Source organism: Pelobates fuscus, chromosome 3 (assembly GCF_036172605.1).
Source record: "Pelobates fuscus isolate aPelFus1 chromosome 3, aPelFus1.pri, whole genome shotgun sequence".
NCBI lineage: Eukaryota > Metazoa > Chordata > Amphibia > Anura > Pelobatidae > Pelobates > Pelobates fuscus.
Genome location: NC_086319.1, coordinates 236,278,180 through 236,557,854, shown reverse-complemented (window position 1 = coordinate 236,557,854; position 279,675 = coordinate 236,278,180). Strand labels below are relative to the sequence as shown.

The window sequence follows — 279,675 nt, the reverse complement described above, 5'->3', positions numbered from 1 at the left end:
TGAAAGCTGTAGCAATAGCTGTTGTCTCAATATGATTTTTACTAAAGGACAGTGTAGGAGTAGGTGTGAGGCTTTTCTTGTATAATATAAAATCAATTTAAAGTTACCTGTATATATTCACAGTCCTATACGCTGCTTGTGCCTTTATAGTCAGATTTATATTAAATTATAACATGTACCATGTTAACTACGTGTAACTTTATATTTTATTAAAACACATCAAAGTATAATGTGATTTGTTTTTCTACTCTAAAGTATGTTGTGTATTTTTTTTCTTTTAAAAATATTTTTTCTCTGAACTTAATTTAAAAAATACTGAAAGTATATCCTAAAACTGTTTGGTTTGAGACAGCTGATTTAGAAAACTAACTATACTCATTCCCATCCAAACTAATCCAGTGCAAAGCCACTACAAGTATCACCTAAATATACAGGGTTATTCACAAAAGTGAGAATTCCGAATGAATTTCAAATTGAAGGCTGGAGTAGCTGAATGGGTAGTAAAGGTGACTTAGAGAATATTTCCATTTCTGCTAAATTCACCTTAAATTTGAAATTCACTTTGAATTCACACTTTAGTGAATACCCCATTTGAAGGAACCAAGCCAGCCACACATGTACTTTATGGCAAAGGAAAACCAGCAAAATGTGTAAACATACTGTAATTACACCTAAAAAAATGACATATGTTTTGTTTATATCTATTTTTGCTGCTGTTACAATATTATTATTTATATTTCTATAAATAAACCAATCTCTACTTGACTTATTGCGCTGGTGTTTTTATTATATATTTAGTTTCTAAATTCGAATAAATGGCCATTTCATCTGGGATTATTAATTTTGTTCCAGCTTTTATTATAGGTTAGAAAATAAATGTATCAGCAAATTATGTTAATATCTGAATCTATGTTCTAAAACCTCTCTGATGCTCTTGAGAAGAAAAGTGCTGTACAAAATTAAATTATACTAACGATGATGTTTATGTGGATGCTATACCATATTATATTAGAACTAACAATATACTTATTGTGGCGGCCTATCCATTAGTAGTTGGGATGTTGCCGCCAAGGACCCCTTATGTTTATAGCCCAAATGAATATAGCTCAGTGATTATAGTGATATTGCTGTTTCACCCAAACACTAGCCATGACTTAGTGAAGCGTGAAGAAGAACTGGTTTATTGGGACAAACAACACTATTTTATACTTAGTACCCCAACAAGGTGGACAACATCTGGCGCATAGGTGTCTGTGCCTGACCAGGTAATTTTATTAATGGCTGAGGTCATTAATAAACATTTTCATAAGATAAACAGGGCTCCCATGCCCACATCGCCAAACAAATGTCATCCCCGAGGATCTCTCTTTTGTGTGTCCACTATGTTCAAAAAGTGCTCAGAAGATTGGCGGTGTCTACTCCGAGTTAGTTGGAAGTAAAGTTTTGACAGGGCCAAAACCATTCTCCGATCCGGCGCAGAGTTCCACAGAGCTGGATAGATAATCCTGGTCACCTAAAATAATGGCACTTTCCGACGGTACATGGAGCTCCTTCGAGTCCTTGGTATCATTCGATGCCTCACTTACTCCTCTATAACCACTCTAAATAGCGCTATAATAGGTGACTCTGAAACCGAGAGCGCCCTCGACAAAATTTTACCGGACCGCATTAAGATCAGGAGTTCCAGAGGGTTTGTGTGTTGCTCCTGGTCAGGAGCGCCATGCCTCTATGAATTTTTCTTCTGGTTTATAATGACTCCAGGGTCTATGGAAAGGTGCAAAGGGTAAGGAGGCATGGGCTGGAGGCGTAAATGTTGTGATTATAGTTATTTTAGAGGGAGGTGATGATTGACAGATATGTGTCAGTCCTGGGTGACCAGTTGGTCTGTCACACTTATAATGAGTAGGAAGTTTAGTTTAAGAAACAGCAGTGTAGATTTTAATTAACAAATTAATACATTTTAAGGAATTAAGATGTGCTTGCCAATTTTTCATAATTTTTTAACAGTTATTCATTGAAATTGTGTGTGTGAGAGGAGTCCCCATTTTAACAGACTTTTGCCCCAGGGGGTTAACACCTATGTCCTTAATCCTTGGGTACTTCTTCCTGCTTTAAAAGAGGATTCTGATTCTCTGCTATATGGGAGTTGGGGGTACATACAATTGGCAGTGCCTCCACTGAACTAGGCATCCAGGCCGTGGACAGTTTTCCCTGGCAGGAACACAATAATTCCCCTAAGGCGGATGATATTCATCTCATCAATAAACCCAATCCCCCCCATGACCTCTTTGTTAAACTTGAAAGAACAGCCAACACGGAGGTTAAATGATGGTGGGAGGTTGTCGTTTTAGAACAATATTTAAAATTAGGCATTATTCCAAGAGGACTGAGAATCAACAAGACTCCAGCTTTTGGTTTAGATTGTGGAGACTTTATGTGTAAGTGGAAAAATTTCCTGGATAAGTGTTCTAAAGAACTTATGTCGTTATTAATCAACAAAACCAAATTAAAACTTGAGAGGATGAAAGTATAAAAATAGAGGAAGAAATTTCTACCCATTTTGAGCAAGAAATAGAGAATAAAAATGAGGAGATTAATCAAAAGGTTGGAATATTGGAAGACAGACTTATAAATACTAAGAATAAGAAATTAATTAGGGATAAAGAGGGTTATTAGCTCAGAGAGGAACAGGAGAGGCAAGGTAATTTTTTACACAAACCTGCCAATAACACCAGAATACTTTATAATTCCTTTTCTTTTATTGAGGCACGCGTGAGTAGGGGTACAGAATGAAGAAGAGGGGATGCACATTGTTTGTACAGAATGGGTGCATGATAACATAACGTAACGTCTCCTATGCATGACAGCCTCATTTTATGTTAATTGAACTTTCACAAGTATTAATAACAGGTTTAGCGTGATAGTTGTTAAAGTAAAACAGGATTACATATTAGGCGTGGTCTACATTAAGCAGGTAAACATAAGCCGGTTCAGCTGTCTCTAGCTAGTAGCAAAAACAAACGAGTTAAACTGATAGCAGGATATCTGTATATGCTCTGGGACTTATGTGTCCTCATGGAGTGCAGTCGCAAAAGGGTTAATGATGGTCAGCTGCGTAGCCTGTCCCTTAGTAGGGAGGCGTGTTAGGGATGCATGCTGTAAGAGTTCTAGAAACCATAGTGACATAGTGCCTAGTGGTCAGAACATGTAGCGTAATGTTGGCAGTGATTGGTATATGCACCATATGCGTATAGCAGGTTAGTGGAGGTATGCATGCGAAGTAGCTGGGCAGTAACAATATGGATTTTATAACAAGACACGGAGGCTCATATTGCATATCCCTTTCTTTACTGTCCACCAATAGCAGCAAAGAATACAAACAGAATGAAAAAAGAATGAACATGTGATAACATAGGCCCCTCCCCCCTCAGGTCCCAGTATAACAGGCAGCACTTCCCTTCCATTTCCCTCTTTCTTTGCTGCTCCGACACAAAGATAAGTACATGCCATTTTCTCTCTTCATATTCCCTTAGTATACTGATTTTGTTCATTGATATTTTCTGTCAGTTTGCTTACCACTTAACCTGGTAGCATCCTATTTATCTCTCATTTATTTGTATTTATTTATCCATTTATTTATTCATTCATTTTATTTATATTTCTTTTCATTTTTGTATTACAGTTTAATATTTGTCTCATTGTACCTCTATGTCTTATCTAGTTTTTCCATAAGTCTCAGGGCCCAGACCTCCCCTGTCTATGTAGTCTTGTCTCCTGCCTGTATTTTTACCCGGGCGCCATTTTGCGCATTTTGCATTCTCTCCCGGCCGTGTATGCGCGCGGATTGAGCCTATTCGGCGGATCCGCCACACACACACACATCTCATTCCCCATTTGGCAAACATAGTGTTCGCATGTTTGCCGCATCACATGTTCGGTAGTTTTACCGCGAATCTCGCGGGTGCCGCGAATCCCGCGAGATTCCCGGCGGCCATTTTCAGACATCCTGTTCCTACATCTTAGTGTGTCACTGGTCTGGGCCCTGGTGAGAGCGTTTTTCTTTGATCTGTCTAGCTGTTTGGGTGACTAACCCATACGTTTTTTCTCTTCCCCATTACTCCCTGCTAGTTTTTCTCAGCATGCCTAAACCCAGACTATCCGCTGGGTCCACTCCCTCTGGGGAGTCTGATACCCCACTCATTAGGAATGAGGTCCCTGTCACCTCAGACATCTCGCCTTCTATGGCTGATGGAAATACCCACCCTGGTGTGGCACAGTTTCTAGCGCTACAGCGCTCAGTAACAGACGCCATTATGGCAGCTATGGGGTCTATGTCCTCCACCCTCTCCCACACCATTTCACAGGCCCTCTTGCCACGTCCTTCAGACGAGCAACTTTCGGGCCTATTGACGCCCTTACCACGTCCCTCCACAAACCCCCAGGGAGAGGTGTCTAAAGAGGAGTTTAAAAAGGCTACCCGTAAGTCCAAGCATCCCTCTGCCTCCAGAAACACTATGACTGGCGTACCTTTGGTCGCCCCAGAAAGCGTGTCCCATCCACGCAAAAGAGCCTTTCCGCGCCAGGCAGAACGGGCGCGGCTATGGAAATGTGCCAGAGCACAATTAGAGAGCGACACCGACTCAGAAATCGGGTCAAATGAGGAGGCTATGAGCAAGTCGGATACCGACTCTGATGCGGATGCTGCCGATGACGGTCTTGACCTCCTTTCCTCTGCTCAGGCAGAGATGCCAGGAGGCGAGACAGGGATCAGGAACCCCGCGGCCGCGGGGTCAACCCTCGTGGATCCTTTGGGGGTCCCACTCTTCGACCCAGATGACCTACACCATCCGAGGTCGGCAGAGTGGCTCCCGGCTGACCACGTTGCCACGTACCTGGAAAATTGGGTCAGAAGACCCTTAAGTAAGTAAGAGTGTCCTAGGCCTGTGGTGCCCAACAAAGTTTGTGACACTCCGGAGGTAGACCCCAAGATGACCCAGTTCCTCGCTAAAATGGGCTGGAGTCGGCATTGAAATCCTGCCAGGACAAACACCTGGACATATTCGGCCCCTTGGCCAAACTATTTGACTTGGCGGAGGACGCCAGAGCGGAAAACCGCATGGTCGACCCTGAAGACCTTAGAGGTTGGGTCCAGAGAGCAATATGTATTGCTGGGAGTGTAAATACCTCCCTATCTATAGAAAGGCGTAAGGCCATATTATTAAAAATTGAGCCCAAACTGGCCAACCTCGCCCTTACGGAAGCGGGTAAAGACGCCCAAGGACTCCTCTTCGGAGATTCCTTCATAAAAGATTTAGGGCGCTTCGTTGGAGCATTCACGGCTCTGGACAAGGCCCAAGCCTCCATGAGACGAGTATTCCAGGGGCGGGTCTCTACCAGGGCCGGCAGACTCAGGAGCCGTCTGTCCGGCCGCAACTACCCCCAATCCCATGGCACGGGAAGAGGCTCCTTCCAACACCGTTACCAATACCAAGATTCCTCCCGCCCCACGTTTTTTCCATCCCGTGGACGTCCATGGCGATCCAGAGGCCTTCGGGGTAACCCAAGCTCAAGACGACCATACGGTGAGTTGCCTCATTCCACACATTTCTTCTCCGGGTTACGTAGGGGGCAGACTCCAACATTTTTTCCCAGCCTGGTCACAAATCACTTCAGACCCCTGGGTACTGAACACTATTCGGGGTTTCAATATAGAACTCACCAATCACCTCATACACATTCCCCCTCCTCGACCGATCCGCTTTTCCCTCCAGGATCGGGGACAGATCGACGAGGAACTCTCAACCCTCCTTCTCAAAGGGGCTATAGAACAAGCACCCCCCTGCCCCGCAGGTGTCCTAAGCAATATCTTCCTGGTGGAAAAGAAAGGCGGCCAATTGAGGCCCGTCATAAATTTGCGACCCCTCAATGCCATAGTCAGGGACCGCCATTTCAAGATGGAGGGTATTCACCTGCTAAGAGATCTCCTCCTCCACGGAGACTGGCTAGCGAAACTAGACCTAAAAGACGCGTACCTGACAGTGCCGATAGCAGCGGCATCTCGGGACCTCCTACGCTTTTACTGGTGGCACGAGACATGGCGGTTCACCTGCCTACCCTTTGGCCTATCCTCAGCCCCGTGGTGCTTCACGAAGTTTTTACGCCCTGTGATGGCCTGGCTACGCAGTCGAGGAGTTCGACTAATTGTCTACCTAGACGATATTCTCCTCATGGCTCAGGAGCGTTCCACCCTCCTCACACACCTACGGCTGGCCATAAACCTCCTTTCACACTTAGGCTTCATAATCAACTGGGAGAAGTCGTGCCTGACCCCCGCCACCCGCTTGGAATTCCTAGGATTCCAAGTGGATTCGGGGGCAGCAACGCTGAGCCTCCCGATATCCAAAATTCGATCCATCCGCAAAGAGTTACGCAGGGCCCTCATCCGGCCCCAGCTCACCTTACGCCAACTTGCACGCCTCATAGGCCTGCTGGCCTCCTCGATTCAGGCCGTGTTCCCAGGCCCTCTCCACTACAGAGCGCTACAGCGCCTAAAGATCACTCACCTAAGAGCCGGGGCATCCTACGCGGATCTGGTATCATTGGACAGCGAGACGAAAGACGAGTTGCGATGGTAGATTCTCAACCTGTCCGCATGGAATGGCAAAGCCATCTTCGGCTCAATGCCAGAATTAACGATCGACTCAGATGCGAGTCTCCACGGCTGGGGAGCCCACTGCGAGGGAGTCTCAACTGGGGGCCGTTGGTCGGAATCCGAATCCCGACTGCACATCAACGCCCTGGAACTTCTGGCATGCTCCTTCGCCATTCGCAGCTTCGCCAAGGACCATGCCCTATCATGTATTCGGCTCCGCATGGACAATGTTTCGGCGGTGCGATATGTCAACCACCTGGGTGGTACACAGTCGGCGGTTCTGGCCAGATTGGCGAAGGACTTTTGGGAATTTTGCCTGGAACGGAACCTGATGGTCTACGCGGAATACCTACCTGGTCTGCACAACGTCCAGGCAGACTGGGGTTCACGTTATCTCTCAAACACCAGCGACTGGAGATTGGCCAGGGAGGTGTTCTCCAATATATCATATCTCTGGGGAACGTTTACCATAGACCTTTTCGCCTCCCGGCTCAACGCCCAACTCCCTCGCTTCTTCAGCTGGAGGCCAGACCCGATGGCGGAGGCAGTGGATGCCTTCCTACAAGACTGGAAGGGAGGCCTCCTTTATGCCTTCCCCCCGTTTTTCATGATCCCACGCTCACTCCTACAGGCCCGCAAACACCGGGCGGAAATGGTCATGGTCACCCCATTCTGGGAAATGCAGTCGTGGTTTCCCCAAATGCTCGAGATGACGTTGGACTACCCCCGACTCCTGCCGGGACACCACAACCTGCTGCAAGACCCGGCGGGGCGATATCACCCCCTCCGGTTAGAAGGCTCTCTCCCACTCCTGGCATGGCGGATCTCCGGGGACCCTGGGAAATCCAAGGAGTTTCGGACACAACTAGACGCTTATTGGCAGCAGCATGGGCTCCCGGCACTAGACGGGCATATGGGTCAGCTTGGCGAGCTTGGGCTGGCTGGTGCATGGTTCGGAACGAGGATCCCGTTTTGGCCTCTGTAACAGTAGTCCTGCAGTTCCTGACGTCCCTCTTCGAAGCTGGTAAGGCTTACAGGACTATTAACCTTTACTGTTCTGCTATCTCAGCGATTCACCAAGGCTTCGAGGGCTGCCCCGCGGGACAACACCCCCTAGTGTGCCGACTCCTCAAGGGTTCTAGATTTTCACGACCACCCAGGCCCCGCTACTCCACGACCTGGGACGTCTCGGTTGTATTGGCTTTCCTCTCATCCTGGCCCGCTAACGCAGGGCTCTCCCTCAAACAGCTATCTGCCAAATTGGTTTGCCTGCTCTGCCTCATCTCATGCAAGAGAGTTTCGGATGTCAGAGCACTGGACTTCGATGCCAAGTCATATACCCCGGACGGGGTAACTTTCAACATCAGCAGGCGGACTAAGACTTCCATCAAAGCGGTATCATACCCTAGTTTCCCTACCTCTCCTTCACTATGCCCAGTGGCCTGCCTTCGCGAATACGAGACTCGCACCAACCCACACCGCTCTACCGTCTCTCCTCAGTTGTTTTTATCTTTCCGTCCTCCTTTTCACCCAGTTTCTAGCACTACCTTGTCACGATGGGTGAAATGGCTGCTGTCCCAAGCAGGCATTGATACCACGATATTTGGCGCCCATTCAGTCCGGGGGGCATCAGCCTCTTCTATGATGTCGGCAGGCGCACGCCTGGAAGACATTATGAGGACGGCTGACTGGTCTAGGGAGTCTACCTTCCGAGAATTCTACTTTCGGCCGGCCCCACATACATTCGCTGCGGTAATGGATCAGCTTTAAACTTGCAATATGAGCCTCCGTGTCTTGTTATAAAATTACATGATTTTGCTACTACATGACGAAAAGTCATGATTTTATTAAAGACACGGAGGCGAGTATTGTCCCACCCTTTTTCGTTCTTTCTCACTTGTAATAATGTATTTCCCCCCCAGAATTACTCATACCACGATACATCACATAGTATGGTTCAGTACGGTAAGTGGGGCCATCCTTAGACATTGTTGTTTCGGTAATGCTGGATATATCAATTGTTTTGTGGGACTGTGCATATGAGGGTCATTTCTCACCCGTGTAACCTTGAAACTAGTTGCAAGTATCGACTTTAACCTGTCGGCTCCTGTTCCTTTATGTCTTCACAGCTTAATCCGGCAAGACAGCAAGCAATGGTCCGGATTATAGGACTCCTCCCGCTGTTCCCCATCAGTCCTATGGATTCTATGGTCAAGCTTCCCAGTTATTGATGTTCTACCTTCTTCAGTTTTAAGTTTTGCCTTGGGACTTTGTTCTCACACTACTCTCGTTCTGGACATTTTACCTTGGTCGCATCTTCAGAAAGAGGGAAATGGAAGGGAAGTGCTGCCTGTTATACTGGGACCTGAGCGGGGAGGGGCCTATGTTATCACATGTTCATTCTTTTTTCATTCTGTTTGTATTCTTTGCTGCTATTGGTGGACAGTAAAGAAAGGGATATGCAATACTCGCCTCCGTGTCTTTAATAAAATCATGACTTTTCGTCATGTAATAGCAAAATCATGTAATTTATCTGCACTGCGTCCGTTAATGGTATGTTTTTGATTTCTTCAGTTTGTGGTACATAGCGTGGCATATAAAAGTACATAAACAGTTCTTAATAGTATACACATCAGAATATTGGCAGGGTCATATCTTGGTTACTGCGCTGATTTCTTTTTTATAATAGGTGGGCATAATATAGCTGTGGCAATGCCATAAAAAGCTAAATATGTAAGCACTTGGGTATGGCCCTATGTCCACAAGGGCACAGAGAGCTGACTTTAGCCATGAGTCCCGGTAAGGTTAGTCTAGTCTCGAGATCTGAAACTAGGCGAAAAACAAAGGAAACTGGGGAGATCGCCAAGAAGGACAAATCCGGATATAACAATGGGCATTGCTAACTGGTTGCTATAAGACAGCAGCGATGCATAGCTTGGCTGGACATTTAGGCCCAGGAGGCTGGTCAATAGAGGGGTTTAGCCTTGAAGCCAAGTTGCCTTGCGGGGTTAAGTAGCTAAGTAGGGTTACTACATTTATGTTTGACGCATCTTATATTCACAGGCATTCTCGCTACGCCCCTATAGTAGAAGCAAGTGAAGCATTAACATTACGCTTAACAGTGTAGTCATATAGGGAGAACCGTGCACACATTTGGCTTAGAAAGGTAGAGGGGTGCAAGTTTAAAACGTAGATACTGTATAATAGAAAAATTATATCAGGTTTGATCGACTAGATGGCATCAGATAGTTACCGCTGGATCAATATGTGATGTCCTAGCAAGTAGGCATAAAAGTGATAGCATAATATCTGAGCGACATGGCTAAATCTAGTGCATTACAAGCAGTGTGGGATTCTATATCTGCTGTCTCTTATAGAGACTGTGCTATAAAAGGGTTGCAATTGCTACAGTGAGCATGTATATTGACTAGAGGGTGTTGCTTAGGAAATTATATCTATTGAAATTTCGGACATCAGCTCGAAACATAACATAAAAGACTGGCATATTCACGTGTCATATGTACTCAGTTGGGTGGCAGCTGAACATTCGTTTTCAATACATGGTTATAAACCAACTCCTATGCGTGGCTGGCTTGACAGTTATCTATGGAGACAAGTAGAGAGCCTCTGCTGTGTTGGGCTGTGGGTATCTCCATGGTCGCGCTGAGTGGCTTGATGAAGACACATGAGACGTATAGTCCCTTAAGAGGTAGGTCCGAAAAAAGTAAAATATTATAAGTCCACAGGCTCCTGTAGGCCTGGAAGGGTCCCATCTGGGTGACAGTAGAACTACCCTCTCCAGACTTGTCAATCTCCCGCAAAACCGTGCGCCGAGTCCAGGGCCCGGACAGGTGAGTTTCTCTGCGTCTCTATGTCGTGACTGCTGAGTATGCGTCCGGCGTGGAGCTTTGGGGGATGAATGGTGCGACCCGGTCTGGGTCCCATGTATGGGTGCGGTTAGGGGAGCTGTTATTGTCCCTGGTGGCCGCAAATCGTGAGGTAGGTCCAGGAGCCGGAGGAAGGCCGGGGCATCACTGATGTCCTGAATGCTGTGCAGGTTCGACCCTCGTTGGACCGTCAATGTCCTGGGTGCCCGCCAGCGGTAATCAATATTGCGGGTACGTAGAATTGAGGTGAGTGGCCGTAGCGACCTACGCCAGGCCAGGGTGCCACTGGACAGGTCCGTGTAGAGTGTGAGGTCCATGTTTTTAAGGCGAAAGGGTGTCTTGCCTCGGAGGGCTGACAGGATCGCTACCTTATGGCTGCTGTTGCGGAGGATCAGAATGACATATCTCGATGCCGTAGTCGGAGCGTTTGTTGGTTTAGGGACTCTGAAGACCCTCTCTGGGGTGATTGTTGATTTCTGACTGCGAGGCAGTATTTCTTGTAACATGCGCTGCATTAGATAAGGCAGTTCGGCCTCTGCTATGTCCTCTCGGACTCCCCTCGATGTTCGTATTGCCGGTTTTGCTGTTCCAGTGCTTGTACTGTGTGTTGCATTGTGGCAACATCCTGGGCCTGGGATTGTGAGGAGCTCTCCAGTTTGGAGATGCGGCCTGTCAGGCCTTTCAGATCTGCACGGAGTGCTGTGATGTCCTCGTGGAAGCTGTGTTTCAGGTCCGCCAATAATGCCTTCAAGACCACTATGGACCTATCGTAAGTCCCGATGTGGGCTTGTGTGGTATCGTTTTTTCCCCCTTTCTCCCCATTAGTTCTTGGGGTGGTTGCTTGTCAATTGGGTTGTTAAGGGGGGGGGGGGGGTATTTCACGCGTTTTCCCCTGTTTAAGGCTCGGAGCCCTCTTAGTTTGCGTCTGTTCGCTTCAGTGTTCAAGCTCCGCCCCCTCAACACCAGAATACTTACACGTTTTTGTTAAAGGAACACTATAGTCACCTAAATTACTTTAAATAAAGCAGTTTTAGTGTATAGATCATTCCCCAGCAATTTCACTGCTCAATTTACTATCATTTAGAAGTTAAATCACTTTGTTTCTGTTTATGCAGCCCTAGCCACACCTCCCCTGGCTATGATTGACAGAGCCTGCATGAAAAAAACAGATGTAATTTACCTTAAATAATTGTATCTCAATCTCTAAATTGAACTTTAATCACATACAGGAGGCTCTTGCAGGGTCTAGCAAGCTATTAACATAGCAGGGGATAAGGAAATCTTAATTAAACAGAACTTGTAATAAAGAAAGCCTAAATAGGGCTCTCTTTACAGGAAGTGTTTATGGAAGGCTGTGCAAGTCACATGCAGGGAGGTGTGACTAGGGTTCATAAACAAAGGGATTTAACTCCTAAATGGCAGAGGATTGAGCAGTGAGGCTGCAGGGGCATGTTCTTTACACCAAAACTGCTTCATTAAGCTAAAGTTGTTCAGGTGACTATAGTGTCCCTTTAACATGTTTTTGAAGGAACTGGAGGCCATTGATCTGCTAAATGAGGGAAAGGATTTGGGGATCCTCGATGGAGCCAAATTCAATTTGTTTATATAACACCCTCCTAGACTGGCCATTTTTTTATTGGTTTGCCCAAGATCCATAAGTCCTTGGTTAAACCATCGGGTAGACCCATAGTGAGTGGAATTGATAGTCTCACTTCAAATCTATCACAGTATGTGGATTTCTACCTACAGAAATATGTCCCTTTGTCCAAATCCTTTATTAAGGATACTGGACATATATTACAAATAATGAAGGTCATTGAGTGGAAAGATACATATATGTGGGCTACTGTGGATGAATCAGCCCTATATAATGTGATAGACCGTAACAAATGCTTATATGCTATCAAAGAGATATTGGAAAAGGATGAGGACTTAGAAGATCAACAGGGCACATTCATTTTAGATTGGATTCTTTTCATTTTAACCCATAACTTTTTTCTTTTTGACAATAAATTTTACCTTCAGAATTGCGGTACGGCCATGGGCACCAGGTTTTTGCCCAGCTATGCCAATCTCTTTATGGCAGTGTGGGAAAATGCTCACATTTGGGATGAGCATGGCTGGGTATCAAACCTGGTGCTCTGGCATAGGTACATTGATGTTGCGATTATAATTTGGAATGGTACCCTCCCCAATCTTCAGGACTTTTAGCGTACATCAACACTAATGATTTAGGCCTTACATTTGCTCCAGAGATTCATAATAACATAATTTATCGTTTTGACACTTGTTTTTTCATTCAAGAAAATCACGTTTGCCATAGAACCTTTTTCCAACAAACAGATAAACAGATAGGAATAGTTACAAAGACTATATCAGCTGCCATAATCGTTTATGGCTGACTAACATTCCAAAAGGCCAATACATGCGCATATGCAGGAACTGCACTGATGACAAAGACTTTGACAACCAAATGGAGTTTCTGGAAAAAAAGGTTCATGAATAGGCATTATTCCAGAAGCCTTCTGAATTATACGAAATCTTGTGTACGTAACCAAAAAGATAATCATTTTACAGAAACAAATAGACCCATGCAGGGCCGGCGCTACCCTAAGGCGGCCCAGGTGGCCGCCTTAAGGCGCACCGGCCCTGGGGGCGCCAAATCAGGCTGACCGGAAGGAGGGAAGCGCACTGCGCTCCCCTCCAACCGACGACCTAATGTAGCGTGGCCGAGCGCCCGGTTCTGCGGGTGCGCGAGGGAGCACTCTCTCATGTGTGCTTCCTCTTCAGCCCCCTCGCGCGCCGCATACTGATGCCGGACCCGGAAGATGACGTCATCTTCCAGCGCCGGCATCCCTACGCGGTGCGTGAGGGAGCTGAAGAGGAAGCACACATGGGAGAGTGCTCCCTCCCTCGCGCGTGCGTGCCCGCCTGCCAGCCTGCCTACCCGCCCGCCCGCCCGCCAGTCTGCCTACCCGCCCGCCTACCCGCCCGCCCAGGAGCCCAGCAGCACCACTGGACCCCAGGGAATCCCTTCAGCACTCCAAAAGGTAAGGAGGCTGGGGGATTAAATAAAAAAAAAAAACATGTGTTAGTGTGAGTGTTAGTGTGTGTGTGTGTCTGCTAGTGAGTGTCAGTGTGTGTGTCTGCTAGTGTCAGTGTGTGTGTCTGCTAGTGAGTGTCAGTGTGTGTGTCTGCTAGTGTCAGTGTGTGTGTCTGCTAGTGAGTGTCAGTGTGTGTGTCTGCTAGTGTCAGTGAGTGTGTCTTCTAGTGTCAGTGTGTGTGTGTGTGTCTGCTAGTGAGTGTCAGTGTGTGTGTCTGCTAGTGTCAGTGAGTGTGTCTGCTAGTGTCAGTGTGTGTGTGTGTCTGCTAGTGAGTGTCAGTGTGTGTGTATGCTAGTGTCAGTGTGTGTGTCTGCTAGTGTCAGTGTGTGTGTCTGCTAGTGAGTGTCAGTGAGTGTGTCTGCTAGTGTCAGTGAGTGTGACTGCTAGTGTCAGTGAGTGTGTCTGCTAGTGTCAGTGTGTGTGTCTGCTAGTGAGTGTCAGTGAGTGTGTCTGCTAGTGTCAGTGAGTGTGTCTGCTAGTGTCAGTGAGTGTGTCTGCTAGTGTCAGTGTGTGTGTGTGCCTGCTAGTGAGTGTCAGTGTGTGTGTCTGCTAGTGTGTCAGTGTGTGTGTCTGCTAGTGTCAGTGAGTGTGTCTGCTAGTGTCAGTGTGTGTGTGTCTGCTAGTGAGTGTCAGTGAGTGTGTTACTGTGTGTCTCTTACGGAGTGTGTTTGTGTGTGTATTAGTGAGTCTATTTGATGTCTGTTAGTGAGTGTGTGTTTGTCAGTGAGTGTATGTTTTATAAGTGAGTGTGTATGTATGTCTGTCGCTGAGTGTGTCTGTCAGTAAATGTGTGTGTCTGTTAGCTGGTGTGTATGCATCTGTTCGTGAGAGTGTGTGTGTGTCTTCAGCACTTACCTTTCTCTAGCGCCGGACTCCCTTGGCGCTGGGGATCCCTCCGCCTCTCAGCTCCGAATGCTCTTGCCGCGCACGCATTCAAACCGCCCATAGGAAAGCATTACTCAATGCTTTCCTATGGATGTTCAGTGTTTTAGAATAGCGAAAGCTCCTCTAGCGGCTGTCAGTGAGACATCCACTAGAGGCTGGATTAACCCTCGGTGAAACATAGCAGTTTCTCTGAAACTGCTATGTTTTCAGCTGCAGGGTTAAAACTAGAGGGACCTGACACCCAGACCACTTCATTGAGCTGATGTGATCTGGGTGTCTGTAGTGGTCCTTTAAGTGTGTGTGCATCTGCATGCACTGGCGTACATACCGCGGTCGCAGGGGTCACAGCCCTGCAACCCCTGCGACCAGGTGCCCGCCGCCATGTGTTGCGGCCCCGGCACACGCAGAGTAAGCGCGAGGGGGGGGGGCACGGATCAATTTGCGCACTGGGGCCCCATGGGTCATGTGTACGCCACTGCACCTTCCCTGGTGTCTGCCGCAGGCTGTGTGGAGGGGGCGAGGATATGAATGACATCATATCCCTGCTCCCTGTGTACCACACAGCGCGGCTGGCGCCCCGTGATGGGGCTGGGCTGCAGGACAGGACTCCAAGGAGCCAGACAGCATGCATCCAGGGGACAAGATTGAACTGATGTAAGTATGTAATTGTGTATGTCTATGTATGTATGTATGTATGTAGGTCTCTGTATGCCTGTATGTCTTTGTATGTATGTTTCTGTATGCCTGTATGTCTCTGTATGCCTGTATGTCTCTGTACAAAATGTATGTGTCTGTATGTTTCTGTATGCCTGTATGTCTCTGTATGTACAAATGTATGTGTCCGTATGCCTGTATGTCTCTGTATGTACAAATGTATGTGTCTGTATGCCTGTATGTCTTTGTACGTATGTGTCTGTATGCCTGTATGTCTTTGTACGTATGTGTCTGTATGCCTGTATGTCTTTGTACGCATGTGTCTGTATGCCTTTATGTCTCTGTATACCTGTATATATGTATGTGTCTGTATGACGGTATGTCTCTGTATGCGTGTTTGTCTTTGTATGCCTGTATGTATGTATGTGTCTGTATGCCTGGATGTCTCTGTATGTTTCTTTATGTCTATGTATGTATGTATGTATGTGTCTGTATGACGGTATGCCTCTGTATGTATGTCTTTATATGCCTGCATGTCTCTGTATGCATGTATGTCTCTGTCTGTGTCTGTATGTCTCTGTATGATTATTTCTGTGTTTGTATGAACCTTATTTTAAACGAGGGTGGGGGGCACCAAAATGCATCTTTGCCTGTGTAACTAAAAATCCTAGCACCGGTCCTGGACCCATGGGGAATATACCATATGATTTCAGTCTAGCTTTCAAAATTCAGTTTAACCGCAAGTCGAGGAATATTGAGAAAGCACTTAATAAGCGTTGGCCAGTCTTACTACAAGATTTTGTATTACCGCAGAGACCAAAGGTACTTTTTAATAAAGCAAAAAATGTCAAATCCTATCTGGCACTTAGCCTTTTACCTCCACTTAAGACATCTGACCCAAGGGGGTTATCTAAACCTATTGGTTTCCACAGATGTGGACATTGTAAGATGTGTACACATCTTCCCAGGTCAATTAAGAATTTTAAAAGTACCAATACTGGCAAATCTTTTGAGATTAAATAATTTATCAATTGGTCGAGTAGAAACATAATCTATTTAATCCAGGGCACAATATGTGGGTTGCACACTTAGAAAATTGAGGGAATGGATTCTGTAGCACCTACGGGCTATAGTCATTAGGAACCACAGACAAAGTGTACCCAGATATTGCATTAATTGTAATCTTTATGACCCCCACATTTTCTTTGCATTGGGATAGATCTAGTGGAGGATGACATTAGGAGAGGCAATGTGATATAGAAGGTGTGCCAATGTGAGACCATGTAGATTTGTAAATTAAAAACACTTGAGAATGTGAGTTTAAATATTGATTTAGATGTTATGGCTTTTATGTGATGTATTAATTTCTTTCTTTCTCCCTTTTTTTTGGTCAATCTTTCTTTTATTGAGGCATAGAGTTGCATGGGAACAGAAGAAAGAAGGGGAGACAATTAATATACATTCCAAACGGGGGTATAACAGTACAGTTGCTATCATCTCCACAAAGCATCTGCCCCTTTTTTTTTTTGGAAGAATAAGTAGATTGTTACTAGTAGCAATCAGCCCACTCCACAGGGTGGGATGGGGGTGCAAGAAACAAGAGCCAGTCCATCAGGGAGTGGGGGAAGCCCCCTCTAACCTGCACTCGGCTAGGAGGCTGTCCTGCTTTTCTTGCCTGCCCATTCCGACCATCCAGTCGCTTGATCCTCCTTGTTGCGGTTCTTCTCCTATCACTCCCGAGTGTTGCCGCGTGTCTTCGGCCCGAGGCCTTAGCGGGGCCCCTACCACATGTCCATTGACCCCATCATCAGGGTCGTGGGCCCAGGGTTCCACCGGGTCCCGGCTATCTCCCTGGGTGTATGGGTGCTGGTGGAGAGCTACCTCCAGGTGAGCTCTCAGTTCGGAAGAAGAGTGCGGTCGGGTACCGGTTGTGTGGAGGGTTCGTAACACTCTGTGGTTGTGGTCTGGGGCTAGGTTACCTCTCTTGTGGGTGCTTTTCTCATTAGCTGCGTTGGATTCCTCACTTTTGAGCAAGCTTCAGCTCGGTCCCTCTGGCAGCTCATGTACATGGCGGCGACCATCTTGTGGACTGGTGCCTGGGTGATGTTCCCCGCTATGGCGGGTGATTGAGCCCAGGTTGGTGCACTGGTTAGTGCCTCTGCAGACCAGGATAACCCCCTCGGTCCAGGGGAGGGCCGCCTGCCGCCCGTCAGTTGACCCAGGAGAGCGGCCGTCCCATCCCAGCTCAAGCCCCAATGAGCTCCGAGCCCATCCGGGTTACTGTCAGTGCCGGACAGGTTCCCATGCAATATCCTCGCTCTCCCCAGTAACTGGGGGTCTGTGTGGACGTCGGTGGGGTTGCCGGTCGCGGTTATCCTTCAATTTGCTCCGTTTTTTGGGCCTTGGAGCGGGAGCTCAGACAGAACGTGTCTGATCCCGTCAGCGGTCAAGCCCCGCCCCCCAACGGACTTGGTTTTAATACTAAGTCTGTGTGCATGTGCAACGTTTTGGTCGCAATGGTGATCTTTGGCAGCCATTTTTTTGGGTGGTGTATATACAGGCACACATTACATACACTAAACATTTACATCTAGCTTAGTATTTCGTCCCTAATTGGGTACCGGATGTGTGGAGGGTTCGTAACACTCTGTGGTTGCGGTCTGGGGCTAGGTTACCTCTCTTGTGGTGGCTTTTGTGCGGAGGACATTTCCTTCTGCGGCGCCATCTTGAGGCCCTGTGTGGGTGAGGAGCAGTTCGCTTACGGCTGGGTTGCCTGAGTGTCTCGATGTTCAGGCTTTTTTGGCGTTTGATCTGTCGCGCCCGGATCTCCAGTTTCGCCCAAAAGGCTTCAAATATAGTGTAACGGATCACCTGGCACCCCGACTTGGTACCTCCGTTAATGGATGCTCCTAGTGCTTCCTGAGGACTCCAAGCACTCTGGCAGACACCACAATCACCGAATCCGAGAAACCTTTTAAATTCTCCCAAGCATATGAATGCTGTAGACCATTGAATAGGAACCATACGAATAGGCTTGTACTCCTAGCAGTCAACTGGAACAGCATGCAATAAATCCTTCCCCCCAATAATGAGACGACACATCACTTTGAGGGTAAAACAGGAACTCTCGACTGGCTCATCCAGCCTGGCTTTTATTTCCAACTCACACATACAGGCCACACCCAGGGGGAGGCATAAAAGAACCAATGACATAGATGTTACCTCCCACACATCCCCTCCCCTTAGTGTGACACATATTCCCATTATGCATACAGTGTAAAATATACTTTTACACAACTTTCATAACTTTAAAACCATACATCACATTCACATAAAAATACATATCCTATCACTGATCTCCTATCGCTCCCGAGTGTTGCCGCGTGTCTTCGGCCCGAGGCCTTAGCGGGGCCCCTACCACATGTCCATTGACCCCATCATCAGGGTCATGGGCCCAGGGTTCCACCGGGTCCCGGCTATCTCCCTGGGTGTATGGGTGCTGGTGGAGAGCTACCTCCAGGTGAGCTCTCAGTTCGGAAGAAGAGTGCGGTCGGGTACCGGTTGTGTGGAGGGTTCGTAACACTCTGTGGTTGTGGTCTGGGGCTAGGTTACCTCTCTTGTGGGTGCTTTTCTCATTAGCTGCGTTGGATTCCTCACTTTTGAGCAAGCTTCAGCTCGGTCCCTCTGGCAGCTCATGTACATGGCGGCGACCATCTTGTGGACTGGTGCCTGGGTGATGTTCCCCGCTATGGCGGGTGATTGAGCCCAGGTTGGTGCACTGGTTAGTGCCTCTGCAGACCAGGATAACCCCCTCGGTCCAGGGGAGGGCCGCCTGCCGCCCGTCAGTTGACCCAGGAGAGCGGCCGTCCCATCCCAGCTCAAGCCCCAATGAGCTCCGAGCCCATCCGGGTTACTGTCAGTGCCGGACAGGTTCCCATGCAATATCCTCGCTCTCCCCAGTAACTGGGGGTCTGTGTGGACGTCGGTGGGGTTGCCGGTCGCGGTTATCCTTCAATTTGCTCCGTTTTTTGGGCCTTGGAGCGGGAGCTCAGACAGAACGTGTCTGATCCCGTCAGCGGTCAAGCCCCGCCCCCCAACGGACTTGGTTTTAATACTAAGTCTGTGTGCATGTGCAACGTTTTGGTCGCAATGGTGATCCTTGGCAGCCATTTTTTTGGGTGGTGTATATACAGGCACACATTACATACACTAAACATTTACATCTAGCTTAGTATTTCGTCCCTAATTGGGTACCGGATGTGTGGAGGGTTCGTAACACTCTGTGGTTGCGGTCTGGGGCTAGGTTACCTCTCTTGTGGTGGCTTTTGTGCGGAGGACATTTCCTTCTGCGGCGCCATCTTGAGGCCCTGTGTGGGTGAGGAGCAGTTCGCTTACGGCTGGGTTGCCTGAGTGTCTCGATGTTCAGGCTTTTTTGGCGTTTGATCTGTCGCGCCCGGATCTCCAGTTTCGCCCAAAAGGCTTCAAATATAGTGTAACGGATCACCTGGCACCCCGACTTGGTACCTCCGTTAATGGATGCTCCTAGTGCTTCCTGAGGACTCCAAGCACTCTGGCAGACACCACAATCACCGAATCCGAGAAACCTTTTAAATTCTCCCAAGCATATGAATGCTGTAGACCATTGAATAGGAACCATACGAATAGGCTTGTACTCCTAGCAGTCAACTGGAACAGCATGCAATAAATCCTTCCCCCCAATAATGAGACGACACATCACTTTGAGGGTAAAACAGGAACTCTCGACTGGCTCATCCAGCCTGGCTTTTATTTCCAACTCACACATACAGGCCACACCCAGGGGGAGGCATAAAAGAACCAATGACATAGATGGTACCTCCCACACATCCCCTCCCCTTAGTGTGACACATATTCCCATTATGCATACAGTGTAAAATATACTTTTACACAACTTTCATAACTTTAAAACCATACATCACATTCACATAAAAATACATATCCACAATCAATCCATTCAGGGGAACAACATATTAAAAAATGGCATGAATCCGACCATGGGTTCAAAAGTTACTAAAAGTATCTTTTGTTCCTTTCTGGCTGGCAGAAAAACATCCCCACAATGCACCCTGGTTTCCTCCCTTCTGCCCTGGAGTTAATTGGAGAAGTAATCCAATTACCCAGGACTAAAGGCAGACTCCATTAACCACATGGTTGCAAAACGACATAAAACACTTTAAAATACATAAAGTCACATTTACACATAACACACAGACATTTCACCTATCCCCAGATAGCTGGGATCTGCACGCACAAAACTACCGAATAGCGCGCAGATCCTACTCCCACAGTACAATTGCCATGGAGCTAAAGTCTTTCCCATAGTCTTTCATTATATGAATAGGCTCCATGGTATGGCTATCTGGGGTATCACATTCCCATAAAGTCTGGTCCATAGTCCAAAGGCAAGAGGCGGGCAATCAGCCCCCTCCAAGGACACGTGGCGAGGTCGGTTTCGCCACATATAGCAGTAATCCAGCACCCCTGTATGGCACTCTGATGTCTTGCACAGCGCGCTCACCGCCCCCATTTTAGGTATGCCATGTGCTCGGTTGTCCTGGTGTTGCTGCTTTTTACTGCCTCTCCAGTTGCTTAATGGGAACCGAGATGACCCCCATCGGTCCATAGGGGGGAGGGGTAGGAGGTGAGTGCCCCGAGGTATCCACGTCCAGGTTAGTCAGTGCGGGGAGCGGCCGTCTCCCCGCTGCTCGATCTCCAGCAGGCCTTGGGTTATATTGTCGGGTCCCCGGGAGGTTGCATGCTTGATTTTGGTATTGGGTGATTCCCCCGGGTGTCCCCATAATGATAGATGCTCTCCAGTGGGGGATTACCCCCTAGAAGTGCAGGATTAGGCAGGAGCTGAGATTCAGCACAACCTGGGTGCTAGGCTCCGCCTCTTTCTCCCTTTTTTGTCTCCTTCTTGTTCACATGTAATTACTGAACGAGTATACATGATTTATGATTTATTGGGTAGGATATATTTTCCTATATGTATTATGTACTGTATTGGTATTTGTAGTCACACTTTGAATGGTCTATTGTACCCCTTTACTTATGGTGGTAAGGGGTTCCCAATACAATTTTCCATATAACCCAATACAGTTTTTTTTATATATATATTTTAAATAGTTGTATATACTATTCAATGTGTGACCTGTTGATATGGAGTACACATATTAAGTTATTATATGTTTGTTCTGTATGTTGGTCCAGATTTCTATGGTATCTGTCTGAGGGAGGATACACTACAACGGACTTGGTTTTATTTTATTTTTTTATATTCTTTATTTTGTTGTGCACAAAAATACCAATACGACTTGGTGTGCCACAACAGCGACTTCAAGGTACATCAATGAACATTTGCATTACATGTTGTGGCAGTCGAATTTCAGGCACATTTTTTGTTGTTGAAGATAACAAAATTGCAACGGTTTAGGTTCATGGGTAGCTTAAACATTTGAGAGTTCAGTGCAATTTTAAAGTATAAACACGTTTAGCTCAGTAGCCTAAAATTAGTATATACATTGGGTGTCATCGCTTCAGTTTCTCGACATTGGTAAAGATATGTTTAACTATGTTTAACTATGCTTAAGAGAGGGACATGCATATTGTACAGTGACTTCTGGTCTAAATAGCCATAACATACAGGAGGTGAAGCCACAGGTATACATTTCTTTTTTTTTTTAATTCTTTATTTTTCCGTGCATGAGTTTATCATAACAATCATACATGTCTTGCCCCAACAGCGGTGACATGTTGTAGAGGAAACAGAGCATAACAGTTGTGGCATTGAAAATGAGTGCACATTTTTTTTATACAGTAGAGACATCGGTAAAAGACAAGGTAATAGTCAGTGGTGCAGTAAATGATTAAATATAGGCTATGCTGGCTGACTATTTGAGAGTAAGTTTTAGGAATAGAACTAACTAGTGATTTGCACGTTTGACATAATATTTAGGAGATAGGCTTAATAGCAGACTGAGTGCTATATATGATTCACTAACAAGCAGAGAAAAAGAAAACAACAATATCAAGAGTAAACTTGAGAATATATCATTCATAAAGAAAATAGTGATACTGCATAAAAACAAATATTATAAACATGTATAGTGGAGTCTCTAGCTTAGTAGGGACTTTACTGATCAATGATCTGTGTCCAGTCAGCCAATTCCCAAGTCTGGGAAACAGAAACCTTGTAAGTGGGGTTTCAGTAAGGCGATCCTGACTTCCCTGGGTGTGAGTCCCTCTCCGGCTTGTTTGCTCTTCCTGTTCTTCTGTGCTGTGGCGTGATGTTTTGTTGTAGCCTTGGATTGCAACCAAGTGACTTGCTGGCCTGAGACAATATGTTCGGGTGCGTTGCTAAGATTATGGGGTTGCCCGGCGGTCTCATACCTGCGTGAGTGGGAGTGGGTGCATGCGCCCAGGTTGCTCGGGTTCTTTTTCAGCCGTCGCGGTTGTCGGCGCTTGTTTGGCAGGCCGGCCACCCTGAAGGCTTGTAGCGGGAGTCCGTAATGGCGGCGGCGTGTCGCAGGGCGGATCCACGAGGCAACCATCCGAGCCGCTTGAAGGTAGGATAAACCCCTGTCACAGAGAGTGTTGCAGAAGCTCAGGCAGAGTCGATTCAGGGTCTCCAGGGGGTGGCTTTCTGTGTGGGCAGCTTTCTGTGTTTCCTCTCGTTGACTTTTGATGGGCGGCCATTTTATATTTTATATTTGCTCCGACAACTCAGCTAGTTAGTGTGAGTTTACTTAGGTTTCTTGGTTCCAGGTACAGGCTAGGGTGGACCGGGATGACCCCCACCGGTCCGGGGGGGGGAACAGGGCTCTATTACAGGCTTAGGAGGGCACTAGGTCGCGCAGAGCGGGGGATCGGCCGCCTCACCCGTCTGGCGATACTACTAGGCCTCACTCCCGGCACCCTCGGTGGACGCTCCGTGCACCCGTGGGCGGCAGACCCGGGGCACCTCGGCTAGCTCCTGAGGTAAGTACGATTAGGTTAGGCGTTTTTGCAGGTCCTGGCTGGCTGGAGAGCAATTATTACGGTTCGGAAAGAAGATTGAGCTCGGAGCTCACACGAGGCACGTCCAGCCGCCATGAAGCTCAGGCCCCCCTCCCCCCCCCCCCCACAGGTATACATTTCAAGTTCTGTTATAATAATGCTCGAATAGAAAAATGCAGATCTACTTGTTTCTCCTGCGCTATGCTAGGTGTCAGCGTTGCCTGCATATGCTGGGCTATAGTACCCTTCTGTGTGGGTGTTGGGTCGCTATCTAGTTAGGCGGTTGCTCAGGTATATGTGGTTATATGAAACCATAAGTATAATGCATGCTTCTAAGACACTAGTACCAGAAAGGAAAAGTACCACAGGATTTGCCATGCAGTGAGGTTAGACAGCATAAAATAAGTAGGTAATAGGCTATCTGGGAGCATGACTGGCATGAATAGTAAGACAGTATACGATTTTACAAAAGTATTATGAGAATGCTAAGCTGTCAGACAGTTAAAGACCATTAAACAAATAAAGGCAGACAGGCATTAAACATTACTGTAAAGTTCAGTAAGATCAGGGAACACATTGGTCTGTCGCCATAGATAGAGTAGATAAAGTCCTCTGTTGTCTGTGCTTAGACATATCCGCAGTGTAGGTGAGGTCAATAAGTGTCCCAGAGGGACCCGGGGTAGGTGTTGCGCTCTTGTTGCCTGTTTAATGTAGTCAGCTAGCCGGTTCCAGATATTCAGCATCTGTAGTCCGGTCACAGGGATCCACTGTGCCCCCTGTGGTTGCTTGGTTCGACCTGGGTGGTTGCTGACTGTTTATCTGTGAGTTTATCTGTGAGCGCGAGATAGTTCCCTCTGCAGCGCCTTCTCAGTGCTCTCTGTGGTCGGGGTGCAGCGTGGCAACATTCAGGTATATTAAATGCCCCCATTTGCAGTGTCCATAAGCTTTACTGCTCTGTAGTAGGCTGGTGGAATAATAGTAGGTGCTTTTCTCATTAGTTGCGTTGGATTCCTCACTTTTGAGCAAGCTTCAGCTCGGTCCCTCTGGCAGCTCATGCACATGGCGGCGACCATCTTGTGGACTGGCGCCCGGGTGATGTTCCCCGCTATGGCGGCTGATTGAGCCCAGGTTGGTGCGCTGGTTAGTGCCTCTGCAGACCAGGATAACCCCCCTGGACCAGGGGAGGGCCGCCTGCCGCCCGTCAGGAGACCCGGGAGAGCGGCCGTCCCATCCCAGCTCAAGCCCCAATGAGCTCCGAGCCCAGCCGGGTTACTGTCAGTGCCGGACAGGTTCCCATGCAATATCCTCGCTCTCCTCAGTAACTGGGGGTCTGTGTGGACGTCGGTGGGGTTGCAGGTCGCGGTTATCCTTCAATTTGCTCCGGTTTTTGGGCCTTGGAGTGGGAGCTCAGACAGAACGTGTCTGATCCCGTCAACGGTCAAGCCCCGCCCCAACTGACTTGGTTTTAATACTAAGTCTGTGTGCATGTGCAACGTTTTGGTCGCAATGGTGATCCTTGGCAGCCATTTTTTTGGGTGGTGTATATACAGGCACACATTACATACACTAAACATTTACATCTAGCTTAGTATTTCGGTCCTAATTGGTGGCTTGTTGTTAGAGAAGCAGCCAGGAGTGTATTCTTAGTGCCTTTCCTAAACAGGGACTTTTATGTCGGCCGGCATTATCCCGGTCGGACATCTTTTTATAGTTTCGGTCACATGACAACAAGAAACATTTGAAATCTATTATGGACATTATTGGTGTAGTTTATAAGGCAGGGCTTTCAGAGAGTCTCAATCACCTTTACCTTGATAAAGTCCTAGAGACGAAGCCAGTCGGTATACAAGCCGTCTCGGTGGTATCCTGCAGCCTGAACCTCTGTCATTTCAACTGCAATTTATACACTGACTCAGAGGAATGTTTTAACGTATGTAATTTTCAATTTTGGTGATTCCACACATTATACATATTCCTGTTACAGTACACCACACTCCTTTTTGCTGTTTTGTTTATATATATATATATATATTGTGACAGAGTCTATGGGAGGGTAATAGAAGGAAGGTATCTAGGACCCAGAATCCTCCATAGTCTATACTCATTCACCTGCCCAATTAGCAACTGCTGAGGCTTTAATTAGCAGGTCTCAGAGCAGAAAGAGTCAGATACAATCTGACCTGCAGAGAGAGAGCAGGTCTGTGCAGAGCAGCATCTAAACAATGTGCTAAAGGTTGGTGAAACCAATGCTTATTTTTGATTTGTGTAGTTTATTACCCTGGTGAGTAAGGGACATTTCTTTATGTTTAGTTAGTGCTCAAATTTGAGCTAGGATTTATTTTGTAGATTTTCCTTTCTGTTGTGCTGCAGTTTTTGAACAAACTGATTGCTGTATGGATTTTGTGCACGCTATAAATAAACCACACCATTTTTGCACCAGAGACTGTTGTTCTATGCCTGTTACCCTAGAGGACTGTGTTGCTTTGCCCATAAAGATCACAAGATGGTGGAGGATGCGGGCATTTAAAGCACATTTATACGGTCTGTGGGTATAGAGGCCTAAGGTACTGCGACTCTGCAAACTGAGACTGGTTGTTTGAAACAGAGGCCTGCAGGTGTGGTGTGTGTGGTATTTACCAAGTGGCTGAAAAAAAAAAAAAAAAAACAACAAGCAACATGGAAGAGTTAGTAAAAGCCTTGGTACAGGCCACTACTACCCAGCAAGACACAAACCGTGTAACAGCGGCACAGATCAGTAGCCTCATGGAGACACAGCGACAGGCTGTTGCGGTCCAACAGGAGACAAACCGCTTATTGGCCACACAAATGTCTGCTTTAACAAGTACTGGTGGTATTAATCATGTCAAATCTGTAAATATGGAGGGGAGGAGTGTGCAAGCACTCTTAGATTCTGGGAGTGAGGTTTCATTGGTAAAGAGATCTTTACTTCAGAGTGAGCAAGTTGATAAAATTCACGTGTTGGATATAATATGCATACATGGTGACACCCACACGTATCCCACGGCCGAGGTGGAATTTGCTACCGCGGTAGGGGTTATAAAACATAGGGGTGGTACCATCATTGCCTTATGATGCTGTATTGGGGCGTGATTTTCCCCTCTTTCGGAAAATTTGGGAAGATACTGTAATAAAACAGGATAAACGTACAGAGGTAGAGGCAGAAACAGTGGGGTTAGAGAATGGTTTCCCTTTTTCTACGATTGATTTGGAGCAATATAGTGAAAATGAACCCACTGTCGTATGTTTGGGTGAGGAAGGGGAACACAATGAAAGTGATTCCTCCCAAGTAGACAATCTAAGGGAAGAGGTGGAGTTCCATCATCTAGGTATTAGCTCAGGAAATTTTAGGGCTGCCCAATGGGAGGATCAAACATTGGTAGCTGCCCGTAACAATGTTCAGGTAGTGGAAGGTACTCCTGTTAACCCGGAAACCCAATTGTCCCTTCCCTATTTTGCAGAAAAAAATAATTTACTTTACCGAGTAGAGAGGCGGGGGGTTGAAGAGGTTGAGCAATTACTGGTACCTCAATCCCACAGAAACCTAGTCTTAAAACTAGCTCACAGCCATGTATTGGGGGGGGCATCTTGGGATTGAAAAAACCAGGGAGAGAGTACTAAGAAGATTTTACTGGCCAGGAATTTACTCTGCTATAGAGCGATTTTGCAAGTCATGCCCAGAATGCCAAAGAAAGGCTCCATTCCAAACTTTCCGTAATCCCCTCATTCCTCTTCCCATTATAGAAGTCCCATTTGAAAGAATTGCTATGGACCTGGTTGGTCCTTTACTTAAATCCGCTAGGGGGCACCAATATATATTGGTAGTACTAGATTATGCTACCCGGTATCCCGAAGCTATACCTTTAAGAAATACCTCAGCTAAAACCATTTCCAGAGAGTTAATGTTCATGTTCAGCCGGGTTGGACTACCTAGAGAAGTACTTACAGACCAAGGTACTCCTTTCATGTCACGAGTGATGAAAGAGCTATGTAACTTATTGAAGATTAGTCAATTGAAAACTTCAGTGTATCACCCACAAACTGATGGGTTAGTGGAAAGATTTAATAAGACATTAAAAGCAATGCTCCGTAAGGTAATTGATAAAGATGGTAAGAATTGGGATCGTTTGCTCCCATATCTAATGTTTGCTATCAGAGAAGTCCCCCAAGCTTCCACAGGGTTCTCACCTTTTGAATTATTATATGGCAGACATCCTAGAGGTCTCCTTGATGTTGCGAAGGAAACATGGGAACAGGAACACATGCCTCATAGGAGTATTATTGAACATGTGGCACAAATGCAGGATCGCATTGAGGCCATAATGCCAATTGTCAGGGAAAATATGGAGAGAGCTCAGGAAGCCCAGAAAGCTAGTTATAACAGGAATGCTAGACTTAGGGTCTTTCAACCTGGAGACAGGGTTATGGTACTAATCCCAACAGTAGAAAGTAAATTCCTGGCAAACTGGCATGGCCCATACGAGATCATTGAACGAGTCAATGAGGTTAATTATAAGGTGAGACAACCTGGTAGAAGAAAGCCCGAACAAATATACCACATAAATTTACTTAAACCCTGGACAGACGGAGAGGCCTTGATGGCCATGACAGATAAAGTTCCTCTGACCAAAGTAGACAAAGTACCAGAGGTTAACATTGCTGACACTCTAGCACCTCATCAGAGAAATGAGGTCCGAGAATTTGTTCTTAGAAATCGGGATGTGTTTGCTCCAGTACCCGGAAAGACTCATGTTATTAAACATGACATAATTACGGAACCTGGAAAAAGGGTTAACTTAAAACCCTACCGAATCCCAGAGGCCAGAAAAGAAGCCATCAAAGCAGAGGTCCGAAACATGCTTGAGCTAGGGGTTATCGAGGAATCACAAAGTGAATGGAGTAATCCTATAGTGTTGGTACCCAAGCCAAATGGAGAAATCAGATTCTGTAATGATTTCAGAAAATTAAATGAGATATCTAAATTTGACGCTTATCCCATGCCTAGGGTTGATGACCTAATAGAGAGATTAGGACGGTCCAGATATCTGACTACATTAGATCTGACTAAAGGTTACTGGCAAGTTCCCTTAACGGAGCGGGCCAAAGAAAAAACAGCTTTTTCCACACCAGATGGTTTATTTCACTATAGAGTCTTACCTTTTGGGTTGCATGGTGCACCTGCCACCTTCCAAAGAATGATGGATAGAATCCTTAGGCCCCATAGTGAATACGCGGCTGCCTACCTTGACGATGTGGTTATACACAGTACAGATAGGGAAACACACCTTCCCCGAGTTCAGGCAGTAATAAAGTCTATACGAGATGCAGGTCTAACTGCCAATCCATCCAAATGTACGATAGGTTTGGAGGAGGCTAAGTATTTGGGCTACACTATTGGGAGGGGTCTCCTGAAACCACAGAAAAGTAAGGTAGATGCTATTGTGGATTGGCCACGTCCTGTGACAAAGAAACAAGTTCGGGCATTTCTGGGCTTAGTGGGCTACTACCGTAGATTCATACCTAACTTTGCTACGATCGCAAACCCGTTGACAGAACTAACTAAGGCAAAAGGCCCAGTTATGATTAAGTGGACTCCCGAGGTAGAGAAGGCATTTAGTACCCTGAAGGAAGTTTTGTGTGCTGACCCAATTTTGGTTGCCCCTGACTTTACAAAAGAATTTGTGGTACAGACAGATGCGTCTGATGTGCGCCTAGGAGCGGTTCTTTCTCAGGTACACAGGGGAGAAGAACATCCCATTATGTACCTGAGCAAGAAGCTGAATCCCCATGAACAGAGATACTCAGTGTTTGAGAAAGAATGCTTAGCCATAAAATGGGCACTGGAAACACTTAAGTTTTATCTGTTGGGGAGAAGGTTCAAACTTGTCACAGATCATGCGCCATTGACGTGGATGAGACATAACAAGGAAACAAATGCCAGAGTAACTAGGTGGTTCCTTAGTCTTCAGCCATATAACTTCTCTATGGAGCATAGAGCTGGTAAAGACCAGGGGAATGCATGGTTTATCCAGAGTCCATTGTTCGTTGTCAAAGGTCGCTACGACCGATGGGTCTAAGCTGGCGGGGGGGATATGTGACAGAGTCTATGGGAGGGTAATAGAAGGAAGGTATCTAGGACCCAGAATCCTCCATAGTCTATACTCATTCACCTGCCCAATTAGCAACTGCTGAAAGAGTCAGATACAATCTGACCTGCAGAGAGAGAGCAGGTCTGTGCAGAGCAGCATCTAAACAATGTGCTAAAGGTTGGTGAAACCAATGCTTATTTTTGATTTGTGTAGTTTATTACCCTGGTGAGTAAGGGACATTTCTTTTATGTTTAGTTAGTGCTCAAATTTGAGCTAGGATTTATTTTGTAGATTTTCCTTTCTGTTGTGCTGCAGTTTTTGAACAAACTGATTGCTGTATGGATTTTGTGCACGCTATAAATAAACCACACCATTTTTGCACCAGAGACTGTTGTTCTATGCCTGTTACCCTAGAGGACTCTGTTGCTTTGCCCATAAAGGTCACAATATATATATATATATATATATATATATAGCACGGTTTTTGGAGTTAACCATGTGTGAGTGCTGTTGGGTAATGCACTAATACCTGCTTTTTTTATATTTGGGAATGAGGACGATTCGGCCTGGTTGAGGGTATTTGGCGATAGTCCATCCAGGTATACTTCATTAAACAGGCATTTAAGGGTGGGTCTAATTTGACATTTCAGGGCCTTGTAAGCAGTTAAGCTGCCAGGGCCTGGTGTTTTCCCTGATTTAAGGGTCTTAATTGACCTGTGTATTTCCTCTTCCATGATACGTTCATTGAGAAACTCCCTAAACTCTTTGTCCAGCCGGGGGAGACTAAAGCTCTTAAGAAAGGCTATGCTACGGGCATGGTCATCTGTTTAAGCCCTGGGCAATTGCTTGTGTTATTAACCAGGCTAGCGGTATTCCCGAGCGTGACTCAGGGTTAATTTTTGCTGCCAGAAGCGGTAACCCCGAGTCACGCTCGGGGTAGATAACAGAGCTGCAGCGGAGTCTCCTTATCTTCTCCTTGCGATCCAGCGATGTCCCCGCGCTGTGATTGCCGGTGAGAGCCCCGGCGGATGCCTCCATCTGACTTCCTGGTTCCGTCTCTGTGAGCTCTGTGAGCGGAACTGGGCGGGTAATTCAAATGTTTCAAGCATAAAAGTGACACACACACATAAAGTTAGGTGATACAGTGAAATCCTGTCAGATTACATTGTATCTCCTCAGATTTGACACAGTATCACCTCATATTTGAAATTTGATCATCCTACACAGCCCTGCCTGCCCTTTTTGCTGTAATTTCTGCCCATAAAATAAATTTTTTACCATGGCATCAAAGCGTCACTTTAGCATCTCCAAAGCGGGTTTGGATCAGATGAGTGACAGCGGCAGCGACACAGAGCCCCTCGCACAATTGTGCAACTGCGATAGCGATTCGTGGCAAGATTCGCCATCCGACTCTGACAGTGACCAGAGAAGTGGCGACAGCGACGATTCTGCACCCGAGCTCAGTGATGTGCGCACTTGGTGCCTTATTGATTGCGGTATGGATGAGGTACCGCCGCCAAGATTTCCGTTTACTGGATCACCTGGGATGAAGGTAGACGTTGAGCACAATGATCCTTTGGCATACCTAAAATTATTTCTCACAGATGACGTCATTGAAAAGATTGTCACGGAGACAAATCGCTACAAGGAGCAGCAATCAGCTACTCTGCATAGCAAGTTTTCCAGGAACAGAAAATGGGAACCGGTATATTATTTATTAGATTATAATTCATGATTTTATGTTTCGAACTTTATCACATCTGAGAGTACTTTTGGTCAGGTTTAAGAAAGTAATTACTGGCCTACAATACATAACACCAAATTTCCATGCAAAAAAATAGTACCGCTTTTGGTACAAAATTCCTGACATAATCATACCGCCAGGGAGGTTAATGAAACATATTATTGGTCGCTTCATGTGAGGTATATCTATTGCCATCCGGAGAAGTAATTATAATGATAGGTTTAAATTTGGACTTGGGCTGGCTAGACAAGCCAAGAGTTTCCCAGATTTTCCACCCCACCGGAAGTAGTGTTGATGCTGGAAATCCAGCTTCAACTGCACATGGCTCGAGAGGAAAATGTTAAGGTAATTCTTGGCGTCTTGGTATCTCAGAGACAAGCGCGATTGCGCAATGTGGGATGGAGCCAAAAATAACAATTGGGGAGGAGGAGACGAATGAGGATGAACTTTTGCATGCACTTGAAAAAGGCTTTTTATGCCAAAATGTGTCTGCACTTTCTTTGTGGGGTGCTGGCCAATGGTATCAAACATAAAGTATACATTCATCTTATTTGGTTTAGCCTATCCTTTGATGTGCGTTTCACTATGATTGCTTTCTGTATTCTTTTTTCTTCATGTTGATATATATTTATCTTCATTCTGTGATATAGTACTACAAGGGGCTACATTATAAGTACTGAGAATTATTTATTGTATATATGGTTACTATACATTTTACTATTATTTTATGTACTTTGTGCACAACTTTTCTTTGGTTTTGAGCTTTTCAAACTATGATTATTTACACAATCATATACAGGTTAAAAATACAGAGTCCCAAAAATTTAAAAACTTCCTTAAAAGTTTTAATTAAAAAACATACAAAACAAAACCTCTCCAAGTTGGGCCAATCTTGCTTACCACCCCCATGTTGCTTTGGCCTCTAGTTGCATGAAAGCAGAATTTTCTGTTATGCCTATTTTGAGTGAGATGCGTGAGAGAGAGCTTGTTTTGTTTAAAATGTTTTTTGTTGTCCTGTACCTTTTTTTTTTTTGTATAAGAAAAAAACAAAACAAACAAAGAAAATGCCATCCAAGATATACAAGTCTCACTACTTTAATGCAAAGTCTGTCCACAACAAATAAGAGTTTAAAACTAAAAAGAACACAAACCTTTCTTTGTTTAACAAAACTTTATAACAAATACTTTCTTGGGAGACACAAAAGGTTATGTAGACTGTGAGACAAAAAGACAGTAACAGAGAATGTGATACAAAATTAAAATGTGTGTTTATATATATATATATATATATATAAATATGTGTGTTTGTGTGTGTGTGTGTGTATATAGTATATATATGTGTTTAGGGCATTTGTCTGTTTTTCCCAATGAGCATGTCAGGCATGCTTCTGATTAAATGCTTATTATTACAATTATTTTAGTACCAAAGGAAATAATAATATTCCCATATTATTGACAAAATGTACAATAATAGAACTGTAGAATTAATATATCATTTTTATCATTTTAGAACTGTAGAATTAATATATCATGCATAGTAAACCACGAGGGGCAACATTCGGGGGGGGGGGGGGTACAACCCATCCATAAGTGGTCCGGGCCACCCAGGCCCTGACCAACAAATTGTTACTTTCAGGGCCACCATCAGGGCAACAACCCTTGATCTGTTCAGGGGACCAGAGGCTGAGCAATGTTGTAGCCCTACTGGACAGGCCAAGAAGCCATGCAGAGCTTTGTTGTTTTACGTGGCTGGAGTGGGCCCTACCCTGGTGTCCACATTTAAGTCATTAATTACATTCCCTCCCACCTCTGTAAATAAGCTAATGCACTGTCTGTTGCATTAGCCTACCAATTCAGATAAGAAGATTTGGAGTCACGTGAATTCATAGTCTCACCCACAGAGTGTATTCTATGGAGTTGAAGATTACAGACGTACTGTGGAGAGAGAGAAGTTCAAAAAATCAAGTAAAAAATGAGAATTTAGCTACTCTAGAGAGAGAGAGAGAGAAGGGTGGCAGGATGAGTTTGGTCTGGGAGAAGTTGGCATGCTGGGCCCTGGCCAGTGGTTTATTAAGGGGTCTCAATATTTCTGATGACCCCTGTAGATCACACATATAAATATCTTTTGAAAACTGTGTATGTGTCAAAATGAAAAGCAGAACATTTTCATAATAACCAAGTCACACTACAATGAATAAGCTTGTAAGTCTATGTCTGTGCGTGAGTGCTTGAATAGTCTCTCTAGATGCCACTGAACATGAGTATGTCTGTCTAAACATTGTATATGTCAGTGTATGGATTTTTGTGTGTGTCTGTATGTATGCATTGCATGTGTTTGCTTTTTATTAGTGTAGTGTGCATCACTGTTTATAACTGCTAAGGTTGATGTTTGAGATGCATCACATTTTTGAAGCTAACAATGGGACTGGATAAACTTGACGGTAGGAACTCAAGAATCATTGCTATGTCAAATAAAAAAGTAAAAAAGTAAAATAAAATAAAAAGATGGGATAGTTGGAAAAAGAATTTGAAATATGCTGGCACTAGCTTGAGAAGTATAAAGGTAAAAATAAAATAAAAACAGCTAGTAGCTTCTTTGATAAGATAGGTAGTTTCCAAATGTTGACAGAAATCAAACTAAAGACACACAAAAACCATTTGATATACATCCTTAGCACTTTTCTTAATATTGTCACTCAAGAAAAATTGTTTTAAAATCCCCACACATATAACAAAAGGAAAATAGAAAGTGAATGAGAATAAGTATTAAAATAGGATATCTCATCCCTATGTGCTAGGCGAGTGGGCAGTTCCATGGCTGCCGCCATTTTATTTTCGCATGTGTCTTGAGCTGCATTTTGGCGGTACGTTGGGGCTTGAAGATCTCTGTTGCGATGGGGGACGGAGGGTGTAGGCCAGGATCACCCCCGCCGGCCCAGAGGGGGGGGCGACAGGGCCCGGTGTTCTCAGCTGAGGGAGTCTGGCTGGATGCCATCGGGCAGGATAGCGGGGCAGCGGCCGTCCGCCCCGCTCACTGCCTGAGTAGGCCTCATCCAGAGAGGATGATGTACATCTCTCCGAGGGACTAAAACTTTTATAGCAAGCCTCTCCCCGGGTCAAGTGCTTCCTCATGTGTCGGCTCGCCGCTTTAGGTCGTCTAGCGGGTTCAGATGTTTATTTTTCTAAGCTTAAAAGTCGGGTAGTTGTAGGAGCTGTTTCTCCCTGCGGCCAGCCAGCATGGCGTTCAGGCCCCGCCCCCTGTGACTATTCTTTGTTCATAATAAACATGTTCTGCCTTTGTCTGGTTAAGAATCACGTTACCTGAAGAGACTAGTTAGTATTTTTCTAATTCCTTAAATATTGTACTAAGTAATACTTGGTGGGTTTTATTGTTGATTTACCTGGGGGACCAAGGCACCCCATTTATAAATTGTCTTGGTGGTGGCAGCGTTAAAATAGTAATAGTTATATTATTATGTTTACGTGTGGGTGGTATTAAAAAGGGGAATTTTGTCATTATTTCCGGTCTAGTGAAGACAAATAGTGTACTTTAACCCTTTCACCACCACAACTACATCACGCACACTCTTGGAGTAGGGTGCGTTCGTGACACTCCCCTCAGCAAAAAGTACTGCAACAGCGTGACAAGATAGAGACGGCTACCCCTTCACAGCCCCCTCGGCATGGGGAGGGCCCTGAGTGTCTCGCGCCTTGTACCACAGAACGGGACGACTTTGATGCCAGGCTGAACGTAATATTCACATCCTTTTGGCACAAACTGGGCCAACGCATACAGCAACACATGCAGCAGGAAAGACAGGGCGCACTGAAAAGGAGCCAGCACAACATGCCCACAAAGCCTACTAAGCCAGGGACTCAGCTCTGCTCTAGCCGACCCCACAATGCATCCTTACCTGCTAACCCTGGGATCCACGCAGCTGATGGTATTGCAGTCTCTTCTTCCAGGCTGAGGGCTCTATTGGTACCGCCTCCCACACTGAGGGCCTACAGTTCTACTGCAAGTAGCAAGGGGATCCATGGATATAGGGCAGTGGCTCTCCTCACGGCCTGGGCCCGAAGAACTGCACGAACAGAGCAAGCCACCACACAACAGGCTACACGCCAGGACCGTCAGCGTCTCTCATTGGGTCGCGAGGTGAAGGGATCTGGCATTATTTTTAACACAGAGAAAGACTCTCTTACATGGCCTCTTATTTGAGTGGGTTAAATGTTCACAGAGAGGACATTCCACATACTTGCTACTCAGCACTAACCAGCTATATTGCTCCTTTGCCTATACTAATCATCCTATCTCAGTACCCAGCAGGGTACATGATCTGTTTAACATGTTACATAATCGTTTACTTTTATTTCCAAAAATATTCACATAGTCAGTCGATCTAGCCTGTCTCTTATTTTGACATTTTGTCATTTTGTCTCACCTCTGACTATCTGTCCTACTTATGTTATAAAAATGCGCAGTTTATCTGAAAGCCATGTCAAAGATTTAATTGTCAGTATTCACTATGCGTGTGATGGCTGTTGTGGCTTAGCAAGCTTATTGTTATTCTTTGCACAACATAAATAAAGATTGAAAACAAAAAAAAGACAAGGAGGAGACCTTTTGTCCTTTTTTACAATACAATGCTCTTTGTATAGTTAGTTTTTGTTTGTATTTTTTTTCTTTTACAGAGTAATTTGTAATAATAATAATATATAATAATAATAATGTTACTAACTGGATGTGGGGGCACTTTCTCCAATGAAGGTACCTTCTGAATAGATACAGAAACTCCAGATTGTCATGTGTATTTATTGGTTGTATATGTTTCCTTTTACATGCACAGATATATGTTATCAACTTACCTTCTTTGTACAAAATATCAAACCAGCACTAAAGTTGTATTCACTTATGGCTAAGTTTTAGATACTGCGAGCTAAGTGGAATTGGTGTGTGAGTTGGCAGTTCCAGCTCCCTTTGTGCCCTTTTATAATTTTTAAAAGGACCACTATAGTGCCAGGAAAACAAACTCGTTTTCCTGACACTATAGGCTAAATAGCTCCCCCACCCACCCTCAGGGCCCCCCTCCTGCTGGGCTGAAGGGGTTAAAACCCCTTCAGCCACTTACCTTAATCCAGCGCCGGGCTCCCTCTGCGCTGGTGACCTCTCCTCCCCCTGCCTACGTCAGATCCGAATGCGCATACGCGGTAAGAGCCGCGCGCCCAATAAAACCGCCCATAGGAAAGCATTACTCAATGCTTTCCTATGGACGTCAACATCTTCTCACTGTGATTTTCACAGTGAGAATCACGGAAGCGGCCTCTAGTGGCTGTCAGGGAGTTTCTCTGAAACTGCTATGTTTTCAGCTGCAGGGTTAAAACTAGAGGGACCTGGCACCCAGACCACTTCATTGAGCTGAAGTGGTCTAGGTGCCAATGGTGGTTCTTTAATCTAGCAGAAGTATTTCTAGGGGCTGTGCTACAGGTCGTCATACATAATGGTAGGAAAACTAAAGACTACTAGGTGGGGACATCATGAACACCTTGTACCCAAGGTTATTGTTGTTTAAACCATTTCAGTTCAACCTCCCCTTATAATGAAGTGTAGGAAGAGTAGCCAAAAAGACAAAAAGAGTGAACTTCTCTCTCCCCTGCTTCTCTGCCAGCATTTCAGGAGCATAATTAAAAGAAAATAGTTGTTACTGCTGGAACTATATCTCGTACCTATCTCAGGCAGAGCTACACATGTGTGTACTTTTGCAACCCTATGATAAAAGGAATACTATAGTGTAAGGAACTGACCTTATAGTGCTAAAATTACTAGTTAGGCTCCTGGCCCCCTCTCTATAGTTAAATTTTCCTCGTAGAGGATTCAATGAAGAAGTGCTGATTGGCCAAAAGGGCGCTTGGCCCCGCCCGATTGGATTGGCTAAAAATCGGCAATTCTGATGATGTCATCAAGGAGGCAGATCGGGGGCAGGGTGGAGGGCAGTGCTGGAAATAAGGTGAATTTGAATTCCTTTTAAGGGGGCAAGCAACCTAAATGTGTGGTTTTAACACTATAGGGTCAGATATACATGTTTGTGTTCCTGACCGTATAGTGTTCCTTTAAGATGTAGCTGTTCTGGTGACTATAGTGTCCCTTTAATGGAATCCAAATCCTAGCCACAGCTGTAGCAAATTATGTAATACGATCTTTTACATGGAGACTAAGAGGTATGTCTATGTTTTGTAATATTTATATATGAATATTAATATTAGCGACATGCGACTAAATAATGTAATAATAATGATAGTAGTTTAGTGATAAAATATTTGGCATACAGACATCGTGCTGTTGTACTGTAGGTTAATATTTTCTATTATGTAAGATTAAAAAAAAACATTATGCACAATTATATTTTGCAGAGTGTGTCTGTATTGATCAAAATGTAAGATCTGTGGCTTAAAACGCATGCTTGAGCGGGGGGGCGTGGATAGCTGAGCTACTGAGTGGTCGCATACTTGCAGAGCTCCCGCTCCAGAAACCCAAAATCTGACTTTATTTATCACACCAGAGCCCAAAAACCTACCTTCTAGACACCTAGAACACCCTTCCGAGTGAGATGGGCAAAAAACACAGAAAAACGGCCCCAGCGGAGGGTCAGAAACACGGAGACATCAGGCTGTCCTTCTGCAGGCCTGCCGCAGCAAGCCCGAACAAACATGGCGCCTGTGGAGCCACGCAGCTCAAGTGACTCGGAGCTTTCATGGGAGGATGAGACACATAAAACTCATCAGACCCACAGCGGAGTGCACCAGAGAGCGGAATCCGACTCCGATCAGTCCCCTTCCACTAAGGGGGACATAAAAAACCTCCTGCGGGACCTGAGAGAGGTGTGGAAAGCGGACCTCGCAGGAGTCCAGGAGGAAAGAGGAGGCCTGAACCACCGCATGGGAGCAATAGAATCCCGAGAGGAGGAGAGAGGGAAACAGATTACTAACACCGACTCCCGGGTCACTGCCCTCACACACCAAGTACAACTACTTACACGCACGGTGACCTCGCTGGAAACGCGCCACCGACGAAAAAATATCAAAATCCAGGGGGGCCCCAGAATCGATAGGCCAAGAAGCCTTACTCGAGTATGCCACTAAAGTCCTGCAGGCACTGGGAGTCCGGACAGAAGGTGAACGGCCACCACTAGTGTCGGCCTTTAGGATAAGGAAGGCCCCCACAGCACCTGCGGATGCACCCCGCGACATCATTGTAGTCTCAAGGGACATTGCAGTGAAAACCGCAATCATGGCACGATCTAGGCAAAACCCTAATCTGGTGATCGCACACAATAGGATCTTGATCTACGAAGACCTGCCTTTCACTGTCCTTCTCGAACGGCGTAAATTCGCACCCATCACCCGGTCACTCCGGGATCATGGCATAAAATACCGCTGGGGGCTGTCAGGAACCTTGGTGGTATCGCAGGGGGATGCAATACACACCCTGTCGGCCACTGAAGACCATACAGAGTTTTTAAAAGGACTCAATATACCAGCACCGACCCCCTCGGAGCAGCTCACGCTGGGGGACCGGAACACAGCGAACACCGCTGCACAGCAGAAACGAAGAAACAGGCCTACACACCAGAAGGGGCGGGAGGACCCCCCATAAAGAGACTCTCGTGCTCACACAGCCTACTTTATCATCGAGGCTCCAGAGTTCCACGAAACCACGGCGGATTAGTGAGGACTCATGGGGACGATACAAACTCTCCGGTTAACCCAACCCCCCTGTTCTTGTTTTTTTTTTTTTTTTTTCCTCTTTATGGTTCTGTTACGCTTCAACCCGTAAGAGACTCAAACGAGCCCTACCAATGGGCCGATAGTGACTACCTGTCTCGATGCCGCACGGCACCAAAATGTCTATATTAACCCCTCAGGGACAATCAACAGTTTTTGTCACTCAGTCTCATTTAACCCACGACCCTCGCCCACACACTTAGTCAATAGGCTTACACTCATCCCACTGGGGAGGCCAGCCAATGCTACCGGGGTGCCGGCCATACCCCACATGTATGCATCATGACTCCACTAGCAAGCCCCACCAGGGCAAGAACCTTAGCGGCACACAAACCGCTCTACAGTCCCATCAATAGGGACCGCCATAGGCCCCGCAAAAGGTGACTCACCCCGACGCTCACTAAAATTCCAGATTAACATCATATAACATCATTTATACACGTGCATTACCTCTTTGGATGAACTGGTGGCAAGGCAACGGGAGCTATTAATGAATATGAATGCCCACAACGTTTTAATTTTGCACTAATTCACTTTTTTTTTTTTTAGCTCCGTAAAGCTAGGCTTTTGTATAATATGTCCTTTCTTATGTAGAGTTGCCTAAAGTTCTCCTAGGCTCAGACGGTTCGACCTACAGATACCCTACCTTACTGACAGCCCAAAACGTTTAGATTTTAAATAACGCTAACTAAATTGCTTACCAAATACTTTTCTTACAGGCTCATCTTGTTATCTACCACCGCGGATATTTACCACAGAATTTTATAGCTTACTATAAGAAAGTGCATTGTGTTGACATGTCATGCCCTTGCAAACCGATGTCCCCTGTTAGAATGTGAATATCTGCCTATGGGGCACGACACACGCATCTGTAACCGCTCAGTATGTATGCACCCAAACGCACTAACAGTCTACCCCACTATTAATGTCCAACTTGTTTCATACCAAACACATTACAATCTATAAACAGAGCAACGCTTGCACATCCTCAAACACCACTACGGCACACACAGCACTTGTCCCAACATCACGACATCACTCTTTTCTTATAAAAAATATGTATGTTATTTATGTTTATCACAACAGCAAAATAGACAGTTACCAAATGACTTCCTTTTACCAATAGGCTTCTGCGTAAGCCATGAAGTGAACCAAAACTGCATTGTAACTGTCTATGCTAAAATAAAGAATAAAAAAAAACAAAAAAAAAAACGCATGCTTGAGCAAGTGTTTGGGCTAAAAACTGCATATAAAGCAACAGGTGTATGTGTGTATTATTATGTTTGTTTTTATATGTTTTATATTCAGAGTTTCACATTTAGTACTTTTTTATACATTCTTTCATTATTATTCAAACTGTTTAAGAAAGAGAACATTTACTTTCTGACATTCAAAATAAATCAATGTCTGAGACAAGTAAACTGACTTGACTTTCACTTTGTGACTCTTTTCGTTTATTTTAATCTCTTAATGCATGATAGTCCCTTTAGGTATGTTTTTCCTTTGGAGTTCAGCTCCAACATTATGACAAACTCAAAGAGTCAAATTTCGAATTTGTGCTTGTAACCTCTCACGTCTGCCACCTCTACCCTTTATTTTGTTCATTTTCAGGTTCAACTCTTAATTGTTTCTTAAGAGTTTAAATCAAGAAAAAAGAAAAAATGTGTCGAGCCTGTCAGTGCAACACCTAACAGTGAATTTTATAACATGACAGGAGGCTTCGTATTTGCTTAAATCTCTCTTTACTAGAACTCCACAGCAGCACAGAAAAACAACCAATCAGAAAAAAGTTAGGCACTATAAAACTCCCCTTCCCATGCATCACCCCCTCTTTCTTTGCTGCTCCGCATCAGTACAGGTCAGAGTACCACTGCCTCCTGCTTATAGTGGGTGGCTTTGGGATTTATTTATATTTCTGTGTTTTACATGTTTTATTATTTGGGGACATGTTTGGTATAACTAGCTTTCCCCACTGCCTTATGTGGCACTGGGCTTGGTGGGGAGTTTTGTTTTCCTTCTGTCTCCCTTTTCCCTTTGGGGCTCTTTCCTCTGTGTCTGTCCCCTTATTATTTATATTTCCATTATATCAGTATTACATGCTGTGCCATAACTCTGCAATGCTGAACAGCTTGAGACTGTCTCATATAGTGTGCTGCACTGTGCATTATATCAGTATTACATGCTGTGACATAACTCTGCAATGCTGGACAGTTTGAGACTGTCTCATATAGTGTGCTGCACTATGCATTATATCAGTATTACATGCAGTGACATTACTCTGCAATGCTGGTCAGTTTGAGACTGTCTCAAATAGTGTACTGCACTATGCATTATATCAGTATTACATGCTGTGACATTACTCTGCAATGCTGGACAGTTTGAGACTGTCTCATATATTGTGCTGCATTATATCAGTATTACATGCTGTGACATGACTCTGCATTGCTGGACAGTTTGAGACTGTCTCATATAGTGTGCTGCACTATACATTATATCAGTATTACATGCTGTGACATTACTCTGCATTGCTGGACAGTTTGTGACTGTCTTATATAGTTTGCTGCGCTATGCATTATATCAGTATTACATGCTGTGACATTACTCTGCAATGCTGGACAGTTTGAGACTGTCTCATATATTGTGCTGCATTATATCAGTATTACATGCTGTGACATGACTCTGCATTGCTGGACAGTTTGAGACTGTCTCATATAGTGTGCTGCACTATACATTATATCAGTATTACATGCTGTGACATTACTCTGCATTGCTGGACAGTTTGTGACTGTCTTATATAGTTTGCTGCACTATGCATTATATCAGTATTACATGCTATGACATAGCTCTGCATTGCTGGACAGTTTGAGGCTGTCTCATATAGTGTACTGCACTATGCATTATATCAGTATTACATGCTGTGACATTACTCTGCAATGCTGGACAGTTTTAGACTGTCTCATATAGTGTGCTGCACTATGCATTATATCAGTATCACATGCTGTGCCATAACTCTGCATTGCTGGACAGTTTTGAGTCTGTCTCATATATTGTGCGGCACTATGCATTATGTCAGTATTACATGCTGTGACATTGATCGGCATTGCTGAACAACTTGAGACTGTCTCATATAGTGTGCTGCACTTTACATTATATCGTTGCCTGGATGCTGTCCCTTTATCTCTACATTACTGGACAGATTGGGACCGTCCCACATAGTGTGCTGCACTATACATGATATACCTGATTCACAGGGATTCGGATCATTGGACATTATATATTACCAGGAGTTATATTTCACATATAGGGAAAGCTTCCCTAGCGCTGACCCTTAGGGCTATTCTTTTACTACATTTATATATGACCTAGCCTTCTAGGTCTGTACCCTCTGTCTGGCCTGCCTAACCAGTGCTCTGTTGAAAAGCCGACTCCTGGACGTACATAAATCCCCTTTGGCCGCGAGCCTAGAAAGTTTACGGGGATTTGGATACTGTGGGGGATTTTATGGTACCCCATGGATTGGCCTGCTATGTCTGTGCCCCATTGATTGGCCTGCTATGTCTGTGCCCCATTAATTGGCGTGCTATGTCTGTGCCCCATTGATTGGCCTGCTATGTCTGTGCCCCATTGATTGGCCTGCTATGTCTGTACCTATTAGAACGGCCTGCTATGTCTGTGCCCATTAGAATGGCCTGCTATGTCTGTGCCCATTAGAATGGCCTGCTATTTCTGTGCCCATCTAGACGGCCTGCTATTTCTGTGCCCATTAGAACGGCCTGCTGTGTCTGTGCCCATTAAAATGGCCTGCTATGTCTGTGCCCATCTAGACGGCCTGCTATGTCTGTGCCCATTAGAACGGCCTGCTGTGTCTGTGCCCATTAAAATGGCCTGCTATGTATGTGCCCATCTAGACGGCCTGCTATGTCTGTGCCCATTAGAACGGCCTGCTATGTCTGTGCCCATTAGAACGGCCTGCTATTTCTGTGCCCATCTAGACGGCCTGCTATTTCTGTGCCCATTAGAACGGCCTGCTGTGTCTGTGCCCATTAAAATGGCCTGCTATGTCTGTGCCCATCTAGACGGCCTGCTATGTCTGTGCCCATTAGAACGGCCTGCTGTGTCTGTGCCCATTAAAATGGCCTGCTATGTCTGTGCCCATCTAGACGGCCTGCTATGTATGTGCCCATTTTAACGGCCTGCTATGTCTGTGCCCATTTTAACGGCCTGCTATGTCTGTGCCCCATTGATTGGCCTGCTATGTCTGTGCCCCATTGATTGGCCTGCTATGTCTGTGCCCCATTGATCGGCCTGCTATGTCAGTGCCTATTTGCTTGGCCAACTATTCTGTGTCCATTCGTTTGGCCTGCTGGGCCTGTGCCCTACTGACGGGCCTGCACTATTGGTGCCGAACCCCTTTTTGGCCGCAGGCCTGGGGGAATATCACTGAGGAATACCCAGTGCCCACCAGTGACATGGAGATAGGCAGGTGTCCAGACAAGCACCATTGCCATACTATCCAAGAGGACACCAGTATCTGGCCATCTGAATATGGTGGGAAGGGTGAAGGCCCTAAACCTCATGCCTGAAGGGCAAGGTTTCTTATGAAGACCCCGGACACATCCACGGTTTACTCCAAACCGGCGACGGCACATCTCCAAGGAGAACTTCACACAGGCAAGGACCGGTACTCAGACACCTACAGGAGAAAGCGGTGTTTTTCCTTGTCTTTAACATCTACTCCGTATCTGCCTCCCGGAATCCTTATAGGTGTCGGTAGTTTTTTCCCGCGTTAGGTTAGCTCCTGGCCCTGTCCAGTGGGGCTTACTTTTATTACCTTCCGGCCTGCTATTTGCCTTCTATCTGAGATAGAATTGGTGTATTTACTCTTATCTAATTGTCTCTTAGTTAATTGTTGCTTTTTTGTTCTTCCATGACTTCCTTTTCCTTTTCTGCTCAGGTCATCGAGAGGCCTGACTTGACCTCCTCAGACCTCCCGGGCACTCGTGGATTGCGGAGAACGTCTCCAGTTTTACTCAGACTACCAACGGTCTTCCTGGACCCCGCGCGCGCGCACAGGATCCGGATAGTCGGTTGATAGTTTTCCATCGTTGTTTCCGAAGATTGCCCTCAGCCTTATGCTGACATTAATAAGTGGTGTGCCCTGCAGTTGGTCACCCTGAGTCTCTAGGGACTCTAGTTTGGATCACAGGAGGGTGCGGCCCTCCATCACCTCGATCCGAGTATATTTATTTTCAGAAACAGAGGGCGAACCCCTCTCATATACAGAACCGGATACTGATTTGTTATTAGAGGGCGCAGCACCTCCCTCGACCTCAACCAGATACTGGGCTGGATACAGAGGACAGGTTTGGAGGACACATTCTCATAGAGAGAACCCGTCACGGATGTAGACTCTGCTGTTGGTTATTAACGGGTGCGGCCCGCTCAGGCTAGCAGCCGGACGCTATCACGGTATGCGATCACATTAGTAGAGAGCGCGGCTCTCTCATACACTCGACGCTCTACAGTACCGGCCATTTGTTCATCACACAGGCTTGTACCTGTGCAAGACATTGATGACTACATAGAGGGGCATCCCTCCTGCATTCAATTAGAGCTGACATCCATGCTACTGATTTCGTTATAGAGGTCTGCCTGGTCATGCAAGATATACATATTTAGACTGGATCCCTCTATTCTATCTCCTGTAATGGATCTACTGGATCCGGACCGCTGTAACACACGCGAGAAATACTCACAGAGGTATAACGGGGGGAGACTCCCACTTATTTACACACACTCCTGGAGATGGTACGGCTAATGGATGGACCTCCGGTATTACGAGAATGCAGGTTTTGGTATATTCTGCACCATATAATACAAAGAATTGCTTTCTGTTTTGGATATCCAGACCATTACGAACAAACTGCGCAGACAGTTTCTCCCATGTCAAGATGTCAGGAGATACGGAGACCTTCATGGAGCAAACGGGCACTGCCTTGCTCAGATAACAAGATTAAGGAAGGCCTATTACCCGGTCTGAAGGTAAACCATACGTATGGATCACATGGTAAGACCGGAAACCCCGGTTGTCTTGACTTCCCCGGTCATTACGATCTTGGGATAAGATGGCAGGACTGCCCCATCTCCTCGGAGCGCATACCTGGTGAACAGGGTTCGGAGATGGTGGACCCTCGATCTATACTCTATTTATCCCTCATGGGAGCCGTTTTGTTGGATTCGCACTAACCTACTTTTCAACTACCGTCGAGGAGACCTACGAGACTTTATGGAGGTACCTGGTGTGCCCCGACTCCTACACAAACATCTTTCAGTCTTAGACTAGGACAAATCCGCATGGAAATCTGCACTCCAGTTTGCACTTCCCATCCCTTTGAATATTTCTGGGATTCACTATTCCCTGAATAGTCGACCACCGTTCCTCTACACAAGTTCAGTTCGGAACCCTGAATGGACGTCCTTTTGGAGTCTTTTCTCTACCACATCCGAGGATTACACAGTCCATTTGGAATATTGGAATCACTTAGGATACGGCTAGTCTGACCACACTCTTGCCTGCATTATGAATTTATTCTCGGATGAGACATCTCACCGGGTAGGCCAGGAGGGAACGAAAGATCCTACTCGGTTCTATTGCGACTTGGTGGTGGACTTGGGCGCATCCCTTGAGAGTGGAGGTCTACCTGCAAGAACACATCGCCGGATGACCCTGGCACGATCAGAGGTGCCTCCTTACAGATCAAGAGTTGAGACATGGTGGCAGTTTCTTCTCGCGGCCCTACGTCCGTAAACGGCCTTCGATATTTTACAACTACAGGAAGCTGGCTCATAGGTCAGCTTGCCAGCTCATGGAACGTCTGCTAGGAAACTGGTCGCAACACCACGTACAATGGATCTATCGGCAGATGGTGTTTTTTTCCGTGTTTGAGATGCTGCGTCGACTGGCATCTTCATTGATCCGCCTTCTGTCGTTTATCGCAGTTGGTAAGTCCTATGAGGATTGCTCTGATATCTCCTGGAATGGGTACCAGCGACACAAACAGCGTTGGATTGGTGAACTGAGCGTTGAAACAGCAAATACGAAGCCTCCTGTCATGTTGAGATAAAATTGTAGATTATGCTAGCTTTAGTGTACCTATAATCTTAATTTTATTAATGACAGGAGGCGAGTATTTCCCACCCATTCTTATCCCTCCCTTGTTTAATTTTATAGTTTGAGTTCATCAGGTACGTATGCAACTCTGCTTGTTGTCTCTGCTACCTGTCAATTGTTTCTTATATCTGTTTTTTTTCATAAGTAGGGCTGGGATATTCTGCATATTAGTGTAATTTTGGTTGCTACATTGGGTACCTACATGTTTGTTCAGAGTACATTTCATTGGATAATCAACCTGTTCGATTCTGTTTTTCTCTCGTTTCAGTTTACAGTCCATCAACACTATCTGGTGTGGCAGTTCTTCTCGGAAGGTGGACTTCATTGTATCTAGGACTTCGTTTCTCCCCATTGCATTTTCTGTATTTGTTTCTGTCTTGTCGCAGCTTGAAAGAGGAAATTATGCATTGGGAGGGGAGTTTTATAGTACCTAACTTTTTTCTGGTTGGTTGTTTTTCTGTGCTGCTGTCGAGTTCTAGTAAAAAGAGACTTAAGAGGCAGAGACAGCAGCTGCAGACTTGAATACAAGTAAGATTTTACTATATTTAGGAGGCAAGGGGGAGGTCAGGGGGGCTAGTTGGTGGTTTTAACATTATAGGGTCAGCAATACATGTTTGTGTTCCTGACCCTATAATGTTCCTTTAAAATAATTTGATACTTCTGCCTGCTACATTATTGCTTTTTATTTACATTCAATATATCTTTTTCATTTATTTGTTTGTGCCTTAACATATTTTTTTTAATGTAAAATTACCTTTATCAGATGAGTTTTGGGTTAAAAAACAACATAGCGGGGGCGGAGCCTAACCTATGAGCTGGCTGGACGTGCTCTGCTAGAGCTCTCGTCACACGAACCCTAAATCTGTGGATTAATTGAGCTACATAGACCCAATCCTCCTGGGACCTGGCCCACGGCATGGGGGAACCTGTCCGGAATCGAATGATGCCGAACTCAACACCCGGGACGACCGGGCACCGCCACGGCAAACTGAGGCCTACCAAGGGAGACGGAGGAGAAGAACAGCCGCTTAACCTCCGATCGCAGCCAGCAGCACGCGAGTACACCCTCCCCCCCCCCATGGACCGACGGGGGATATCCCGGTCCCCGCCAGATGGAGAACCTCGAGCCCTACACCTTCCGACCATGCCCGCGACTCTTTCAAGCAAGGCGGGCTTTAGGGCCTCCAAAATGGCGGACGAGAGTGACCTAGCAAAACGAAATGAGCAACCACTACCTAGTCTGGGCACAGACAGAGAGGAGAGAGACTCAATCGATATACTCTTTGAAGACTTTTGGGCTAAATTGATGGCACTCTTACAGCCAACTGAACTAAGCAAAACAGAGTGTGGCGAAACCAACCTCGCCACTGGGCCCTGGAGAAGCCTGTTTGCTAGCCTCCTACCTACTGACTATGGCCCCTGGGTTATTTGGGGCATATTGTACTTTATATGGCGGCTACTGGCCCTTTAAGCACAGTGAATGGTATTTTATTGTACTGCTGCTGGCCCTTTAAGAACTGTCTGGGGACATATTGAGACTTTGGGTAACAATACCCTTTAAGACTATGGCCCCTGAAAATGTATTAACTTTTATTGGTGTGTATGGCCCTTTAAGAACCGTCTGGGGACATCTTGTAACTTTGGTGAACAATGCCCCTTTAAGACTATGTCCCCAGACCTTTAAAATGACTTGTTCCTGGCTCTCCCCTTCTTGGTTCAGTAAATAGGGCTTACTGAACCAAGTACCACACAGGCGGACCACCCAGGAGTTAAAGTGTGCAGGCAATTTACCTCCCAGGCTGTGAGGTTACTGCAGGTTAATTGCACGTGGCGGCGGCCATCTTTGTTCAGTCGAACGCGGTCAGCGGTATATGCTAAAGATTCTGTGGAACTGAAATCGGCTACACATTCTGCCGAACACCGCTGACCCTTACCTTCTTCCATACTGAACTTGCAGCTCCAGAGACTAAGTCCCGTTCGAAATGGGACTTAGTCGTTTTTCGGCATGAAATTGACCGACCGCACAGCCCAAATCTATGGAACTGTTTTGGGCAGGAAAATGTGCTTGCGGTCGGTCATAAAGGGACCTCCAGCTAACTTTTGATCCACTGGATGGATTTGGCTGATTTTTGGAAGGGTTTATGTTCAAAGTGTGCTGATTCTAAATATGTAGGAAGATTGGATGTATGGATTTAAAGTTATAGCACATGTATAAAAACTGTAGTTTTCCTGGCTGTATAATTATGTTAACTGGTTATCTGAGGGGAGGGGATGTGTGGGTTGTACCATGTATGTGATTGGTTATTTTATGCCTCCCCCTGGGTGTGGCCTGTAAGTGTACAAGTGTAATAAAAGCCAGGCTGGATGAGCCAGTGCAGAGTTCCTGTTTTACCCTCAAAGTGATGTGTCGTCTCATTATTGGGGGAAGGATTTATTGTATGCTGTTCCAGTTGACTGCTAGGAGTACAAGCCTATTCGTATGGTTCCTATTCAATGGTCTACAGCATTCATACGCTTGGGAGAATTTAAAGGTTTCTCGGATTCGGTGATTGTGGTGTCTGCCAGAGTGCTTGGAGTCCTCAGGAAGCACTAGGAGCATCCATTAACGGAGGTACCAAGTCGGGGTGCCAGGCGATCCGTTACACAGAGCTTATGAGACGCACGGATCAAGCAGAGGGGAAACCTGGGAAACTCCAACGAGACGACTCGGCACCCCTAACTACAACGCCCCGAACTCGTTGCCCCACCGCACTGAGGGCATCAGGGGTAAAACCCCAGGGGGGCCAGCCACACCAGCGGAGGGTGGCAAAACGTAAGAGTCGGCGGCGGGAGAAAAACACCCACCGCACCTTCCCGACAGGCAAAACCCTGAGCAGTAGCGAAGGGCCACCAGCTCACGCACGGTACCAGAGCAGGAGGATACAAGCAACCCACCACAGACCCAGGCGGCCCTCAGGGGCACTGTGTCAGGGTACCTGTGGTCTCTACCTGCGAAAGAGGTAGAGACTTAGCTGTTCCTCCATCCAGACGGTCTGATGGCTCCCTTCCCCGCGGTCTATCCGGTCATGCTAGGCCGGCCGCGAGGGAGTGACTGCCTTTTACAGCATCTAGGCAGGAAGTAGTCATCAGGACACTCCCCCGGAACAACCTGTCAGTCAATGGCTGCAGGACCAATCAGGACGCCTTGGAGGCGTGGTTACTGCTCTGAACAGGGTATTTAACAGAGCTTCTTTCATTAGCTCATTGCCCTGTCGTGGTTCTAGCTTGTTCTAGTCACTCAGTGCTTGTGTATTCTATTATCCCTTTTGGTTTTGACCCGGCTTGTTTACCTTACTCTGCTTATCTCTGTTACCCTTGATTCGGCTTGTCTCTCGCTTACCTGTCTTCTGTTACCCTCGACCTCGGCTTGTCTTTGACCATTCTATACTGTACTTCTTACGTTAGTCCGGCCATTCTAAGGTCCGGTATACGTATCTGGCTACTGTTTGTACTCTGCGTGTTGGATCCCTGTCCCGATCCTGACATTACGACAGGGCCAATGGATCCTGCAAGTACAAACAGTCAGCTGGCTGCTCCTGATCCTAGGTTTGAAGCCATGGATCACAGAATGGATCAGATGGCGCTTGCGCTACAGGCTCTATTAGCTTGTGCCAATAACCCACCAGAGGAGATACGTAATACCCCTGTTTCTCCTGTCGGTTCAGGTCTAGAGGTAGCCACAGTGGGTGCTTCTTCTCACATTACCCTTCCAGTACGCTATGGTGGGGCTCCTGAGAAGTGTCGTGGTTTTTTAAACCAAATTAGTATCCACTTTGAATTGCAACCTCGCTCTTATCCTACAGATAGGGCAAAAGTAGGATTTATTATCACCCTACTCATTGAGAAAGCTCTGAGATGGGCCAACCCACTATGGGAGAACGATAATCCATTAGTTTATAACTATAACGCATTTGTAGCTGCTTTTAGAAGAACATTTGACCCTCCAGGTAGAAAGGTTAATGCAGCCAGATTACTGTTGCGCCTGAGACAGGAGAACCAAACACTGGTGGATTATGCACTAGAGTTCAGGTCTCTGGCGGCAGAAATCAAGTGGAATGAGCAGGCGTATATGGATGTATTTTTGAATGGCCTATCTGATGTAATCCTTGATGAGGTTGCTACCAGAGAACTCCCTGAGAATTTAGAGGATTTAATTTCGTTCATCTCTCGTATAGATGAACGTCTAAGAGAGAGACAGAACACTCGAGAGAGGAACCAGAGACCTTCTTTTAGGTTAGCTCCCGCTGTTCCAAGTCCTGACTCCACGATATCTTTGCTTACTGAACCTATGCAGAGAGGGTATACCCGCCTCTCTGAGGAGGAAAGACAGCACAGGAGAAGAGAGGGTTTGTGTATGTATTGTGGAGCCAAGGGTCATTTACTCTCGAACTGTTCTAGCCGCCCGGGAAACGCTCGCACCTAAGTCTCTCTAGAGGACAGGCCTTGGGTGTTTCTATTTTGTCCTCTACTCCTGATTATAAAGATCACAGGCTTCTGCTACCAGTTTCCCTAACTTGGGGGAAGGAAGTAGTAAGGGCTATGGCATTGATAGATTCCGGTGCTGCTGAGAATTTTATCGACCAAGCCTTTGCTAGTAAGAACAATTTCCCATCCCAGCTAAGGGAGACACCTTTGGCCGTTGAGGCCATAGATGGTAGACCACTACTAGACCCTGTTATCTTTCGTGAGACCATACCCATTAATTTAAATGTGGGTATCCTACACGTGGAGAATTTATCTCTTCTGCTCATTTCATCTCCTTCCGTTCCCATAGTTCTGGGGTACCCATGGTTGAAAAAACATAACCCTATTATCGATTGGGAGTTAGGAGAGATACTCTCGTGGGGCCAGGGCTGCCAGGATCGGTGTTTGTGCAAGGTTTCTCCATTAGCTAATATTAACATACCGGAGAATCCTACTCAGTCCACAGAAAGACAAATACCAGACCTTTACCTAGACTTAAGGGCAGTGTTTGACAAGAAGAATGCCGATTCTTTGCCTCCACACAGGTCATTTGACTGTAAGATTAAGCTTCTACCCGGCACTATGCCTCCGAGGGGCCATGTATATCCTTTGTCTGTTCAGGAAAACTCGGTTCTAGAGGAGTATATTCGGGAGAATTTAGAAAAGGGATTCATCAGGAGGTCTTCTTCTCCGGCCGGGGCTGGGTTCTTTTTCATTAAGAAGAAGGATGGCACGCTGAGACCTTGTATCGATTACCGAGGCTTGAATAAAATAACTGTCAGAAATGCCTATCCTATCCCACTGATTACCGAGTTATTTGATCGTCTTAAGGGCTCCAAAATCTTCACCAAGTTAGATCTCAGAGGGGCTTACAATTTGGTGAGAATCCAGCAAGGTCACGAGTGGATGACGGCATTCAATACCCGGTATGGCCATTACGAATACACTGTTATGCCATTTGGACTATGCAATGCTCCTGCAGTATTTCAAGATTTGATTAATGAGGTACTTAGGGAGTTTCAGCATGATTGTGTTATTGTTTACCTGGACGACATACTAATACACTCTAAGGAGATTGAGACTCACCATAGACAGGTCAGAAAGGTATTACACAAGCTGCTGCAACATGGTCTATATTGCAAATTGGAGAAGTGCAGTTTTGATCAGTCTCAGGTAGACTTTCTTGGATACGTGATTTCTGGGGAGGGTTTTAAAATGGATCCTGTAAAACTCCAATCTATTTTAGACTGGCCCTTGCCCAAAGGACTCAAGGCTATCCAAAGGTTTATTGGTTTTTCCAACTACTATAGGCGCTTCATTAAAGGATACTCCTCTATCATTGCGCCTATTACCAATATGACCAAACAAGGGGCTGATACTAAGTTCTGGTCTAAGGAAGCTCTGGGTGCTTTCAAGACTCTCAAGGAACTTTTTGCCTCGGCTCCCATTCTAGTCCATCCTGATACGACTCTGCCTTTCTTGCTCGAGGTCGATGCCTCTGAGACAGCAGTTGGGGCTGTTCTGTCTCAAAGGTTAGGGGTGGATAAACCGTTACACCCTTGTGGTTTCTTCTCTAAGAAATTTTCTGGGCCTGAGAGCAGATATGACATCGGGGAAAGGGAACTGTTAGCAGTCATTAAAGCCTTAAAGGAGTGGAGACATTTGTTGGAGGGGACCCTACACCCTATTACGATTTTGACGGACCACAAAAACTTGTCCTATATTGGGGAGGCTAAGCGCTTATCCTCTAGACAAGCTCGTTGGTCCTTATTCCTGACTCACTTCAATTATGTACTGACTTACAGACCTGGTTCTAAAAACTCTAAAGCCGATGCATTATCTCGCCAATATGAACCTTCTACTGTACCTGAACCAGTTCTTTCTTCTATAGTTCCGAAATGCAATATCATTGCTAATACGAATCTCAGGATTCATTCTCCATTACTGGCCGAGATCATTAAGTTGCAACATCTAGCACCTAAACAGACTCCTGCGGGCCGTCATTTCGTTCCTCCTGCTCTTCAACTGGAACTTTTACAGTGTTTACATAATAGCAAGATGGCGGGACATCCTGGTATTCGCAAAACTTACGCGTTGATCTCTAAGGACTTCTGGTGGCCTGCTTTACGGAGGGATATTGAGGAGTTCATCGCTGCATGTGAAGTTTGTACTAAAACCAAACAACCCCATACGCTTCCATGTGGATTCCTGCAACCCTTGGAGGTTCCAGAAAAACCATGGTCCTGTTTGGCCATGGACTTTATTGTCGATCTACCTATCTCTAAAAGACAGACTGTTATCCTCACCGTGGTTGACAGGTTTACTAAGATGGCACACTTCATTCCCCTGCCTAAACTCCCGTCTTCTCCCGAATTGGCAGAGATATTCGCTAAGGAGATTTTTCGCCTACATGGGATACCCTCTCAAATTGTATCGGACAGAGGCTCCCAATTTGTTTCCCGCTTTTGGAGGTCCTTCTGCTCTCAACTTGGTATTAAATTAAACTTTTCTTCGGCCTATCATCCTCAGTCTAACGGAGCTGCTGAACGTACCAACCAGAAAATTGAACAATATTTACGATGCTTTGTTTCTGAACACCAGGATGATTGGGTCGGTTTGATTCCTTGGGCGGAGTTTGCACACAACAATCTTGTTTGCGATTCTACTCATTCAAGCCCCTTCTTCATGAATTATGGTTTTCATCCGTCTATTCTTCCTTCGGATTCCCCTTCCCAGGGGGTGCCGTCGGTTGATGTTCATGTTGCCAATTTGAGGAAGTTGTGGGATCAAACTCGACAAATCCTTGTGCACAACTCTATGTTGGTCAAGAAACACGCTGATAAACGTAGAAGGGCGGCTCCGGTCTTTGTTCCAGGTGATAGGGTATGGCTGAGCACGAGGAACATCCGTTTAAAAGTGCCCTCCATGAAGTTCGCTCCTCGTTATATTGGACCCTACAGGGTGCTGACCCGTATCAATCCAGTTGCGTATCGTTTAGCTCTTCCTAATACCTTACGCATCCCGAACTCGTTTCACGTTTCATTGCTGAAACCACTCATATGTAACAGATTTTCCTCCACAATAGCCCCTCCTCGCCCCGTTCAGGTGGAGGGTCAGGAGGAGTATGAGGTTAACTCTATTATTGATTCTCGAATCTCCCGGGGGAGAGTACAATATCTGGTTGATTGGAAGGGATATGGTCCTGAGGAGAGGAGTTGGGTACCTCAGGAGGATGTTCATGCTCCCCGTCTCCGCAGGGCGTATCACTCTCGCTTCCCATCTCGTCCCGGTTCATTCCGCCCGGTGTGCGTATCTGAGAGGGGGGGTACTGTCAGGGTACCTGTGGTCTCTACCTGCGAAAGAGGTAGAGACTTAGCTGTTCCTCCATCCAGACGGTCTGATGGCTCCCTTCCCCGCGGTCTATCCGGTCATGCTAGGCCGGCCGCGAGGGAGTGACTGCCTTTTACAGCATCTAGGCAGGAAGTAGTCATCAGGACACTCCCCCGGAACAACCTGTCAGTCAATGGCTGCAGGACCAATCAGGACGCCTTGGAGGCGTGGTTACTGCTCTGAACAGGGTATTTAACAGAGCTTCTTTCATTAGCTCATTGCCCTGTCGTGGTTCTAGCTTGTTCTAGTCACTCAGTGCTTGTGTATTCTATTATCCCTTTTGGTTTTGACCCGGCTTGTTTACCTTACTCTGCTTATCTCTGTTACCCTTGATTCGGCTTGTCTCTCGCTTACCTGTCTTCTGTTACCCTCGACCTCGGCTTGTCTTTGACCATTCTATACTGTACTTCTTACGTTAGTCCGGCCATTCTAAGGTCCGGTATACGTATCTGGCTACTGTTTGTACTCTGCGTGTTGGATCCCTGTCCCGATCCTGACACACTGGTCTCACATTCCCTCTGTAGACACCGGGTCTTGGGCGCACTGACTCAGGCCCACAACGCAACCTGGAGCACATGGGATGGCAAGTCCGACCTACGCTTACAGTCTTTGCAGGAACACACCCGGACGCATCCGATGGCGCCCAGGAGCCACATGACCATACCAAGCCGAGGCATTGGCTGACAGTACATACACAAGGACTTGTGTCTCCTTATAGCGTGTCAGGTTCTAGTGAAATACTAACGTTAATTTTTGTGCTTCAATATTTTTCTGCTTAAATCTCTTCTATATGCCTAGCAGCCTGCTCAGAACTGGTTATTCTGGCGGGATCTAAACGATAGGAAAAAAACCAAAAAACCTCTTTAAGCCAATGTTACACTGCCTCACTCACCGCCTAAGATATACCACACTCTATCTCTATATGAATACTCAATGTTATATCTAATTACACTATTCTTAGAACGTATAAGCTATGTTAAGCAAGCTCAAAGAACAAAAAAAATTGCAATATTAATATGCCACTGTTTAACTTGATTACATGAGATCATATATTATTACACTGTTGTGGCGTCTGAAAAAGCTGTGTACTCTTCTGCACAACAAAAATAAAAAATTATAAAAAAAACACAACATAGCAACAAATAAAGCAATATAGGATTGTGTATTGTGTATTGATATGACTGATATGACTGATATGACTGATATGTATATCATAGTTATGCATCACACCTTTCTTTTATTACATAGAAACATAGAAACATAGAATGTGATGGCAGATAAGAACCATTCGGCCCATCTAGTCTGCCCAATTTTCTAAATACTTTCATTAGTCCCTGGCCTTATCTTATAGTTAGGATAGCCTTATGCAGCCACAGGGAACACCAGCAGATCATTGCTCCTGACGACGGCGTGCTGAAACGCGCGTCGAGCTAGTCTATTTTATTTATTTTTTTGCACTTTATTGGTAGCACTTATGGATTAATTTAATTGATTTAAGTTATTTAGACAGGCAGGGGCTTGGATTCTAGTAGGCACTAGTGGTTTATCCACTGTGCTGAGGTACTTAGGGACAGTTCACCCTCTACAGGGGCCTCTGTTTGGGCTTAGCATTTTGGGGTTTACTAGTGTCTCTTTTTAGAGACTGCTTTTTTCTCAAGTCTTGCTCTATCAAGTTCTCTCAAACTACTCTGAACCATTTACTGTGAGGCTTAGTATTTCTGGGGGGATTATTTTCTACCTTCAAATTAGGACACTAATCAGCTGGCTTCATTTTTAGTGAGCAGCTGCTTCTGTACATATTCCCCTCTGACTGGTCTATCACTACCCTCCTGTCTAGCTATTTTATTACTTATTGTTTTCCCTTAGGATTATTAAAAGGTAGGGACTTCCTTTCATAATATTACTCTCCACATGGGCTTCCTCTAGTCCTTCCTTTCTTTTTTCTTTTTACAATATTTGAGGGTTATTCCCTATTCTGGGAGAGTAATCTTTAGGGCTTTTGGCACTTATTCATTGGTCACTTTTTCCTGACCTCTGAATCAGAGCCATCACTATCTCAATTTGCTAGGATAGCCTTATGCCTATCCCACGCATGCTTAAACTCCTTTACTGTGTTAACCTCTACCACTTCAGCTGGAAGGCTATTCCATGCATCCACTACCCTCTCAGTAAAGTAATACTTCCTGATATTATTTTTAAACCTTTGTCCCTCTAATTTAAGACTATGTCCTCTTGTTGTGCTAGTTTTTCTTCTTTTAAATATAGTCTCCTCCTTTACTGTGTTGATTCCCTTTATGTATTTAAATGTTTCTATCATATCCCCCTGTCTCATCTTTCCTCCAAGCTATACATGTTAAGATCCTTTAACCTTTCCCGGTAAGTTTTATCCTGCAATCCATGAACCAGTTTAGTAGCCCTTCTCTGAACTCTCTAAGGTATCAATATCCTTCTGAGGATACGGTCTCCAGTACTGCGTACAATACTCCAAGTGAGGTCTCACCAGTGTTCTGTACAATGGCATGAGCACTTCCCTCTTTCTAATGCTAATACCTCTCCATATACAACCAAGCATTCTGCTAGCATTTCCTGCTGCTCTATTACATTGTCTACCTACCTAAGTCATCAGAAATAATCACCCCTAAATCCCTTTCTTCAGATGTTGAGGTTAGGACTCTATCAAATATTATGTACTCTGCCCTTCGGTTTTTACGTCCAAGATGCATTATCTTGCACTTATCCACATTAAATGTCAGTTGCCACAACTCTGACCATTTTTCTAGTTTACCTAAATCATTAGCCATTTGGCTTATCCCTCCTGGGACATCAACCCTGTTACATATCTTAGTATCATCAGCAAAAAGACATACATTACCATCAAGACCTTCTGCAATATCACTAATAAAAATATTAAAGAGAATGGGTCCAAGTACAGATCTATTTGGAACCCCACTGGTGACAAGACCATGCTTTGAATATACTCTATTGACTACAACCCTCTGTTGCCTGTCACTCAGTCACTGCCTTACCCATTCAACAATATTATAATCCAAACTTAAATATTACAGTTTATTGATAAGCCTTCTATGTGCAACAGTGTCAAAAGCCTTGTTGAAATCTAGGTAAGCAATGTCTACTGCACCACCCTGATCTATAATTGTAGTTACCCAATCAAAAAAATCAATAAGATTAGTTTGGCATGATCTCCCTGAAGTAAACCCATGTTGTCTCTGATCTTGAAATCCATGTGATTTTATATGTTCAACAATCCTATCTTTTAACGTGGTTTCCATCAATTTCCCCACTACTGAAGTAAGGCTTACTGGCCTATAGTTGCCCGACTCCTCCCTATTACCTTTCTTGTGTATGGGCACAACATTCGCCAACTTCCAATCTTCTGGGACTACTCCTGTTAACAATGATTGGTTAAATAAATCTGTTATTGGTTTTGATAGTACACCACTAAGCTCTTTTAATAACTTTGTGTGTATTTTATTGGGTCCCATTGACTTATTTGTCTTTAGTTTTGACAGTTGAAATAGAACCTCTTCCTCTGTAAACTCACGTGTAATAAATGACTAATTTGTCCTTTTTCTTAACTGAGGCCCCTTTCCTTCATTTTCTTCATTTATTCTTACTCAAACTACAACAGCACTCATCAATGAGAAATTAATATAGTTCCCCACAGTTAATGTTTGATGTGCTAATAAAGTTTGTTTCAAAAAGAATGCAACTGCTGATAAATATACATGCTTTTGGCTCGATTTCCACTTTCAGTTTCAATTAGATTCACTCCTTTTTAGTATTTCAATTACTTAATTCATTAAAGTCCCTTTAGGTAAATTCTTCCATTGGAGTTTAACACAATGATGGCTTCAAAGAGTCCAATTCGAGGCATGTGCTATTGAACTGTCTGCCATCTCTACGCTTTATTTGGTTTCCTTTTAGGATCAGCTCTTTGTTTTCTCTTCATAATTTTTGCCATATTTTACTCTGTAAGGATCAGGGTCTGTTACGCTTACTTAGAAAATGAGCTCCAGCTCTCCTCTGAGCATTGGATAAAATCGGCCTCAGTTGCAGGCCTTTATCTCTGCTTAACTGGGGTCTTTCACTTTTTGTATTAAGCTCTGAACTCTCATTGAAACGCAAATGGAGTCCTGAACATATCTAGCCATGTGCTCCGAACTTTCCATCTACTATATATGTATAAAGTCTTTTGTGTTAACACATGTTTTTAGTGTGAGTATCTCCACTAACCTTCCTCCTTTTCCCGTAGGATGCGTAGAGCTATTACAGCAGCTCACCCAAACATCATCTGAGACTTGATGAAGGGTGAATCAGAGTATACTTAATTGAACCGACTCATACATATTTGTATGAAACCAATGTGTCGTGAACTGGAAGGGGGTGATTTCTAAAGTAGTATAAAAAATAATGTAACATATCAGAGAGGATCACCTTATGTCCCTTTCTCTGAAAAAGAGAATAAGTAGGTGGTAAAGACAGGATTTACCCTGGGGGATCAATTAAGTCCTTTCTTGTTTCAACTCATCTTCAGTGGGTTAAAAAAAAAATACAAACAAGATTGTATCATAAATATATTATACAATATTTACATTATACAATATTTAGATCCCCTTATACAATATTTAGATCCCCAATACTTTTGGCCTAAGCAAAAATATTCCTACCTCCCCATTTGCAATACTGCAGGGTAACTAAAGATGGATGCCTAGACCGCTGTTCCAAAGTTAAACCAAAGCCACACCCACACCACCTCATGTGACAAAAAGTGCCAGGGGGCCACCTAGCCTATAATAAACTTTTCATTCCTGCCCGCCTACTGCCTCCCATTAAAGTCAAGTTGTACTTACCCTGGTAATTTGTGAAATGTCGGAAATATGTATCACAGATTAAAGAGTTACTCCAGCCACCATGACTATCAGTGATTTGAAGTGGTCATAGTGGTAGGAGTATATATGTGCAGTGTTTCAGCTTGATACATCGCATGCCGGGCACTTGATGCACCTCCGGCACAACCTGGGCTGCCAAATGTAAAAATACTTTCATTGTCAACATGTATAGAATGCTGGTAACAGAGTTATTAAAGGATCACTATAGGGTCAGGAACACAAACATGTATTTCTGACCCTACAGTGTTAAAACCACCATCTAGCCCTTGTGGGCCCCTCATACCTCCATAAATATAGCAAAATCTTACTGTATTCAAGCCTGAAGCTGTAGATCTGCATGCTGTTTGCCTCAGACAAACAAGCTGTCTGCTTACATCATCAGAAGTGGTAGCCTGATGCAATCACAATGTTTCCCTATAGGATTGGCTGAGACTGACAAAGAGGTAGATCAGGGGCAGAGCCAGCATGATTCAAACACAGCCCTGGCCAATCAGCATCTCCTCATAGAGATGAATTGAATCAATGTATCTCTATGAGGAAAGTTCAGTGTCTGCATGCAGAGGGAGGAGATACTGAATGTTTGGATGCATTTAAGGCAGCCATCAGGGGAGGGCTGGCAGCCTTAGGCCTGGGGGGCAAAACCAGTCAAGTGGCCCATTGCGCCACCAAATCAGTTCACCATCCATGCCCACCTTTTTCTGGTTTTATAACGGATATTGATGTTATGCTAATCAGGAGCTCTTTGCCATACCCGCTCCTTCACGGCTCTGACTTTCAATGTTGTCAGAGCACAGGCTGAGAATCTCTGAGCCTGTGCTCTGACTCACTAACTGAGCGCCGGAACCACGAGGGAGAGGATTTGATCTGACTGCACCTACTGCTGGTGCGCACCAGTGGACCACCAGCGAATCGTTGAAATTAAATATGCTGGTGTACCCAACTTGTGAGCTGTGTTGGCCGCCGGGCGCCTCTGTTGTCATGGCACCCTGCGTGACCGCACAGCTTACCCACCCTAACGGCTGGCCCTGCTGACACACACTGATGTTACTACTTAGACATCCCTTAATATTAATACAGAGATGAGAGTAAACACCAATAAACTGTGGAAACAGAGCTGATCCCCCCAAATTTATAAAGGTTTGCTTAGAGGATTTATTCAAGATTAAATCATGCCTCCTCCTCTCTCCCCCATGCGCTGCTCTGTAGCCTGTGAAGAGTAATCACAGTCTCCCAGCACAACGCCACCTGTGGCTGCATGGGGAACAGCTGTTTAATGTAATGCTTGCAGGACGGCCAGCTGCCGCAGAACCTCTTTGTTTCCGTCTCTGCAAAGGGCTCTAGGCACTGCTTGTTGTGAGTGTGAGCCACTGTAAATTAGGGGCAGAGGGCACTTGCACTGCGGTCAAGACGGGTCTGGGCAGGAGGAGAGTGCAGTGCAATTAGTGCACTCCCCTCCTGTGGGTCACCAGTAGACTGGTGCACCTGCCCAGGATCAGAGCCGGTGCAAGGATTTTTGCCGCCCTAGACAAAATAAAAATTTGCCGCCCCCCCCCCCATGTGACATCACAATGCCCCACCCATATGATCTGCCATATGAACTAACGCCAGTGCTGCACACAGTGTGTGTTTACATTAAAAAGCCTGCAGGGACCAGCTATAGACACCAGAACCACTTCATTAAGCTATAGTGTCCCTTTAATGTGAGGTAAATTATAGATTAGTGTCACTAATAATATACTAGATTGCCTACTTACAATTAGATGAGGATGATGATGGGCTGCGGTTTGGCTCCACTGGTCTGGTGTAGAACAGGACCTCTGGAGGCTGTTTGCAACTGTGGTCACAAAATTCAACGTTCTGGGAGAATTGGAAGCAGCTCCATTTTTTGGGGGCCTCTTACACAGCTCAAGGTCTGGGCCCCAGTGCCTGACGGTGAGTATGCCCATAAGGCCCACTCATAAGTCCACTTATATGTTCCACCCACCCATGAGCTCGCTCACAGGGAGTGGAGTGTGTAGGGGATGTGTTATGTGTTATCTCATATGTGTGCTTATGGTATGTAGTGTATAGGGATACCAGTTTGTGTAGGTGATGCAGTGTGTTTGTGTGTAGTGGAAGCAGTGTGTATTTGTGTATAAGGGATGTATTATGTGTTTCTGGTTGTGTGTGAGGGATGCATTGTGTGAATCTGTGTTTGTATGCATAAGGGATGCAAGGTGTGTGTCTGTATGTGTGTGCATTGAGTGTAAGAGATGGATTGTGTTTCTGTTTGTATGTAAGAAAAACAGTGTGTGTGTTTGCATGTGTGTGTAAGGGTTTGCATTGTATGTTTCTGTGTATGTGTGCAAATGATGCATTGTCTTTGTGTGTAAGGGTTGCATTGTGTGTGTGTGTAATGGATGCATTGTGTGTTTCTCTGTGTGTAAGTGAAGCATGTTCTGTTTCTGTGTATGTATAGGGATGCATTGTGTGTTTCTGTGTATGTATAGGGATGCATTGTGTGTGTGTGTGTGTGTGTGTGTGTGCGCGCGTAGTGTTAAAGAGCTCCCTGTCTTGCCCCCTGTCCTATAGAGCTGTCCCTTCTGTCCCTTAGAGCTCTCCCCTGCCCCTTAGTGGTCTCTCCTCTCCCCCACCCTGCCCTAGCGGTCTCTTCTCACACTCACCCACCCTCCCTGTGCTCTTCTCATCCCCCCTCCACCCTCCCTGTGTTCTTCTCACTCCTCCCTCTGTGTGTTCTCACCCCCCTGTGTTCTTCTTACTCCCCCCTCTTCTTCTTCTTACCCCCTCCTTCTTCTTCTTACCCCATTCTTCTTCTTCTTCTTACCCCATTCTTCTTCTTCTTACCCCCTTCTTCTTCTTACCCCCCTTCTTCTTCTTACCCCCTTCTTCTTCTTACCCCCCTTCTTCTTCTTACCCCCCTTCTTCTTCTTCTTACTCCCCCCTCTTCTTCTTACTCCCCCTTCTTCTTCTTACTCCCCCTTCTTCTTCTTACCCCCCCGAGCTGCACTCCGGTCCGCGGTCCCGGCCGGAGTGATAGGAAGGTGCTCAGTATGCACCTTCCTGTCAGTCCGGCCGGGTACAGGAAACAGAAACTCCTGTTCCGCGCGGAACAGGAGTTTCTGTTTCCTGTACCCGGCCGGACTGACAGGAAGTGCACACTCAATGTGCACCTTCTTATCACTCCGGCCGGGACCGCGGACCGGAGTGCAGCTCGGCCACCTACAGGGGAGGGAGGGAAAAGCAGCTGCAGCCGCCGAGCGCTCTTTACAGAGCGCTCGGCGGCTGCAGCATTTAAAGGGCCGGCCCGCCGCGGCTGGTCCTAAAATAATTTCGGGCGGCCTGGGGGGCAATTGCCTCCCTGCCCCCCGGCCCAGCCCGCCCCTGGCAGCCATGACACAGGAAGGATCTCTAACAGACATCTGAGGAGTGACCAGTGAAGTTATCACTAGGCTGTAATGTAAACACTACTTTACTCTGAAAAGACAGTGTTTACAGCAAAAAGCCTGAATGTAATTATTCTACTCACCAGAACAAATTCAATAAGCTGTAGTTGTTCTGGTGACTATAGTGTCCCTTTAGGTTAAGGTCCTGCATTTTGTCTACCCTCACTCCCTCTCTGCCTAGCTTTAAAATCACTAGTTTAAATAATAAAAAAAAAAGAACACCCATTTCCCTTCCTGTCACCCTCCTACCTCCCGCCCTGGTTCAGATTGCTTGCATACGCTCTTAGCCGGCAAAATGGTCAAAACACAGGCTTAACTGCGAGAAGCCTGTGATCGGACGGTGTGAGGCCATGGTTGACGTCAGGAGGTAGACAAGGGAGTAAACACCTGGCGCTGGATTCCAGGTAAGTAAACATCTTTTTTTTTTAGGTTTTTCTGCAAATCAAAGGGGATCCAGCCCAATAGGGCATAATACACAGAAAAGTTCCTCCCCTTTGAGTAACCCTTTAAACACATGTATATGTACTACAAGTATCTGTTATCATGATTTTTTTTTAAAGATGTATAGTGAGCAAGAAAAGAACAAGGAAAAAGGTGCTAGCAAAATAATGAAGAAAAGCATTCAGATAATCAAGTTCTAAAGCCTTTAAAGCCAGTATAACACCTACTGACTACTAGTTCTTCCTATGGAACCATAAAGCGCGTTCCCTGTTTTAAATCATCTTAGTCATCTGCAGCCTGCTTTGCTGTGCTCACACTAACCCTTTCAGTGTTCCAATGGAATGTGGCAAATCAATACATAAATAAATACGTTCTTCCCAGGTGCCTTTGTAAAATGAGGTGACGTATTTGCACACAAAAAGTAGATTGTTTTAAAATAAACACATCATTGTTTTGATTATTTAGATTATTAAATTGTACTTCTTATATATGTTGGTTTATGAAACTTTTCAAATTATATAAACCAATTAATTTAGATTGTCACAGTCCACATTAACATAATATTGAAAGTTTTTCTGCATTTTATTGTCTATGTATGTGTGTTGGGAGCATGAAAGAAGAAAGAAGATTTGTAGTTCTAGCATTAAACGTTACTTGCCACTGCAATCCATAGCATACCGTACAAGGGTGAATTTCTACTCACTAGGGCAAAATTTTCGCTCACCAATGGTGAGTGGTGACTGTAAATTCTGAGCACTGGCAGTACCATGTGCAACTTCTGAGTTTTGTTTGAATCAACTTGCCATATAGATCAGTTCTCTGACTGTCTCACCATAGCCTAGAAGCCAACTTTCTTGCATTTTGGGCATATGATCTAGCAAGCTACACCTAGAACCTAATTAATTGTGTTTGTTTAAGCATATACCTGATAATCACTGTATACCTTGTATACCTTGTACTTTATCTTCCCCACCAGAAACGATAGTGTATTGTGTTTATCAACCTACTCTATTACACTTGCGCAAATATATTATCTCGTTCAAGCAGATCCCACCTCAATCTGTTGTGCCAGTGTAATATCACCAACCTTTTTTAAGATGTATAAGGATGGATATATATATGTGTTTTGAGAGCTATTGCACTTTAAAAGGAGCTGCTTTTTAATATTTAACATATTATATATTTTTTAGATATTGGTCAAGCACCTTTTTACTTGTTCTGTTTTGGTGTACATGTGATATAATAACAGTCTGGAGTCTGGACTAAGATTCTTGTTTTAAAATTGAATATCCTAAATATTTTAAATACAACAGGGCTGAATAGCAGGACATTCCATTTCCATGTTGGCATTAGGTCTTAAAGGGTCACTCCAACCATTTTAACCACTACAGCCCGACAGGCTCCTGCTCCTCTCTTAAGGCACATTAACAAGATCCAGCTTCCTGCAGCTCATTGATTGGCTGAGAGTAACATTGAATGGATGTCTGTGCATCAAATATTGGAATATTTGACATTAGCCAGCCTGTAACTCTTGTTTTAAACTGCCTAATGATGCCCCAATGATGCCGCCATTAGTGGAGTTGGAGCTCGCAGCAAAACGCTGCGCATACAGACTCCAGTAATAGCAAGTTGTTATGGAGGCAAAAATAGTTGTGGTCCTTAACAGGGCATTCCAGGTTGGAATCCTTTTATGCTTTGTACAAATATTGCATGAAAATATGCAATACCAGTGATTCCAAAATAATAAAGGAATAATAAGAAAATATAATTACTTACAAATTCCTTAATTCTTTGTAAATCTACACATATTACTTTACTTTTGAGCTTTGCCTGCCCCAGGATATGACATCAAGAGCTTCATATCCTACTCTATGGAGACTGAATTATCAAGCATTTTTAACCCAGAAATGCAAGGGTTAAAGAGTCATGACATGTGCACAGTCGCCTTGTCGGCATAGGCACAAAACCCCCCACTAATACCCATTACAATAAAGGACACTGACACCAGGGTTTTGGCAAAATTATATCACAGCTTTTATTTATTATTAACATAAATTATAAAGGTCATTGTCAACATCAGGCCCACGTTGGCCTGCACAATTACCACAGTAGTTTACAATTTAACCCCTTGACAATAACCCACCCCCACAACATAATACCCCAACATTGTAACATTTTAACTTAACATTGAAACATGACCATTGCCACCAAAGGGCACCACAAGTGTAGGGGCATACCGAGACACCCCTACACACCCTGGTTCAGAGCTACCTACGAGCTCAATCCTACCAAACCAGTCCAAAGGCCTACCTATTAGCCCTGAACTCCAAACCTTTCCCCCATTTCACTCTTTTCTCACCCCAACTTTACTCTCCATCCCCCGCCGCCGTGACCAAACGGGAAACACCTGAAAGCAAAGGGAGGGTGGGTGGGACAACAACAGGTAAGTGTAACTTTAGATTAAAAGTGATCCTTAGATCTAAAATGGCCACTACTTATACTCCCCTTATAACTCCACCCCACTCCATATTCTTAGGCCCATCCCTAACCACTGACCTCTAGATGGCCTGTCTCCTGGCAATGTCAAGGCCCACTCCCCTTAGCTACGCTGCTCCATGGGCTACATGACATGTGCACAGTCGCCTTGTCGGCATATGCACAAAACCCCCCACCAATACCCATTACAATAAAGGACACTGACACCAGGGTTTTGGCAAAAGTATATCACAGCTTTATTTATTATGAACATAAATTATAAAGGTCATTGTCAACATCAGGCCCACGTTGGCCTGCACAATTACCACAGTAGTTTACAATTTAACCCCTTGACAATGACCCACCCCCACAACATAATACCCCAACATTGTAACATTTTAACTTAACATTGAAACATGACCATTGCCACCAAAGGGCACCATCCATTGCCACCAAAGGGCACCACAAGTGTAGGGGCATACCGAGGCACCTCTACACACCCTGGTTCGGAGCCAACTACGAGCTTGAACCTACCAAACCAGTCCAAAGGCCTACCTATTAGCCCTGAACTCCAAACTTTCCCCCATCTCACTATTTTCTCCCCCCAACTTTACTCTCCATCCCCCGCCACAGCTCAGAGCTCGACTCCTCGAGCTCCTGAGCGACACCCCCCCCCCCAGGGAAAAGATTGCCCTCTGGAGGCCCTCCTGGAAACCTAGCAACAAAAAATCTAAGCCCACTTCGGAGAGGTGGACCCCATCTCGCCTATAATAGCCCGGAAGCATGTCTTCCAACTCCCTGTGCCTAATTACAACCCCCCCCCAACTGCTTCACATATGCCGCCAAGACTTTGTTAACCTTACCCTTAATTTTCGCCACCGCGGAGGGGTTCCGCGCGTGCCGCCAGTAAAACCTCGGAACCATTTCCGACCAAACTACCATAACCCCTGGCACTAACTCCCTCAGCTTGTCCACATCCCTCTTCATACTCTCGATCAATACCTTCTGCGGCAATGACCCCACATCATTGCCTCCTGCATGAAGCAACACTATGTCCGGAACCTGACCCAACAGAATTTTACAAAACATTTCCGCACAGATTGCACTCCAACCCCAACCCCGGTATCCAAACCACCGGAGCTGCACCATGGTACTCGGAAAGCCCAGCTGTAGACCGCGATGTCGAACTGCAGCTCTCCGATGTGCCCAGTATATATATGAGTGGCCGATCACCCATGCCGTCCAACCTGCAAAACATAAAGCAACATAGCCAACCACAACACAACATTAAAGTAACAACTCCCCTTGAACCTCAGGGATTCCCACCTGCCGATCTTTTTTACCCGATCATCACCCAGACCCAGTCTCGCTGCTTCCGTAGCCGTGCCAATTGTCAGGGTATTTATATCGGCAGACATTTTGTGCTATGATAGAAATTAAAATGTATATTGCCTAAATCACTCTGAACAGAGCAGACTCCATTTTGTTATTTTCAAGCTAACATAAGACACAATATTTCTATCCCTTCTGTAAAACTAACCACTTTGCCAGAGCTAAAGAATGCTTAGTATATACAAACCTGTTGATAAGAAATGAGAACGGGGAATGGACAGACTGTCTAAATGAGAATGGAATATAATTAATTCTAAACCCAGACATTTGTGACAGAGAAGATTAAATAATTTAATTTTACTTTCGATATTGTATAATGTCCCATTGTAAGTTTAGGGGTCATACTTAGTTATAACTGTCATATTAGAAATTATAGCAGAATTTGCCAGACACATAGCCTGAAGAAAGCCCAAAGAAACTCTTTGAACTGACAGAAAACTTAAAGTATAAATAACCATAAAGATAAGATAAATAACGTCAGAATAGCCACCAGGAAAAGTTAACTCTTTCCTGGATAGGTATGTTTAGTGGGACGAGACTGCCCTCTATAGACCAAATACTTAAATTGCTATCTGGAAGATAACCACACCTCCAGTTTTCTATTGGTCTATCACCTAGTGAATTTTTCCCTTTAAAAGTTAAGACAAAGGGAAGAGAGTATGCAAAAGGAAGCAAAGAAGCAAGGAGGTGAGCAGTCGGGGGCAATGCAGAGAAATCCATGACAGATATCCACTCCAGCGCACTCAGAATTTCTTACACACCAATCACACATCCATTCAGTTCCTGAAACTACCTACTCATATGATGAGAAAATCTACCTAACTGGTAATTATACTGTTTTCATTTATTAATCTAATTTAATAAAAATTTTCTAATAGCATGATATATGACTGGATAAATCACGATCAGATTTCGATATTTAGAAATCTTAGTTAAGTAAGACGTATATAGTTATAACCATTCCATTCTGCAGATGGAATTACAATAATTATGTATTTATGTGATTTATCACATGTTAGCATATCGTGATATTTATCCAGGTGTATTGATTTGCTCTAAAATAGGATAAAATATCTGTTTAGGCAAGTTAAAATTCTGCTTATAGAACATGGTAGATTACTCTTATTGGATGCTTCCAGGAAATGACTAATGAGCTGGTTTAAATGTTATTTTATTTAAAATTACATGAGAATAGATCTTAATTACCTACAAGGTCTAGCCAGCATTGAAAGGGTTATTCTAACTGCTAGCTAAAGTTTTTTATGGCTATTCGCTGGAAGCTTTCTCTGTGTGAAACTTTCACTTTCTTTCTGTGAACTACCGTCATAAATCTTCTCTTGACAGCTAATGTTGTAGATTCTATACTGTCTTAGCCGTTGGAATGTATTGCCATTTGTATTGCATACTCATGTTATACTAAATATTCATTGATTATTATTACACATGTTACATATTATTATTATTTAATTTGTCACAATAAATTGTCCCGAAACGGTATCATAAACCCTTTGGAAAACCCTTCCTCAACCCAGCATCTTCTAGGTTAGCGTAGTGGTTTAGCCAAGGCAGCATCGCGCCGACCTTCACTGGCATTGCCCCCAGTGGCAGGGGACGTGGCCGAACCTCCGGGCCCCCCTGATGCAGAGGCTGACTTCCCCTTCTTAAAGCACCTTCCCCTTCTTAAAGCACCTTCCCCTTCTTAAAGCATCAGTTTTATCCAGAGCGGTAGGTCCATCTGGTCCCACCGCATCCCCGGATTAACGGGCAGTCGCTGACGAAATTGTTCGTTGTACCGCCACCACGCTAGACCCCATACGTCCGATGTGCTTCCCAAACCCCATCCAGGTAACAGAAGAGCTGTGAACAGCGCTCTGCCGCCTTCTCGCCCATCATGCTGGCCAAGATGCAGAACGTCCTTAGCCAGTTCCCAAACGTTTTGGGGATCTTCCTATACCGCCGTTTCTTTTCCTCCTCCTCCTCCTTTTTGGTGTCCTTTTTATCCTCCTCCTTGAGGTCAATGTATTCCTCAAGGGGGAGAAGCGAAAAGAGCTCCACAAACTCCCCTTTCCAGATCCTCTCCTTCACCTCAGGCTTGAGGTGACAGCCCAAAGGGCCTGCAAAAGAAACATGCACGTTCTGTCGCGCGGCCTCCGGGACCCCCCCCAAGTAAATTCTCCCTCTCGCTCGCCAGTCCGGGAGTCTCCACCACGGGAGTCGCGCCCCCGTCCCCAACTACGCTGCCCCCGGCCCCTGAAACCACCACTGGACTAGACCCGGAGACCTCCCCTTGCGGAGCCCAAACCTGGCTACAGTCCCCGTCCTTCCTTTTTCCCGCTCCCCAGGAATCAATTAACTGCCTGATGCCCTCTAACAGCTCCCCCGACTGTTGTAATGACAGTGTCTCACCTTCCGCACCCCTTGCCGCCGAAGGCCGTGGGGTTGCCGTCTGGCTGTGGATGTCCTGCCCCAAGCGTTCCGCTGCTCCGGGCCGTAATCCTGTGGTGCTGGGTCTCACCCGATCTGCGGGTGGCCTTGACGACTCCTGTCCTGCAGCCGGGTCCACCTTGCCTGCCTCCGGGGAACTCCCGCTCATGGAACTCTCGTCCCGCTGCCTCCATCCCCTTGTCCTGACAGGGGGCACCCTACGCCGCCCCTGGGTGTGGTCAACCCTGCAGGGGTCCCTGTCGTCTCCGTCCGCCCCCCTCCGGTGGCTGCTCCATGACCTGTGTCTCCCAGCACCCTTCGCTATAGCCTTGCGCGCTCTCCCTTTGGAGGGTGCCGACCTCCTGCGCTGTCCCTCGCTGGCACTCCCTTCGGATATGTCCCCGACTTCCTGACCAGCTTGTCGTCGTCCCTGGCCTAGTCGTATGGGAGACCCTGGCGAAGCGCTGCGCTCCCGCCCGCTGACTGGGGACACTCTATGGCGTCTCGTGGCGCTAAAGCCTTCTGGTCCCCTCCGTGCTCTAGCAGTCCCCTGCGTGCCACCTGCCTCCCTGTCATCACCAACCATGCCAGCACCGGGACCCACCCCCGGGGTAACCTGTGGGCTAGCAACTGAAGAGGCAGTAGTGTCAGAGGGCGACTCACCCGGGCGATGTGCAGCAGTTGTCCCTGTTCCGCCAACAGCACTTCCAGCGTTCCCTGGAACTGCTGCCAAGCCTGCCGTACCGCTCCTCCTTCTTCCGCTGGCCCGCGCTTGAAATGGCCCCTTTTACGAACACCTGTCACCAGCAGCCACTTCTCCTTCCCTTCCTGTAAAAGAGGACACAAAAACCGAACGTTAGACAGTTTTGCTGCCTCCATGTTCGGCAGCCGAACGTCCGGCAGTATGGCTACCTCCCTGTCCAACTCCCGAATGTTCGGCAGTATTTTTACCTCCCCGTCCGGGAAACGAACGATCGGCAGTAGTATTACCTCCACATTCGTCTCACGAACGTTCGGCAGTTTCCACCCATTCGCCAGATCTCCTACCTCCACGTTCATCTCCCGAACGTTCGGCAGTCTCCGATTCGGTTCCCGAACCCGCAGCCTGTATTTCCAGCCTCGCCTGATGGCGGGTTTGTGCGGCCACACTGCGACGGCGCCCGCAACCTCCTCCACTTGCGGCCTTCCCGCCAGCAGCCTCACTGCCGCCCAGACGACCTCCAGAGGGGCTCCTCGGACGCTGGGAGCCCGGAACCGCGCTGGGGCTCAATCTCTGCGGGGGCCTCGTCCTCCTTACCGGCCTCTGAACCTGGGAGCTTCCTGATCCGGATGGCAGAGAATCTCCAAGACGGTCCCTCAGCCACTCGATACCCCTCTCCTGCACAGCAGCCCGGACTCCTTCCAGCCAATCTTCCATCTTGCTGACAACCTGCAGAGGAGACAAAAGAAGAAACAAAGCCACACAAATCCTGCTACAACAACAGGTAAGTGTAACTTTAGATTAAAAGTCATCCTTAGATCTAAAATGGCCACTACTTATACTCCCCTTATAACTCATAGAATATGACATAGAAACATAGAATATGACGGCAGATAAGAACCATTTGGCCCATCTAGTCTGCCCAATCAGAACAATCTAGAACTCCACCCCACTCCATATCCTTAGGCCCATCCCTAACCACTGACCCCTAGATGGCCTGTCTCCTGGCAATGTCAAGGCCCACTCCCCTTAGCTACGCTGCTCCATGGGCTACAGACAGTGCACTGTGCATAGGGTCAGTTTTACTCAGAACAGGCATTGTGGACACATGTGGCTCAGTTATAAACGGTCTAATAAGGAAAACTCCCAGATAGCATCATTGTGCTTCTTGATAATACGCTTACTGTATTAATGGTCACTGCAGGTTAGGAAGGAGGGGCATAAAGTGAGCTGTACGCTATACAGCAATCAAAAATAATGAAGTATTTTTAGAATGGAGAGGTTGGAGTCCAGAGTCAGTTTTCAGATGTTGACTGCTTGTCTTTTTTTTTATAACCAATAAAGAAATTGGCATGCAAAAGCAATCTAATCATTAATGCCAAAAATGCAAAATGTATAAAAGTTGTGTTGGTGCATACTGTGTCTGTTTAAGAGGTTGTTAAAAGTGACCAAAGACTAAACAGTACTACTGTTTTAAAGGGACACTATAGTCACCAGAACAACTACAGCTTTGTAAGCTTGTTTGAGCAGGGTCCTCTTCAACCTGTTAGTTTTGCTGTAATTGTCCCATTTATAGTTAAACCCCCCTCTCATAATATTGTAAAGCGCTACGGCACTATATAAATGACAATATTAAAATAATATTAATAATATTAGTTCTGGTTTATGTAGTATGTCAATGAAGGGGTTTTAATGTAAACACTGCCTCTTCAGAGATAAGGCATTGTTTACATTGCTGCCTAGGAACACCTCTAGTGATAGTCACTCAGACAGCCACTAGAGATGCTTCCTGGGTCACGCTCTGCATGGAGGCGCTGAACATTCCTCATAGAGATGCATTGCCTCAATGAGGAGATGCTGATTGGTGCAGTGCAGCATTATGCAGTGCATGCACAATAGCTTCCCAATGCTTTTCAAGTTTGACGATCTCAGCCAAGGGGGCAGAACAGGTGCAGAGCCAGCCACCAGGAGACAAGAGCAGTGTGGGAAAATGTAGGGTAAAAATTACCTTGTACTTGACTGAAAGGGGTGCCAGAAGCTGTACAGCGCTAGTAGAAAATATCTGTTTGTATTCCTGAAACAATAGTGTTCCTTTAATTTCTTATTTCCAAATCGGTGCACAATTCTACTGTTTTAGGAAAAGCACTTGCCAGGATAGTTATGGCAAATGTGTTCATAAAGAGTGTATACACAGATAAAACTATCTGCTACACGCACCATTAAACTATGGCAGCTGATGCACACTGTGTGGAAGGATTTTTAATCCATTTGATCCTGCGCTTGAAGCTTATGAAATATTACTTGACTTGGAAAACCAGAACCTAATTATTGTAAATCATTAAAGTCTATTAAGAAAAAAAGATGCACACTAGAAGGGTTTGTGTTTGTGAAACTTGTCCAACACTGCTTGGCTTTGATTTCTGAAACTCTGAAGCTGGGCCCCTTGATCTCTGATACATAATTGCTCCCTAATAGGCTTAAGTATTACTATGCATTTACAGTATATTTCTTTGTACTTTACAACTCACCTTTTTAAGACACTGTTGTGTTTCCAAAACAAAAATATCTTAATCGTTTTCTATTTTCTGTTATGCAGATGAGTATTTTCACTTTATTTCAAATAAAATAAGAGTTTAACTACACTGAGCAAAACAAATCATATTTGTCCATAAAAAAAATTTTTCCACTTGTTCTTTTCTGGAATGCGAAAGGAATTTAAAGAACCCAGTTACTTTACCTAGGCTGAGAACTTTGGATCTATTTCAAATTTATGACTGATAAACACTGTAATTCTCCTGGGAGTTTGACCTGCAGGTAAAATAGTCACATATTAGTGGAGTTACCTTCCCATAAGATAATAATTATATGTTTTAAAAGCTTTTAGAATGCACTTTGCTTCAGTTTTAAAGTATAATATTTTTTTTTTTTTTTTTTTTTTTACTAGTAAAGAGGATCACGGATTTACCAATGGAAAACTGTGACTGTCGCTTCAATTTTCACTGACTGACTTAATAATTATGCAATCTTCAAAGGGCCTTCAATACTCAAATTTTCACACTTCAGTCTGCGGAGTTTCCCATGACGTCTCCAAGCCCTGACCCTCCTCCCTTCTGCCCTATCACTCCCTCAATAGGCATACTTAAGAATACGTCTCTCTCCTTCAACAGTAATATACCATGTATCTACATGACATTAATATTGTAACAGAAAGGCCTCCAGAGAGTGTCACTGCCATTACTATTGTTGTGAGAATGTTAGCTGGGTCATGAATTTATGTGCAAATGTGTTTTTAAAGGCTTACCATAAGCTGAATGGTGTGTTGTTGGAGGCTAGTACTTGCGGTGGGGGGCACAGTGACAGAGTGGACATGTGTACTGAAAGCTTAATCAAGTGAGTCAAATGTGTCTTTGAAAATAATAAAAAAATTTTCAACAAGAAGTAGGATATCTGTCTGCTGGTAGAGGACAAGACCTTACCCTGAAGAATCGTTGTGGTGCCAGTGGAGAAGGTCACCAGAGACCCCAGTCCAGCTTAGGTGACTGGTTCTGAAGTGCTCAGAGTCCCTTGGGAGTGGCGAGGAAGCTGACCTGAGAGTATGCTTCCTCTCTTCTGGAACCAAGCTCCTAGACTGCATTGGGATGGTGGATGAAATGCAACTATGAGAGCCAAAAACAGAGCACACAAGATTTTCTGGAAGCACGGAACAGAATGGCCAGCAATAAATTGAAAGTGGTCCTCATAGCAGGACTGATGGAGGAGGACCAGAGCCACGATGTTGGTGTGGTCGAGACCGAGGAGCAGGTGTTCAAAAAGAGAGTGCAGTATAGGCTAATTTCATAAGGGCAAAACACATTCAAGTTAAATAACTCGATCCAAGGTGAACACAGCAGACAACTGTGACTATCCTTTGAGGCATTTAAGGTGTTCAATGAGGCAGAAGATGGCATTGATGGGTAACTGTGGGATTTTGAGAGTCAGTGCTCTCTACATTACGTGAACCCAACTGACTGGGTTCCCATTTTAGCCAACAAACTGTCTGGACTGTTAGCAAAAGATCCTGATGATCTTTGTATGGATTACAATATTGTAAAACAGCATTTACTAGCACACTAAGCCATCACCTCATAGGCATAGTCAAAAGTTTTGAGACTTGCAGAAAAAAGAACGTAACATATGTCGTATAGGCATTTCAATTACATGTGGCTGCATCTAAATGGTGGCAAGGATGTCTAGTGTTCACGGTGGAATAGCGATTGCAATTACTTCTGCTAGAGCAGTTCTATCAGAATAACCCCCCAGAGGTCAGATACTGGGTTATAGACCATCATTCTCTTACGGTAGGAGATGACACCAGATTGGCAAATTAATACACTGATACCAGGAGAAGTTACCATCCTACTCCTCCACCTCAAACAATCCCTCACTCTTACAATACTGGCAGTCCAACATTATTCTGTGGCTTGATAAATACCGTCAACTGACCCTCCAAGTCTGCTACCATGTCTGTCAGGTAGGAGAGCAGGAGTACGCTGTTACTCCTGTCAGCAGTGGAGTTACATTGCGAGTAATTGTCCATCACACATAACACAGACCATGGAATACCAGAGCCAGAGTGGCCACCGCATGTAAGGATGTATACCACAGCTAACAACCAAATTTACCTATGAACTCAGTTACCACTTTAAATGCAGGAAACCCTTTGCAAGCAACCAAAGGGGATAAACGGGACTGTTATGAACAATTAATACAACCTATCTCAGCTGTTACAGGGCCTGAAAATTCCAACAATCGGGGTATGACAAGTACTATGACTCAGTCTCCCCAAAGGCAGAATTGGGTCTAGGGAGACAGTGGTGTTGGCCAAAACAACAGGGAACATACACTGTTGAGTAAAACCGTGTATGTAAACTGGACTAAAAAAAACTGTACTAAGGACATTATTTGCTGACTAACCCAGTTACAGATCTGCTATAGGTCTGGTATCTAGTTAATCTACAATTGGGGGCTGCTATGATCAATTTTATGTAAAACATTGGGGATGTGTGTTGTTGCCATGTAATAGAGTGACAACGTGAATCCACATCAAAGCTAGAAAAAAGGGAAATTGAGGGCACACCTGGAACATGCAATTTCTCAGCAGTGGTGCTGCTGTAAAGACTAAAATTTATACAAAATGCAGATTATGGAACAGCACACACACAAAAATACAGTTTTACACTTTACAAGGCTACTTAAAACTTAAAGGAACACTATAGGTTCAGGAACACAAACATGTATTCTTGACCCTATAGGGTTAAAACCACCATCTAGCCCCCTTGCACCATCTTGCCTCCCTAAATATAGTGAATCTTACGTGTATTTAAGTCTGGATCTGCTTACTTAGTCCCCGTTTCCTTTAGACCTGCCCACTGCCTGCTGACATCAGCAGAAGTGGTAGCCTGATGCAATCGCAGTGCTTTGCCATAGGATTGGCTGACACTGACAAGGAGGCAGATCGGGGCAGAGCCAGCACAATTCAAACACAGCCCTGGCCAATCAGCATCTCATCATAGATCAATGAATCTCTAGGAGGAAAGTTCAGTGTCTGCATGCAGAGGGAGGAGACACTGAATGTTTGGATGCATTTTAGGCAGCCATGACCCAGGAAGGATCTCTAACAGCCATCTGAGGAGTGGCCAGTGAAGTTATCACTAGGCTGTAATGTAAACACTTCATTTTCTCTGGAAATACAGTGTTTACAGCAAAAAGCCTGAAAGTAATGATTATACTCACCAGAACAAATTTATAAGCTGTAGTTGTTCTGGTGACTATAGTGTCCCTTTAAATCAGGGGTAGTCAACTTTTTTATACCTACCGCCCACTAATGCATCTTTCTTGATGATAAAATTTCCTTACCGCCCACCAGTGCTGCAGTAACTCAAACATTTTAGCGCAAGTGTCTTCAGATACTCTGGTAAATAGTCACGAGCATCTTTCTTTTGTTTTCAGACGTGGGTTCTAAATTTGTTGCATTATTTTAAGTAAACTACTTTTACTCTTAACACATTTTGATCTGCACTCCACACAGTGCTTTCCCCCCCTCTTTGACCTTTTATTACAAGCACCCAAAACAAAGCTGTATTAGCCGCCAATTTTTATTACGTGTTACCATAAAAAAAATTCCCCCTTTTTTTGCTACTTTTCCTGCCTTCTTCTTATTTACCTTCCTTTTATTATGTCAATATATCAGGGGTCTCTTTTTCCCTTTCTCTTTATTCTATCCTTCTCCTTCCTTTACTTATTTTCCATCTTCCTTTCTTTTATTTTATAAGTTAACAAAACTTAACTTGCCAAAACATGAGCCACTCCTTTATTTTATCCCCTTTTTTCAATTTTTCTTCCCTTTTTAAAACTTTTTTTGATCTTTTCCTTTTCATCTGTTTTTTTTTAATGCTTTTCTTTTACCTTCCTTATGGCAATGTCCAAAAGTAAGACTGAGCTAGTTAGCCCACTTATTATTATCAGCCAACAACAATTCTCTCCTTCTCCTGCCTATACATTTTCTTTCTCCTAATTTACAAGTGCTCTGCTCTGCTTCTGCCTGTCCCTGCTATTGTACATCAGCTCCCACTCCTCCCCTTCCTCTTCCCACGGGTTACACTCGCTTGTGTTGGCAGGCCCGCGCATGCACGCGCTCTCTTGTTCACGTGCACACATTCTCTTGTTCACACGAGTTTGTGCGCGTATGTACGCGTTCATGCGAGTTTGTGCACTCGCGCCCGGTCTCCCACTCTGTGCGATGGAAGGAGGATTCAGCTTGTTGTGCTTCCGAACCCCCTACCGCTCACCTGGAATCCTAAAACGCCCACTAGTGGGCGGCAGGGACCAGGTTGACGACCCATGCTTTAAATTGTGACTGTGGTGCTAATGAACTAAAGTGTATTTAAGCTGTTGTAAAAATATTGTGAATATATATCATGCTAAATCATTGTGATAAAAAACACAATTAAAAAAATAGGTGTCATAACTAACTATTTATCCGTAGTGGTGCTTCGGTTAAGACCAAAATGTATACAAAATACTGATTAACCCCTTAAGGACCAAACTTCTGGAATAAAAGGGAATCATGACGTGTCAGACACGTCATGTGTCCTTAAGGGGTTAAGGATCTTTTACAAGTTTCAATAAGTGTTTTTAAGTAGCCTTGCAAAATTGAAAACTGTATTTTTATGTGTGTGCTGTTCTGTAATTTGTATTTTCCATATCAAAGCTGTGATATTATTTATTGACTGTTGTGTTAAAGGATTTCTCCAACCCTATTAGCATTATTCTTTAGGTCCCTCCCTCGAAAAGAAAGGCTCAAAGAGCATTTTAACATAAGTTATTACTTACCTTTAGCCGGCGCTGATAGAAGCTTAAACCAGCCAGGGGAGGGGGAAAGAGAGGGAGGGAGTGCAGGGTTAAAAATATATTAGATGCCCGGAGGTTCCAAATTATCCTGATTTGACCTCAATATCTCTGTTTTAGTTTAGGTAATGGAAATATCAGATACCTTATTTCTGTCTCCTCGTCTCCTTGGTCATTGCTACTATCAATTTTATTGACGGTTTAAAAAAAGTTTTCCAATAATGCAGTCTATTTACATCTGTTTAATGATATGCTGCAATCACACACACTATTATGTTGTAAAGTAATGCTAACCAGTTTATATGAACTGTACTGAATGAAAAAAGTTTAAAGAAAGGCATGATATACCATTTCCAGTGCATTTGATTTTAATGATATAAAAAAATATATATATCATTTTTTTTCTCCCCTCCTGGGTAGTATACATTCCTCATTCTCGGGTCCTCTGCCAGAGGCCTGGGGCTCTGAAGGTTCTGGGCAGTATCTTAGCTGTTCCTAGACTTCACTCTTCTGGACAGCAATCTCAAATATCCAATCTGCTGAAGCTCCTCATTCAACATGGAGGTTACAGCCCTGAATGCTTCTGTCACAACTGGGATTACTACTGCCTTCACTTTTCATATCTTTCCTAGCTCCTCTTCCAGTCCTTGGTATTTGTTCACCTTCTCATGTTCCTCCTTGATGTTATAGTCACTGGGTATTACCACAGCCACCAATATTGCAGTCTTCCGTTCCTTGTCAACCGCCACAATGTCAGGTTGTTTGGCCAGTACTTGCTTGTCTGTCTGGATCTGGAAGTCCCACAGGAACCTAACCCTGTCATTCTCAACTACCATTTGCGGTATCTACCATCTGGACTTGTGCAGCTCCAGCCCATATTCTGAGCAACTATTCCAGTACACAAGCCCTGTGACTTGTTTGTGCTTCTCAGTGTGTGCTGTCTCTGCTAACATCTTGCACCTGGCTACTTTGTGTCAGATTGAACTACAAATATCTGTTTTCGTGTATGTTTTTATCATTTCCAAATATGTTTGGGTGTTTTCACTGAACTGTTATTTGAGTAAGGGCTCATAATATGTTACATTGTGCTACCTGTGTATACAGAGCTTTAGAAAGCCAGTTCTGCAGCTAAACATGTTGGATTTTAGGCCCTTAGTAATGGAATTTTGAAAGACTAATATATGCATTATTTTCTAACTGTGTTTTTCAAAAGCATTTAAAATATGCATTATGTACAAAGTACTGAAAGGTACTGTGGGTAGAGAAAGAGCAAATCAAGGTTAATTCAGTTATTGATTATTTTTTTTCTAGACAATATTGAAAAAGTTGTTTGGCCTTTATTTAACTATGATAGTGTAACCATGGAATCCAAATCCTATATCTGAAAGGCATTATAGTACTGTTAATCAAATTCACTTGTATTATCATTTGTTTGAAAAACTGAAACTTAATTCCAGAAGCTAACATTCCAACAGTACAGATAAGAAATATTCAATAATCCTGCTCTTGAGAGCAAATGTAATATATTTTTCAGTAACTGTTGCTGGATACATGCACACAACATTATAATAGTATAATTATATTGCAGACTTTGTTACATAAGATTAGGCAGAAAGAGGCTAAGCAAGTTATAAGAGCTTCCAAATCACACACAGAAGAGAGAATACCACAGTCAGTAAAAAAGGGGGATAAAACATTTTTAGATACATAAATGAGAAAAGGAAAGTAAAACAAGGATTAGTTAGATTACAAACAAAAGAAGGAAGGTATGTAGAAGAAGATAAAGGTCTAGCTGACTGCCTCAATGAATATTCTTGTTCAGTATTTACAGATAAAAATGAAGGAGATGGATTTCAGTTAAGAAAAAGGACAAATGGGTACTTTGTTTCATGTGAGTTTAGAAAGGAAGATGTTCTATTTCAACTGTCAAAAGTAAAGACAAATAAGTTGATGGGGCCTGATGCAATACACCCAAAGTAATTTAAAGAACGGATTTATTTAACTAATCATTGTTAACAGGAGTAGTCCGTAAAGATTGGAAATTAGCGAATGTTGTATCCATTCACAAGAAAGGTAGTAGGGAGGAGTCGGGCAACTATAGGCCAGTAAGCCTTACTTCAGTAGTGGGGAAAGTGATGGAAACCATGTTAAAGGATAGGATTGTTGAACATCTAAAATCACATGGATTTCAAGATCAAAGACAACATGGGTTTACTTCAGGGGGATCATGCCAAACTAATCTTATAAATGTTTTTGATTGGGTAACTAAAATAAAAGATCAGGGTGGTGCAGTAGACATTGCTTACCTAGATTTCAGTAAGGCTTTTGACACTGTTCCACATAGAAGGCTCATCAATAAACTGCAAACTTTAAGTTTGGATTCCAATATTGTTGAATCAGTTAGGCAGTGGCTAAATGACAGGCAACAGAGGGTTGTAGTCAACAGAGTATATTTGAAGCCAGGTCTAGTTACCAGTGGGGTACCTAAGGGATCTGTACTTGGACCTATTTTCTATAATATTTGTATTAGTGATATTACAGAAGGCCTTGATAGTAAGGAATGTCTTTTTGATGATGATACTAAAATTTGCAACAGTGTTGATGTTCCAGGAGGGATAAGTCAAATGACAAATGATTTAGATAAATTAGAAAAATGGTCAGAGGTCAAATGGTCAAATGGTCTGTGGCAACTGACATTTAATGTGGATAAGTGCAAGATAATGCATCTTGGACATAAAAACCCAAGGGCAAAGTACAGAATATTTGATAGAGTCCTAACCTTAACATCTGAGGAAAGGTATTTAGGGGTGATTATTTCTGATGACTTAAAGGTATGCAGACAATGTAATAGAGCAGCAGGAAATGCTAGCAGAATGCTTGGTTGTATATGGAGAGGTATTAGCAGTAGAAAGAGGGAAGTGCTCATGCCATTGTACAGAACACTGGTGAGACCTCACTTGGGGTATTGTGCGCAGTACTGGAGACCGTATCTTCAGAAGGATATTGATACTTGAGTTCAGAGTTCATAGAGATAGATGAAAGAGTTCAGAGAAGGGCTACTAAACTGGTTCATGGATTGCAGGATAAAACTTACCAGGAAAGGTTAAAGGATCTTAACATTTATTGTTTAGAGGAAAGACGAGACAGGGGGGATATGATAGAAGCATTTAAATACATAAAGGGAATAAACACAGTAAAGGATGAGACTACAGTGGGACCTCGGTTTACGAATTTAATGCAATCTCCGGGATGTTTCTTATTGCAAAAAATTTGTAAACCGAAACGCAATTTACCATAGGAATGCATTGAAAACCAATTAATCCATTCTGGAGGTCAGAAAAAAGGCAAAATGAGCTGGCATGGAAACCAACCCACAATGCAGAACACACAATAAAAGGCATGCAAACGACGAAGCTCAGCTCTCTATCTTTCCACAGCTTGAGAAATGCACCAAAAGTCCCAAAACAACAATTTCCAGAATGGATCCCAAATTCTATGCAAAAGCCGCTCCAACACCTCCACACTTGACACCACATGCTACCCACAGGCTCCAGCATGCAGGGGGCAGTGCTATAAACCTCTCAGGTGCGATGCATCCTGGGGAAACTTGCTTTGTATTGCAAAAAAAATGAGTAAACCGAGACATTATTTTCAATGGATTTTCATTTGTAAACCGAAAATTATGTTAACCGAGGCGTTTGTAAACCGAGGTCCCACTGTATATTTAAAAGAAGTAAAACTATCACAACAAGAGGGCAGTCTTAAATTAGAGGGGCAAAAGTTTAAAAATAATTTCAGGAAGTATTACTTTACAGATAGGCTAGTGGACACATGGAACAGCCTTCCAGCTGAAGTGGTAGAGGATAACACAGTGAGGGAGTTTAGGCATGCGTGGGATAGGCATAAGGCTATCCTAGACTTAAGATAAGGCCAGGGACTAATTAAAAGTATTTCTAAAATTGGGCAGACTAGATGGGCTGGTTCTTATCTGCTGTCACATTCTATGTTTCTATGTTTCTATAATTGACGAATGTTGTAAAAATGTTTGCAGTTTTCAGAACACTCTTCTAATGAGCTATGTGAAGGAAATCAAACAGATTTTAGAGAAACATAATTTGAATTATTTAATCAAACTAATAAAAGTCAACATTCACTAAATAGATTATATAAACAATACATAAATCAGTGGGGTGAATATTTTTCCTACTTAAAATTAATGAGATTTGCCAATAATTTGTGGCAAATTAAAATCTGGAATTGTGAAATTTCCCCAACTCAGTGTTCACAACTTGGCTATTTTGGTCTTAACTTTGCGATCTGGATTTCTGGATATTTGCTACATTATTTCCCAGCAATGTATAGGTAAGATGCCTTATGGTTTTTAAATGGTCAATAATTAATTTTTCTGTAAAAGTCAACACTATCTGGCCCTCTTAACCCAACATGCAGTGTTTCATTTTTTTTGCTGCTCATGATGTAATGAGTGCTGGTCTGTCCTATTTAAGTTTTTTCACATTTTGTTCTGTTGCAGTCTTATTTTACAGTTGTTTAAATAATTGCTTTTATATATCCCTGATCAACCATGACACCAAGATTCTGGCAAAGATCCTAGCTGAACGGTTAAATTTCTTCCTGACATGTTCGGTAGACACCAACCAAGTGGGCATCATCCCTGGTAGGCGATTGGTCCTTTTAGTCCATAGTACCTCCCCTTTAAACAGTGCTCTCCTGGCAAGTCGGGAAGTATGGTAAAACATTAGTGTAAGTTGACCAGGAGTTGGGTCAGAGTTCCATGTACTTTGGGACTTGGTCCCGCTGAGGATCATTCAGCACCTAGAAACCGATTGTCGCTTTCGAAGGTTTAACAACACTGAGCCGGGATTGTGAATTAGCTCTTTCAGGGGGGATAAGTTTGAACTGGTCCAAGTTTCACCACACCCTTCCTTTTATTCTAAAGAAACTTCTATGACTAGTCAAGCCATACACTGCTAAACTCACCCCTACTTTCTTTTTCATGCCAGTTGCAGTGGTCAGCTTCGTAAAGTAATTTAACATGAAAAGGTTAAATGCATTTTTAGAAAGGTTCCAGGATTTACATGCTGATGCACGTAGGCACACAGTCTCTGTGGTTTATGTGCATTGTGGCCAGTCATGCATTGAGGAGCTCAAGTACACATCCCAGACAAGTGAGCAGACCCGATCTTCCAGAAATTGGCGCAGCATTCAGTGTTTAAAGTACAATTAAGGACTCTGGGTATGAACAAATGAGGATTAATGTGTTACATTTAAACACTGTATGAGTTATGTTCAATGCTCCTTTGACTTTTTTTATCCCTACAGTATCTCTTGCTATCCCTAAATATAGCCTCAGATCAATTTGTCGGTAGCTCTATCTATACACACTAATAGCAATTTGCCGGACTGGTTATTACACGATTATGGTATCCACACTATTCACATTTATCTACGGCACCTCCTCACTTTAAATAAAGGGATCTGAAGGTGTGGTAATTAACAGATCTGCCAGATCCCTGTGTTATAAATCTTGTGGTGAGCCCAGGAAATGAGCGCAGGAGAAGGGAAGCACATGTTAAAAACTCCACCACTAACCATGTTACGATGGTACACCACACCCATACAACTTTATCATATACACAAAACAGACACTGATGTATGCTGGAGGGGTTGCGGAGCACGTGGTACTTATATACACATGTGGTGGGAGTGCCCGAAAATCCAAGACTTCTGGAGGTCTGTTGGGGATCTACTAAAACAGACTTTCGATAGGCCCCTGGCTTTGGACCCTTGGGTATATCTGCTTAATAGGTCAGTGGACGGATGGACCAGGAGGGAGCAGAAGTTAATACATAAGATAACCCTAAGTGCACGCCGAGCAATTGCAACCGCATGGCTTTCGCCAGAGGGCCCAGAATTCCCAGGGGTTATACCCAGAATAAGGGAATGTAGAATAATGGACGACCTGACAGAAAGGGTAAAAGGGACGATGGAGATGTTCCAGAGACTGTGGGAACCATGGGACAACAGCGCATTAGGCTCGAGCAGCGACTGACGGGGATTGGTTAGAGAAAGGATCCGAAACGGCAATAGCGACAACAGAAGCCCCCTACTGAAGGACATGATATCATGCTTGGGTGACCCCTGCCCCCCCGCCCTTTCCCTTCACCCCCTCCCCCTCTGCCTCTGCCTATTTTCTTCTTCTCACTCTTTTCTTTCTGTTACTATTTTTTTGCTTCTTTCCCTATCCCTCTCTTAGCTTGATTTTTCTTCTATCTTTTTATTATGGCCATTCCCCTGATTTCAGGGGGGCAGTCTTTTTATTTTTATATTTTACCAGGCATGACTAAAAGGTTTGAAGGAACAGATAAGCCCTTGGGCTGGTTGAAAAGGACTCCAAAGGTCACTGACAAGCCTGCTCCATCAATCAATAAATTAAAATAACCCTCGATGGGAGGCAAGCCACAAAATGTTCAGGATTGGGCATGTGTTGTACCATTCGGTTTGTATTGTTCAAAATTGTGTATTATTTTTTCACAAACTGTATTTCAGTTGGCTTCTGCGAAAGCCCAACAGTTAATGTATACTTGCTTTGTCTGTCGAGTAAAAAAAAAAGAAAGAATAAAAAAAAATTAAAAAAAACTCCACCACTGACCCCACTACTCTCAGCATATTGTGAACAAGTCTGCCATCCAAATGTTAAAGCCCATACTTTTGTTAGGGGAATGGATTTGCATCGGGGCCTGCATAGGGCATACTGTCTGAATTTGGAAATATCTCCCCTAACTGCAATACATAATCTGCATTGATCCCACCCTCTGCCAAATGTAAAGAACTTGACTCCTCACTCACATGGCAGCACTGCACTGGAAGTGTGAGTATGTTTGTGGATCAAAGAACCCCCAAAATGGTTTTGTAGAGAGTCTCATAGAGAACCATTTGATTAGACTGACAACTCAGGCTCAAAAAGCATGCTCTGAGCCGAGGAGCAGGGAGCAACAAACTATTTTTTACACAAAATAAACATTATGTAATCCGCAACAGAATGAACAGTCCGAAACAGTCCCCAAATTACAGTATAGATTACTCTGTATTGGAAGCATTTCAAGCACATACAGATTGCTTTCTCTATGGCCACTTCTAGAAGCAGCAGTGGATATAAAGGTTGGAGTAACCATTTAAGAACAGCAGTTTATTTTTGTTTTTTTAAATCCATCTAGTTGTATTTTTTTCAGTATAAAGTAGACAATGGTGTGACCTGCATACATGTGCATAGAAGGTGTCTCACAATGGGACCTTGGGGAACTCCACATGAAACATTGAGTGGGTTGCCAATACTCATATTGTGTTGAATCTAATAAATAAGAGCTGATCCAATTTAAAGGGATTCTCCAGTGCCTGGAAAACATATTTGTTTTTCTGGCACTGCAGGACCCTCTAGTGCCCCTTTACCTCCCACCCCCCATCCTAAGTTGCTGAAGTTAAGACCCCTTCAGTGACTTACTGGAGTCCAGCGCCGATGTCCCTCCCCCGCCGACATCAGCTGGCGGGGAAGACATACTGCGCATGCTCAGCCGTCGGCTGGGGATACCTAATGCGCATGCGCAGGTATGGCCACAAATGCGCATTAGACCTCCTCATAGGAAAGCATTGAATAATGCTTTCATGCTTTCCTGTGGGGCTTTCGGTGACGCTGGAGGTCCTCACATAGCGTGAGGACGTCCAGCGTCATTTTAAACCACTTTTCGTGTTCTATGAACACGGAAGTGTCCACTAGTGGCTGTCTTATAGACAGCCACTAGAGGAGGACTTAACCCTGCAATGTTAATGTTGCAGTTTATGAAAACTGCAATAATTACACTTACAAGCCAACCACAAATACTACCATGAAGGGACTATGCTCCATCCCTGCAGGGAATAGGGAGAGGAGTACAGGGTCCGGAAACTTATCTCAGGCATGTTGTCTCATTACATAATAATTTTTATACATACTTAGCAATTACAACATTATGTTTTGTTTCACTTTTATTTCATGTTTCCTTCACTTATTATGTTGTAGGGCAAGAGCTAACATGACACAGATCTATTAGAGGCCTCTTACCCTGGCACTTAAGCAGAGCTGACTTTCCGATGAGTTTCAAGGGGAGTTCTAACACTCCTTCTGCAGGAATTTCTATACTCTCTCTGTAGGTCAAGGGGCTCCCGGGAGGATTGTTCCTCTGTCACACAGGGTTAATTAGCTAAGATGTCACACTTCAGAGTTTATCCCACTAGTCAAATATCAATTGGTTAATTACTACCCTCTGCCCTTATGGCAATTACCAGCAGACTAGGTGCTGCTAATAGCTCAGTACTTATGTACCTGTGTAAGTGAAAACACAACTTATCCTGTCTACAGGGCCGGCGCTACCATAAAGCGGCCGCCTTTGGGCGCACCGGCCCTGGCAGGCCCGGACTGGCCATCGGGCATACCGGGCAAATGCCCGGTGGGCCTCGATGGCCGTGGGGCCGAGGCCAGCAGGGAAGATCACAGGATCTCCCCTGCCAGCCCCTGCAGGGCCAGCGCTACCCGAGCGCAGGCCCTGCTGTGTGCCTCCATGTGCTAGTGGGGAGATCAAAGATCTCCCTCACCGGCCCACAGGCACTGACATGCAGCGCCGGCTGGGGTGTGAGGGAGGGAGGCAGGAGAGAGGACCGGCGGAACTCTATCCAGCAGCTCCGCCGGGGCCTCTCGCGGGATTCTGAGCGCGGCAACGCTCAGATCTCGCGAGACTGAACTCTAGCATGCAGGCTAGAGTTCACTCTCACCACTCGACCACCAGGGATCAGGCAGAATGGCCCTCCTCATGGCAGCACGGCTACTCCCCCTCCTCCCAGGCTAAAGGTAAGAAGGGGGGGGGAGGGATATAACTTTTTTTTTTTAATTATTAATAAAAAAAATATTTAAATTTAAATAAAAAATAACACTAACAGCCCCCTCACACACACATCACCCCCAAACACACACAGCACCCAGACACACAGCACACATCACCTTCAGACACACACAGCACCCTCAGACAGACACCCTCGTTCACACACACACACATATATATATAATAGATAAAATAACCCTCAGTGAGTTAACAGACAAAGAAAATTAGAGTGTGACGGCAGATAACAAATTCAGGGCCTTTTTCTAATGCCAGAGCTCTTCAGCGGAGCTCTGCGCATTGAACCAACATGCTCACTTTGAGAGGGGGCGTGCTTGTCATTAGTGATGACAAAACACACCCTCTCTGGCTTCGCCCCCTTCTTTGGGGGCCGCTCTGAATGAAAAATGCCCGGGCCTAATTTTTTCCCCAGTCCGGCCCTGGGCCCTGGGGGTGCAATGTCAGGCTGCCCGACAGGAGGGAAGCGATCTGTGCTCCCCTCCTGCTGGTTACTTTATGAAGCGTGGCCAAGCACAAGCACTTCTCCTCAGCGCAGCCCAGGTCTTACCACCTGCCCTGCTTACTCCCGCCCGAGGAGCCTCCTACACTGGTGTCTGGCGCAGGCTATGTGGAAGGGACGGGGATATGAATTACATCATATACCTGCTCCCTGATTACCACTCAGCACAGCTGGTGCTCTGTGATGAGGTTGGGCTGCAAGACAGGACTCCACAAAGCCGGACAGCATGCACCACAGGGACCTGTATGTACAGTAGGTATGTAATTGTGACAGTCTGTGTATGTATGTATGTCTCTGTGTGCCTGTCTGTATGTCTCTGTGTGCATGTATGTCTCTGTCTGTATGTCTCTGTGTGCTTATATGTCTCTATGTATGGATGTATGTATGTATCTGTGTGCCTTTATGTATGTATGTCTCTGTCTGTATGTTTCTGTGTGCATGTATGTCTCTGTATGTATGTCTCCGTATGTATGTTTGTCTCTGTGTGTATGTATGTATGTATATCTCTGTGTGCATGAATGTCTCTGTATGTATGTACGTCTCTCTGTGCATATATGTATGTATGTATGTCTCTGTGTGCATGTACGTCTCTGTATGTATGTTTCTGCATGTATGTCTCTGTATGTATGTACGTCTCTGTGTACATATATGTATGTATGTCTCTGTGTGCATGTATGTCTCTGTATGTACGTATGTATGTTTCTGTATGTATGTCTCTGTGTGCATGTATGTCTCTGTATGTATGTCTATGTGTGTATGTATGTCTCTGTGCATGTGTGTATGTATGTCTCTGTGTGCATGCATATCTGTATGTATGTCTCTGTATGTATGTCTCTGTGTGCATGTATGTCTCTGTTCGCCTGTATGTATGTATGTCTCTGTGTGCATGTATATCTCTTTATGCCCGTATGTATGTCTCTGTGTGCATGTATGTCTGTCTCTGTATGTTTGCCTCTGTATGTATGTATGCTTCTGTATGCTTGTATGCAGGGCTGGCGCTTCCTATAAGGCGAACTAGGCAGCTGCCTAGGGCCGCAACCACCTGGTGGAGAAGATGGAAGACTGCTCCCCGAGCAATGACATCCGGAGGGGTACCGGAGTCAGTTTGCCATTCTCACGGCACGAAGAAAAGCAAATGTTTCCCTTTATGCCGACCTGTCAGCGCCAACTATTGCCTGAAGGCGTGAGTTTATCAATAATAATAAATCTCCACACAGAAAATCTTAAAAGCTAACTACAATTTTTGTGAATATAACATGTAGTAGCAAAATATTGCTGGTATCCTGAAAATATTGTTACATTTTTGTTCCAGTAATTTTATACTGAAATTTGCATGTTTCATTCTACTGGTGTAATGTCACCTTATCATGTGATTGAAAGCACATTAATATGACACATTGATAAGGTCTGAGTAATCTCAATCTGCTTTACACATGTGTATGTAGCGGTTAGCATTCCAATCATTGTACTCATCCTATTACAAATGTTTGGTACATACAGTTTAAGAGAACGAGTAAGCTGGCCTTTACTCATGGACAAATATTTTTTTAGCAATACACATAGGTTTACATTAGGCCATATTTTTATGATTGCTGCACGTGACCTACCATTGTGATCGAATGTACTTCCCTATTGTGTTTGTTTTAGAGGAATTAGTCAATAAAATAAAACATTCCTTTTATATCAATAAAGTTCCATGTTGTAGGTAGATAATTGTACAGGACATAACCTCATTAAATCTTCCGGTGCTCCTTTCCAAAAGTGAAATCATCAAAGCACTTCCTTTTACAAGGTTTGGTCACATTATGTATTATTTGGGAACAACAAAATAGCTACACAAAGGTGTAATTGTAGTTTGTAAAGATGACGAACATTACCATCTTTTAACAGAAAAATTGTACATTTTAACACTGATTATTACATCAACTTTTATTTTTATTAAACTGTTATTAGTGACTTAAAATCATTGAAATTGCTCCAATATACATGGAATACACCATACATCACAAAGTTATACTGTGCATACAATGTAAAATATAGAGATTTAATCTCACTTTCTCCATTCCAGTGCCACCATCTTCAAGCTTCGTGGGTGTTAATCTCATGTAACACTCTCCTCCAGGCCGTCACGTCACTCTGTTCCTCAACTCTCTAGATATGGGCTGTGGTTGCTGTGGGTGAAGAGCAGAAGCATCTCCCGTGGGAGTTCTTTTCTGCTCTCTCTTGTCCATCTAATGAGCACAAGTTGTTTCGGGCATAACAGTTGCCATTTTAACTTTACACTATGAATTCCATGTGTCACATATTGATGAACAACATGGTAAGAGCTATTTATCAACTTTAACGAATTAACCAATAAGCTGTAATATGTTGCAATAATAATACATACTAATAATAATAACTTAAAATTTAAATATTTATGGCAATGCAGTATAATATTAATGTAACAATTGGTTGGGAGTATAGAGTAAAACCGGATAAATTTCCATTTTAACTATTTGAATTTGTATCCGTAACGCTAGACTACTATATTTATAGGGTTATTCTCTAAAGTCTGAATCAGGGCCATTAGGACTGAAAATCTGAAAATTGTTGGTGGAATTCAACAATGTCTGAATTATGTAAATAAGGCCCCAGTGGGCCTAAATTTAGTCCGGACGTCAGCCATATTGAATGACATCGGACTGCTGAAATCTAGGCTAAATGAATTAATTGGTTTTTTTTAAATCCTATTTGCAAGCTAGCAGCACAAGCATCCATATAGAGTTAATTATGTGGCGGCAGCTGCCAGATTTTAAATAAATAAATAAATGAAACAAATAAAAATCTTATGTGGGCTAATTATGTCATTTGGCAGGTGGGGGTATATCTACTAAGTGTCTTAAAGTAATGACTGGGCTGCCATTTCTGCCCAGTGACTGCAAAGTAGGGACAGGCTCTGTGAAATAAACTATTTTATAATTCATTATGGATGATGGATGGGGGCTAGGCATTTCAATAGGTCTTCTCCCTTATATTTATAATATTAGGGACCCCATCTGTCACCCATAGGTAGCGGCCAGAGGTACACTAGGTTCCCTTAATACTAATAATTTCAGAGCCCCCACCCATACACATGGGTGGGGCCAGGGATAGAACATTAAGTTCTCCCCCATTAATAGTAGAGTTGCCCCCCTCCAATGCCCATGTTTTGGGACTATGTCCCCCTTATTTCACAGGCCCCATCCCCATGGAATCCCCAACAAGTGAATGTGCATTTTGCCAGATACAGTCATTGATAAATATTGGATTCCTGTGCATTATATTGGTTCAGATGTGGATATAACTGATTTTCCGAATGCTTCTGAATGAATGTTACAGAATTAGTTGGACATACCGAATCCTGGTCACATTTTACTCTAGTAAATCTGCAAAATTGCTAATTCCGACAGGAATCGTCCTTTTTTACCAGATTTTCCATTCAGCCAAAATCCAGTATTTAGTAAAACATAAACCTGTCTTATTCAGGGCTTTCTCTAAAAGGCAGTGTTTACATGGAAAAGCTTGCAGGCACATGCTATAGACACCAGAACCACTACGTTAAGCTGTAGTGGTTCTGGTGACTATAGTGTCCCTTTAACTCAATAGCAGTAAGTTTAAATATTGGTTGCTGATTATAGTATATGTAAATAGTTTACTTGTGTATGTGTCTCCACTTCATAGTGACATTTTCATGTTATATGTTAAAGTTCTATATATGAAAATGTCATTGTATTAGTTGTCTTAATAGCGGATATATTATTGTTTAGTTACCTATTGTTAGAATAATGATTACATCATATCCTGAATTACTAAGTTTCTACCTAAATATCATAAGTTTATGTTCCCCAACCCTGGAAACTGATCAGCCTATCTTCACCTCATAAACTTCCCTGATTGTAATTTCACAGCTCTGATTAAATATTACCTCATGCTTTCCCTTTATAAATAATATATGGCATTTTTGCCCTGTGGAAAAGATTAATCTGCTTGTGTGGACTATGATTCAGAGCACAAGTAACACGAGGGTAGGACCAAGGACTCTGCGATTTCCGCAAACAAACACGTACAGTGTTCTAAAACAAGTTTCATTGTACAAAGCACATTGGAATGTCAGGCAATGCAGGTGATCAACACTGACTACAGATAGGCAAGGTGTGAAGTCAGAGTATTCTGCCATTAATCAGATAAGATGCAACAACTTGCAGTAAAATAGTGGTATGAATGCACAGAGCTATATATGTACTAACTAAACAGTTATGTGACAAATATTTAAAGGGCGACTGTTACACAAAAGTTATATGCTACAACTTTAACTATTTCAGAACAAGGAAGTAGGTAAATTCCATTAAATCACCACAGTCCTGGCTTATCATGTGTCATGAAGAGGTTTAATAAATAACAAATAGATGATGTAATGTTATTTTATGTGTTATTTTCCATCTTGTATCTCAGCATGCTCCCAATTCACTCTGATGTGTGCCGTGTGTAATGGTTAAGACAGTACATGGTCAATTGACTGTGTACACATATGCGCAGCAGGGTTAGCAGTGGTAGGGTTAATGCACGCGCGCTGCTGGCAGGTCGCAAGGGCATCGGCAATGGTCTGTGCGATGCCCTCGTGGACATATAGTGCAGAGGTCCACGCGGACAGCTCTCTGATTGAAGCGCTTGTCCACGGGGGAACTGTAAAGCGGGAAAACCGCAATATGTAAAGTCCTCTGAGGTAACAGCTGGTGCCAAAACAGTTGAAGAAAAACTGTATGCCAAAAAAGCTGTGTAAGATTTGGATTACAACTGTTCCCTCCCTTTTCCCTGTCAGCTGTTTGTTTTAGCTTTGGTTTTATTAACAGAAGTGCAACTATAGAGAACTTACTTGAGGAAATGTAATGGAGGGTGTCCAGCACTGTGGTACTGATTGGCTCATGCAGTGTTTGTTTTGACTGCTCCTTCCTCCCAAGTTGATTCATGCCCACAGGAATTAACATTAATGGACATTTTGGAACCTAAGGAGGAGGAGGCTGCAAAAGGGGAAGACTCTAAGGAGGAGCCAAAAATGTCCATAGGCCTGAGTGATAGAAGTACGCTTCATGGAAGAAGGAAGAGAGTTTCTAAATCAAGAGTGATGTATTCCCCTCCACCTATCAGAGGAAGCAAGACGATGAGGATTGCAGGGAAAAGGAAGAGGAAATCCTGTCAGTCTTCTGGAACTGGGTATGTGCTGGTTATTGTAGACGGTGAGCAAGCCGGGACCTCGTTTGCCGTGTCGTCAGAAGGAGCGGATAATTCAGCTGGTGAGTCCTTTCCTGGGGTTTCTCGGCAGGCTAAGCTAGGAGAGGCGCTAGGGGTGTTACTTCAGGCTTTACAGGGTAAGGCGGGTAGTCCGGCTTTAGCCTGGTTTCAGGAGGATTTTGAGAAATTGTCACAGTCACCTGTGCCTAGAAATAGTACAGTTAGTCGACCTGACAGGAATAGTACACCTGTTTTTTTTGTTTAATTTCTTTTTATTATTTTCAGTTAAGTCGTCAATGTATAGGGTACAGAAGGAATAGGGATACTTAAAATGGTTGAACATAGTGGGGTTCATATTAGTTATACAGAGTCAATAAAATCTTCCAGTATAAGCAATTGCAATTACAATTACAGAGCCCCTTTGGGGCAGTCAATGTCTTTGCTGGTAAGTTTGTGTCGACCGTTCAGGATTTCTAATAGCGATGTCAATACCTTTCATAACATGGCTAGCAACATTTGGACCCTTAGGTCCCAACAAGTACACTCTAGGACTGTGATCTTGGGATGATCGAGTGAATTATATCACCGGTTGAACTGTCATAAAAACAGGACTGATAAGGTTCCTTGTGGGCTTGGGAGTTAGAGGCTCCCCGACCTCCCAGTTCCGTTGTTCTGATATAATATACCCAGTGGGTTAGTAGGTCTCCTGTTCCCATCAGACTTTTAACGAGGTTGGGGCGTGTAAGTCCCCGTCATTGTGGTGGGAGATGAGACCGTTGTCGTTTATCTAGCGGACGGGTTTGTTCAGTGTTTATACCCTAGGTGTTGGTGCCTGAGTGATAGGGCTGGTAGGCCGTGTAGGCAGTGTTAGGCTTAGGTTAGAGCAGGATTCAAGGTTCTGGCCTGCGATGTACCTCGGGTAAGGGCTCTCCTGCCTTTGTGTTTTCGCAGTACGTGTCCTGATGTGCACCTGTGTCTCTAGCAGTCGTCTTGTTGTATGTTGTCTTGCGGTCGGGGATCCAGGGATGTCTCACTAAGGGTTTCAGGGATTAGTCTGTGCTCGTACCTGTGTTTGGTCTCGTTTTGTCTGTTAGTCGTGCTTACGGGGTAGGGTGGGGAGGAGGGACGGGCGTGCGTCCGCACATCAATCTGTCGGGTGTCTGTCCGTTTTGGGTGGGGTAGGTAGAGGGGGAGGGGGGGAGGGGGGGGCGGCTCCTCGGGAAGCCAGCTGTCGGGGTACGCTGGGCTGGTGAAGTTCCCTTACTGGGACTTCGCTTGGGCCACCAGCTCGTGTTTGTAGATAGCTGGGGTCTTAGTATTAACCAGCTTCCCCCAGTAAGTCCGGGAGTCTATCTCCAGTCATCGTCAGAATCCAGTGTGTCCATGTATCTAGGTACCTCTGGGCTCTGTCCGTTGCCGTCAGGTGTAGGTCCTCCATCACCCTGAGGTCCTCCATTTTCGCAAACCATTCCCTGAGGGTAGGGGCCACCGTGTCCTTCCAGTGTAGGGGGATGAGTAGTTTGGCAACGTTCAATATCCGTATAGTCAATGAACGTTTGTATCTGTTGTTGGGCACCTTAGTGTGGTGTAGGAGCATTGCTGCCGGTTCGTAGGGAGGGGGGCTGTCTGAGAATTTCTGTATTAGTTTGTATATCCCCCGCCAGAAAGGTTGTATCCTCTCGCAGGACCACCAGATGTGTATTTGTGTCCCGGTTTCAGTCCCGCATCGCCAACATTTTGCGTCATGGTCTGGGTGCATGTTGTGTAGTATGTCTGGTGTGCGGTACCATTGTGTGAGCAGTTTGTATGCGGCCTCCTGGTGTCTGCTGAAGACCGCACAGTGGTGTGTCAGTGTGCATATTTTGTCCCATTCCCCTTCGCTTAACTGCAGGTTCAGGGCCGTTTCCCATTTACCCTTAAATCTAGGGGTTTCAACGGGGATCTGGGTTTGTAACATGCCGTAAAGCTTTGATATCCCGTGTGAGAGTGGTTCCGGATCGAGGCACAGTCGCTCGAACTCTGTGGGGGTACGGCGTAGGGCCCTGCCCTGTGGCAGGGTCCGGAGATAGCTCGTCGTTTGTGCGTGTGTGAGTGTCTGTGAGAAGGTCGGGGGCAGGTCGCCTATGAGGTCTGAGAGGGTCTTCCGGCCTGTTGGTGCGAACAAGTGGAGGAGTCTAGGTAGTTGGGTAGGTATCATGCTCCTAAAAATTAGCGGGTCTAGTCCCGGGGGGAAATCCTTGTTGTGTGTCAGGGGTAGTAAGGGTGACGGGTACGGGGTTAAGCTAGCTCTGTCAGCTATGCTGTACCATACCTGTAAAGTGTGCCTCACATATATAGGTGCCTCCATTTTCCCCCTTCTGGGTAACCATGGGGCCAACGCTATGGGGATCCCCAGGTCCGCCTCCTCCACTGTCTTCCATTGCTTGTGGACGGCGCCTTTGGACCATTCCACTATTCTGAGAAGATGGCACGCTAGGTAGTAGAGGTGGAAGTCTGGCAATGCCATGCCCCCCCTCTCCCTCGGCTGAGTGAGTTGAGAGAATTTTAGCCTAGGTTTTTTCCCATTCCATACGTATTCCCTTAAAGTCCTGTGTAGGGTCGCGAAGTATGTCTTGGGGATACGTATAGGTATCGTCTGCATCAGGTACAGTAGGCGTGGGAGGAAATTCATTTTGACGACTTGGACCCGTCCAAACCAGGAGATGTGGGGGTATGACCATTCCCCTGTATCTCTCTTAAACAAGGCCAGCATCTGGGCAAAGTTTTCCTTAAAAAGGTCCATGCTGTTGCGGGTGAGCCATATACCCAGGTACCTGATTTTAGAGTCTGCCCATTGGAATAAGAAGCTCTGGCGGAGAGATGTTTCCCGTTGTTTGGGTATGGAGATGTTGAGGATGTATGATTTGGCGAAATTAATTTTCATGTTAGAGATCTCTCCGTACTCTTTAAAGGCTCTAACAATGTTAGGGAGTGAGATTTCGGGTTTAGAAACAAAGAAGATAAGGTCATCGGCGTACGCCGCGACCTTGTGCTGTGCCCCGCCTCTGGTTACCCCTGTGATATCCGGGTTGGTCCGGATTGCCTGTAGGAATGGTTCTAATGCTAAAACGAAAAGGATCGGCGACAGGGGGCATCCCTGTCGAGTGCCGTTCTGTATTGTGAAGTCCTCTGTGAGAGCCCCGTTCACGAGTATCTGGGCTTTGGGCTGTTTATAGAGCGCCTCTATCCAACCTCTCATGTGCGTTCCCATACCCAGGTGCGAAAGGGCCTGGAACAGGAATGGCCATCCGATCCTGTCGAAGGCCTTCTCCGCGTCTGTGGATAGCAGGAGAAGGCCCCCGACTCCCCCCTGCTCCCCGTGGGCTATTGATAGGGCTCTGATCGTGTTGTCCCTGGCTTCCCGTCCCCTCACGAACCCCACCTGGTCCGGGTGTACCAGGGCAGGGACGTGCGGTTGCAGGCGGGTCGCCAGGATTTTTGCTAGGAGTTTCGTATCGCTATTTATAAGGGAGATGGGTCTATAGTTGCGGCAACAGTCGCCATCTTTCCCTTCTTTTGGAATGAGTGTGATGTGTGCCCTGAGGGATTGTGGGGGTAGGTGGTGCCCGTCCCTAATCGCGTTGAAGGAGGACAGCATCGGCGCATATAGGGTCTTTGCAAAGCATTTGTAGTAGCGCAGTGGGAGGCCATCTGGCCCCAGGCATTTGCCCAGTTTGGATGTTTTGACAGCCCCTGCTATCTCCTCCACCGTGATGGGCTCATCCAGCGCCTCCGCTACCTCTGGTTCCAAGTGTGCGTGTGTGTTAGTTTGGAGGAAGTTAGTTATCCGGGTCATGAGGTTGGCTCGTGATTGTGTGCCTTGTGGGGTCGGTAGGGAGTAGAGGTCTGTGTAGTAGGAGCGTACGATTTTGTGTATTTCGGCAGGAAGGCGAAGCACTCTCCCTTGACCGTCCTTCATTCTGTCAATATATGTCAGCTGTCTGCGTTTGGTCAGCATTCTTGCTAGCAATGTTCCGCTTTTATTGCTGTTGGTCTCAAAGAATGTCTTTTGTCTGGCCGCCTCTCTATGGTGTCTAGCGTTTAGTAGTGTGGACAGTTCCCTTCTTAGCTGAAGTAGCTTGGCCTGTAGTGAGGGGAGGTTGTCTCTTTTGTTCGAGTCGTCTGTCGTCTGTATGTCATGTATGAGTGACGTGATGCGAGCTTCTCTTTGTCGCTTTAACCACGACCCCTTTTGTATAAGGTGTCCTCTTATTACGCATTTGTGTGCCTCCCATATGTATGTGGGTGAGGTTTGGTCTGGTGTGTTGGATGTGAAGTAGTCCGTCAATATCTTTTCTGTTTCAGTCCGGACGTCAGGCATGGACAGCAAGTAGTCATTCAGCCTCCATTTGGTCGCCCTTGGCCTATATAGTGGTGAGGAGATAGTGAGCGTTACCGGTGCATGGTCAGACCACGTTGCTGTTCCCAGCTCCGTTGTCTTCACCAGGGTTAGGTGGTGGTGTGTCGTGAAGAGGTAGTCAAGTCGTGAGTATGTGTTGTGTGGGTGGGACAGGAACGTATAGTCCCTTTCGTCCGGGTGGTGCGCTCTCCAGCAGTCTATCAGCTGCGAGCGTCGAAGTAGGGCCCTGATGTGTGTCAGGTGCTGGGTCGGGACCCTTGAGGACCCGGAGGACGAATCCCATTTAGGGTCCAGCGTCAAGTTGAGATCCCCTCCCAGGATTAGTATGCCCTCTGTGAAGGTTAGCAGTTTGCGCAAGGTGCGTTTGAGGAAGCTGTAGTGCCTTTGGTTAGGGGCATAGATGTTTGCAAAGGTATATGTAGTTTCGGATATGGTGCCCTTTAGGAATAGGTATCGTCCTTCCGGGTCCGATTCGGCTCCCGTTTCATGGAATGGTACCCTCTTGTGGAGTAATATGGCGACCCCTCTTGATTTGCTTGTCTTAAAGTCGCTATAGTACCCTCTAGTGTATCTGTGGTCCGTCAGTTTGGGCTGGAGCCCTTCTTTGAAGTGTGTTTCCTGGATATAGACCACGTCTATTCCGGATTTATAGAAGTCCCTCAGTGCGCTTGAGCGTTATTCGGGTTTGTTCAACCCTCTTGCGTTGATAGTGGTGATTGTGAGATCCGCTTGTCGAAGCGCCATGGTAGGCCTCCTGGGGGACCTCAGGGTGACGGTCTAGGGGAGATAGTCTGTTGGCGGGGGTATGTAGGGGAAAAGAAGGGGAAAAAAGAAAAGGGGGTGGGGAGAGAAAAAGAGGGGGGGTGGGGGGAAATAGGGGTGAGTAGTCAGTCTGTGGTGAACCAGCGTCCGTCGAGGCGCTGTCTAGGATGTGGGTTGCCCGGGACGGGTTAGTCACCTTCCCACCAGGGGTGTGAGGCGACCCCCTACCCGGGGTCTATTACCCCTTCCTCAGAGGGGTCGAGGGAGGTCGCGAGTGTCGTGGCAGCACTCGTGAGTGTGCGGGTTGTTGTGTTACCGGTCCCCTAAGTCCTGGGGTTCGTTAACCATGTCGGCCCCTAACGGCTCGTAGTGTGTCTAGGTGGTCTATGTGTTCCTCGCTTTCTAATGCGTGGCCATGCGTGTCGGATCTCTCGTGAGTCAAGAGGTAGCGTGTGTGGGGGAGGTCTGTGATGACCATATAACCTTCAAACATTGAAACATTGTAAACATTTTAAACATTTGATTAGTAGCAGTAAACAAAATTAGAGAAAAGGAAAACCTGCTGCGTCTTGGGCCTTGTCACAGCCCGGTAGCATGTGCCCAGTGCCCCCGCGGGGCCCACCTCCCCCCCCATCCCTGTTAGCTTCTCTATCCGGCAGTGTTAGCCTGTGTCAGTCGGCCGTGGAGGCCCTCGTTTCCCCTCCCGGGAGCCCGGGCCCCCCCCCGGCCCGGCCGAGGGCGCACCCCCGCGCGCTCGCCCCCTCGGGTCGTCACGCAGCGGGGTGAGGAGCCCCCAACCCAGCCCAGCCAGGGGCACAGGCCCCCACCCTCGTTGCCTAGGGCATGTCCTCTGGCCAGGTAGCCTTCGTGCCTGTCAGTTCTCTCGTGGGTCAAGGGATAGCGTGTGTGGGGGTGGGGGTTCCGTAGCAACCTTTCAACATCCTAACATATAACGGTTAAGCATTTGATCATACGCATACAACATAAATGAGGGGAAAGGGTAATCTGCAGTGTCTTGGGCCTTGTCCCAGCCCGGCATTATGTGCCCATTGCCCCCGTGGGGCCTACCCCCTCCTCCCATTCCTGTCAGCTTCAACACCTAGGCAATATTATCCTGTGTTAGTCGGCCGCGAAGGCCCGCTTTACCCTTTCCCGGGGGCCCGGGCCCCCCCCAGGCCAGCCCCCCCAGCGCCCCCCCGCGCGCTCTCCTGCACGGGTCGTCACGCAGCAGAGTGGGGAGCCCCCGACCCGGCCCGGTCGGGGGCACAGACACCCACCCCCTCCCCCCCCTCCCCTCCCCCCCCGGGTGGCCTTGCGGCCCTCACCAGTCCATGCAACAGATACAAAACTTTGGCTGCTGGTGTGGGGTCTCTCCGGTCTCCCGGCTGGGCGGCCCGTGTTAGTGTCCAAGGTGCTATGGAATGTCTCTGGTAATCTACCAGCGGTGTACGTCTAAGTTGAAGGGTTGGTGGGTCAAATAGTCCTATCCCTCCGCCCTGCACCCGGTCGGTCTCTGGGGTGCTTGGTGGTTGCCTGGGTAGATTGGCACGAGGTGGCTAAGTGCCTGTGGAGAGTGTTACCCTAGCTCGGGTGAGTAGGGCGTGGGTGGTCCCTGGACCCCAGCGGGGCCCGGGCATCGCACCGGGCTTTCTACATAGTGGCCCCGGACGGGCCTCTTCTTTGTCGGCCTCTTCTTTGTCTCTGCGGTCTATGTTGAGGCAAATGGGCAATTGTGGCAGGTATATAGAATGCCAGCGGGTCCGGCCATGGCATCTGGATCGGGGGGAGCTGCAGTTCCCGGATCAGTTCTGGTAGGTCCTCTGCTTCTCGCACCAGGATGGGGCCCGTGGGTGTGAAAATTTGTAATCCGGTTGGGAATGTCCAGCGGTAACGATATTTGTTGGTTTGCAGGGCCCTCGTAAGCGGGCGCATGGCCCTGCGGTAGGCCAATGTCGCTGGGGAGAGGTCTGGGAAGAGCTGTATCACGGCTCCGTTCAGTGGTATACGGTCCATCTCCCTGGCCCTTTGGAGGATCTCCTCTTTGAGTGGGAAGCTGGCCAGGCAGCAGATAATGTCTCTGGGGGGGTCTTCTGGGTTCCCCTTAGGGCGAAGCGCCCTGTGAGCTCTTATGAACTCTATGTTTGAAGCCTCCGGCCTGTCGAGGATGCTGTTAAAGAGGCCTGTTAAGATCTCCTTCACCGGTTCTGGGGCGGTCGAGCTTTCGGGGACACCCCTGACTCTGATATTTTGCCTTCTGCCTCTGTTATCGAGGTCTTCGATATGGTGGGCCATCTGTTTGAGTTGGGCTGTTTGTTTGTGTATGGTGTCCGAGTTCGCCGTTTGCACCGATTGTGCGTGGTCAGAGTCTGCCTCCAGTTGCGAGACTCTGTGAGTGAGGCCTCGCAGGTCCTCCCGCATGGCGTGTAGTTCCTCCGTGATGGAGCGTTGCAGGGCCTTGTTAGCCTCCCTCAGGTCTGCTTTGGTCGGGAGGTTGCTTAGCATCACCATCCATTCCGGGGGCATCGATGGTGTCCCATGCGGGGCAGGGTCCCCTCCCCAGGTAGGTGTTGGAGCGGGATCCGCGGCCTCTGAGTCGTTAGAGGCCTGTGAGGTAAGGTCGGCCGGTGTGGTGAGGTATTGCCTGATTGACGGGGCCGGGGACCCTCTCGGGGTGTCGGCAGATTTGGCAGCTTGTGTTGCTCTTTGAGATTTCCCCATCGTGGGGTCCGACACGTTGTTTAGCGAGGATTTAAGCGGAGCCAGCGGGGATCTCACAGATTATGCTGCCATTTCTCTCGGCGTCCAGGCCACGCCCCCCGAATAGTACACCTGTTAATGAAGCTTGCTTAAAAGAGGTTTTAGCTTGCTGAAGCTTCTCCACTTGGTTCTCATTTGGCAAATTCAATCAAAGAAAAGATATGGAATGAAGAATATTTAGATATTGTTTCTTTGTTAACAGAATCTAAGGATTTATTGTTAAAGTAGGAAAGAGAGGATTGCAGGAAACGCACAGTAACTCTGTCTTTTAATATCTGGCTACAGGCCGTTTGTAATTTTGCTAGAGTTTATTGTGAACGTCATTCTGATAAGGCTAGCAGAATATTTCAACATCTAGAGTCAATATTGGAGGCTTATAAAAAATTTGGTGGGTTGTCTCGATACAATTATGACGAAATATGTCATAATTGTCAAGACATGTCAAGACATTTGGAGGTGTTTGGAACACAGACCAGCCCTTCAGGACTTACCTGCTACACAGAAGATTGCAGCTAAAACGGCTGTTCACCGATCCAGCGCTGGGGCGTGTCCGCCTTGCCGACAGACCTATCAGCGGACTCTCCGGGCACCGAAGCTGATTGCAGCACAACACCACCATAAACCTGCCTTACCATTTTGCCGCTGCTTCCTGGCATGGGGAGAGACAAAAATATGCTACTGAGCCGCTCCATCGGATGATGCGCACCTGGCAACACAGATCACGAGCACTGAGAAGACCCAGAGGCCCTGGTCCGGTAACTGGACTGTGTTGCTTTGCAGCTGGAGCAAGGTGGGAGTGCACAGGCATTCAGGGCTGGTGGCTCCCTTTCATACAGAAAGGTGGACTTGTGTTTTTTAGTATTAGCAGCCGTAATTCACCTCTTTCATATTATATGCACCCACACGTATTATATATCATTTTGTTCAGGAGAAACAGGGCTTTCATTTCATATTAAATATTTATATATGAAGCATAATTTATTATGAATAAAATAAAAAAAAACTGTGAGGAATTTTCATTTTTTTTTTAAAATGTGTAGTTCTGCCTCACATTTTAGCTGTAAATGTCATAATACTGTTAGCAAAAAAAAGTACATATTTGGATTCAGCAAAGTCTCACGAGTACAACGGTAGCCCCCATTAACAGTTTTTACGGTGTTTTGGAAAGTTAAAGGGTCAAATATAGCACATTCCATTTTTCAGTTTTTTCACATTGAAATTTGCCAGATTAGTAACGTTACCTTTGAGACTCTGTGGTTGCTCAGGAATTAGATTTACCCCCATGATGGCATACCATTTGAAAAAGTAGACTACCCAAGGTATTGCAAGTGGGGTATGTCCAGTCTTTTGTAGTAGCCACTTAGTCACAAACACTGGCCAAAGTTAGCGTTCATATTTGTTTTTGTGTGAAAAAAGCAAAAAACTAATATTTGGCCAGTGTTTGTAACTAAGTGGCTACTAAAAATGACTGGACATACCCCGTTTTAAATACCTTGGGTTGTCTACTTTTGCAAATGGTACATTTGCAAGAAAAAGTATGTGAACCCTTTGGAATGATATGGATTTCTGCACAAATTGGTCATAAATGTGATCTGATCATCATCTAAGTCACAACAATAGACAATCACAGTCTGCTTAAACTAATAACAGACAAAGAATGAAATGTTGCCATGTTTTTATTGAACACACCATGTAAACATTCACAGTGCAGGTGGAAAAAGTATGTGAACCCCTAGACTAATGCCATCTCCAAGAGCTAATTGGAGTGAGATGTCAGCCAACTGGAGTCCGATCAATGAGATGAGATTGAAGGTGTTGGTTACAGCTGCCCTGCCCTATAAAAAACACATACCAGTTCTGGGTTTGCTTTTCACAAGAAGCATTGCTTGATGTGAATGATGCCTCACACAAAAGAGCTCTCAGAAGACCTATGATTAAGAATTGTTGACTTGCATAAAGCTGGAAAGGGTTATAAAAGTATCTCCAAAAGCCTTGCTGTTCATCAGTCCACGGTTAGACAAATTGTCTATAAATGGAGAAAGTTCAGCACTGCTGCTACTCTCCCTAGGAGTGGCCGTCCTGTAAAGATGACTGCAAGAGCACAGCGCAGACTGCTCAATGAGGTGAAGAAAAATCCTAGAGTGTCAGCTAAAGACTTACAAAAGTCACTGGCAAATGCTAACATCCCTGTTAGCGAATCTACAATACGTAAAACACTAAACAAGAATGGATTTCATGGGATGATACCACAGAGGAAGCCACTGCTGTCCAAACAAAACATTGCTGCACGTTTACAGTTTGCACAAGAGCACCTGGATGTTCCACAGCAGTACTGGCAAAATATTCTGTGGACAGATGAAACCAAAGTTGAGTTGTTTGGAAGAAACACACAACACTATGTGTGGCGAAAAAGAGGCACAGCACACCAACATCAAAAACCTCATCCCAACTGTGAAGTATGGTGGTGGGGGCATCATGGTTTGGGGCTGCTTTGCTGCGTCAGGGCCTGAACGGATTGCTATCATTGAAGGAAAAATGAATTCCCAAGTTTATAAAGACATTTTGCAGGAGAACTTAAGGCCATCTGTCTACCATCTGAAGCTCAACAGAAGATGGGTGTTGCAACAGGACAATGACCCAAAGCAGAGAAGTAAATCAACAACAGAATGGCTTAAACAGAAGAAAATACGCCTTCTGAAGTGGCGCAGTCAGAGTCCTGACCTCAACCCGATTGAGATGCTGTGGCATGACCTCAAGAAAGCGATTCACACCAGACATCCCAAGAATATTTCTGAACTGAAAGAATTCTGTAAAGAGGAATGGTCAAGAATTACTCCTGACCGTTGTGCACGTCTGATCTGCAACTACAGGAAACGTTTGGTTGAAGTTATTGCTGCCAAAGGAGGTTCAACCAGTTATTAAATCCAAGGGTTCACATACTTTTTCCACCTGCACTGTGAATGTTTACATGGGGTGTTCAATAAAAACATGGCAACATTTCATTCCTTGTGTGTTATTAGTTTAAGCAGACTGTGATTGTCTATTGTTGTGACTTAGATGATGATCAGATCACATTTTATGACCAATTTGTGCAGAAATCCATATCATTCCAAAGGGTTCACATACTTTTTTTTGCAACTGTATGTCATCATGGGGGTAATTCGTATTGCAAGCCTTATATTTGACTCTCTCTCTAACTTTCCAAAACATCATAAAACCTGTACATGGGGTGTACTGTTTTACCCAGGAGACTTTGCTGAACACAAATATTAGTGTTTCAAAATGGTAACTTGTATTACAACAATTATATCGTCAGTAAAAGTGCCGTTCATGTGTGAAAAATGCAAAAAACTTCACTTTTACTGACGATATTATTGTTGAAATACAAGTTACCATTTTGAAACACTAATATTTGTGTTCAGCGAAGTCTCCCGAGTAAAACAGTACCCCCCATGTACAGGTTTTATGGTGTCTTGGAAAGTTACAGGGTTAAATAGTGCCTTCAATTCAAATTCTCTGCACTTTTTGCCTGGGTTGTCAGGCATGTCAATCAAAAGTCACATAATTATGTTAAAATATTACTTAACTATACACGTAGAATTTTAATATATATACATATAGATGTATTTAAAGTCTACGTTTACACTTATGTAGTTATTTATGTAATTATATATATTTATGTGTATATATATATACTTGCGGTTATTTGTATTTTATAGATGTCATTCTAAGTGTATTTTTTTTACCAATATATATATATTAATAACAAAATACAGTTAGAATGAAATTACATATGTATATATAATTTATTAAAACATTTAAAAAAATATTTTATTTATTTATTTTATTATTTTATTTATTTATTATTGTAATTATACGTGTATATATAAATCTAAAATATATATGTATTATATATATATAATATTATATATATATATGTAACGTCATTCTAAGTGTATTTTAATACTAATATATGTACTTATATTAACATTAAAATACATTATGTATCACATTACATATATATAAGATGTATATATATATTATATATATAATATATATATATATATATATAAATACATTTAATTTATTTTAAAACATGTTTAATCATTTTTTTTTAAACTTCCCACCAGCAGGGGGACTGTCTGACATTTCAAACAGTCCCCCCCTGCTGGCAGATCCAAAGCCAGCTATAGGGGGCCTCATTTGCCGGCTGCCTGGGCTGTCAGGCAGTCCTCCCAAAGAGGATTGCGGCAGAGGTAAGTAGCTGCAGTTCCTGGGGCTAAAAGCCAGTGCGGTGTTCTATGCCGCAGCAGTGGCTTTAAAGCCCATTTAATGCGGGACGGCATAGAATGCCGTAACGGCGTGAAGGGGTTCAAAGGTTACATGTTTACAATCGGTTATTCACTACATAAATGCTTTTCTTTTCATCTGGAAAGCTGGATCCTCTGACTGCCTTCAGTTATTAAAGATTTTCATGTCTGTTGCTCAACAATTTGGCATTCCTTTGGCAAGGGAAAAAATGGTCTAGCCTAGTACTTCTCTGCAATTTTTGGTATAATTATTGACTCTGAAAGAATTACATTTCGTTTACCTAAAGAGAAAATAGTTAAAATGAAGCGAGAAATTCCCAATTATTAGGCATTAACAAAACATTGTGAAGCAACTACCCTGTTTATTTTGTTAAATTAGATTTTTCTCGTTTGGTAGATAAAACTACCGAACACCTACCACCCCCCTGGCTCATTAACTACAAAGGAAATCGCAAGATTAGGTGCTCTCCCTGTGTGGCCACCGTTTGCATAGTCGAACACCACGTGCAGGAGAAAACGGCGGCAGTCTTGTTCGCACGAAAGGAGGCAGCAGGACTTGGTTGTCGAGTGTCTGGAGCTAAAATCGGACACTTGACTTCCCAAACGCCGGTAAAACTTTGCGAATGCCTGCTTCCTTTCACCGACCAGCCAGGAGAGCGCTATTCGGTAGTTTTGTTTCCACGAACTAGTGGGGGAAAACGCTATCTATGAACCAGGAGAACCATTCTTGGATTTGTTCGGTTTTTAGACTTTTCGAAATAGACTGACAGCACAACCTAATGTTATGTAACTATTTCTGGGCAGGAGCCTCGTGTGCAGTTGGCCAAAATAAGACTTCCATGAAACTCTTGAACCAATGATCCATTCTGGGAAATGTTTTAATATGTTGGTCCCCCAGATCAGGGCTCTCAGGGGACATAACTTTTGTGGGGTTTCTAGGGAATCTGGGGTACTTTCTGAGTTCTCTGTATCACAAGGTTTGTCAAATTAGTTGGCTATTAAAGTTGGGCAATGGTCATCAAATAGATACAAAAGTTATGTTAGGCCTTAATGTTTTGGGGTTTGGAGATAATTGAGTTTAGTATAGTGCTTGACTCAATTATCTCCCAAGTACAGGGGAAGAATTATATTACTGTTGTAGGAGTGTCCTGGACCAGAGACAATGTGACTGTAGAATGTAACTTGTCACTGTCCCCTCTCAGTTCCAGTGGGGAATGCCCATGGAATATGTCAACGAAAATCCTGTATGTTTGTGACTGCATAAAAGCCAGGTGGTTAGCCTGAATAAAGAATTCCTGTTGTAACCTTCATCTAGTTTAGGTTGATGTTTGGGTAACTTTCTACTTTGCTATGGAGAATCTGCTTGGATGATGTATTTCGTCTGGGAAACGTTCAAATCAATACCCGATCTGCAAGCTATAATCACTCAGGCTCCAGCAGTTCGGGACGAAATAGGCGAACGGGTATCTGCAATACCAGCGTTCGTAACAGACACTTAAGAAGTTACAGTCTGTGTTATGTTCTTTATATTTTGCATCAGGGGTAATGCCGATAGCCAGGGTTTTTTCCAGACATATGTCTGAAGCTTTAGCTGGTTTAAAAATGCCCACCAACATGTGCGAATATCTAGGCAGATCAAAGAGGATTTTCAAGTCTGGAATGCGTCTTTAAGTAATTATAACGATTCCACGATTTGGCAAACTAATATTGTATGCAAGAAGAAAAATGAAAAAAGCCCTACTACCTCCTCCCTGTTGGGGAATAACCCACAATTGATAAATAACAAAAAATGAAAAAATGGAACCCCAAAAGGCCCCTAATTGGGAGAGTAGTGGTGAAAAGGGAGTCCCTGCCTTTAATAATCCTAGGGATATAGGGGAATAAAATAGACAGGAAGAAAAGACAGGGTACAAGGATTAGATGTGTAATTGCACATACAAATCCTACCAACTACTAAACAGGGAGATAACCAAACCCAAAGTGGTTGGTATGAATTCCTCCAAGCTGCAAAGTGTAAAGGTATAAGTAGGTAGAGGAAGGAGTAAAGGGTAAGGGTGGAGGAACACCTCCAGGGGGGGAGGGGGGGAGGGGGAAAAAAAACAAAAATACCCACAAACAAACCCCCCCCCAAGCCCCAATCCCAGTAAAGAACCTACTGTCTGAGAGAGGTCCTAACCCTATTTTACCTCGGCACAGTGAACTCCACAAGTGCCTACCTGTTACCCTTCTGTCTCCCTGGCTAGGTAACTAAAATTACAAATCAACTTAAATTAAACTAATCCATAAGTGCTACCTCAGTGAACAAACTGACCAAAATAAAATAAAAAATTAAATGAAAACTCGACGCGCGTTTCAGCGTGCTAACACGCCGTCGTCAGGAGTAATGAACCTTTGCATGGCTTTCTGCTCGTTTATATAGGGGTTGTAACAATTAACTTGTAACAGTTTGCTGGTGTGTATCCAGCGTGTGTATCCCCATTCCGTCTCCTGTGGTTCGCTGATTGGTCACAAAGCAGCCCACACAGTCTGTGATTGGGCTGCTGTTTGGACCATATGACCACAGGCAGACGCCGTTCGATTAGGGTAGTACCCTTCCATCTGCGGTTCACTGATTGGTCACAACGCAGCCCACACAGTCCGTGATTGGGTTACTGCTTGGACCATGTGACCGCAGGCGAACGCTATTCAATTGGGTAATACCCACGTGGGGATATGGGGGGGGGGGAAGTGGTTTAGATCGCGTCAATCTTGACGTCATTGAATTCTCCAAACCCAGCCCCTCATGCAGCATACAGTTTACGTAGGATCCCTCCGGTGACTTGGACTGGCATACTTAAAGGGACCCACCACATTCTATGTGTCCAGAGCAGCCCATCATAATACTCTGAAGGGGAGTTTGGCACATAATAGGTGGGTCATAAGTCTATCAGACCTACCTCTGGCTATTAAGCCAGGAATAATGGTCCTATTGCCACAATGTCATAGTAATGTATTGCTAAGATATCAATACATAGGATCCTATAATAAACATAGCTGTATAACAAGTATTCCTAACATACCCAAACAAAAACCAGAAACATAAAAACGAGAGACCCAGTGATGAGAGTATAAAAGGGGGGGGGGAAGAGCTGCTATGAAGGAATATTGAGAGTTACATACATCTCTATTATTCTCCCTATTTAGCAGCATAACAAATAAACCTGATAAATCCAGAAGAGACATACAAAATGTCCAGATTAATAGTCCCATTGTTAAATCTCACACTGGATACCTTAATAAGCAAAGCATGCAAAGGGTGATATATACATTTACTTGAACAGTGACTATATACAAGTGTCCAACTTATTTACTATATACACAGGACTTATGAGGGATGTCCCTAATTATATATTACATCTCGAAGAGTAGTCATAATCATAAAAAAGCGGTAAATGAAAAGCCTTCATTTAGTCCAGCAGGGGAAAGGGTCTTCAGTCTGTAAATCCAAAAGGACTCACGCTGTTTAAGTTTCGTATCCCAATCACCTTTTCTTTGGGTCTGAGGGATGTGCTCAATTCCCATAAACCTCAATTTTTTAGAGGAATTTTGATGGTGTATTCTAAGGTGGCGGGATATAGGAGTTTCTAACGGTCTCCTAACTGAGTTAATGTGTTCCCTGATCCGCAGTTTAAAAGCTCTAAAGGTTTTCCCCACATATTTGATACCACATGAACAGGTTAGTAAATAAATCACGCCCTCCGTTCTACAGTTAAAAAATGATCGAACAGGGAAGACCTCTGTATTGCTGCTATCAGTAAATTCCTTGGACTTTCTTTCCATAAACTCACATGCGCTACAGTGCCCGCACCTATACGAGCCTTTCGGTAAGTAGTTATTGGTGCCTCTTTTTCTTGGTGCCAGGTGACTCTGGACCAAAGAATCTCTGAAATTTCTTCCCCTCCTTGCCGTTACTGAGGGAAAAGGAGTAATTACTTGTTTGAGATGTGGATCTGATTTAAGGATCGGCCAATACCGCTTAAGAGAGTCCATCATATAGTCCCACCCAGCGTCATATGTGGCGATGCATCAAATCAGTTTTGTATCCCCTGATTGTGCATTCTCGTCAGTGAGAAGTGTATCGCGGTCAGTTTTGATGGCTCTGGTGTAGGCCCTACGAAGGACCCTATTCGGGTACCCCTTATTCTTAAAGGCTCTCCTTAGCTCCCAGGCTTTGATTTTAAAGTCCTCTGTGGATGAGCAATTCCGTCTCAAACGGAGATACTGGCCTATTGGGATGCCGGCCTTGAGTGGCTGAGGGTGGTAACTAGTCCAGTTTAAAAAGCTATTTGTAGCTGTTTGTTTTTTGAACAAAGTCGTTTGTACCATTCCCCCTTCCTTAATTTCAATAGTAATATCCAGAAAGTTAATTTTATTCCCACCTAGCTCACTGGTGAATCTTAAATCAAAGTCATTTATGTTCAGAATTTTAACAAAATCTTCAAAATCCTTGGTAGACCCTTTCCAAACGATTAGTACGTCGTCGATGTACCTTTTCCAGCATGATATTGACTCGGAATATTTCCGTAATTGTGGCGCTTTTAGGATTTGATTCTCCCAAGTCCCCAGATAAAGATTGGCATAGGACGGGGCACATGGGGTCCCCATAGCCGTCCCTTTTATCTGTTGGTAAATAATGCCATTAAATAGAAATATGTTCCTGGTCAATACCATTCTGAGTACATTTGAAACAAAATCAATATGGAGATTTGAAAACTGGGACTCTTGTTCCAAAATGGCTCTGATATTATCAATGCCCTTCACATGTGGGATGGAACTATACAAAGATTCCACATCTAGGCTACATAGACATGCCTTCTCTGGTATGCATAGGTCCTTCAGAAAATTAAGCATCTGCTTAGTGTCTCTAATGTGAGATGGTAATTTTGACACCAAAGGTGACAAGATTTTATCAAGGTATATGCTCAAATTCTGAGTCAGGTTGCCACAGCCCGACACAATTGGTCTCCCAGATGGATTGTCTAGAGACTTGTGGACTTTTGGCAAGCTGTAAAATGTTGAGAGTACTGGCTGTTTAACCAACATAAAGTCAAACTCACTTTTAGTAATTACTTGATCTAATAAGGCTTGGTTCAACAGAGTTTTAATTTCAATAAAGTATTGTGAGGTGGGATCATGACTAAGGGTCTGATAGGTTTCCCTATCATCCAGAAGGTGTTGTGCCATTTGGATATAGTTAGACCGGTCCATAAGCACTACATTCCCGCCCTTATCGGATGGTTTAATCACCAGGTCATCATACTCAGTAAATTGTTTTAATGCAATTTTTTCTTTATTAGTCAGATTGCTGCAGATTTTGATTTTCTGATCACCCAAATCTGCTTTTTCAATGTCCCTACAAACCATATCTAGAAAGACTGCAATATTTTTGTAGTCCTTCAGATGAGGGGTAAATCGACTTTTAGGTGCGAGATTTGTGGTTGGAGTATTGTCTACAGGATCATTAGAGTCAAGGAGTTCGATCAAAGTGTCTAGGCAGTCCATATCTGTGACTGTCAGACCTAGACTCAATGCTTTTACTTCTTTTTTATGTGTGTGATACTTGTGTAAGGCAAGCTTACGGGCGAACAGATGCAAATCCTTTGTCCACATGAATTTATTGAAAATTGGGGTGGGTACAAAGGACAAACCTTTAGAGAGTATTTTAGTTTGTACATCTGTTCGGGTTAGTGAGGATAGATTTATAACCTTTAGATCACTAGTGGTTAGCGTCGGTATGGTCTCCGACCCCTGCCTCTCTGTGACTGCCTCGTTCTGGGACGTTGTACTTCGTCCGCCTGTCGCAACCCTAAAAAATCCACCCCTTTTCTCAATATACTCTTGGGTGCTGCTGGTACAGGGTTACTGGTTAAATTGTCCCCTTCATTGTCTGTTGATTCATATTCAGATGTGCTAAAATGGTCTGAATCAACTCTAGTTCTCCTTTTCGTCTGGCGATAAACTCTGCCTGTCTCAAAATCTGAGGTGTCTCTTACGAATTTATGATGTTTTTTAATTTTTATTTGATAAGAAAACTTATCCAAATTAGATTTGAGCTTTACTTCTAGAGTTTGGAACTGAGGTTCATCTTTGAACCTTTGAATGTTTTCAATCTCCTCATCTAGATTTTGTTGAATTTTAGCTAGATGTAATGTCTCATATTTACATATAATTGACATAAACGTGGTGGAGCATTTAGCTGCTGCGTCCTCCCATTCTTGATTAAAGCCTTCTATTTCAATATTCCTAGATGGAGGAACCAGAACTCTTAGACCTCTAGGTATGATTTTTTTAGCAATATGTCTCCAAAGTTGAGATCTCCCAACTTGTTTTAATTTGTTGTTTGAAGACCTTAGTTAATTTGTTAAAACCACTCTGTATATCTACTGGAGGTAACGTTTTGGGTGGAGAATTAGTGGAAAAAATGGCATCCGCATCTGAGCACCATTGTTTGTGGTCTACTTTGTTAGTGAGAAATCCTGCCATGGACTTAAATGGGCTAAATAATCAATCCGCTTAAAATGTATACTCTATAGAAAAGATGTTTAAGGGGCTAAAGATTGGTGCATAACACCTATATTGGAAAATGGTACAGAAGAAAAATGAAAAAAGCCCTACTACCTCCTCCCTGTTGGGGAATAACCCACAATTGATAAATAACAAAAAATGAAAAAACCTCTCTCAGACAGTAGGTTCTTTACTGGGATTGGGGCTTGGGGGGTTTTGTTTGTGGGTATTTTTGTTTTTTTCCCCCTCCCCCCCTCCCCCCCTGGAGGTGTTCCTCCACCCTTACCCTTTACTCCTTCCTCTACCTACTTATACCTTTACACTTTGCAGCTTGGAGGAATTCATACCAACCACTTTGGGTTTGGTTATCTCCCTGTTTAGTAGTTGGTAGGATTTGTATGTGCAATTACACATCTAATCCTTGTACCCTGTCTTTTCTTCCTGTCTATTTTATTCCCCTATATCCCTAGGATTATTAAAGGCAGGGACTCCCTTTTCACCACTACTCTCCTAATATTGTATGCAATTGGGATTTAGATATTTTTACTGATGCAGCTGGTTCACAAGGCTTTGGTATTTATTTCCAAGGGAAATGGGCAGCCGCTGGATGGCCTCAGACATAAAAATAAAGTAAAAAAATATGGATGGATGGACTAAAATGATTACACTATTGGAACTCTTTCCAATAGTAGTAGCCTTGGAAGTACGTGGCTCTGAGTTAGAAAATAAGAGAATTACTTTTCATTGCGAAAACTTGGGAGTTGTTTGGGTTATTAATTCTCTTTGAGCTAAATCGATCCCTGTCATTCATTTATTGAGGAGATTTGTTTTAATCTGCTTGGTTAAAAATATATGGGTAAAAACAAGACATGTAAGTGGCAAAAGTAATTGTATATATGATTCCTTGTCCCGTTTCGACTTCAAGTCTTTCAGGTCCCTCGCACCTCTAGCAGAAGAATGTGGAACGAAGTTGCCCGAACACATCTGGGATCTAACTTCACCTAGATAAGTCGATTGCTGGGTTTATAGTTATCATCAATCACTTGGAAAGCATATTTGTTTGCATGGGATCAGTGGAATCGGTTTATGGTTAATCCCAATAAGGGCACTCCTATCCTAACATACAGGATGCTATACAATTTGTCAGCAATGAAATTCAGTCTGGAGCTTCTACATTTTCACTAAATAGATCGTTACTAGGCATTTAAATTTTCTTTAAAGTTTCGGGTAAAAAAATATATCTTTAAAGAATTTGTTATACAGCAAATGCTGAAAGGGGCTTGGGTTACGAAATCGCCTGTTCAAGATAACAGTTTCCCTATTTAATGTCAACTATTGGGTGATTTGGTTAAGAATTTGGGCTCCATTTGTAATGATTCTTTTAAGATTCAATTATTCACCACGGCTTTTGTTTTAGCCTTTTTTGGAGCCTTTATAATTAGCGAATTAATGTCGGCTAACAAATCTTGCCATTCCGGCATACAATTTGATGATGTACACCTTCAGGGTGAAACAAATCTTGCAAATCTTATTAAGAAGATCAAAAACTGATCAACAAGGGAAAGGCAGATGGGTTCAGTTGGTAGCTAATCATCATTAGAATTTATGCCCACTTAAAGTAGTCAAAGCCTTTTTTTTTTTTAAAGATTCGCCCTGGAGTACATGGTAGTTTTTTAATACATAGTTCAGGAATTCCTCTTTCTAAGTTTCAATTTTGAAAAGTTATCCAGTTATTATGCAAATAGTTAGGTATTCAAGGAAAAAGCATTACATCTCATTCATTCCGTATTGGTGCTGCAATGGTGGCAGTATCACAAGGTTTGTCAAATTAGTTGGCTATTAAAGTTGGGCAATGGTCATCAAATAGATACAAAAGTTATGTTAGGCCTTAATGTTTTGTTAATATGTTTACTTACTGTTTCTCTTTTCAGATAAAGGACCAATTATAGTGTGGATGGTTGGTCATTCGTTCATCCACTGGGCGCATAGAAGAGCCGTGAAAGATTGTACAGAGAGAATTTGAGTTTTGCTAATGAGACTGATTCAAGTTATATATTTTAAAGTGATTAAGTTATGGTTTGTTATGTTTTGTAAACTAAATAAAAGGCCACGGTCTTTCCCACCACATATCTGAGTCTGTGTGTGTTATTATTTTACTCTGTATTTATTGTGTATATTCATGAAATGTTGATATGTTTGTGTATGTTATAATTAACCCCTGCAGTGCACATGATAAATTCAAAATTCACCCAGTCATATACCAGGAACAGATATATAGTATATATAGAATATAGTACAATTCTCTAACCCACTTAGAATTAACTCACAGTGCCAAAGCTACCTCCCAGTTAGCTATAGAGTCCATGCAAAGTTTGTATACATTTGTATCAATGTAAATTGCCAGAAGTGTAAGACCGCACACTAATTATAGTAGAAGAGTAGTAGAACTATGTAGTAATAGGGTCTCCAAGCTACAGTGTATAATAGCCTCCTAATGCTTTCCTATGTAAAATCATTGGATTGGCTGAGATAATCAAGATTGGTAATCTCAGCTATGGAGACAGGCCAGTCGCAGCGAGATCAGCACTTCATTGGAAAAAGGGCGAGAAAAAACAATGTTCCTATACGATGGGAGTGGGGCTGGTGACCTAAACATACACATTCACTGGCAGACACGCACACACTGTCAGACACACACTGACAGACAGACAGGAACTGACAGATACACACACACACTGACATACACCCATTCTCTCACACACTCACAAAGTATTATTCGGTTTGTTTGTTTGTTTGTTTTTTGTATTATTTGATACAATCAAATAGATACACACACACACACACAAATTTATAGAGACACACAAATACACCCATTACAGATATACACACCCTGTCACAGATACAGAAATAAAAAAGAAATACAGAATTTTAGCCACCCTCTTTTTTGTTTACTTTTTGGGCACAGGAGGGTAGTATCCCTGGGGTCCAGTGGGACTGGGCGGCAGCAGTTGACAGTGGGGCTTGCTGTTGCTGATGCGAATGGGCTGCCACTGGTAAAGAATACCCCTCCCCTCCTGTATCCCAGTGCAGCTCTCTGTGTGCCAGGAGGAAGTGAAGGGAACTGTAATTACTTCCTCCTGGTGCTGAGGCCATGCAGGGGAATGGGTGGGTGGACCGGTGGACAGGAGGCTCTGTGTAATGGGGCGGGTGGCGAACAGAGCCATAGTTACCTGGTGCCCTGCCAGCAGGGCCGGACTGGCCCACCGGGATACCAGGAAATTTCCCGGTGGGCCGTCGGCACCTGGGGCTGGGCAGACACCTGGGTCTGCTGGCGGCAGCTGGGGGAGGTCTGCTGGCTGCCGCTGGGGGAGCTGTTCTATCTCTGCTCCCAGCGCGCAGCTTAATGAGACCGCGGCCAGAATATGACGTCATATTCCGGCCGCGGTCTCATGCAGCAGCGCGCAAGGGAGGGAGAGCAGAGACAGCGCAGCTCCCCCCATCGGCCGCCAGCAGACCTCCCCCAGCGGCCGTCAGACTCCAGCACAAGTTCCCCAGCGGCCGCCAGCACAGACAGCCGTCTGCACTGCACGACCCCCTGGCAGGTAGGCAACGTGTGTTATGGTGTGTCTGTCTGTCTGTGTCATGGTGTGTGTCTGTCTGTGTCATGGTGTGTGTCTGTCTGTATAGTGTGTGTCTGTCATGGTGTGTGTGTCTGTCATGGTGTGTGTGTGTGTGTGTGTGTCTGTTTGTGTCATGGTGTGTGTCTGTCTGTGTCATGGTGTCTGTCTGTCATGGTGTGTGTGTCTGTCTGTCCATCATGGTGTGTGTGTCTGTCTGTATGGTGTGTGTGTCTGTCTGTATGGTGTGTGTGTCTGTCTATCTGTGTCATGGTGTCTGTCTGTCATGGTGTGTGTGTCTGTCTGTCCGTCATGGTGTGTGTGTGTCTCTGTCATTGTGTGTGTCTGTCATGGTGTGTGTGTGTGTCTGTGTCATGGTGTGTGTGTCTGTCTGTCTGATTGGTGGTTTGACTCAATGCACATCTTGTTGCATGTGTGCATGCCTGGATGTACCCGTCCAGGGTCCATACCTCTGTGACGGTTGTGTGCGAGTGGCTTTTCTGGAAGCTCAGATTGGAGATCTCAAGAAGCAAATCGCAACATTGAGGGAGATCGACAATCTTGAGAGAAGTCTGCTGCTCACTGAGCAGAGTTTAGTGGGGACAGGTAGTGGAGAGGGAGGAGATAAGACAGATGGAGAACAGGCACGTAGCTGGGTGACAGTGGGGCGAGGAAGGGAAGAGGAAAGGGCTAGCTAGTCCTGATTTAGTGCAACCTAGCAGATTTACCCGTTTGAGTGAAGATGTCGGGGGCATCAGATCAGGAGTAGCTGTATTAGAGGAAGCTGTTACTTCTAACAGCCGAGGTAACAGCCCCTCTAGTACGGGTGGGGATCAAAATGTAAGGAAGGCAAGACAGGTTGTGGTGGTAGGGGACTCTATCATTAGGAGAGTAGATAGGGCCATCTGCCGCTCTGATCGTCTCAACCGGACAGTTTGCTGTCTCCTGGGTGCTCGGGTCCGGCATGTTGCTGACAGAGTGGATGGATTATTGGGAGGGGCTGGGGATGACCCAGTGGTCATGGTCCATGTTGGTACCAATGACAAAGGAAGAGGAAGATGGAAGGTCCTAAAGAATGATTTCAGGGAATTAGGTAGCAAACTTAAGAAAAGGACCTCCAAGGTGGTATTCTCTGAGATATTACCTGTGCCACGTGATAAGGCAGCGGGAGATTAGAGAGGTCAATGCGTGGCTGAAGTCTTAGTGCAGGAAGGAGGGTTTTGGGTTTTTAGAGCACTGGGACGACTTTGCGCTTGGGTACAAACTTTACAGTAGTAATGGATTGCACCTAAACGGGAGAGGGTCTGCAGTGCTAGGCGATAGGATGGCTAGAAGGTTGAAGGAGATTTTAAACTAGTAGTAGGGGGGAGGGTCATAGCAATCTACTAAATGGAGATAGGACAGTAAGGAGATTGGCTTTAGCTCAGTATAAGTTGGGTGGAGACGGGGGGAGGGGCAAGCTCAGAACAGAGGAGATATGTAATGTTGATAATTCACAAAAAGTACAAGTATTAAATGTATACTTACTAATGCAAGGGCCTAAATAACAAAATGTGGGAACTACAGGCAGTAGCATACACTAAACAATATGATATAATAGGCATAACTGAAACATGGTGGGATGAGACACATGACTGGGCAGTTAACTTAAATGGGTTCATGTTATTTAGGAAGGATAGGAAAATCAAGAAGGGTGGTGGGGTATGTTTGTATTGCACCCATGAGTTAAAGCCAAATCTTAAGCAAGTGGAATGTGATGAGGAAAATGTGGAAGCTTTATGGGTAAATATCTGCTTGGGGGAAAAGAAGGGAAATCAACTATTGGTTGGGATATGTTATAAACCACCTAATGTTAATATTGACGAGGAACAACAGCTGTTTGAGCAAATTGAGAAAGCTGCAAATCTGGGTAACACTTTCATTATTGGAGATTATAATTACCCAGACATAAATTGGGACAGAGGGACTAGTAACTCAGTGTCAGGGCTCCGCGGGCAGCGGTGAAGGGAGGCTGCAATCCTCTCGCAGCACTCACCCTCGGTCCGTCGCCGCCCGCGGTCCACTTTCCCCTTACCGGTCAGCGAGCGGTGTCCTCTCCTCTTGACACGCCGCTCGCGTCCTCCTCTTCTCCTCCCAGCGGCAGCATGTCTAACGCTGGGAGCCGGCACTGTTATCAGAACGCCGGGATCACTCACGTGACCCGGCGTTAAAGCTACAGCACAACAATCACAGTGGGGGGGTATAGATATCCCCCACGTGTGCTTGTTAATTCGGATTGGAAGTTATCCAATCAGAATTAAGATAAGGTTATAAATACTTACCTTTTCTATCTCTCAGTGCCCTGTTGTGGTCTTTGCTTTATAGTATTGATACTGAACTTGTGTTTTCTGGTTACGTACTCTCTGGCTTGTTAAATCTGACTTTGTGACTTTCTCCTACCCTTTGACCTCGGCTTGTTTCTCGTTATTCTGTCTTCTGGTTCCCCTTACTCGGCTTGTCTCCTGACTATTCTGTGTGTGCTTAGCCCGGCCACTCTAAGGTCCGGTACTGCACCTTTTCTGTGTGTGTGTGTGTGTGTTAGCGTGTTGGGTTCCCCGAATCGTGACACTCAGCAAACGGAATTAGGTTTTTAAACTTGTTAAATGACAACTTGTACAAGCATCAACTAGAAAGGATGCTTGTCTGGGCCTGGTTCTAACAAACAATGTTGATCGTTTGACCAACATTCAAGTAGGTGAGCACTTGGTAAATAGTGATCACAATATAGTGTCCAAAAGCACATGGGGTATACTAAAACATATAATTTTAAAAAGGCCAATTTCAATAACTTAAGGGCAGCTTTACAATATATTGACTGGCATAAGCTCTTTAGTGAAAAGAACACTGAGGATAAATGGAACATCTTCCAACAAACATTAGAAAGGTACATTACTCAGTATGTACCACTGGGTAATAAATATAAAAGAAACAAATTAAAACCAATGTGACTTAGTAGAGAAGTAAAACAAGAGATTAAAAATAAGAAAAGGGCATTTAAAGCATTTAAATCGGACAAATCAGATGCATCTTATAAAAGATATACCGTAAGGAAGCCAATAATGTGTGCAAAAAGGCGATTCAATTTGCTAAACTTTAAAATGAAAAAATGATAGCTAAGGAGAGCAAAACCAACCCCGAAGCATTTTTTAAGTACATAAATTCTAAAAAAAAAAAAAAAAATTAAAGTGTAGGTACACTAAAAACTGAAACGGGGGTGTTAGTTAATAAAGATCAGGAAAAGGCAGAAATTTTAAATAACTATTTCTCCTCCGAATATATTACGGAAGAACCCTTGGCAATAGATGTGCAAATGATTGCTTCTAAAAACTTGCAGAATAATTTTAAATGGTTAACTCAAGACAAGGTGCTGCAGCAACTAAAGAAAGTTAATATAAACAAAGCTCCAGGGCCTGACGGTATCCATCCACGAGTACTCAAGGAACTAAGTGTAGAAATAAGTGAACCTCTGTTTTTAATCTTTCAAGATTCTTTTCTTTCAAGAAGTGTTCCAGAGGATTGGAGGAAGGCAGATTGGAAATTATAGACCTGTGAGCTTAACTTCTGTGGCTGGGAAAATATTTGAAAGGTTATTAAGGGATAATATTCAAGAATTTCTTGAGAAGAACATGGTTATCAGCAAAACTCAGCATGGTTTTATGAAGCACAGGTCATGTCAAACTAACAGTTCCAGATACAGTTCGACACAATAGATTAGTGTTCAAACTCCAGAAAATCGGTCTAGATAAAAATGCTTGTTCTTGGGTAGAACATTGGCTTAAAAACAGAGTACAAAGAGTTGTCATTAATGGTAAATTTTCAAGCTGGACAGAGGTGGCAAGTGGTGTTCCTTAGGGGTCTGTTCTGGGACCCCTTCTATTTAACATTTTTATAAATGATCTTGAAGACAGCATTGAAAGTCATGTTTCAGTGTTTGCAGATGACACAAAACTCTGTAAAATAATACAATGTGAGCAAGATATTACTTTGCTGTAGGGGGATTTAGATAGAATGGGGTCTGGGCACTCAAATGGCAGATGAAATTTAATGTTGAAAAATGCAAAGTTATGCACTTCGGCGTAAAGAATACACAAGCAACCCTTGTATACCCTTAATGGAAGCGAATTAGGGATAACAACACACGAAAAGGATTTGGGAATTGTTATAGACAACAAACTATGCAACAATGTGCAATGTCAATCAGCAGTGGCCAAGGCCAGTAAGGTATTGTCATGCATGAAAAAGGGCATTCATTCTCGGGACGAGAATATAATTTTGCCTCTTTATATATCACTGGTAAGACCACATATTGAATATGCTGTGCAATTTTGGGCACCTGTTCTAAAGAAGGATATTATGGCACTGGAAAAAGTGCAGAAGCGGGCTACAAAATTAATAAAAGGAATGGAACATATCAGCTATGAAGAAAGGTTAAGAAATGTAAACCTATTTAGTTTAGAAAAATGTCACCTGAGAGGGGATATGATAACATTATACAAATATATTCGGGGCCAATACAAACCATTGTGTGGAAATCTATTCACAAACTGGACTTTAAATGGGACACAAGGTCATGCATTTAGACTGGAAGAAAGAAGATTTTGTCTAAGGCAAAGGAAATGTTTTTTCACTGTAAGAACAATAAGGATGTGGAATTCTCTGCCTGAAGAAGTGGTTCTATCAGAGTCCATACAGATGTTCAAACAGCTACTAGATGCATACTTGCAAAAATAGAATATTCAAGGATATAATCTTTCAATGTAGGATGATAACTGCTTGATCCAAGGATAAATCTAACTGTCATTCTGGGGTCAAGAAGGAATTTATTTCCTAGCTTTTTGCAAAATTGGAAGTGCTTCAAACTGTTTTTTTTTTTTGCTTTCTTTTGGATCAACAGCAAAAAACAAATGTGAGGAAGGCTTAACTTGATGGACGCAAGTCTCTTTTCAGCTATGTAACTATGTAACATTCGCGAATAAAACCTCTATATGATAAATTTTGTCATATACATTAGGCATGTGCATGGGGAAAATTTTCGGTTCGGTTCGGCATTCCAAAATTTGGAATTTTCGCAATTCGGGACTTCGGCAATTCGGCACTTCAAGTAAAAGGGGGGTCCTAATGTCCTCCCCCCTGGCCCCCACCCCTGAGCAGTGGGTGGGGGCTCTACAGTAAAATAAGGGGGGGAACGAATGTCCTCCCCCCTGGCCCCCACCCCTGAGCGGCCGGTGGGGGCCCTATATCCTAAAAAAGGGGGGACCTAATGTCCTCCCCCCTGGCCCCCACCCCCTGAGCGGCAGGTGGGGGCCCTAAATACCAATAGGGGGGACCTATTGTCCTCCCCCAGGCCCCCACCCCTGAGCGGCGGGTGGGGGCCCTAAAAAAATGTGTCCCTCCCCCCAGGTGACTATGGGTCCCCAAACCCCTAGTCACCCCCTACCCCCCAAAAAAAAATGATCCCCCTACCTACCCCCCTCACCCTAAAAATAATGAGGGGGGACATTTAACTAAGAACCTGTAAAAAAAAAAAAATAACTTACCATTCGATGTTTTCTTTCTTCTAAAATCTTTTTTCAACCATAATAACCGACGCAATAAAAAAAAAAAAACGAGCGCAAAAAAAAAAAATCCTTCTTCACCCATGGAGGGCTCCGCGCAGACTGAGCTCTGCAGGGCGGGGGAAGGCTTATAAAGCCTTGCCCTGCCCTGCAATTAGGCTCAGAGCACTCTGATTGGTGGGTTTAAGCCATCCAATCAGAATGCTCTGACAGGTAAATGAAGAGACTGACAGGTAAGTCTCTACATTTACCTGTCACAGCACTCTGATTGGTTGGTTTGAAATCCACCAATCAGAGTGCTCTGTGTCATTTTACACAGCGTGGGAAAGTTCTTTGGAATTTTCCCACGCTGTGTAATTTGACTCATAACTCTCTGATTGGTGGATTAAGTAACCAATCAGAGAGTTCTGAGTCAAATTACACAGCGTGGGAAAATTCCAAAGAACTTTCCCACGCTGTGTAAAATGACACAGAGCACTCTGATTGGTGGATTTCAAAACAACCAATCAGAGTGCTGTTACAGGTAAATGTAGAGAACCCACCAATCAGAGTGTTCTGAGCCTAATTGCAGGGCAGGGCAAGGCTTTATAAGCCTTCCCCCGCCCTGCAGAGCTCAGTCTGCGCGGAGCCCTCCATGGGTGAAGAAGGATTATTTTTTTTTGCGCTCGTTTTTTATTTATTTATTTTTTAATTGCGTCGGTTATTATGGTTTTTTATTTGGCCCTTTTCAGGGCTGAAAAAAGAAGATTTTAGAAGAAAGAAAACTTTGAATGGTAAGTTATTATTTTATTTTTTTACAGGTTCTTCGTTAAAGGCCCCCCCCCCCTCATTATTTTTAGGGTGAGGGGGGTAGGTAGGGGGATCATTTTTTGGGGGGACCCCTAGTCACCTGGGGGGGAAATTTTTTAGGGCCCCCACCCACCGCTCAGGGGTGGGGGCCGGGGGGGAGGACAATAGGTCCCCCCCTATTGGTATTTAGGGCCCCCACCCGCCGCTCAGGGGTGGGGGCCAGGGGGGAGGACATTAGGTCCCCTTTACTGTAGGGCCCCCACCCACCGCTCAGGGGTGGGGGCCAGGGGGGAGGACATTAGGTCCCCCCTTATTAGTATTTAGGGCCCCCACCCACCGCTCAGGGGTGGGGGCCAGGGGGAGGACCTTAGGTCCCCCCCTTTTTAGTGTTTAGGGCCCCCACCGCCGCTCAGGGGTGGGGGCCAGGGGGGAGGGCCTTAGGTTCCCCCCTCCTTATTAGTATTTAGGGCTCCCACCCACCGCTCAGGGGTGGGGGCCAGGGGGGAGGACATTAGGTCCCCCCCCTTATTATAATTTAGAGCCCCCACCTGCCGCTCACGGGTGGGGGCTTGGGAAGGGGGACCTTTTTTTTTTTTAACAGTGAGCAGCCACAGGCTGCTCACTGTTTAATAGACATGCCCCCACTATAATTTACTAATTTACTAATACTAAGTAATCTTTACTTAGTATTAGTAAATTTGTCTGAAAGACCAATTTAGGTATTTCAGCCTTTTAGTAGATAGCTCCCTAATGCCGTGGGAATTAGGGCGTTATCTACTTATTCATTCCTGTCATTACATTGACTGGCCAAGTAACTTACATTTTATATGAATGTATGTTACTTGATTGTTGTAAGTGTTGCAAATGCTTACAGGTGAATCCTGGCTATGTTTGTATACTTTTTATTTAAAATTGTATACAATGTAACATTTTTCTTCTTTCACTGGGTAAGTATATTAGTACTTAGGCAATACTGTGCTTCGGAACTTCGGCACTTTGACACTTCGGAACTTCAGCACTTCAGCACTTCAGCACTTGGGAACTTCGGCACTTCGACACTTCGGAAATTCGGTAATTTCGGAACTTCGGGACCTTGGCAATTCGGCACTTCAGCAATTCGGAAGTTCTGAATGTCCGAATTGCCCGAAATTTGTCCGAATACATATTCGGACCGAAACGAATTGCACATGTCTAATATACATTTTGTAGGAGGGTAAAACCTTGGCTCAGGAATGTGTGCAGTAGCTTGCAATTTTAAAGTATCAACTTATAATTGGATATCAGTCACTTTTAAATGGACTTCTTGGATAGAGTGCGTGAGTAATTCAGCTCGGATTTGTAGGGATTGAAAAGCCTGTATAGAGGCAGTAGTCTCGATTTAAAATGGTTTGACAAATTTTGGGGGCACAATTAATCTGTAATAATTTAAACAATATATTTGTCAAACAAATTAAAAATACAGACTACTCACCAATATGAGAGGTCAGTCTGGGAGAATAAAGGATAATCATCAGGATTGAGAGCGATGTTTAGGCGATAATCCGGGTTACTGTGAATAGTTATAGGATAAATCCAGAAGATTCGTTAAAGTCCAATCCGGTTTGGCAACAGTAAATCAGTCCATAGGAATATCCAAAAGAAAGGTCAAATCCAATCTGGTACGGCAATAATTAATAAGCAAATAATTTTAACTGGGAATTAACTTTGAGGGGAAACTGGAAAAGTCACTGGAACTTGGTAGAAAGGTACCTGTAGCAGAGTAAATAGGTATCAACTGCACATGGGTAGAGACACTTTAATTGTGATTGGATTGGAAAGTAACGTGAACCATTTAAAGGAACCTTTACAGATACCATAGGCCATGTCGCCTAATGATGTCCTCCAGTGATACCAATTAAATTGCGAATAGCATGGGAGACAAAATGGTCATTGTGGAACTCGGCAGGCCAGTTCTGTTGGTGCGGATGAGCTTGATCCTGATGTTCCTCTCTGTGATCTTCCAGTCAGGAAAGATTTAAACCAGTTACTGTCTGTGCCTCCTAGACCACAGATGTGCTGCAAGCGCTCTATTAAAATCATATGGTCAATGGTGTCAATTGCAGCTGAGAGATCCAAGAAGATTAGGATGGAGTAATCACCTTTGTCTATCGCCATACGGAGATCATCTAGCACTCGGACTAGCACTGTTTCAGTGCTGTTGCGGCATCTGAAGTCTGACTGGAAAGGATCAAAGATGTTCAAGTTTGATGGATGGGCTTGAGTTGCCACTACTTTTTCAATTATTTTCCCCAGAAATGGAAGGTTGGATACTGGTCTGTAATTAGCCATGCAGTCTGAGTCTGAGTCTCATAAAGATTTCTTTAGGAGTGTTTTTACCACAGCTTCTTTTAGAGTATCTGGAAAGTCACCAGTTTTTAGTGAACACTGCACTATTTTTGTGAGGGCTGGGGCGAGTGTTTCAATGCATGCAGATTTAAGGTGAGTTGGAGCAGGGTCTGAGTCACACATAGTAGGGTGTAACTTTTGCGTGGTACTTTTAACTCCATTTAGATCCACATTTGTAAAAGTGGACCATAAACTGGGGCAATCTGGCATTCCATTGTAGTGGTTTTGGTGTGTAACTGTTTGGCCTGCTGTGATAGAGGCTCTGATTGAGGAAATCTTGTCTCTGAAGAAGATCATAAATGCTTCACACTTATCCTGAGAAAAGTTGGTAGTTTGCAGAGCCTTTCTACTCTGCGAAGCAGTTGCCTGGGTCTATTGTGGGAGAGTGCTAAAAATTAAGATTTTTTTTCTGAGTTATCTTGAATTGATATTCATTTAGATGTTTGGCAAAGAGCGGCTTTATCCTCTGGATCATGTGTCTCTTGAGTTTACGACATGTTCTCTTTTTTTTTTTGATGGTGCTATCAAACCACGGTGCATTGTTTTGGGTCTTGACAGTGTGAATGTGTGTCGGTGCAATGCTTTCTAGGGTGTCTCTCATGGTTTTGTTGTAGAGTCGCGAATGAGCGGTGAACGGCAACACGTACGTGATGACGTTACGTGGTTGCGTCGCCGTGCATGTGCAAACACAATGCTAGGACGCCACCCGGCATATTTAAATGCTAAAGATTGAAGCAATAGTAAGCTCCTGAGGAAGTCTACAGTTAGACGAAACGCGTTGGGCATTACCCCAGAAGGACCCTTACCCAGCAGTACCTGAGACCTGGACTCTTTACTTCCTATCTATTTGAAAAGGAAGTGCTACTTTACCAGTTGACTGTTGATCCTGGGGATTAAGCCTATTTTGAGGCTAGAAGCGCTTGTGCACATATTGATTTATTTCAATTGTGCCGCTACATTTGTGAGTGTTCCCAATTTTCTTTTAATAATCTGTGTATATTAAAGTTTTGATCTTTTTGTTTATCTCTTATATGTGAGTTTGATCTCCAACTCAACATTATTGGTAACTATAACTACTATTTATATTGTGCCTGTGGCGCCCTGCACTGTATTTTCACTGGTGTATTTGCACTTGTGTTACAGTTTTACACTTGGCTTTTATCAGAGGGATTCGGGGAGTGTTTTCCCATTTTGCATTGGCTTACCTGCACTACTTGCACTTTAATATTCTCCTTTATCTGTCCCCTTTTTGGCTGTATGCAAAATGATGCTCATAAAATCGTGACCTTTATGTACACACCCTCTATTAATGTTTGCTGGAGGCATGTTACATGGTTTGGGGGTGAAGGTGGTTTTTTTTTTTTTCTTTTTTTTTAAGGTAAAATACAAAGATTATTTGCTGAAGATTTTGAATGGTCTTGGGTGTGGCTGTGTATGAATAGTGGCTTTTGGAGAGCACATGAGAATGTCACAGTACTTGTGCCTTAGTAAACAGTGTTATAATAACATCTATCTTGTAAGAAGGAATGTTACCTTTCTAAACATGTCCTGAAGAATTGAATAGACTGATAATGTCATCTGCTTTTTAAGCATTCATGCATGACCCTCGGCAAGTCCCTGTAATTCCCTTTAATAATATGTATACTACTTGCAAAATGTATGGTGCATGAAGATCCCCAATCCCTGCTTGTCACTTTAAATCTGCTTACAAAAATGCAGCTGTAGGCACACACTTTAGGCAGCTTTAGGCACTTGATGGCACATGCAATACAAGACCCCAACTTCTCTACCAGGCTCCTTCACAACTAACTGTGCTGGTGTCCGAGGATAGTTCCTACCTTAGAAAGTTAATTTTTTAATTTCAATCTTACTTTTATTGAAACTGGGTCACCGTCAGTCTTTACTGTACTTTTGAAAAGTGGTGCAGTGTCCCTGGTTCAGTTCTGTTATGGAGTTGGTTATGGAAGGGCATTTTAGCATAAAGTGATTGTTAACAAAGTTGGCTACCCAATCTTTGCATGCATATCATCATGTGCATTTAGTGGATTCCCCATTTATAGTAATAATCTAAAGGATGTGAGCAGGGAACCACATTTTGTGTAAAAATATAAGTTGAGGTCTGTAGGAAATTAAGCGATTTGGGTAGAGATGTAGATGAAAAGCCATACTGAGAAACATGTGCTTTAAAAGATACAACACTTTTTCAGTTCTGTTTCTTTCAGAATTTTACGTGCTGCCTATTTTAGAGCTGTAATGATACAGTATGGCTTACAGCTGCAAGGTAGCAAACAGAGGGCTAAAGAATTAATTATATGCAAATACGTATTTGTATTACACTGTCTACAATTATTTAAAAGTATTTTAAGAGTAGTGCAGTGGTGTATCCTGGTTTTGTGCTGCCCTAGGCAGGACAAAACTCAGGCGCCCCCCTCCCACCCACGCCACCCTCACCCAACCCTCCCCCCCTCACCCGCGCCACCCCCACCGAACCCTTCCCCCGTCCCGCCTTCTAAATACACACACACACACATTCACTGACAAATACGCATACACTAGGTAACAGAAACACACTCACTAGCAGACACACACACAGTCTAACAGACACACACACAGTCTAACAGACACACACTTACAGACACACACACTGACATACACACACACAGACCCACACACATACAGACATACACACACACACACACATACAGACATACACACACACACTAACAGACACACACACAGACACACTAACAGACATACACACACTAACAGACATACACACACTAACAGACATACACACACACAAACACACACACAAACTAACAGACACACACACAGACCCACTAACAGACATACACACACTAACAGACATACACACACACAAACACACACACAAACTAACAGACACACACACAGACCCACTAACAGACATACACACACTTACAGACATACACTTACAGACATACACACACACACACTAACAGACATACACACACACACTAACAGACATACACAGACATACAAACACACTCAATCACTCACATATTTAATACATTTTTTTTTTTTTTTTTTTTATTTAACCCCCCCAGCCTCCTTACCTTTGGGAAAGCTGGGGGGGGGGATATCTGTCTCCCTGGTGGTCCAGTGGCTGCTGGGAAGTGCGGGTAGGTGGGCGGCCGGCGAGGGAGCACTTCCTCTGAGCGGTCTGCTCAGCTCCCTCGCGCGCCGCAGAGTGATGCTGGGAGGCGGAGCCGGAATATGACGTCATATTCCGGCTCCCAGCCTCACTCTGCGGCGCGCGAGGGAGCTGAGCAGACCGCTCAGAGGAAGTGCTCCCTCGCCTGCCGCCCACCTACCCGCACTTCCCAGCAGCCCGCCGGCCGCCCAGCATGCCTTGTTAGCCGCAAGGCTAACAAGGCATTTGCCCTGGGCATTTGGGGGCGGCTTTTTTTTGCCGCCCCCTGAAAAATGCCGCCCAAGGCAAATGCCTTGTTTGCCTCGCGGCAAATACACCCCTGGAGTAGTGAGACCAGCCTACATGTCCTGTTAAGATATAATATGATTGAGTCTATACTTATTACCATCATATACCTTTATAATGTCAATGTATAACCTGGTCAGTAAAACTTGGAGTTCCTATGAAGCTCTTGGACTTTTTACCATCCTCTGATGATCATACATCAATAGAAAGAATAATCATGACACTTGCCATAAAAGTAAAGGTTAAACTACTAAAGTTGAAGTAGCTATGCTATGTAGACAGAGAATAAGTACAAAAAATTGTCAAGCAAGATAATGTCAGAGAATCATCAGACTATAGTACAGAGGGTGATTCTTCAAATTAACTTATAGTACCCAACCCAGGAGGAGGGCACTAGAAAACATCAAGATCAGTGAAGGCTGGTCAATACGAGCAAGTTAGGTGGGTCACCACCTGCTCTTGTTGCTAAGAGTATTTTTAATTTATTGGCATTGTAAGGACTAATGATAAGTGTGTGTTAGAAAAAAGCATGTGTCTGACATAATGATATCTGCGGTTTCCATTCTCCTTGTTATTGATGACTGGAGATGCATTAATAACATGTCCTGGTTTTGAACAGGACATGGACTCTCACGGGGTTAAGTGGGTTAAGCCCAATAAGTCAGGTTACAAATGCCCCACCATCTATACACTTCACCACCTGCCACAAATCAGGACACCAGCTCCTAACACCTAAATGGAAACGGATATAATTATTAGACCCCAGAGAAGACCATCCAGCCCTAGAGAATTTCCTGCAGTAAAAAATGAATTCCCAATCCATAAAACCTCAGATGGTTCGCAAGTTGAAGACCATAGACTCCAGATCTGTACACGTATCTGCTAAACAAAGCATCACGCTAATATTAAAAACCTGAGTTTATTTAATAAAATAATTGTATATCATTTTAAAGAATTCCTGGGCCAAATGATATACTTATTATAGCTTTTAAATAATACCTGTCTTCTGTATACATTACATCAGGGGAGGGCTGGCAGCCTTAGGCCCGGGGGGCAAATCCAGTCAAGTGGCCCATTGCACCACCGAATCAGCTCACCATCCATTCCCACCATCCTTTTCCTGGTTTTATAATGGATTTTGATGTTATGAAGCAAGGCAAATATGATACAATGTGGTTTATGTGGGGGTGATGGTATGAGGGAGAGGGGGTGATGGTATGAGGGAGGATGATGGTGTGAATATGGGGTGGCAATGGTGTGAAGGAGGGGTGGTAATGGTCTGAGGGAGGGTGTGATGGTGTGAGGGAGTGGGGTGTTAGTATGAGGGAGGGGTGATGGCATAAGGGAGGGGGGTGATGGTGTAAGTAAGGGGAATGATGGTGTGAAGGAAGGGGGTGATGGTGATAGGGAGGGGGTGATGGTGTGAAGGAGTATGTACCTTCTGTCATTCCCTGGTGGTCCAGTGTGGGCTCCCTGGTGGTCCGGTGGTGAGATCCAGTCTGCAGCTCCACAGTGTGCAGAGCTGCAGACCATATCTCGCAGGATCCTGTCAGAGGGTTGCCGTGGTAACCCGCAATGCTCTGATTGGCCAGATCTCGCGAGACACGTGGTCTGCAGCTCTACTCACTGCGGAGCTGCAGAGCAGCGGCCACGTTTTGAAAAATAATTTAGAGCAGCCTGGGGGGCAATTGCCTCTCTGCCCCTCGTCCCAGCCTGCCCCTGTATTATATCGACTTCAAGAGTCAGAAGAAGCAGAGGGAAGTATGAGATAAATATTGTATTTGCCATTCACAGGCAAAAGGTGTGAGCGACAAATCATTTTGATGATTTAGTTCATTACTTTTTGTTGCTATGTTACACTTCTTGCAGGCTGTTCTTTAAGTTTGTTATGAATTAATGTTTAAAGTGACTTGTGTTTATATTTTCTACACAGGCAGGATATATTAGTTACACAATTTCTCTTTTGTAGAGAGAGAGACAGTGTAAAAGCAAAAAGCAACTGCTTATTTAACGTTATTTCCTTAAAAAAGAAAAATCTTTGTTGTTTAATTGTTAGACATGAGTGTCATAGAAAATATTGTTGATAATGGAATGTTGCAAAACAAGAAAGTGCTTGTTGTCTTTAAAAAAAATTTAGATGTGGGCAGACACACCTGTTTTGTTTTGAATTTTTTTTATTTTCGTGTGAATCATGTCACAACATACCTAAGCATAAACACAATCTTTATAACAATATTCATTTTTTTTTATCTGCATTTACTAAACGACAATAGACCAAGTTCACTGATTTTCTTACAAGAAATGTTAGTAGTATAAGTAGACGAGGGTCTAATGGCCGAAAAGGTGGGGACCACCCGGGTTGTGACCAAATACGCCTTATAGCAAAAAGCTAAATTTGGGACATGCCCCGCAATCAGCGGGAGTGCAGAGAAACCAGGATGAAAATGGTAAACAAAGACTTAAGTCCTGAACGTCAGGAGCGACAACATTCCTGTCATAGAGCCTAATAAAAGTCCAACAGACAACTGTGTGGCACAAACCAGAGCCCGCGAAACCAGGAGATAAAGAAGTGAGATGGGGGTAACCCGCTGTATAGCCTTCAGAAAGGACCTGACTGCAGCACAAAGGAGACTATGGAGTCCACGTCCCATTTCTTGGACCTTGTTTAAAGCATTCCCTTGAAAGATGGTTCCAGCTGCCGCAAGAGGGGGTCTGCTGCTTCAGGCGTCGTGAGTAATGCCCTCTTGCTCCACCAGGAACGCTCTAGGGCAAGCATGTCAAACTTGCGTGCCATAGGCAGCAAGCGGCCCACAATGATTATACTTGTGCTGTGGCTGCGACTTATTGTCTTTTCTCCTATGACCCGATTACATGGTCTTGCAGTCGCAAGAGTGCAGAGTGGCTATCTGTCTGCAGAGCAGAGTAACAAAGTATGGAAATTCAGGCTTATTGCAGGGGAACAAAATGTGTGACTTGTGCAGACTGGTTAGCTCTAAAATAAAGTTGAATATGCACACTCTGCAAATGCTCTTGCGGTTTCTGTCTTTTTAACAACCCAACATTTTCCTTTCATCATGTGGCTGTTTGGTATGCCCCCTTGCTACTACACTCACTACATCCACCTATTTCCATTGCCTAAGCTGCACACCAGAAGCCAGCATCTGAGTGCTGAAAAGAGGGCGATTTAGAGTTTGTGACTAGTGAGCAACATGAATTGAGACCTATGGGGGAAAAGATCGACACAGAATGTGTTCTCAAAAATGCATCCTCCAAATGTCCCTCCAGCACCACATCCACCAGATACAAGACAATCAGGATGTACAGTTGTTATAGTGCTTGCTATCAGAAGGTTTTTATAATTAGGCTTATAATCATCAGCACATGGACCAATAGGCCGTTAATGCTTCATGGTTTTTTGGGGTTTTGTTTTTTTGGGGGGGGGAGGGGAAAGAGTTTCCAAACCATTCTCCATGAAGTGCATTCACTGTAGTACATGAAAAAGCTCATCAATTTCGGATGCTTCAGTCCATTTGATTCGACGCCAACAGAAATTTGAAACCAAAGGTGTCCTTCCATTTTTAATGCCTGGTTTGAAATGGAATTAATATACTGTTTTCCCAGGTCTACATGCTTTTATAGTAAAAACAAAGAAAGGTTGCGACAAAATGCCGTAGGTAATTATAGTCTAGGATACCCCCAACCTGACCACATTATCACAATTATGCGCATTATAAACATGTGCATCATTAATATATATGTCAAAATGTGTTTATTTTATGCACTTTAATGGAAGCCTAATACATATGGCTTCCACTACTATTAACTCTCCATATAGCTTTCCTATACTCATATAAGATGTGTCTCTTTGCTTTTATTTATTTATTTTATATAATTTTTTAGAATAGTAAATGATCTCTATTGCTACTTGTTTTTTAAATGTTTATATATGTCATGTTTATTTTCACATTTTATGATGTTTATATATTAATTTTAATTCCCCTATCTGTACTATCATATTCAATCTCTTTTATGTGTATTATATATGATGTGCCTAACCTGACAGTGCATGTTATATTCAACTAATCCATTTATTTACTTTGTCTCTCTTAATCTAATCCCTATACATTGTGACAAAAGTACTCCTTTCCCTTGGTACCTTGTTCTGGGATTGGGGTGTTACACACAGTCTTTTCAGGCTTTAGAGACACTTCACACGCTGGATGAGGTAAATTAACTTGCTCTTTTATTGAGGTTCCAAAATAAATGCACAGTAAGGTATAAAGGTAACAAAAATATATAAAACAAAAGCCTTGCTCTTCTGAGCACTAACTAAACAAAATAATCAGCTAACTGGGTTGGATGGCTTGTCCATTTCCCAACATAAACATAAGCATAAACAACCTTACTGTTTCAGGGTTTTCAGCTCTCTGTTTCCACTCACAGAAACCAAACACAATCTCACTCCTTCCTTGGCAGGGGAGTACTTAATAGCACCGGTAATTGGCAATCCTTTTCAGGTGAGTTAAATTAGGATTCAAACTCTAGAACTGGACTTCTCACCTGTAGGTTCCAAGCAACTTCCAAAATGTGGAGTGGAGCACTGGCCCACCCTACTCTCCAAGTACTCCACCCCAGGGCCCAAATATACACATATTTAAAGTGCAACATTCATTATAACATTACACATTTCCCTGGGGCTAATTACACAAAGTAGGAACCTTGCAAAATCTGGGGAGGTATATAGATTCCCTCCAGCACAATTCCTTGCTTTCGGTCACAACATATATGACATGTGTACACACACTCACATTTACATCAATCCCTCTTTGCTACACTCCCCCCTTCTCTCATCTCAAGCCCTGCACTCATTTCTCTATTCTCTCTCTCCTGCTCTAACCCAATCTCACCCTAGTCGCTGCCCATATAAAACCCATTCACACCTCCTGTCACTATCTCTCCTCCTACTTCTGGCAGCTGGTGACGTCTCTCCCAACCCAGGGCCCCACACCTCATCTGCTCACACCAAAATAAATAGAAACCATGCAAACCTCCTCCAAATACCCTGCAGTTTATCCAACTCTACCAAAATTCAGTGTGCACTCTGGAACGCTCGCTCCATTTGTACTAACATCAAATCTACAGCTATACATGACCTCATCATCTCTAACTCGCTCACAATATTGGCACTCACTGAGACCTGGCTGTCCCCATCCGATACCGCTACTCCTGCTTCTTTATGTTTCGGTGGTCTACAGTTCTCCCATACTCCTAGACTCGACTGTAAAGGAGGTGGTGTAGGCATCCTTCTCTCCCCTCAATGCATCTTTCAACCTATCCTCCCTGCCCCTGTCCTATCCTTTACTTCCTTTGAAGTTCACACTGTACGCCTTTTTAAGCCCACTCCTTTAAGAATTGCCATCATCTATCGCCCCCGGGTCACCCTAAACTATTTATTGAACACTTTTCCTCCTGGTTACCCCATTTTCTTTCCTCTAGCACTCCCTCTCTCATAATTGGGGACTTCAATATCCCTATCAACAAGCTCAACTGCCCTGATGCCTCCCGTCTGCTCTCTGTAACCTCCTCCTTTGGACTCACACAGATTTCCTCCTCCGCAACTCACACTGCAGGAAACACTCTTGACCTCATCTTCACCAATCTCTGTACCACCTCTGATCTCTCCACTGATCCATTTCCTTTGTCTGGCCACCATCTGCTAACATTTAACATCTGCATAACTCATACCAAAATTTCAACACCATCAACTCTCCAACCTCGCAGAAACCTCAACTCCCTCGATCTCCAGCACTTCTCCACCACACTCCAAACACTCCTGTTACCCATCTCAAATCTCAACTGCCCTAACTCTGCAACCTCACTCTACAACTCCACTCTCTCCTCTCAACTTGACATCATGGCACCTCCTACAGTTAAACGCAGCAAGCGCCCCCAACTACAACCCTGGCACACTAAGCTGACTCGTTACCTCCAAAAATGTTCCAGAACTCCTGAACGCTGCTGGAGAAAGTCTCACTCTGCATCTGACTTTGTCCACTATAAATTTATGCTCCTACAGCATGGCTCTTTCCTCTGCAAAAGTAAACTACTTCAAAACCCTCATAAGCACACTGTCCCATCAACCCAAACACCTGTTTCACACTTTTGATGCTCTTCTTCGCCCTGTGACTACCCCTCCTTCCACCACCTTGTCCGCCACAAACTTTGCATCTCATTTCACTGAGAAGATCTCTACAATCAGGAAAGAGATCTCTAATCTCTCTCCTTCCCCTATCATTATATCACCCAACACCACTCCCCCTGCCATCCTATGCACATTTGCACCTGCTACAGCACAAGAGGTTTCTGCACTGCTCCTGTCCTCCCGCCCCACCACCTGCTCTCTCGATCCTATTCCCTCGCATCTCATCCGCACTTTGTCTCCCTCTCTTGCTCTTCCTCTCGCTAGCATTTTCAATCTCTCCCTTTCCTCTGGCACATTTCCCTCACCTTTCAAACATGCAACCGTAACCCCGATTCTGAAAAAGGTCCCTTGATCCCAACTCCCCATCCAACTACCGCCCTATCTCGCTACTCCCATTTGCCTCCAAGATCCTCGAGAGAGTTGTGTACACCAGATTGACAGACTTTCTCGAATCCAACTCTCTGCTTGACCCCCTTCAGTCTGGATTCCGCGCTGGTCACTCTGTCGAAACTGCTGTGACCAAAGTATCCAACGACTTAATTGCTGCTAAATCTCACGGCCAATACTCTATCCTAATTGTAACGGACCGTTTCACTTACAAGAGGATAAAACCCAGTTTAGGCGATAATCCCCTTTCCAGATGCACAGGCAGCTATGGCAAACACCATTCTCCCGACTGGAACCACACAAACACTGGAACAGCTGAACAAGAAAAGCAGACATCGGCTTACACTCTTGGCAGTCAGCATACAATCCCATTCCCCCAAAGACCGAGACGACACATCGCTTTGAGGGTTAAGCAAGAACTCTAGACTGGGACACCCAGTCTGGCTTTTATTTCCAACTCACACATACAGGCCACACCCAGGGGGAGGAATAAAAGAACCAATGACATAGATGTTACCTCCCACACATCCCCTCCCCTTAGTGTGACACATAATCCCATTATGCATACAGAGTAAAATATACTTTTACACAACTTTCATAACTTGAAAACCATACATCACATTCACATAAAAATACATATCCACAATCAATCCATTCAGGGGAACAACATATTAAAAAATGGCATGAATCCGACCAGGGGTTTAAAAGTTACTAAAAGTATCTTTTGGGCCCTGGCTTGCAGCATGGCACAATCTGGCCCAAACAGAAGTAAAACATCCCCCACAATGCATCCCGGCTTCCTCCCTTCTGCCCTGGAGATAATTGGAGAAGTAATCCAATTATCTAGGACTAGAGTCAGACTCCATTAACCACATGGTTGCAAAAAGACAGTAAAAGACATAAAATTACATACTGATACATTTAACACATAAAACACACATTTCTACATATCCCCAGTTTAACTGAACACATAAATACCTACATAATATTTAAGACAGCATTACTGTGATATGTTACATTAGTCCCAAAAGTCCCAATATGTCCATCGCTGATTTTAAAGGGCCAGTAGCAGCAATATAAATTATTACATGCCCAAATATAGTGTTTATAGAGCAATATGTCCATGGGCCGTAGTCGCAGGGCAGGAGGCTAGCAGCCAGGCCTCTCCAGTTCACAGTGGCGAAGCTGGTTTCGCCACATTTCTCCCCTTTGCCAATTAGACTAACAGGGTACCTGACTTTCTGCCGGTCAGTGCCCTGGTTAGTCCAGCAACCCACCCACGAAACAGAAATAACAGAGCAGCCCACCCACACTAACCGGTTACTACATCTGGGTGAGGAAGGATTTTGTCCAAGTTCTGGTGTTTCACCACTGCTGGGTGGGAGACAGGTAGGCTGCCTTGGTGGGTTGCTGAGGGGGCAGAGACCAGCGGTACTCTGTCCTGTTGCCAGCACTACCACGGGAGTAGTCTGGTGGGCGCCTGGTTGCTGGAGACTGGCTGTCTCCCCTTTAGGTGCACAGCTCGACTGCCGGAGGGGGAGACCGACTGTCTCCCCTTTGGATACATCACACTGAGGCTGGGGAACAGGACCGACCGTCCCTATCCCTTGTGCTGTAAGTGCAGAGACTACGGTCCCATCTGCACAGCTGTGGGGCTTAACAGCTCCCCTTGGTGGGTTAGGTTGCCGTGGGAGAGAGGGTGTAACAAGCTCCTCTCTCTGGATGGCAAACTGCCGCTGGGGAGAAAGGATGGCGCCTTCTGCTCCCTGGGGTACCCACTGCCGCTGGGGAGGAAGGATGACACCTTCATCTCCCTGGGGTACACACTGTCGCTGGGGAGGGAGGACGCTGCTCTCCTCTCCCTTCGCTTCACACTGCCTTCCTGGCACATCACTTTGCTGCTGGGGAGGAAGGACGACACCTTCATCTCCCTGGGGTACACACTGCCGCTGGGGAGGGAGGACGCTGCTCTCCTCTCCCTTCACTTCACACTGCCTTCCTGGCACATCACTTTGCTGCTGGGGGGCAGGAACAACAACCTCTGCCCCCTGTAACTCAGCCTGCCGCTGGGGAGGATGGACGACACCATCAGCTCCCGGAGATACAATCTGCCGCTGGGGAGGAAGGACGACACCTTCAGCTCCCTGAGATACAATCTGCCGCTGGGGAGGAAGGACGACACCTTCAGCTCCCTGTGATACAATCTGCCGCTGGGGAGGAAGGACGACACCTTTAGCTCCCTGGGACTTACTCTGCCGCTGGGGAGGATGGACGACACCATCAGCTCCCTGGGTTACACACTGCCGCTGGGGATCTGGGCCGACTGCCCAGCATCCCTGTAGGGCTGGTAGAGAGACCTCGGTCCCATCTCCACCTGCCTGTTGTGGTTCCTCACAGGACCAATCTATGAGGACCCCTACTTCGGGTTCTTCCTGCCGCCTCAGGGGGGGGCGGCTAACCTCCTCGGATGCAGCCTCTACTCTGCTGCTGTACCACTCTTCCTGCTCATCATACTCTTCGTCCATCTTTGAGTTTTGCTCAGCCATGACCTGGTTCCAGATCCCCTGGAATGTGTCCATGGATATATAACCCCCATACTGGGCCACTTGCTGCCTCACCTTGGCCATAAAATCATCTTCAGCGTCAGAGCCTTCCATACTTGTCTGCTCCAAGTCGCTGGATACCTCTGCTGCCAGGGGCGCTGCACGAGTGCTAACGTTGCCCTCAATTTGTAACTCCAAGGAATTGGTGTTCTGTAGCTGTCCTTCTGGCTGTGGGAACAATCCCGCAGCTTGTTGGTTCCTCTGCGTCGTTCGCAGCATGAGGTACGCCTGTACATCGTTGTAGACCCGGTCTGCCATCCGCTCCGCTCGGGCTGGTGAGAATAGAGCCATCCTGCTCCTATATTCCCTGGCAAACTCGGATTCCTCCTCCTCCCTCGGAGGTGCTGCAGCAGCTGCGACTCTGTCTCCTTCCATTTTCCTGATTTCCTTTGTAGATAGGGTCGCTGTACGGATACTAGCGTTGCCCTCAATTTGTAATCCAGAAATGGTGTTGTCTGTAGCTGTCCCTCTGCTTGTAGGAACGATCCCGCCGCTTGCCACCAATTGTAACGGACCGTTTCACTTACAAGAGGATAAAACCCAGTTTAGGCGATAATCCCCTTTCCAGATGCACAGGCAGCTATGGCAAACACCATTCTCCCGACTGGAACCACACAAACACTGGAACAGCTGAACAAGAAAAGCAGACATCGGCTTACACTCTTGGCAGTCAGCATACAATCCCATTCCCCCAAAGACCGAGACGACACATCGCTTTGAGGGTTAAGCAAGAACTCTAGACTGGGACACCCAGTCTGGCTTTTATTTCCAACTCACACATACAGGCCACACCCAGGGGGAGGAATAAAAGAACCAATGACATAGATGTTACCTCCCACACATCCCCTCCCCTTAGTGTGACACATAATCCCATTATGCATACAGAGTAAAATATACTTTTACACAACTTTCATAACTTGAAAACCATACATCACATTCACATAAAAATACATATCCACAATCAATCCATTCAGGGGAACAACATATTAAAAAATGGCATGAATCCGACCAGGGGTTTAAAAGTTACTAAAAGTATCTTTTGGGCCCTGGCTTGCAGCATGGCACAATCTGGCCCAAACAGAAGTAAAACATCCCCCACAATGCATCCCGGCTTCCTCCCTTCTGCCCTGGAGATAATTGGAGAAGTAATCCAATTATCTAGGACTAGAGTCAGACTCCATTAACCACATGGTTGCAAAAAGACAGTAAAAGACATAAAATTACATACTGATACATTTAACACATAAAACACACATTTCTACATATCCCCAGTTTAACTGAACACATAAATACCTACATAATATTTAAGACAGCATTACTGTGATATGTTACATTAGTCCCAAAAGTCCCAATATGTCCATCGCTGATTTTAAAGGGCCAGTAGCAGCAATATAAATTATTACATGCCCAAATATAGTGTTTATAGAGCAATATGTCCATGGGCCGTAGTCGCAGGGCAGGAGGCTAGCAGCCAGGCCTCTCCAGTTCACAGTGGCGAAGCTGGTTTCGCCACACTAATCCTCCTTGATCTTTCTGCCGCATTTGACACTGTTGATCATCAACAGCTTCTTCACATTCTTCGTAACTTTGGTCTACGGGATACTGCTCTCTCCTGGTGCTCCTCCTACCTCTCCCAGCGCTCTTTCAGTGTTTCTTTCTCTGGTTCTGCCTCTTCTCACCAACCCCTCTCTGTCGGCGTCCCCTAAGGATCTGTCCTCGGCCCCCTATTGTTCTCTATCTATACTGCCTCCCTTGGTAAACTCATCAGCTCCTTTGGTTTCCAATATCATTTATATGCAGATGACACGCAAATCTACCTGTCCTCCCCTGATCTCTCTCCGCCCACCTTGACTCGTGTTTCTGACTGCCTCTCTGCTATTTCCAACTGGATGGCTGCTCACTTCCTTAAACTCAACCTGTCCAAAACAGAACTTCTAGTTTTTCCTCCCTCAAGTGCTGCTACTCCTGTTGTCTCCATCCAAGTCAACGGCGCTACTATCACCTCTACCTCGCAGGCTCGCTGCCTAGGGGTTCTTTTCGATTCTGACCTCTCTTTTACTCCCCATGTCCAATCGATAGTCAAATCCTGTCGCTTCCAACTCAAGAACATAGCGCGCATCCGCCCATATCTAACGCCGGACGCGGCTAAGATATTGGTTCATGCTGTTGTTCTCTCTCGCCTCGACTACTGCAATCCCCTTCTGACCGGTCTTACATGTTCCCAGCTTGCACCGCTGCAATCTGTAATGAACGCGGCTGCGAGGCTTATTTTCCTGTCCGGTCGCACCTCCCACGCCTCCACGCTCTGTCAGTCCATGCATTGGCTTCCAGTTAGATATAGGGCCCAATTCAAAATTCTGGCACTTGCTTACAAATCCCTACATAATGCTGCTCCAACATACCTATCCTCCCTCATACACAAGTATGTCCCGTCAAGACCCCTGCGCTCATCCCAAGACCTACGCCTATCCTCTGCCCGGATCCCCACCTCTGACGCTCGCCTTCAAGACTTCTCTAGGGCTGCACCTATTCTGTGGAACTCCCTTCCCTCCTCAATCAGACTTTCACCCAGCCTCCACTCCTTCAAAAAATCTTTGAAAACTCACTTCTTCGTTAAAGCGTATCAATTAAACTGTCAGCAGGCTTCTCATCCCTCACCCCATGACTCCTTTCCTGCAACTGTCAAAAATGACCTACCAAGCACTCAATAAACCCTTCTCTAACAAACTATTTAATTCCCCTACTTTAACCCGTTTGTGTCACTATACCCCACTCCCTCTAGCATGTAAGCTCATTGAGCAGGGCCCTCAACCCCCTCTGTTCCTGTACGTCCAGTGGTCTGATCTCAATTATGTGTCTGTTAGTCCACCCATTGTACAGCGCTACGGAATTTGTTGGCGCTATATAAATAATAAAATAATAATAATAATAATAATGTCAGTATATGATGAATTAATTCCCTAATTTTGCTTCTACTATTGGGAATTACTAGTTATCAATGATCTATAGATGAAAGGGCGCGCATAACTACATCTCCCATGCGCCCTTTCGCCGATCTGCCGATCACGTGACCCGCGTACCATCTTCCTATTGGCCGCGGGTCACATGCTTTTTTACGATCCGCCCCTCATGCAATGCATGCCGCCCACTGACAGGACGACAGCATTGCCGTATCAGACCTCCCCACTCTGCAGAGGCCGATCACGTGACTCGCGCACTACATTCCCCATGGTGCTGTGCGAGTCACGTGACGCGCCATTTTTACATTCTATTTTATTGAAGGTTTAAAACCTAATTTTTGAGTAAAATTTCTCTGATAAGATTAAGACATACGGTTTATTAAAGATACATACCTTTACCAAGGGACAAGTATTTTTTGCGCCAGGCATAGTCAAGCTGCCGGAGGTGCTAGGAAGCCCACGAGCAGGTGTAGCTATAAGATATGGGGTACAAAGAGGGGCCCCAACTGTAGGCAATATGCCTAACATATGAACACTCCCTTGATGGGGCAACGATTGTGCAGGGACACAGGAGGGACCCGTATGGCCTACTTGATTTGTTTTATTTAACCATTTGCAATGTTCATACTGGCTTCTGCGTAAGCCCGACCGTTTCTGTGCAGTTGTTGCATCTGTTGAGTGAAAATATAAGAATTTTAAAAATCCACGATAGGGGGAAAGGCATAAAAGGCTTCAAAAAGGCTTCAAAAAGGCTGATCATGTGAACTCATGTTACATATTATATTTCCGAGAATGTTGTCTTCGTTATTGGCTTCTGCGCAAGCCTGTATGTTATATTGTACTTGCTATACCTATCGTATGAAAAAATAAAGAATTTAAAAAAAAAAAAGATACATACCTTTGGTTAAAGTTTTAATTTCAATTTTAAATCAGTTTTTTTAAATGTACAATGTATGATTTGTACGTGCAATCAACGATAACAGTGAACAAGTTATTGAAATTTAAGCTTAGTAAAACGTGCCTATCACGGAAAAGTTAGTAGAAGAGGGACAAAGGAGAAAAACAAGGCTGAGTATACAATCTATGTTCAAGGTTATACTAGGTAGTTCTCATCATTCGCTTTAATACTGTTATCACTCGCTTTAATACGGTTATCACTCGCTTTAATACGGTTATCACTCGCTTTAATACAGTTATCACTCGCTTTAATACGGTCAGCCCTCGCTCTAATACGGATATCCCTCGCTCTAATACGGTTATCACTCGCTTCAATACTGATATCTCTCGCTTTAGCTATTGACATTTGTCATTTTGAGTTATTTGTCGCTTGGTAGCAGTAGCTTGGGGTTAATAATTATATTGAATGCCATCGCTTTAGTATTTAAACAGTGGTTCGGTTAACTAGTTGATTAACTAAAAAATATATACAAACATAGTAGGCAACAGAGGCACATTAACCCCTTAAGGACCGCTGACGGTTCAGGACCGTCAGCGGTAAAACGTGCGTTTGGACCGCTGACGGTCCTGAACCGTCATAACGGTTTTGTGCAACTTACCTGATCGCCGTCGGCCCCACGGCGGCGATCAGCTCTCCTCCCGGTCCAGGGGGACTGCCTGTCTGCCCGGGCAGTCCCCCCTCGGCAGATCAGGACCCCACGGCCATGTGATCACTCGATCACATGACCGCAATAGGGGTCTTTGTATCTGCCTGCAGGGGGACTGTCTGTGCTGACAGGCAGTCTCCCTGCATATGTAAAATCATAAAATAAAGTGTAAAACAAAAAAATCAGTGTAAAAAAAATTATAATATGTGTATATATATATATGATATATATATACATGTATTATATCTATATATACCTATATATAATAAATGTATATATATCATATATATAATGTCACACTAAGTGTATTTTTATATTTATATATACGTATATTAATATAAAAATACACTTATATTTAAATTACACACGAATATATACAATATATATAATAAGTATATATATGGTATATATATATTATTATAAAATACAAATAATATGTTAATAAAAATAAATAACAAAAAATAAAAATAATTTTTAATAATTAAAAAAAATTATATATATATATTCAATTTTATTCTAACAGTATTTTGATATTGATATATATATATTTATATCAAAATACACTTAGAATGTAATGATATATATATCTATGTATAAATAAATAAATAAAAATAATACGAAATATACATATGTCCACATACAAAATTACATTAATAATTTCATAAATATACACGTAGACGTCAAATATATAAATATGTATATATATTAAAATTCTACGTGCATATTTATGTCATATTTTTACCTAATTAAGTAATTTTAATGATTGCAATTTGAGGGACCTGCCTGCCAACCCAGGCCAAAAGTCCAGATAATTTAATTTGCTAGCACTGTGCTTAACCCTGTAACTTTCTATGACACCCTAAATCCTGTACATGGGGGTACTGTTTTACTCGGGAGACTTCGCTGAACACAAATATTAGTGTTTCAAAACAGTAAAACATATCACAGCGATGATATTGTCAGTGAAAGTGAAGTTTTTTGAATTTTTCACACACAAACAGCTCTTTCACTGAGGATATTATTGCTGTGATATATTTTACTGTTCTGATACACTAATATTTGTGTTCAGCGAAGTCTCCTGAGTATAACAGTACCCCACATGTAGAGGTTTTATAGTGTTTGTGAAAGTTACAGGGTCAAATATAAGGCTTGATTTTACTTTTTTTTTTTTTATTGAAATTTGTCAGATTGGTTAGGTTGCCATTGAGAGCGTATGGTAGCCAAGGAATGAGAATTAGCCCCATGATGGCATACCATTTGCAAAAGAAGACAACCCAAGGTATTGCAAATGGGGTATGTTCAGCCGTTTTTAGTAGCCACTTAGTCACAAACACCGGCCAAAGTTAGCGTTTTTTGCATTTTTAACACACAAACAAATATAAATGCTAACTTTGGCCAGTGTTTGTGACTAGGTGGCTACTAAAAAAGACTGGACATACCCCATTTTGAATACCCTGGGTTGTCTACTTTAAAAAATATGTACATGTTAGGTGTGTTTCGGGGATTTATGACAGATAACGTGTAACAATGTCACTATTGATACATTTAAAATATATATATATTGAAACAGCAATTTCCTACTTGTATTTATAGGCCTATAACTTGCAAAAAAAAGCAATAAAGCATGTAAACACTGGGTGTTTTTAAACTCGGGACAAAATTTTGAATCTATTTAGCAGTTTTTTTCATTAGCTTTTGTAGATAAGTAAAAGATTTTTCAAGTAAAAGTCCAAAAACATGTTTTTTTTTTTATTTTTCACCGTATTTTATTATTTTTTTTAAATACAATATATGCCATAATATAAATACTGGTATGTAAAGAAAGCCCTTCTTGTCGTGAAAAAAACAATATATAACTTGTATGGGAACCGTAAATGAGAGAGCGGAAAATTACAGCTAAACACAAACACCACAAAAGTGTTAAAACTGCTCTGGTCCTTAACGTACAAACATCGCAAAAACAGGCCGGTCCTTAAGGGGTTAAACATGGTACTTGGTTGATATGCAGGCGTGGGAGACATAGTAGATACAGATTGGTGATGCTCCCAAAAATAAGCTGCTCAGCTGAGACATTAGTAGGTATCAATTCAGTAAAGATTTGCCTTAACCCCTTAACGACGAGTGACGGACGAGGTCCGTCACTCAGGGGAATGCGTTAATGACGAGTGACGGACCTCGTCCGTCACCCGTTAAAATTAACCCCAGATCGCCGCAATCGCGGCGATCGCGGGGTTAATGGTGCTCCGGTCTGCCTCTGCATTAGAGGCAGACCGGGAGCACCGGATCGGGCTGTCAGAGTACATGTGCCCGCTCTGACAGCATGCCAGAGCGGGCACATGTGCTGTGTATACTCACCTCCGCCTCCCTGCACTTCCTGGTTCTGTGTGAAGTGCAGGGAGACGGATCTTCAGTGATCCTGCCCCCTGGTGGAAAGAAAATATAGTAAAATTAAAATCCCACCCCCCTTTACCCCCCCTTTACCCATTTTAATAAAAAATTAACCCCTTCCCTGCCAATTGATCACTGACTACAGTGATCAATTGGCAGGGATTACATTTTACTAAGATCTGATTTTTTTTTTTAACCCCTGAGGGTTAATTCTTTTTTTTTTTTTTTAACCCTCAGGGGTTCAATTTATTTTATTAATTAATTTAAATATTTTAAAATTATAAATTTAGCTAGCTGGGGAGGGTGGAAGTTAGTGGGGAATTGGGGGATTTAGTATTACGCTAACTAGGGGTTAACGTTAAAAAAAGTTTAAAAATACGCTTTAAAAAGTTAAAAAATTAAGTTAAAAAAAAAGTTTTAATAACATTTAAGTAAAAAATTTAAAAAAATAAACCCTTTACCCAGTCCAAATAAAAATTAACCCCTTCCCTGCCAGTCGATCACTGCCTACAGTGATCAAAATACAGATCACAGTATTATACTGTTCTAATTTTTTTTTTAACCCCTGACGATTAACTTTTATTTATTTTTTAACCCTCAGGGGTTAAATTTATTTAATTAACTAATTTAAATATTGTATAATTAAATATTTTGCTAGCTGGGGTGGGTGGGAGTTATGGGAAAATGGGGAATTTACTGTTAGTGCTGCTTACTGCTAGTTAGGGGTTAACGTAAAAAAAAAAGCTTAGAAAAATGTTAAATCTGTAAAAAAAAGTTTTACGAAAGTTTAGGAAACTTTAAAAAAATGAATAATCAAAACAAAAGTTTAAAAAATAGTTTTAAAAAGTAAAAAAAGTTTTAAAAAGTAAAAAAATACATTTAATAACGCTCATTACCACTACACCTGGTACAAGCTAGCGGAAAAATGATCCCACGCTAAGGTTCAAAATATGCCTTTTGAAATACCCTGGGATGTCTTCTTTAAGAAATGGTATGGCTTTATGGGGTATTTGGTTTATATAGCCTGGTAAAATACTCTAAAATGGGACATGGGCACAGCGTAAAAATTCAAAATTTGAAAAAAATGGAATGGCTCTGTCCCAAATGTGCCCCTCCGATGTCCACATATACCTGGCAAAGGTACATACGGGGGTATTTTTGTACTCAGCAGACATAGCTGAGCAACATATGAAGTATTATACAGTTGTAGTACACATAAGGTTTGCAAAATATACTGTGCAAACTCACTTTGTGTGTCAAAAAGGCAGAAAAAACGCTTATTACCACTACACCTGGTACAAGCTAGCGGAAAAATGATCCCACGCTAAGGTTCAAAATATGCCTTTTGAAATACCCTGGGATGTCTTCTTTAAGAAATGGTATGGCTTTATGGGGTATTTGGATTATATAGCCTGGTAAAATACTCTAAAATGGGACATGGGCACAGCGTAAAAATTCAAAATTTGAAAAAAAATGGAATGGCTCTGTCCCAAATGTGCCCCTCCGATGTCCACATATACCTGGCAAAGGTACATACGGGGGTATTTTTGTACTCAGCAGACATAGCTGAGCAACATATGAAGTATTATACAGTGGTAGTACACATAAGGTTTGCAAAATATACTGTGCAAACTCACTTTGTGTGTCAAAAAGGCAGAAAATTGCCCAAGCTGCAATACCTATTCAGAACACTCCAAATCCACGTACCAAAGCAATTTTTTATTGAAACACAACGTTTATTAAATAGGTTCATCTGGGGAGGAAAACGCCCTAGAGTGGCAGCAACTACTATGTATAAACCATTTAAAGAGGGTGGGATGGGAGTACCAGAGATCATGGGATATTACACAGCAGCCCTTATGAGTACACTCATAACGACCTTTCATCACACAACGGCGCCGCCATGGCACCAAATCGAAATGGTACAGGTCGGCGGACTTGCTCTGTCCACCCTGGCTTGGATTCCCAAACATAAAAGGCCGAGATATGTAAACGCCAACCCTACCACAACAGCTACACTCGCAGTATGGGACAAATACGTCACAAAGCATTATCCTGCTTCATATTTCTCCCCAGCACTACAAATCCAGGCGTTACAGGTTCTTATCCCTGGGTTTGATCATGGTCTCTGGCATGACCAAGGGATTAAATGCCTATTCCAACTGATGCCGGAGGGTCATCTGTTAACCTACGACTCCCTCTCTAAAATGTTTAACTTGCCCCATAAAGCGTATTTCGCTTACTTACAACTGCACTCGTGGGTGCGGAAACATGTTACCATAGATAAGACGCTTCAACAAGGCACTGCCATGTCATTAATGGAGAAAATATGTGTCATCAACAAACAACCGCAAAAACTATTGTCACTTTTATATAAAATATCTAGACCCCAAACATTACCTAAGACTCTGAAATTTGCACGAGCATGGGAACAAGAACTACACATAGAAATACCCAATGAAGACTGGTCAAAAATAGTATTGGCTCACAAACAGCTAACATTGAATGCGTCCCATATAGAGACAAGCAGGAAAGTGTTATACCGCTGGTACGTAGTACCGACTACACTACAGAAATATGACAGGGGGAAGTCACATTTATGTTGGAGGTGTTTTAAGGAGCCAGGTACGATGCTTCACATATGGTGGACATGCCCAAAACTGAAACCCTTCTGGGAGAGTATCTCGAATGCCATTAAAGAATCCACCGGCAACGATATACCATTCTCACCAGAAACCTACTTGTTATTAGCATTACCTCAGAAATTACGGAAAATAGATTCGTATCTTATTTATCATATAATTATCGCAGCTCTTATGTCCATAGGCAAATTGTGGCTTAAGACAAATATCCCGGATGTTAACAAATGCCTGGACTTGGTTGAAACCACCAAATCTTATGAAATAACAGCAAGGCAGATGAAGACAGGGAATAAGTTCTGGCAAATAGCGTGGGAAAAGTGGGATACTTGGCGACAATCAGCTCAATAGAGCGAACAAGCAGGAAGCAGTGCTGGACGGGGGTCAAACCCCTAACAAACTAGCCGATCTTACAACCCCCCTCCCCCCCCCCTCCCCCTTTGCCCTCCACCCCCAACCTTCCCCATTAGTTATTCACATTTCATAAAGAATGTTGGTCAAGCCTACCTGATACTAGAGGAATTGTAAGAGTTGGGTATCCAGACTGGCTGCATTATGCAACTAAGTGACTAACACTTAGACAAATGCATTAGGTTGCTTCAAAACTCGTTGGAAAAACAAGAAATTTCGGGAATGGGATATTCCCCTCTAATGCAACCACTATTACTTTATGTATGCATGTATGATTGTTAACAATGTTAATATATATGGGGAACAATATCGTACAAGGTTGAACTATTTGTGACAAATATATGTGAAAACTGTTTTTAAAGTGTTCAATTGTGAAGAATGCTTATACATTGAAAACTCAATAAAAACTTATTAAACAAAAAAAAGGCAGAAAAAACGCTTATTACCACTACACCTGGTACAAGCTAGCGGAAAAATGATCCCACGCTAAGGTTCAAAATATGCCTTTTGAAATACCCTGGGGTGTCTACTTTAAGAAATGGTAGGCCTTTGTGGGGTAGTTTGAATTTAAAACCTGCAAAGATGCTTGGAAATTGCACATAGGCCCGGCGTCAAAATTCAAAGTTCGGTCAAAACTGATATGGCTTGGTCTCCTATATGGCACTGTAGCTTCACAAAATAGTGCCATAGACATACAATGGGGGTGTCCTTTTACTCAGAAGACTTAGCTGAGCATAATTTGGGGGGTTTGAACTTAGTGGCACACATGAAATATACAAAATGCCCAGCAAAAATGCAGTCCGTATGTAAAAAATGCACAAAATTATTTTTTACCACATACTTTGGCATGTAATGGTAAAAAAATGGGGGCATGTTAAGGCACAATATGCACCTTATGAGATACCCTGGAGTGTCTTCTTTTACAAATGGTAGGCCTTTGTGGGGTGTTTTGAACAGTAAAACTGTTATAATACCCCAAATGGAAGCATAGGCTCATTAAATCCGTCTCTCAAAATTCTACTGTGAATACTGAAAAGGACAGGTCTCCTGTATGGCACTGTAGCTTCACGAAATAGTGCCATAGACATACAATGGGGGTGTCCTTTTACTCAGAAGACTTAGCTGAGCATAATTTGGGGGGTTTGAACTTAGTGGCACACATGAAATATACAAAATGCCCAGCAAAAATGCAATCCGTATGTAAAATATGCACAAAATTATTTTTTACCACATACTTTGGCATGTAATGGTAAAAAAATGGGGGCATGTTAAGGCACAATATGCACCTTACGAGATACCCTGGAGTGTCTACTTTTACAAATGGTAGGCCTTTGTGGGGTTTTTTTGAACAGTCAAACTACTATAATACCCCAAATGGAAGAATAGGCTCATTAAATCCGTCTCTCAAAATTCTACTGTGAATACTGAAAAGGACAGGTCTCCTATATGGCACTGTAGCTTCACGAAATAGTGCCAAAGACATACAATGGGGGTACCGTTGTACTCAGCAGAAGTAACTGAACACATAATAAAACTTTGTACAGGAATAGCACACACCAAATTTACAAAATACACATGAGAAGTTCTTTGTTATAAGTTTGTGTGCGAAAACCCCCAAAAAACACAATTTTACTCCAATATTTAGCAGAGGTTGGCGGTAAAATGGCTACGTAGAAAGTGTCAAAACAACCTTAGGTAAATAGCCTGTGGTGTCTACTTTATATAAATATATACTTTTGTGTGGCAATTTTGTTTTCTTTTATGGCTATTAGGCTTACAAGACAAACATACCAAATTCTAAAATCGCTCCACATAAAAAGTTTATTTTACTCCTTGTGCTTTGTGACCTGTAACTACCAAAAAAAACTGAAAATCCCAGACACATTATATATTCTGTAATTCAGAACAACTAAATGAATTTATTTTTAATTACTTTCCTTAACCTGCACTAATTATGTACACATTATTATTGCAAAAACTGTAAAAAAAACACACAAAAATTCATTTTTTTGCATATTTCTGTATTTTTTTTATAATAAATAAGCATTTATATATACATGTGTTACATCAAATTAAAGCCCTTTCTGTCCTTTAAAAAACGGTATATAATATGTGTCGGTGCAATAAATTAGTAAAATGCAAATTGCAGTTGAACGCAAATAGCAAAAAATGCAAAAAATGCCGTTGTCATTAAGTGAAAGACAAGCTTCTGAAGCTCTGTCCTTAAGGGGTTAAGGAGGGACTGACTTGCTATCTGTGTGCTAGGTGGAGTAACTAGTATAGACTATGCTAAACAACAAATAAACATATGAAGGTTTATATTAATGCAGTGCTTATTTTTAAAAGCAATTAATGTGGACACAGATTTGTCAGCAATCTCGCCTGCCCTGTCTCAGACAGGTATGTTTGTGTGCCCCCAGTATGTCAAACTAAGAATGCAAAGTCATCGCTGAAGGTGAGTTAAATTACAGTGTTTAGTCCACAGTTCCGTAAGGAGCTTTATTGTGAGGTGAGTATCTGGGCGGTAAGTTGGTACCTGCGGTTGCAATGTCCCGAAAGGTGCCTGATGCAGAGGTTGGAGCCCAGTGCCATCTGCTGTGCAAGTAGACCCTTTCAGCCTATGCCCACCGGGTATACAGACCTGTCCAGCATGGGGGTGCCCCGTCTGAGGGCTGCACGCTTGCTTGGCGGGGTGCAGTTGTGTTGACCTGCACAGCAGGATATGTGCCCCCCGATATCCCTTCCTTGTTTGGCGGTGGGTAGGCTCTCTGCCGGTATCGATCGTCGGTGAACGGCCCTGCTTCATCGTGGGCAGTGTCGCAGTGGGTGTTAGGGCATCTTGTGTGCTGGGTTGCGCCGTGGTGTTCGGCCGTTGCTGGGAGCGCTGAGTGGTAGGCAGATCTTGGATGCCGGCGGGCCCCGTTCTGCCGCTTGAGAGTGGGAGTGTTGCTGTCTGGGGAACAAGGTGCTTTGTCCAGCCTCGCCGAACCCTGTTGACACTTCCAGCGAGGGGCTGCTCTGGAGACACGGGGGGGATTCCCCTGCAGGCGACGTCGGATAGCTGGGTGGATCCACACCACCACTCTTCTCACCGCCTGTCTGTAAAGTTGTCTCCGTGCTTTGAACTGCGTGTAGAGGTGAGTGCATAGCCGGTCGAAGAACTCTTGCACGTGTTTTGGCGGCTGAGTAAATGCGTGCTGTGCCTTGGGCTGCTTCTGTGCCGCCATCTTGGCTAGGCCCTTGCGGCCCCGTTTGGCCGTGGATTTTGGGCAGGCAGTAATGCGTCTGTCTTCGCCCTCAGCGAGGACCGGGATGACCCCCGCCGGTCCAGAGGGGGGGGAGGGGGGGTAGCAGGGCTGTAGAGTGAGCCTGTCCCGTGCCGGGAGGTCGACCATCTCCCCCGGGCCTCAGGCTGTGTTCCGGTTTAGGCCTCATGGCCAGTGCAGAGTTGTCCGCGGTTCTCCGGTGCCGGTCAGGCATCAATTTGTCGCTTAGGTCGTCCTGTATTTGTTTCCGGACACCGTTTGCCGCTATCTCTCGTGGATCTGGCGCTATCGACATTTTTGGCCCCCTTATTGCAGGAGCTAGTAGAATGTGCGACTGGCCATCTTGGCTGTCAGGCCCCGCCCCCCGGCACCATTTTTTTTAAAGTACTAGTGTACCTATATATACTATTCATGTGCCAGGTTATATGTTATACCATTTTGATAAAGCCCCAGCGGTGAAACGCGCTATGGTTATTTATAAAATAAATGATTTTTGGGTTAGATATTTGTACCCTTATTTTTTACACACTATTATAATTTTTAGTATTTCAACTATTTTCCTGGCATTTTTATACTATATATCCTGAAGTGGGGATTATACCACTAACGCTCAGGGGCGTATTAGCCGCGAGGCAAAGAAGGCATTTGCCTTGGGCGGCATTTTCCAGGGGGCGGCAAAAAAAGCCGCCCCCCAAATGCCCAAGGCAAATGTCTTGTTAGCCTTGCGGCTAACTGACATGCCGGCGGGCTGCTGGGCGATCGGGCGGCACTGCCACTGGACCACCAGGGAAGAAGAGACACCCCCCCTCCCCAGCATTCCCAAAGGTAAGGAGGCTGGGGGAGGGGGGGTTAAATAAAAAAAAACGTGTTAAAAATTAATAAAAAAAATGTGTTAAAAATAAATTTAAAAAAAATGTGTTAAAAATAAATTTTAAAAAAATGTGTTAAAAATAAATAAATAAAAAATGTGTTAAAAATAAATAAAAAAATGTGTTAAAAATAAATTTAAAAAAGTGTTAAAAATAAATGTAAAAAAAATGTGTTAAAAATAAATTTAAAAAAATGTGTTAATGTGGGTGGGTGAGTGTGTGTCTGTGTCTGTTAGTGTGTGTGTCTGTTAGTGTGTGTCTGTGTGTGTGTGTGTGTGTGTGTCTGTTAGTGTGTGTGTCTGTTAGTGTGTGTGTCTGTTAGTGTTTCTGTCTGTGTCTGTTAGTGTGTGTGTCAGTGTGTGTGTCTGTTAGTGTTTGTGTTAGTGTGTGTGTCTGCGTCTGTTAGTGTGTGTGTGTCTGTTAGTGTGTATGTGTGTCTGTTAGTGTGTGTCTGACTGTGTGTGTATGTTAGTGAGTGTGTGTGTCTGCTAGTTTGTGTCTGCTAGTGAGTGAGTGTGTGTCTGTTAGTGTGTGTCTGTTAGTGAGTGTCTGTTAGTGAGTGTGTTTGTCTGTTACTGAGTGTGAGTGTGTCTGTTAGTGTGTGTGTGTTTCTGTTAGCTAGTGTATGCGTATCTGTCAGTGAATGTGTGTGTGTGTGTATTTAGAATGCGGGGCGAGGGGAAAGGTTGGGTGGGGGTGGCGCAGGGGGAGGGGTAGTGCGGGGGGAGGGGGGCGCCTGAGTTTTGTCCTGCCTAGGGCAGCACAAAACCAGGATACACCACTGCTAACGCTACCTTTAAAGTGCAGTGTGACCTGCACTTTTCTTGTGAGTATATTTTATTTTATTCCCCACCTCAATAATATCATCAGAGAGCACTATCTGCTGTTTTTATCTCCTTCTTCTGAGAGTTGGACAAAACCCCTGGAGAACAAGCACCAACACATCCTGTAAGCGGGGATCATTCCGCTATATGCCTACAAACCCTGAGCTGGCTATAGCTCATCTAAATGTGAGTGTAATACATATGTTTTAATACTGCTATATTAACTGTAAACACTCCGCACGATTGGTCCTCTCTTCTTGTGTTTTCCATATCCCGAGACGGTGTGAACTACTACAACAAGAGAATTCACCCCCACAGCGGAATTAGAGACTAGAATCATCTGATCTCCTGATACTCATTGGAACTTATTATTATTTTTAATTCTACTTATTTATTATCGTTTATCTTTTATGTATTTATTTTTTAATTTTGGCGCAACCTTTCTTTGTTTTTACTGTGTATTCCTTATATAGAGGGTTAGAGGGTTACCCTCTATAAGGTCGCTGCCTGTTCAATATATTATTAGCGCAAACCTACACCCCTTTTTTTTGCACTACATGCTTTTATGCATAGAGTTGCTGCTATAGGATTGGCTGGTTAGATATTTGCTTTAACATAATATAATGCTATTTGTGTTACTTCGACAGTCATATAGTTAATACAGCTGTATTATTCACAGTTTTGTATATAGGTACAATAATACTTCAGCTCTTTGATAAGGGCTATATAAGCACTTTTCAAATACATTAAGTTGGTGAATCTCCACTAAGATTAGCAATATGTACAGTAGTAGTTATTAAAAATACTATCTAACCAAAGGGGTGTGTGGTTGTGTTGATTATTGTATCATGGATTAAAGCAATATATTAATATATATCAAATCCCCACAGTATCCTTTAGATTGTAAGCTCACGGACTATCTAGCTAAGCACTTTGTATAAAAGAGCTTAAATGACCACTATAGTGCCAGGAAAACAAACTTTTTTCCTAGCACTATAGTTTTAATAGGTCCCCCCTTCCGCCAGGCTGAAGGGGAAGGAAGGTGTTAAAGGCTTACCTTTCTCGTCCCTCTTCCGCCAAATGCGCATGCGCAGCAAGAGCCACGCGCCTATTCAGTCAGTCCATAGGGAAGCATTCTCAATGCTTTCCTATGGACGCTGGTGTCTTCGCACTGTGAAAACCACAGCGAGAAGCACGGAAGCACCTCTTGCAGCCGTCAATGAGATAGCAGTTTCAGAGAAACTATGGCTATGTTTACAGCTGCAGGGTTAACCCTAGATGGACCTGGCACCCAGACCACTTCAATGAGCTGAAGTGGTCTGGGTGCCTATAGTGGTCCTTTAAATGGCTAGATCTCAGCTTACGGGCAGGGCACTCTCTACCTTTTGTGTTTGTCGGTGTATATTTTACATCCTCTATTAATTAATTGTACAGCACTGCGGAATATGTTGGCACTTTATAACACACACACTGTATTCCAAACAATATGCAATATGATAACCACTAGAGCCAGAATACAGGAATTTAATAGACTATAACAAAGTGTTACATGCTTAAATGAATGCAGACATAAGCGCCCACCTGACATTTCAACCACACAGTCTTTTCCATGTGTGGTCCTATAAAGCCAGTAGAATATATATATATATATATATATATATATATATATATATATATATATATATATATATAAATGTATCGAATGAAAAAAAAATATAAAAATTAAAATTAATAGGTGCCTGAAGAAATCCAACATGTTTTTCATGTTTTAAACCGATTTAGCGATTTAACCCCTTAAGGACCAAACTTCTGGAATAAAAGGGAATCATGACATGTCACACATGTCATGTGTCCTTAAGGGGTTAAGCTGAATTCTACTACCTAGATTACATATGGTAATTTGAAAGGCAGATATGAGCTTATGATGTAGAATTATTAAAAAAATCTTTATTGTACTTGTATTGAATTATTGCACTAACTCCATTTTAACCTGATGCTGTGACAAATCCTCCATTTTGTCCTCATAACCGGACTTCTCCATATGAAAACCACATTACATGACAGAATTTCTCAGCACATCTAACACAATAGACAAAGACTGTATTCTCCATAAAGATATGACTAACCCAGGAACTGCTGAATTTCCCCTAACTCGCAACATAGTATAATTTAAAGGCCATGAGAACACAGTAGTAATGAAATGTTCTATTCATAAGAGACCTTGCACCTAACCACGAGCAGGGGCGGGCTGGGAAGGGGGGCAGGGAGGCAATTGCCCCCCAGGCCGCCCTAAACCCAGGGCCGCCCACACCCAGCAAAAAAAAGGAAAAATCTGAATCCCCTGCCTCTGGCTGAGGAGTCAGATTTTTCAACTTACCTCACTCTTCCTGCAGTCTGCAGCCAGTGGAGTCGGCCGGCCTCTCCTGATGATGTCAGGAGGAGTGACTTCCACTGCTCTTCTCACAGGACCGCTGGGGAGTCTGGGAGAAGAGCAGAGGAAGTCACGGCCCATCCTCCTGACATCATCAGGAGAGGACGACCCTGTACCCCCTCCTCAGCCCCTGTCCCCTTAGTCAGCCCCAGTACCCCCTCCTCAGCCCCTGTCCCCTTAGTCAGCTCCTGTCCCCCTCCTCAGCCCCTGTACCCCCTCCTCAGCCCCTGTCCCCTAAGTCAGCCCCTGTCCCCTAAGTCAGCCCCTGTCCCCTCCTCAGCCCTGTCCCCTCCTCAGCCCCTGTCCCCTCCTCAGCCCCTGTCCCCATCTCAGCCCCTGTCCCCATCTCAGCCCCTGTCCCCACCTCAGCCTTAGTCAGCCCCTGTCCCCACCTCAGCCCCTGTCCCCACCTCAGCCCCTGTCCACACCTCAGCCCCTGTCCCCACCTCAGCCCCTGTCCCCACCTCCCCTTCGTCAGCCCCTGTCCCCTTAGTCAGCTCCTACCTCAGCCCCTGTCCCCTACCTCAGCCCCTGCCCCCCCTTCTCAGCCCCTGCCCCCCCTTCTCAGCCCCTGCCCCCCCTTCTCAGCCCCTGTCCCCCTTCTCAGCCCCTGTCCCCTCCTCAGCCCCTGTCCCCTCCTCAGCCCCTGTCCCCTCCTCAGCCCCTGTCCCCATCTCAGCCCCTGTCCCCACCTCAGCCTTAGTCAGCCCCTGTCCACACCTCAGCCCCTGTCCCCACCTCAGCCCCTGTCCCCACCTCCCCTTCGTCAGCCCCTGTCCCCTTAGTCAGCTCCTACCTCAGCCCCTGTCCCCTACCTCAGCCCCTGCCCCCCCTTCTCAGCCCCTGTCCCCTACCTCAGCCCCTGCCCCCCCTTCTCAGCCCCTGTCCCCTACCTCAGCCCCTGTCCCCCTAGTCAGCCCCTGTCCCCCCTAGTCAGCCCCTGTCCCCTACCTCAGCCCCTGTCCCCTTGGTCAGCCCCTGTCCCACCCTTTCCCTGCTCCTTTCCCCCTCTCAGCTCCTGCCCCCTTCATCAGCCCCATGCCCCCCACCACAGCCCATAACATCCCCACTACAGCTCCTCTCCCCCAATTGCAACCCATATTACCCACACCACAGCCCCTTTCCCAAATTGTAGCCATCAACTTGCTTCAGCCCCTATCCCCCCATACATTTCCTAAAACCCCAATTACAGCTTATACCCCCCACTACCACCCCCTGTCCCCCACTACAGCCCTGTCCCCTTACTCAGCCCCTGTCCACTGGTTTTAAAAGTGTAACGTTTGGGTGTGTGTGTATGAGTATGTCTGTGTGTGTCAGTATGTCTGTGTCAGTCAGTATGTCTGTGTCAGTCAGTATGTCAGTATGTCTGTGTGTGCGTTAGTATGTCAGTATGTATGTGTGTGTGCGCATCAGTATGTCTGTGTGTGTGCATCAGTATGTCTGTCTATGTGTGCTCAAGTATGTCTGTGTGTGTGTGCCAGTTTGTCTGTGTGTGTGTGCCAGTTTGTCTGTGTGTGTGTCAGCCAGTATGCCTGTGTGTGTGTGTGTGTCAGTATGTCTGTCTGTCTGAGTCAGTATGCCTCTAACAGTGTTTCTTTCTGTGTGTGTCTGTGTGAGTACCAGTATGTATCTCTGTGTGTGTGTCAGTATGTCTGTGTGCAAGTATGTCTCTGTGTGTGTGCCAATTTATCTGTGTCAGCCAGTATGCCTGTGTGTGTCAGTATGTCTGTCTGTCTGAGTCAGTATGCCTGTAACAATGTGTCTTTCTGTGTGTGTCTGTGTGCCTGTCAGTGAGTGTCTGCGTGTGCCTGTCAGTGAGTGTGTGTTTTTTTTAGTGTGTGCCAAATCAGCAAGTGTGTGTTTTTACTCTCCTCTTGGTGCAATGGGCCACTTGACTGGATTTGCCCCTCAGGCCTAAGGCTGCCAGCCCTCCCCTGACCACGAGATCTGACATCACCGACCGAGTAAAATGACGCTCAAGACCCCCTTGTCCCCACCCGTGTCTAGAATAATACCACCTCCTGGTGGGTGGACACGGAACTAACCACTTAGTTTTTGATCCAATTAATTATATTGATAGGTGGACACTAATCCAGACACTTAACAATTAATCCAATTAATGATGTTTATTCACTGATATCTTGATAATCAATGATGACGAAAATGTCTCTTAAAAGGGCCTGCGCGCCCTCTGATTCTGGACTTGCCAATAAATTTCCTCGAAGTTATTTTAACCTGAACTCCGTGTGTCAGACTGAATTACTTCAGCGAATATACGCAATTCAATTCTTTTTAATTTGGACAGGAACAGATAGACATTTTAAACATTTTGGTTTACTGAAAAAGTACCATAACAACTTTGGCGCCCGAACAGGGACTCCGGGCTATGTCTGGCCGGTGAGCCGTCCTAAGGAAGACAAGGGTGGACGGAGGAATCCAGGGGGAAGGAAAGGAGATTGATCACCTCCAGGTACACGGTAGAGACTTCTGCAGAGCCACCGGTATGTTCCGGCCCCTTTGATTGACCCGTCCACGTGTCTGTGACTGCTTCCCGGGAGGACATCAAAGACAGGTAATATCTTGCCCGGAGTCTTATTACCCATTTATTACCTGCATTTAGTCTATCTGTTGCCTGGGTGTGTCTAGTTTGGTTGCCCGGGCTGAATGTTTATTTGTTTCCCCTTTTTGGGATAAAGGGGGGTGGACCCGTGGTAGTTTGCCTGAGGGTCCTGTGTTTGTCTGTTTCCCCTTTTTGGGATAAAGGGGGGTGGACCCGGGGGATTTGCCTGGAGTCCTGTTGCCTGTTTTACTCCTTTTAGGAGCCACGTGGCTGTGGCTGTATGGAAAAAGAAGTTTGTGGAACTGTGGGATCTGTGTAGAATCATAGTTTCCTGTGATCCAATTTTGTGTCACTTTGATAGCCTAGCTAGCTTCACTGTGCGCTTTCGGACCCTCCAGCTCTAGTTGAGTTGGGGGCATCCTGACCCGGACCCTCCAGCTCTAGTTGAGTTGGGGACGTCCTGACCCGGACCCTCCAGCTCTAGTTGAGTTGGGGGTTTCCTGACCCGGACCCTTCGGCTCTAGTTGAGTTGAAGGTTCCCTGATTATTTAATTGTGGTAGGAGACTTAGTCTTGTGGCAGGGGGCTCAGTTTCCTGGGGGGATTCAGGCAGGCATTGCTTGTTTTCCGCATCACGTGGTAGTGAGACTTATAAAGTGGGTTTTATAGGGGCACTACGGGAGTGAGGGTGGCGCGGCCACTTTGAGTGGACTGCTGTAACGAGGGAGGCTAGAAAGGATTTCGGACCGGTGTTAGCGGTTATCCTTGGCCGCTGGTAGTGAGACTTTGTGAAGTCATTCTCCGAGCGGGGACACTACGGGGTTGAGAGAGGTGACTTTGGAGTAAGCACATGATTAAAGGAAAGGGATTACTGTTGATTTCATTTGAACTGTGATGCATGCACTGTATTTCAACTGTATTGTTGTCTTGTTTGTTTTATGAGGAGTCATTCAAACTCCTGTGTCTGTCCCTAAGGATTTTTTTCCTTACTCTTTACCTTTTCTACACTTCCTGTTCTATTATACTATCCACTCCCATTCCTCTTAAAAGAGAAGTGATTGGTCACACACTTCTCACCTCGCTCCAATCCGTGTCTACCACCCCGGGTAGGCGGATTCAGTGACTAGTCTACGTTTTGGGAAGACGCACCTGAGAAGGGCCCACGATTCTCGGGTGGCAGTCGAGCATTGTAGACGTTCCTGTTCAATTTTCCTTGTCTTTCCCTATATCTGGGACGCTGGTGTAGGGGAAAAGGGATTATGGGGCAGGATTTAAGTAAGCCCAGTAAGGGCTGGTTAGCATGTGATTTAGTTGATGACAGAGAGGGTGAGGAGATGGTTAAAGGTGTTGAAAAGATTGCAAAAGTATGTAAAATTGCTGTGCCGACATGTGGCAGATTGCAACCAGAAAGTTGGCGTAGACTATTGATGGAGAAGAGAGGCAAGCTTGCAAATAATGATTTATTAAAGACAGCTGAAGCATGGTACAGAGTAGCGAAGGCTATTCAGCAAGAAGGTTGGGTTGAGGAAGAAATAATTCACAAGGGTGTGAAAATGTTTGTGTACCATAATAATATTTGTGTCACTGGGGCTTGTCCTCAGCCAGCGCCCCAAAATGGCGCCCAGGGGATGTCTCTCCCCAAGGTTCAGTCAGCAATAGGAGATTGCCAGCTGACTATGTATCCCGCTCCCAATCCTCCCAACCCCCATCCCGTCACCTCTCCCGTTTGCCCGGTCCTAAATTCTGATGGATCTTACTTTTCCCCTTCTCCTTCCCTACCATTCCCATCATCCTCATCCATCCCTAAACCACCCTCTATGTCTAATGCTAACATCTCATCTGCCATTCCTTCCCCACACTTTGTCTCCGTTGATAATCCTTCCCTCCCATCTGCATCTGCCCTATTCACTAACCCCTCCTCCCCTGCCACTGTTAATCTTGCTGATCCCACCCCGGCTCCTCCCTCTTCACCCGCCTCTACTGATTCTTCTCCATCCTCTCCCTTGCCCGCCCCAACCACGACCCAGGTTCCCACCCCCTTTGCTAACCCCTACCCAACCTTCCTGCCCACTCCAGGTTCCGCCCCAGCCCCCACCCAGATGGCTTGGCCATACCCCTACCCATACCCCATGTCCATGCCCTATCCAAATTATCCATACCCCTTTCCCCAAGCCACTCCCCAGGTTCCGGTCATGCCCAGTCCGATACAGTCTGCCCCGGATGTGCCCACATCCAACATGGCCACCACTTCTTCCCTTAACCCCAATGCAACTTCCTTCCCCGCCTCCAATATGGCGGCCCCCAGTCATTCAGCACCCCTGATGCCGGTGCTTCCCGGTGATTACCGATCCCATGATTATGACTGTGGCGAAACCAGCTTCGCCACTGGGAACTGGAGAGGCCTGGCTGCTAGCCTCCTACCCGCTGACTATGGCCCCTGGACATATTGCACTTTAAAGACTATATTTGGGCAGGTAATAATTTGTATTGCTGCTGCTGGCCCTTTAAAAGCAGCGAGGGACATATTGGAACTTTTGGGACTACTGTACCTTTAAGACTGTGGAGCGTAGTACAGTAATCCTGCCTTTAATACTTTAATGTCATGTATGTATTGTTGTATGCAGTTAACCTGGGTTATATATATATGTACAGCATTCATCTGATTGTTCGGTAGAATCACTCCATTCATTGTATGGAGGAAACTACCGAACAACCAGACCACCCAGGACTAAGTGTGCCTCCAATTACCATTTGCAACAATGTTGCAAACAGGTAATTGGCAATCCATGTAATGTACTATGTGTCCTCTGGGTGGCCGCCATTCGGGAAACAACCACGTGGCGGCGGCCATCTTTAACTGCCGAACAGCGGTGTTTTGCCGTCGAGTGTCTGGAACTGAAATCGGACACTCGACTAGGCAAACACCGCTGAGACCTCCAGACTTCCAGGATTTCGTGGGGAAACTACGAACTAGGGGATTCATGCGAATCCCCCTTAGTCTCTATAACCCAAGTAATTCGTATGTTTCATTCACCTGTTTGTGACCGACCGCAGGGCCAAAATGCATGGAACTGTTTTCGGATACTTTACCCATGCGGTCGGTCAATACTTTAAAGTCCCATAACTCCTGAACCATTTATCCGAATGGGCTGATTCTTGCATATGTTGTCCCCCTGAATAAGGGCTATCAGGGGATACCTGTTTTGGAGGTGTATCATATGTATTTGGGGTACATCCAGGAATTGGGGAAAAAGGTGTACAGTATAATTGTGTTAAGTGTTAATCTAAGGGGAGGAAATGTGTGGGAGGTACATCCATGTGATTGGTTAATTTCATCCTCCCCCTGGGAGTGTCCTGTATGTACTTGTTGGTAATAAAAGCCAGACTGGGTGTCCCAGTCTAGAGTTCTTGCTTAACCCTCAAAGCGATGTGTTGTCTCGGTCTTTGGGGGAATGGGATTGTATGCTGACTGCCAAGAGTGTAAGCCGATGTCTGCTTTTCTTGTTCAGCTGTTCCAGTTCGGAGTGTTATTTCGTATCCAGCTCGTGAGTTCTGATGTTCTGCAGTAGCTGTGCCTGTCTATGGAAAAGGGGATTATCGCCTAACTGCATTTTTCCCCTTTCATGCTGAAACGGTCCGTTACAATGACCCAATGGCGACTCCCGCCTCCGGGACTCCCTCTCATCCCCCGGCCCTGTCACCTCAGGTGATCCCCTCACGCAGAAGGGCCCAGATCATAGAATTAGATGAGGACGAGGATGACAGGGATGACAGGCTGTCCCAGGATTCATTAGAGGCTGCAAGAGTCTCGACCCACCGTTCTATTGAAGATCCCTTCGGCCATAAGGGTCGGGGAGAGCGGGCCCCTCCTAAATATGTTGCTTTTAATCCCACACAAGCTAGTGCTTTAATGAAATCTCTCCCTGACCCAGAGAAGCAGCCTATGCCTTTTTACCGAGGGATAGTTCAGATACAAAAGACTTATTCCGCCGCCTGGCGTGACCTACTGAGCATTTGTGCTATTAAAGCAGGGGATGCATATTGGCCCAGCATGGCCCGCCACCTCAGTACAGATCTGCTTACAAGTGATGTTGATTACCCCTCCGGAGTAACCTTTTGCAATCAATTAAGAGATTGGGCTAAGGATAAACTTGCAGATCAAGCTGCTGGCCTTACTGATGTTGTGCAAGACAAAGGAGAATCAGTGGAAAGGTTTCATGCAAGACTATATCAAATGTTTACAGATTTGGGATTTGATCTCACTGACAAAATTCATTCACAAATGCTATCAGGTGCGTTTGTCCAAGGTGTTAAAGATTCCATACGAAAGGGAATCATTGCTGCACGCCCTGAATACAAGGTTGTTCCTCTGGATACGTTACTCCTAGTTGCTAGAGGTTTGGAATCTGCTCAGACCCCCAGAAGACCCAATCCAGCTCCCCTCATGGTGGCCCGCGCCACCCCCATCACCCCTGGCACCAAGGGTGTCAAGTTAGAGGATGTAACTTGTTTTAATTGTGGGGCTAAGGGACACTACAGAAGTGACTGTCCAGAACCCAAAAGGGAACCAGGGGAGCCCAAAAAGTTTCCCAAGCCTGCCCCGGCCCCTAAGGCCGAGAAAACGGTTCCAATTGTTGAGGAACCAGAGGATTAGGATATTGGCAAACCTGTGTCATTAACCCCTGTCATGGCAGTGTCTACAGGGGATAAGGGGGGGGGGGGGGGGGGGCACTTGCCACAGTGACTTTACCCATTGAAGGCCAACCTACCACATTTCTTATTGACACAGGCGCAGCCCGAAGTGTTCTCAGAGAACAAGACCTGCCAGACCCATCTTTCTTGTCAAGTATTGATGTCTCCTGTGTTGGAGTGGATGGCCAACCGAGACACAGTCCTCTAAAGACCCCTCTGCGGGTTGGCACAAGCTTACTTGCTCGTTTTGTAGTTTCCTCCACATGCCCAATTAACCTGTTAGGCGCTGATGTCCTCTCACGCCTGCAGGCATCTATAACCTTCACTCCAGATGGACAGGTAGAAATGTTTACACCTCTATCTGTTTCAGACACTTCAGCCCTGTGCTCCTTACCTCTGATGCTGCAATTAGAAGAACCCCATAGAGAAGCAGCAGAGCCTAGGTCCAATTTCCCAGATGAATTAAAAACACAGGTGCCTGCTAAGTTATGGTCCTCGGGCCCAGAGGATATAGGTCACCTAAATGTCCCACCTGTGGTGGTTAAGCTTATTCCAGGAGCTAAGTTACCAAGGAAACCACAATATCCTCTAAAACCAGCACAGGCTGCAGCCATTTCTATTCACATCAAAGCACTCCTGGAAAAGGGTGCTCTAGTGAAGTGTAAATCAGAATGTAACACTCCATTATTTCCTGTAAAGAAGAAGACTCTAAAAGGTGAGCCAGTAAAGTACAGAATGGTTCAGGATCTACGGGCTGTTAATGAAGCCACTGTCCTGGACACCCCTCTTGTACCAAACCCCCACACTCTGCTCTCTGGCGTCCCACCTTCTGCAAAGTACTTTACAGTCATTGACCTGGCTAATGCCTTTTTCAGTGTTCCACTGGATCCATCCTGTCAATACCTGTTTGCTTTCACCCATGAAATGCAACAGTATACATGGACTGTCATGCCCCAGGGGGCACAAAATTCTCCAAGTCAATTTGCGAAGGCCATGTGTACCATCCTTGACCCATGGCAAGCTGAACACCCAGAAGTTGTTTTACTTCAGTATGTGGATGATTTGCTGCTCTGTAGAGATGATATACCCACTACTGAAAAGAGTTCAATTAGTCTGCTTTGCTATTTGGCAGAACAAGGATGCAAAGCTTCACTTCTCAAACTGCAGTTCTGTCAACCTTCAGTGATTTTCCTTGGACATTGCCTATCTCAAGGTACCAGACATCTCACTCGGGACCGAGTCAGAGCAATTCTGGACATTCCACCCCCAAGGACTTCAAAATCTCTTCACGCCTTCTTAGGCCTCATTTCCTATTGCAGAGCATGGATCCCAGAGGCCTCTCTGCTTATGCAACCTCTCTATGATGCACTCAAGTCAGACCCATTCGGCCTGACCAACGAAGCTCTGGACAATTTCAAATCTCTTAAACGTGCCATTGTCTCTGCTCCTGCCTTGGGCCTACCAGACTACACCAAGCCCTTCAAATTATTTGTCTCTGAAAGACTAGGCCATGCTACAGGAGTTCTTACCCAAACTAATGACTTAAAAGGCCGCCAGAGGCTTATTGGATACTTTTCATGCCAACTGGACATTGTGGCTAGAGGGACCCCTTCCTGCCTTAGGGCTGTTTTTGCTGCAAGAGAACTCATTGAAAGAACCTCAGACCTGGTCCTTGGCCACCCTTTGGTTGTTTTGGCCCCTCATGACATCTCTGCCATCATCAACCAAGTCCAGCTCAAGCACGTGTCTCCTGCTAGACACCTGCGTCTGCAATGTCATCTTCTTCTGCCTGACAACATTTCTATACAAAGATGTCAAGTTCTTAACCCATCCACTCTTCTTCCACTCCCTGAGGGGGGTATCTACTATGGGTTTGTCACAGATGAAACCTACATCTACCTTCTCTGTGGATGTATCAAGAAAATGCATCCACATTTAACTTTTCACAAAGACAAGACACCTCTCTGTGAAGGTCCGGATTATGCCTTCTGTACCATGTGGTACAAGCCGGACATTACTCCTGAACCTTGCTATGTAGATGAGCTCTACCACTGGTTTGAAGTAAAGCTCACTGCCCAAGATTTCTATTGTGACTCGGAAGGCAACAGCGTGGTCCTGATCCAACTGCCCCCAGAACTCAATTACCTATACCGCCATTGGGATACTGCTATTCCACATATTCCTGTTACCAAGTTGAAGACAAGATCATGGAATGACCTTGGGCCCATGGCAAAATTATGGGCCACCATGGATGAATCACAACTACAGGAAAATGGCATTGCCAAATACCCAGCAACTGACCTTCTTGAAGCATGGCCACGCCATTTCCTGGAAAAGGAATTTAAAGACCTAGTTATAGCAAATGACTATGACCCAGAAACTCCTCATGACTGTTTCGAACAGATGAAAATGGAAACAGTGCACTTACCAACTGTGCATGAGAATCCATTACCGGATCCGGATTTTACTCTGTTTGTGGATGGTTCAAGGTATGCTGATGAAGAAGGAAAATACCACACAGGATATGCCGTAACCACAACAGAGGAAGTTCTCAAGTCATCACCTCTACCGCCAGCAATGTCTGCGCAAGAAGCTGAATTGCAAGCCCTGACTTCAGCATGCAAGATTTCCGAGGGAAAGCGTGCCAACATCTATACAGATTCAAGATATGCTCTGGGTGTGGCACATGACTTCGGCCTCATTTGGAAGACAAGAGGATTTCTTACCACTGCCGGTACACCAGTCAAACACAGCTCTGCAATCAAGGAACTAATGGATGCCCTCCTACTCCCTGAAGAAGTGGCCGTTTTGAAAGTAAAGGCACATGGGAAATTGGATTCGGATGAAGCTAAGGGCAACCATTTAGCTGATCAGGCTGCTAAGCAAGCGGCCAGAGATTTGCAGGAAGTGGATGAAGAAGTGTCCGGTCAAGAAGAAGAAGTTCCTATCTTTACCTTGCAAACTCTTCCTACTGACCTAAGAATTTTGCGAGAACAACAAGCTGCAATTACCCCTGAAGAAATCCAGAAATGGAAAAAGAAAGGAGCTATCCTAAAAGACGGAATTTACTATAACAACTCTAAATTTTGCCTTCCGAAGAATTTATTTCCAGCAGTTGTCCAATGGGCACATGGGCCTGCACATCTGTCAAAAGACCTAATGGCCGCCCTCATTCAAAAGTATTATGAAGCACCTGGAATCACAACTTTGATCAGCAATTTCTGTAAGGCCTGTGTCATTTGTGCAAAATGCAATCCAGGAAGACCAATCAGGGTACCTGCAAAGCACCTAGCGAAACCCATGTACCCATTCCAGAGAATTCAAATTGACCACATTCAAATGCCCAAGAGTGGGCCTCATGAATATGCACTAGTAATAGTGGACATGTTCTCAGGCTGGCCAGAAGCCTACCCAGTGGCCAATATCACTGCAAAATTAACCGCAAAACGTCTACTGACAGACATTGTATGTAGATTTGGACTTCCAGAAGTCATTGAAAGTGATCAGGGCCCAGCCTTTACTGCAACAGTAACTAAAGAAATTTGGACTGCTCTGGGGGTGACCCTAGCCTTTCATACCCCTTACCACCCACAAAGTAGTGGTAAAGTAGAACGCATGAATGGCACTCTAAAAGCCAGAATGTTAAAAATGTCACAAGAAACAAAGATGCCCTGGCCAGAAAGCCTGCCAATAGCTTTATTCAGCGTTAGACACACACCTAGAGGGAAGCACTCGTTATCCCCATATGAAATTCTATTTGGGACAGCACCCAGACTAGGTTGTTATTATCCGCAACAGTTACAGCTCCAATCTGATGTTTTAGTAGACTATGTAACTGAACTTGCAAGTGTCTTGAACAAAATACATGCCCAAGTTTTCTCTTCAATTCCAGATCCTGATTTGGACACAGGTACCCATAACCTGCTTCCCGGAGATTGGGTTCTGGTCAAGAAGTTTGTGCGGAAAAGTACCCTGGAACCAAGATTTGACGGGCCATTCCAAGTTCTCCTGATCACCGCAACCTCCGTCAAAGTGGCCGGTAGGCCACATTGGATCCACGCTTCCCACTGCAAAAAGTCTCCTGCCCCAGAGGAAGCAGATACCGCACAACCATGTACTTCTGGTACATTGTCTCCTTAATTAGTTTAATTAAGGCCCAGCAAGTAGCCATCACAAAAGATGTTAGTGGGTACACCTTCTGGTATAATTCATCATGTACCCGTGTGGCTACCTATACCTTTGATTATTGTGACATTGTAGAATGCCCATTCTCTACAGCACAAATCCAGAATATCTATAGAGATATCCCCCATGCAAAAGACCCATATGTTTGTGTAGTTGACAAACAATGGGGGCACAATTGTGGCCGTTGGGGGGGCGGCGGGATGGAATGCCGGGCCTTCCTGGGGTTACAAGCCAAAAAGTGCCTTATCTAAAGTAGATGATCATGGTAGGTCCCTCCTTCAAAGAATGACTCTAAGAAAGCCTGGAGGAGGCACACCAATGAAATTAATTCTTAATATTGAGCATCCAAGCCCAACAGATGCAGACCGATATGTAATGGGAATGTATTGGAAAAAGGGTTCCTACACTAAATTAGGGCATTTCTACCTTAAAGATATGTGTAATTCCCCTGAGTGGCGAGGAGCTACTCACATGGTCATAAATCCATTAAAACCACACATCCAGTCCTTTAAGGACATGATGGCCATTGCTAACCCTACCTTTGAAGATACCATGGCCGCTGAAACAGGTTTTAATGATGTTAACCTATGGTTAGAATGGATGAAATATAATGCCAACAAGCATAACAGAACCGCATGCTATGTGTGTGGTGGTGCCCGGCCTCATCTGGGCACTGTACCTTTAATCCTGCCAGTAGATGTAGAAAATTGTGTTTTAAGTCTTTTTGCCTACCAATATGATTTCAACAGGTCTCTATGTCAAGCATGGACAGTGGAGTATCCTCTTCTAGCCAAAAATGTCAGACCTCCTAATGGTATTACAATATATAAAGGTAATTACACTTGCTATGCCATGCACGATGGGATTGGTAAATTTGTGGGTAACTTTCCCGAAGGATATTGTGCTACATATAGAACTGTTCCTGTACGTTTACTGCAGCATCACACTAGGTCATTAGGAGATATTTACTGGTTGTGTGGGGATTTACAGTTAAGATCCAGAATGGACACAGAGTGGTGGGGGGAGTGTACTTTGACTAAGGCCATTATGCCTATACACATTATCTCTGACACACACCTCAACACCCATGAGCCCAGCCACACTAAGGTTAAGCGTGAAGCCCCAGTAAAAGGAAGTTTTGACCCTCACATTTACATTGATGCCATTGGGGTGCCTAGGGGGGTACCCAATGAATTTAAAGCAAGAGATGAGGTTGCTGCAGGATTTGAATCAATTTTTACCATAGTTACCGCAAACAAGAATTTAAACTGGATAAATTATATTTATTACAATCAACAGCGTTTTGTTAATTACACCAGAGACGCCCTCCAGGGATTAGCCGAACAGTTACAGGCCACATCCCAAATGGCCTTCCAGAATAGAATAGCCCTAGATATGATCCTAGCCGAAAAAGGAGGGGTATGTAAAATTTTGCTCGACACCATGACATGTTGTACCTACAACCCAGAAAACACAGGCCCTAATGGTAAAGTTACTTTAGCCATAGAAAAATTAAATGACCTCTCTGAAGAGTTAAAAAGAAATTCTGGGATAAAAGATCCCTGGGACAGATGGTTTGGTTGGATGACGGGTTGGCAAAAGGCTTTAATGCATATTGGTATGGCAATTCTAATTTTCCTTTTTATCTTTGCTCTTCTCTTTTGTTGTGTCTTCCCTTGTCTGAGAAAAGCCCTCACGAAGACTGTTGACCAAGTGGCACCCACTTTCACACATCTTGAAGTTGATGACCAAGATTTCCAGGATCTCAACTCACCCTGTTTGCCGCTGCAATCTATCCCTTTTGATGATAAAGTGCGAGAGTTCTAGGAAGGGACCACCTTAGGGACAGCATCTGTCAGTGAATGGTAAAGGCCCCGTGTGGAGAAGTGGTGGGTTAGCCGCCATGGGCCACCCATGGGTGTGAAGTGTTCGAGAGCCATACTGACAGATGAGTTAGCCTATTAGGGTCAGAATTAGGGACAGACTTGCACTTTGCATTAACACCTAGCTAGCGGCCACGGGGTTTCTGTGCCTTTGGGCTAACACGTCTTCTGATATTAACAAATAAAGTTTTTAGCTCTTAGAATTTAACATTTCATAGGGGGGACTGATGTAGAATTATTAAAAAATCTTTATTGTACTTGTATTGAATTATTGCACTAACTCCATTTTAACCTGATGCTGTGACAAATCCTCCATTTTGTCCTCATAACCGGACTTCTCCATATGAAAACCACATTACATGACAGAATTTCTCAGCACATCTAACACAATAGACAAAGACTGTATTCTCCATAAAGATATGACTAACCCAGGAACTGCTGAATTTCCCCTAACTCGCAACATAGTATAATTTAAAGGCCATGAGAACACAGTAGTAATGAAATGTTCTATTCATAAGAGACCTTGCACCTAACCACGAGATCTGACATCACCGACCGAGTAAAATGACGCTCAAGACCCCCTTGTCCCCACCTGTGTCTAGAATAATACCACCTCCTGGTGGGTGGACACGGAACTAACCACTTCGTTTTTGATCCAATTAATTATATTGATAGGTGGACACTAATCCAGACACTTAACAATTAATCCAATTAATGATGTTTATTCACTGATATCTTGATAATCAATGATGATGAAAATGTCTCTTAAAAGGGCCTGCGCGCCCTCTGATTCTGGACTTGCCAATAAATTTCCTCGAAGTTATTTTAACCTGAACTCCGTGTGTCAGACTGAATTACTTCAGCGTATATACGCAATTCAATTCTTTTTAATTTGGACAGGAACAGATAGACATTTTAAACATTTTGGTTTACTGAAAAAGTACCATAACACTTACTCAACAGAAACACCAATACTACTTGAGAGTCTGTTCAAAAACAAGTGTTTTGATCATTTTTTTGTACATCTAAGATTACACAAATACACAGAATAACAAAGTTGTCTGTCATTGATAATCAGACACAACCATTGCCATCCTCCACCTGGAAGGTTGACATGCAAATATATCCAGCTCTATATCCTTACCCTGTCCATTTGTTTGCCTCCTTGCACATGTATACTAAACTATGCTTTCATAATACACAGTATGCAGAACTGCCGTTCAGAGTCCCCCCGCTCTGCATGGAGACACTGAGCTTTCCTTATAAAGATTCATTGGGTTGGCTGAAATCAAATTCTGATGTCAGCAAGGAGGTGAATCAGGGATGGGGCCAGCACCAGCAGACCTGTGCGGTGCTAGAAATAAGGTAAGTTGTATTACATTTTAAAGGGTGTGGGGGAGAGACAAGCCACCTAAATAGTGGTTTTAACACTATAGGGTGTGGAATATATGTTTGTGTTCCTGACCCTATAATGTTCCTTTAAATTGTGTCTTAAAGTCACAGTGCACTACATGTGTACATTCCATACACTCCATTTTTTAAATGTTTGGGAGCATTATATATTGTGTCAAACACAAACACTGAATGTTTTGGTTTAAACACAAAAGTACACCTTATATTTGTTATATGTAAATCCAACACTTATTGTTCACTTCCCTCCCAGAAGATAATGGTCCACATAAACAGCTAAATAATGTAGTAGAGAACATAGGAGAAGGGGCAGAGAGAGCATGGCAGAAAATCAAAGTGTGAGTGGAATTAGGAGAAAGTCTATTAAATTTTTTACAAATTTTGGTTAAGTGGACTCATTTCAAATCCATCCTGAAGTTTTCCTTTCAAGAGACATCCCACTGTCCAAATATAAATACAAATCCTGGTTTAGTAGATATACCCACGATGACAGCATGCATGAATTTAATTATGCATTTTGTTAATTGGATAAGTACCTAAAAGCAGTTTGCAAAAGCTGCAGATCTCGTCTGCAGTCTTCCCAAGCTGTTCCTTTCATCCCCAGTCCAGATTTCCCTTGGCTGTCTAATCACAGACTTCCCTTTGCAAAAAATAAAAATACATTTCATACATAAAGCACTCGCAAAATTGGCCCTTTAAGTTTCAGCAGTTCGTTACCAAAAGCCAAACTTTTACATTTTCGGAATGGAAACAGACAGTAATTTCTAATGGTAGTAACTGCCATTTTAAAGATTACTACTTGCTGAATTATTGTGACAAGCATGTAAAGGAGTCCTACTTTGGCTTCCAACTTTGCTGGTTTCTATGTACCCACCATCTTTTCTACCCTAAAACGTCGGACATCTTTTACACAACTTTGTGTTACCATTTCTAGAGAAGGCGTGCAGTGTACTATTTAATTAGCATGTCCCATTTCACTGTATGTGAATAAACAGCATACAGATACATTCTATTTACACGGCTTTATTGCAGCAATGGAAAACAGTTACTTAAGCTGGTGAAGATTGTGCAGCATCTCTGTTGGTAATGTGTCCGGTTTACATATGTATTTTCCAGCATGCAAAAAAAAAAAAATTTAACAAGGAAAAGCTTAAGTACATTACAGCAAATGGCTGTGCTCTTTAGGATATTCTATGTACAACACAGCAAATCCTAACCCAAATGAACAAAAAATTAACTATAAGAAACAACTCATTTATTTTGGTTGTAAAAGGAAAAAAAATTGAAGGATATGCGTCTGTTTTTATTTAATGTCTACACACAAAAATCGATTTGCTGTTGTCTCCACAGTATGCTCAATGGCACCTATTACCTATTATCTGAATAGTGCATATGGTATGCCGCAGTCCATCACTGCGTTTTTGCTGGTATCAGAATGACAGACAGATGTATTTTTTTTTTTTTTTAAAGGATTTTTTTTTCACAAATGTTTAACTTATTCAGGCAATGTTATGTTTGTTTTTTCTTAAAACCTACGTATTTAACAAGCTTATCTAAGCAACCTCTGACAGCAAAAAGGTCCATTCCTTTTTCAGAGATAATTCTACGATATAAGAAAATATGTAAACCAAAATCCTTTTTTTTGGAAGGTACAGCGGAACAGCTTGTTGTGCACTCTTAAATATAAGCGTTGTATGACATCTTCTGTTCTGCACTTCAATAGCCGTTCTCCTTTGCGTAATTTCTTCTGGTTTCAGCTGTTAGTCTGGAACATTGCAGATTGCTTGCTGGTTATCCTCCACCTACTAAAACGTCTCGTTGGCTCCTCCCATGTTGTATATTTTTTGTTAACTTAAATAGCAACCCACTTACTTTCTATAAAGAACTCTTTCTACTAATAACTCAACTGCTTGCTAATAAAATCAACCTTCTTGCAGTCTTCCTTCCAATCAAAGGCCACAGTGATGCCTTATCAGCAGAAAATGCTCACTCTGTGTGTCTGTTGTGTCCAGACTCGAAGCTGCTCCTTTTCTAGTTGAAGCGGAAGCTGGTGTTCTCGTCCTTCCTTACTCCCCCAGCCCTTTCCCAGGTTTCTGTCCTGAACTCTCCTCCGTGAACATGCTGCGATATGCTGCTGATCTCTCTCAAAATCCGGAGGTCTCCACTAGCCATGTTGTCAGACACAGGGCCCAATGGATGCAAGACACACTACTGGATCAACGTCTCCTGTGAAAAAAAGAAGTACAAATCCCAAAGTTTTAGTTATAAGAGATATAATTATTATCTCACTGCTTTGTCAGAAAAACTCAATTTCAAAACAGATCTAAAAAGGTAAACGCTCAAACTAGTAATAAGCATGAATCTCTACTGACCAGCTATGCAATGAAATAAAATATATACAACAAAAAATAAAAAATTATACACATGCATACATAAGTACATACATAGGCTCCCTATTCCAACTCCATGCAGAGTGTAGAGCAGGCAAAGGCAACCTTCGGCACTCCCGATGTTTTGGACTACACCTCCCATGATGCTTTGCCAGCATTATGGGTGTCAGAGCATTATGGGGGATGTAGTCCACAACATCTGGAGTGCTGAAGACAATCTTGGTCCTCCTATCTTTGCTGGACCTTGTCACAGAAAATGCAGTGTGCTTACACTGCTAAACCTGCAGGGACAGGCTCTATGCCCAGAAATTGTATAACTATCACTGTTTGCCAGCCTGGGTTCCTCCTTTAAAGTGGTATATGCTGTAATTATAGCATGTACCCGGCTATTATCGAAAGCCTCAGAACAGAGTAATAACCCAGATAGGCCAGATGTGATTGACAGCTGGTGGTTAACTGCAGCAGTGCATGCCAGGATCAGTGGTTAGTGGGCTGATGCTAGCAGGCCTCCACAGCCAGGCAGTCCGCCAATTGTAATTCATTGTCTCCTGGGTTTTCTGATTACCGTAGGAGTCAGTCTCTGTGATGACTTGCCTCTACCGCCTGTGTCTCACACAGTTTAACTTCACACTTCCTGAAAAAGAAGTCTAACTTTTAAAATAATTTATTTTCTCCTGCTCTGTTAATTGCCTGCTAGAGCCTACAACGGGCTCCTGCATGTGATTATAAGTTCTTCTCTGATAATTGAACTTTAGCGTAACACACTGTGCTGTAAAAATGAAGCTTTTTCATGGAGACTGCAGGGCATGATCTTCGCACCAAAAATATATTTTGAAAGTTTTGTTAAAAACATACCATTTTTTGTCTTTATAATAAACATTTTTTACAGATACCTTTGGTAAAGGAGAGACCTACAGATTTGACGTACAATCATGTCTACCAACATGTTTTCTTTCATAGGCTAGGGGTGTACCCCTAGTGGTATTACAACAAGCGAAGACCAAATGTATATCCTTTCTGTGCAACATGTGTAATTACCTTTAAGCACTTGAAAATCAATTTTGCAAAATACAAATGAATTAAACGGAAATAAATTGTTCTATATGTAATATACAAAATTTACAAATATTGATGGGAAGGGAAACTGGATATGCAAATTATTAACAATCAGAATATTCAGAATAATAATTACAAGTAAAATAAATAAATCACTTTACCTGCCACCAGTTTTGAAAATGAGATCTGCATTTGGTGCCCCTTTGGGATGTTGGTATCGAGGACGACGTTCCCTGTTTGTATTGGCAGGAGCAGGACGTTGAGCCAGAGACTGCAACATTTCTGCATGACAGTATTTAGAAAGAACATTAAATGTTAAATTGAAACAAAATTAACTCTGTATACAACATGGGCACATTTATAAATAGAACAATGTATCAATATTTGGCAGCAGTTGGGGATGAAGAAGTGCAGCCTGACCATTTCTTTAACCCCTTAAGGACTGGACTGTTTTTGCGATGCTGTACATTTGCGACCAGGCCTCTTTTTACACTTTTGTGGTGTTTGTGTTTAGCTGTAATTTTCCGCTCTCTCATGCAATTTAATTTAAAAAAAAACATGTTTTTTTACTTTTACTTAAAAAATCTTTTACTCATCTACAAAAGCGAATAAAAAAAAAAACAACAACTGCTAAAGTTTTAAAATACCCAATGTTTACATGCTTTTTTGCTTTTTATTGCAAGTTATAGGTACAAGTAGGATATTGCGGTTTCAAAACATAAATTTTTTTCAAATTTATCAATAGTGACTTTGTAACACTATTATCTGTCAAAAGTCTCTGAATAACACCCCACATGTACATATTTTTATTAAAGTAGACAACCCAGGGTATTCAATATAGGGTATGTCCAGTCTTTTTTAGTAGCCACCTAGTCGCAAACACTGGCCAAAGTTAGCGTTCATATTTGTTTTCTGTGTGAAAAAAGTAAAAAAAACTAAATTGAACGCTAATTTTGGCCAGTGTTTGTTACTAAGTGGCTACTTAAAAAGACTGGACATACCCCATTTGCAATACCTTGGGTTGTCTTCTTTTGCAAATGGTATGCCATCATGGGGGTAATTCTCATTCCTGGGCTACCATATGCTCTCAAAGGCAACGTAACCAACCTGGCCATTTTCAATGTAAAAATATTTGACCCCACCGGGAATGCAACCCCAAGCTATAGATAATACGACCAAAAACTAAAATGTGCATGATATGACAAGCCATGCAATGTTACCAACTGTTTATTATTCCAAGTTGCAAAGCTGTTGTGGCAATGTGACTATATATGATACTCTACGCACAACCAAAATAAAGAATTAAAAAAAAATAAAATATATATATATATATATATATATATATATATTTGACCCTGTAACTTTCAAAAACGCTATAAAATCTGTACATGGGGGGTCCTGGTATACTCGGGAGACTTTCTTGAACACAAATATTAGTGTTTCAAAACAGGAAAACATATCACAACAATTATATCATCAGTAAAAGTGCTGTTTGTGTATGAAAAATGCGGGAAAAAAAGTCACTTTCACTGACAATATCATCACTGTGATAGGTTTTACAGTTTTGAACCACTAATATTTGTGTTCAGTGAAGTCTCCCGAGTAAAACGGTAACCCCTATGTACAGGTTTTAGGGTGTCATAGAAAGTTACAGGGTAAAATACAGTGCTAGCAAATTAAATTCTCTGGAATTTCGGCCTGGGTTGGCAGGCAGGTCCCTCAAATTGCAATTAATAAAATTACTTAATTATGTAAAAATATTACATAAATACGCACGTAGAATTTAAATATATGCATATTTATATATTTGAAGTCTACGTGTATATTTATATAATTATTTATGTAAAGGACAAGAGATGATGTATCTAATGTATAAAGTAAAGTATATACATCCAAAAGATATCGATATGGCCAGCGGGAAACCTACTGAGTATACCAATTATTGTCAAATAAGCAAAAATAATAAAAGTTTTATTAGACATTACTAAATAATAAAGAGAAACCTCAATCAGTGCTGTACAATAAACACCAAAAATTGTGGATTAAAAATCTGGTACAAGATCGGTGCCAGTGTAATTAATAAATGCAAGCCAATGTAGCCAACAAATAACTATCAGTAGTGGCAAGTGGGTAATACTGTCAGACTAGAGAGAAACAGACACCAATCGAATAGCTTGGTGATTGATTAGGCAGTCTGTCTCATCCAATGTCAGTTGTTCACTGCAAAAAATCTTACACAGACCGGTCACATTGATCCCTTAATAGGTTATTCTGACGATAAATACCGAGTCTGTCTTATTTACATGGCAGTGTGATGTTTAGTGTACACAATAATTGGTATACTCAGTAGGTTTCCCGCTGGCCATATCGATATCTTTTGGATGTATATACTTTACTTTATACATTAGATACATCATATCTTGTCCTTTCCATTTATATTTGGGGTTACCCCCCACCCTTGTGTGTATCTAATGTGGCTCTACTAGTTCGCTTTTTTTCTAATTATTTATGTAATTTTGGACATGTATATTTCGTGTTACTTTTATTTATTTATATATACACAATTTCATTCTAAGTGTATTTTGATATAAATATATATTTTAATATCAAAATAAAGTTAGAATAAAATTTCATATAGATATGTAATTTTTAAAAAAAATATTTTTAATTTACTTATTATTTGTATTTTAATATATATACCGTATATACTCTAGTATAAGCCGAGTTTTTCAGCCCATTTTTTGGGCTGAAAAACCCCAACTCGGCTTATACTCGAGTCAGAGTCTGTATTATGGCAATTTGCATTGCCATAATACAGACTGGGGGGAGAGGGGGGCTGGCAGAGCTGTACTTACCTTTCCTGCAGCTCCTGTCAGCTCTCTCCTCCTCCGCGCCGTCCGTTCAGCACCTCGGTCAGCTCCCAGTGTAAGTCTCGCGAGAGCCGCGGCTCTCGCGAGACTTACAGTGTGAGCTGACAGAGGGAGCTGCACGGACGGCGCGGAGGAGGAGAGAGCTGACAGGAGCTGCAGGAAAGGTAAGTACAGCTCTGCCAGCCCCCTTCTCCCCCCCACTGAACTGCCAATGACACTGGACCACCAGGGAAGGAGCCCCCCTCCCTGCCATGTATCAAGCAGGGAGGGGGGACGAAAAAAAAAATATAAATTAAATAAGAAATAAAATAATAAAAAAAAAAAATAATAATAATAAAAAAAAAGGGGTATAAGGACCACTATGGGAGGGGGGGGGGGGTGGGTTAAGGACCACTATGGGAGGGAGGGGGGTATAAGGACCGCTATGGGAGGGAGGGGGGTATAAGGACCACTATGGGAGGGAGGGGGGGTATAAGGACCACTATGGGAGGGAGGGGGGGTATAAGGACCACTATGGGAGGGAGGGGGGGGATAAGGACCACTATGGGAGGGAGGGGGGGATAAGGACCACTATGGGAGGGAGGGGGGGTATAAGGACCACTATGGGAGGGAGGGGGGGTATAAGGACCACTATGGGAGGGAGGGGGGTATAAGGACCACTATGGGAGGGAGGGGGGATAAGGACCACTATGGGAGGGAGGGGGGGATAAGGACCACTATGGGAGGGAGGGGGGGGATAAGGACCACTATTGGAGGGAGGGGGGTACGACGGCGATCGGGTAAGTACATTGCACCGTTAGGACGGTTCAGGACAGTCATCGGTCGGCAATGCAAAAATGCCGATGACGGCCCTGAACCGTCCTCGGTCGCTAAGGGGTTAATATTTCGTAAATATTTCTGTTTGTACATAAGGGAAAGGTGGTTATATACAGAACTGCACATTGGTATTTGCAGAAGGCAATGGATTTAGCAATCTTTTCTACACTTTTTCACCAATGGAAAGTGTTATGTTTCAGGTCTCTTTTTCTCCATTCTACAATAGGTGGTCCTTTCATAAATAGACCTTTCTACGAAAAATCTAGGCAGAGAAAAACGTACCCTTTTTAGACCACTGTCAGAACAAATAAACAAACATGTTATAAATATATATATATACACACATATACACACACACACACATAAAAAAAAATCCAGAGATGTATCTTGATCCTGATGAAACGTCGATCTCTGGATTTTATGTTTTTTGAATAAAGAAGTCACACCTATATAAGACCGTGAGTGCAGCCAATCTTTGAATTTTATATGAACAACAAGTCTGAAGGTCTGGCACCCGGCAGCACAAAGGAATATATTTTTTTTTAGCCTGAGTGCAAGGATGGATACATACATACATACACTATTATTAGCATCACCATTTGTATAGCGCCAACAGATTCCGCAGCACTTTACAATATTATGAGAGCGGGTATTTAACTATAAACAGGACAATTACAAGAAAACTTATAGGAATGATAGGTTGAAGAGGACCCTGCTCAAACAAGCTTACATTCTATAGGACACACAGACACACTTGGAATTCAATTATATAATTTACTTCTACATGTATATTTTTGTATTATATTTCACAAAATGATGTGATTTTATTATTTATATATTGAGGTACCTGATTGACAACCAGGGCAGAAAGTCAATAGAATTTAAATTGCAAGCCCTAGATTTCACCCTTTCCAAAGCCCCATAAAACCTGCAAATGGGGTACTGCTCTACTCGTGAGACATTGCTGAACACAAAATAGTGTTTTTGAGAACAACAACTTTGATATCATCTGTGAAAAACGGCAGTATAGGTTTGAAAAATTAAATAAACCAATATGAATACTAACGTAGGTTTAGGGTTTGTGTCTAAGTGGCTACTAATAAAGACTGGACATACCCCATTTTGAATACCCTGGGTTGTCCACTTTTTCAAATGGTATGCCATGATGGGGATAATTTTCATTCCTTAGCTGCCATACAGTCTGAAATGCAACATAAGCCAAGCAAACAAATCTGAAAATTTCAATGTGTATAAACTGAAAAGCCCAATATTTGACCCTGTAACTTTCCAAAACCCCATAAAACCTGTACATTGGAGGACTACTGTTGCACTCGTGAGACACCGAACACAAATGTTTGTATATTACTGCAGTAAAAGCCAACAGTATTATGACATTCACAGTTAAATGCCATGCAGAACTTGGAAAATAATTTATAAAAAATAAAAAAAAGATTAATTCATTTTTAAATTATGGTTTATATATATACATATTTGATATGCCATGAAAGCCCTATTTCTCCTGAACAAAATTATATTTAACAAGTGTGGGTGCCCAATATTTAAGAGGTAAATCATGGTTGAACAGACCTATAGCTCAAATTCCAGCTTTTGTTTCAGTTCAGAACAAAATACGGATATTTGCTGTTCTTAATGGGTTAATCTACAGTGATAGACACGCTGATTTGCTGTTAAAATAACTACTTCCGAACAGAAGGTATACAAGTGCTTTTGCAAAACTATATATATTAGGAGTGAGAGCATAAGAAAAAGGTTATAGTTCTGCTTTAGTGGCCAAGAAAAAGATGACAGAATGCATAGTAACGATTTAGCTCACCTTCTCTTGCTTTTTACAAGTACAGTATAGTACAGATTTCTGCCGTTTGTTCAGTCTAATTAGCTCACTGTATACTTTACATAATATTTAGCAGAGCGAGCACACTTGCATATAAGGTTTGTGTAATTTCATCAAGACAATAGTGAGAGTTTCTAACAGACAATGCATTCGTTTTAAATATGTGAAGGCAACAGTAGATACCTTGATAGTCCTCCTGCTCCTGTCTTTCATTGATGTCCAATGTGAGCTTCTTCATTCTCATCCTCTCTTCCTGCTCTGCTTGCTGTTGGTTCCAGTGATTTGCAGCTAGTTGGGAGGACATGGGCACATTGAGAATCTTAAACTGAAAATACAGAAAATAAACATTATTTGCAGATGATTGCAGTTAAATCCTTACTTGCCATGTGATTTCAAATACCTTTTCTAAATTACAGGAAAGGAATCAGTGCTGCAATACTATAGATTAAATGTTGAGTCATACTATTATCTAGAATGAACTTCAAAACGTTATTGGACCCTCAGAGTATATCCAAAATTGTTAAAAATTGTGAACACCTCTCAATTTATAAACAAGAATAATGACAACCAGTCATGTCTAATAAGATTTAAAGGATCACGATAGGGTTAGGAACACAAATATGTATTCCTGACCCTAGAGTGTTAAAACCGCCATCTAGCCCCCCTACCCTTCCTTTGCCCCTCTAAAGATAGTAAAATCTTAATTCTATTCAAGGCTGCAGCTGCTGGCTCTGCCCCTGATCTGTCTGCTTGGCAGAAGTGAATCTCCGAGTCAATCACAATGCTTTCACATAGGATTGACTGAGACTGACAAGGAGGCAGATCGGGGCAGAGCCAGCACAAGCCGGGAACAGCCTTGGCCAATTAGCATGTCCTAATCAATGCATCTATATGAGGAAAGCTCAGTGTCTCCATGCAGAGGGTGGAGACACTGCAGCACTGCCCCAGGAAGCACCTTTAGTAGCCATCTGAGGAGTGGCCACTAGAGGTATCCCTAGACTGTTCGGTAAAACTGCATTTTCTCTGAAAAGACCGTGTTTACTGCAAAAAGCCTGAAGGGAATGATTATACTCACCAAAACAAATACAATAAGCGGTAGTTATTCTGGTGACTATAGTGTCTCTTTATTAATGATTTCCAGGTGCCAGATGTAAATGTAAAAATGGAAATGTCAACCAAATATATACAGTGAGTGAGATTAATGTGAAATGTTATCACATTTAAATCAGGACTAGTAAAAAAAATACTCTCTGCAATACATGAATACACACTACACACAAACTATAAACACAGCCAGCACCCACATAAATACATAGGAAGAGGGGGGCAGAGGAAGATAAAGTGGGTGAGGAAGTAGCCCCCAGTGTCTGTAATTTAAATTATTTTGTGTGTCAGGATTACTAATGAACAAAAAAAAAAAAAGAAAAGACTTGAAATGAGGGAAATTGTATTGCCCAGCCCATATAGAATATGCATAAAACACTGGTTGAATACATAAACCAGTAACTATATATATGTCGAACATCTAAATCTTTGTAATATTTTTCCAGCAGTCCTAAATAAAGCACTACTCTCTCAGATAGGGAGTTTTCTAGATCAAACGTTGTTATAGGATGCCTTCATAAATGTTTCTGTTTTTAAAGTAAATAAAGTCTACTATATAAATGTTTTAAGATATAAGGGTTAAAATGAGACCCTGCAATGAAAATGCATGGCAATTATCATCATCAGATCTAATATTCAAAGAGCCAGAATTATAGATAATCCAGGAGTGTGCAGACAATAAGCTTACAAACCTGAACTCTGAACGTTACAGAACAATGCAGATGGTGTTATTTGAATTGCCATAGTTTTTATGCACTGAGCTCTGTAAGCTCTGGTACATGAATGAGTTATTTTTACTGTAAATAATACATGGTGTAAGAGATAATCCTTACTATACAAAGACATTATTTCCCTGCACTGTGCTTACAGGAAATCGAATAAGGTAATACTCTCTATCTACCATTAGATAAGAAATCAGAAATTACTTCCTGCTGGCAGGATTGCATTTCAACTCAGAGAAAACAGGCATTTTTTCCCACTACTGCAAGAAGTTTTTCTGAAGAATTAAATCTCATTAAGCGGTGATATGAATCCTACTTTAAAAATGGATTTATAGGATTTACATAAGAGGAACCACCATCCTTTGGCTTTCCATTACCATTGTTTAATACCCTAGTTGTTGTGCATGCAGAGAGAACGATTGTACTGGCTTAACAAGGTAACACTACCAAAGAAGGAAATTAACATCCAGTCCAAAAACAAAATTAAATAAAAAATACATGGCACTAAAATACCTACATAAACATGGAGTGGTTATGGTGCCCATGCTGCTCCATTGCTTAAATCATGCATGAATAACAATTCATTATTATTAATTAATAAACTAAAACAAAATAAATTAAAATGCTTTTAGTAAAAATAATAAAAAAATATAATAATATATATATAATATATATATATAAAAAAAAAATATTTGATCTCACACAAATTTTTCTAGATTTGTATTCTACCTCACATTGTAAATCATTGAGCTTAAGGCATTCATGTTTTTAAAAATCAAAGAAAATCTCTGTGGGTTGTGAATGTAGATTTAAATCTCTGGCCCACATTCTAGTTATTACACCAATATAGTTCCTGTTCTGTTAATCTGCAAGCATTGCTCACTGAACTGACATCTTAGTGGTGCTAAAAATGTTCAAGAACAAAGAATAGTAGAATACCTACGTGGTAGTGAAAGAATAGTAACACCTGTCGATTTATAAAACAAATACATAGTCATCACTCTAGAAGGATTGCATCTCTATTAATAGGATATTGAGATTTCTACAAAACCGGTTGCAAAATACCCTAACCATAGAGCTCGCACTAAAAGATTAAAAAAACAGAATATTCAGGACTGTTCTATGTTAACATAGAACAAGACACACAATGGACCTCACAATCTAGTCTCTAAAGTACTGTTTTTTTTTTTGTTTTTTTTTAAACACACAAAATATAAAAACTCAAACAGAAACTTGACATGTTAACCAGAAGGTGTTTGAGATCTGGAGGTCTGGTATTGGACTGCCCTAGTTTCTGATTAGAATAGGCAAACTGTCACAGTTATAGATATTGGTTTGTAAAATGCAGACGCTGTTCACTGAACCATATCATACCTGCTGCTTGTTGCCTCTTCGTGTGAGCATGACAAATGGCATAGTATCACTAGACTCTGTATCTCCTTCCCCAGTACAGAGTGAAGTTCCTTTCTTCAGCTGGCTCTTCAAGTGCAATGGGATTGCCACGTCTAATTGGTGGACTTTAACAGACTCTCCACTGCGTTGCTGGGATGGAAAAAAAAATATTAAGTAAAGTTTCCAGTTATAGCAGTATTTTATTTTTTCATGAAAGCCCTTCCATGGTTATCATTTGCCACATTAATATACTTAATGGGCAATGTATAGGTAAGAAGAAGTTCTTTGATGAATCCTTTCTTGGTTGTCCATTTAGCTAAACATTTAATTAGAAATAGATATCTGGAAACTATGCAGCTGATGTGGATTGATTGCTGATGATATCCTTAGCATCATTAACACCCCAACCCGTTACTGCAGTTTTCAATGTCAATATCTTTTAATGGAGTTGTCGAAGTGGTCAGAGAAAGCAGAGACCAGTAACTGTTTCCAAAAATACTTGCAAGGGAGCAACTTTAGTCTTGGCATGTCTAGAACACAGTTCCCTCATAGGTTCATATACTGGGAATCATATTGAGGGAGCACACTAGAATATACTGTTATAAACCTGCATTATACATCAACAAGTCCGCTGAAACAACATAATCAAGCTATTGATGTCTATCCACAGAACATGCACAGGCCAATGAAGGTCCTAACTGTTGCGAGACTGGTCTAGAACAAGGGGTTGAAAATTCTGCATGTCCAACACTCCAAACGCCATAGCCACTGCTGTGCAGTGTGGTGGTTATGATGCCAGGTGGAATCCCTTCGTAATAAGTCAAACGGTTTTAGAATGTTTGAGGTCTTATGTGGGGTCCATCAGGTGCAGCTTCCAGCCTCCATTACAGCTATAAGAGAGCCAGAAGCACTCTGCCTGACCCAAGCCTGGCTGTGCAGAGTCAATGAGCTGGTGCTAAACTGCAGGGATTAGCTACGTAAACTAAATTAAGCTTGTAAGCAGGAGCTTCCAGTTCTCCTGCAGCCATATCAGAGGTTCTATAGAATAAGTAAACTACGTACAATGGGAGAAGCCAGGGCACGCATAACAACTATAACCACTACAACGCACTGTTCCTTTAAAGAACTAACTGAACATTAACAAATGTTATTTTTATTAATATAAAGTCTTAGTTTTCTTCATGTCACATGTACCAAATGATAATCTTTCTATCCCAATTATCAATTAAGAACACTAGTTTCCTGCTGCTTGATCGAATGTGGCCAGAAATGGTTTATATATTATGTTTTCTATAATTTTGTTTTCTACTGTTACACTTTTACTCTTATGCATACGATTTCCCTTATACAACACATCACGCTGCCAAGCCATACTTTAAGCAAAGGCACCACAGACGGAACTCCGCCCACATCTCTGATTGACAAGCGGGGGTTTTCCTACCGCCGCTTAGCCGCGCCTGACCCACTCCCCGACAGAACAGGCCACCACAAGCGTGGACCCACATACTTCGGACAGAGAGCCCAATCTAGGATAATTGCCCAACTCGAGCACTCCCCATACGGAGCACCATGCTCTGTCACTACCCCGACAAACTCGCACGACGAGCGGACGAGTCCATAGCCCTTTATTACAGAGCTATATATACCAACACGGTGGCCCACACCTTCACCTGACCTCCCCACCGAAGCAACTTCCCCCAATCTAGACACAGACACACGGTACGCACGCACAGTCCTCTGCGGCTAGACCGCTACCAGAGACAGCAGAACCCAAATCACACACGGACCGAACCACAGATGCTGTGACTCTGTCCTATCAGTACAAGATAACCCTTATGTCACTCTCACGGTAGCCCCAACCCGGGATACCGTCCTATTTGGAATTAACCGTAGGACCATACTCTTCCTGACTGACTCCAAATTTTAGTCTTACAGGCATACCAATCCTGATTATCACACAAACAAAAAAATTTGCAAAGTCTTCTACTATGCCTAAGTTCATACAATTCTTGTAACCACATGTCTTACCGTTGCTGTTGTGGCATAATGAAACAGCTTGTTACTTTCATGCACATCAAAAATAAAGAATTGGGCGTGTCCTGCGACCGCATGGAGTAGTCGCACTGTAACGGAGCTCCGCAGCCACCGAGCCTAAAAGCCGTCAAAAACGAGCCAGAAATACCGCAAAACTCACCCCTCTGGTCGCCCCAACATCCTGACATAACATGGCACCATCTAGACAGTTGAAACTGACGGACCCGGTCCGGAACGCCAAAAAAGACCGCCCGCGGCAAAAACAAGATGGCGACGGCGGAACTCCAGAAGCCTCTGAGTTCGCAGATGCCACTGCACTAACAATCGAAGATGCAGACCAGACCCCCCACGGGGACTCTCTGGTAACTAACCACAGCCTCCATTTAATGCTGCAGGACCTAAAAGAGTCTCTTAGATCCGATTTCAAGCAGATTACCAGAGAACTGCGCGATGATATTCAAGAGCTGGGAGACCGCACTGACCGACTGGAAACCAAAACGGATGATATGTGCACAGCCCATAATGAGTTGGTGGATCACATACACCGCTTGGAGGAAGAACAAGCAACTCTAAAGCTTAAAATGGCCGATATGGAGGACAGGGCCCGCAGAAATAATCTGCGCTTCAGGGGCATAGCTGACACAATCCCGAATGAGGCCCTTCCACAATTTCTACGAACCCTATGCTCATCAATAGTACCACAGCTCGGGGCTGAGGCCTGGACGCTGGACAGAGCGCACAGGCTGCCGAGACCGGCCAGGCTAACGGCAGACACGCCGAGAGATGTTATAGCACGCTTTCACTACTACAGCTCAAAAGAAGCAGTCCTGTCCGCGACAAGGAAACTGGAAACGTTACCCGAACCGTACCAAGGACTCAGCATTTTTGCCGACCTCTCCGCAGCTACCATGGCGAGACGACGTGAGTTTATTAATATCACGAAAACCCTACGAAACCGACAGATCCCGTATAGATGGGGTTACCCTACTAAACTGCTAATTTGGCACAAAGGCAAAACTGAAGTAGTACTAGACCCGGAGGCCGGAATGGCGAAACTCAAAGACTGGGGCCTACATCATAACATGGGCCACAACTCTCCCACGCGCACGCAACCAAGGAAGCTGACAGCTGACTGGATGATGGCGGGATCGACTTCGAAAGCACCAGCACGTAAAGAACTTTGAAGCAGAACCATCCAAAGCCTAGGCCTTGCCGGCTCACTCACTTAAGTATCAATATCTGCAAAACGCATTTGATTTAACGAATAACCTGTATGCATGTATTCAGGGTTTCCGGTAAAGCCACGTCAGTTGGCATAACGGTTTTGTTTAATGTTCGGTTTTTAATTGCCACTGACCGTAGCCGTTATGAGTTATGTTTATAGTATAGTGGTTTAGCGAATTGCCTACCCGGCACCCTGTAAATGAAACTACTGTAATCCAGCACAAGGTTTACATACACCGACAAGGTGACCTTTGCCTACGGGGAACCACGCTCAGTAATTGTTGGCCTCCCAACCGGCCCATGAGGTGGATCCCCATATTGAAGTAATTTCTCTCAACGCCACCAGTAATACCCTTAGCCTACCTAACAGGCGTGGTCGGTACATGTTTGGGGAGCTGGTATGGCGCACACCCCAGATTCGATAACATCAAGACATGTACCCCTTAAATTGAGCTACTGACAGTTATGTTTTAGTTTGCTTTAGATTTGGGCCCCCAAAGCCATATTCTAATATGAACCTATGTCATTCCATCTGGCTCCTCAAGGTAGAATTTAAATAGGCTCGGCCTCGGTGGAGCCGTCTATCCACACCCCCCACCGCCCATTCTCGAGAGATGCCAAACTCTCACCTGAGGCGAACTACGTCCCTGTGCTGGCCACAGGTATCCCCTTGTTCTCCCCCTTATACCCCAAACCAAGGTTTAAATGTGTTTGTACGATATGTGTTAACATGTATAAAAATGTTCCTAAATGCTATGCAGTGTACCAGTATTCCACCACTCATAATGTGTGTAACTTGCCTAAACATGCAATGTCGGTGCGTTTGCCTACCCTTGACCGTACGCAACACTCCCCAGGTTGGACGCCAGGCCCTAATGGTTCCAGGCGCTAAAGCACTGCACCCCCAAACACAATCATGACGCTACCTACGTTTAAAATCCACTCGTTAAATGTCAAAGGCCTGAATAGCCCGCATAAGAGGCGCCTCCTGGTGCAAGAAATGCAGAAATCTAAGGCGGCAGTTATATGCCTCCAGGAGACACATCTCTGTGTCCGTAAACCCCCACGCATCTACTCCTCTCACTATCCCCAGGTATTCCATGCGTTCTCGCCCAACAAATCCAAAGGGGTCGCTATTCTTTTCCATAAAGATTGGGTCTTCCAAGAAACAAACAGGTACACTGACAAAGAAGGGCGCCTGCTGGTTCTGGTGGGCAACCTAAATGGCATGTTGATGACTATAGCAACACTATACGCCCCAAATGAAGCCCAAAATGCGTTTATACGTAAGTCTTTGCTACATCTCACTAAAATCAAACAAGGTCACACGATAATATGCGGTGACCTTAATTGTACCCTGAACCCAGATCTTGATATACAACGAGAAGGCCACAAACCCCCCACAGCTCAATCGAGAGCGATAAGCGCTGACTTAAGCAAAATAATTTCCCACAATGAGCTATATGATACATGGCGCTCCATATACCCTACCAAAAGAGACTACACGTTTTTTTCACAGGTACACAGAACGTACTCAAGGATAGATTATTGCCTGGTAGACAAGGTGACCCTAAATAATATAGAGGACATACACATAGGACAGAGGACGTGGTCGGACCACGCCCCGCTGTCAATCACCTTTAGATCCCTACACTCGGCGAGAGGCAGGGGAAAGTGGAGACTCAATGAGAGTCTACTAGACAACCCACATATACTTGACACAGTAGTCAAAGAAGCAACTGAATACTTCAATATCAACCCATCAGATGACATCCCGGCCCTAACCATTTGGGTTGCTCATAAGGCAGTTCTACGGGGAGTACTCATAAGGGAAGGGTCCAAATTTAAAAAGATAACTAAAGACAAACGTGACCTCCTGCGACTAGAACGGACATCCCTTGAGACACAAAACAAAACTAATCCAACAAAAGCCCTAACAAAACAAATCTCCGAAATACAAAGGGAATTACATGAACTAGACCTCTTGTCCACCGAAAGATGGATGAGATCTCTCAAACTCAACTATTACACACAAGGGAATAAAGCAGGAAAACTACTGGCCAAAAAACTCAAACAACTACAAACCAAAATCCCGTACATTGACTCCCCCACGAGAGGCAGATTATATAACCCTTTAGATATCGTAAACGAATTGGCAAATTATTATGACACACTCTACAACTTGGAAAAAGACCCAACGACACCCCAACCCACAACTGACACTATAGAGGCCTTTCTAAACAAAACATCGCTACCGCAACTCTCCCCAATAGCCTGCAGGCAATTGGACGAACCATTCACGGAAGAAGAGGTGCTTAACACTATTAAGTCCCTGCCCAAACACAAGGCGCCTGGCCCCGACGGGCTCTCTAATTATTATTACCACAAATTAGCGCAGACATTAACACCCCACCTCACAGACCTATTCAACACCATTAAACGATCCGGCACTCTCCCGGCGGAGATGCTGGAGGCACATATAATCACCCTGCCCAAACCAGGCAAGCCGCCCACTCTCTGTGAAAACCTTCGGCCTATTTCCTTACTGAACGCAGACATTAAACTGTATGCGAAACTATGGGCAACAAGATTGAAACAAAACCTCCCCAACCTAGTCTCTGCCGAACAAGCGGGATTTGTCCCAAGCAGACAAGCGGGTGATAATACCAGACACTTCATCAATATGATCAACTGGGCTAACAAACATAAGAAATCAGGAGCAGTTCTGGCGCTTGACGCTGAAAAAGCGTTCGACCGTCTGAACTGGCTATACATGGAAGCCACACTATCCAAAATGGGCTTCACTAGCCAATCTCTGAGAGGTATTAAGGCACTGTACCAAATGCCATCAGCCAAGATCTTCAACTCTGGCTTCCTGTCAAACACATTCCACATAAGCAATGGCACACGCCAAGGCTGCCCGCTGTCCCCGTTACTTTTCATTTTATGTCTAGAACCACTCATACAACGCATCAAACATGACCCCCAGATAACAGGCTTAGACACTCCAGCAGGGACCCAAAAACTAGCCTTATTCGCAGATGACGTGCTAGTATACGTTTCCGACCCAGAACGATCCATCCCAAATCTAATGACTCTTCTCCAAGAGTATGGAAGAGTTTCATACTATAGGAATAACCTAAAAAAGACACAAGCCCTGCCCATAAACCTCCCCCAGCGCACCGTGCAGTCCCTCATGGGCTCACACCCGTTTGACTGGAGGAAGGTATCAATAAAATACTTAGGTATTAATCTGACCAAATCAGCCCAACATCTCCCTAAAGAGAATCACACCAAGGTAGCCCATAAACTACAATCGCTACTAGATGGCTGGCAAGATCTGGAAATCTCATGGTTGGGTAGGGTGAACACCATCAAAATGATGGCACTGCCCCACATCCTATATCTATTCCGCACCATTCCCATAGCACTCACCGACAAACTACTACACAAATTCCAAAGTATCTTCAATGCCTACATTTGGAAAAAAAAAACCACCAAGACTAGCCAGGCGCCTAACCTGGCTTTCCCCGAATAAAGGGGGGCTGGGCATCCCAAACATCAGGATGTACTATAGAGCCACAATTCTGGCACAAGGCCTGGAACTACTCTCACGCCACCACACACCTATTTGGGCTTCCCTAGAAAACGCCTGCATTCAGCCACTCACTGTGCAAGCCGCACTGCGGGCATGTGTACTCGGGAAGTCACCTGCATACAACCCATTACAAAGCACAACCTTCCTACTAAAAAGCTGGAAGAAATGGGCAGGCACAATCACGGGTGCGACTAATCTTCTATACTTCGCACCTATACAAACAATCTCAGAATTAGCTGAAAATATCAATATGACAACATGGACTACGAGTGGCATACACTCGATAGCCCAACTGTACACAGAAGCAGGCCTAAAAACGTTTCCAGTGCTCCAACTGGAGTTCAATCTTCCCCCCAGGGACATATTCAAGTATATCAGGATAAAACACATCCTACAAAATTTACACGCACAGTACTGTGAGGAAACACAACTAACACACTTCGGCCGACACTGTATAAAACGACCCACGCAATCAAAATCATTATCCATGTGCTATACAGCTCTCAACGATAGAGACCCGCTCCACAAGCACACCTATATGCGCTTGTGGGAACGCGAGTTAGAAGTAAACATCCCAATGCCATTATGGCTACAAGCCATTCAGACAACTAGAAAAGCGTTTCACAGCCTAGCGCACTGGGAGGCCTACTGCAAAATACTTATGAGGTGGTATATGGTACCAGTCAGGCTGGCTCTCATGTACAAGACCACACCACCCAACTGCTGGAGATGTGATGCCCCCAGGGGAGATATGTTACACATTTTTTGGACATGCCCTGCAATAACCGACTTTTGGAGGCAAATAGGGAAAGCCATCAAACTGATTACACATCGCAAACTCCCATTCACACCAGAATGCTTCCTCCTCCACCTGTCTCCAGAATTGTTAACAGACAAAACTAAACATGTCCTCTTGCATATCTTAACCGCAGCTAAAACCAGCATAGCATGTCACTGGAAGAAAAGGAGCGCCCCAACACCGCTAGAGGTATGGGGTAGACTAGACAATATCGCTATGTACGAACGCATGACATACAAAATACAAGGTCGTGCCGAATCCTACTCCACACACTGGGAAAATTGGCACACGGCACGCAAAGAAATATTGAAATAATGAAAACTCACACAACTAACATTTAACACGCTTCATCACTTTCACAGCCAACGTTCCACGGGCTAGCATATGGGAATTTACGCAAACAAGGTATACCACAAAGCCCAGACAAGTAACACAAAATGTACACTGCATGGAAATAGTACAAGATATTTGTACTATATTGTATAAACACTGGTTACTAAGTTACCCCCCTGTTTACCTTCTCTGACACCCATACCCCCACCTACACCCCGTCCTATGAAAATGCATATAATCTGGCGAACACACACAGTCCACAAGTCGGACACTAGTCATCACTCTATGCAATAACAGGCACATAGTTTTACAGACAGAAAACAACTTGGAGAATGATGTTTAAAAGACAACGTGTAATATGTATGTATTTTGCATGTACCAACTGAATGACTTAACACCTGCCGTCCCCTTTGTATAACTCCGATCAATGTCTAATATGTACTGTACAATGAGATACTATGACCTTGCATATTCATGTACCCCTCCCCTTTCTTCATTCTGTACCCCTATAATTCTGAATTTCATACTGCAACAAAATTTCAATAAAAACGAAACATTGAAAAAAAAAAAAATAAAGAATTATTAAAAAAAAAAAAAAAAAAAAGAACACTAGTTTCTTGTCCAAAATGCTACAGTAGACAAGGGCAGATTGTATTCAGGGATAGTTCTGATTTGAAACAAGATTTCACCATAGTAGAGAATGCAGTAAGAGCAACTTGCTGAGGGATGGGTTTTACACTAAACAATCACATTCCACAAATGCTTGTAAGATTGAAAATAATTTCTGAAAATGACCAAAGCTAAACATTTGAATGCAAACAAGTCATTTGGGTTGAAAGTTAGCTATTGTTTTTATGTTTATTAATACATGAAGCAAACACCACTATCACCAGACTGAAAAATCTCAAAAGATATTTTAGAATTTACATAGTATGCTCGGCTACAGTCCTGACAATTAAATGAATGCCCCGCAGAGCTGCATGCATGTTTACAGCACTATGGAAGCAATGCCAAAGCATGCATATATAATGTGTACATCATTTCTCTGCAGATGTTCACACACATATTAGCTTGCCCCAGAACAAGGATATGCATAACCAGCAGCCATGCTGGAAAAGCAAAAAAACAAACAAAAAGTCAAAAGGTGTTTAGAGCGCTTCCGAATTACTATTGTAGTGCCAGAATACCCCAAGTTTGTTTTGCGTCAAGGTTTAACAATTTTGTACGATAAATGCAGAAGTGAAACTTCCATATTATCTGTGTGGCTGCAGAGTTGGTTGGTTCTGGAGGAGCAGCCAAAATACAGGTTTTTTCGAAAAACAGAGGGACGGCACTGAAGGACTCCTTGCACCATGTCCAATACGAAAAACTGTAATTGTTGCAGTGTTTAGAAAGTATATTTAAACTCCAATGTGGATTAAAATTTCTCCAGGTTCAAAGAAGGCTCTAGGCAGGCATTCATGTGTAAACGTTACAATTTGAAAAGTTAATTATTAAAGTGAATATCATAAACACAGCACGTCATTGGTTATGCAACTACTTTAAAATCCTTATATATCATTTGGTATTTGAGGAAGGATACTACACTTGTAAAAAATGTAAAAAAAAATACAAGTGGCAAAGAATCATAATACCTGAAGGTTTTCCAGCATCATTTTGTCAAGGGCCTGAATAAAGTCTTCATCCTCTGCACACTGAACATGTTTAATTCCACCTCCCTTAATCATCACCTCCTGCGCAAGATAATTAAGTGATGGGAAAGGTTAATTAAAACATATCTTTCACATTTGGTTTCCTGGGAAAGTATTCAGATCTCCACAGTGACGTTTAAAAAAAAAAAAAAAAGTATGCATACTGAAATGCCAATTTATTGTTTTCTATAGATAATATAAAACAAAAACACACACAGTGTCAAACCAGGACCTAGCGCAATTGTCCTGTTGGTGGGGGCTGAAGGAGAATTTATTTATGGTGCGCCTTCTTGATAACTTTTGTACCATAAATGTGGCAAACTGTACTTTTACCATTTCTTAGTATGAACAAAAACACAATATATATATATATATTAAAAAAAAAAATTAAAATTTCGGGAAAACCTCCCTTTCTCAAGTCTTAAGCATTTCTGAGCAAGACCACACATAGAATTCAAAGTTGAGCTGTGATACAGGAGTTAAAGCGATATGAGTGCAGATAAGACACAGGTTTGTTAGAAACTAGACACCATTTTTGCAGAGCGTCATAAATATCTTTCTGAAGAGCAGAGTGAGGGGGGGGAGAGAGGGATAAGAAAAACAAACAAGCAGACAGTGGAGAGGATGGTACACTTTATACATGCACACATACATAAATATGTATATGTGAACGCATAAACACATGTACATATACATAAAAAAATACATGCACACTAATATATATCAGCATACATGCATAGTATGTGAAAGCATAGGTCTACACATAGTACTTCGTATATAGATAGAATAAACATATTGGAATGCATTTTAAAGTGTTTATACATATGACATGTTTTTTACATCTACATCACTGGACTAATACGGCTACAATCTCTCCAAAAAAAAAAATATATATATATATATATATATACACACACACACAAATATACATACACTATATATATATATATATACACACACACAAATATACATACACACAAATATACATACTATATATATATATATATATATATATATATATATATATATATATATATATATATGTATATACACACATACACACACACACACATACACACACACACACAAGCAATGGACTACCAAAATAATACTAGCAACATCATGAGCAGTTGCATAGTTACAACCCACATCACTATTGTATGTACAATAATGTATTCTTGTTTTTAAATGTGAAGAAAAGATTGTGGTTTTAACAGCAAGATTTGTGAAGGGAAAAACTACACATACAGTGTTCTCTTCATCAGTTTCATTTTCCTTGTTTGAATCAGTCAGATAATCTGTATTTTCTTCCTCTTCCTCTTCTTGTTCATCATCTTCATTTTCAGAGGCATCCTAAAAATGAAAGAAATTAAAATTGGTTTACAGTATTACACCGACAAAAGGAACAAACCAAAAAGTCTGATTGTGGCACCTGTAGGACCCAGGTTAGAAATCAAACCACTCTCAAAAAGGTGTAAAAAGACTTTACAACAGGGAGGGAGAAAGAGGGCACTCCTTGGACCATAACCACTACTGTAAGCTGTAGTGGTTATGGTGTGGAAAGCGTTCCTTTCATTTATTTTCCTGGCACTATGTAGTCCTTAGGTCCTCCCCACCCTAATGGCCCCCCTCCCGCTGGGCTGAAGGGGTTAAAACCCCTTCAGCCACTTGCCTTTCTCCAGCGCTACCTCGGCGCTGGGGAACTCTCCTGCCAACGTCAGCGCCGAATGCGCATCCGCGGCAAGAGCCACGCACATTCAAACCGCCCATAGAAGAGCATTACTCGATGCTTTCCTATGGATGTCAGCGTCTTCGCACTGTGATTTTCACAGAGAATCGCAAAAGTGGCCTCTAGTCAGTGAGACAGCCACTAGAGGCTGGATTAACCCTCAGTGTAAACATAGCAGTTTCTCTGAAACTGCTGTGTTTTCAGTTGCAAGGTTAAAACTAGAGGGACCTGGCACCCAGACCACTTCATTGAGCTGAAGTGGTCTGGGTGCCTATAGTGGTCCTTTAAGTCTACTGTATTCTTGAAAGTTCGTGTGACTGTTAAAGTGGGGTGTGCCTTTGGATTGCCCTACAGTTAAATGGATTGCCCTGCTAAAAACAGGATAGGGAATGTTTGAGTTTAAAGAATGTCTGAAAGATTATTTTCTGAATCTGCATCAGATACTGTGGATAGACTTGTTTCCACACCTTTCTAATGCTTGGACTCCTGTCACTTTAAGATTTAACTCCCTAGCTCCCCATAGGAAGATTCTGCTACTGCCTTACTTGCAAAGGGAAACAGCAACAGCAAAGAGCTCCTCCCAGACCAAGTTGTCATTCTAATCTATGGGGTCTGACCCAGTTACTGTTTTTGGTAAATGTAATACAATTAAAAAGGACACATTTGGAGTTTGGTTTATTTACCCTATTATTTAAATTATTTCTAATTATTTTTACAGTATCTATTTATTTAATAACATTGTTATTAGGAGTGTCAGGATACCCTCTCCTTAATAGGATTATTCAGAACACTCTCTTCATATTAAACATGAGATAACGATAATTCAAATATTAAATAACAAGTAAGGACGAAATTGCAGTCTGGTTCTATTTATTAAAATCATTCAAAATCTGCCTTGCATAAGAAATTGTTAAAAGGATAATTAATAAAGGACAGATTTACAGCCCGGTTTATTTATTTAATAACACTATTATAAAAAGTTTATTTGTTGTGTCAGGACACCTTTCCCTAAATAGGACTATGCAGAATACCCTTGGGACTTGATCCCGTTACACTAAAAACATAGAATAGCGGTAACTTAATCATTAAATAACAAATAAGGACGAAATTACAGCCCAATCTATTAAATTTTTTAAAATCTGCCTTTCATAAATCGCACAAATCATTAAAAGGGCAACTAAAAAGGACAGATTTACAGTCTGGTTTATTTATTTAATTATTTAAACTGTTTCTAATTAATGTTGCATGGGGTACTTATTTAATTATCCAAAATGTTTTCAATTACTCCATAGGGAAAATGGTATTAATCATAAAACTGCATGAATCGTATTTAATGTTTTTATTCCGTTCCGTTCTTCCTTTTTCTCCCTTTCATTGAAATTGCAATCACTCTGTTAAACAAATTGTTTGGACAAAGATACAATAACATTTACTGGAATATGAATAACATTAACCAATTAAGAGACACAAGATTACAATTTTGTATTTTATATGTTAACTGTATAAATGTAACTTATGTAATTTAATTTGGACACATATATAAGAAATATTTCCTGCACTAAAAACGAAAATGAATTGCCTATCTAAAACTGGAACAAATAAGACATACTAATGTTAGAAATTAAAGTTTACGGAATCTATAGATTATGATAAGGCAATTGATACTGCTCTTTTGTTTTACCTTTTTCCCTCTATATGCTGAAACTACCTTCTACAAAGTAAATGCGGACATTTAATAAAAGACCCGGCATTTCAATATTAAATAAAAGAGAAAAAAATGACGAGCACGAAGACAGATGAACAGTAATGGAGGCATACACACACAGCTTGTCACAAGGTCACAAGGAGCTACCAACGTAGCCACAAAGAGGAAAATGAACTTAACTATTTCAGTCCCGTGGAAGTTACCGGATACCAAAAAGAGACTTGGACCGCACACGTCGTACCTGTGGGTGGTACTGACGTGTGACGATTATTGTGCATGATGTGTTTGCCCGCCGTTTTTAGTTATTTAAACTTGTATAGGGAACCTTAGGACACTTATCGATTATACCCGGTTGAAGAAGCCACGTTTGCTGTGGCGAAACGCGTCCCGGATTGCTTTTAAAGCTCATTGCAGCTATTTTTATTTATTTTGTTATATATTATATTATTACAATAAATCGATTTGCTTTTACGGATCCTGGTTCCCGGCATCATTCATCAGGGAGTGCAGTCCCTAATCTGCACAACGCTGTGGAAGTGAGTCAGTGTATTCTGACTCCTGACTTGTGAGTATTCACTTGGGACAAGTACATAATATGTTTTAAACATTTTAAACAATACTGCGCAATTGGGTGTACTTTTAATATTTTCCAGACCTCCTGCTCTACAACACGAATAGGGGTGGGTCGCCTGTACGGACCCAGAAGCCATTCATACCAGAGCTGGGTTCATAGCTCTCTGTTTGTGAGTGTGTTAATTACACCACTATTAACCGCAAATACGTTGTACAATTTTACACTATGTATGATTATCTTTCTTAGGTTATGAACTGATTTGATAGTGGATTATTGCTTCAAAAGTCTAAAAGGTGAATAATAATTTTTCTTGTCATATAAGCGCTACATTCTGAACTTATTGTTATTTCAAATGTAATACAGCCCCATGAAGCAGTTCCACTCAGATAACATTTAAAACTGTCCAATAACTTGATAGCAGTCATGCTGGTGTCTGCTTTCAAACTACGGACAGCCTCAAATTACAATTTTTGCTAACCTGGACCTTTAGGCACAAAGAAGGTAGGGACTTGCACATTTACATGCAAAGAGATGGGTATAAGCTTGCACCTTTACCTAATCAATAAACCTAAGTCGTTCTAGTTCTTTAATCCTAGGATAAAACAATACCAAAAAAAAAAAAAAATAAGGTTTTCCCCCTCCTTCCATCAATTCCACTGAGCCAACAGAGGCAGCAGACTTGCTCTGCTAGAATGCACCTGCTATTGCCTCCCCCAAGTCAGAGATCATGTGAGCATGTGTGTGTCCACAAGGCTCATTCTACCAAATTGTTCTAGGTTCCTGCACACTTCTGGCACCGGGGTGTCCTACCCACCTTCGCCCTTGCCACACATTCAATGAGAAGCCTCTGATTGATCATTTCTCCGGCACAGACAAAGTCTGTTCTAGGAGGGTGGGAGGGGAGGGCTTGCAAAGGTTGCACTTAGAAGAACTGCAGCTTTTGCAAGGGATAAGTCGAAAGATAGATCTAGATAGAGCTACGTAACCAATAAAAAGTTACACAGTGACAGTGTTGTCAGAGTACGCTTTCCTTCAAGTCCAGAAATCTTTCAATCAAAATCACAATGAATTCAAGCTTGGAGCCAGAGATGGTTAGTGACTGCCAAAACTTCCTGTGTCTGTAAGCATATCCTTGAATGGCATTCATTCTAAGTGATAACATGCAAGGAAATGCTTGGTAGGGAGTGGATACTAAATGCTTTGGTCCGTAGTTTGCCTGGTTAACCATTAAATGTACAGGGCTTTGCACAGCTTAAACATCAACTACCCTGTCAAATGGACACTTAAAAATATATATTTATTTTTTCCTGCTCTAAACATTAAACACAATATACTAACTTCTTCTTCTGGTTCATTCATTTCGCTTTCATTTCCAGATTGTTCTTCTGTCTCTGCCCCTGCTTCTTCCTCCTCTTCATCATCATCATCGTCCAAATTCTCTCCCTCCACCATGGAATGCTTTGAATCCTTGTCATTCATGAGTCCTTAAGAAACATTTAAAGTTGTTTAATGCTCTTTTGGATAGGCAAGAGCCACGCTAGAGAAAGGTAGCAAGTTATTAGAAAGAAGCATGTGGAAGATTTGCAGGGGTTCTGCCAAAGGTTTTGTATTTTTTTTCCTTTCCATACCCATCTTGATTGATATTTTGTAGAGGGGTGCAGCAATGCTTGGTTGTTTGATGTGACTAAGCAAGGAAGCCTGGTATAGAGCTCCCTTCTTCAAATCCTTTACATTGCAAAAACTTGTACAAGCTTTGAAAGGGCACCAGGAAGCAATCTACTTCTGCACCCCAACAGCATGTAAATAGTGGTATAGTGGCTTTAAAAATATACACACTCCTTGTGAAGCAAGTGCAACGTTATCCTCTTTCTCACTAGAGTGGTTTCCACATTTCATTAAACACCCTAATATCTACATGAAATCTCGACTGTTATTATAAGGCAAGTATTTGAACAAAACCGGGCAATAGTTCCCACAATTGAGTAATGGCCTGCAAGGATATAACAGACAAGCAAGAAGTTCCAGCAAATACACTTCACATAGTCCAACCTCCAATCCTTATAGTCACCCTATGGCTACTACAACATCTAATTGCACAAAAATGTTTATCATTAACTGGAATTTACTTCCTCACCCAAAAGGCATACAAACTCAAATAAAAAGTACAGAAAATATTCTCACCAAGTTTTACCAGAAATTCCCGTTCCAGATCCTGCACTTGCCGTGTAGCATCATTTAATGAGTTACATAGTTTCATTTTTGGTCTTAGCAACTCCAGTGTATCAGTTATCATATAATCAATATCTATTGGAAATGGGTGCTCTTTTGTCCACACATCAAGATTTTTCTTCCACCAGACATAACGCTGTAATTGAATATAAACCAAAACAGATACAGTTTTAATATAAGAATATAAGCATTTAATCAATTTCCTTAGAACATTAACTCTAGCATACCTGAAAGTAAACAAGAAAACAGTCTAGTTTACGTTTGCTGGATCCTCTGTCAAAGTACTGCCCACATGTATCTAGAATGGTGCAAACTAGTCTGATACGGAACAGGTGCTCAGGGGGATCTAAAGCACTCGGACTGCCATCTGTGTTTACACCAAAGGTTATAAAGGAGTAGAGTGTGCGAAATATAACTGCTGACTCAACCATTCTGTAGTTGTAAAGCTCTCCTAGAAACTTTGCACTGCTTATTCGTCTCTGATTAAATTTGGGTTGATTGACCTATAAAGAAAAAGGAAAAAGATTTGTAAGTGAGCTTCACTCCATCAATCACAAATATATTGAAAGAGAGAGAGAGAAATATATATACTATTCTTCTTGTCTTTACTATTATTGTCAATGTTAACCCTCTATAGAACTATACCTAAAACATTAAAGGAACACTCCACCATTAAGGTATGCTTAATTGTGTGATGGGAAATAGTTGCACTCACAGCACGTGACTTTGGCAGCCCAGAACTCCGTTCCAGGCTGCCCAATATCACTTCTGTGCATAAATTACATTTGTTGTCTTTAAGACGTCACCTCCCTCCATCGCTCATTTGTTGTGGTTATCTTTTTTTTTTTTTTTTTTTTTCTTCAGAAACCCTTATTCCCATCTGCCCACTTTGTCGCTAGGTCCAGAGCACACATGAATACACGCTTAGCCAGCAAATTGGTCCAATCACAGATTTCTCTATGATTGGACTGCTCATGGCCACAGTGACGTCAACATCGGGCGCAGAAGAGCAGTGCCAGGATGTTTGCCTTGAGCTGGATTTCAGGCAAGTAAAACCTTTTTATTTCAGGAGACCTTTTCCTCAATGCCCCAGACAGGACCCCCCCTCAAAAGTGTTAAATAGGCGTAATAAAAAAAATAAAATTATTGACAGCAATATTGCAGGAACTGATTTTAATTAATTTAACATATAAAGAGCTCAATAGACGCAAAATATATAGAGGGGAAAATATAGAAATTTAATTGAACAATCCATAATAAGTGATGGAACCACAATATAGGAAAGCAATGGTAGGATTCCTAATACTATTAGTACACTTAAACAAATGCACTAGAGCACTCAAGTTTCACAGAGAGGACGGATTCTAGTTTGCCATGGCACTCATCAGGAAGCAGTTTAATCCCTAATTGAAAGTTGGAATAAATACAAAACAGAAGACAAACTTAACACACGATAAAGGTGTGAGGACCTTAAATATAAAATCAAATTTAACTTAAGACTATTTTTATTCTTTTTTTTTTTTTTTTAATTCTTTTTTTTTTCAGCGTGCAGGTAGGTACATAACTGCGTATAACATCACATAAGGGTAATCAGTTTCGTAAGCAATTGGGGTGTCCAGAATTTGTGCACATTTTGAATACAGATCATTTTGTACAGTGTTCACACATTTGGGATGGTAGTAGCAGGTATAATATAGGTCTGGCTTACGCAGAAGCCCCATTCACATTTTGTCCGATATCATTTTCAACGCAGTACTAGGTTACCAGTTGAGTGGACTGTCTAGAGGCCTACGTAAGGCTCAACTGGCTAGAACCATCTCAATACTTTTTCAGGGGATTACAATGAGATAGGAGTCCCTTGTGGTCCAAGGGACAAAAAACAGAGAGATAGAGGGAAGATAGAGAAGAAGATAGAAGGGGGGGAGGGGCTAAGGGACGAGCGGTGTGAGCCTCATCCCACCTCCAGGCCACGCCTCAGTGCTGAGGGGTACCATTTACTCGTCATCAATTGATGCTCGCCTGTGTCAATCCCCTGCGCAAGTGCACAGCTCTTCACATAGATCTGTACTGAAGGCGTAGGGGGGTCGTTCGGTGCTGGAGTGGGGGAGAGAGGTAGACGAGAAGCGGGAGGGTGGCCAATGGAGGCGGGGGGGGAGGCGAGGGGGGATCCAAGGGGATGTGGCACTGAGCATTTTGCTTCGTGTGGTTGTTTAACGCCGCTGGGGGGGGCTAGGAATTGTCGCCCTCAGCCATAGTCGCTGGCGTCCCATAGGTCCCAAATTCTGTGGAAGACTTTGGTGGACCCTCTAATCCTGGCCATCAGATCGTCCATTCGTCTTACGTCTTTGATTCTAGCTACAATGTCTGCGCTGTCTGGGGTAGAGGGTTTCAGCCAGGAGGTGGCTGCTGCCTTCCTAGCTGCCAACGTTATTTTGTGCAAGAGTTTTTGTTCCGGTCTGGTCCAGCCCTCTATTTGTCTATTGAGTAAGTATACCCAGGGATCTAAGTCTACGGTCCTTGAGAACACTCGTCTGAGTATGTGTTGTACGCTATTCCAAAACCTGACCATACTGGGGCACTCCCACCACATGTGGAGGTATGACCCCTTGAGTCCACACCCTCGCCAGCATTCGTCACTCGTAGTTTTGTGCATTCGGAGCAGTTTCACAGGGGTAGTGTACCATCTGAACATTGTTTTAAAAGATTGCACCTGTAGGGTCACGCATACCGAGGTGGTGGCATTCGCCTCCCATATTTCCTGCCACTCAATCCCTTCCAGGACCTCCCCTAGGTCTTGTTCCCATCGTTCCGTATAGGTTAGTCTGGCCCATTCCCCGGTCTCTGAGCAGAGATGGGCGTACAGCAATGTTATCATGCCCCTCGGGAAGTTCCCGGAGAGGCACCAGCGCTCAAAGAAAGTCAGTGATTGTGTCGCCGCGCTTTTGATATGTGGTTGCCTAGCGAAGTCTTTCAGTTGGAGATAGCGAAAGAAGTCGCTAGGTGTGAGATGTCTGCCCTGTGAGAGGTCGTTAAAACCAATGATGTTGGTACCTTTGTATAGTTGGCATATCCTTTGCAACCCTGTTTGTTCAATGTTCCTAAAGTCTCTGGCGGTCAGGCCTGGGGTGAAGGCCCTATTGCGGAGATATGGCATTAGGGGAGAGGGCATGGACGCTAGCTTGTATTTCGTGTGTGTGTCTGGTCCCACAGTCGGAGCGAGTTCATGATAGCTGGACATGTCCCCCTGAGTATGGTCCTGTGTTCTTTGGGTACCCACATCGCGAATTGTGGCATATCAGCCCCTACCATGAGCGATTCTATATCAGCCCATTTCCTTTCGTCTGGGGGAGCGTGCCACATCGCCACTTGAGCTAGTTGGGCGGCTAGGTAGTAGTGGTGTAAGCAGGGCAATCCCAATCCCCCCGTGTCCCTTGGTCTGTATAGAACTTGCCTCGAGATTCTTGGGCGTTTGTTTTGCCATATGAAAGCTCCCATACTTCTTTGCAACGGTAGTAGCTGGGATTTTGATAAGTGTATGGGTAGCGCCTGAAACATGAATAGGATGCGTGGCAAAACATTCAGCTTTACCGAATGGATCCGGCCTACCCATGATATTGGCTTATCCGGCCATTTTTCCAGGTCTTTCGTGAGAGTTTTAAAAAGTGGGGTATAGTTGCATTGGAACAGTTTGTCGGGGTTTGCGGTTAAGTGGACTCCTAAGTATTTGATGGATGTGTGTTCGATTCTGATGTTGTGTGTGTTCCCTATTACTGTTGCTTCGGCCGCTGCCATACCCACCGGTAGGGCGCTGGACTTGGCCATGATTACCGCGTATCCCGAAATTTCCCCATAGTCCAGAAGAACTTCTTTCAGGGCTGCTAATGATTGGGGTGGGTCTGTCAGAGTCAGAAGGACATCGTCGGCATATGCCGACACCAAGAACTCTCTGAACCCTCACTGTGATCCCGTGTATTCTAGGGTGTTGCCGGAGCTCCTGTAACAGGGGCTCTAGGGACAGGATGAAGAGGAGTGGGGACAGAGGGCAGCCCTGCCTTGTGTCATTGTGGAGCTTAAAAGGGGAGTGGGGCCCCCGAGACCTGCACCTGGGCTCGGACGTTGCTATACATCGCCCTGATGGGCGCTATGTATTCCCCAGGCAGGCCGAAGTGGGCCAGGACCTTGAATAAGTACGTCCAATTTACTCTGTCAAATGCCTTTTCGGCGTCAAGTGATACAAATAGTGAGGGTGTGTGTAGGGTCGCCTGTCTCCATATGAGGTCAATGTTGCGTCTGGTATTTTCAAAGAGTTGTCTACCGTGGACAGAGCCCACTTGGTCGGCGTCTATCAGGGTCGTAAGAAGACTATTTTTATTCTTAAATTAGCATTCTGCATATGGTAATTGTACCTCCATTCCTAGACGTATATCTTCTAGCACACCATCTACAACATGGATTCCAACATCTTCTTGGTAAAGCACCAGTCCTGCTAAGAGATTGGCTACACAATGAATGCTGTTGTATTTCACATTGTAAATGTTGATCATGCAGGAGATTACATATTCTTTAACTTCTGGGTCCTGCCAAGGAAGCTTCCTCATCTGTCGCAAAACCTAAAAACAAAAACCAATTTAGATACGCACTTTAACAAAAAAAAAAAAAAAAGTCAACATGCAAAACTTAAATTTTAGATAATTAGAGTCCAACAAGGAAAACATTCATTGGGCTCTATAAACCAAATACAGGATCCAACAGTATTCACAGAAATCATGGTTCTCGTAGGGTTTGTCCACCCTCCTTTTTTATTTAAATATAAAGGGAAACACATACAAAGAATAAAAAAAAAAAAAAAATAACATACAACCTTTCAGTTTACAGAGGAATTTGCTGTATTACTCTCTATACACTCACAAGCAATTTTACATGGCAGATTGTAACCAGGTCAATACTATTACTAGATGAGAAATCCAAGTTTTCTAAGCCAATCCATTTAGAATATGTAAGGGAAGACACAAAATGCATTACACACACATTGAGACACTGAAGAAATTTATATATATATATATATATATATATACACACACATTTCTTCAGTGTCTCAATGTGTGTGTAATGCATTTTGTGTCTTCCCTTACATATTCTAAATGGATTGGCTTAGAAAACTTGGATTTCTCATCTAGTAATAGTATATATATTTATAACTTGGATTTCTCATCTAGTAATAGAGTGTATATATATATATATATATATATATATATATATATATATATATATATATATATATATATATATATATATATTTATTTTTAATTATAGACAGTATGTATCAAAAAGTGCATAAATATATTGATAGGAGCATCTTTCATACATACAAGACCAATGTAGATATGCAAGCCATAAGACCAAAATGTAACCCAAAAAAATGCAGTCACATTAAGCCAAGGCCAAGACGGTACTTCCCAAATGTTTTCAACTCTTAAGGAACTCAAGGCAGGATTCAGATTTACAGATGAAAAATTAATCTGATGCAAACATGTATGATTTGACCATGCCACCTGCAAAATTATTCTTTATACTAAACCTCCTGCTCAACTTACATTGCAGTAGCATAACTTCTCACCATGAAATAGGTTATTACCAAAAAAACCACTTACAAGCATTTTATAATAACATCTTTATGAAATGATCATATAAAACTGCATGAAATGTTACAAGTCAAAGTATGGACGATCTTATCTTATGGTAAAAGCCTAACTTGACAGCTTTAGGTAAATATAGCTTACTTCGGATGTACCCACAGGCCACCGCTCCCCAATAAGTGAGGTCACCATAAGGAATCTTTGCAAAATATGCAAAGACCACAGAGGATAACCAAGCCACCTTAAAGGAACACTATATAGTGTTAGGAATGCAATTGTAGATAACTAATGCCATAAAGTTTAGTTGCTCTTTGTGGATAGCCCAACCTCTTTGGCTGAGAGCATCAATCTTGAGGCTCAATCATTTTCCATAGAAAAACTGTGGGAGGCTATGTCGAAAACCACCACTCCAATCACATTGTCTCTAGCCAATCACATTGTCTCTAGCCAATCACATTGTCTCTAGCCAATCACATTGTCTCTAGCCAATCACTCTGCAATTTCTGCGGAAGAACATATAATTTGTCTGAGTGAAAGCCATTAGAGGCATTTAAAACCTGTAAACATTGCAGTTCCTGCAGACCAGCAATGTTTACACTGCAGGGTTAAAACGAGAGGACATGGCATCCAGACCATTTCATTGAGATGAAGTGGTCTGCGTGCCCATAGTGTCCCCTTAATTACATGGGCTTGGAATTAAAGCTATAAAGACGTACTTAAATACTACAATCCAGCAGGATAATAGGTTTATGTAAATGAAATGTTTTTTTTTTTTTTCCAAAAGTAGCATAAAATAATAAGTCGATTCAGTTTGGTATCTATGGCATAAACGACTGTTACTTCCTTCTGCTACGTACCAAGATGCAACTGTCTAATCAGGTTACTAAAGGCAAGCATTAATTAGTTGACAATTTATGACATGCAAACAGGAACAACAAAAACCATGTAACCAGTTCAGTCCTTATACAATGATTTCCCTAACAATACCACTGTTTGGATGCACATATAGGCATGCTACTTTAGGTTGTAACTGTTTAAAATTTGCCTAAACAGAACATATGTACAATTTTCACACACATTTTTCTTTATACATCCATCTAATTAAGTTTTTTCTATATCTCCAATAAAAGTTCGTTGAAGTTTTGTAATTGAAAACTGGCTTTTATGAAAATAACATGATACCTCATGTTCCATTTTCATACTTCCTGCTCACAGTTTAGAAAATATAAGGCATGACTAACCTTCTCCGTTGTGACCTTGGAAAGGTCTTTGTATAGAAGTTTCCGGATATATTCCTGCAATGGAGGTCTCTTCTTTCTCACAGTTTTTTCAGCTGGAGGTGGATTGCAGTAGTAATAGGCATTCTCTACCATAGTAACATAGCGCGCATCCAGATGCATAGCTTGCTTCTTTCGCATCATTTGCTCCTACAATTAAAACGAGTTTCATTATCACAGTCATCTGAATATGCCAAGGATAAGCAACGGTTAACAAAAACGTATAGTTAGCAAGCAGACATGTTGCCTGTTTACCTTGCAGTTTTTACTACCATTTAGGTCTAGTAAAAGTGCTTCAATGTTTACTTTTATGGACTATATGCTTAGAATAAACCTGTGGGTGAAACGTGAACATTTTAAAAATGAACTTTAAGTTTGTCACAAACAAATAAAAGGGTTAATTTAAAATGTAAACACTTGAACAAGTAACTAAATGGGTTATTTTATATTCTGTTTGCTTAGTGGTCTGTGTGAGCTCATGGAAGAGAAAGCAAACAAGTTTATGATGTATTTTGGGTCTTTAGAAGGTCACATATTTAAATTACTCGATAAATGCATACCATTTACAAAAGTGGACACGATGGGGACTCTCGTGGATATAGATTTTGAGCCTTATTGATATCTCAATATTGCTAATAAAGTGTAAGTTACACTAAATACACTATATAAAGCATGGTTAATATAGTAGCAATCTTACCAAGAGAACACTGGTGCGTAAATGTGAATCTGGAGATCGAAAGAGGAATCGTCCACATGTTTCTAGCAGGGTACATGCCATTTCAATGTGGTGATGCGAAAAGTCAGAAAGCAGCATCTGTGGGAAGAAATGATATGCAAGTTCTTATAGATCATGTGTAAACTGCAGAGAGTTAATATAACCAATTGTGTTAGTATTAATTGATGGTCCAGGACCCTGTCAATATTAATTGAATGTTGTACCACTAAAAGAAGAGAGTGTTTCCAATGCCAACTTGAACGGTTATCAGACACAACCCAACTCAGGAGTTAACTCAGAGTTATGTGAACAGACCCCCAAATTAGGCAATGCGTCCCATGGAAACCAATTTATTTGTAATGGGAAGATCAATAGAGTTTAACAGCAAATGTAAATAATGAAGTGTTTTAACAAGAATGTTAAAATCCAACTCAACTTTAATCTCTAACCTCGTTTCCGCTAAAGGCAAACAAATAAATCATGGAAATCCAACACTTGCACAGATACTACAGGTTAATTTAATATTAACAGAGACATCCCAATATTAAATATCATAAGGACATGTACCCTTTATATTGTAATAAATACAACTGAAAGTTCCCCCACTTAGAAAATGGGATGCAAAATAAATAAATAATGGATACAAACACAGCAACAAAAGTGAATTTTAGAAATGAAGACTGATAAAAACCTTCAAACAGTGCAGAGTATCTGTTTTGCAGAACATTTTAAACTTGGCAAGCTCTCCAATAAATCTCACAGTCTTGTTCTTTGTTTCAATATTGATTTGATCCTTCTTTCTCACCTGTGAGGAAAATATAAACGTCCATTAATTGAGGAAATAGAGTCGTTAGTAAGCATTTAATTTAAAGAAATACTAAAGGTAGACAAGCATTTCAAAAAAGTGATTGTTAACTTACAAATTCATATTTCAGTAAGAACATGCCCAAATAAAATTATCTTAGTACACTGGATTAGAAGAGATTTTTAACTGTGAGAAGAATCGTTATGAAAGACACTCCCGCGATTTCCCCGTTAATATTAAAAGTAGTTACCTCAAGCATCATGTCCACTTCAGTAGCTGGTTATGGTGCAATGAGCCTGCATATGCAGCATTTCATATAGAAATGCTGTACACACAGAGATAATCAGGTTAGCTGGCAGTATAGTTAACCAACCTGAGACAAAAGTTAAAGGGTCACTTTAAACACAGATTTGAAATGGTCATGGTGGTAGGAGTTGGAATGTGCCGTTTTTCAACTGGAAGTTATTTTTATTGTGGGCTGGGGGCAAGTCGCACCCCTTGCACACTAGACATTGGCATCCCCCAGAACTCTGTTCCGGGCTGTCTAGTGACAATTCTGTGAATATTTTACATCTATTATCAGCACATACTGCATGCTGGTACAGACGTAATGAAGATTGCTTCCCCTCCTTCTGTTGCTTGTATTTCTTTATATCAAATAAAATCCTAACCTCCCTCCCAAACTCCATGCATTCTCCTCCCCCCCCCCCCCCCACCCCCCACCCTACCTTTGCCTGCTCAGACTGCCAATATGCACTCTCAGCCAGCAAGACAGTCCAATTAAAAGCTCCTAAATGAAGCAAGGCCCACCCAAAAATGTAGGGGGAAAAAAAATTTAATCACACTACTGCTATAAAATTTAGTTACTGCGGCACTGGTGAGCGGTAACGAAATTTTACCATCAAAGACACAAAAGTGGGAGGTAGGTATTAAATAGGTTGACTACCCCTGATTTAGACTTTTCTTTATTCTGTTGTTACTTTACAGCAATTAGAGTACAAATGTTCCAAAACATGCAAATAAATAATACATTACTGACTGTAGGCATGCATTTAGACTTCATTATAACTAAAATAAATAAATAAAAACACTTACATGAAAACGGAAATCCCCTTTTAACATCGAACAAAGGTCTTCAGCGATATCAGACATACATGGGTGCAAAGTGGCGACCAGCCTGGCATAGAATGGTAGAAGATCCAACCTGTGATGTGATTAGTGGAGAAGAAAAATAAGTATGAATCAGTTGCTCTTGTCCAGGATACCAACATTTGCATATTAAACTAGACATATTATGTAAAAGTAATTATTATTATTTTGTTTTCTTTTTAAAGCCTTAAAGAGGCCAGATAACCATTACACCTTGCTGAAAGGGACAGCAGAGAAAATTCAAGAATCCAGCTTAAATTTATACTATAAATTGAATATCTCCCAAACCCATGCCCTTTGTTACAATGTTGAGGATCAGGTAGTGAGTGGTCTACAAGACTCATTTCTATCTACATTCAGTATCTCAGTGTTCTGCACAGAGGTGCTTAATGCTCCTAATAGGGTTGCACTAATTTAATTCATTTCGATTAGATGTTTATTAGCGCAGCGTGGCGTTTTTCAAAACAGGAAGATTACAGCTCGCTCCCTTGCCGTTCGCATTCACTTTCACCGGGGTGCTTACATGCTCCCTTGCTGCATGCCTGTATTGCTAGCCACCACCTGCCTTCACCCTCAGCAGGTCGCCTCCGCTGAAAGGGCTGACAAATACCCAGGACAAAATTATTAGACGCCATTGCGACCTGGCACCAGGGATTTGTCGAGCCAGGACATAAAAAAACACCCAGTAGCTGCCATGTCCCTGTTTGCTTAACATGGCAATGTAAAACACTGCAGGGTTTAGATGCCTCTAGAGGATATCACTCAGACCTAAGCACCTATCATGGCACTATAGTGTAAGAAATATACATTTGTATTCCTAATTCTATAGTGTTTCTTAAAGGTTTACAGATAAATATACTAACAAACAAACACAGGTCAACTAAAACGTCTAAAACCATTACCACAACAAATAAAGTAAAATGAAAATGACATAGTGTTCTAATACAGTCTTTCCCCGAATAGAAGACAGGATCTTATATTAATTCCTCCCCTCCACCCCCCCAAAAAAATGCACTAGGGCTTATTTTCGGAAGAGGTCTTATTTCGGGGAAAAACGTGTGCTAAAAAGCAGGTCTATGTTCAGAGGAAATGCCAACCAATTCACTAGGGAATGAAACCTGCAAATCTGTGTTCGAGGAAAACTTTCCCGAACATAGATTAGTTCACTCGCTAATGGAATCTTGCGTATCTATATTCGGGGAACCTTCCCCAGACAAAGATTAGTGAACGACTAGGGCTTATATTAGGAGCAGGTCTTATTTTCAGGGAAGCACTGTTTAGACTCACAGGCCACACTGACCAAGAAAGAGACTATTTTATTAAACCATGACATAAGCCAAGACCAGCAAATGCCCCAAAAAATAAATTTAACAGTTTTGTTTCCTCCACCCAGAAAAAAAGCCTTACCCCAAAAACACATAAGTAAAGTATTCTGATGAAATGGTAAAAATAAGATCAGTTAATAAAGATTCCATTAATGTTACTCTAGTATTAAACTACCCAATATCTCCATCTAGTGGTAGAATTTGTAATAACTAGCATTGCTACTAAAAACATGGTTTTATTCCTATTTAGTAGTCAAAATGAACAACGTTTTTAGAGCACCCACCCGGAAGTTAGACAGATTAGCATAGACTTGCTCAAGCTTTAGATAGGTCTACTGAAATACTGCAGGTGAGGGGGAAACAAATCCACCGATTTGATAGAAATATTTTTGATAATATGGGTTTTCCTAGAGTTTCTCTAAAAGGTGCATAGTCTTGATTTTTCAACCCTCCCTGCCCAAGATGGCCTGAGATAGAATAAGTGATTACTGGTATATGGCAGGAAAGTCCAGTAACAAGCTGAGTGGGAGGTCATGTCCACTTTCTATGCCAACAGGTTTCCCAACAGAGGCCAACACCCTTGCCTTCCATATTCCCTAGGGGCCAGTATTGTTTGTTCCTACCAGACCTGACCGGGGCTTTACTGTGACTAGTCTACTTAGATACCAAACCTGGGAAGGAAACGGTGTGCCTTACCAAATGAGTTTAACCTTCACGATTCCTGGAGGAAGGGTAATCCCACACAAAGATTTCTCCCAAGTTCACAAATGCTACTCATGCAGTCTCTGGATAAAGCAGACATTGAAGTCATGTCCTTGTCAGATCACTCACTGACATCAACATACTTTTCCTCCACCTACCCTGCCAGAGGGAGGGGCTCATGGAAAGTAAACAATATCCCGGAAAATCAACAAATATGTCGAACACTACGAAACACTGATAAGTGTTTTATCACTTCCGACTAAATGCATCTCTAGATTCATTCATCAGCTGGCTATGGTTAGCATACAAGGCAATAAGTTAAGAGTGCTCTATTCGCAGGAAACCTAACACCAACAACAAATGCAGATTCTGAAATAATGGTTCATCGCACACGAAGATGCAAACAAAGTGCATGCCCGAACTAGACTTCTCAACGAAATAGCTGATGTAAGAAGATAACCAATACAGGAACTCCGTTTGCACCACTCTAAATCCATCACAGAAAACTTAGATACAAACAGCTTCAAACCAAGTTACAATACTTATACACCCGAGGCGGCTCAAAGATATCTAATCCAGACCTAATTGCAAAGGAATTTGCTTAGTTCTACCATAAAATTATACAACCTCTCGGTAGTCCCAACACACATTCATTGACAAATAGCGACACAGATATTTCTAAGATGATGTACACCTCCCCCAAATTACCCTTCTACAAGCCGCTTCTCTAGACTGCCCTATTGCCACAGAAGAAACCCTGCAGGCACTCACTCACCCGAAACCAGGAAAGCCCCCACAACATGGTGGCAATTTCCATCCCATATCCTTTCTAAATGCGGACCTTAAAATTATACGCAAAAAAATTTAACCACCCAATTTAACCACCCAAATTTAACCACCTCTCTGGCCTCTCCAGAACAGGCAGGTTGTATTTCTCACAGACAGGTTTCTGATAATAACCACAGGGTACTCCTAATTTTCACCATAATCAAATGCAAAAGTATTCAAGGGGTGGGGAGCCTGACTGTCAAGATGGCTGGACATGCTAACAGCTCCGACATTAATGCACAAAAAACAAGCCTAAACAGTTAACCGCCTCGGTTATACCTCGGAGGGACTGGAGTACTGACCCGACACGAATGCACACTCCGGGAACCCGTGCAGCCCGACCATGCGGCCTAACCCCCTGCTCAGGTCCCACAGTTACCTCTGTGCCTCTATTAGCCCTGCAAACCCCCTCCTCACCCCCCCCCCCACCCCCCCCCCCCCTACTCTGCCCCCTACTCTGGACCATTGGGGGATATTCCGATCCCTGCTGGGGAAGCTCACATCCTCATCTGCAACAGCGTGGTGCACTGGGGATGGCAGTTACTTCAAAGCGTCCATGACCTGGGGAGAGCCCTGCACCACAGAATAGGCTGGCTTGGACACCAGGCTGGACGCAATATTTGCAACCTTCTGGCAAAAACTGGCCCAACAATTGCAGAAGCACACACAGAAGGAACACCATGCCGCACCAACCCAGAGTCAGCAACACGTGCCCACAAAGCCTGCCAAACCGGGGATCTGTTGCAGCCAACCCCAAAAAGCCTCCTCGCCTTCTAAACCTGGGAACCAAGTTGCTGCTGGAACTGCAGTGTCTTGGGCCGAGGGCCCAAATAGGACCACCTACCACCCATACACCCAAATGGGCCCTTGAAATACCTACCACCCATACACCCAAATGGGCCCCCGAAATTCGGAGTACCCTAGGCCCCACGGTTCTATTGCAAGTAACAGTGGACCCAAAGTCACAGGGCAGTGGCTCTCCTTACAACCTGGGCAGATAGACCTGCGCAAGCGCAGCAATACCTCAGACTGCATGCTAGACACCTGGACTGTCAGCGTCTCTTGTTGGATCGTGAGGTGGAGTCAAAATGGCTTAGAGAGGACCTACTACCGTATGTGGAAAGAGGCATTGCTATGAATGACTGAAATAGGCTGATTACTATAGTGAGTTAAGTGGTTTACTGGCGCGAGCCATTCTAAGGCATGACCAGCTTGTTCGGGGTATATGCAGCCTGTCCAGCTGTGGCCTTGAAGATGGTGCCTCCATGACTTTAAGCTCAACTGTTACATTTAAGCAAGGCCAGACCTCAGGGCTTTAGGAGTGGCGGGACAGGAGATTCTGTGGGGGACCTGGGATGACAGGGTTAGAGTGTCTATTAAAGATAGAACGTCACCTGGAGCTATTTCTTGTAGCATCCTGCAAAGGAAAAATTAGTTAACCATGCAAAACTTTGATGCCAATTGAAATATCCCTTGTGTAGAGCTGGCTTGCTAACTAGTGCCGATAGGCGAAGATATTAACTACCCAGTGACAGGTGAGGCCCTGCTAGTTGGCAAGTGGCTGTGAGAGTCTCTACCTTTGATTTGGGCCATGGTGGCCTCTTGTTGACGGTAAAAGAGACAATACGTGTGGCCGTGACATGTGAGGCCTTAGCTAAGACCCTACAGAAGAGTATGCGAGGCACTGAGTTCGGCGGAACCTCCGTTTTGAGGTGGGGAGTTGGCCGCGCGGAACCAGTATGTTCAATGTTTATTCGAATAAGGCCATCTCTTATCTCTAAAAGCCAGTTCTCTTACCCTTGGCAGGGCTGGTCTCTTTTGTGGATGAGCGTGAACATGTGTGAGCAAACTGGATAGAATCAGAGAGAGGACGACTGGAAAAAGACACCTGATGAAACTACCAGTTGTGATGCGATCCGAAGAAAGAAGGAAAATTCAGTCACTAACAGTAGGGAAAAATGTGTGCGCTTAAGAGTGGAACCTGAAGAGGAGAGTTTATTGTGGTTTAAAGTTAAAGAGGATATGTGTCGGTATGATAAATTCATTATAATAGTTTACCTGATAGGCTTGGGATCGCAAATTGAGGGGGAGGGGGAGGTAGAAAGAGAACAACTCACGTTCTATTTTACCACGTACTCTAGGTGCACATATCAATTTAGTATATATTTGTGCTCGGAATTTACTTGGTTATGGAATATGTTAGAAGATGCAGTGTTGGCTCAGGTGTGCTGAAACCAACGAACGAGTAGGCCTGTAATAAAAGAGGGCCTACTAAGGTGATGGTAATGTAATAAATGATTGGTGAAGGTGGGTGGTGTCAATCAGCGTGAACGGCAGAGGTGAGTAAGGGTTCAGAGTTTAAGTAGGGGAATTAGTGTGTAACATAGGGTTATTATAAAAACAGGCATGTGTGGCCACCAAGTACTATTAATTTGGGAACAGGAATCCCAAATGAACTGGACCAAATTGTAATAGCCTAGTGCGCATAAATCCTAGCAAATGGATATGTGAATTTAAAACATGCAGTATATTTAAGAACTTTGGTAAAGTACTGAACTGTGACCAACATTGAAATGCACAGGTTTAGGTAGTGAGTGGAAAACCGCAAAAAGCATGTTTATTTAACTGAACCAAATGTCCATTAATAAGTGCAGGAAAACTGGACAGAAAAGCCTGCATGAATGGAGTGAAATTCAGTGCATGCTGAAACGAACAGTGAACCCTGTACCAAGCCTTATGGTTTATAAAAATAAACAGTGAAATTAAGAGAATGCCCCAACCGAACGGTTTTAAACGAAAGCTTAAGTGTCGGCATATAGGTTGGATTTAAACAAATGAACACATGATTCAACCAACGTATGAACGGGACAAGTAAACGAACGTACAGCTCAATCCAGACTAATAAATAGGATCAGTGAATGAACAGGCTATATGGGAACAAGCGGAAATCCGCGAACGTAAGTATTAGCACAGGTATTTTTAAACAAAAGCAAATGAACAATACACGTATATGCAAACGTAATGGGAGCCAATCCCCGCGTTTGGTAGGCCTGAACATGGGAACACTGCGTACGAGTTCCCACGAGTACATACGTAAGCGGGCCGGGTCTCGTGACCAGAAGCCGGCGTCTGATACAGGAACCGGGTTGGAGGAGCTGCAGGAAAATTGGCGGGAAGGACTGAACCGGAAGTGCTGGTTGTCATGGAAATGTCAAGTCACTCGAACAGGAAAAATAGCATAGGTACGTAGAGGTGGGGTGAGTTTATAACGGCCACTAATTCAGGTCTATGGAGAATGAAAATATATATATATATATATTTTCACCCCTAATTTATACCCTCAAATGTGAAGAAATGCATTTGCTATGACATGTAAACATGCTTCATAAATAATATTTTTAATAAGTTTTTCAATATATAGTGAAAATGTCAATTGAAGCCAAAATAGTCATATTGGGAAATATGTTCTGTCATTTTTCCAGCCAGACTTTGCAATTCTTCACAAATCCTAGTTTAGTGAATAAACATCATATAGAGTATGATCTGTATTGTGCGTGAGCAGTATCCTCCTTGAGACAGTAACACACTTAATAAACCTTAATTTATACATCTATTTCCTTAATAAAATGGCATCTTACCACATGAAAATGGCTAAGATTTGTTCTATACGCAATTTTGCTTTACTGTATGATATTTGCAAGTTTCAGATTTACCTCTGTCTGGGAACAATGAAAAGTGCTCGAACTAGCTTCCTCCTGTTCGCTTTGGTGTTCATATTCATGCAAAAATCCATTGCAGCCTTCAAATGAAACAATCCTACATTAAAGATCTATACAATGCAAGGTTCTTCTACAGGGTATTATACCACACAATACATATACATATAGAAAAGAAATGGGCTTAGACAATACCCAGTACCTCAAATTTGTTACTAAAGTACAAACAGAAACATTTACATCCTTTGTGTAATGTTGTACAATAGAGAGTTGAGCGCATAGGTAGAAGTCTTGGAAAATAAATACAAATTATTAAAAAAAAAAAAAAAAAAACAAAAAAAAAAAAACACACGCACACACAATGGCAAAAGGACAAAGACAACGCTAATGCTCTTCCTTCTCTAGTGGATGTCTTCCTGAAAGCGACTAGAGGTGCTTCCGCTGCATTGACAGAGTTAATCGCGGTCACGTGACGTAGAAGTTCATAGAAAAGCATTGGATTCAATGCTTGTGAATGCGCATGCAGTGGTTTCCACGCATGTGCATCAGCTCACCAATAATCCTCTATGAGGAGCATTAGTTTGGACTATCGCCAGAGGAGGTAATGCCTACTCAATTAAGTTGTGGGTTGGGTGGGGAAAGGTGAGCAGCCATAAGGAAGTCTCATGCTGGAAAACACGAGTAAAAAGCTTTATTTTATTACATTTACGAGAAAAGGCGAGGACCTACATAGCAAATGACAGCATACACAGTAATAAGAAGGCAAAACTAGGGCAAACATTACAAATGAAGAGGAGAGACCCAAACAGAATTTCTCCTATTTGTAATCTTTCTTGAGGTGGACAACAATATGCAAAAGACATTGAGCAACAGGGAACCAAGATGAGGTGTGGATTTCTACATTTTAGGTTACAAATTTATGTATTCAAAATAATACTGGGAAGTGACAGTTCCCCTTTAAAATTACTTCCATTTAAAAATGTATAATCTAGTTTAACCGTTTTGGTGTGCTTCTACTAGCATCTGAAAGGGGGGATTGTGTGCATTCCTGAAATAAGCGGTTAATACCGGAGTCCATTTATAAGGCTATGAAGATTGGATTAAATGGATTCTATATTGCTAGGAAAACAAAGCCGTTTTCCTGCCACTATAGGTTCCTACAGTGCCCCCATCCCTCGCAACTCCTCACGCAGTGCTGCAGTTAACCTTGAGAGGTAATTATAGCAGTTTCTTAGAAACTGTGCAATAATTAGCACTGTATGGTTAAAGGGACACTATAGTTACGAAAACAACTTTTGCTTAATGAAGCAGTTTTGGTGTATAGAACATGCCCTCCAGCCTCACTGCGCAAATCTCTGCCATTTAGGAGTTAAATCACTGTGTTTATGAATCCTAGTTCCACCTCCCTGCATGTGACTTGCACAACCTTCCTAAACATTTCCTGTAAAGAGTCATCTAAAGTGTATCCTTTCTTTATTGCAAGTTCAGTTTAATTTAGATTCATATCCCCTGCTATGTTAATAGCTTGCTAGACCCTGCAGGAGCCTCCTGTATGTGATTAAAGTTCAATTTACAGAGCAAGAGATAAAATGATTTAAGGTAAATTACATCTGATTGAAAGTGAAACCAGTTTTTTTTTTTAATGCAGGCTGTGTCAATCATAGCCAGCGGAGGTGTGGCAAGGGCTGCATAAACAGAAACAAAGTGATTTAACTCCTAAATGGCAGTGAATTGAGCAGTAAGTCCTGAGAGTTATGATCTATACACTAAAACGGCTTCATTAAGCTAATGTTGTTTAGGTGACTATAGTGTTCCTTTAAGTAACACGGGACATTGCACCCAGATCACTTCAATGAGCTGAAGTGGTCTGGATGCCTATAGTGTCTCTTTAAGCCTCTTAATATTGATAAAGTTGCACTGGTTTTTGCTTTATTACAAGACATCTGTAAAGAAAGGCAGAGTGTCTTACTTTTTAGACATTAACGCTTTAAGAACCAGAACCTGTAAATAAGGCTAAAAAAAAAAAAAAAAAAAAAAAAAAAATTTAAAGTTTTGATTTCCGAGCAAATTTAATTATAAAGTACATAGTTAATTTTCTGCTAATTTTTTTCACTTATATATTTTCATTTATGTTTTAGAAGTAAGGTGACTGATACTTTTCATTAAGTTAAGCATCCAAACTTATATTTGGACTTCCTGCTTTTACAGAGGGTGTGTAGGTGGGCAGTGGCGTACACACAACCCATGGGGCCCCGGTGCGAAAACTGATCCGTGGGCCCCCCCGCGCGCGCGCTTACTCTGCGCGGGCTGGGCCGCAACACATGGCGGCGGGCACCTGGTCGCAGGGCTGCGACCCCTGCGACCACGTTATGTACGCCAGTGCATGCATAAACACATACACTTAAAGGACCACTACAGACACCCAGATCACATCAGCTCAATGAAGTGGTCTGGGTGCCAGGTCTCTCTAGTTTTAACCCTGCAGCTGAAAACATAGCAGTTTCAGAGAAACTGCTATGTTTCACTGAGGGTTAATCCAGCCTCTAGAGGCTGTCTCATTGACAGCCGCTAGAGGATTTTCTGCGATTCTCACTGAAAATCACAGTGAGAAGACGCTGAACGTCCATAGGAAAGCATTGAGTAATGCTTTCCTATGGGCGGTTTGAATGCGCGCGTGGCTCTTGCCACGCATGCGCATTCGGAGCTGAGAGGCGGATCGGGGCAGAGAGATCCCCAGCGCCAAGGGAGTCCGGCGCTGGAGAAAGGTAAGTGCTTAAGACACACACGCACACATTAACTGACAGACACACACTCAGTGACAAACATACATACACACTCACTAACAGACGCACACAGACACACACTCTAACACACACACTCTAATACTAACACACACACACTCTAACACTAAGACAAACTAACACTAACACACACTCTAACACACGCTCACACACACTAACACACACTCACACACACTCACACTCACACACACTCACACTAACACACACACACACACACACTAACATACACTCACTAACATACACTCAATTTAACACACTCACACACTCACACACACTCACACACTCACACACTAACATACACTCACACTAACACACACTCACACTAACACACACTCACACTAACACACACTCTAACACACACTCACACTAACACACACTCACACTAACACACACACAAACACACACACAAACACACTCACACACTAACACACACTCACTAACACACACTCACTAACACACACTCACTAACACACACTCACTAACACACACTCACTAACACACACTCACTAACACACACTCACTAACACACACTCACTAACATACACTCACTAACATACACTCACTAACATACACTCACTAACATACACTCACTAACATACACTCACTAACATACACTCACTAACATACACTCACTAACATACACTCACTAACATACACTCACTAACATACACTCACTAACATACACTCACTAACATACACTCACTAACATACACTCACTAACATACACTCACTAACATACACTCACTAACATACACTCACTAACATACACTCACTAACATACACTCACTAACATACACTCACTAACATACACTCACTAACATACACTCACTAACATACACTCACTAACATACACTCACTAACATACACTCACTAACATACACTCACTAACATACACTCACTAACATACACTCACTAACATACACTCACTAACATACACTCACTAACATACACTCACTAACATACACTCACTAACATACACTCTAACACACTCACACACTAACACACACTCACTAACATACACGTTTTTTTTTGTTTGTTTGTTTTTTTTTTAATCCCCCCAGCCTCCTTACCTGTGGGAGAGCTGAGGGGATTCCCTGGGGTCCAGTGGTGTCACCCGGCGGGCAGTCAGGCTGGCGCGCGCGCGAGGGAGCACTCTCCCCTGAGTGCTCCCTCTTCAGCTCCCTCGCGCGCCGCGTACTGATGCCGGAGCCGGAAGATTACGTCATCTTCCGGCTCCGGTTTCAGTGCGGTGCGCGAGGGAGCTGAAGAGGAAGCACTCAGGGGAGAGTGCTCCCTCGCGCGCCCGCCAGCCTGACTGCCCGCCGGGTGACAGCAGGGCCAGCCTCGGGGGGCCCGGAGGTGGCCGGCTCCTGGGCCCCCCAGGAGAAGAGGCTGGCCCAGTGAGTACATACCTGGGTCGCAGGGCGGCCGGGCCCCCTGGTGGGCCGGGCCCGGTCGCAGCCGCGACCCCTGCGACCCCGGTATGTACGCCACTGTAGGTGGGATTCCCCTAGAGTTTCATTAACAGCTTAACCAAGAATTTTGCCCACAAAACTGATAAATGTTGGACATATTTTAAAACACTTATATTTCAGATTTGGGTTTGGAGCATTGCCATTATCACAATTATAATCTCTCAATATTAGAAGAAACAAATCAAAATTACCTTATCTATCAGGTCACGATTTACACAGTTAGGCATTTGTTGTATAAAAGCATCAACTATGAGCTTCAAATGGGAACCAGTGCTCGCTTCTTCATCTTCTTGTTCTAACAAAAACATGGTGGGGAGAGGGGGTCAATTAACAATATACAGTGTTTAGTGGGGTAGGAATCAAAATTTACAGGACAAAAAACAAAAACAAAAAAAACACTATTTTATACACACACACACACTCTCTCTCAAATACTAATCAATCACCTTGCTCATCAAGCAGTTTTTTTGCAAGATCTTCGGCTTCCTCTACACCTTCCAGCTCCATGGCCTCATCATTAATATCCAGTGACTCCAGCTCAAGCTCCAACTCTTCAGTTGTGGGTATGTCTTTTTCTTTAGCATCTTTAGAAACTATAAATAAGAGATTAGTCGGACTTTAAGGTACAGTCATGACCTTGCCCCCCACCCCTCATGATGCCATGTCTGTCATGACAATATAAATGTGCTGACACACAAAATTTAATCACCTCCTAGGTCCCTGCGCATGGTTATCAAACTTTATTTTATTAAATCCAAATTAAAAAAAATTATAAATAAAAAAAAACACGACAACAAAAACCTTTAATAAAACCCACAAAACTGATTTTTGAAAAAAAACAAAAACAAACAAAAAAAACAATCTGACCGTTTTTTCAAATCTGATTAAATTTGTGAATATTCAGATTTTAGTGAAAATTCCTAAGTGTCTCACCTCGTGTGCAATGATATTGATATTTGCCGGCTATATGTAATGTGTGAATTTTGCGGTCTGTGTGTAATAGGTATGTGTGGAGTGTGTACTGTGTTTCAGCTTCTCCCCCACATAGATTTCTGCAGTGAAGAAATCTGTGATCCATTAAGGGTAAAAGTATCTGGTGATCTAGTGGGCAAGAGCTTGGTCTACAACCTCCAACGGTTGCAGACCACAATACCATACGCTTCCTGCACAGACCAAGTCCTTCCCAGGAACAGCCCTGCAGCTTGCCTGTTGCAGGTCTAAAAGCCACCCTAAAAAATAAAATAAAAAAATGGTGCATTGAACTGCATATCCTGGGCATCAGACGATATGGAATTACCACATCCAAGAGCAAGTAGGAGGATTCTGACCTGGCTAGCACACGAGTAGATTAATGATCATACCTCTAAATTTTTTTTTTCTAGAGTGCTTACTTTGTGAACTCCGTTCGTTATCTTTGAACAGGATTGCAGGAACAAAAGCCTTCAAGTCAATCAAATTCTCATAAAAATTTCGAGCATCCTCATCTTCCCAGATGCCTCCTTCCAAGTCATAATCCCCGGGCTTGCCAGGTGTGAAGATGTCAATGCCAGGTCCGTGTTCTAAAAAAGTATTAAAAACAGATAAATAAAAAGGAAGATCAAGACATTACAAACTAAGTTAAAGACAGAACACATAAAAAAGGTAGTCGCCAAAATCACGTTTTTCAAATGAGCATTTAAAAAAAAAAAAAAAAAAAAAGTGTTGTCAGTTAGAAATTTATATATAAATATATGCTTTTTCCCCCCCTTCAGGTAGACATTTGGCAGGATCCCTAAAGTTTTTCCTGTGTTGTATAGACATTTTAGCATTGAAAATAGACTGAGCTTAATGGAACACTAAAGATAGTGTTAGGAATACATAACTGTATTTCCAAAGCTAATCTCTGTGGGTGCACAAGACTGTGCAATCACACAGAAGGGCGAACCACAGAAAGAGGGCAAAATGACTGCACTTTGATATCAAGATATAGAGCAATGAAGAAAAAGTTTTAGAAGTGGCAATAGGAGAAAAAAAATAAATAAACCAAAACACACTATTTAGTAGATATAACCCCAATGAAACCATACATGTATTTAGTTAATTGGGAGAGTGTCTAATAACAGTTTGCAAATAATATTCAATAACTACCTTCAGGCACTGGTTTATCCTGAGGAAGTTCAGGTAGATTTTCATCCAAGAGATCAGCAAGAGATTGAGAGTTTGCCAATAGCTTCTGATAAGATGTTGCAAACTCTTCAAATTGCTTGTGTCTGTCTTCACTCAACTCCCCTTTTGTGTGGAGAATACGCCTGTACGAAAAAGAAATTACAATGAACTATAAAAAGGAAATCAAACAGATTTAGATTTGAAGTATATGAAATAAAGCACTTACTCCAGTAATATTCTATGCAAAATATAGGTATAAAATAATGCACAATCCAGTACAAAGAAAAGCTGATTTGTGAATATTGTAAAGCACTACAGAATATGCTGGCGCTATATAAATACCAGTAATAATAAATCAGGGATGCACCGAAATAAAGTTCTTGGCCGAAACCTCAGGATGCCCTTGGCCAAAAATGACTTTTCTCCAAATGATTTGTGTAGGTTATGCAGGGTGTGTATGGAATATAGTGAGGTGTAGGAAAGGGATGTAGTGTGTATGTGTGTAAGTTATATAGTATGAGGGGCAGGAGGATGGGAGGGAGGGAGGGAAGCGAGGCGTGGGAGGGAGGGAAGGAAGGAGGGAAGCGAGGCGTGGGAGGGAGGGAAGGGAAGGAAGGAGGGAAGCGAGGCGTGGGAGGGAGGGAAGGGAAGGAAGGAGGGAAGCGAGGCGTGGGAGGGAGGGAAGGGAAGGAAGGAGGGAAGCGAGGCGTGGGAGGGAGGGAAGGAAGGAGGGAAGCGAGGCGTGGGAGGGAGGGAAGGGAAGGAAGGAGGGAAGCGAGGCGTGGGAGGGAGGGAAGGGAAGGAAGGAGGGAAGCGAGGCGTGGGAGGGAGGGAAGGGAAGGAAGGAGGGAAGCGAGGCGTGGGAGGGAGGGAGGGAAGGGAAGGAAGGAGGGAAGCGAGGCGTGGGAGGGAGGGAAGGGAAGGAAGGAGGGAAGCGAGGCTTGGGGGGGAGGGAAGGGAAGGAAGGAGGGAAGCGAGGCGTGGGGGGGAGGGAAGGGAAGGAAGGAGGGAAGCGAGGCGTGGGGGGGAGGGAAGGGAAGGAAGGAGGGAAGCGAGGCGTGGGAGGGAAGGGAAGGGAAGGAAGGAGGGAAGCGAGGCGTGGGAGGGAGGGAAGGGAAGGAAGGAGGGAAGCGAGGCGTGGGAGGGAGGGAAGGGAAGGAAGGAGGGAAGCGAGGCGTGGGAGGGAGGGAAGGGAAGGAAGGAGGGAAGCGAGGCGTGGGAGGGAGGGAAGGGAGGGAGGGGCGAGGCAGAGCGTGGGAGGGAGGGAGGGGCGAGGCAGAGCGTGGGAGGCAGGGAGGGAGGGGCGAGGCAGAGCGTGGGAGGCAGGGAGGGAGGGAGGGGCGAGGCAGAGCGTGGAGGGAGGGAGGGGCGAGGCAGAGCGTGGGAGGCAGGGAGGGAGGGGCGAGGCAGAGCGTGGGAGGGAGGGAGGGAGGGGCGAGGCAGAGCGTGGGAGGGAGGGAGGGACGAGGCAGAGCGAGGGAGGGAGGGAGGGACGAGGCAGAGCGTGGGAGGGAGGGAGGGAGGGACGAGGCAGAGCGTGGGAGGGAGGGAGGGGCGAGGCAGAGCGTGGGAGGGAGGGAGGGAGGGGCGAGGCAGAGCGTGGGAGGGAGGGAGGGGCGAGGCAGAGCGTGGGAGGGAGGGAGGGGCGAGGCAGAGCGTGGGAGGGAGGGAGGGAGGGGCGAGGCAGAGCGTGGGAGGGAGGGAGGGAGGGGCGAGGCAGAGCGTGGGAGGGAGGGAGGGAGGGGCGAGGCAGAGCGTGGGAGGGAGGGAGGGAGGGGCGAGGCAGAGCGTGGGAGGGAGGGAGGGAGGGGCGAGGCAGAGCGTGGGAGGGAGGGAGGGAGGGGCGAGGCAGAGCGTGGGAGGGAGGGAGGGAGGGGCGAGGCAGAGCGTGGGAGGGAGGGAGGGAGGGGCGAGGCAGAGCGTGGGAGGGAGGGAGGGAGGGGCGAGGCAGAGCGTGGGAGGGAGGGAGGGAGGGGCGAGGCAGAGCGTGGGAGGGAGGGAGGGGCGAGGCAGAGTGTGGGAGGGAGGGAGGGAGGGGGAGGGAGGGAGGGGCGAGGCAGAGCGTGGGAGGGAGGGGCGAGGCAGAGCGTGGGAGGGAGGGGCGAGGCAGAGCGTGGGAGGGAGGGAGGGGCGAGGCAGAGCGTGGGAGGGAGGGGCGAGGCAGAGCGTGGGAGGGAGGGAGGGGCGAGGCAGAGCGTGGGAGGGAGGGAGGGGCGAGGCAGGGCGTGGGAGGGAGGGAGGGGCGAGGCAGGGCGTGGGAGGGAGGGAGGGGCGAGGCAGAGCGTGGGAGGGAGGGAGGGGCGAGGCAGAGCGTGGGAGGGAGGGAGGGGCGAGGCAGGGCGTGGGAGGGAGGGAGGGGCGAGGCAGGGCGTGGGAGGGAGGGAGGGGCGAGGCAGGGCGTGGGAGGGAGGGAGGGGCGAGGCAGGGCGTGGGAGGGAGGGAGGGGCGAGGCAGGGCGTGGGAGGGAGGGAGGGGCGAGGCAGGGCGTGGGAGGGAGGGAGGGGCGAGGCAGGGCGTGGGAGGGAGGATGGGGCGAGGCAGGGCGTGGGAGGGAGGATGGGGCGAGGCAGGGCGTGGGAGGGAGGGAGGGGCGAGGCAGGGCGTGGGAGGGAGGGGCGAGGCAGAGCGTGGGAGGGAGGGGCGAGGCAGAGCGTGGGAGGGAGGGAGGGGCGGAGGGAGGGGCGAGGCAGAGCGTGGGAGGGAGGGAGGGGCGGAGGGAGGGGCGAGGCAGAGCGTGGGAGGGAGGGGCGGAGGGAGGGACGAGGCAGAGCGTGGGAGGGAGGGAGGGGCGAGGCAGAGCGTGGGAGGGAGGGAGGGGCGAGGCAGAGCGTGGGAGGGAGGGAGGGGCGAGGCAGAGCGTGGGAGGGAGGGAGGGAGGGGCGAGGCAGAGCGTGGGAGGGAGGGAGGGAGGGGCGAGGCAGAGCGTGGGAGGGAGAGAGGGAGGGGCGAGGCAGAGCGTGGGAGGGAGAGAGGGAGGGGCGAGGCAGAGCGTAAGAGGGAGAGAGGGAGGGAGGGGCGAGGCAGAGCGTGGGTGGGAGGGAGGGAGGGGCGAGGCAGAGCGTGGGTGGGAGGGAGGGAGGGGCGAGGCAGAGCGTGGGTGGGAGGGAGGGAGGGGCGAGGCAGAGCGTGGGTGGGAGGGAGGGGCGAGGCAGAGCGTGGGTGGGAGGGAGGGGCGAGGCAGAGCGTGGGAGGGAGGGAGGGAGGGAGGGACGAGGCAGAGCGTGGGAGGGAGGGAGGGAGGGAGGGGCGAGGCAGAGCGTGGGAGGGAGGGAGGGGCGAGGCAGAGCATGGGAGGGAGGGAGGGAGGGGCGAGGCAGAGCGTGGGAGGGAGGGAGGGGCGAGGCAGAGCGTGGGAGGGAGGGAGGGAGGGAGGGAGGGACGAGGCAGAGCGTGGGAGGGAGGGAGGGAGGGGCGAGGCAGAGCGTGGGAGGGAGGGAGGGAGGGGCGAGGCAGAGCGTGGGAGGGAGGGAGGGAGGGGCGAGGCAGAGCGTGGGAGGGAGGGAGGGGGAGGGAGGGAGGGGCGAGGCAGAGCGTGGGAGGGAGGGAGGGGCGAGGCAGAGCGTGGGAGGGAGGGAGGGGCGAGGCAGAGCGTGGGAGGGAGGGAGGGGCGAGGCAGAGCGTGGGAGAGAGGGAGGGGCGAGGCAGAGCGTGGGAGGGAGGGAGGGGCGAGGCAGAGCGTGGGAGGGAGGGAGGCGGAGCGTGGGAGGGAGGGGCGAGGCAGAGCGTGGGAGGGAGGGGCGAGGCAGAGCGTGGGAGGGAGGGGCGAGGCAGAGCGTGGGAGGGAGGGAGGGGCGAGGCAGAGCGTGGGAGGGAGGGAGGGGCGAGGCAGAGCGTGGGAGGGAGGGAGGGGCGAGGCAGAGCGTGGGAGGGAGGGAGGGGCGAGGCAGAGCGTGGGAGGGAGGGAGGGGCGAGGCAGAGCGTGGGAGGGAGGGAGGGGCGAGGCAGAGCGTGGGAGGGAGGGAGGGGCGAGGCAGAGCGTGGGAGGGAGGGAGGGGCGAGGCAGAGCGTGGGAGGGAGGGAGGGGCGAGGCAGGGCGTGGGAGGGAGGGAGGGGCGAGGCAGGGCGTGGGAGGGAGGGAGGGGCGAGGCAGGGCGTGGGAGGGAGGGAGGGGCGAGGCAGGGCGTGGGAGGGAGGGAGGGGCGAGGCAGGGCGTGGGAGGGAGGGAGGGGCGAGGCAGGGCGTGGGAGGGAGGGAGGGGCGAGGCAGGGCGTGGGAGGGAGGGAGGGGCGTGGCAGGGCGTGGGAGGGAGGGAGGGGCGTGGCAGGGCGTGGGAGGGAGGATGGGGCGAGACAGGGCGTGGGAGGGAGGATGGGGCGAGACAGGGCGTGGGAGGGAGGGGCGAGGCAGGGCGTGGGAGGGAGGGAGGGGCGAGGCAGAGCGTGGGAGGGGCGAGGCAGAGCGTGGGAGGGAGGGGCGGAGGGAGGGGCGAGGCAGAGCGTGGGAGGGAGGGAGGGAGGGGCGAGGCAGAGCGTGGGAGGGAGAGAGGGAGGGGCGAGGCAGAGCGTGGGTGGGAGAGAGGGAGGGGCGAGGCAGAGCGTGGGTGGGAGGGAGGGAGGAGCGAGGCAGAGCGTGGGAGGGAGGGAGGGAGGGGCGAGGCAGAGCGTGGGTGGGAGGGAGGGGCGAGGCAGAGCGTGGGAGGGAGGGGCGAGGCAGAGCGTGGGAGGGAGGGAGGGAGGGGCGAGGCAGAGCGTGGGAGGGAGGGAGGGGCGAGGCAGAGCGTGGGAGGGAGGGAGGGGCGAGGCAGAGCGTGGGAGGGAGGGAGGGAGGGGCGAGGCAGAGCGTGGGAGGGAGGGAGGGAGGGGCGAGGCAGAGCGTGGGAGGGAGAGAGGGAGGGGCGAGGCAGAGCGTGGGAGGGAGAGAGGGAGGGGCGAGGCAGAGCGTAAGAGGGAGAGAGGGAGGGAGGGGCGAGGCAGAGCGTGGGTGGGAGGGAGGGAGGGAGGGAGGGGCGAGGCAGAGCGTGGGTGGGAGGGAGGGGCGAGGCAGAGCGTGGGTGGGAGGGAGGGGCGAGGCAGAGCGTGGGTGGGAGGGAGGGGCGAGGCAGAGCGTGGGTGGGAGGGAGGGGCGAGGCAGAGCGTGGGTGGGAGGGAGGGACGAGGCAGAGCGTGGGTGGGAGGGAGGGGCGAGGCAGAGCGTGGGTGGGAGGGAGGGAGGGGCGAGGCAGAGCGTGGGTGGGAGGGAGGGAGGGGCGAGGCAGAGCGTGGGTGGGAGGGAGGGAGGGGCGAGGCAGAGCGTGGGTGGGAGGGAGGGAGGGGCGAGGCAGAGCGTGGGAGGGAGGGAGGGGCGAGGCAGAGCGTGGGAGGGAGGGAGGGAGGGGCGAGGCAGAGCGTGGGAGGGAGGAAGGGAGGAAGGGAGGGGCGAGGCAGAGCGTGGGAGGGAGGAAGGGAGGGAGGGAGGGGCGAGGCAGAGCGTGGGTGGGAGGAAGGGAGGAAGGAAGGGGCGAGGCAGAGCGTGGGAGGGAGGAAGGGAGGAAGGGAGGGGCGAGGCAGAGCGTGGGAGGGGCGAGGCAGAGCGTGGGAGGGAGGGAGGGGCGAGGCAGAGCGTGGGTGGGAGGGAGGGAGGGAGGGGCGAGGCAGAGCGTGGGTGGGAGGGAGGGGCGAGGCAGAGCGTGGGAGGGAGGGAGGGGCGAGGCAGAGCGTGGGTGGGAGGGAGGGAGGGGCGAGGCAGAGCGTGGGTGGGAGGGAGGGAGGGGCGAGGCAGAGCGTGGGTGGGTGGGAGGGAGGGAGGGGCGAGGCAGAGCGTGGGTGGGAGGGAGGGAGGGGCGAGGCAGAGCGTGGGTGGGAGGGAGGGAGGGGCGAGGCAGAGCGTGGGTGGGAGGGAGGGAGGGGCGAGGCAGAGCGTGGGTGGGAGGGAGGGAGGGGCGAGGCAGAGCGTGGGTGGGAGGGAGGGAGGGGCGAGGCAGAGCGTGGGTGGGAGGGAGGGAGGGGCGAGGCAGAGCGTGGGTGGGAGGGAGGGAGGGGCGAGGCAGAGCGTGGGTGGGAGGGAGGGAGGGGCGAGGCAGAGCGTGGGTGGGAGGGAGGGAGGGGCGAGGCAGAGCGTGGGTGGGAGGGAGGGGCGAGGCAGAGCGTGGGTGGGAGGGAGGGGCGAGGCAGAGCGTGGGTGGGAGGGGCGAGGCAGAGCGTGGGTGGGAGGGAGGGGCGAGGCAGAGCGTGGGTGGGAGGGAGGGGCGAGGCAGAGCGTGGGTGGGAGGGAGGGGCGAGGCAGAGCGTGGGTGGGAGGGAGGGAGGGGCGAGGCAGAGCGTGGGTGGGAGGGAGGGAGGGGCGAGGCAGAGCGTGGGTGGGTGGGAGGGAGGGGCGAGGCAGAGCGTGGGAGGGAGGAAGGGAGGGGCGAGGCAGAGCGTGGGAGGGAGGAAGGGAGGAAGGGAGGGGCGAGGCAGAGCGTGGGAGGGAGGGGCGAGGCAGAGCGTGGGAGGGAGGGGCGAGGCAGAGCGTGGGAGGGAGGGAGGGGCGAGGCAGAGCGTGGGTGGGAGGGAGGGGCGAGGCAGAGCGTGGGTGGGAGGGAGGGGCGAGGCAGAGCGTGGGTGGGAGGGAGGGAGGGGCGAGGCAGAGCGTGGGTGGGTGGGAGGGAGGGGCGAGGCAGAGCGTGGGAGGGAGGAAGGGAGGGGCGAGGCAGAGCGTGGGAGGGAGGAAGGGAGGGGCGAGGCAGAGCGTGGGAGGGAGGAAGGGAGGGGCGAGGCAGAGCGTGGGAGGGAGGAAGGGAGGAAGGGAGGGGCGAGGCAGAGCGTGGGAGGGAGGAAGGGAGGGAGGGAGGGGCGAGGCAGAGCGTGGGAGGGAGGAAGGGAGGGAGGGAGGGGCGAGGCAGAGCGTGGGAGGGAGGGGCGAGGCAGAGCGTGGGAGGGAGGGGCGAGGCAGAGCGTGGGAGGGAGGAAGGGAGGGAGGGAGGGAGGGGCGAGGCAGAGCGTGGGAGGGAGGAAGGGAGGGAGGGAGGGGCGAGGCAGAGCGTGGGAGGGAGGAAGGGGCGAGGCAGAGCGTGGGAGGGAGGAAGGGAGGGGCGAGGCAGAGCGTGGGAGGGAGGAAGGGAGGAAGGGAGGGAGGGAGGGAGGGGCGAGGCAGAGCGTGGGAGGGAGGAAGGGAGGGAGGGAGGGGCGAGGCAGAGCGTGGGAGGGAGGAAGGGAGGGAGGGAGGGGCGAGGCAGAGCTTGGGAGGGAGGAAGGGAGGGAGGGAGGGGCGAGGCAGAGCGTGGGAGGGAGGAAGGGAGGGAGGGAGGGGCGAGGCAGAGCGTGGGAGGGAGGAAGGGAGGGAGGGAGGGGCGAGGCAGAGCGTGGGAGGGAGGAAGGGAGGGAGGGAGGGGCGAGGCAGAGCGTGGGAGGGAGGAAGGGAGGGAGGGAGGGGCGAGGCAGAGCGTGGGAGGGAGGAAGGGAGGGAGGGAGGGGCGAGGCAGAGCGTGGGAGGGAGGAAGGGAGGGAGGGAGGGGCGAGGCAGAGCGTGGGAGGGAGGAAGGGAGGGAGGGAGGGGCGAGGCAGAGCGTGGGAGGGAGGAAGGGAGGGGCGAGGCAGAGCGTGGGAGGGAGGGAGGGAGGGGCGAGGCAGAGCGTGGGAGGGAGGGGCGAGGCAGAGCGTGGGAGGGAGGGAGGAGCGAGGCAGAGCGTGGGAGGGAGGGAGGGGCGAGGCAGAGCGTGGGAGGGAGGGAGGGGCGGAGGGAGGTTTGGAGGGAGGGGCGAGGCAGAGCGTGGGAGGGAGAGAGGGAGGGGGCGAGGCAGAGCGTGGGAGGGAGGGAGGGAGGGGCGAGGCAGAGCGTGGGAGGGAGGGAGGGAGGGGCGAGGCAGAGCGTGGGAGGGAGGGAGGGGCGAGGCAGAGCGTGGGAGGGAGGGAGGGAGGGGCGAGGCAGAGCGTGGGAGGGAGGGAGGGAGGGGCGAGGCAGAGCGTGGGAGGGAGGGAGGGGCGAGGCAGAGCGTGGGAGGGAGGGAGGGAGGGGCGAGGCAGAGCGTGGGAGGGAGGGAGGGAGGGGCGAGGCAGAGCGTGGGAGGGAGAGAGGGAGGGGCGAGGCAGAGCGTGGGAGGGAGAGAGGGAGGGGCGAGGCAGAGCGTGGGAGGGAGAGAGGGAGGGGCGAGGCAGAGCGTGGGAGGGAGAGAGGGAGGGGCGAGGCAGAGCGTGGGAGGGAGAGAGGGAGGGGCGAGGCAGAGCGTGGGAGGGAGAGAGGGAGGGGCGAGGCAGAGCGTGGGAGGGAGAGAGGGAGGGAGGGGCGAGGCAGAGCGTGGGTGGGAGGGAGGGAGGGGCGAGGCAGAGCGTGGGTGGGAGGGAGGGAGGGGCGAGGCAGAGCGTGGGTGGGAGGAGGGAGGGGCGAGGCAGAGCGTGGGTGGGAGGGAGGGGCGAGGCAGAGCGTGGGTGGGAGGGAGGGAGGGGCGAGGCAGAGCGTGGGTGGGAGGGAGGGGCGAGGCAGAGCGTGGGTGGGAGGGAGGGGCGAGGCAGAGCGTGGGTGGGAGGGAGGGAGGGGCGAGGCAGAGCGTGGGTGGGAGGGAGGGAGGGGCGAGGCAGAGCGTGGGTGGGAGGGAGGGAGGGGCGAGGCAGAGCGTGGGTGGGAGGGAGGGAGGGGCGAGGCAGAGCGTGGGTGGGAGGGAGGGAGGGGCGAGGCAGAGCGTGGGTGGGAGGGAGGGAGGGGCGAGGCAGAGCGTGGGTGGGAGGGAGGGAGGGCGGGCGAGGCAGAGCGTGGGTGGGAGGGAGGGAGGGGCGAGGCAGAGCGTGGGTGGGAGGGAGGGAGGGGCGAGGCAGAGCGTGGGTGGGAGGGAGGGAGGGGCGAGGCAGAGCGTGGGTGGGAGGGAGGGAGGGAGGGGGCGAGGCAGAGCGTGGGTGGGAGGGGGAGGCAGAGCGTGGGTGGGAGGGAGGGGCGAGGCAGAGCGTGGGTGGGAGGGAGGGAGGGGCGAGGCAGAGCGTGGGTGGGAGGGAGGGGCGAGGCAGAGCGTGGGTGGAGGGAGGGGCGAGGCAGAGCGTGGGAGGGAGGGAGGGGCGAGGCAGAGCGTGGGTGGGAGGGAGGGAGGGGCGAGGCAGAGCGTGGGTGGGAGGGAGGGAGGGGCGAGGCAGAGCGTGGGTGGGAGGGAGGGGCGAGGCAGAGCGTGGGTGGGAGGGAGGGAGGGCGAGGCAGAGCGTGGGTGGGAGGGAGGGAGGGGCGAGGCAGAGCGTGGGAGGGAGGGGCGAGGCAGAGCGTGGGAGGGAGGAAGGGAGGGAGGGAGGGGCGAGGCAGAGCGTGGGAGGGAGGAAGGGAGGGCGAGGCAGAGCGGAGGGAGGGAGGGAGGGGCGAGGCAGAGCGTGGGAGGGAGGGAGGGGCGAGGCAGAGCGTGGGTGGGAGGGAGGGAGGGGCGAGGCAGAGCGTGGGAGGGAGGGAGGGAGGGGCGAGGCAGAGCGTGGGAGGAGGAAGGGAGGAGGCGAGGCAGAGCGTGGGGAGGGAGGGAGGGAGGGGCGAGGCAGAGCGTGGGAGGGAGGAAGGGAGAGGGGCGAGGCAGAGCGTGGGAGGGAGGGAGGGAGGGGCGAGGCAGAGCGTGGGAGGGAGGGAGGGGCGAGGCAGAGCGTGGGAGGGAGGAAGGGAGGGGCGAGGCAGAGCGTGGGAGGGAGGAAGGGAGGGGCGAGGCAGAGCGTGGGAGAGGAGAAGGAGGGGCGAGGCAGAGCGTGGGAGGGAGGAAGGGAGGGGCGAGGCAGAGCGTGGGAGGGAGGAAGGAAGGGAGGGGCGAGGCAGAGCGTGGGAGGGAGGAAGGGAGGGAGGGAGGGGCGAGGCAGAGCGTGGGAGGGAGGAAGGGAGGGAGGGGCGAGGCAGAGCGTGGGAGGGAGGAAGGGAGGGAGGGAAGGAGGGAAGGAGGGAGGGAGGGAGGGGCGAGGCAGAGCGTGGGAGGGAGGAAGGGAGGAAGGGAGGGAGGGGCGAGGCAGAGCGTGGGAGGGAGGAAGGGAGGGAGGGAGGGGCGAGGCAGAGCGTGGGAGGGAGGAAGGGAGGGAGGGAGGGGCGAGGCAGAGCGTGGGAGGGAGGAAGGGAGGAAGGGAGGGAGGGAGGGGCGAGGCAGAGCGTGGGAGGGAGGAAGGGAGGGAGGGAGGGAGGGGCGAGGCAGAGCGTGGGAGGGAGGAAGGGAGGGAGGGAGGGGGGAGGGGCGAGGCAGAGCGTGGGAGGGAGGAAGGGAGGGAGGGGCGAGGCAGAGCGTGGGAGGGAGGAAGGGAGGGAGGGAGGGGCGAGGCAGAGCGTGGGAGGGAGGAAGGGAGGGAGGGAGGGGCGAGGCAGAGCGTGGGAGGGAGGAAGGGAGGGAGGGAGGGAGGGGCGAGGCAGAGCGTGGGAGGGAGGGAGGGAGGGGCGAGGCAGAGCGTGGGAGGGAGGGAGGGGCGAGGCAGAGCGTGGGAGGGAGGGAGGGGCGAGGCAGAGCGTGGGAGGGAGGGAGGGAGGGAGGGAGGGAGGGGCGAGGCAGAGCGTGGGAGGGAGGAAGGGAGGGAGGGGCGAGGCAGAGCGTGGGAGGGAGGGAGGGGCGAGGGAGGGAGGGAGGGAGGGGCGAGGCAGAGCGTGGGAGGGAGGAAGGGAGGGAGGGAGGGAGGGGCGAGGCAGAGCGTGGGAGGGAGGAAGGGAGGGAGGGAGGGGCGAGGCAGAGCGTGGGAGGGAGGGAGGGAGGGAGGGAGGGAGGGGCGAGGCAGAGCGTGGGAGGGAGGGAGGAAGGGAGGGAGGGAGGGAGGGGCGAGGCAGAGCGTGGGAGGGAGGAAGGGAGGAAGGGAGGGGCGAGGCAGAGCGTGGGAGGGAGGGAGGGAGGGAGGGAGGGGCGAGGCAGAGCGTGGGAGGGAGGGAGGGAGGGGCGAGGCAGAGCGTGGGAGGCAGGGAGGGAGGGAGGGGCGAGGCAGAGAGGGAGGGGCGAGGCAGAGCGTGGGAGGGAGGGAGGGAGGGGCGAGGCAGAGCGTGGGAGGGAGGGAGGGAGGGGCGAGGCAGAGCGTGGGAGGGAGGGAGGGAGGGGCGAGGCAGAGCGTGGGAGGGAGGGAGGGGCGAGGCAGAGCGTGGGAGGGAGGGAGGGGCGAGGCAGAGCGTGGGAGGGAGGGAGGGGCGAGGCAGAGCGTGGGAGGGAGGGAGGGGCGAGGCAGAGCGTGGGAGGGAGGGAGGGGCGAGGCAGAGCGTGGGAGGGAGGGAGGGGCGAGGCAGAGCGTGGGAGGGAGGGAGGGGCGAGGCAGAGCGTGGGAGGGAGGGAGGGGCGAGGCAGAGCGTGGGAGGGAGGGAGGGAGGGGCGAGGCAGAGCGTGGGAGGGAGGGAGGGAGGGGCGAGGCAGAGCGTGGGAGGGAGGGAGGGAGGGGCGAGGCAGAGCGTGGGAGGGAGGGAGGGAGGGGCGAGGCAGAGCGTGGGAGGGAGGGAGGGAGGGGCGAGGCAGAGCGTGGGAGGGAGGGAGGGGCGAGGCAGAGCGTGGGTGGGAGGGAGGGAGGGGCGAGGCAGAGCGTGGGTGGGAGGGAGGGAGGGGCGAGGCAGAGCGTGGGAGGGAGGGAGGGGCGAGGCAGAGCGTGGGTGGGAGGGAGGGGCGAGGCAGAGCGTGGGAGGGAGGGAGGGGCGAGGCAGAGCGTGGGAGGGAGGGAGGGGCGAGGCAGAGCGTGGGAGGGAGGGAGGGGCGAGGCAGAGCGTGGGAGGGAGGGAGGGAGGGGGAGGGAGGGGCGAGGCAGAGCGTGGGAGGGAGGGGCGAGGCAGAGCGTGGGAGGGAGGGAGGGGCGAGGCAGAGCGTGGGAGGGAGGGGCGAGGCAGAGCGTGGGAGGGAGGGGCGAGGCAGAGCGTGGGAGGGAGGGAGGGGCGAGGCAGAGCGTGGGAGGGAGGGAGGGGCGAGGCAGAGCGTGGGAGGGAGGGAGGGGCGAGGCAGAGCGTGGGAGGGAGGGAGGGGCGAGGCAGAGCGTGGGAGGGAGGGAGGGGCGAGGCAGAGCGTGGGAGGGAGGGAGGGGCGAGGCAGAGCGTGGGAGGGAGGGAGGGGCGAGGCAGAGCGTGGGAGGGAGGGGCGAGGCAGAGCGTGGGAGGGAGGGAGGGGCGAGGCAGGGCGTGGGAGGGAGGGAGGGGCGAGGCAGGGCGTGGGAGGGAGGGAGGGGCGAGGCAGGGCGTGGGAGGGAGGGGCGAGGCAGGGCGTGGGAGGGAGGGAGGGGCGAGGCAGGGCGTGGGAGGGAGGGGCGAGGCAGGGCGTGGGAGGGAGGATGGGGCGAGGCAGAGCGTGGGAGGGAGGGAGGGGCGAGGCAGAGCGTGGGAGGGAGGGAGGGAGGGGCGAGGCAGAGCGTGGGAGGGAGGGAGGGGCGGAGGGAGGGGCGAGGCAGAGCGTGGGAGGGAGGGAGGGGCGGAGGGAGGGGCGAGGCAGAGCGTGGGAGGGAGGGGCGGAGGGAGGGGCGAGGCAGAGCGTGGGAGGGAGGGAGGGAGGGGCGAGGCAGAGCGTGGGAGGGAGGGAGGGAGGGGCGAGGCAGAGCGTGGGAGGGAGGGAGGGAGGGGCGAGGCAGAGCGTGGGAGGGAGAGAGGGAGGGGCGAGGCAGAGCGTGGGAGGGAGAGAGGGAGGGGCGAGGCAGAGCGTGGGAGGGAGAGAGGGAGGGGCGAGGCAGAGCGTGGGAGGGAGAGAGGGAGGGGCGAGGCAGAGCGTAAGAGGGAGAGAGGGAGGGAGGGGCGAGGCAGAGCGTGGGTGGGAGGGAGGGAGGGGCGAGGCAGAGCGTGGGTGGGAGGGAGGGAGGGGCGAGGCAGAGCGTGGGTGAGAGGGAGGGAGGGGCGAGGCAGAGCGTGGGAGGGAGGGAGGGAGGGAGGGACGAGGCAGAGCGTGGGAGGGAGGGAGGGAGGGAGGGGCGAGGCAGAGCGTGGGAGGGAGGGAGGGAGGGGCGAGGCAGAGCATGGGAGGGAGGGAGGGAGGGGCGAGGCAGAGCGTGGGAGGGAGGGAGGGGCGAGGCAGAGCGTGGGAGGGAGGGAGGGGCGAGGCAGAGCGTGGGAGGGAGGGAGGGGCGAGGCAGAGCGTGGGAGGGAGGGAGGGGCGAGGCAGAGCGTGGGAGGGAGGGAGGGGCGAGGCAGGGCGTGGGAGGGAGGGAGGGGCGAGGCAGGGCGTGGGAGGGAGGGAGGGGCGAGGCAGAGCGTGGGAGGGAGGGGCGAGGCAGAGCGTGGGAGGGAGGGAGGGGCGAGGCAGGGCGTGGGAGGGAGGGAGGGGCGAGGCAGGGCGTGGGAGGGAGGGAGGGGCGAGGCAGGGCGTGGGAGGGAGGGAGGGGCGAGGCAGGGCGTGGGAGGGAGGGAGGGGCGAGGCAGGGCGTGGGAGGGAGGATGGGGCGAGGCAGGGCGTGGGAGGGAGGGAGGGGCGAGGCAGAGCGTGGGAGGGAGGGAGGGGCGAGGCAGAGCGTGGGAGGGAGGGAGGGGCGAGGCAGAGCGTGGGAGGGAGGGAGGGGCGGAGGGAGGGGCGAGGCAGAGCGTGGGAGGGAGGGAGGGGCGGAGGGAGGGGCGAGGCAGAGCGTGGGAGGGAGGGGCGGAGGGAGGGGCGAGGCAGAGCGTGGGAGGGAGGGAGGGAGGGGCGAGGCAGAGCGTGGGAGGGAGGGAGGGAGGGGCGAGGCAGAGCGTGGGAGGGAGGGAGGGAGGGGCGAGGCAGAGCGTGGGAGGGAGGGAGGGAGGGGCGAGGCAGAGCGTGGGAGGGAGAGAGGGAGGGGCGAGGCAGAGCGTGGGAGGGAGAGAGGGAGGGGCGAGGCAGAGCGTGGGAGGGAGAGAGGGAGGGGCGAGGCAGAGCGTGGGAGGGAGAGAGGGAGGGGCGAGGCAGAGCGTAAGAGGGAGAGAGGGAGGGAGGGGCGAGGCAGAGCGTGGGTGGGAGGGAGGGAGGGGCGAGGCAGAGCGTGGGTGGGAGGGAGGGAGGGGCGAGGCAGAGCGTGGGTGAGAGGGAGGGAGGGGCGAGGCAGAGCGTGGGAGGGAGGGAGGGAGGGAGGGAGGGACGAGGCAGAGCGTGGGAGGGAGGGAGGGAGGGAGGGGCGAGGCAGAGCGTGGGAGGGAGGGAGGGAGGGGCGAGGCAGAGCATGGGAGGGAGGGAGGGAGGGAGGGGCGAGGCAGAGCGTGGGAGGGAGGGAGGGGCGAGGCAGAGCGTGGGAGGGAGGGAGGGAGGGACGAGGCAGAGCGTGGGAGGGAGGGAGGGAGGGGCGAGGCAGAGCGTGGGAGGGAGGGAGGGGCGAGGCAGAGCGTGGGAGGGAGGGAGGGGCGAGGCAGAGCGTGGGAGGGAGGGAGGGAGGGAGGGGCGAGGCAGAGCGTGGGAGGGAGGGAGGGAGGGGCGAGGCAGAGCGTGGGAGGGAGGGAGGGGCGAGGCAGAGCGTGGGAGGGAGGGAGAGGCGAGGCAGAGCGTGGGAGGGAGGGAGGGAGGGGGAGGGAGGGAGGGAGGGGCGAGGCAGAGCGTGGGAGGGAGGGGCGAGGCAGAGCGTGGGAGGGAGGGAGGGGCGAGGCAGAGCGTGGGAGGGAGGGAGGGGCGAGGCAGAGCGTGGGAGGGAGGGAGGGGCGAGGCAGAGCGTGGGAGGGAGGGAGGGGCGAGGCAGAGCGTGGGAGGGAGGGAGGGGCGAGGCAGAGCGTGGGAGGGAGGGAGGGGCGAGGCAGAGCGTGGGAGGGAGGGAGGGGCGAGGCAGAGCGTGGGAGGGAGGGAGGGGCGAGGCAGGGCGTGGGAGGGAGGGAGGGGCGAGGCAGGGCGTGGGAGGGAGGGAGGGGCGAGGCAGGGCGTGGGAGGGAGGGAGGGGCGAGGCAGGGCGTGGGAGGAAGGGGCGAGGCAGGGCGTGGGAGGGAGGGGCGAGGCAGGGCGTGGGAGGGAGGGGCGAGGCAGGGCGTGGGAGGGAGGGAGGGGCGAGGCAGGGCGTGGGAGGGAGGGGCGAGGCAGGGCGTGGGAGGGAGGGAGGGGCGAGGCAGGGCGTGGGAGGGAGGATGGGGCGAGACAGGGCGTGGGAGGGAGGATGGGGCGAGACAGGGCGTGGGAGGGAGGATGGGGCGAGGCAGGGCGTGGGAGGGAGGGGCGAGGCAGGGCGTGGGAGGGAGGGAGGGGCGAGGCAGAGCGTGGGAGGGGCGAGGCAGAGCGTGGGAGGGAGGGGCGGAGGGAGGGGCGAGGCAGAGCGTGGGAGGGAGGGAGGGAGGGAGGGGCGAGGCAGAGCGTGGGAGGGAGAGAGGGAGGGGCGAGGCAGAGCGTGGGTGGGAGAGAGGGAGGGGCGAGGCAGAGCGTGGGTGGGAGGGAGGGAGGGGCGAGGCAGAGCGTGGGTGGGAGGGAGGGAGGAGCGAGGCAGAGCGTGGGAGGGAGGGAGGGGCGAGGCAGAGCGTGGGTGGGAGGGAGGGAGGGGCAAGGCAGAGCGTGGGTGGGAGGGAGGGAGGGGCGAGGCAGAGCGTGGGTGGGAGGGAGGGAGGGGCGAGGCAGAGCGTGGGTGGGAGGGAGGGGCGAGGCAGAGCGTGGGTGGGAGGGAGGGGCGAGGCAGAGCGTGGGTGGGAGGGAGGGGCGAGGCAGAGCGTGGGTGGGAGGGAGGGGCGAGGCAGAGCGTGGGTGGGAGGGAGGGGCGAGGCAGAGCGTGGGTGGGAGGGAGGGAGGGGCGAGGCAGAGCGTGGGTGGGAGGGAGGGAGGGGCGAGGCAGAGCGTGGGTGGGAGGGAGGGAGGGGCGAGGCAGAGCGTGGGTGGGAGGGAGGAAGGGGCGAGGCAGAGCGTGGGTGGGAGGGAGGGAGGGGCGAGGCAGAGCGTGGGTGGGAGGGAGGGAGGGGCGAGGCAGAGCGTGGGTGGGAGGGAGGGAGGGGCGAGGCAGAGCGTGGGTGGGAGGGAGGGAGGGGCGAGGCAGAGCGTGGGTGGGAGGGAGGGAGGGGCGAGGCAGAGCGTGGGTGGGAGGGAGGGAGGGGCGAGGCAGAGCGTGGGTGGGAGGGAGGGAGGGGCGAGGCAGAGCGTGGGTGGGAGGGAGGGGCGAGGCAGAGCGTGGGTGGGAGGGAGGGAGGGGCGAGGCAGAGCGTGGGTGGGAGGGAGGGGCGAGGCAGAGCGTGGGTGGGAGGGAGGGAGGGGCGAGGCAGAGCGTGGGTGGGAGGGAGGGAGGGGCGAGGCAGAGCGTGGGTGGGAGGGAGGGAGGAAGGGAGGGGCGAGGCAGAGCGTGGGAGGGAGGAAGGGAGGGAGGGAGGGGCGAGGCAGAGCGTGGGTGGGAGGAAGGGAGGAAGGAAGGGGCGAGGCAGAGCGTGGGAGGGAGGAAGGGAGGAAGGGAGGGGCGAGGCAGAGCGTGGGAGGGAGGGAGGGGCGAGGCAGAGCGTGGGTGGGAGGGAGGGAGGGGCGAGGCAGAGCGTGGGTGGGAGGGAGGGGCGAGGCAGAGCGTGGGAGGGAGGGAGGGGCGAGGCAGAGCGTGGGTGGGAGGGAGGGAGGGGCGAGGCAGAGCGTGGGTGGGAGGGAGGGAGGGGCGAGGCAGAGCGTGGGTGGGAGGGAGGGAGGGGCGAGGCAGAGCGTGGGTGGGAGGGAGGGAGGGGCGAGGCAGAGCGTGGGTGGGAGGGAGGGAGGGGCGAGGCAGAGCGTGGGTGGGAGGGAGGGGCGAGGCAGAGCGTGGGTGGGAGGGAGGGGCGAGGCAGAGCGTGGGTGGGAGGGAGGGGCGAGGCAGAGCGTGGGTGGGAGGGAGGGGCGAGGCAGAGCGTGGGTGGGAGGGAGGGGCGAGGCAGAGCGTGGGTGGGAGGGAGGGAGGGGCGAGGCAGAGCGTGGGTGGGAGGGAGGGGCGAGGCAGAGCGTGGGTGGGAGGGAGGGGCGAGGCAGAGCGTGGGTGGGAGGGAGGGAGGGGCGAGGCAGAGCGTGGGAGGGAGGAAGGGAGGGAGGGAGGGAGGGAGGGGCGAGGCAGAGCGTGGGAGGGAGGAAGGGAGGAAGGGAGGGGCGAGACAGAGCGTGGGAGGGAGGGGCGAGGCAGAGCGTGGGAGGGAGGGGCGAGGCAGAGCGTGGGTGGGAGGGAAGGGCGAGGCAGAGCGTGGGTGGGAGGGAGGGAGGGGCGAGGCAGAGCGTGGGTGGGAGGGAGGGGCGAGGCAGAGCGTGGGAGGGAGGAAGGGAGGGGCGAGGCAGAGCGTGGGAGGGAGGGAGGGAGGAAGGGAGGAAGGGAGGGGCGAGGCAGAGCGTGGGAGGGAGGAAGGGAGGGAGGGGCGAGGCAGAGCGTGGGAGGGAGGAAGGGAGGGAGGGAGGGGCGAGGCAGAGCGTGGGAGGGAGGGGCGAGGCAGAGCGTGGGAGGGAGGGGCGAGGCAGAGCGTGGGAGGGAGGAAGGGAGGGAGGGAGGGGCGAGGCAGAGCGTGGGAGGGAGGAAGGGGCGAGGCAGAGCGTGGGAGGGAGGAAGGGAGGGAGGGGCGAGGCAGAGCGTGGGAGGGAGGAAGGGAGGAAGGGAGGGAGGGAGGGAGGGGCGAGGCAGAGCGTGGAGGGAGGAAGGGAGGGAGGGAGGGGCGAGGCAGAGCGTGGGAGGGAGGAAGGGAGGGAGGGAGGGGCGAGGCAGAGCGTGGGAGGGAGGAAGGGAGGGAGGGAGGGGCGAGGCAGAGCTTGGGAGGGAGGAAGGGAGGGAGGGAGGGGCGAGGCAGAGCGTGGGAGGGAGGAAGGGAGGGAGGGAGGGGCGAGGCAGAGCGTGGGAGGGAGGAAGGGAGGGAGGGAGGGGCGAGGCAGAGCGTGGGAGGGAGGAAGGGAGGGAGGGGCGAGGCAGAGCGTGGGAGGGAGGAAGGGAGGGAGGGAGGGGCGAGGCAGAGCGTGGGAGGGAGGAAGGGAGGGAGGGAGGGGCGAGGCAGAGCGTGGGAGGGAGGAAGGGAGGGGCGAGGCAGAGCGTGGGAGGGAGGGAGGGAGGGAGGGGCGAGGCAGAGCGTGGGAGGGAGGGAGGGAGGGGCGAGGCAGAGCGTGGGAGGGAGGGGCGAGGCAGAGCGTGGGAGGGAGGGAGGGGCGAGGCAGAGTGTGGGAGGGAGGGAGGGGCGGAGGGAGGTTTGGAGGGAGGGGCGAGGCAGAGCGTGGGAGGTTTGGAGGGAGGGGCGAGGCAGAGCGTGGGAGGGAGGGAGGGAGGGGCGAGGCAGAGCGTGGGAGGGAGGGAGGGGCGAGGTAGAGCGTGGGAGGGAGGGAGGGGCGAGGTAGAGCGTGGGAGGGAGGGAGGGAGGGAGGGAGGGGCGAGGCAGAGCGTGGGAGGGAGGGAGGGAGGGGCGAGGCAGAGCGTGGGAGGGAGGGAGGGAGGGAGGGGCGAGGCAGAGCGTGGGAGGGAGGGAGGGGCGAGGCAGAGCGTGGGAGGGAGGGAGGGGCGAGGCAGAGCGTGGGAGGGAGGGAGGGAGGGGCGAGGCAGAGCGTGGGAGGGAGAGAGGGAGGGGCGAGGCAGAGCGTGGGAGGGAGAGAGGGAGGGGCGAGGCAGAGCGTGGGAGGGAGAGAGGGAGGGGCGAGGCAGAGCGTGGGAGGGAGAGAGGGAGGGGCGAGGCAGAGCGTGGGAGGGAGAGAGGGAGGGGCGAGGCAGAGCGTGGGAGGGAGAGAGGGAGGGGCGAGGCAGAGCGTGGGAGGGAGAGAGGGAGGGGCGAGGCAGAGCGTGGGAGGGAGAGAGGGAGGGAGGGGCGAGGCAGAGCGTGGGAGGGAGAGAGGGAGGGAGGGGCGAGGCAGAGCGTGGGAGGGAGAGAGGGAGGGAGGGGCGAGGCAGAGCGTGGGAGGGAGAGAGGGAGGGAGGGGCGAGGCAGAGCGTGGGAGGGAGAGAGGGAGGGAGGGGCGAGGCAGAGCGTGGGTGGGAGAGAGGGAGGGAGGGGCGAGGCAGAGCGTGGGTGGGAGGGAGGAGCGAGGCAGAGCGTGGGTGGGAGGGAGGGAGGGGCGAGGCAGAGCGTGGGAGGGAGGGAGGGAGGGAGGGGCAAGGCAGAGCGTGGGTGGGAGGGAGGGAGGGGCGAGGCAGAGCGTGGGTGGGAGGGAGGGAGGGGCGAGGCAGAGCGTGGGAGGGAGGGGCGAGGCAGAGCGTGGGTGGGAGGGAGGGGCGAGGCAGAGCGTGGGTGGGAGGGAGGGAGGGGCGAGGCAGAGCGTGGGTGGGAGGGAGGGAGGGGCGAGGCAGAGCGTGGGTGGGAGGGAGGGAGGGAGGGGCGAGGCAGAGCGTGGGTGGGAGGGAGGGAGGGAGGGAGGGGCGAGGCAGAGCGTGGGTGGGAGGGAGGGAGGGAGGGAGGGAGGGAGGGAGGGGCGAGGCAGAGCGTGGGTGGGAGGGAGGGAGGGAGGGAGGGGCGAGGCAGAGCGTGGGTGGGAGGGAGGGAGGGAGGGAGGGGCGAGGCAGAGCGTGGGTGGGAGGGAGGGAGGGAGGGAGGGGCGAGGCAGAGCGTGGGTGGGAGGGAGGGAGGGGCGAGGCAGAGCGTGGGAGGGAGGGAGGGGCGAGGCAGAGCGTGGGAGGGAGGGAGGGGCGAGGCAGAGCGTGGGTGGGAGGGAGGGGCGAGGCAGAGCGTGGGTGGGAGGGAGGGGCGAGGCAGAGCGTGGGTGGGAGGGAGGGAGGGGCGAGGCAGAGCGTGGGTGGGAGGGAGGGAGGGGCGAGGCAGAGCGTGGGTGGGAGGGAGGGAGGGGCGAGGCAGAGCGTGGGAGGGAGGAAGGGAGGAAGGGAGGGGCGAGGCAGAGCGTGGGTGGGAGGGAGGGAGGCAGAGCGTGGGTGGGAGGGAGGGAGGGGCGAGGCAGAGCGTGGGAGGGAGGGAGGGGCGAGGCAGAGCGTGGGTGGGAGGGAGGGAGGGGCGAGGCAGAGCGTGGGTGGGAGGGAGGGAGGGGCGAGGCAGAGCGTGGGAGGGAGGGAGGGGCGAGGCAGAGCGTGGGTGGGAGGGAGGGAGGGAGGGGCGAGGCAGAGCGTGGGTGGGAGGGAGGGAGGGGCGAGGCAGAGCGTGGGTGGGAGGGAGGGAGGGGCGAGGCAGAGCGTGGGTGGGAGGGAGGGAGGGGCGAGGCAGAGCGTGGGAGGGAGGAAGGGAGGGGCGAGGCAGAGCGTGGGAGGGAGGAAGGGAGGGAGGGAGGGGCGAGGCAGAGCGTGGGAGGGAGGAAGGGAGGGGCGAGGCAGAGCGTGGGAGGGAGGAAGGGAGGGGCGAGGCAGAGCGTGGGAGGGAGGAAGGGAGGGGCGAGGCAGAGCGTGGGAGGGAGGAAGGGAGGGGCGAGGCAGAGCGTGGGAGGGAGGAAGGGAGGGGCGAGGCAGAGCGTGGGAGGGAGGAAGGGAGGGAGGGGCGAGGCAGAGCGTGGGAGGGAGGAAGGGAGGGAGGGGCGAGGCAGAGCGTGGGAGGGAGGAAGGGAGGAAGGGAGGGAGGGAGGGAGGGAGGGGCGAGGCAGAGCGTTGGAGGGAGGAAGGGAGGAAGGGAGGGAGGGGCGAGGCAGAGCGTGGGAGGGAGGAAGGGAGGGAGGGAGGGGCGAGGCAGAGCGTGGGAGGGAGGAAGGGAGGGAGGGAGGGGCGAGGCAGAGCGTGGGAGGGAGGAAGGGAGGGAGGGAGGGGCGAGGCAGAGCGTGGGAGGGAGGAAGGGAGGGAGGGGCGAGGCAGAGCGTGGGAGGGAGGAAGGGAGGGAGGGGCGAGGCAGAGCGTGGGAGGGGCGAGGCAGAGCGTGGGAGGGAGGAAGGGAGGGAGGGAGGGAGGGGCGAGGCAGAGCGTGGGACGGAGGGAGGGAGGGGCGAGGCAGAGCGTGGGACGGAGGGAGGGAGGGGCGAGGCAGAGCGTGGGACGGAGGGAGGGAGGGGCGAGGCAGAGCGTGGGAGGGAGGGAGGGAGGGGCGAGGCAGAGCGTGGGAGGGAGGGAGGGAGGGGCGAGGCAGAGCGTGGGAGGGAGGAAGGGAGGGAGGGAGGGGCGAGGCAGAGCGTGGGAGGGAGGAAGGGAGGGAGGGAGGGGCGAGGCAGAGCGTGGGAGGGAGGAAGGGAGGGAGGGAGGGGCGAGGCAGAGCGTGGGAGGGAGGAAGGGAGGGAGGGGCGAGGCAGAGCGTGGGAGGGAGGAAGGGAGGGAGGGAGGAAGGGAGGGAGGGAGGGGCGAGGCAGAGCGTGGGAGGGAGGAAGGGAGGGAGGGAGGGGCGAGGCAGAGCGTGGGAGGGAGGAAGGGAGGGAGGGAGGGGCGAGGCAGAGCGTGGGAGGGAGGGGCGAGGCAGAGCGTGGGAGGGAGGAAGGGAGGGAGGGAGGGAGGGGCGAGGCAGAGCGTGGGAGGGAGGAAGGGAGGGAGGGAGGGGCGAGGCAGAGCGTGGGAGGGAGGAAGGGAGGGAGGGAGGGGCGAGGCAGAGCGTGGGAGGGAGGAAGGGAGGGAGGGGCGAGGCAGAGCGTGGGAGGGAGGAAGGGAGGGAGGGGCGAGGCAGAGCGTGGGAGGGAGGAAGGGAGGGAGGGGCGAGGCAGAGCGTGGGAGGGAGGAAGGGAGGGAGGGGCGAGGCAGAGCGTGGGAGGGAGGAAGGGAGGGAGGGGCGAGGCAGAGCGTGGGAGGGAGGAAGGGAGGGAGGGGCGAGGCAGAGCGTGGGAGGGAGGAAGGGAGGGAGGGGCGAGGCAGAGCGTGGGAGGGAGGAAGGGAGGGAGGGGCGAGGCAGAGCGTGGGAGGGAGGAAGGGAGGGAGGGGCGAGGCAGAGCGTGGGAGGGAGGAAGGGAGGGAGGGGCGAGGCAGAGCGTGGGAGGGAGGAAGGGAGGGAGGGGCGAGGCAGAGCGTGGGAGGGAGGAAGGGAGGGAGGGGCGAGGCAGAGCGTGGGAGGGAGGGAGGGGCGAGGCAGAGCGTGGGAGGGAGGGAGGGGCGAGGCAGAGCGTGGGAGGGAGGGAGGGGCGAGGCAGAGCGTGGGAGGGAGGGAGGGGCGAGGCAGAGCGTGGGAGGGAGGGAGGGGCGAGGCAGAGCGTGGGAGGGAGGGAGGGGCGAGGCAGAGCGTGGGAGGGAGGGAGGGGCGAGGCAGAGCGTGGGAGGGAGGGAGGGGCGAGGCAGAGCGTGGGAGGGAGGGAGGGGCGAGGCAGAGCGTGGGAGGGAGGGAGGGGCGAGGCAGAGCGTGGGAGGGAGGGAGGGGCGAGGCAGAGCGTGGGAGGGAGGGAGGGGCGAGGCAGAGCGTGGGAGGGAGGGAGGGGCGAGGCAGAGCGTGGGAGGGAGGGAGGGGCGAGGCAGAGCGTGGGAGGGAGGGAGGGGCGAGGCAGAGCGTGGGAGGGAGGGAGGGGCGAGGCAGAGCGTGGGAGGGAGGGAGGGGCGAGGCAGAGCGTGGGAGGGAGGGAGGGGCGAGGCAGAGCGTGGGAGGGAGGGAGGGGAGAGGCAGAGCGTGGGAGGGAGGGGGAGGGAGAGGCAGAGCGTGGGAGGGAGGGAGAGGCAGAGCGTGGGAGGGAGGGAGAGGGAGAGGCAGAGCGTGGGAGGGAGGGAGAGGGAGAGGCAGAGCGTGGGAGGGAGGGAGAGGGAGAGGCAGAGCGTGGGAGGGAGGGAGAGGGAGAGGCAGAGCGTGGGAGGGAGGGAGAGGGAGAGGCAGAGCGTGGGAGGGAGGGAGAGGGAGAGGCAGAGCGTGGGAGGGAGGGAGAGGGAGAGGCAGAGCGTGGGAGGGAGGGAGAGGGAGAGGCAGAGCGTGGGAGGGAGGGAGAGGGAGAGGCAGAGCGTGGGAGGGAGGGAGAGGCAGAGCGTGGGAGGGAGGGAGAGGGAGAGGCAGAGCGTGGGAGGGAGGGAGAGGGTGAGGCAGAGCGTGGGAGGGAGGGAGAGGGTGAGGCAGAGCGTGGGAGGGAGGGAGAGGGTGAGGCAGAGCGTGGGAGGGAGGGAGAGGGTGAGGCAGAGCGTGGGAGGGAGGGAGAGGGTGAGGCAGAGCGTGGGAGGGAGGGAGAGGGTGAGGCAGAGCGTGGGAGGGAGGGAGAGGGTGAGGCAGAGCGTGGGAGGGAGGGAGAGGGTGAGGCAGAGCGTGGGAGGGAGGGAGAGGGTGAGGCAGAGCGTGGGAGGGAGGGAGAGGGTGAGGCAGAGCGTGGGAGGGAGGGAGAGGGTGAGGCAGAGCGTGGGAGGGAGGGAGAGGGTGAGGCAGAGCGTGGGAGGGAGGGAGAGGGTGAGGCAGAGCGTGGGAGGGAGGGAGAGGGTGAGGCAGAGCGTGGGAGGGAGGGAGAGGGTGAGGCAGAGCGTGGGAGGGAGGGAGAGGGTGAGGCAGAGCGTGGGAGGGAGGGAGAGGGTGAGGCAGAGCGTGGGAGGGAGGGAGAGGGTGAGGCAGAGCGTGGGAGGGAGGGAGAGGGTGAGGCAGAGCGTGGGAGGGAGGGAGAGGGTGAGGCAGAGCGTGGGAGGGAGGGAGAGGGTGAGGCAGAGCGTGGGAGGGAGGGAGAGGGTGAGGCAGAGCGTGGGAGGGAGGGAGAGGGTGAGGCAGAGCGTGGGAGGGAGGGAGAGGGTGAGGCAGAGCGTGGGAGGGAGGGAGAGGGTGAGGCAGAGCGTGGGAGGGAGGGAGAGGGTGAGGCAGAGCGTGGGAGGGAGGGAGAGGGTGAGGCAGAGCGTGGGAGGGAGGGAGAGGGTGAGGCAGAGCGTGGGAGGGAGGGAGAGGGTGAGGCAGAGCGTGGGAGGGAGGGAGAGGGTGAGGCAGAGCGTGGGAGGGAGGGAGAGGGTGAGGCAGAGCGTGGGAGGGAGGGAGAGGGTGAGGCAGAGTGCGGACTGAGGGAAAAGGTGACTGGTGACAGAGTGACTGAGGGTGGATGTTAGAAATGTCTCCCCCCCTTTATTTCCCTGATGGTCCAGTGGTCTGTCTCACTGAGGTAACCCACGGCATCGCTTTGATTCGACACAGATCACGAGATACAGCACAGACTGCAGCTCACACCGGGTGGAGCTGCAGACTGTACTGACTCTCTCCCCGGAGAGACGGGAGGGGCCTCTCACCCAGCAGCACACAGGGCAAGGGTCCCCCTTTCAATGTCTGGTACTGATCATGGACCGAGGACCTGACAAGTCACTCTATTTGCCCTCTGCCCTATTTTCGGCAGATCTGACCCATTTTCAGCAGCCGCAATTTGGGTGCATGCCTAATAATAATAATAATAATAATAATAATAAATATAATCATCATCATCAGACCAACAACCTGCAGCTCAGATATTCAAAATAATTCTGCATTAATTGAAAATAATTCTGGCATGTCCTTGGTCATGAGAACAGTTGAATATAGAATGTGCTTGCATAAAGTCCTATCAATAAGGGCAAGCAAACAATCAGAAACAAACTTTCTCAGAAGCATGCTACATTATAATTTTGTGATAAGTTATAGTATATGAAGTTAAAAAGAGTTTACATTACAAACATAGTCGTGGGTCAGCTGATCGCTCTCAGCCAGTTAACCAATGGGAGCTCCTCCTTAGGAGCTCCCGGCTCTACGGTGTTTGTAATGGAGGCAGGAAGTTGTGCTCAGAGGACTCCACGTAAGAAACTTACAAATGGGGCACCAGGGCATTTCTGGCACCCAGAACTGTAGTGCTTGGAGTGTTCCTTTTAATTTGGAAAAGCAGTTCAATATAGCTTTACATCACCATTGTGTTACATGGCAACAAAGTTTTAGCATGAAACCCACAACACTTCAGAGGAATATCGTAAGCACTACAGTCGATTGACAGCAGGCTGCTGGTGCCATGGGTCTGTGTGAAACCGAGTGGTGTCTGCCGCGGTATTGCTAAAGCAGACATTTCACTGGTTTTTAATCAATAAATTCCTTCCAACTATGGAAGAAAATGACATTAACAAAGAAGTGGAACTTCTATACTAGCAATTTTGAGGCAGGACACAGCTTCCCTTCTGTGTCAAAATGTTCAAACCATTTTATACAGGACTGAGGTTGGCATCAACACCAAGTTGGCAACATAACCATTACAATGATCTTACGTAATAATGGTAAATTTACAGCCCCTTTCAACACTACAGGTGTATCAGTACTTTTATCAGAGCATACCATAATCAAGACTCGACAAATCCCAGGAGCCAGGTCGACTAGAAATTTTGCCCTGGCATCTGGGATTTGTCAGCCTTTTACCTCACGTGGCGGGCTGGGCAAACAATGGAGCCCACCCGCTCAGGAAGCTGTGTAGCCAGCCAGCTCAGGAAGCTTTGTAGTCGGCGGCAGGTTGGGGCAGCATGCGAAGGAGCAGTCTTCCTGCAGCTCCTCTTGGCTCCCTCACGCTGTGTAATGATGCCTGGAGCCAGAATATGATATCATTCTGGCCCCGGCATCACTGCAGACAATGCAAGGGAGCAGAGAGGAGCTGCAGGAAGGTGTGTGTGCGTGCATCTGCCCCCCTCCGATCACATTATTTGTGTTTTTGCTTACTTTTCCCCAAGCCGTGCTGGTTTCGCTGTTGCTTGTCCCACCTCCATAGCAGAGATCTTAATGATCTCAGCTAAGCCAATGCGGAGAATATTACGCATGTTCTCTCTGGGTAACATTCAGCGCCTCCATGTAGAGCACTGACACAGGACTCTAGCGGCCGTCTGAGTGACTGTTACTAGAGGTCTTAGTAGGCAGCAATGTAAACGCTGCCTTTTCTCTGAAAAGGCAGCGTTTACATTGAAAAAAAGACTACAGGGACAGGCTATGGGCACCAGAACAACTACATTAATCTGCAGTGGTTCTGGTGACTATAGTGTCCCTTTAAAAAAAAAAAATGGCTTCAAACTTTTTTAGCTAGCTCCTAGATTCCAAACAAATTTGTCAAGCCCTGCCATACATGAAAAGAAAATTAGCATTTTAGTGTATGAATTACAGAAAGAGGAATTTCATATCTCAGAAATAAGTTTACTTTATAATCACTTGTTCTGGTCTATAAAAATACAAATATTTATTACTCGAATACAAGTGTGAGTGAGAAAAAACAGCTGCAGCAAAGATTTTTTTAAATGATCACTGGGGCAATACCTCTAGTCCAGAAATGAAAGTAACCAGTGACCAACTGACCCCAGGTAAATCGTCAAACCAGAAAATACTAAACACCAACTTTCATCCAAAAAAGTGCTAGGTGAGATAATTAAATACAAAATGCAACTTAACACAAACATATATAAGATGGAGTATACAATCCCCTTGAGGGTGCCTACCCCCGATGCTAGAACGACGTCTAAATCCAGAACAGAACGCTTAGGACCAGGCCTATCCTGGCTTTATTTTAGCTTTTCTTATTGAATTCAAATAAATTGTTTTATACTTGCCTTGATTCCACCATCTTCTGGTTCCTAGATCTAACTATCAATAATAGGAAATAGGTTCTTCTAGTCCCCCAACGCCATATGGGAGGCACCCTCAAGGCGATTTTATACTCCATATCTTGGAAGTGCAAGTTATCAGTGTGTCCGTTTCCTATGTTATACCTGTATTACACCATGTATTTTAAATTTGTAGGTTGTACAGCTGTATCCTTTTGTTTTCTAAATATTTATACATTTGTCAACCCACAGTGAAATTGTCTGACTACTTAGGCAAAAAAAAAAAAGGGAAGAGGGAAGAGGAAAGAAAAAAAAAAAAAAAAAAGAGTCTGTCCCAAATGTATAGCAAAGGAAGGGAAGTCCCTGTATGTTTTATAAAAGTCTGACTACTTACCCTAGGAAGACATCGTGGCACCATAACCACTACAGCAGACCTACCCCTGCATCTATAATCTGCAGAATTTGAATTTCAGCCTACATCATACGTGCACGTTAGATGGCTTTCTACATAGATTTTAGCACCATGAGAGGACCCAAAAGACATTTACCTGTTCTGGCGCTCTATATTCTGCAACTCTCTGTGATCCCTCTTCAAGTGCTTGGTCAAAGATGTGAAATATTCCTTCAGCAGGTTTTGAAAGGGTTGCTGCTTCTCTGGACTGATAATCTCACACGGAGGGAAGTTGAGATTGAACTTTTCTGCTGCACACTTTACCCTTCTGGGCACCAAGCCCGCGATGTCATCTCCGCAGTGACGACAAAAGCTAATAACTACCGAAACATGTGTGTGAGATTCACGATCAGCATTAATTATGTTCTTTAGCTGCTCATAAATTAAGGAAAGGCCTTCTTTATCAGTAAAGATACCAATGATGGTTAGCTCAGCAATGAAACGCAAGTCTGTTCTTAGCTTGGTAATATTTGGAGTCTTCTCTTCTTTTCGGGCCTCAAAATGCTTCTTCCAAACCTGAAGTAGTGATTGGGCAAAGTCAGCATAGCGCTGGTGAAAGAGTGAACACAGGTGTACTGCACAATTAACATCAGAGATTTTCAGCTTTGCTTCCACTATCGAAGCAGCTGCTTCAGCTATGTATTTGCTCAAGTTGAGGCCATTGAAATCATGGGATAAGGAATCCCTTTGTTGCTCTGTCATCGTTTTGAGTTTCTTTACAAAGGCAGTGTTTTTCTTGAGGCTAGAATCCAGCCTGCTGAAGAAATTCTCCTCTGGGCGGTTTTCTGGTGCATTTTGATTTTTACTACGGAGTTCTTTCCTTGCTTGGTGTCTCTCCCATGCTTCTTGGTGAAGCTGATGTGCTTCTTCTTTCTCTCTGTAAAAAATGAATAGATTACATAGTAATAATATAGTAAATGCAGAATATCAGAGAAAAGAAGAGTGATGTGTGACTGTTCTATGTCAGTTCTTAATGCTGTGAAAACCAAAGCACTGCAAGAGTTAACGGATTTACATACATATATGGGCTATGTCCAAGCATACCATGTAAATGAAAATAAAATAATGTATAACTACCTTTAAGTTAGCCTTTAGGACGTGCTAAAATTAAAGAAGGGCAAGCATTGCTTAAGCAACTTGATATACTTGTCTAAACCTCTTTCTTTCAAGTGCAGCTATATTACTTTTTAACTCAGTCTAGAGGGTCCTGAGGACAGAACAATCTTTGGAGGATCAATGCCAATGCATTTCCTGTGTTCCACTGTGTAAGTCAAACAGAAAGTAGAAGAAAGTTTCAGAAAGCACACCAAAGGGCTCAGTTAAGCAACAAAACTATATGCCCTTATAGTGGTTATGGTGCTAACAGGGCACCCACTCTCAATTTAACAGTTTGACCAAAACATGGGATCACTTGACACAGCCCCTACTCACCAGATTACTAAAGTTCTACTTCAGCATTAGCAATATAAATGTATAAATAAGTAAAACAGTAGGTGTCTTGAGTCCAGTGACAATGGACAACCCCTGCTTTAGTCAATTACCACCAAAAAAAAAAAAATAGTAAAAATGCTTTTATCACAAAAGTGGGGTATGGCACACACAGCATAACACCCAATGGAAGGAATTAAGAAGTTATGGAGCTTAGACCAGATCACTGAATGTACATGTTATTACAATGTCACTAGTACATTGAATAGCAATAGTTTGTTCTTCCCTGCCTGAACTAACATTTTATATTATACACAAACCTATTAGCTGCTTACTTTAATTGGGAAGCAGCTTCTTCCTGTTTGTTTACAAACTCTTCTTCCCGCTTCCTTCGCTCTTCTTCATCTACATTTTTTTCTTCTTGTTCTTTCCTTTTTTGCTCCTCATCCGCCTTCATTTGATCCTCTTCTCTTTTCTTGCACTCCTTCTCTTCTTTCTTCCGTTTGTCATCATCAGTTTTTTTCTTCTTTTCCTCTGTCAGCTTAGATGCTTCTCGTTTTGAAGCAGCTTTAATTTCATCTTTGGATCGCTCTCTGTTTGTAGTCTTTTTGTCACTGTATTCTTTGTCCTTTGAGGTACCACTCAGATCTTTTTCATCCATGTTTACAAGCTTTTTACGTTCAGCGGGCATTATCTGAACAAGAACACCTTAAAATACAAATCACATTAGCAATTATAAAGTTTTGTGCCTTCTGTAAACTTTTACAAAAACGATTGAATTAAGAGTAATATTCTACTACATTTTAGTTAAATACCTTTAACTACTGCAGTCATGTATTTTTTCCGCAAAAAAAAAAAAAAGATGATCTATGCCAACAGGTTATGCTGAAGTATTCTTGTGCAGCTTTTTTTTTTTTACAGTAATAAAGAACAGACATATCTAAGAGGATCAAGCAATAAACACTTTTAGTGTACTTAAAGTTCTGAATGAATCCCTGAATTGTAATACTATGCAAGAATTCCCTACTTTGTTACAGAATTGCAGTTTGATTCCTGAAATGTGTTTTGAGTTAAAAGGACATTATCGTCACCAGAACAACTACGCCTTAATGTAGTTGTTCTAGTGAATGTAGTTGTTTTAGTGAGTATAGTCTGTCTCTGCAGGTATTTTCATGTAAACACTGCCATTTCAGAGAAAAAAGGCAGTGCTTGAATTGCCCCCTAGGGACCCCTCCAGTGACAGGCACTCAGACAGCCATCAGAGGGGCTACGTGTGTCAGTGCACCGACATTCAGCATAATTTCCCTTTAGAGATCAACAGAATTGACAATCTCAAACAATCCAATAGGAAAGCATTGGATTGGCTGAGATCGCCCATTCAGATGATGTCGGCCAAGGAGGTGGATAGGTGGCAAAGCCAGCACCGGCAGACACTCGTGTTGCAAGGAATAAAGGTTAATAAAATACCATTTTAGGAGGGAGGGGCAGCCACTTAAGTCGTTAAAAATGATAGGTTGGGGAATGCAAGTTTGTGTTCCTTTAATATTACACTTGGATACAGATATGTGCTCACTTAGGCTGAAGGAATTCTGTGTCAGTTACAAAAATTAGCCTTCAATAGGATGATTCTTTGCATGTTTCAACAGGTGCCTGCAATGCCCTGTTTGGAACAGATACATGGTGTCACTGTGGTTATTATGTGTGGGCATCATGCTCACTATACTCAGACATTTCTATATTACTTTTGTATGTCTAGTTAGATGCAATCCCAGGGACACAACTAGATTCCTGGCAAAATTCTAAATTCAAAGTATTTGATGTTTTTATTTCTATTTGCCACTGTCACTCCTATTGTATGTGACAAAGGGGGGAAAAAATGATGTTGATTAAATGATGTTGAGATTAATAAATGAGAAATATATATATATATATATATATATAAAAATATATAAATTTGCATAAAATTACAATTCAAAAAAAAAAAAAAAAAGCTACACATAAAAATCCTATGCTATCTCATACTGATGTGCTAGCTAGGCATCCATGTTTCAATTATTTTAGCTTTTTGCAGTACAAATAACGTTTGGTAGCGGGGGGGGGCTCTTCCACAATAGTTTCTTAAATTTCATTAATAGAAATTATAATCATTTAGTATGTAAATTATTGTCACGTTACCAGTCCAAAGCTTAGATAACTTCTCTACTGAGTGTGCCATTCTTAGCGCATGCCAAACTTCTCCTTTTGCTTTCACCCTAAAGCAATTTACTCCTGCCTCACCTATAATCTAGTCTAGCCTTACTATAACTTCTACTGTATATGGAACATACTTGCATTAAGGTAGACTTGGTTAACACTAAAAAACAAATGGCCTGGAGATCTAGGACAAGGCAACAAAGGAATTCCCCAGGCACTCAAAGCGTTAAAGCCGCTGGTAGTTTTAATGAAACAAATGAACAGCAACGTTTCGACCTCCTAAGAGGTCTTTTTGAAAAAAAGAACAGCAGAGTTACAGCTGGGTCAGGATTATTAAAACCAGGAATCATGATAAAATAGCCAGGTCTGGACAATAGAGATCTAGAATACATTATAGGCAAGGCAGGCCAAACCATACTGCTATTAGTGTGCAAAAACAACAAAAGGGGGAAATAAAATAAAAGGTCTACATTATGAAATCAAACCATCATCTGGCATTAAACTGAGAATTCTAGAACATTTACATGTTATGACACACAGTTGATGCTACTGGACTTAACTTAAAGGATCACTACAGTGCAGTGGATCCCAAACCAGTCTTCAAGGCACCCCTACCAGTCTAGGACTTAGGGATTACCGAGGTGTGACTCCGGACTACAAACAGCATTGGGAGGCTATTGTGCATACATGGTAAACTGTTGTGCCAATCAGCATCTCCTCATAGGAATGCATTGAATCAATGCTTCTCTATAGTGATTCTGTGGTGGAATCTCGGTAAAAATAAATTTAGTAGGCCGAGATTACCACGTGGCATGTGTACGTGCATATGCTGACGTATCGATCAGTTGGTTGCACGAGGCAAGATACGATCAGTAGTGTACGGAGCATGTGCAAGAATACAGGATGTAGTATTCCCCTCCTCCATTGTGCTGGACAAGCCATGCGGTCAAACAGGAAGTTAATTCTTATTTGTGTTGATTGGTTAAGAGAATGTGCGGGTGGAGCTTGATATGGGAGGAGTTGTGTGCCTATATAGGGAGCCTGCACTATTGTCCGGGGCTCAGAACTTGCTGTATTTTGGTGACATTAGTCCCTCTGAGTCCCGATCGGTGATCCAATAAAGAATCTCTTCCTTCCTGAAGAAACCTGTGTCCATCCCTCTGTGCTTCGCTTCCGTCAGTTTCTCCGGTATCATTTGGTGCATTGGCCGGGAAGCTCATCGTTCAACGGTAGCTGAGAGGCAGAGGCGTGAGACGGTCTATCTTTGCCCACGTTCTCTACGGCTGCACCCCTGAACTTCTGCGTGGACCTCCCTTCGTCTCGGCGCCACTGGTCTGTTGTCCAGGAGATCATCGGCCTCTACGTAAGAAGTGCTGGGGTGTCCCCGTCGATGAGTGTGAACTCAGGTTCAGGAACGAGGAGGTAAGACAACTGCTGTTTTAGACGGCAGAACCCACTAGGGGTATACCGATTGTGCGGTAGGCCCAAAGGGGTTTGAATCTGTGTATCTGCCCACTCTGTCGGAGGGAAGGAGCGAAGGCGCACCGCTCGATCGAACGCTCTTTAGTCAGACCGTTTGATTCTGTTAGTCAGGCGGGGCTCTGGTGTAAATAGCCCTAGCCGGACACCGGTGTCTTGTCTAGACTAGCGTTCTAGGGTGTATATTTTGTTCGCTAGGTCGGAGGGACCGGGAGACTAAGCGGCGTCTGTGTAAATTCGGTTCGCTAGCTCTCAACCTATCTGGGCTAAGTGGGAAGGCGTGTAAATTTGGAACCCACTAGACTTTTGATAGTTCGACTAAGAGGCGTCTGTGTAAATTCGGTCCTCTAGCTCGATTATATGTGGTGCTTGGGCAGTGTGGCTAACCAAAACGTATGTAGATTGTTTTTAGGTAGTCCATTCAAGGTACTGGCCAATAGTTTAGTTGGGAATTGTAAATGTGATAAAGATTGTTTAGTAAAGTGTATATCTTGTTAGATAGCGCGAGCTCAGCCGTCTAGCGAGAGTGTTAATAGTGTGCTGCTGTATTATAGTGCACGGTACCATAACCCTGTATATTTACTGACACTGTATATAAGTACTAATCATTGTTGTCCATTGCATGTTTAACACCATAACCACTAATAATTGTATTGTGACCTTAACTTGTGCTTTGACCTATGCTAACCGTACTGTAACCGCTATTTGTAAAAGACGATGTTACTGGGGTGTGTTATAGACGGGTAATTCATATATAGAGAATTATAGCGTGGGTGACTGTATAGTTTCGCCAAAGGGCATAATATTGATCATATAGTGACTGGTGTAACAGCTGTGTGTGTACGGGAATTCCCTGAGTGTTTATTGTTATTGTGTACGTTTCACTTGGTAACCGTACCACGTGGTGCTGTTGCCAGAGGAAACGGGTGTGACTGTTGGATAGTACACGTGTATAGTATTCGTTGTCGACGACGTTCCATTGTTAAGTATGGGTGCGTCGCAGTCAACGATTCCGGATCCCTTAGGTTGTATGGTGAAGAATTTTAAAAAGGGATTCAAAACTTGTGATTTCGGGGTTAAAATGTCTCCTGTACGTTTGGTCACTTTGTGTACTAGGGAGTGGCCTACTTTGGTTGCGGCATGGCCGCCACGTGGTAGTTTGGATCCAACTCTGGTACAGCGCTTACACGTGGCTGTATCAGGTAGGCCTGAACTTTACGGCCAGTTTCCTTATATTGATTGTTGGAGACAGGTCGTAAATGACTCGCCAAAATGGCTTCAGACATGCCACGAGGAGCAATGTCGCCTCATGGTAGCTAGGACTTGTTTGTCCACTAGGACTGGTGTTAGGCCCATTTTGGACACGCCCCCTGAGTCCGAGATCCCTTTGCCGCCCCCTTACTTTCCGTTAAGAGGAAGTGACGCAAATGCAGGAAGTCCTGCAACCCTCCCCTCATTACCCCCATCCACTTCCGCTTCCTCCTCCAGTACAGAATCCACCCCCTCTCGTACTAAATCTCCCCTTCCGGAATCAGAACCAACCCCCATTAAATCCGAATATCCTGATTTGGCGCCACTTCAGACTTCCGGTCAAGCTTCATCTAGCTCGACTCGAAGTGTTTTATTTACAACCTTTTCCCAAAACCAAGCTCCCACATCCCCATACCCCATTTCTCCCCGACTGGAACCTATGACTGACGCCCCTCCACGTAGCCCCATACAGACCCGACAACTGACCGGTACCCAACAATTAAAGCACTATCAGATGCCTCTTCGTCTGAATCCCGAGTCAGCCTATATCGATGCCGCAGGTCAAATGGCACATGCTGACCCAGTCTTCGTATATGTCCCGTTCACTACAACCGATCTTTTAAACTGGAAGACCCACAATTCCTCGTATACTGAGAAACCACAAGCTATGACTGATCTGTTCACCTCAATAGTACAGACACATAATCCGACATGGGCTGATTGCCAGCAGTTATTAATGACTTTGTTTAACAATGAGGAAAGGACAAGAATTAATCAAGCAGCCATTAAAGCACTAGAGGATAGAGCCCGTGCTTTGAACCAAGCTAATCCAGCAGCATGGGCCGCAACACATTATCCCAACACCGATCCCGATTGGAATGTAAATGGTGCTGATATGGTTCAACTCAGAGCCTATAGAGACGCTATAATTGCTGGCATGAAAGCAGGAGGAAAGAAAGCCATTAACATGTCGAAGACAGTTGAGGTGATTCAGAAAAGCGATGAAGCGCCCAGTGTCTTTTATGACCGATTATTGGAGGCATACCGCTTGTATACCCCCTTTAATCCGGAAGACGCAGATAATTCCCGAATGGTGAACTCCGCCTTTGTCAGCCAAGCTTACGGAGATATTAAGCGCAAGCTACAAAAGTTAGAAGGGTTTGCAGGTATGTCTATCACCCAACTAATGGAGGTAGCGAATAAGGTTTATATGAATAGGGAAACAGAAAGTAAGAAAGAGGAAGAGCGCAAGATGCGTAGAAAGGCAGATATGCTAGCGGTAGCGATCGCAGGCGTAGATAGACGGGGCCCAGATAGAGGCGATAGTAAGTGGGATGAGGAACCTCTAAGTAGAAATCAGTGCGCATACTGTAGGGAAGAAGGGCATTGGAGAAATGAGTGTCCGCGAAGAGAACAGTCTGAGAGAGACAGACCTAGGACAGGTTATGGAAACTTTAGAGGCAGAGCGAGAGGTAGAGGAGGCCCCGGAGGGAGTAATGGTAATAGAGGGAGCAATGGGAACAGAGGAAGTGTTAGGGAAGACAGGTATTTTCCAGCAGCGCAAAGGTCCCGCGATAGAGAAGGTAGGGACTTTGTAGGATTGGCTGACACGGTTATGGAGGACTATTGATACCGACCGGGCTCCATCCCCCTTGGTCGAGCGGAGCCTATGGTCGATGTATCAATAGGGGGAAAAAGGAGTGCGTTCATGATCGACACTGGTGCTGAACATTCAGTGGTGACTAATCTAGTTGCTCCTCCATCTGGAAGGACTATTACTGTGATAGGAGCAACTGGAAGAAGTGCTGAAAAACCGGTTCTTAAAAGTCGACTCTGTACATTGGGAGGCCACGTAGTAAAACATCAATTCCTTTATATGCCTGAATGTCCAGTCCAATTGCTGGGACGTGATATGCTATCTAAATTACAAGCGCAGATTACGTTCCTACCAAATGGAACAACATCCCTAAAGTTTAATGGACCTTCAGGTATTATGACATTATCCGTACCAAAGGAAGAAGAGTGGCGACTTTATACAGCGTTGACTATCCAAAACCCTAGGAGTGATGAATCCTTATTCAACATACCAGGAGTTTGGGCAGAGAACAACCCACCAGGACTGGCCCGCAATATCCCACCTATTAAAAATCGAACTAAAACTTGGGGTTTATCCAGTGAGCCTAAGACAATATCACATCCCGCAGAAGGCTAAGAAGAACATCCAATCTTATCTGGATAAGTTCATACGGTATGGTATCCTAAAATTCTGTACTTCCCCCTGGAACACCCCATTGCTGCCTGTTCAAAAGCCCGGTACAGATGAGTATCGACCTGTGCAGGACTTGAGAGCAGTCAACGATGCGGTTGTTAGTATACATCCAGTCGTGCCCAATCCATATAACCTGCTTGCTTTAATTCCGGGCGGGGCTACCTATTTTACAGTCTTAGACCTCAAAGATGCCTTCTTTTGCCTCCGAATTGCCGCAGAAAGTCAATGTATCTTCGCTTTCCAATGGGAAAACGCTGTAACGGGCTCAAAACGCCAAATGACCTGGACAAGACTGCCCCAAGGGTTTAAAAATTCACCTACCCTATTTGGTTCAGCTCTAAGTCAAGATCTACTGGATTTCGAGTCCATCCCAGGAGAGTGTGTATTGTTACAATATGTAGATGACTTGTTGATAGCAGCAGTTACAAAAGAGATCTGTCAGCAAGCAACGCACGATCTACTACACATTCTCTGGAAGGCAGGATACAAGGTGTCTAGAAAGAAGGCTCAGTTGTGTTTGCCAACTGTCAAATATCTGGGATTCCATATCTCTGAAGGTCAAAGAATTATGGGGCCAGAGAGAAAAGAAGCTGTCTGCCAAATACCGATACCCAAGAATAGAAGACAAGTGCGAGAATTCTTGGGGGCAGCAGGCTTCTGTAGGATATGGATTCCCAGCTACGCGATACTGGCAAAACCTCTGTATGCAGCTATCAAAGGTACAGAGCACGACCCCTTCTTATGGACTCAAGAACAGCAAACGGCATTTGAAGATGTGAAGAAGGCTTTGATGAGTGCCCCAGCATTAGGTCTACCTGATCACACACGACCATTCTACCTGTATGTACATGAGCAAAGAAGAATGGCTGTGGGAGTATTGACACAGTACTTGGGATCATGGCAAAGACCTGTTGCCTACATGTCTAAGCAACTGGATGCAGTGGCCAGCGGACTTCCACCTTGTCTAAGAGCCGTAGCTGCAGCCGCCCTGCTAGTAGCTGAAGCCGATAAACTCACTCTGGGTCAAGAACTTTATGTACGAGTCCCACATGCAGTACAGACGTTGTTGGATTACAAAGGAAATCATTGGTTTAGTAACAGCCGTATGACCAAGTATCAAGCAATGTTGTGTGAAAACCCAAGAGTGCATTTAGAGACTGTAAACACCTTAAATCCAGCTACCCTTTTGCCACAACCTACTGAAAGTCAACATGATTGTTTGGAAGTAATGGATGAAGTATTTTGAAGTAGACCAGATCTTCGTGATTTTCCCATCCAGAACCCCGATGTTCAATATTACACCGACGGCAGTAGTTATGTGAAAGAAGGGATCCGCTATGCAGGATATGCAGTAACAACAATAGACAAGGTGATAGAAGCTCGGCCACTGGCGAAAGGAACATCAGCACAAAAGGCAGAATTGATAGCACTGACACGAGCGTTACAATTGGCTGAAGGTTTAAGAGTGAACATCTACACGGACTCCAAGTATGCGTTTTTAACCACTCATGCCCACGGAGCTCTGTATAAAGAAAGAGGACTACTGAATTCAGAAGGCAAAGAAATCAATACGCAGCTGAAATCCTACAACTATTGGAAGCAGTGTGGGAGCCGAAAGAAGTCGGTATCATACATTGTCGAGCGCATCTGAGAGGAGATGGTGATGTAACCAAAGGAAATCGGATGGCAGACAGTACAGCTAAGCGTGCCGCTGAATCAGGAAGACAGGAGTATGTGGGGCACATAGCTGCTCTAATACCAACCCCACTGTCTCAATGGACTCCAGTTTATACAGCTCAAGAAGAGGAGTGGTTAAAGACTGAACCAGGAAAGTATTTGGAGAACAAGTGGTATCAGCTAGAAGATGGAAGAATAGTCATACCAGCATCACTAGCGGTAGAAATTGTCCAAAACTATCACAACGGGACACATTCTGGGAGAGACAGTACAGAAGAATCTCTCAGAAAACATTTCTACATACCAAGATTGTCCAACTTGACTCAGGCCATTGTACGCAGATGTGTAACGTGTGCTAAAAATAATGCAAGACAAGGACCAGTAAAGCCACCAGGAGTCCAGTTTATGGGGGGACTCCCCATGTCCGATCTACAAATAGACTTTACAGTGATGCCTAAGTCGGGTGGACATCGTTACCTGCTGGTAATTGTGTGCACCTATTCAGGCTGGGTAGAAGCATGTCCTACTCGTACAGAGAAAGCAGGAGAAGTTGTGAGATTCCTGCTACGAGAAATAATACCCCGATATGGACTACCTTGTTCTATAGGATCGGACAATGGTCCAGCTTTTGTTCACCAGTGCCTACAACAACTGACTCATATGCTTGGTATAAAGTGGAGGCTTCATACTGCATATAGACCCCAGAGTTCTGGTAAGGTAGAGAGAATGAATAGAACTATTAAGAACCAGTTGGCTAAAATGTGTCAGGAAACCCAACTTAAGTGGAACGTTCTCTTACCCATAGCTCTATTGCGAATCCGCAGTACCCCTACCAGAAGGATGGGCCTTTCTCCTTTTGAAATCATGTATGGGCGACCACCTCCCGTACTTGGTAACTTAAGGGGGGACTTGAGTCAGTTGGGAGAAGGAATTACCCGGCAGCAGGTTGTAGAGTTGGGTAAGACTATGGAGGAGGTACAGAAATGGGTACAAGATAGATTACCTGTGAATATTTATCCCCCAGTTCATAGTTACCATCCAGGAGATCAAGTGTGGATTAAAGAGTGGAATAATGTACCGTTAGGGCCCAAGTGGAGAGGTCCTTATGTTGTTCTTTTGTCTACCCCTACAGCGATAAAAGTAGCCGAAGTGACTCCGTGGATACATCACTCCAGGGTTAAACCAGCAGCAGTCGATTCTTGGCAAGTTACAGCAGATCCAGAGAATCCCTGCAAGATCCGGTTAAAACGCACTACTCAGGCGGAGTAACGAGGAATCGTGTGGATTACAAATTTTATTGTTACAGGGATTTGGTGAAGTGAGTGTTTTAGACGGCCATAATAAAGCCTGTCCGCTCACCAGCACATAGTATATAAGCCAGGAAAGTCTCGAAGGGACACCTGTGAAGACGAGCAGAACTCCATTCCCTGCAGCCCTTACATCCTGGAAGCTGAGGTGCCTTCGCACAGACGAAGACTGAGGATGACGGCGAAAGATGTGTTTTTGATAGTGTTTATTTATGTGTGTTTTTATATTCAGGAAGGTAGAGGTACCGACACTCCTAGCTGTGAGGTATGCATTAAGACTACGAGAACAGGTAACCATATTTCCCAAACCCTAATTTGGCATTCACAATACGAGTGTAAAGGAGATGTATCAAGATGTAGATACCTTAATATAGACTATAGTGTGTGCCATTTAGGAGTAGGAGAACCTAAGTGCTTCAGTCCAGAGTATCAACCCCGTACAATTTGGTTGACTCTCAGGAATGGAGATCCTCGGGGGACCCTAATTAATAAGACAGTGTTAGAATCCGTACATTCTTCGGGTGTTCTGCTATTTGATGCATGTAAGGCGATATCAAGTGGTAGAAAGCCGTGGAATGTATGTGGGGATCTTAGATGGGAGAGGACGTATGGGTCTAACGATAAATATATTTGTCCCAGTAGTAAAAATAAATATGTGAGTCCTAGATGCCCAAATAGAGAATATAACTTTTGCCCATATTGGTCTTGTGTGGGGTGGGCAACTTGGGGACAGACAGTAGACAAGGACATGATAGTGACTAAGTTGCCTACCAGCCCATATTGTAAGTCTATGGAATGCAACCCAGTCCATATACTTATAAATAACCCCGACAAGTTCTTAGACAAGTATGGCAATTTATTTGGGTTTCAGATATACGGGACGGGTTTAGATCCTGGGACAGTATTGTTTATAGGGATAGAGACTGATACGGTATCCTCCCAGACTCATCAAGTATATCATTCCTTTTATGAAGAGATGAGTATGGATAATAAGATCCCCCATAATGCTAAAAACCTGTTCATTGATTTAGCCGAAAGTATTGCCGGTAGTCTTAATGTTACCAACTGCTATGTGTGTGGAGGTACTAACATGGGAGACCAATGGCCTTGGGAAGCAAAGGAGGTAATGTCCGGTTCTGAGGCAGTTGACCAACTAATATCTACACAAGCCGATTATCATATGAGTGTTAGAGGTAAATCTGAGTGGAGATTAAAGACCTCCATCATAGGTTATGTTTGCATAGCAAGGAAAGGAATAATGTATAATACTTCTGTAGGAGAATTAACTTGTCTAGGGCAAAAAGCTTATGATGACGATACTAAGAATACAACTTGGTGGTCGGCTTCAAATGTCTCAGAACCATCTAACCCGTTTGCTAGATACGCCAATTTAAAGGATGTGTGGTTTGACCTATCTATCACATCTAACTGGAGAGCCCCAGCAAATTTGTACTGGATCTGTGGTAAGAAAGCCTATTCGGAGTTGCCACAGGACTGGGAAGGGGCATGTGTGTTGGGTATGCTCAAACCATCCTTCTTCTTGTTACCTATTGAAACAGGTGAGACTTTAGGTGTTAAAGTGTATGATGTGAATCATAGGAAGAAAAGGGGACCCATAGAGATAGGCGCCTGGGAAGATAATGAATGGCCTCCCCAGCGTATTATAGATTATTATGGGCCAGCCACGTGGGCAGAAGATGGTACCTTTGGTTATAGAACCCCTATTTATATGCTCAACCGTATTATAAGATTACAGGCGGTGGTTGAGATTATCACTAACGAGACATCACAAGCGCTCAATCTTCTAGCGAAGCATAATACCAGGATGAGGACAGCAGTCTACCAAAATAGATTAGCTTTGGATTACCTTTTGGCAGTAGAGGGAGGTGTATGTGGGAAGTTTAACCTAAGCAATTGCTGTCTTCAAATAGATGACGAAGGGCAAGCAATAGCTGAGCTTACTAGCCATATGGTTAAACTAGCGCATGTGCCTACTCAGGTATGGAAAGGGTACAATCCAAGTAGTTGGTTTGGTAGCTGGTATGAGTGGTTTGGAGGGCTTAAGGCAGTGGTAGGTGGAGTCCTACTGATTTTAATGTTGTGTCTACTCCTACCGTGTCTTATACCCTTAGTAGTTAGATCTGTGCAAAGCCTGATAGAAAATATAGCAGAGAGGAAGGCTGCTGCACAGATAATGGCAATATATAAATATAAGGCTCTAGATCAGGGAGAACCAATGCAGGAAGATGAATGTTGAAGATTCACATCATAAGATAAGTCTGGTCTGGTTCAAGGTAACTTGCGGTGTAAGCAAACTAAGGTTAAGTGATGCCTCAAGTAATTGTAAAATATCAAGAGGCATCAAAGGGGGGAATGTGGTGGAATCTCGGTAAAAATAAATTTAGTAGGCCGAGATTACCACGTGGCATGTGTACGTGCATATGCTGACGTATCGATCAGTTGGTTGCACGAGGCAAGATACGATCAGTAGTGTACGGAGCATGTGCAAGAATACAGGATGTAGTATTCCCCTCCTCCATTGTGCTGGACAAGCCATGCGGTCAAACAGGAAGTTAATTCTTATTTGTGTTGATTGGTTAAGAGAATGTGCGGGTGGAGCTTGATATGGGAGGAGTTGTGTGCCTATATAGGGAGCCTGCACTATTGTCCGGGGCTCAGAACTTGCTGTATTTTGGTGACATTAGTCCCTCTGAGTCCCGATCGGTGATCCAATAAAGAATCTCTTCCTTCCTGAAGAAACCTGTGTCCATCCCTCTGTGCTTCGCTTCCGTCAGTTTCTCCGGTATCAATTCTTCAGCATCTCCATGCAGATCGTGGAGACCCTGAACGTCAGAGCACATTTTGCAGCACTGACCCAGGAAGCACCTCTAGTGACTGCCACAAGAAGTGTTCCTCGGCAGGAAACTAAACACTATATTTTCTCTGAAAAGGCAGTGTTTTCATCAAAATGCATGCAGGGACATACTATACACACCAGAAGAACTACATTGTTGTAGTTTTTCTGGTGACTACAGTGTCCCTGAAGGAAATTTCTTCAGTTTCAATAACACACATGGAAGCATAGAACCCAACATCATTGCTGCTGCTGACACTAAGAATGGCACAGAGCATCAAGGAGATGTTGTCTTAGCAATCTAGCTGCTTTTTCAAATACAATGCTCTTAACATTTTGAATGACTAGGTTTCATTTTCTATCAAAGTGAAAGCACTTACGAGCAGGACTAAAGTCACCCTTTGTCCTCTAAAATTTATTGCCATGTTTCAATTCCTCATTTGAACATCCTTCAGAAAAAGTCTATTTAAGTACAATTAATTTCATGACTTACCTTTCAGCTTTCGTGAGTTCACAGTTACGGAGTATACAAGACTTCAAGCTCTGTAAAATATAACAAATTTATTTTATTAATACCAAATCAGATGACAAATATGAAATACTGTGTATTTTTGAATTTATGTGTCGCATCTTTATTAGGGCCAGAGGTTCCCCTTACTAAGATTTGAAAGTGCCGTATAGTACTCAGGATCAATCACAAAGCATATACAGCTCTAGAGTGAATTAAAGAAATTTGACATTTTCCTAAAAGGGATGAGTGGACAGCAATGATATTGCCAGCTAGCAATTGATGGATCAACAATTTAGAGAAAACATGTTCCTCTCTCCTCCACCATAAAGATAAGCAAAAGACTTTCGGAGAGAAATGGTGCTAACAGGCAGAAGAGTGTTTATCAGAATATCAGATGATAAACAAAATTTGCTGATCCCCTACCTTCATTAATATATCTATTGGCGTCCACCATTGTAAATATTGTAATTTTTCCTGAGCTGAATGTTTACTTTGTGGAAATAAAATTACAAGAAATGTGTGGGGGGGGGGGGGGGGGCAGTTTTGATAATGTAAACAGAGCAATTTCTTAAATGGGCAAAGTATGCCCACACAGGGTGTGTGTCCACTGCTTCTCAATGACAAGATGACTATAAAGGAACTGTATTTACAATAATACACTTTACATGTCAAAACCTAATGTACGCAAGCCTTTTCTAAAAATATGTTCATTTCTTTCCCCCAAACCAGATATGCAGTCAAGTCTCATACTCCATACCCAGCGTATTCCCTTTTAAAAGTGAATTCATAATGAATCTAGAGCTGTTCCAAAGGTCCGTGGCAGGATTTCTGTTCAACCCATGTTGACCCCTACTCCCACCACAATGTGCACCCTCTGCATGCAGACACTGAACTTTCCTCATAGAGGTGCATTGATTCAATTCATCTCTACGAGGAGATGCTGATTGGTCAGGGCTGTGTTTGACATGTGCTGGCTCTGCCCCTGATCTGTCTCTTTGACAGTCTCACCCAATCCTATTGGAAAGCATTGTGATTGGCTCACAGAATCATTTCTGATGATGTCAGCTATAAGCAGGCAGATCAGGAGCAGAGGCAGCAGCTGTAGACTTGAATATAAGTAAGATTTTACAATATTTAAGGTAGGCAAGATGGTGGTTTTAACACTATAGGGTCAGAAATACAGGTTTGTGTTCCTGACCCTATAGTATTGCTTTAACCCCTTACCGACCTGACAGTTTTTCAATGTTCTTACTGTTAAGGACCAGGGCTGTTTTTACATTTCTGCTGTGTTTCTAATTAGCTGTAATTTTCCTCTTACTCATTTATACCCACACATATCATATACAGTTTTTCTCACCATTAAATGGTCTTTCTAAAGAAAGAAAAAACCAAGTAGCAAGAGAGGTGAGAACGGACAACAGCTCAATTAGCCTGCCCTTCGATGGGTCCCCGCTCAGATCTCAAGCTGGTTTTAGCTCATAATAAAGATACCAATTATTTTCAATACATCATATAATTAACTATAAAAATTTAAATATGATGAAAAAAAAAAAAAAAAAAACACACCTCACTTTTTCTAACTTTGACGCCTAAAATCTGTTGCGCATCTACAACAGCAAAAAAAAAACCCTGTGCTAAATAGTTTCTAAATTTTGTCCTGAGTTTAGAAATACCCAATGTTAAGATGTTCTTAGCAAGTTATAGGGCAGTGATGGCTAACCTTGACACTATAAATTATTTCTGGACTACATTTCCCATGATGCTCAGCTAGCTTTTAAACTCTAAAAGCTGCTGAGCATCATAGGAAATGTAGTCCAGAAAAAAATGTTATGGTGTCAAGGTTAGTCATCACTCTTATAGGGCTATAAGTACAAGTAGGACATTGCGGTTTCAAAATATATATATTTTTTAAAATCATCAATAGTGACATTGTAACACTGTTATCTGTCAAATCTCTGAATCACACCTCACATGTCTTTTTTTTTTTTAATTAGACAACCCAGAGTAATCAATATGGGGTATGTCCAGTCTTTTTTAGTAGCCACTGGGCTGTCTACTTTTGAAAATGTAGAGCCATCATGGGGGTAATTCTCATTCCTAGGCTACCATACGCTCTCAAAGGCAAAATAACCAATCTGTCAAATTTCAATGTGAAAAACAAAAAACAAAAAACAGAAAATCAAGCCTTATATTTGACCCTGTAACTGACAAAAACACTATATAACCTGTACATGGGGGGTACGGTTATACTTGGGAGACGTTGATGAACCCATATTAGTGTTTCAAAATAGTAAAACTTATCACAACAATGATATCAGTAAAAGTGCAGTTTGTGTGTGAAAAATGCAAACAATTTCACTGACAATATCATCGCTGTGATAGGTTTTACTGTTTTAAAACACTAATATTTGTGTTCAGCGAAGTCTCCTGCGTAAAACAGAACCCTTCCCCATGTACAGGTTTTAAGGTGTCATGGAAAGTTACAGGGTTAGATACAGTGCTAGCAAATAAAAATGTATCTGGACGGGGGGGCGTGGTCTGCAGCCGAGCGAGCTGGACGTGTCTGGGTAGAGCTCTGCTGCAACCACGGTGCCAATAGCCTACATTAGCGGAGACTGACCTTGGAAACTATGATACCAGGTGGGGGAAATGCGATGGACAAAAGGACTCCCCGAAACCAAAAGAAAAAACCAACGGAGACGGTCTCAGTACCCGAAATGTTCGCGGCCTCTCGCGCCATGAGGTCGAGCACCCAAGATGGCGGACGAGAGGGCCCGGGCACACCCTGTTCGCCCTCGAGCCCAGCGAGCGGAGGAGCTATGGGGTCTGCAGAATCCGACACCAGTCAGATCCTGGCAAAGCTGGCTGAAGTCCGCAGCTACTTGGCTACCGAGATGGTCCGCAACACTGCTGAAGTTAAGGCTGAGATACAGGCTTTAGGCGTGAGAACGGAGACGCTTGAGCGGCGGATGGAGTCCACTGTCGTGGCCCATAACGCCGCAGCTGCCCAAATCAACCACCTAACCTCTCAGCTATCCCTTGCAAGCTATGCAATCGACGATCTTGGGAATCGATCACGGCGCAACAATATCCGCCTTCGAGGACTGCCGGAGCAGGAGGGGGAAGGATCCCTGAGCGATGTGGTCTTGGGGATTTTTAAACCGCTTCTTCCTAATATCCCCGATCATTTATGGCATATCGAGCGGGCGCACAGAGCGCTTCGCGCCAAACGGGCGGATGACCGGCGTCCCAGGGATGTACTCATCAGATTCCTTTCCTACCAAACGAAGGAGGCCCTGATGAAGTTCGGCAGAGACCACCCGATTGTCCACAACGGGGCAGATCTTGCTCTTTTCCAGGATTTGACCCCTCTAACTCTACAGCGACGTCGGGACTGGCGCCCTATTACCGAATTGCTGCAGCGGCACTCTATTAAATATGCCTGGGGGCATCCCTTTCGGCTTCTGGCCTTCAGAGATGGACGCACCACAGTTTTATTTTCAGATGGCGACCCGGAGAGATTCCTGAGTGAGCTGGGGATCCGGACCCCTGAGGACTTCGCGGTTCCGAAGGGGCCAGGGGAGGTCCTGCCTGCTCTCCCCCGAGAGTGGTATGCGGCGGCGGATTGAGGTGATTGGGGGTCTCAGCTGTTCACCCCGAGCTGTGGTTCGAGGTCCCAGATGGCAAGGTCTCACGGGTGGGTACATATTGCTTGGGAGGGGGGAAGCTGGATCCCACTTGGTGGGGACTTTCCTTTTTTGATGGGGGCTATGGCAGCCGGGCTCTTGCGTAAGGCCCTAAGGGGCTTTTGGTTCACCCTTGCTGCGGGTGGGATTGTTAATTCTGGGGAGGGTTAGGGTTGCTCGCTCTCCCCGCCCGTGGCTCTGTTGCCCGCGATGACTTTCTCAAAGGGGCCCCTTCTATACCCACTGTTCCACTTGACCCGAAGCCGAAAATTGTTTCGATTATTATGGGATATTCGGGGTCTGGGGACTTCTATGTACTTTTTTCATTATGGAAGGGCTGCGGGAATATTGTGGGGCGGCGGGCGGCGGAGGTCATGTGCAGTTATTCCCTTTCCGAATGCTCTGTCATTTTCGGTTATATCCCGAGCTAAACTGATGTGTTGGTGTTTTAGTATGTGAGGGGTTAGTGGCCGGAGGGGATTGGGGCCCTGACAACTGGGATCATATAGACAGCATCCTTGGCTTTATGGGATGCCCCTATTGCAGGTGGGATCGTGGCCTCGGGAGGGGCGGGATTCCACGCTCTCTCTGAAAATGGCCCTGATATTCTTCATATTAGTCTGACGGGGCCCCTTCTCTGCCTTTTACTATAGCATGTTCCCCCGCTCGACTCATGTATTTTTGCTGGGTCTCGGGGGACCGGCGATTGCTGTACATTGTTTTTTTTAGTATGTTTCTTTGTTAAGAGGGGTTGCGGGATCGTTGGCGGGGCGGCGGGCGGCGGGCACTGTCAAATGTTTTCTGTTCCAAGTGTGTCGGGGCTGGTTGAAGATGCATTTTTGTTTAACTTGAGGCTGTATATGCTAGGTTTATGATGCTGGTGGGGGATAGGGCCGGGGGATCTGATTGTGGATCGTTGTGGTAGTGGGCATTCTCTACTTCGGGGCCCGGCCACGTCTCCAGGAGACTGACTACTTTCCCGGGCACGGTGCTAACCCTCAGTATCTTATCCCTATTATCCTCGTTCCGGGGCCCGTAGACTCGGGGGATGGGGGCCATGGGCCAGTGCCCCGGCTGACGGCCCCGGGGAGGAGGGATTCTTCTTCCGGCCTGAAGTGTATGTGTGTGCTCTATATACTCCTTTTTTGTTTTTTCTTTCTCACGTGATGCTTTCTAATGCCAATCCCTTCGCATGCAGTCTACACTTCCTTATTGATACCTCTGGAGGTGGCCCTAGACCCTGATGGATTCTCCCACCCTCACAGTGGGGGGACCTGAATCGGAAAGTATAACATGTCAATTTCACTTCCGACCTCATGACACTTCACACACAAATTGCTACATGTATACATAATACCATTTTGGATGCATGATCGTAGTCAGGTGGCCACCATCATTTGTATTTGGTAACACTGTATCCCCCCCCCTCCGCTGTTGGTTGTTGCCGGAGCAGGGGGAGGGGGTAGCGGATTTGCCGGCTGCCCCCAGGCACCCTTTTTAGTGCCCCTCCAATGGGGGTCGCGACACTGGGCTACGCCCTGACGCGACCCGAAAGCTTCCCACCCACCGTTTGGTATCTCCCAATACTTATTGATTTGTTCTCTGTCTCCAATTTAAATGTGATTGGCACCCTAGGGGTGCCCATCTTGATTGGTCTATGTTCCTACTTCTCTGGGGCCCAATTGGTGCTCTGGAGAGGTTTCAACATATACCCCGTATTGTCCTGGCAATAGGTAAGACCAGGCTACTGTTTTTGTCATTGTTACTCTTTACATTTTCCATTCTCTCACCCTACCCTCCTATCCCTAGTTCGTTCCTTTCTCAACCCCACTTTCCCTCTCTACCCCCCCTGGGAGGGGCAGCCACTGGACCCACTGTGCTTCCTCTAAGTCGAACCAAAGCGGGATTGCCAGATAAGACTAGCGTGACCTTCCACCCATCGTCATGCCGTTAAAGATTTTGTCTTTAAATGTTAAGGGACTTAATGCCCCGAATAAAAGACGTCTCATGTTCCGGGAACTCAAACGCCTCAACCCCGACATAGCGTTCCTACAGGAGACACATCTCCCACAGAACGCGAAGTTTGCTTTAAGAGATCACACGTTTCGGATTGTACACGAGGCTAGGGCCCTAAATAAGAGGAATGGAGTAGCGGTACTTGTACACCATAGGTGCCCTATCCGGATAGGGACCGTGACATCGCATCCGGCGGGCCGATTCTTAGTGCTTTTGGGGAGTTTATACTCCCATACGATCCACCTCCTTAATATATATGCCCCCAACGACCCCTCTGCCGAATTTTGGGACTCCATGGCCTGAACGGTTAATGAGCTGCCGCATGGAATGATTATTGTGGGGGGTGATCTTAACGCCACTCCATGTCCAGCTGTCGACCGGAGCCAGGGGGGTGGGTTACCAAGGTCGCATAGGAGGGGGGGACAAGATAAACTGCTTCGCAAGTTCATCCAGCGCACTGGCCTCCTGGACATCTGGAGGGCTCACCACCCTGACGACCGCGATTATACCTTTTACTCTGCCCCCCATGATACATACTCGAGGATCGACGTATTACTGGTCAACTCCCACCTGGCACCAAAGGTCTCGGACTCCTCGATTGGATCTATTACGTGGTCGGACCATGCTGAGGTCACATTGTCATTAGATAATCTGTGTACTGAGTCTCCGTGGTCTTGGAAATTGAATACCTCCTTGCTACAGGATCCGGCCGTAGTGGAGACTATCCGTATGGAATTGTCCGATTACTTCGACAGGAATGTGGTGCCTGATCTCCGTCCAGCCACGATATGGGCCGCCCACAAAGCGGTAATACGGGGTATATTTATTCGTGAAGCCACTCTAAAGAAAAAACGCAAAATGCAGTTACTGTCGTCTCTCTTAGAGGCTTTGGGCAAAGCTGAGGAGAAGCACAAGACCGCTTCGACCGCTGATACGCTAGCGAATGTACAGGCGCTGCGTTCCTCAGTACGCGAGACGCTTCTGGACGATACAACCAGAGCTATGGTATGGTCCAAGAGGACGTACTACGAAAAGTCCAACAAAATGGACACGCTTCTGGCACGATCACTCCGCCCGAGACAGGGACACTCCCACATCACTAGGATCAAAGACTCCGCTGGTAAGTACCGCACTGACCCCACTGATATCGCAAAGATTTTCTCGGAATACTACTCAGCACTATACAACCACTCCGGGGGGGGCGGCAGCGACCAACAACAACGCGAGACGGAGGACACTCGGATATTCTTGGATCAATTGGCACTGCCAAGGCTTGATCTAGTAGCTACAGCTAACCTGGGAGCGCGAATCACGGCCGATGAAATTGATGCGGCAATCTCCACGCTGAAAGGCAACAAAGCCCCTGGACCGGATGGATTCGACGGCGGCTATTATAAAGTCTTTCGGGAAACTCTTACACCACACATGGAGACGTTGTTTAACGACCTCATGGAGGGGGGGGTTCCGGATAGAGACATGTCGCTGGCCGACATAGTCCTCTTACCGAAACCGGGCAGAGATGACTCGATTCCCGAGAACTTCCGCCCGATCTCGCTGATCAATCATGATTCTAAAATTCTGGCTAAGATCTTAGCGACACGCTTGAACCCCTTCCTCACTCACTTAGTCCATCCGGACCAGGTGGGTTTTATACCCGGCAGACAATTGTATGAGAACACTCGGCGCAATATCGACCTTATTTGGAGGCAAGCAACCAAAGGGATCCCTACCCTGATCCTGTCGCTTGATGCCGAAAAGGCCTTCGATAGAGTTAAGTGGCCCTATTTATTCGAGGTCCTGCGGCACTTTGGCCTACCTGACTCATATCACTGCAATTCGGGCTCTGTATACGGATGTTCGGGCGAGGGTCCGGATAGCGGGATCAGGGGCACTACCTTTCTCATTGGGCAATGGCACCAGACAGGGCTGCCCTTTGTCTCCCCTGCTATTCGCCCTCTCGCTGGAACCCCTCCTACAAAAGGTGCGTAACACGCCCGAAATTCAGGGAATTTCTCTAGGGAATAGGCGATATGTGGTCTCCGCCTTTGCAGACGATGTATTGTTGACTCTGACGTCTCCGAAAGAGTCGATGGATGCTTTGGCGGCGGTGCTGGAATCCTACGGTAGCCTGGCAGGCTATAAGGTGAACCTGCCTAAATCGAGTGCGCTCCCTATTTGTATGTGTGACCCTGAAGTTACGTACGTAGGGACTGTGCATGATATTCGCATGGAGAAACACCGTCTCAAATACCTAGGGATACACCTGACAGCAGACCCCGCCCAGTTATTCAGACAAAATTACACTCCCCTGATCCGCACTCTGATATCTGACATGGAAAACTGGCAGGATAAACCGATCTCATGGATCGGTAGGATCCACGCTGTAAAAATGAATGTGCTCCCCAGGATTTTATTTCTGTTTCAGGCCCTTCCGGTCAAGCTGATTAGGTCTGACTTAGGGGCACTGCAACAGGCGGTGGGGAAGTTCATATGGCAGAACAGGAAACACAGGGTCTCCCGTAATGTCTTGTACAGAGCACGGTCGAGGGGGGGCCTGGGATTACCTAACTTCTTTTTCTATTACCTAGCGGCCCAACTCTCGCAAATCGCGTTTTGGCACTCTCCCCCGGATGAGAGAAGATGGGTGGATTTAGAATCGGCTCTTATGGGACCTGATCTCCCTCAGTTCTACATCTGGGTCCCTCGGGACCAGAGACCGATAGCAAAAATTGCTTGCCCGGCCATAGCGAACTCGGTGAAAATATGGGATGCTACATCGGTCAAGTATGGGCTATCCCCTCGGGAATCCCCACTGACTCCCTACTTGAGGAATAAAGCCTTCACCCCAGGATTGGATGCCAGGGCGTTCAAAGGGATCGAGAGTACGGGCCTCCAGCGTCTATGCCAACTCTACGAGGGCGGAACACTTCTTAGGTTCGAAGATTTACAAACTAGAGCGGCCCTACGCCCATCGGACTTTTTCCGATACATCCAACTTAGGGACTATGCGCAGACTTCGGCAACTAAATTATGCGCGCTCCAACCACTCACCTTTTTTGAAACCCTATGCCTTAAGGAACAGTTCCCAAGGGGCCTTATCACAAAATTGTACGCACACTTGAGTACCTCCACTTCGGAGTGGGGGGAGCTTACGTATATAGCCCAATGGGAAGCTGACCTTCGCGAAGAGTTGGAAGGGGTGGACTGGCAGGAGATTTGGGAAGCTGCGGCGACCTCCTCTATATGTGTAACTATGCAGGAACAAGCATATAAAACCTTGTTCAGGTGGTACACCACCCCGGTGAAGCTCTGTAGAATGCATAGGCTATCTACGGACGTATGCTGGAGAGGCTGTGGGCAAAAAGGAACCTACTTGCACATGTGGTGGGAGTGCCCTGTGGCCCAGACTTTCTGGGGGCAGGTAGCGGGGTTATTGAAAGATATCTTCGGCAGGGAGGTAGGGCTGGACCCATGGGTATTCCTCCTGGCCCGGCCACTGGAGGACTGGACCAGGACTGAACAAAAGTTAGTCCATAGGGTGATTCTGGCGGCAAGGCGGGCCCTTGCGCAGGTTTGGCGTCAACCCTCAGCTCCCTCACTTCGCATGTTGCTGCAGAAAATCAAGGATAATTACCTCATGGATAAACTCACTGCAAAGGTCAGGGGCACGAATGCGAAGTTCGACAGAATATGGGCACCTTGGGTAGATAGTAACTTAGGAGATTAGGACCCACGGGAGCTGGACCTGTCTTCTCCTTTTTGCAGAGACACGGGGGCTTCCGCTGGGACACCACCAGGGGGCGGACAGCCCCTTGGGGGTTGTGCTGCCCACAGGCGGGTACAGGGATGTTAGGTCAGGACCACAAGACATGACTATTTATTCGGGAGCTTGGGGCTCTGTGACTATGCCAACCCCTCCCACACATCTTTCCCATCTCTTCCCCCCCCCCTTCTGACTCTTCTCTTTTTTCTCTTTTCTTTCCCTATTTTCTTTCATATTCCTAGTTCAAGTTCTTCTATGTCTTCTACTTCCTTTAATATTCATGTGTATGGCTACACTACATCCACCACGATTTAATGAACCCCGCCCCTGTACTGTTTGGATAGGGTCACTATAGCACGGATTACCGATCACTGCATATAGTCACGCCATTTAGCACCCCCAGACACCGGGGAGGGGCGGGATTCTCAGATATTTTGGAGGCTCTGCTATTATGTGTTAGTAAGCTTTGACTTATGAACCTCTACTTCTGGCAGGATAGCCATACCAGATTTCCTTGATTTTTATATATATTGAAAATTGGAAGGACACCGCTCACATATCTGGAACGATTCAAGGACGATTTGCCGAATAAGCTATCAATCTTGCTAAACACTTGTGTTTTATTTTGTATATCGTACCTTTTCCATGCCTAAACCCATGAATAAGTCAGATATGTGATGTTTGTATTAATATTGTTTGTATTAATGGTGTTCAACCTTGTTAAAAATAAAGAATTAAAAAAAAAAAAAAAAAAATGTATCTGGACTTTGTGCCTGGGTTATCAGGCAGGTCCCTCAAATTGCAATCAATAAAAATATTACATAAATATGCACATAGAATTTAAAATAAATATATATATATATATTTTTTTTTTTAAGTATACGTGTTTATTTATGAAGTAAAATAAAATAAAGTTTATGTATTTATATATACATAGAGATGGATAGAATAGTTATTCTAAGTGTATTTTGATATAAATATATTGATATCAAAATAGTTAGAATAGAATTACACATAATTTCTTTTTTATTACAATTTATTATTTTATATACACACATACGTGTGTAATTTTACTTTAAGTGTATTTTTATATGTATATTCATTTAAAAAAAATACACTTAGTATGAGAGATAGATAGATAGATAGATAGATAGATAGATAGACAGACACACACACACACACACACACACACACACACACAGTATATAGATATACAAGGACTGTTTCTGTCGGACATGCCCAGTAGGTCCACGGTCGGGAAGGGGTCAAATGGACACTATAGTCACCAGAACAACTACAGCTTAATGGAGTTGTTCTGGTGAGTATAGTCTGTCCCTGCAGATATTTTCACGTAAACACTGCTTTAAGAGAAAAGGTAGAGCTCTGTAGTGACACCTCCAATGCCATTCACTTAGTGACTAGAGGTGCATCCTGGGTCATTTGCTGTAGGTTAAGCATCTCCACACACTGCATGGAGAAGTTGAACTTTTCCCATAGATTTTCATTGATTCAATGTACCTCTATGAGAAGATGCTAATTGGCCAGGATGGCATCTCACACACACTTTCTTGGCTCAGATCATCAGAATTGACAATTTCAGCCAATTTAATGCTTTCCTATGCAAAATGTATAGATTTTTTTTGTTACCACGTTTGAAAGGGTATTAAAGCTACTCGTGCCACAGCACACACAAAAAAATAAATAAGTTTACAAACCAACAAGCAGAGTATAGCAACCTCAAGTGCATGGAGTGACAAAATACAACAAAAATCTAGGCACCACAAGTGTATGTGTAGGTATCAAGTTAGCCATTAACCCACCCCAAGCCAATCACTGCCATCCTGGATAGACAAAATAGTGAAAATCTGAACGTATCAATTCTGCATTATCAATGATGTTGAAGAGTGGGTGGTCACTAATTCTCTGTTATTTAGGAGTTAAGTCACATTTTCTTCGGTTTATGCAGCCCTCACCACATCTCCTCTGCCTGTGACAGATAAAGACTGCATGAAAAAAAAAAAAACGGTTTCATTTTCAATCAGGAAGTAACTTACTTTAAAAGTTTGTATCTCCTGCTCTGTAAATTGAACTTTAATTACATACAGGAGACTCCTGCAGGGTCTAGCAAGCTTTTAACAGAGCAGGAGAGAAAACATTCTAAACTGAACAGAATGTTCAATAAAGTATAAACATTAGATGGCTCTTTACAGGAAGTGTTTAGGAAGGCTGTGTAAATTACTTGCAGGGAGGTGTGCCTATAGTTGCATAAACAAAGTGAATTAACCAATAGAGAACTGAGCAGTAAAACTACAGGGGCATGATCTATATCCAAAACTGCATCATTAATCTAAAGTTGTTTTGGTGACTAGGATATCCCTTTAATAATTCTATACCCTACCCTTTAAAGTTTCACATAAAATATTACAAATTAACTAACAGCCTTGCTCAGCAGACATGCTCTGCTGCCAACTCAGCAAAATGTTTATGTCTATGTGACCATCTCCATCACACCAGGAGTCAGTTTCCCCCTCAATCCAGTTCCTCCTGTTTGTCCTTCATTCCCTTCCTACTCACCACCAGCTCTGCACTCCAACACCTGCCCCAGCCGCCTCCTGTACAGACAGGATCAGTGACAGACCTGTACAGGCCCTGGGCACACTCACTCACTCCCAGCAGGCTGGGCACACTCACCCACTCCCAGCTCCCTGAGCACACTCACTCACCCACTCCCAGCTCCCTGAGCACACTCACTCACCCACTCCCAGCTCCCTGAGCACACTCACTCACCCACTCCCAGCTCCCTGAGCACACTCACTCACCCACTCCCAGCTCCCTGAGCACACTCACTCACCCACTCCCAGCTCCCTGAGCACACTCACTCACCCACTCCCAGCTCCCTGAGCACACTCACTCACTCCCCCCCAGCTCCCTGAGCACACTCACTCACTCCCCCCCAGCTCCCTGAGCACACTCACTCACTCCCCCCCCAGCACCCTGGGCACACTCACTCCCCCCCCAGCACCCTGGGCACACTCACTCCCCCCCCAGCACCCTGGGCACACTCACTCCCCCCCCCAGCACCCTGGGCACACTCACTCCCCCCCCCAGCACCCTGGGCACACTCACTCCCCCCCCCAGCACCCTGGGCACACTCACTCCCCCCCCCAGCACCCTGGGCACACTCACTCCCCCCCCCAGCACCCTGGGCACACTCACTCCCCCCCCCCAGCACCCTGGGCACACTCACTCCCCCCCCCAGCACCCTGGGCACACTCACTCCCCCCCCCAGCACCCTGGGCACACTCACTCCCCCCCCCAGCACCCTGGGCACACTCACTCCCCCCCCCCAGCACCCTGGGCACACTCACTCCCCCCCCCAGCACCCTGGGCACACTCACTCCCCCCCCCAGCACCCTGGGCACACTCACTCCCCCCCCCAGCACCCTGGGCACACTCACTCCCCCCCCCAGCACCCTGGGCACACTCACTCCCCCCCCCAGCACCCTGGGCACACTCACTCCCCCCCCCAGCACCCTGGGCACACCCACTCCCCCCCAGCACCCTGGGCACACCCACTCCCCCCCAGCACCCTGGGCACACTCACTCCCCCCCAGCACCCTGGGCACACCCACTCCCCCCCAGCACCCTGGGCACACCCACTCCCCCCCAGCACCCTGGGCACACCCACTCCCCCCCAGCACCCTGGGCACACCCACTCCCCCCCAGCACCCTGGGCACACCCACTCCCCCCCAGCACCCTGGGCACACCCACTCCCCCCCAGCACCCTGGGCACACCCACTCCCCCCCAGCACCCTGGGCACACCCACTCCCCCCCAGCACCCTGGGCACACCCACTCCCCCCCAGCACCCTGGGCACACCCACTCCCCCCCAGCACACTCACTCACTCCCTCCCTCCCCCCAGCACACTCACTCACTCCCTCCCTCCCCCCAGCACACTCACTCACTCCCTCCCTCCCCCCAGCACACTCACTCACTCCCTCCCTCCCCCCAGCACACTCACTCACTCCCTCCCTCCCCCCAGCACACTCACTCACTCCCTCCCTCCCCCCAGCACACTCACTCCCTCCCTCCCCCCAGCACACTCACTCCCTCCCTCCCCCCAGCACACTCACTCCCTCCCTCCCCCCAGCACACTCACTCCCTCCCTCCCCCCAGCACACTCACTCCCTCCCTCCCCCCAGCACACTCACTCACTCCCTCCCCCCAGCACACTCACTCACTCCCTCCCCCCAGCACACTCACTCACTCCCTCCCCCCAGCACACTCACTCACTCCCTCCCCCCAGCACACTCACTCACTCCCTCCCCCCAGCACACTCACTCACTCCCTCCCCCCAGCACACTCACTCACTCCATCCCCCCAGCACACTCACTCACTCCATCCCCCCCAGCACACTCACTCACTCCATCCCCCCCAGCACACTCACTCACTCCATCCCCCCCAGCACACTCACTCACTCCATCCCCCCCAGCACACTCACTCACTCCATCCCCCCCAGCACACTCACTCACTCACTCCATCCCCCCCAGCACACTCACTCACTCACTCCATCCCCCCCAGCACACTCACTCACTCACTCCATCCCCCCAGCACACTCACTCACTCACTCCACCCCCCCAGCACACTCACTCACTCCATCCCCCCAGCACACTCACTCCCTCCCCCCAGCACACTCACTCACTCCCTCCCCCCAGCACACTCACTCACTCCATCCCCCCAGCACACTCACTCACTCCATCCCCCCAGCACACTCACTCACTCCATCCCCCCAGCACACTCACTCACTCCATCCCCCCAGCACACTCACTCACTCCATCCCCCCCAGCACACTCACTCACTCCATCCCCCCAGCACACTCACTCACTCCATCCCCCCAGCACACTCACTCACTCCATCCCCCCCAGCACACTCACTCACTCCATCCCCCCCAGCACACTCACTCACTCCATCCCCCCCAGCACACTCACTCACTCCATCCCCCCCAGCACACTCACTCACTCACTCCACCCCCCCAGCACACTCACTCACTCCACCCCCCCAGCACACTCACTCACTCCACCCCCCCAGCACACTCACTCACTCCACCCCCCCAGCACACTCACTCACTCCACCCCCCCAGCACACTCACTCACTCCACCCCCCCAGCACACTCACTCACTCCAGCACACTCACTCACTCCCCCCAGCACACTCACTCACTCCCCCAGCACACTCACTCACTCCCCCCAGCACACTCACTCACTCACAGCTCCCTGGGCACACACACACACTCCCAGCATGCTAGGCACACCCTCTGGCTCACCCACTTTACGGAGGCTCAATAATAAACTTATTCCTGTGCTTCCTGAGCGCTTTATTTCCAGCAGAGGTTACACCCCCAGAGCCATCACTAGCCCTGGGCAGCCAGCAGTCTCCCCCATGGCTCCCACACATGGCTTACCAGCACCTTCTCCCCATCGTTACCCCGAGGGCGACAGGAAACCGGGATCACACAGCGAGCCCCTGCTTCCCGGGCCAGTGATCCGATGTGGCGGCCACAGATAGCTGGGAGGGCTGATGGCGGTCCCCGTGGGTGGAGGGGGCTATCCGGGGCGGGGGGTCTCGCGCCAGTGACAGCGATAACCGTTTACCTTTCAATTTGTAAACACTCCGCTTCCAGCACGGTTCGTTCAGCAGGACCCCGCACCTCGGGCTGCCCCGCTAACTGCCTGTTACATACCTGAGAGGTAACACGGCTGGGCACAACGATCCGAGCATAGTCTGAGCCCGGGATCAGCGGGAGCGTCCGAAAACTGATCTGTGTGTCTGAGGAGCCCTTATAAAACGAAACACCAAAATGTACATTGAAAAAAGGCACAGCCAGGGACAGAGGAGCGAAGGACCCCAGCTGTGGTAGCAGAGCTAGGAATAACGGAAGCGGAAGTGCTGGCTGTCAGATGGTTATGGACAGCTGCTGGGTTTACATGTAGTGCACATGACAGCTGTCCATTGCTAGACATCGTGTAACAAGAGGGTCACACTGGGAATGTATGTAGGGCAGGGGCTCCCAACCCAGTCCTCAAGTAACCCTCCTGGTTCAGGATTTAGGGGTTACCCTGTCGTGTCTAAAGTGTTTTTTTTTTTTCTTCCTCTAAAAACACCGTAGACACTACTGGGTAATCCCTAAATCCTGGACTGTTACGGGGTATTTCAGGACTGGGTTGGGAACCATTGCTGGAGGGGGCCAAATAGGACTGAATGTACTTTGTATCTCTAGTGTCAAGTTACATAACAGGATTCTTAACAACTACAACATGGACCCCTAAAGCACTTTAGCTTGCTGAAAACCTTTATGTCTGAATAGTGTGGCCTATCTTTTTTTATTCTGCAAAAGGTACAGATTTCAATAGACCTTTACACTTTTATAAATCAACTTGGTTACACCCCTCTGGATGTCAATCAGACAACTGTTCCTGTTACTTCCTGGTTTGGTTAGCTCAGTGGAGCTAATTTCAGGCGGCAGCAATTGCTCAGAGCACCTTCCTTGCTAAGATGTCTCAATGAGCTGCATTGGGAGATCTGTGATTGGACTTTCCTGAATTCTGGTATCCTTGACTTTAGGCTTTCCCTCATCATTGTGTCTGATTCTGTGTTCCTGACCTCGGCAAGTATTTTGACTATTCTTGGATACGTGAAGGCCGACCATTCAAAAGTCCGGTTATTAGTTATCCTTAGTCCTAGGTGTGACACAGTTCTGCATGCTGGATCAACTTGTAATCCTGACAGCTACTTGCTTGCAACCTCATTACCCATTTCTGTTTCAAAACTTTCTTTGAGCAGTTTTGATAAAACCAGAGTTCCCCAAGGGGGCGGAGGTAGCAAGGGAGCTGATAGGAAGCACCTGCATTGAGCTCCAATTCACGGGCTACATTAAGTGCCTATGGCAGCGGAAAATCAGTGTTCACACCTGCCCCAAACGTGTCTGCAGACACCCATAGATATGGGGAATCACTCTAAAAAGCTGCGGGCAGCACAAGCAGGACGTTCCCGAGATATCGTCCTACAGCAAGCTGAACCTAAGATGGCAGGCGCACCAGCCGAGGAGTCCTCATCCTCGGAGGAGCGGGAAATTGACACTCTGGATGATTTCCCCCCAGGGGCCCTCTATAACCCCTCCTTGGATGAGGAGGATGATTCACTAAAGGCGATATTTAATCACTCCTGAAAGAGATGAAGCAACAGAGGTTGGAAAAGTGAGCAGAGAAGTGCGCACCCTAGGAGGCCGAGTGAAGGAGGTGGAAGGAGAGGTGGCAGAGTTGCAGCAATTCAAGATTGACACTGGAGACGGCCTCACAAGTCTAAGGGAAACATGTGAGTCTATGCAGGCCAGGATGGCATCCCTAGAAGACAGCATCCACCGCAAACATATCAAGATTAGAGGCATTCCTGACGCCTTAACCGTGGCTCAACTGCCCACCTATATAGGCCGTTTGTTTCTATACCTGCTGAAATGGAAGTCCACCTCTGCCACACCAGTGAATAGGAGATCCTGCGATACAATTACACAGCTGTCCCACATAGGCGATAAACTAGCCATTATGAAAGCCACCAGAAGCATACAGACATCAAACAGTGTATAATTCAACATGAAATAAGGTACATAACAACCATCATGGGATTTCACTAACATGTCAGAATGTTGATAGAACAGGGTTATGGACAGGAGAAGATAGTTCTACTCGTGGTCATTGTTATATGGTAGAAGCAGGATAGGTCACATGATACTTCAAAAATTAATTATGACTAGCATTTGTATATTGTCAACATTTTCAGCAATGCATTACATTTATACATCGGAATATATAACAAGTAATTGACAGATAAAATTATAGCTCAAATGAACTTGCAATCTAGGATCTGAATAAAATATCTATTTTTTAGGATCAGGCTACTACTAACTTGCAAATAAAGAGCAAAACGCAAAACCTAACAGAGAGACGTATTACTGGTCCATGTGGCTGGTCTTTTCTTTAAAAGCCTCCAGAGAAGCACACCATGGAAACAGAAAATAGTGAATTACTGTAGTCACACAACTATATAAGGTCAGGAATCCAGATAAGTATCCAAATAGAAAACTAGTGTCAGGCAGGTCTATACCAAAAAACAGTCTCAGCAGCACAAAAGGCACTGATATCTCCAAGCTCAGGTATATGTATGCTGTGAATGTGGCTGACATTTCTTGTCCATTTGGCTGCAGAAAATTATATGAGTGCCCACAATCAGCTGTAATTCAGCAAGGCCAAATTAATTCAGAATGAAGGACAGCAATAACTATTCAGGGCACCCTTTAATTTTATTACATTTTGTATCAGAGATAACATATGCTTGTCTGAGTTTCAATGGATCTGGACCTGTGCTTGGAGTATATAGTGTATACCAGTACTTGCAATGTGCCTTCCATATCTACTCTGGTCCTGCGTAAATTATCATGCTGCTTTTTAAACAGGATTTGGGGTAGTCTTGTATGTATTCCTTGTAAAAGTACTGCATATATTGATGAAAAACATAAAACCTTTAAAGGGACACAATAGTCACCTAAATTACTTTAGCTAAATAAAGCAGTTTTAGTGTATAGATCATTCCCCTGAAATTTCACTGCTCAATTCACTGTAATTTAGGAGTTAAATCACTGTTTCTGTTTATGCAGCCCTAGCCCTATGATTGACAGAGCCTGCATGAAAAAAAAAAAAACGGTTTCACTTTCAGATGTAATTTACCTTAAATAATTGTATCTCAATCTCTAAATTGAACTTTAATCACATACAGGAGGCTCTTGCATGGTCTAGCAAGCTATTAACATAGCAAGGGATAAGAAAATCTTAATTAAACAGAACTTGCAATAAAGAAAGCCTAAATAGGGCTCTCTTTACAGGAAGTGTTTATGGAAGGCTGTGCAAGTCACATGCAGGGTGGTGTGACTAGGGTTCATAAACAAAGGGATTTAACTCCTAAATGGCAGTGAGGCGGCAGGGACATGTTCTATACACCAAAACTGCTTCATTAAGCTAGAGTTGTTCAGGTGACTATAGTGTCCATTTAATAAAAAATATTTGAAAAGAAGGTCCCTATATTTCTCTGTGCCTGGCTGTTTAATGTCTGCCTCTTGACATGCCCTGTTATGTTGGATTTTCCTGATGTATCCACCCTCTGAATAATTGTTTTAAAGACCTAACAATTTGAAATTAAATAAGTGGTTATTAAGAAATAAAGCCACTGCTCCAGTTTTTCCTCCAATGCATTATGTGCCCTGTCTGCGCCTCTTTGTTAAATCTTTAAAGGGTCCACTACATGTCATGTGGTTATTATTGTACTAGTAGAGTGACAACTGAAAGCAAAACAGCAAGATGTGAAACTGGATGCTACTTGAAGCTTTGTCCTCTAACAAATTTTGCCTTGGGGTTTTTCTTTTTTCTTTTTTGCTGTCTAGTCTTTGTTAATTTTCATAAAGATTGTGCTGTTATGGAAAAACTTGAATGTGACAATACTATGTTAAAGGGTTACTCCAACTTTTTTTTGTGGGTGGGGGGGCTTTGTCTATGTACAATGCACTATTGCACACTACTAATTAGCCCCACATCCACTAATCGTCCCACTATACCATGTATTTTTTTTTTCCTTACTTGATAAGTACAAGGTGTATTTCTGTGTATGTAAGGGATGCAGTGTGTGTGTGTGTGTGTGTGTGTGTGTATCTGTGCGTAAGGGATGCATTGTGTGTTTCTCAGTGTGCAAGGGAAGCATGGTGTGTTTCTGTGTGTGTGGGATGCATTGTGTGTTTCGGAGGGTGTCTGTGTGTGTGTGTGTGTGTGTGTAGGGATGCGTTGTGTGTTTCTGTGCATGTGCAAGGATGCATTGTGTAGTGTGAAAGAGAGGGTTTGTGGGGTAGGATAGGGGCTGAGAGGGGAGCAGCTATAAATTTGTAGTATTATATTTATTTTGTTAAAATTATTATAATTTTTTTTGTATATTTGTTTTCTTTAAGTTTTGTGTCTTACATCCCCTTTAGTGCACCTCTTACAAGCCCTTTGTGTGTCTTTAATTCCCCCTCCTTTGTATGTTTCCTACATCCTCACAACCACTTTGTGTGTCTTTTACTCTTCCCAGCTCCTTTGTGTGTGTGTCTCTTTTACCGCCCGATCCCACTGTGTGTGTGTGTCCTCACGAGTGACTCTGTGTGTCTCCCCTACCAGCCCCTCTGTGGTTCTTTCACCCCTTCTTCAGCCTCTCTGTGTGTCTTCCACTCCCCGCATCCCTTAATGATCTCTTTCACTCCACCCCCTGTCCCTTAGTGGTCTCATCTCTCCTGCAGCTCCGCCGGGTTCTCCTCTTGCAAGCTCGGAGTGTTGCCGTGGTTACTATTCTCGTGAGA

At 46.3% G+C, this 279,675-nt stretch overlaps 1 protein-coding gene across 4 annotated transcripts; it reads right to left on the bottom strand.

The window, feature by feature from the left end:
- Positions 1 to 168,422: 168,422 nt before the first annotated feature.
- UPF2 (UPF2 regulator of nonsense mediated mRNA decay) lies at positions 168,423 to 274,985 on the bottom strand. Of its 4 annotated transcripts, none has more exons than XM_063448224.1 (23): positions 274,898 to 274,985; positions 259,763 to 259,812; positions 246,575 to 246,947; positions 244,909 to 245,688; positions 218,400 to 218,560; positions 217,664 to 217,831; positions 216,719 to 216,865; positions 216,464 to 216,567; positions 211,994 to 212,079; positions 205,372 to 205,480; positions 204,163 to 204,276; positions 203,454 to 203,570; positions 202,721 to 202,906; positions 200,250 to 200,453; positions 196,071 to 196,346; positions 195,796 to 195,979; positions 194,953 to 195,098; positions 190,855 to 190,959; positions 189,550 to 189,648; positions 179,910 to 180,077; positions 176,893 to 177,034; positions 171,333 to 171,453; positions 168,423 to 169,951 (listed from the first exon to the last, which is right to left on the bottom strand). In XM_063448224.1, the coding sequence occupies exons 3-23, from the start codon at positions 246,928 to 246,930 to the stop codon at positions 169,942 to 169,944; spliced, it is 3,783 nt and encodes a 1,260-aa protein (XP_063304294.1). In that variant the 5' UTR covers positions 246,931 to 246,947; positions 259,763 to 259,812; positions 274,898 to 274,985; the 3' UTR covers positions 168,423 to 169,941. The 4 variants fall into 4 exon arrangements, with proteins under 4 accessions (XP_063304294.1, XP_063304295.1, XP_063304296.1 ...); XM_063448225.1 differs by lacking the exon at positions 274,898 to 274,985 and adding an exon at positions 274,708 to 274,857; XM_063448226.1 differs by lacking the exon at positions 274,898 to 274,985 and adding an exon at positions 274,574 to 274,592.
- Positions 274,986 to 279,675: the final 4,690 nt, after the last annotated feature.

Excerpts from the sequence above, each read along its gene's own strand:
- UPF2 (XM_063448224.1), bottom strand. The coding sequence starts at position 246,930 with ATGCCCGCTGAACGTAAAAAGCTTGTAAACATGGATGAAAAAGATCTG. Across the intron at positions 205,481-211,993 it reads TTCATTGTTCCCAGACAGAG|GTTGGATCTTCTACCATTCT; the intron begins GTAAATCTGAAA and ends ATCACATCACAG. Across the intron at positions 195,099-195,795 it reads GGAATTTCTGGTAAAACTTG|GACTCATGAATGACAAGGAT; the intron begins GTGAGAATATTT and ends ATGTTTCTTAAG.